At 32.7% G+C, this 268,511-nt stretch overlaps 7 protein-coding genes across 10 annotated transcripts; 3 read left to right on the top strand and 4 right to left on the bottom strand.

Moving 5' to 3' along the window:
• Nucleotides 1-2,523: 2,523 nt before the first annotated feature.
• On the bottom strand, nt 2,524-73,885 carry LOC134721261 (junctophilin-1-like). Of its 2 annotated transcripts, XM_063584108.1 has the most exons (6): nt 72,606-73,885; nt 50,803-50,862; nt 19,177-19,978; nt 9,278-9,396; nt 5,758-6,752; nt 2,524-3,535 (listed from the first exon to the last, which is right to left on the bottom strand). In XM_063584108.1, exons 1-6 carry the CDS (start codon nt 72,988-72,990, stop codon nt 3,449-3,451), a joined length of 2,448 nt encoding a protein of 815 aa, XP_063440178.1. In that variant the 5' UTR covers nt 72,991-73,885; the 3' UTR covers nt 2,524-3,448. The 2 variants fall into 2 exon arrangements, with proteins under 2 accessions (XP_063440178.1, XP_063440179.1); XM_063584109.1 differs by lacking the exon at nt 50,803-50,862 and having other exon boundaries at nt 72,606-73,884.
• A 3,672-nt stretch (nt 73,886-77,557) lies between these two features.
• Nucleotides 77,558-87,722, bottom strand: LOC134723409 (apolipoprotein D-like). The gene is made up of 4 exons (XM_063587025.1): nt 87,513-87,722; nt 86,115-86,242; nt 85,701-85,786; nt 77,558-77,966 (listed from the first exon to the last, which is right to left on the bottom strand). Exons 1-4 carry the CDS (start codon nt 87,633-87,635, stop codon nt 77,731-77,733), a joined length of 573 nt encoding a protein of 190 aa, XP_063443095.1. The 5' UTR covers nt 87,636-87,722; the 3' UTR covers nt 77,558-77,730.
• A 1,926-nt stretch (nt 87,723-89,648) lies between these two features.
• LOC134723408 (apolipoprotein D-like) lies at nt 89,649-93,630 on the bottom strand. Its single transcript, XM_063587024.1, has 4 exons — nt 93,434-93,630; nt 91,179-91,306; nt 90,490-90,575; nt 89,649-89,926 (listed from the first exon to the last, which is right to left on the bottom strand). Exons 1-4 carry the CDS (start codon nt 93,548-93,550, stop codon nt 89,688-89,690), a joined length of 570 nt encoding a protein of 189 aa, XP_063443094.1. The 5' UTR covers nt 93,551-93,630; the 3' UTR covers nt 89,649-89,687.
• Nucleotides 93,631-95,725: 2,095 nt separating this feature from the next.
• On the top strand, nt 95,726-101,711 carry LOC134721259 (protein snail homolog Sna-like). Its single transcript, XM_063584107.1, has 2 exons — nt 95,726-95,892; nt 99,583-101,711. The coding sequence occupies exons 1-2, from the start codon at nt 95,829-95,831 to the stop codon at nt 100,575-100,577; spliced, it is 1,059 nt and encodes a 352-aa protein (XP_063440177.1). The 5' UTR covers nt 95,726-95,828; the 3' UTR covers nt 100,578-101,711.
• A 5,895-nt stretch (nt 101,712-107,606) lies between these two features.
• On the top strand, nt 107,607-113,631 carry LOC134722693 (trichohyalin-like). Its single transcript, XM_063586314.1, has 7 exons — nt 107,607-107,632; nt 110,234-110,314; nt 110,626-111,565; nt 111,822-112,014; nt 112,581-112,663; nt 112,948-113,050; nt 113,357-113,631. Exons 2-7 carry the CDS (start codon nt 110,241-110,243, stop codon nt 113,629-113,631), a joined length of 1,668 nt encoding a protein of 555 aa, XP_063442384.1. The 5' UTR covers nt 107,607-107,632; nt 110,234-110,240.
• Nucleotides 113,632-122,950: 9,319 nt separating this feature from the next.
• On the bottom strand, nt 122,951-245,410 carry LOC134721257 (tonsoku-like protein). The gene is made up of 24 exons (XM_063584103.1): nt 245,306-245,410; nt 243,342-243,437; nt 240,496-240,888; nt 239,606-239,678; nt 238,877-239,048; nt 237,253-237,367; nt 233,608-233,753; nt 231,156-231,308; nt 229,906-230,031; nt 228,386-228,584; nt 226,278-226,345; nt 220,593-220,673; nt 219,188-219,424; nt 218,126-218,240; nt 215,671-215,833; nt 214,666-215,484; nt 214,312-214,468; nt 213,447-213,525; nt 129,312-129,461; nt 127,648-127,805; nt 126,222-126,393; nt 125,481-125,653; nt 124,953-125,026; nt 122,951-123,745 (listed from the first exon to the last, which is right to left on the bottom strand). Exons 1-24 carry the CDS (start codon nt 245,370-245,372, stop codon nt 123,394-123,396), a joined length of 4,338 nt encoding a protein of 1,445 aa, XP_063440173.1. The 5' UTR covers nt 245,373-245,410; the 3' UTR covers nt 122,951-123,393.
• Nucleotides 245,411-245,429: 19 nt separating this feature from the next.
• Nucleotides 245,430-253,365, top strand: LOC134721258 (Bardet-Biedl syndrome 10 protein homolog). Of its 3 annotated transcripts, none has more exons than XM_063584104.1 (2): nt 245,430-245,516; nt 251,154-253,365. In XM_063584104.1, exon 2 carries the CDS (start codon nt 251,631-251,633, stop codon nt 253,308-253,310), a length of 1,680 nt encoding a protein of 559 aa, XP_063440174.1. In that variant the 5' UTR covers nt 245,430-245,516; nt 251,154-251,630; the 3' UTR covers nt 253,311-253,365. The 3 variants fall into 3 exon arrangements, with proteins under 3 accessions (XP_063440174.1, XP_063440175.1, XP_063440176.1); XM_063584105.1 differs by having other exon boundaries at nt 245,483-245,550; XM_063584106.1 differs by having other exon boundaries at nt 245,489-245,578.
• The last annotated feature ends 15,146 nt before the right edge of the window (nt 253,366-268,511 follow it).

The following is a 268,511-nucleotide window of genomic DNA, read 5'->3' as shown; positions in this document are numbered from 1 at the left end:
TGTCTTTTTCAACTTTTGATCTTCAGTACTGTACAACTTTGTACTTTTTTCACTTCCGATCTTTTATATCTGGGCGTCACTGGTGAGTCTTGTGTGGACGAGGCGCGTTTTTGGCGTATTGAATTTTAAACCTGATGCCTTTTGTTATCTATTAATCATGTGTTTCTTTGTCTAATAAGTTCTCCTATTTGTTTGTTTTATAGTCCTGTAATATTATGTTGTCATTTCAATGTTATATTTAACATTGTCATTAAAGTGCGAGGTTTTGCATGCCACAAAACCAGGTTCAACCCACCATTTTTATCTTTAAAAATGTCCTGTACCATGTTTTTTTCTTGTTTTCTCTTATATTTGAGTGTGAATTCACATTACTATAAGACGTGTAACGGTACTTTTCTATTCCAAATTCATGTATTGGTTTTGATGTTATATTTGCTAACAACATCGGATTTGGTCTAATGCTTAGTGTGTGTTACCTTTTAATGTTGTGTCGTTTGTTCTCCTCTTACATTTAATGCGTTTCCCTCAGTTTTAGTTTGTTCCCCAATTTTGTGTTTTGTCCATAGATTTACGAGTTTTGAACAGCGGTATACTACTATTGCCTTTATTTACTTAATACTGGTCTATGTTTCGTTCGAGATGTTCAATTCAATCTCTATTCAGCAAGTCTTTGATTGTATACGTCTTTTTCTGTAATTTACTGTTTACAGAACTTAAATACTATTCCAAACACTTAGTTTTTATACCAATAGTCAAATATATAACCGTATCTAGATTTTTACACATTTTTTGGGGATAATCGTTAGTTATATAACACCACTGGGTCGATGCCACTGCTGGTGGACGTTCCGTCCCCGAGGGTATCACCAGCCCAGTGGTCAACACTTCGGTGTTGACATGAATATCAATGGTGTGGTCATTTTTGTAGATTTTATGTTTACAAAACTTTGATTTTTTCGAAAAACTGGGAATTTTCTTGTCCCAGGCATAGATTGCCTTGGCCGTGTATTGCACAATTTTTTGGATTTTTGGATCCTCAGTGCTCTTCAACTTTGTACTTGTTTGGTTTGAGGCGCGCGTCTAGCGTGCTAAATTATAATCCTGGTATCTTTGTTACATTTGTTATTCTCGTGGTGTTTTGTCTGATGATTGGTCTGTTTCTGTGTGTGTTGCGTTTCGGTGTTGTGTCGTTGTTCTCCTCTTATATTTAATGCGTTTCGCTCGGTTTAGGTTTGTTTCCCCGATTTTGTTTTTTGTCCATGGATTTATGAGTTTTGAACAGCGGTATACTACTGTTGCCTTTATTGATATCAATTAACACCACTGGTTCGATGCCACTGCTGGTGGACGTTTCGTCCCCGAGGGTATCACCAGCCCAGTGGTTTTATAGATGTTTTGATTTGGGCGTCATTAATGAGTCATGTGTAGACGATGTGCGCGTCTGGCGTGCTAAATTATAATCCTGGTACCTTTGATATCAATATATACTATTCAACTCAGCATTGAGTTGGATACCAACTATTTCATTTTGAGCGTTACAAATAGGTCTTATGTAGACGGAATACTCGACTAAAGTTTCTAGTCTGGTATCTTTAATAATGTGTTTACCTACTGTGTGTTATGTGCATAAATAGCAGCTCGTAAACAACAATGAATAATTCAGAGATGCTTTATCAAACAATGCCATTTCTCACCTTTTCATATAGTTGAAATTCCAAAAGCGAATGACAGATTTTGACATATCTACACGTAGGGGATATTTTAACTACAACTGTTCCTGAACAACTCACTTCGTTTCATTTAACTTTTACGGGAAAAGTTTTAAATTATGGCGCTGTGCGTCATCTGTTTTGATCGGACTTAATTTTAAGGTGTCGCATTGATAAATGGATTGGTGAGTTTGACAGGTTGAGTATGATTTTATGAGCTCTGTTCACATTTTCTTTTAATTAAATGACTGTGATGCCTGGGAGGATTTCTAAAAGACTTATTATTATAGACTTTTCAAAGTTATAAAAGTTTCTCAATTAGATATTTAGATGAAGAGTAGTATTTGGATGTTATTAAACGAACTGTTTTCATTACTTTCATGTTTGAATGATGCCAACAGAATGACGTGTAAGGAATAAAAAAATCAGGAACCTGAAACAAATGAGAAAGTCTGTGTATTTTCAATGAATGTGACACTTGAACAAGATTTCAAATTGAAGTATCAGTTGAAACAGTGAGTATAGGACGAAGAGGTCTTCGTAATGAAACGCTTAAGCACACTTGGCCAGCATTTATTTCAGTATAAATGAATGCTGGGAGAAACACTGTACATGCGTTTCCCTCGGTTTTAGTTTGTTATCCCGATTTTGTTTTTTTGGCCATGGATTTATGAGTTTTGAACAGCGGTAAACTACTGTTGCCTTTAATACAATGATTCCTCTCCTAGCTTATTCATTTCACTTCTCGCTTGAAATATCTCGTTTTACTTAGTGAGTTGTACATAATTCTATAATAAAGACACAATAACACAAGTGGAAATAGGTAATGTATATTATTTTCATAAATAATGGTATTATACACAACATTCCTCTACAACCGCGGGTCAAAGGTCAACTATTAAACAGAGCTGAAAGACTTAACGGACTTCACACTGAATCCTTCTAACAAGTTGGTCAATTCCTTTGTTTATGACGTCATGGTAAGTGGTCACATGATTGTATGACGTTCAAACGTGTAACTCAACAAAAATGAAACAAACAATTTAAGCTCTTCCTATTAACAAAGTCACGTGACTGATATTCTGTGTATTTGTAAATATCCGATCAAATCTTTCATAACTTCATTCATAACTACTTTGTAAATTTTCTTACTTTCTCAACAAATTTATAAATAAAAGTAATAAATATCTATTATATCATTGAACAAGAAATAAATGTGAATCACAAAAAGACCACATTTTGTGGAAAACAAAATTACATTCAACTGGCACTGTTCTAAAATAAATTAACTAATATAAATAAATACAAACAGAGACGCAAACACGCATCAACCATTTATACCACAATTAAAATCTCAGAATCCCCTAGGAATGAAAAAACATGATCCTCGACTAAAAACTGGAGGTTCCAAAAATCAACATTGGCGCAACTCCATTGTTAGGGGAATGATATAAGGACATGTTGTACAAAATGGTGCTTCTGGTTTGGTACCAGATCAAAAAACAAGATGCTGATAGGTAGACTGGAATTGGCATTTAAGTATCTGATGATTATAAAATTCTCTTATGACTTCCAAAGACAAATTGTCCCAATCTTAACAACTATCTTCGTCTTGTCAGTGGGGTATCATTACTTGTCGTCTTCCTTGTTCACATCCGGGTCCGTAAACACCGCTTCCACGTCATTTCCGCAAGAACATGGCAGTAGTTGGTTCCCATGGTAGCTATGTTAAATGGTCATCAAGACATGATGTTAAAGAACATGGTAGCTAAACTTAGATTTAAAGCGATGACTAACACCAACAATTGGCGATGCTGCACGAAGTCCTGAAAAAAAAAAAAAAAATTCTTAATGTTATGGCATTTTAATTTACAGATCACTTTTATGCAATTCATGTCAGCGAGAGAGTAACACATACGTACATCCCAGTATCAGCAATTTTTTTTATTTAATAAAAAAGATTGTCGAACTAAGGAGGCTAACTCAAAATACTTTCTGATCATATTGAGTAAGCTACTGCCTTCTTTTTTAAAAGATTAATACATTACACCAATATTTTGCTGTATATATACTTGTAAAAGAATATATCTTTACATTTTAATCAAGAGATTAATAGAATATATTGACAGTATACTTCTAAAATGTTTATATGAAGAAAACAGTACATGGGCAAAAGTACGAGAAATTTAAAGCTTAAATGTTAGTCTTTTCTATAAAGCGAAATTTCTGTATTATTTTGTTACAAAGCACAACTTCACGAGCAACACGACGGGTGCCGCATTTGGAGCAGGATCTGCTTACCCTTCCGGAGCACCTGAGATCACCCCTAGTTTTTGGTGGTGTTCGTGTTGTTTATTCTTTAGTTTTCTATGTTGTGTCATATGTACTTTTGTTTTTCTGTTTGTCGTTTTCATTTTTAGCCATGGCGTTGTCAGTTTGTTTTAGATTTATGAGTTTGACTGTCCCTTTGGTATCTTTCGTCCCTCTTCAATTACCTCCCATTTAACAAAAGAAAACAAGATTTAATTCTTTGAATGAGTACGTATTATTTAAGTCTTGAAATAGCATCTTTCAAAAAAAAAATCATTCATTATGAAAATATTTTCTTGATCATGTTGATTATGTATTTTTCTTATATTTTTTTTTATCGTTCTCAAATTAATTGTTTTAAAAATATACAAAGCCCCAAAGTCTAAGAAAACCAGTAACCGCCAGCTTTTTAATCAACTGATGACATCAAATATAATTTTTGAACATTTGAACTCATAAAAAAAATGCAGGTCATGATAATATATGACAACACATCATCAAATTCAAATATTATCAAATATGATTTGGAATCAATTGATTTTAAAAGAAAAGTTACACTACGTATAAACCAAAAATTATCACTTTCATAGATTTTCTTTTTTCTTTGTGAAAAAGAACAAATTAACAACCAATCAACTGTTATAACTTTACAAATGCATATGTTTTTTCCAGCTGCTGTTTTGCTTTGATTGGTTTTCTATTAAAAACTAAGAAACAAGGCGAAAAATATCTAAGGGTTTTGCGATTTCCTTTAAAGCAAATTAAGAAATGAATCATGTTCACTTCGACTATAAACCAAAAATAATACTGCAGTACCTTTAGATAAAAAAAAATGACTTTCAAAAGGGAGAATATTGGTATGATTACATGATTATAACGAGATAACGAACCTAACCTTTGCAATATTTCTCATCTATGATAACAAATGGATAAGTGGATTGTGAAATTTTCTCAAATTCGAGAGCAATGGGTCATCACTCCTGTCGTAACCTCCATCACAGTTCCTTGTTTATATCATTGTTTTAGTTATTAACTTGTTCTTTTGTTTTGTTGATATGAAGACAAAAAGAAACAATTCGCAGTCCTTAGATTGTTATGTCCTCAAATCTATTCTTTGAATTAATTCTACTTTGCTTTGTATTCGCGAGATGCACACATACGAGGGCGCCAATTTCGGAAAAAAATCTTATGTTCTCTAGCTCTTGTTTCAATCAATGAATTAGTTTTGTCTCAAGCATGTCATTAAATTTTTGTTAGCGGTTTCCTTTTTTAACGCATTCTTTTATACCTTATTTACAGTTAAAGTCAGGTCATGAACTATGGATTAGACATAACTTCAATTGGATTTATAATTAATCATTGTTAACTTGGATCTTGTCTTTAGAACTCCTCTATTATCTTATGAAGTATTTTATCAGTATTCGTGTATAAGCTTCTGTTAAACCACCATATAGTTACAATAAAAGACCTGGAGTAAAGACTCTAGCAAAAAGATCAACCAAACCAAATGTATACTGCATTTTTGATTTCATCCCATGATGAGAAGGTTTTATTAATATAGGTATGTATATGTTGTGTTATCTCATATTCTATATATCTAGATTATGTTAATCACAAATCTTCTTGATTCGCGTACATAAGAAAATAAAGAATGATTTAAGTCAAAATTGCCCTTATTTATTTAAAACTTAACAGGCGGTAGTAAGTCAAACTACAGCAACCGAAAATGTTAAATTACCTTAAGATCACCAAGGATCACTCCTACATCACCCTGTCTTCGTCTTTCAGCTAATTCCTGAAGACGACGTAATTCATCTCGACGTGCGGTGCCAAGTTGATAAGCTTCTTCCCTGGACATAGGTTTGATTTCATTTGTCGTCTGCACAGTATGGATATCGGGAAGACTGCCATGTTTTCCAGATCTAAGCTGTCTTTCGCTTTCTATTAGGTACGCATTTTGAAGATTTCCTCGTGATGCACTTGGATTTATTTTGTTCTGAATTCCTTTGATTCGCTTCCTAATACCGTTTTCTATCACATAAGCTTCCGGATTTTTTCCAGCAATGTTATCACTGCTGACTGCAGTATGGTTCTCACGGACAGTTTGTTTGGCGTCATCATCTTCTTTTACAATGCAAGGCATAGTTCTTCTCCGTTGCAGAGATTTATTTTTAGCATCTTCGTCCATTGATTCGGACACACCAGAATCTGGCGAAGGATCTCCTATATGATTGGCTCGGTATTTATCGTCTAATAAATCCCGGCCTAATCCACTGTCGTCTTTCTGAGCAGAATATTGATCAAAATGATCATTTAAAATGGTGGAATTAAAAATTTCACTAATTCCTCGACCACGTCGGGATCCGGCAAGAAAGCTATAACGTCTAATTTTCAATGATGGACTACGGTTTCGCGGTGAATGATTTGGTATGTTTATGTTATCTTTACTACTGCTGCTAGTACTCAATGGATTAGGAGAAAGAAGGCTCAAAGAATTTAAATGATTTTGTTCCGAATGTGGATGATGAACAGGGCTGTCTTCCGGCGAAGAAAGTAGACCTCCAGATAGCGTGGAATCGATGTGATCTTCATCGACGTGTCCTTTTCTAACAAGCATGGACTGTGATCGACCATGAGGATTGTGATTTGACATTCCTTTCAGATGACTGAAATCGTATTCCTCATTTCCTGCTCCGCCATTTTCCTCCATTTTTTTCTTTATAATATCTGTTCCTAAAAAACACAAGTTAAAAGTAAAATTACGAATGATTAATTTGGCACAAATAGGTTTCGTCAATGGTCAGTAGATAATTCCAATTTCTTTTTTTTTTTTTTTTTTTACCATTTTTCTCTAATCTTTATTCATTTCCGTCATTATTCTCTTTTTTTTCATTATTTAACATCCCAATATTCTGGGGTTTTTTTATATTAATTTTTCTCCGTTCTTTTTTTTTCATTATATATTCACAGTCTTCGCCCATTACAAACCCCAACCAGACACTCCTTCACAAGATCTTTACACGTACTGGACACCTCACATAGTTTTGTTCGGTTTCGAAAACTCTGCGTAGTGTGTTTTGATGATGATAACCATGATACAAAATTAAAAGAGAGAGCGGACACAAAAATCGACATAAACTATCAGAATTTTTATGTTTTCTACGAGTTAAGAATTTGTTTTGTTCCTGAAGGAAAAGTCAATTTTTTTATGCTTTTCAAAATCCTTTCCTTAAAACAATTAGGTAAAATATACGTTTACGTTGATTTACTCATTGGGCATAAAAGGAGAAACCGCTAATATCTGTCTCAAATTGTGAATTAAATCGGTACTAATAAGATATTTAACATGTAGATTTGTAATTAATTCTTATCTATAGTTTAGGAAATTGAACAACTTCGGTATCAGCAATCACCATATGGCATGGTCAAACCTGATAAAGTTTGGCTGTTATCATTTCTGTGGATTTCGAAACACGGATAGTGTTAGCATTCTTAACAAGTTATCATTCATTGGGTCACTTAGACATGTTCTAGTTAACCCTATGTCAATGCCTGTTTGTCGTTAAAGAAAAAAATAACTGTGGTATTGCCTGCTGTTTTGTTTTCTCAGCTAGTATATTTTATCGCTTAAAACGAAGTTCACTTCAACCCTAAAACAGTTTTTTTAGAGTTGCACACGTTTCAAGTAAATGAACTCATCATATATACCAGGACTAAATATTATTTTAAATTTTACGCCAGACGGGCGTTTCGTCTACAAAAGACTCATCAGTGACGCTCGAATCCAAAAAAGTTTTTAAAAAAAGTTTTATAATAGTGCGGTTATACAAATTCTAATATGTCTTTGGATTCTTTTGACCTTCGACGTGTGGCCCTTATGATGTTATGATGAGATCAAACACGCATCTCATCTTTGACATTTATTTAATCTACAAAATACACCATTTTATATTGAGCTTTTTAAATTTATATATGCTTAGCAGCTTTTCAAAAATAATATTGTTATTATGTACAACATATGCTTTAAAATATTGTTTAAGTAAGCCTAATGTTTAACGAATTCAGCATTTTTTTCATTTGTCACTCTAGAACTAGTAAAGTGACACCATCACAATTCAAATTTGGTCTATATTTTGTAGTAATAGGCATCGAGTTTAAGTTTCAAAACATTTGATTGAGGCAAATTAAATTGTGAGAACGGAAACGAAAAATTTAGCAATGTTTCCATTTGTAAAGGGACATAACTCTAGAACAGTAATAGTTACAGCACCAAAATTCAAACTTGATCTGTGTTTTGTGGTAATAAGTATTTTGTACAAGTTTAAGTACATTTGGTTAAAACAAACCTAAGTTAGAGAACGGACACCCACTTAGAGACATGCGGATGTACGTACGTAGGTACGGACAAGGATAAAACTTAATGCCTCCTCCGGTTCAGTAGGTCTATAAAAATCAATGTTGTTTATTCAATTTTAAAGTTTGAAAACAGTGAACGCGTTTTCCTGTATTAGTGATTCAACATAGAATTACAAGAGCAATACATATGCAACTGTTTAACTGTCGATGAATATTAAAACTTCAAATTTTAATAAAGTGTAGTTCTACTTCAAAGCTTTGAAGGTGCAACTTCCAATTTTGACAAAGTGTAGTACTACTTCAAAGCTTTAAAAGTGCAATTAACTTTTTAACGGTCTCTAGTGGTAAAAAATGATGTCGTCGCACCTGTGTGTTTTGTTTTATGTTTATTCATTTTAAAACTGTCTAACGTTGAGGAGTAAACAAGGTTAATCTAGATCAATACGAACCTCAAAGCAAATAAAGTACTCTTTCCTATTTGGTTACTAATATTGCAAAAGTACAAATTTTCGACTGATATAACAAACCTTTCTAAAATTGAATGATGATGAATTTGAAAATTATTTAGAAAATAAAGTTTAAACTCTCTCACAAAAAGGTGACTCAAGAAGGACTTGGTATGTCCTTTTCTGTCATATAGCTCTTCAACTTATTCGGTTCTTATACATGTTTGGCTTTTAAATATCCGCGGCTTTAAACGTTCCTGGTTAAAGTAAATCAAGAAAAGCACTTCGGACGTATGAAATCTAAATAATATTGTTTTCTTTTTTGATGTGAGAAAATAATGTGATTTTCTCCAATGTATACGTGCTTTAAAGGTGTAAACGAATGAAGTAAATCTAATTACATAATCTATCCATCTTCCACTTCAAACTGCCATTTAATTCTTTTATATACATTACCTGGCTGGTGGAATTCCGGTGCATATTCCTTTGCTTTAATTCTGGCAATATCTGAATCCTGGTCTGCTTTCAGTGCCGCTTGATCTGCCTGTTCTGACTTTGCTCGAGCATTAGCCATTCTGAAACAAACAAAAATCCTAGTTTATTGGCATGTTTACTAAATGGAAGAAACATCAATATATAAATATATGGTCAAAAACACCTTTACTCTATCAAATAAAGTAAGATTTGAATGTTATGATTTTTTTTTCGCTAATTGAAATAGTGATTTCTTTCTTTTTTTGGCGACAAAGTTAACTGGTCAACATGTTTCTACATGTTTTGAAGACCAGTTGGTGGCCTTGGCCTATTTTCTGCTCTTTGGTCGGGTTGTTGAATCTATGGCAAATTCCCCATTTCCATTCTCAATTTTATTCCTCAAATACATATTCAATTATTTTGTGTATGACGGTTTGGTTAGCTGACATATACGTTTATTTCATTTTTTTTTTTATTTCAGATTTGCTTTCGGAACTTTGTTTTACACATTCTGATCTATGTTCAGGTATTATATTTCTTTTTTTTCTGCTAACATGATAGTCTTGTTTATATTCAATTGTCTCATTATTACTCAACCAAATGGGAATATTGGTTGACATAATGGATGCAATTAAATGGTGGGTCATTAGTGACTGTGGTCATAACCCACCCACATAACATTATGGAATTATTCTTGCTATAATTTGCGTCATTGAAAATTTTTACCGCAGAATTAAGCCATATTATAAGATGTTGTGTTAATTGCAAAACCTGTAAACGTAAACCACAAATTGATATTGAGTATTAAAAGTTTATCTTAGAAAAGAAATATTAGTGATATATGATCACGAGACAAAATTCCCTTGAATATTTCGTCACGTTTTTACGACACTGACAGAAATGGCAATTGGTTGAAATACCAGGCATTCACAATTCGTTAATATACAACAAATATTTTCCTCCAAATGGTAGCAAAACAAAACTATTATCAAACAAAATTAACGTTATAAGTAACAAAACTAAAGATTTGTCAAAACAACGCATACATACATAAACAATATACGTACATTGTCGTGAATATCAATTTCATTTGTGAAATCTTTAGAACCAGGAAGAAACACGATGCTACACCGAGCTTCTTATCCTGGTTCAAATCGAGTACAAATCTGACTATGTACGATAACTGTAACTTGAATGGATTTAAAAAAAAAAGAAACTTGGATTTGTATTTGTAAAATAGCTTAAGGTAAATTGCAAGCTGAAAGATACAACGTACTCTAACCGGTCAGTGGCCTTTCAACGTGAAAAATATAATTAAAAGTGATATAATAATGATGAACTTAAATAAACAGCTCAATCTGCCGAATAATTGTCTCGCTGGGTATTATGGTATGATTACAAGTAAAGATTTTACTCAAGTAAATTTACGGGTCATTCTCTCCGTATCATGATGATAAAACACTTATGTTATCTGATTTTCCATATATAAACACAGGATAAGTGTAAAATGAGTAATTACTGATGAAAACGATTGATATTTATCGCAGATGCTAGATCGCGCCAAGAACATCCTTGTACTTATCAGTAGACACATTCTGCGATCTGGTGCATTTGTTACATATATCGTTACAAGGATTGAAAATTCACTTTATCAATCATCAATTATTTGAAGATAATTTTATCTGTGCAAACATATGAATGAATTGTTTTATACTTTTAAATCAACTTTATAGCAAGTGTGGACACAGATTAATGTTGTCTGATTGGAAAATTTCTATAATGACTTATAAAGTTATTTCTTAACTATAAATTTGAATTATACATTCTGTCCATGTTAAGAATACTCACATTATTTATTCCAATAAGAAAAGGGGTTCACCGTTGAGAACATAGCTCTCCTCCTAAATTTGTTAGAATCAAGCCACTTATAAGATTTTTAATGTGTATGTTATTAATCGATCATGTGTACATGACTTACGATTCCCTTTCAATGCATGTTGATACTTTGAAAATAAGAGCTATTTGTTCAATTTCGATATTTTATTCGATTCCAAATTTAGCTCAAACTGCGTACCTGAAGGTCGATTAATAGTCAATAAAACCAGAGACATATACATGTCTCTGATAAAACACAATATATACATTTAAGAAAGCACAGGGGGATTTAAAGGGGTTTTCAGGGGGCCTGCATCCCTTTTGTGGGAAACATTTGTTTGATTATATATGGAATCACTGAGGCATGACTGGAGTGTACTCCTTTTAGTCAGTCAGTGGGCCCCTCGGCCCCCTAATGATTTTTTTTTTGGATCCGGCACTTAGTTGTGTCCTACCCTTTCAAGATAATCTTTGTTTTCCATGCGTTCTCAGTGTTGGTTGATATACATGATACAGTCTAACATTTGATTTTGTCTGGTTTGTGGACTCCCCCCCCCCTTTTTTTGATTGACCTTTGAGTTCGGAATGTTTTTAAATTTTGTTTTACTTCAAGATGTCTTTGCTTTAAACAAAATAATTATAACTTTGATTCGGACTATCAAGTGGTAATCGGATTAACTTAATAAGCTCACAAAAAATACCAGTATACCTTTCGTTCATAGTAGAAGATTTGCGATAATGATAGAAAACATTCGTATGGTTTGTGTATATATTGCATGTGTTTAGTAATTCTTCTAATCTGTACAGAAGATTGTAAACTTATAAGACAAAACTTGAACAGTAAGATATTTGAAGAATGCATAGAACTACCATGTTTCAGGATAGTACACAAGATTTCAGATATGTATATAGTATTTTCCACTACATGTATTTATGACATTTTTGTATTTGCATGTTAAATCTATTTAGAGGTACAATAGCTAATATCTATTGTTATACAAGTCAAGAAACGAGCAGATATTTTTCCTCAGAAGGTATGATTGCATTGTCATCATGTCAAAAATGCTGAAGTGCAAAGCAACGGGTGTTTTTACATTATAGATGTTCCACTGATAAAGTTATGGAGAAAGTAGAGCATTTTTTTCATTAATTTAACCAATCATATAATTACATTTACAGTCAATTTCATTGAGTGTGTAGGCAAAGGTAATATCTTTGGTTAGCTTGCTTGTAAGCTGAACCGTGAAGTCTGTTAGGTAAACTGCAGACTAGTCCGACAGATAACTTATTTATCTGTCAGTAGGAATAGGCTTCGAAAGGAGGGTAGTATACCTGACCTTATAATCACTTAACGGTTTAGCTAACAAGCAAGCTTACCAAAGATATTGTAGAAATTAGTGCTGAGGTCGTCTAATGGTGGACGACCATGGATGATCTGGGATTTTCAAAAGAAGGACAAACCAATATTGGGGGTGTAAAATAGAAATTGTTCTTCAATTTAAATCTGGGTAACCCGGACCTTCTCGGAATCCCTCTAGGTCATTCAACGTTCACAAGTTATCTACACCCGCGCAGACAAACCCGAAGTTCCTTAATCGTTAGGGCAGTTTTCAGTTGTTTTGTGTTGTTTAAAGTTATGAAATAAGTTAAGTTTTTGTTAGCTGTCTCACGCATTTACCTCTTATCTACATTTTTGCACTTTTTTAAGTGATACAGACAGAAATACCATTCAACTTTATTTCTATCTCTGTGTGGTTCCACTTTTAACTGTGAAAACATTGAAATGATTGAATCTCTTATTATTGTTGATATACATCAAAGAAAAATAAATTACTCAAGTAATTCTTCAAGTATTGTGATATCTTAAGATAAAACTCCCATAATAGAGAGTCTATAAGGGGGAACTTCATTTCAGTATTAATTATTTGTGTCATTTTTTTTTCTATTCTTTATACTTTTGCCAATTTTCCATATGATTATCCTGTATATTTTTGCATCCTCTAATTTTTTTTTTCTTATGTTGCCAATTGTTCTGTATTCTGCATTAGTCTGTGAATCCCACCCAGACCCTCATAATAGAAAATTCGATTTAAGTAAGAATCAAGGATAACATTTAAATAGACTAGCTGAACTTCAATTTGCCTGAATAACGATGACATAACTGTCTTTCACGTTTTCCTGTAATATTTTATAAAAGTGTATATAGCTCTTAAAAATACACTAATACTTAATTAAGTTCCTTTTTACCCACTAAACAGCTGTCTTTTGTGTCTTGTTTTTTTTAGGAATAAAAACAAGTATCTGCATAGACCGCAGACGTGATTGAGAAAAATACCATTAAGTGCAAATAAAAAGTGGAAAGGCAAGGAAAATCGAAGAAAAAACAATCAAATTGCAGTCACAACTCATCCTAGGTTGTATTTTAACTTCAAACACGGACAAAATAAATAAAGTCTTTAGCTCTTCAATGACTGCAGCAGAATATACTAGTGAAAGCAACGATTATCGGGATTACATATTAGTAAATAAAAGCAGACGTTTACACAAGAATTAATCGATTATTTGGAGAAAACATCCTGGTAATTAACTCTAAAATCCTCCATAGCAGGTGGAAGCAAAACCTCAATATAAAATTTCAATTACGACGACACATTTCTAAAGCAATTAGGTCGGCAACGGCAGTATAGTTGTTATGTTTACACAACTATTTAATATCGAATGCCAGCTTTAAACAAGAGAGCTGTCACAAAACTGGGAAATACTGGTAGTATGTCATGAAATGGACATGAAAATTATTGATTAACATCTTATAGAGTTGATTAATCATTTGTGCAAAGATACAGAAAATAACGTATTGAGAGACACCAGAAAAATACATCTGACAGAAACTTTTGAACATCTTCTCACGAATAAGTTTCAAAGCTATCCTTACAGTTCCACTACCTCTTATAACTCACTCAAAATGCAGTTACTAGTTAAGAAATAATTCTGTCATGCCATGTTCTATGCTCATTTTAACATGGGTAGGCATTATATTATCTTAATACCGAGCGTTAACGAGGTATTTAAAAATGTTTACAAATATAATACCAATGTTGAAATGAGCATAGAGCATGGCATGATAGAATTATTTCGATTCTAATAGGAATATTTTGAACTTACGTACTCCAAAGCGGACCTATAGTAGACACTCGAAATGTCGCCATTTTGATTTGATGAACAAAAAAAGTTGTAGAAAAATCAACAGATTATCAATAAAAAAGAACAGAAACATAGAATGAAATTTGAAAAAAATACGCAGGTCAGGAGTTTTGAGTAAAAAAAAAGACAGGATGAGACACTTGGCAAAAAAAAAAAGCTAGGACGACAATTTAGGTAAAAAAAAGTCAGGATAAATTAAAAAAAAAAAGGCAGGACCGAACAGAGTGGAAAATAAAAATGCAGGACAGAGATTACAGCTTAAAAAATGCAGGAAAAAAATTTTCATCCTTAGACCCCCCCCCCCCCCCCTCCCCCCATAAAAATCAAATGGTAGCTCCCTAAAGAAGAACGTCATCATATTTTAATTGTAGTTAAAAAGCGATAACCTTGTTTATCGACGTTTGTCTCCAGATTTTTTTATATTTATAACCTGTGTATTTTCCAAGCGCAGATCCTGGTTTTGATGTCGGGAGAGGGCCGCCTCCAGAGAATAAAGAATTGGAGGACATTATTTTGACACAAACTGACTGTCAGTATAATTTTATCTTCATTAAAAAAAATCTGGTTTGGATGATGGGGTGTTATATTGATGCATACAATATTAAGATTTATCTTACCTCCTATGCATTTCTAGGAATATGATTGGTTGAAAGCGACCTCGTGGTGACCGTGTATATTTCATATTAGGTTAGTAGGGAGGCGGGGCTTATTTCAATACACGGTTAGTAGTGGATTTACGACTAAGGCACTGTTTAATTATTTAAAAGTATTGAAAGTTCTGTTGAATGTTGTTATATTAAAGTTGTTGATAACAGATATGTATCGTTTACATATTTTTTTTTAGTGCAGACCAATTGAAGAAGGTTATGAAAATTGAACACTTGAACATAAGAATATGTGTTATGATAGCAAATAAGACAACTTTCGTCTAAATTCAACAAATAAAGATAGTCGGCAAGATAAATTCGTTACATAGTGTGCTAGTGACCTAATATGATATATACAGGGTAAGTAAATGGATTTTGTTCATATTAGAAGGCCTAATATGATGACATGAAGTTGTTACATCTTTGTTCATAGGTCTTTGTGTAGACAGTTGTCTCATTCCTATTTATGTAAGATCTTATATATATATTGTTTAGTTGTCGCATTTTTCATCAATATTGTCCCGGGTTAGGAGAGGATTTTATAGACGCTCACAAACAGCTTAATCCTGCCACATTCTGTATGTGCCTTACGAAGCCTGGACCATTTGTGTTTGCTGTTGGTTCATGTTATATTTATTTTTCGTTTGAATTGTTTTACATTGTTCATTTCGAGCTATACGGTGTGGTTTTTCTCATTGTTGAAGGCCTTATGGTGGCCTATAATAAATTATATCCACTTCATTCGATACCGGGTGAATATTTAATCTCATTGGCAATCATACCACATCTTCTTTGTTTAAGTATTTAAAATCAACGTTTTTCGACACCTATCGAACTTCTGGATCATTTTTCATCCATTTCTTAATAGAATCTCAAATTTCACCCTCTATAGAAATTTATTTTATTTTCAAACGCTTAGATAAAACATGCACCTTTTAAAGGTGTATAAAATGTTGACGACCGTGACAATTTGTTGACTTGGATGAGATATATCGCAAACATGCATTTAAGAGTGTATCATGCTAATGAAAGAAGGGATAACCTTTTTCTGTATATTTTTCACCACTCGACGTCATGCAACATTCAATCAATCAATAAAATTGAGAATGGAAATGGGGAATGTGTCAAAGAGACAATAACCCGACAACAGACAACATCAGAAGGTCACCAACATATCTTAACATGTTTTCGCATGTATGTATCTTGTACTTTACTAGAAACACATGTATGCAGTAAAAATTAAGAGATCTTTCGAACTAAACTCAACCGCTGGGCGTACTATGCCAATGATATCGCTCGTGAATGAAATGTGCATTTACCTGTCAATATATCATACCAAATATAGTTTGTTCGAACTATTCTTTCTTTTTAGACTTGAATAAGACGCAAAAACCACTACTCATATCCAATATATATATATATATATATCAGTGATTATATCTGGTACAGATAAAATTACAAAGAAAACGTGATAGAAAGACAAAGACAATAGATAAATAATTAACTTAATGGGGGAAAAGGTTTAATTTGCGTACTTTAAGTTTTTATGTCAAATTTCAGTTAGGTTATATATATATATACTAATGTCATTTTAATTTGCCATATCTAATGACGTCAAAATGACAAACATATTGAAACCAGTCAGATTCGGATTTAGGAGTGGGAGGAGAGCTTAGCCTCAGCTGAAAAGGGATGTTTGCTTGTCATGTTTTTGATTTTTTTGTCAGATTTTTAAAATCCTCTGGTTTTATCCATTTGAATGCATTAAAAAAATTGCCCATTGAATAATTGTATAGACTTTTTACAAGTAACGCTCCTCGCAAACTTTGACTTGGCTAAGGTTCTCCCTCTTCTTTTTTTTTTTTATTAAATCCTGGATCCGCACCTATCAATTGGTATTGTAAGACATAAGGAAGTCCCGAACGGATGGGGGCCTCGGTGGCCGAGTTGTCTAATTGTTCTTCTATAGTTTGCACTAGTAGCTAACACTGATATGTTGGCGTGTCTCTCCAGGAATGAAAAAAGACCAAAAGTGGTGTTTAACACCAAAAATCAATCAATCAGTCCAATAGGAGGGATAATCATGATGAATTTAGACTCTAGTCGGGTTAACTGGTATGTGCAAATCACTTCGCATTTATGCAATCCGATAGACCTGTCATGCAACCCTTTGACAAACGTAGTCACGACATGGTGAGAGAGTATTTGCAACAATCTCAAAATGGGTAAAAAAAACCATCTTTCAAGGTAAATTAAATAAAAATTCTAAAATTGACTATTTCGACCATGCTGACGTATCTTCAGATTTTTTTGACGGTCATGTTTGCTATATTTACTAATACTCTCTTTATTAGTGGAGATAAAATAAAATGTTCCACAAGGCAGTATGATACGACAGCAGAGGTCGAACATTAAACAGCTGTGAAAAGAATGGACAAAACATTCAAGCTTGATATAGCTCTGAATTCGGATTGTAATCGGAGATTGTATTTGACACAACATAGGTTTCTGATACAGAATCATGAATGATTGTGGTGAACACACTGTGGTCTAAGAACTTAAAAATTTGATAGTATGGTCCAATATTCAAAATAGACCAAAATCTAATTATGTGGTTAGATAAGGCATATCAAAGAACCCCAATACTAGTAATTCAACTTTTGAAAAAATAAAGTCTGTTTTACCCTTTGGATCGCAATAAGGACCAAGTTGATAACGGGGCCTCGAATACAAAATCTAAATACTTATTTGTAGATCTTAAATAGCTTTGCACACTCGAAATTATCTCACTCTAAGTACTGTTTTTGAAAATAATGCACACATGATTAAAAAAAATGTCAAGGACAATAAACCCCACTGGATGTTAAGCAGCCAACAAGCAAGCAATTGAAGACGATAACTTCTTAAAGGGTCCAATTGTCGATTTCAACCAAATTGATTTTTTCGTAGATCTTACAAATTCTCTCATGGGCTATTTACAATAGGTTCCGCTAAAAGGGTATAGACATCATTATTCCAGGGCATTACATAACCCTTTCAGGAAGGATCTTAATCGTTAAATTTTAATGTTTCTACGGGTATTACAGCCTTGTCTTACTTTTGTCCAGGAAACCAACCATCTATTTTAAACTTTCACATTCAAGCAAATTCATTGGATAAGATAATTTACCTTGTGCCGAAGGATTATTGAATTGGTGATTTTTTTATGGTTTGACCAGAATCACGTTTACGCCAATCTGCTCTTAAGATATAAACACACCTAAATTGACTCAATGTTATATTTTAACATAAGAAACATTGCGAGTGTCACTAGCGGGGCATTAGCTTCTAGAGCATCTGAAATCTGAATCGATTTTATGTATGTGTTCATGTTTTTGTGAAGTGTTGCTAGTCTTTTTGACTTTTTCTGGCAATGTTGCTGTCTGCTTTTATTTGGCTTGTGCTTTTTGATTACCCCAGTTTTTCATTTATATTATTATATTATATTCAGAGTATAATTTTATGACAAGTATGGGATGAATAAAAAATCTGGCCATTTTTCTGTCGAATGTGTTGCAAGCTTACAAAGCTTAATTGCACCACGAACTGAACAAATAAATAGTATAATTTAGGAAGATATATGTAGTTTCAACTGGTTTTATTTTTATCGGACTTTAATAATGGTTGCCATTTGTATTTACAAAATTTACTAGAGTTCCGGATAGTAGTTGTTTCAATGTCGACATTTTTTTCTATCTTACTCAAAGACTAATTAAGCAGATGACATAGTTTTAAGAGATTTCCCCAAAAAATATTCTATCATACGTTTCTGTTGCGATACCACTGGACATCATCCGGTTTAAAACTTATGGTTAGGTGTCATTAACCATATATTTTGTTGTTCTGTGCATGCAAGGCCATGTTGTTGATCCCAAATTAGAGACATGTGTATGTAAAAGACCAAAACCCTGTACAACAGACCATCTCGGAACTACTTTATTGCCTAGATTTTCTTAGTTTTGATTTTTGATGTATTCTATATATTTTATTAAATAATGTATCTCACCTAAATATTCTGGTGCTGTTATTTACCATTTGTAATATTTGCAAGGTATATAAACATATCTTTGGGAAAAACCTTAATTAGTAGTTTCGTATTTATGGTTTATCATAACTCACCTAGTAATAGCTATGTCAGCTTTTTGTAGTGCTATTTGTGCTGCTCTTTGAGCTGATAAAACTGCATTGTCTACCCGTTCACGTAATTTGGAAGTCCGAATTAAAAATAATTTATTTTTCTTTCCTGACGATATTAACACATTGTTTTTATATTTCCCTTCTTCTCTGGTGCCATCTTTAAACGTAGTCACTCCGTAACCGTATTTTTTATTATTTATCCACTCTCCTTCGTATCGTAGCCCATCGGATCGTTCACTTACGCCAAAACCAGAGCGTTTATCATTTTTCCACTCTCCCATATACGTTTCTGTGACATTAACATCAGTAATATCATCTTGACTAACAAAAGAAAGATTACTATCTGTGTACATGGAGGCATTTGTCATCCCTGATTGTGTTGAATCGGCACTAACATGACTTATACTACTGATCGTGCTCCGTACGGAACCTGTTTGACGTTTTGGTGAATCGTTTATATCTCCGGTGCTTTTTTGTTTCTTGAGTTTTAATCCAGACATGAGTGTTTTTCGTAAACTAGTGCGGCCCTGTTTATCAAAAATTGACTTTCGACGTGCTGGGGGAGTTTCATCACTTTTAGCTTTGAGGACAAATCCCCCTCGACTTTCGTCAAGTTTTTTATCACGACTTTTAACTACCATTTCATCCTCATTTTCGCTGCGTAGGGATGTCAATGAAGCTCGTAATGCTTTTGGACGATAATATGAGGCCAGGCCATAGGGGACACTTTGTCGTACACCATAGCCGTGTCTCATTCCTCTTAACCATTGTCCCTGATATGTACCTGTCAAAAATAAACGTAACGTATCATTTTATGTTCCTTAAATTATTATATTATTTATACACAAGATTATATTGATGCATGCTTAAAATATAAGACAGTGCTTTTCATTGATATAAGCACCCACCACAAAAAAAATAAAATAATTAACAATAGACAAAGACACTAAACGAACTCAGGTGCTCCGGAAGGGTAAGCATATCCTGCTCCACATGTGGCACCCGTCGTGATGCTTATCATCAAGAAGTATCCATATACTAGGAAAACTTAGCTTCAGGGCTGATATGCATAAAACCACTTAAGTTAAGATACCCAATCGTAGTACTTGTTCATCGTAATACATATATTTGGAAAAATCCGTCCGTTCGGAACAAACCTTGACTTAGTAAGTAGTTTTATGTTTAATCAGCCTTTGGTTCTTATGTGTTTGTAGGGTTTGTAAATCAGTACACGCTTTAGCAGGAGACGATTGGCCTGTCGACGCATCAAGACTTGTTCTTTTTGGAGTGCATGCGATCCTCTGAGTTTTTGTTTGTTACTTTGCTTGTGTCTCTTCTTGGGCGCAAATTACGGAGATTTGAAAATCGGTAAACTCTACTGAAGCCTCATTCTGATCTGTTTCTTACGTTTAAAGAGTTTAAAGAACACTTACATCTTTTATATAAAAGCATGCACAGGAATTAAACATTTGATCAACTTGCTTTCTATGTATGCTTGGATGTTTGCAAACAATTGGTAGGCGAAGTTGCAGTCTGTTAATATATACTGGGAATTGATTGCCCATTTGGACAATGAAAGTTCTTTGAAGCAACTCTTTGAGTGGGTCCGTATAAGAGGCCTATTACAGCTAGTGCGAAAATGTCTGTACCAATCAAATCAAATTTTCCAGGGCAGTCCAAATTTACCTGGCCTTCTTCCAGTAAAGAAAATGCATAACAACTTTGTTTGGGATTTTTTTTACCGTCTTATACAATAGATATATAGAACAGTGAAAAAAAATGAAAACAGTTCGGCCTTTTGGATTTTTATCGTTTATTCACTAGAAAAAAATATAAAGACTGAAAATATCATTATCAAAGAAAATCTGGACTTTGGTAATTTGTATAATTTTAATTTCATGTCAAACACCTTAAGTTTTCGTCCATCATGACAAAAAAACTAAAGACTTACAATCTTGCACTATATTGTTTAATTTTTAAGATGTGTTGATTGTATATATAAAAGTGTAAACTTATAAAAATATGCAAATTATTTGATGGCCTTTGAAAGAGTACACCAGGTCGCATTTATCCTTTTACATGCTTCATTTCGTTCAGCTGCTCTAATCCAATTAACTTTAAAGCTCTCCGAGAATTCTATATATTCTATAAATGTGTTTTGTTGAGTGTGTAGATTAAAAATATGACAACTATTTTTATACCACTCATTTCCGTATTAAAGTTACATTCTAACGCATATATATAAATTGTATGTATTTAACTCAAGCATGTTTATAATCCTCAGTGCTTCAACTTTAAATACGCAAAGAGGTGGAATCAATATAAATGACAGTACATTTTCCTCTTAAGACTTATATTAACAATTTATGACTTATTAGTCTAATGTGTTTTGAATAATTTAGCCTAAATTGTTTAAATTAGATCATCAACCAAAAAGATCAATAAGGTAACAAATGGTCATGATTGATCAGAGAATGGGAGATCTATTTTATCGTGTTCCATAATTATTCCGCAGTACAGATGTCAACAACTGATTATCGGGTTTATCGGAAGCTTTTTCACAGCTTTTATTCACCGATGGAATTCTTGTTTCCAGGTGTAATAACGAACTCAACAATGCGGTGATATGTAGTTGCATGAAGAAAAAAATATTCCCCGAGGCATTGTCGAGTATGAATCGATTCTTTCATTATGTAGAGCCATAATGAATTGTTTAACAGAACTACAAATCAATTTTTGTAGTTTGAAACCTTTGATCGTGTTGTAGAAATTAAAATAACATATAATACGAGTTTGATTGTATGCTCATATTTTTCTTTCCATCCCATGACATAATACTTTTAATATTTTAAAAATGAACATTTAAACGAAATTACATTTAAAATCAAAGTGCTGGATAGCACCTGTGGAAAGTTTGCAACGGTAGATTGTAATATTTCAAATAGATTGTGTGTAGATTGCATGGTTAACTTTTTTCCTACTTAAAAAAGAAAAAAACTTGATCAAGAAATAATTGTAACAGGATGCTGCTACGAAGTCTCCCAAACAAAGCTCTCAAAATTAGTCATTCCCACGGTCTAGTAAAGTGATATTCATGATTTGGGGGTGTGGATCTAGACAGTTTACAAGTTCTCAAACAGGCAGGAGGTAGGGTAAGAGTGGCCCTAGGGTACTAGCCTTTTATTTCATCTGATTTGTTTTATTATTCCGTACAAGAATATAATATGTTGTTTCAGTGTGGGGATTTCAACAGATTTCAAGTTTTCGAAAAGGGGGTGGATCTTGACTGTTTACAAGTTCTCAAAACAGGATGGGGTGGGTTACACCGAGGGACTTCCTTATATTTCACTTTATTCGTTTTGTTGTCCAATACAAGAATATTTATGATTAAGGGTTGGGGATCTCAACCGTTTACAAGTTCTCAAACATGAGGGGTTGGGGATGACTCAGAGGTACTCCCCCTATATTTCATTGGTTTTGTTTTGTTGCCCCATAAAAGAATATATATGGTTTAGGGGTGATCATCTCGACCGTATAAGTTTTCAAAAAGAAGTTGGTGGGGTCACCCCTGTGGACTTCTACTAGTATATTTCATTTTGATTTATTTTATTTTCTCATACAAAAATATATATGGTTTGTGGGTAGGGATCTCAACCGTTTACAAGTTCTCAAATAACAAGTGGGAGTGACCCCTAGGGACTCGCCTTCTTTTGAATTTGATTTGTTTTATTGTCCAGTACACGAATATATATGGTTAAGGGGTGAGGATCTTGACCGTTTACATGTTCTCAGACATGAGGGTGTGGGGCTGACCCAGAGGGACACCCACTTTATTTCATTTGATTTGTTTTGTTGCCACATACAAAAATATATATGGTTTAGGGGTGGGGATCTCGACAGTTTCTAAGTTTTCGAAAAGAAAGGGGTGGGATGACTGACCCCTCTGGAGTTCCTCTATATTTCATTTGATTTATTTCATTGTCCCATACAATAATATAAATGGTATATGGGTGGAGATCTCAACTGTTAATAAGTTCTCAAAAAAAAAAACCAGGGGGTGAGAGTGACCCCAGGGGACTCGCCTTTTATTTCATTTGATTTGTTTTATTGTAACGTATAAGAACATATAATGTTTAGGGGTGGGGATCTGACTGTTTTAAGTATTCAAACATGAGGGGTTGGGTGAGGTGACACCATGGACTCAACCTAAATTTAATTTGATTTGTTTTATGGTCCTGTGATCATTACTGAAAACCATGTGTGTATGTCACTTACTGTTTTCTTCAAGTTTATAATTAAGGTCTTTCCTTTTACAAAAGGGAAAGACCTTACTGTATTTCTTCTGTTTATTAAGGTCTTTCCTTTTACTAAAGGGAAAGACCTTACTGTATTTCTTCTGATTATTATTATTATTATTATTATTATTATTATTATTATTAAGGTCTTTCCTTTTACAAAAGGGAAAGACCTTACTGTATTTCTTCTGTTTATTATTATTCTTTTTCCGCCAAACTTTGACGAAGTTAGCAGCCTAAACCATAAGACGTGTCGCTTTCATGTTCACACTTTGTATCGGTGTCATGAATACCTATCTGGAACTCACCCTTTTAGTCGAAATATTTTGTCGGTTCGGAGTAATTCCTCCGAAACCAAAAAACCTTGTTATCGTTCCAACACCGTAACCGTAATAGGTAGAAAATAAACGAAGGGTGAAATTTGTTCAGGACCAGACCCCGGTTCTTCGTTACATTTGGATCGAAAAGATTCAACGACTCATTGGTAGGGTTATGCCCCTATGAAAATTAACCGGTGTCGGTGGACAACCAAAACTCAGAAACCGTAAGTCGTAGAGACCTAGGATTTTCACCATTCATCATCAATTCATGTGACTTTGAAAAATACCTTAAGGTCAAATGTGTATGTTGACCTTGACCTTTGACCTAACACCTTGTTATCAGAACAACTCAGAAACCATTATACTTACAGAAGTTTTAAATAGTGGAAAATGTTTGGGTCATTACGGGGCAACTTTGTTACATTTTGACCGAAGAGATTTGACCTTTTTGTAAGGGGCATAACCCCTGTTTTAGGTTTCTGAAAAGACAAAATCAGCTTTTACTATATAACCAAAGGTCCTAGGCGCATGGGGTCTTCAGCAATGACATTTGGGACCAATGACCTTGACAAAGGTCAAAAGGTCAAAGGTCAAGGTAATGTACCAGATAGCGAATTTAGTGATTTTAACCTTATTTAAGAGATTTTCAATGTGTTTTAAAGATTTTCAGTGTGTTTTAAAGCTTTTTAAGGTTGACCTTGACCTTTGACCTTAAAACTTTTAACTCGATATCTCAAAAACGATTGTACTTACAGAAATAGTAAATAGTGAAAAACGCGTTGAGGTGGATGAGGCGCAACTTTTTGACATTTGACCGAAGAGATTTGACCTTTCTATAAGTGGCATAACCCCTGTTTTAGGTTTCTGAAAAGACAAAATCAGCTTTTACTATATAACCAAAGGTCCTAGACCCTTGGGGTCTTCAGTAATGGCATTGGGGACTAATGACCTTGACAAAGGTCAAGGGTCATGTCCCAGATAGCGAATTTAGTGTTTTTAACCTTTTATAAAGGATTTTTAGTGTGTTTTGGAGCTTTTTAAGGTTGACCTTGACCTTTTCAATACATTCTACGTCTGTTGGAACATGTATTTTACATTACAAAAGGAAAGACCTCTCAATTGTTCAAGAACAATTGACAGTTTAATTATTATTAAGGTCTTTCCTTTTACAAAAGGGAAAGACCTTACTGTATTTCTTTTGTTTATTATTATTATTAAGGTCTTTCCTTTTACTAAAGGGAAAGACCTTACTGTATTTCTTCTGATTATTATTATTAAGGTCTTTCCTTTTACAAAAGGGAAAGACCTTACTGTATTTCTTTTGTTTATTATTATTATTATTATTATTCTTCCGCCAAACTTTGACGAAGTTAGCAGCCTAAACCGTAAGACGTGTCGCTTTCATGTTCACACTTTGTATCGGTGTCATGAATACCTATCTGGAACTCACCCTGTTAGTCGAAATATTTTGTCGGTTCGGAGTAATCCCTCCGAAACCAAAAAACCTTGTTATCGTTCCAACACCGTAACCATAATAGGTAGAAAAAAAACAAAGGGTGAAATTTGTTCAGGACCAGACACCGGTTCTTCGTTACATTTGGATCGAAAAGATTCAACGACTCATTGGTAGGGTTATGCCCCTATGAAAATTAACCGGTGTCGGTTGGCCACCAAAACTCAGAAACCGTAAGTCGTAGACACATAGGATCTTCACCAATCATCTTCATTTCATGTATCTTTAAAAAATACCTCAAGGTCAAATTTGTATGTTGACCTTGACCTTTGACCTAACACCTTGTTATGGGATAATCTCAGAAACCATTATACTTACAGAAGTTTTAAATAGTGGAAAATGTTTGGGTCTTTATGGCGCAACTTTGTTACATTTTGACCGAAGAGATTTGACCTTTCTATAAGGGGCATAACCCCTGTTTTAGGTTTCTGAAAAGACAAAATCAGCTTTTACTATATAACCAAAGGTCCTAGACCCTTGGGGTCTTCAGTAATGGCATTGGGGACTAATGACCTTGACAAGGTCAAAAGGTCAAAGGTCAAGGTCATGTCCAAAATCGCGAATTATGTGTTTTTGACCTTATTTAATGGATTTTTAGTGTATTTTTAACCTTTTTTTAGGTTGACCTTGACCTTTCAATACATTCTACGTGTATTGGAAAATGTATTTTACATTACAAAAGGAAAGACCTCTCAATTGTTCAAGAACAATTGACAGTTTAATTATTATTATTATTATTATTATTCTTCTTGTTCCGCCAAACTTTGACAAAATTTCCCTCCGTAACCGTAAGACGTGTCGCTTTCATGTTCACACTTTGTATCGGTGTCATGAATACCTATCCGGAACTCACCCTGTGAGTCGAAATATTTTGTCGGTTCGGAGTAATCCCTCCGAAACCCAAAAACCTTGTTATCGTTCCAACACCATAACCGTAATAGGTAGAAAAAAAATGAAGGGTGAAATTTGTTCAGGACCAGACCCCGGTTCTTCGTTACATTTGGATCGAAAAGATTCAACGACTCATTGGTAGGGTTATGCCCCTATGAAAATTAACCGGTGTCGGTTGGCCACCAAAACTCAGTAACCGTAAGTCGTAGACACATAGGATCATCACCAATCATCATCATTTCATGTATCTTTAAAAAATACCTCAAGGTCAAATTTGTATGTTGACCTTGACCTTTGACCTAACACCTTGTTATGGTATAATCTCAGAAACCATTATACTTACAGAAGTTTTAAATGGTGGAAAATGTTTGGGTCATTATGGCGCAACTTTGTTACATTTTGACCAAAGAGATTTGACCTTTCTATAAGGGGCATAACCCCTGTTTTAGGTTTTTGAAAAGACAAAATCAGCTTTTACTATATAACCAAAGGTCCTAGACCCTTAAGGTCTTCAGTAATGGCATTGGGGACCAATGACCTTGACAAAGGTCAAAAGGTCAAAGGTCAAGGTCATGTCCCAGATAGCGAATTTAGTGTTTTTAACCTTATTTAAAGGATTGTTAGTGCGTTTTCGAGCTTTTTAAGGTTGACCTTGACCTTTTCAATACATTCTACGTCTGTTGGAACATGTATTTTACATTAAAAAAGGAAAGACCTCTCAATTGTTCAAGAACAATTGACAGTTTAATATTGTTCTTACATCTCTTCTGAAAAAAAAAATCCACCACCTTGTTATTATTATTATTCTTCCGTTAAACTTTGACAAATTTAGCCGCGTTAACCGTAAGACGTGTCGCTTTCATATTCACACTTTGTATCGGTGTCATGAATACCTATCCGGAACTCACCCTGTTAGTCGAAAAATTTTGTCGGTTCGGAGTTATCCCTCCGAAACCAAAAAACCTTGTTATCGTTCCAACACCATAACCGTAAAAGGTAGAGAAAAAACAGAGGGTGAAATTTGTTCAGGACCAGACCCCGGTTCTTCGTTACATTTGGATCGAAAAGATTCAACGACTCATTGGTAGGGTTATGCCCCTATGAAAAGTAACCGGTGTCGGTTGACCACCAAAACTCAGAAACCGTAAGTCGTAGACACCTAGGATCTTCACCATTCATCATCAATTCATGTATCTTTGAAAAATACCTCAAGGTCAAATTTGTATGTTGACCTTGACCTTTGAACTATCACCTTGTTATGGGATAATCTCAGAAACCATAATACTTACAGAAGTTTTGAATAGTGGAAAATGTTTGGGTCATTACGACGCAACTTTGTTACATTTTGACCGAAGAAATTTGACCTTTTTTTAAGGGGCATAAAGCCTGTTTTAGGTTTCTGAAAAGACAAAACCAGCTTTTACTATATAACCAAAGGTCCTAGACCCATGGGGTCTTCGGCAATGACATTGGGGACTGATGACCTTGACAAAGGTCAAAATGTCAAAGGTCAAGGTCATGTCCCATATAACGAATTTAGTGTTTTTAACCTTATTTTAAGGATTTTCAGTGTGTTTTAAAGCTTTTCAATACATTCTACGTCTATTTGAACATTTATTTTACATTACAAAAGGAAAGACCTCTCAATTGTTCAAGAACAATTGACAGTTTAATTAAGGTCTTTCCTTTTACTAAAGGGAAAGACCTTACTGTATTTCTTCTGATTATTATTAAGGTCTTTCCTTTTACTAAAGGGAAAGACCTTACTGTATTTCTTCTGATTATTATTATTATTATTCTTCTTGTTCCGCCAAACTTTGACAAAATTTCCCTCCGTAACCGTAAGACGTGTCGCTTTCATGTTCACACTTTGTATCGGTGTCATGAATACCTATCCGGAACTCACCCTGTGAGTCGAAATATTTTGTCGGTTCGGAGTAATCCCTCCGAAACCCAAAAACCTTGTTATCGTTCCAACACCGTAACCGTAATAGGTAGAAAAAAAATGAAGGGTGAAATTTGTTCAGGACCAGACCCCGGTTCTTCGTTACATTTGGATCGAAAAGATTCAACGACTCATTGGTAGGGTTATGCCCCTATGAAAATTAACCGGTGTCGGTTGGCCACCAAAACTCAGAAACCGTAAGTCGTAGACACATAGGATCTTCAACAATCATCATCATTTCATGTATCTTTAAAAAATACCTCAAGGTCAAATTTGTATGTTGACCTTGACCTTTGACCTTACACCTTGTTATGGGATAATCTCAGAAACCATTATACTTACAGAAGTTTTAAATGGTGGAAAATGTTTGGGTCATTATGGCGCAACTTTGTTACATTTCGACCAAAGAGATTTGACCTTTCTATAAGGGGCATAACCCCTGTTTTAGGTTTTTGAAAAGACAAAATCAGCTTTTACTATATAACCAAAGGTCCTAGACCCTTAAGGTCTTCAGTAATGGCATTGGGGACCAATGACCTTGACAAAGGTCAAAAGGTCAAAGGTCAAGGTCATGTCCCAGATAGCGAATTTAGTGTTTTTAACCTTATTTAAAGGATTTTTAGTGTGTTTTCGAGCTTTTTAAGGTTGACCTTGACCTTTTGAATACATTCTAGGTCTGTTGGATCATGTATTTTACATTAAAAAAGGAAAGACCTCTCAATTGTTCAAGAACAATTGACAGTTTAATTATTATTATTATTCTTTTTGTTCCGCCAAACTTTGACGAAGTTAGCCTCCGTAACCGTAAGACGTGTCGCTTTCATGTTCACACTTTGTATCGGTGTCATGAATACCTATCCGGAACTCACCCTGTGAGTCGAAATATTTTGTCGGTTCGGAGTAATCCCTCCGAAACCCAAAAACCTTGTTATCGTTCCAACACCTTAACCGTAATAGGTAGAAAAAAAACAAAGGGTGAAATTTGTTCAGGACCAGACCCTGGTTCTTCGTTACATTTGGATCGAAAAGATTCAACGACTCATTGGTAGGGTTATGCCCCTATGAAAATTAACCGGTGTCGGTTGACCACCAAAACTCAGAAACCGTAAGTCGTAGACACCTAGGATCTTCACCAATCATCATCAATTTATGTATCTTTGAAAAATATCTCAAGGTCAAATTTGTATGTTGACCTTGACCTTTGACCTAACACCTTGTTATGGGATAATCTCAGAAACCATTATACTTACAGAAGTTTTAAATAGTGGAAAATGTTTGGGTCATTATGGCACAACTTTGTTACATTCTGACCGAAGAGATTTGACCTTTTTTTAAGGGGCATAAAACCTGTTTTAGGTTTCTGGAAAGAAAAAATCATCTTTTACTATATAACCAAAGGTCCTAGACCCATGGGGTCTTCAGCAATGACATTGGTGACTAATGACCTTGACAAAGGTCAAAAGGTCAAAGGTCAAGGTCATGTTCCGTATAGCGAATTTGGTGTTTTTAACCTTATTTAAAGGTTTTTCAGTGTGTTTTAAAGCTTTTCAATACATTCTACGTCTATTTGAACATGTATTTTACATTACAAAAGGAAAGACCTCTCAATTGTTCAAGAACAATTGACAGTTTAATTATTATTCTTTTTGTTCCGCCAAACTTTGACGAAGTTAGCCTCCGTAACCATAAGACTTGTTGCTTTCATGTTCACACTTTGTATCGGTGTCATGAATACCTATCCAGAACTCACCCTGTGAGTCGAAATATTTTGTCGGTTCGGAGTAATCCCTCCGAAACCCAAAAACCTTGTTATCATTCAAACTCCATAACCATAATAGGTAGAAAAAAAACAAAGGGTGGAATTTGTTCAGGAACAGACCCCGGTTCTTCGTTACATTTGGATCGAAAAGATTCAACGACTCATTGATAGGGTTATGCCCCTATGAAAATTAACCGGTGTCGGTTGGCCACCAAAACTCAGAAACCGTAAGTCGTAGACACCTAGGATCTTCACCAATCATCATCAATTCATGTATCTTTGAAAAAAACCTCAAGGTCAAATTTGTATTTTGACCTTGACCTTTGACCTAACACCTTGTTATGGGATAATCTCAGAAACCATTATACTTACAGAAGTTTTAAATAGTGGAAAATGTTTGGGTCATTACGGCGCAACTTTGTTACATTTTGACCAAAGAGATTTGACCTTTTAATAAGGGGCATAACCCCTGTTTTAGGTTTCTGAAAAGACAAAATCAGCTTTTACTATATAACCAAAGGTCCTAGACCCATGGGGTCTTCAGCAATGACATTGGGGACTAATGACCTTGAAAAAGGTCAAAAGGTCAAAGGTCAAGGTCATGTCCCAGAAAGCGAATTTAGTGTTTTTAACCTCATATAATGGATTTTTAGTGTGTTTTCAAGCTTTGTACGGTTGACCTTGACCTTTTCGATACATTCTACGTCTATTAGAACATGTATTTTACATTATAAAAGGAAAGACCTCTCAATTGTTCAAGAACAATTGACAGTTTAATTATTATTCTTTTTGTTCCGCCAAACTTTGATGAAGTTAGCCTCCGTAACCGTAAGACGTGTCGCTTTCATGTTCACACTTTGTATCGGTGTCATGAATACCTATCCGGAACTCACCCTGTGAGTCGAAATATTTTGTCGGTTCGGAGTAATCCCTCCGAAACCCAAAAACCTTGTTATCATTCAAACTCCATAACCATAATAGGTACAAAAAAACCAAAGGGTGGAATTTGTTCAGGAACAGACCCCGGTTCTTCGTTACGTTTGGATCGAAAAGATTCAACGACTCATTGGTAGGGTTATGCCCCTATCAAAATTAACCGGTGTCGGTTGGCCACCAAAACTCAGAAACCGTAAGTCGTAGACACCTAGGATCTTCACCATTCATCATCAATTCATGTGACTTTGAAAAATACCTCAAGGTCAAATGTGTATGTTGACCTTGACCTTTGACCTAACACCTTGTTATGGTATAATCTAAGCAACCTTAATACTTACAGAAGATTCAAATAGTGGAAAATGATTGGGTCATTACGGCGCAACTTTGTTACATTTTGACCGAAGAGATTTGACCTTTTTTTAAGGGGCACAAAGCCTGTTTTAGGTTTCTGAAAAGACAAATTCAGCTTTTGCTATATAACCAAAGGTCCTAGACCCATGGGGTCTTCAGCAATGACATTGTGGACTAATGACCTTGACAAAGGGCAAAAGGTCAAAGGTCAAGGTCATGTCCAATATAGCGAATTATGTGTTTTTGACCTTATTTGAAGGATTTTCAGTGTGTTTTCAAGCTTTTTAAGGTTGACCTTGACCTTTTCAATACATTCTACGTCTGTTGGAACATGTATTTTACATTAAAAAAGGAAAGACCTCTCAATTGTTCAAGAACAATTGACAGTTTAATTATTATTATTATTAAGGTCTTTCCTTTTACAAAAGGGAAAGACCTTACTGTATTTCTTCTGTTTATTATTATTCTTTTTCCGCCAAACTTTGACGAAGTTAGCAGCCTAAACCATAAGACGTGTCGCTTTCATGTTCACACTTTGTATCGGTGTCATGAATACCTATCTGGAACTCACCCTATTAGTCGAAATATTTTGTCGGTTCGGAGTAATTCCTCCGAAACCAAAAAACCTTGTTATCGTTCCAACACCGTAACCGTAATAGGTAGAAAATAAACGAAGGGTGAAATTTGTTCAGGACCAGACCCCGGTTCTTCGTTACATTTGGATCGAAAAGATTCAACGACTCATTGGTAGGGTTATGCCCCTATGAAAATTAACCGGTGTCGGTGGACAACCAAAACTCAGAAACCGTAAGTCGTAGAGACCTAGGATTTTCACCATTCATCATCAATTCATGTGACTTTGAAAAATACCTTAAGGTCAAATGTGTATGTTGACCTTGACCTTTGACCTAACACCTTGTTATCAGAACAACTCAGAAACCATTATACTTACAGAAGTTTTAAATAGTGGAAAATGTTTGGGTCATTACGGGGCAACTTTGTTACATTTTGACCGAAGAGATTTGACCTTTTTGTAAGGGGCATAACCCCTGTTTTAGGTTTCTGAAAAGACAAAATCAGCTTTTACTATATAACCAAAGGTCCTAGGCCCATGGGGTCTTCAGCAATGACATTTGGGACCAATGACCTTGACAAAGGTCAAAAGGTCAAAGGTCAAAAGGTCAAAGGTCAAGGTAATGTACCAGATAGCGAATTTAGTGATTTTAACCTTATTTAAGAGATTTTCAATGTGTTTTAAAGATTTTCAGTGTGTTTTAAAGCTTTTTAAGGTTGACCTTGACCTTTGACCTTAAAACTTTTAAGTCGATATCTCAAAAACGATTGTACTTACAGAAATAGTAAATAGTGAAAAACGCGTTGAGGTGGATGAGGCGCAACTTTTTGACATTTGACCGAAGAGATTTGACCTTTCTATAAGTGGCATAACCCCTGTTTTAGGTTTCTGAAAAGACAAAATCAGCTTTTACTATATAACCAAAGGTCCTAGACCCTTGGGGTCTTCAGTAATGGCATTGGGGACTAATGACCTTGACAAAGGTCAAGGGTCATGTCCCAGATAGCGAATTTAGTGTTTTTAACCTTTTATAAAGGATTTTTAGTGTGTTTTGGAGCTTTTTAAGGTTGACCATTGACCTTTTCAATACATTCTACGTCTGTTGGAACATGTATTTTACATTACAAAAGGAAAGACCTCTCAATTGTTCAAGAACAATTGACAGTTTAATTAAGGTCTTTCCTTTTACAAAAGGGAAAGACCTTACTGTATTTCTTCTGTTTATTATTATTATTAAGGTCTTTCCTTTTTCTAAAGGGAAAGACCTTACTGTATTTCTTCTGTTTATTATTATTATTAAGGTCTTTCCTTTTACTAAAGGGAAAGACCTTACTGTATTTCTTCTGATTATTATTATTATTAGGTTTTTCCACTTTTCGTGGAAAGACCTATTGTTTTTCTTCTGATTATTTTTTTTTTTTTTTTTTTTTTTTTTTTTCTTCTGCCGTCTCAGATGCTTTTTTGTTTTACAACATATCGAATGGATGTTTGGCCAATGATGTTGTTCAGTAATGGAGGTTTCAAAACTCACCCTGTATGACCGAACACTTATTCTTATAGGAGTTATCTCCCCGCGTCCCCTTTTTCTTGTTATCGCTATATCTCTAAAACCGTAAAAGATTTTTACAAACTGTTTTTACCAAATTGTTCGTCTACTCTTAAGAATTATTTGTTTTATTTTGACTGAGGTGATCAGAAGACATCTTATGGGAGTTATTTCCCTTTGAAAATTTAAAATAAACTATATGTTGGTTTAATTCATACAGTATAAGTTGTAGAGGCCTACAGTCTTTTGATATGAAGTCCTTGGTCCAAATAGAGTAAATTGAGGTCAAGGTCAAAGGTCAAGGTCATGTAATAAATTTTGAATTTTGCTTGTTATCGTTATTCAAAAGAAACTGTAACAGTTATTGGTATGATATGTTTGCAAAATCACTGTTTACAATAAGGCACAACTTCAACTTATTCAGTCGAAGGGTTTTGGTTAACCCTTATAGGAGTTTTCTCCCCTTATGTATTTGAAATCATTATTTCTCCACAACCATACAAGTGATTGACCTCGGACCTTCATATTTGAGTTCACTGACCCATGACCTTGAAATTGAGGTCAAGGTCAAAGGTCAAGGTCATGTTATAAATTTTGAATTTTGCTTGTTATCGTTATTCAAAAGAAACTGTAACAGTTAATAATACGATGTGTTTGCCAAATACTGTTTACAACAAGGGGCAACTTCAAACCATTTAAGTCGAAGTGTTTTGGTCAACCCTTTTAGGTGTTTTCTCCCCTTTTGTATTTGAAATCGATATTTCTCTACAATCATACAAGTGATTGATCTGGGGTCTTTTGATTTGAGATCACTGACCTATGACCTTGAAATTGAGGTCAAGGTCATAGGTCAACTTGACGTTCTAGATTTTGACATTTGCTTTAAATTAAGTCTTCTGCATATACCTATCAATCTTATTTTTCTATATCAGTTGAGGTACCAAATTACATCAACAAGGAGTGACCCTTTCTAACATCTTTTTTTAAATTTCATTCTAATTATCGAGGTGGAAAGACCTTCAATTGTTCTCTGAAGAATTGGTTTTTAATTATTATTATTATTAAGGTCTTTCCTTTTACTAAAGGGAAAGACCTTACTGTATTTCTTCTGTTTATTATTATTATTATTATTATTCTTCCGCCAAACTTTGACGAAGTTAGCAGCCTAAACCGTAAGACGTGTCGCTTTCATATTCACACTTTGTATTCGTGTCATGAATACCTATCTGGAACTCACCCTGTTAGTCGAAAAATTTTGTCGGTTCGGAGTTATCCCTCCGAAACCAAAAAACCTTGTTATCGTTCCAACACCGTAACCGTAAAAGGTAGAGAAAAAACAAAGGGTGAAATTTGTTCAGGACCAGACCCCGGTTCTTCGTTACATTTGGATCGAAAAGATTCAACGACTCATTGGTAGAGTTATGCCCCTATGAAAATTTACCGGTGTCGGTGGACCACCAAAACTCAGAAACCGTAAGTCGTAGACACCTAGGATCTTCACCAATCATCATCAATTTATGTATCTTTGAAAAATACCTCAAGGTCAAATTTGTATGTTGACCTTGACCTTTGACCTATCACCTTGTTATGGAATAATCTCAGAAACCAAAATACTAACAGAAGTTTTGAATAGTGGAAAATGTTTGGGTCATTACGGCGCAACTTTGTTACAATTTGACCGAAGAGATTTGACCTTTTTTTAAGGGGCATAACCCCTGTTTTAGGTTTCTGAAAAGACAAAATCAGCTTTTACTACATAACCAAAGGTCCTAGACCCTTGGGGTCTTCAGTAATGGCATTGGGGACTAATGACCTTGACAAAGGTCAAAAGGTCAAAGGTCAAGGTCATGTCCCAGATAGCGAATTTAGTGTTTTTAACCTTATATAAAGGATTTTTAGTGTGTTTTGGAGCTTTTTAAGGTTGACCTTGACCTTTTCAATACATTCTACGTCTGTTGGAACGTGTATTTTACATTACAAAAGGAAAGACCTCTCAATTGTTCAAGAACAATTGACAGTTTAATTATTATTCTTTTTGTTCCGCCAAACTTTGATGAAGTTAGCCTCCGTAACCGTAAGACGTGTCGCTTTCATGTTCACACTTTGTATCGGTGTCATGAATACCTATCCGGAACTCACCCTGTGAGTCGAAATATTTTGTCGGTTCGGAGTAATCCCTCCGAAACCCAAAAACCTTGTTATCATTCAAACTCCATAACCATAATAGGTACAAAAAAACCAAAGGGTGGAATTTGTTCAGGAACAGACCCCGGTTCTTCGTTACATTTGGATCGAAAAGATTCAACGACTCACTGGTAGGGTTATGCCCCTATCAAAATTAACCGGTGTCGGTTGGCCACCAAAACTCAGAAACCGTAAGTCGTAGACACCTAGGATCTTCACCATTCATCATCAATTCATGTGGCTTTGAAAAATACCTCAAGGTCAAATGTGTATGTTGACCTTGACCTTTGACCTAACACCTTGTTATGGTATAATCTAAGCAACCTTAATACTTACAGAAGATTCAAATAGTGGAAAATGATTGGGTCATTACGGCGCAACTTTGTTACATTTTGACCGAAGAGATTTGACCTTTTTTTAAGGGGCACAAAGCCTGTTTTAGGTTTCTGAAAAGACAAATTCAGCTTTTGCTATATAACCAAAGGTCCTAGACCCATGGGGTCTTCAGCAATGACATTGTGGACTAATGACCTTGACAAAGGGCAAAAGGTCAAAGGTCAAGGTCATGTCCAATATAGCGAATTATGTGTTTTTGACCTTATTTGAAGGATTTTCAGTGTGTTTTCAAGCTTTTTAAGGTTGACCTTGACCTTTTCAATACATTCTACGTCTGTTGGAACATGTATTTTACATTAAAAAAGGAAAGACCTCTCAATTGTTCAAGAACAATTGACAGTTTAATTATTATTATTATTAAGGTCTTTCCTTTTACAAAAGGGAAAGACCTTACTGTATTTCTTCTGTTTATTATTATTCTTTTTCCGCCAAACTTTGACGAAGTTAGCAGCCTAAACCATAAGACGTGTCGCTTTCATGTTCACACTTTGTATCGGTGTCATGAATACCTATCTGGAACTCACCCTATTAGTCGAAATATTTTGTCGGTTCGGAGTAATTCCTCCGAAACCAAAAAACCTTGTTATCGTTCCAACACCGTAACCGTAATAGGTAGAAAATAAACGAAGGGTGAAATTTGTTCAGGACCAGACCCCGGTTCTTCGTTACATTTGGATCGAAAAGATTCAACGACTCATTGGTAGGGTTATGCCCCTATGAAAATTAACCGGTGTCGGTGGACAACCAAAACTCAGAAACCGTAAGTCGTAGAGACCTAGGATTTTCACCATTCATCATCAATTCATGTGACTTTGAAAAATACCTTAAGGTCAAATGTGTATGTTGACCTTGACCTTTGACCTAACACCTTGTTATCAGAACAACTCAGAAACCATTATACTTACAGAAGTTTTAAATAGTGGAAAATGTTTGGGTCATTACGGGGCAACTTTGTTACATTTTGACCGAAGAGATTTGACCTTTTTGTAAGGGGCATAACCCCTGTTTTAGGTTTCTGAAAAGACAAAATCAGCTTTTACTATATAACCAAAGGTCCTAGGCCCATGGGGTCTTCAGCAATGACATTTGGGACCAATGACCTTGACAAAGGTCAAAAGGTCAAAGGTCAAAAGGTCAAAGGTCAAGGTAATGTACCAGATAGCGAATTTAGTGATTTTAACCTTATTTAAGAGATTTTCAATGTGTTTTAAAGATTTTCAGTGTGTTTTAAAGCTTTTTGAGGTTGACCTTGACCTTTGACCTTAAAACTTTTAAGTCGATATCTCAAAAACGATTGTACTTACAGAAATAGTAAATAGTGAAAAACGCGTTGAGGTGGATGAGGCGCAACTTTTTGACATTTGACCGAAGAGATTTGACCTTTCTATAAGTGGCATAACCCCTGTTTTAGGTTTCTGAAAAGACAAAATCAGCTTTTACTATATAACCAAAGGTCCTAGACCCTTGGGGTCTTCAGTAATGGCATTGGGGACTAATGACCTTGACAAAGGTCAAGGGTCATGTCCCAGATAGCGAATTTAGTGTTTTTAACCTTTTATAAAGGATTTTTAGTGTGTTTTGGAGCTTTTTAAGGTTGACCATTGACCTTTTCAATACATTCTACGTCTGTTGGAACATGTATTTTACATTACAAAAGGAAAGACCTCTCAATTGTTCAAGAACAATTGACAGTTTAATTAAGGTCTTTCCTTTTACAAAAGGGAAAGACCTTACTGTATTTCTTCTGTTTATTATTATTATTAAGGTCTTTCCTTTTTCTAAAGGGAAAGACCTTACTGTATTTCTTCTGTTTATTATTATTATTAAGGTCTTTCCTTTTACTAAAGGGAAAGACCTTACTGTATTTCTTCTGATTATTATTATTATTAGGTTTTTCCACTTTTCGTGGAAAGACCTATTGTTTTTCTTCTGATTATTTTTTTTTTTTTTTTTTTTTTTTTTTTTCTTCTGCCGTCTCAGATGCTTTTTTGTTTTACAACATATCGAATGGATGTTTGGCCAATGATGTTGTTCAGTAATGGAGGTTTCAAAACTCACCCTGTATGACCGAACACTTATTCTTATAGGAGTTATCTCCCCGCGTCCCCTTTTTCTTGTTATCGCTATATCTCTAAAACCGTAAAAGATTTTTACAAACTGTTTTTACCAAATTGTTCGTCTACTCTTAAGAATTATTTGTTTTATTTTGACTGAGGTGATCAGAAGACATCTTATGGGAGTTATTTCCCTTTGAAAATTTAAAATAAACTATATGTTGGTTTAATTCATACAGTATAAGTTGTAGAGGCCTACAGTCTTTTGATATGAAGTCCTTGGTCCAAATAGAGTAAATTGAGGTCAAGGTCAAAGGTCAAGGTCATGTAATAAATTTTGAATTTTGCTTGTTATCGTTATTCAAAAGAAACTGTAACAGTTATTGGTATGATATGTTTGCAAAATCACTGTTTACAATAAGGCACAACTTCAACTTATTCAGTCGAAGGGTTTTGGTTAACCCTTATAGGAGTTTTCTCCCCTTATGTATTTGAAATCATTATTTCTCCACAACCATACAAGTGATTGACCTCGGACCTTCATATTTGAGTTCACTGACCCATGACCTTGAAATTGAGGTCAAGGTCAAAGGTCAAGGTCATGTTATAAATTTTGAATTTTGCTTGTTATCGTTATTCAAAAGAAACTGTAACAGTTAATAATACGATGTGTTTGCCAAATACTGTTTACAACAAGGGGCAACTTCAAACCATTTAAGTCGAAGTGTTTTGGTCAACCCTTTTAGGTGTTTTCTCCCCTTTTGTATTTGAAATCGATATTTCTCTACAATCATACAAGTGATTGATCTGGGGTCTTTTGATTTGAGATCACTGACCTATGACCTTGAAATTGAGGTCAAGGTCATAGGTCAACTTGACGTTCTAGATTTTGACATTTGCTTTAAATTAAGTCTTCTGCATATACCTATCAATCTTATTTTTCTATATCAGTTGAGGTACCAAATTACATCAACAAGGAGTGACCCTTTCTAACATCTTTTTTTAAATTTCATTCTAATTATCGAGGTGGAAAGACCTTCAATTGTTCTCTGAAGAATTGGTTTTTAATTATTATTATTATTATTATTCTTTTTGTTCCGCCAAACTTTGATGAAGTTAGCCTCCGTAACCGTAAGACGTGTCGCTTTCATGTTCACACTTTGTATCGGTGTCATGAATACCTATCCGGAACTCACCCTGTGAGTCGAAATATTTTGTCGGTTCGGAGTAATCCCTCCGAAACCCAAAAACCTTGTTATCATTCAAACTCCATAACCATAATAGGTACAAAAAAACCAAAGGGTGGAATTTGTTCAGGAACAGACCCCGGTTCTTCGTTACATTTGGATCGAAAAGATTCAACGACTCACTGGTAGGGTTATGCCCCTATCAAAATTAACCGGTGTCGGTTGGCCACCAAAACTCAGAAACCGTAAGTCGTAGACACCTAGGATCTTCACCATTCATCATCAATTCATGTGGCTTTGAAAAATACCTCAAGGTCAAATGTGTATGTTGACCTTGACCTTTGACCTAACACCTTGTTATGGTATAATCTAAGCAACCTTAATACTTACAGAGGATTCAAATAGTGGAAAATGATTGGGTCATTACGGCGCAACTTTGTTACATTTTGACCGAAGAGATTTGACCTTTTTTAAGGGGCATAAAGCCTGTTTTAGGTTTCTGAAAAGACAAATTCAGCTTTTGCTATATAACCAAAGGTCCTAGACCCATCGGGTCTTCAGCAATGACATTGGGGACTAATGACCTTGACAAAGGTCAAAAGGTCATAGGTCAAGGTCATGTCCAATATAGCGAATTATGTGTTTTTGACCTTATTTGAAGGATTTTCAGTGTGTTTTCGAGCTTTTTAAGGTTGACCTTGACCTTTTCAATACATTCTACGTCTGTTGGAACATGTATTTTACATTAAAAAAGGAAAGACCTCTCAATTGTTCAAGAACAATTGACAGTTTAATTATTATTATTATTCTTCCGTTCAACTTTGATGAAGTTAGCCTCCGTAACCGTAAGACGTGTCGCTTTCATATTCACACTTTGTATTCGTGTCATAAATACCTATCCGGAACTCACCCTGTTAGTCGAAAAATTTTGTCGGTTCGGAGTTATCCCTCCGAAACCAAAAAACCTTGTTATCGTTCCAACACCGTAACCGTAAAAGGTAGAGAAAAAACAAAGGCTGAAATTTGTTCAGGACCAGACCCCGGTTCTTCGTTACATTTGGATCGAAAAGATTCAACGACTCATTGGTAGGGTTATGCCCCTATGAAAATTAACCGGTGTCGGTTGACCACCAAAACTCAGAAACCGTAAGTCGTAAACACCTAGGATCTTCACCATTCATCATCAATTCATGTATCTTTGAAAAATACCTCAAGGTCAAATTTGTATGTTGACCTTGACCTTTGACCTATCACCTTGTTATGGGATAATCTCAGAAACCATAATACTTACAGAAGTTTTGAATAGTGGAAAATGTTTGGGTCATTATGGCGCAACTTTGTTACATTTTGACCGAAAAGATTTGACTTTTTTTTAAGGGGCATAACCCCTGTTTAAGGTTTCTGGAAAGACAAAATCAGCTTTTACTATATAACCAAAGGTCCTAGACCCATGGGGTCTTCAGCAATGACATTGGGGAGTAATGACCTTGACAAAGGTCAAAAGGTCAAAGGTCAAGGTCATGTCCCAGATAGCGAATTAAGTGTTTTTAACCTCATATAATGGATTTTTAGTGTGTTTTCAAGCTTTGTACGGTTGACCTTGACCTTTTCAATACATTCTACATCTATTAGAACATGTATTTTACATTACAAAAGGAAAGACCTCTCAATTGTTCAAGAACAATTGACAGTTTAATTATTATTATTATTCTTTTTCCGCCAAACTTTGACAAGTTTAGCCGCGTTAACCGTAAGACGTGTCGCTTTCATGTTCACACTTTGTATCCGTGTCATGAATACCTATCCGGAACTCACCCTGTTAGTCGAAAAATTTTGTCGGTTCGGAGTTATCCCTCCGAAACCAAAAAACCTTGTTATCGTTCCAACACCGTAACCGTAAAAGGTAGAGAAATAACAAAGGGTGAAATTTGTTCAGGACCAGACCCCGGTTCTTCGTTACATTTGGATCGAAAAGATTCAACGACTCATTGGTAGGGTTATGCCCCTAAGAAAATTAACCGGTGTCGGTTGACCACCAAAACTCAGAAACCGTAAGTCGTAGACACCTAGGATCTTCACCAATCATCATCAATTCATGTATCTTTGAAAAATACCTCAAGGTCAAATTTGTATGTTGACCTTGACCTTTGACCTAACACCTTGTTATGGGATTATCTCAGAAACCATTATACTTACAGAAGTTTTAAATAGTGGAAAATGTTTGGGTCATTATGGCGCAACTTTGTTACATTTTGACCAAAGAGATTTGACCTTTCTATAAGGGGCATAACCCCTGTTTTAGGTTTCTGAAAAGACAAAATCAGCTTTTACTATACAACAAAAGGTCCTAGACCCTTGGGGTCTTCAGTAATGACATTGGGGACTAATGACCTTGACAAAGGTCAAAATGTCAAAGGTCAAGGTCATGTCCCAGATAGCGAATTTAGTGTTTTTAACCTTATATAAAGGATTTTTAGTGTGTTTTCGAGCTTTTTAAGGTTGACCTTGACCTTTTAAATACATTCTACGTCTGTTGGAACATGTATTTTACATTACAAAAGGAAAGACCTCTCAATTGTTCAAGAACAATTGACAGTTTAATTAAGGTCTTTCCTTTTTCTATAAGGAAAGACCTTACTGTATTTCTTCTGTTTATTATTATTCTTTTTCCGCCAAACTTTGACGAAGTTAGCAGCCTAAACCGTAAGACGTGTCTCTTTCATGTTCTCACTTTGTATCGGTGTTATGAATACCTATCCGGAACTCACCCTGTTAGTCGAAATATTTTGTCGGTTCGGAGTAATCCCTCCGAAACCAAAAAACCTTGTTATCGTTCCAACACCGTAACCGTAATAGATAGAAAAAAAACGAAGGGTGAAATTTGTTCAGGACCAGACCCCGGTTCTTCATTACATTTGATTCGAAAAGATTCAACGACTCATTGGTAGGGTTATGCCCCTTTGAAAATTAACCGGTGTCGGTGGACCACCAAAACTCAGAAACCGTAAATCGTAGAGACCTAGGATCTTCACCATTCATCAACAATTCATGAGACTTTCAAAAATACCTCAAGGTCAAATGTGTATGTTGACCTTGACCTTTGACCTAACACCTTGTTATCAGAACAACTCAAAAACCATTATACTTACAGAAGTTTTAAATAGTGGAAAATGTTTGGGTCATTACGGCACAACTTTGTTACATTTTGACCGAAGAGATTTGACCTTTTTTTAAGGGGCATAACACCTGTTTTAGGTTTCTGGAAAGACAAAATCATGTTTTACTATATAACCAAAGGTCCTAGACCCATGGGGTCTTCGGCAATGACATTGGGGACTAATGACCTTGACAAAGGTCAAAAGGTCAAAGGTCAAGGTCATGTCCCATATAGCGAATTTGGTGTTTTTAACCTTATTTAAAGGTTTTTCAGTGTGTTTTAAAGCTTTTCAATACATTCTACGTCTATTTGAACATGTATTTTACATTACAAAAGGAAAGACCTCTCAATTGTTCAAGAACAATTGACAGTTTAATTATTATTATTATTCTTCCGTTAAACTTTGACGAAGTTAGCCTCCGTAACCGTAAGACGTGTTGCTTTCATGTTCACACTTTGTATCGGTGTAATGAATACCTATCTGAAACTCACCCTGTTAGTCGAAATATTTTGTCGGTTCGGAGTAATCCCTCCGAAACCCAAAAACCTTGTTATCGTTCCAACACCGTAACCGTAATAGGTAGAAAAAAAACAAAGGGTGAAATTTGTTCAGGACCAGACCCCGGTTCTTCGTTACATTTGGATCGAAAAGATTCAACGACTCATTGGTAGGGTTATGCCCCTATGAAAATTAACCGGTGTCGGTTGACCACCAAAACTCAGAAACCGTAAGTCGTAGACACCTAGGATCTTCACCATTCATCATGAATTCATGTATCTTTGAAAAACACCTCAAGGTCAAATGTGTATGTTGACCTTGACCTTTGACCTAACACCTTGTTATGGGATAATCTCAGAAACTATTATACCTACAGAAGTTTTAAATAGTGGAAAATGTTTGGGTCATTACGGCGCAACTTTGTTACATTTTGACCGAAGAGATTTGACCTTTTTTTAAGGGGCATAACCCCTGTTTTAGGTTTCTGGAAAGACAAAATCAGCTTTTACTATATAACCAAAGGTCCTAGACCCATTGGGTCTTCAGCAATGACATTAGGGACTACTGACCTTGACAAAGGTCAAAAGGTCAAAGGTCAAGGTCATGTCCCATATAGCGAATTTCGTGTTTTTAACCTTATTTAAAGGATTTTCAGTGTGTTTTAAAGCTTTTCAATACATTTTACGTCTATTGGAACATGTATTTTTCATTACAAAAGGAAAGACCTCTCAATTGTTCAAGAACAATTGACAGTTTAATTAAGGTCTTTCCTTTTACAAAAGGGAAAGACCTTACTGTATTTCTTCTGTTTATTATTAAGGTCTTTCCTTTTACTAAAGGGAAAGACCTTACTGTATTTCTTCTGATTATTATTATTATTATTATTATTCTTTTTGTTCCGCCAAACTTTGACGAAGTTAGCCTCCGTAACCGTAAGAAGTGTCGCTTTCATGTTCACACTTTGTATCGGTGTCATGAATACCTATCCGGAACTCACCCTGTGAGTCGAAATATTTTGTCGGTTCGGAGAAATCCCTCCGAAACCCCAAAACCTTGTTATCGTTCCAACACCGTAACCGTAATAGGTAGAAAAAAAACAAAGGGTGAAATTTGTTCAGGACCAGACACTGGTTCTTCATTACATTTGGATCGAAAAGATTCAACAACTCATTGGTAGGGTTATGCCCCTATGAAAATTAACCGGTGTCGGTGGAACACCAAAACTCAGAAACCGTAAGTCGTAGAGACCTAGGACCTTCACCAATCATCATCAATTCATGTATCTTTGAAAAAAACTTCAAGGTCAAATTTGTATGTTGACCTTGACCTTTGACCTAACACCTTGTTATGGGATAATCTCAGAAACCATTATACTTACAGAAGTTTTAAATAGTGGAAAATGTTTGGGTCATTATGGCGCAACTTTGTTAAATTTTGACCAAAGAGATTTGACCTTTCTATAAGGGGCATAACCCCTGTTTTAGGTTTCTGAAAAGACAAAATCAGCTTTTACTATATAACGAAAGGTCCTAGACCCTTGGGGTCTTCAGTAATGGCATTGGGGACTAATGACCTTGACAAAGGTCAAAAGGTCAAAGGTCAAGGTCATGTTCCAGATAGCGAATTTAGTGTTTTTAACCTTATATAAAGGATTTTTAGTGTGTTTTGGAGCTTTTTTAGGTTGACCTTGACCTTTTCAATACATTCTACGTCTGTTGGAACATGTATTTTACATTACAAAAGGAAAGACCTCTCAATTGTTCAAGAACAATTGACAGTTTAATTATTATTATTATTCTTCCGTTAAAACTTTGACAAATTTAGCCGCGTTAACCGTAAGACGTGTCGCTTTCATATTCACACTTTGTATAGGTGTCATGAATACCTATCTGGAACTCACCCTGTGAGTCGAAATATTTTGTCGGTTCGGAGTTATCCCTCCGAAACCCAAAAACCTTGTTATCGTTCCAACACCATAACCGTAATAGGTAGAAGAAAAACAAAGGGTGAAATTTGTTCAGGACCAGACCCCAGTTCTTCGTTACATTTGGATCGAAAAGATTCAACGACTCATTGGTAGGGTTATGCCCCTATGAAAATTAACCGGTGTCGGTTGGCCACCAAAACTCAGAAACCGTAAGTCGTAGACACATAGGATCTTCACCAACCATCATCATTTCATGTATCTTTAAAAAACACCTCAAGGTCAAATTTGTATGTTGACCTTGACCTTTGACCTAACACCTTGTTATGGGATAATCTCAGAAACCATTATACTTACAGAAGTTTTAAATGGTGGAAAATGTTTGGGTCATTATGGCGCAACTTTGTTACATTTTGACCAAAGAGATTTGACCTTTCTATAAGGGGCATAACCCCTATTTTAGGTTTTTGAAAAGACAAAATCAGCTTTTACTATATAACCAAAGGTCCTAGACCCTTGGGGTCTTCAGTAATGGCATTGGGGACCAATGACCTTGACAAAGGTCAAAAGGTCAAAGGTCAAGGTCATGTCCCAGATAGTGAATTTAGTGTTTTTAACTTTATTTAAAGGATTTTTAGTGTGTTTTCGAGCTTTTTAAGGTTGACCTTGACCTTTTCAATACATTCTACCTCTGTTGGAACATGTATTTTACATTAAAAAAGGAAAGACCTCTCAATTGTTCAAGAACAATTGACAGTTTAATTAAGGTCTTTCCTTTTACAAAAGGGAAAGACCTTACTGTATTTCTTCTGTTTATTATTATTATTATTCTTTTTCCGCCAAACTTTGACGAAGTTAGCCTCCGTAACCGTAAGACGTGTCGCTTTCATATTCACACTTTGTATTCGTGTCATGTATACCTATCCGGAACTCACCCTGTTAGTCGAAAAATTTTGTCGGTTCGGAGTTATCCCTCCGAAACCAAAAAACCTTGTTATCGTTCCAACACCGTAACCGTAATAGGTAGAAAAAGAACAAAGGGTGAAATTTGTTCAGGACCAGACCCCGGTTCTTCGTTACATTTGAATTGAAAAGATTCAACGACTCATTGGTAGGGTTATGCCCCTATGAAAATTAACCGGTGTCGGTTGACCACCAAAACTAAGAAACCGTAAGTCGTAGACACCTAGGATCTTCACCATTCATCATCAATTCATGTATCTTTGTAAAATACCTCAAGGTCAAATTTGTATGTTGACCTTGACCTTTGACCTAACACCTTGTTATGGGGAAATCTCAGAAACCATTATACTTACAGAAGTTTTAAATAGTGGAAAACGTTTGGGTCAGTATAGCGCAACTTTGTTACATTTTGACCAAAAAGATTTGACCTTTTTTTAAGGGGCATATCCTCTGTTTTAGGTTTCTGGAAAGACAAAATCAGCTTTTACTATATAACCAAAGGTCCTAGACCCATGGGGTCTTCAGCAATGACATTGGGGAATAATGACCTTCACAAAGGTCAAAAGGTCAAAGGTCAAGGTCATGTCCCAGATAGCGAATTTAGTGTTTTAAACCTTATATAAAGGATTTTTAATGTGTTTTTAAGCTTTTTAAGGTTGACCTTGACCTTTGACCTTTCACTTTTTATTGGATATCTCAAAAACTATTATACTTACAGAAATAGTAAATAGTGCAAAATGTTCAGGACATTTGGGACTATTGACCTTGATAAAGGTCAACAGGTCAAGGGTCAAGGTCATGTCCCAAATAGCGGATTATGTGTTTTTGACCTTATTGAAAGGGTTTTTAGTGTGTAATAAAGCTTTTCAATACATTCTACGTCTATTGGAACATGTATTTTACATTACAAAAGGAAAGACCTCTCAATTGTTCAAGAACAATTGACAGTTTAATTATTATTATTATTCTTTTTCCGCCAAACTTTGACGAAGTTAGCCTCCGTAACCGTAAGACGTGTCGCTTTCATATTCACACTTTGTATTCGTGTCATGAATACCTATCCGGAACTCACCCTGTTAGTCGAAAAATTTTGTCGGTTCGGAGTTATCCCTCCGAAATCCAAAAACCTTGTTATCGTTCCAACACCGTAACCGTAAAAGGTAGAGAAAAAACAAAGGGTGAAATTTGTTCAGGACCAGACCCCGGTTCTTCGTTACATTTGGATCGAAAAGATTCAACGACTCATTGGTAGGGTTATGCCCCTATGAAAATTAACCGGTGTCGGTTGACCACCAAAACTCAGAAACCGTAAGTCGTAGACACCTAGGATCTTCACCATTCATCATCAATTCATGTATCTTTGAAAAATAACTCAAGGTCAAATGTGTATGTTGACCTTGACCTTTGACCTACCGCCTTGTTATGGGATAATCTCAGGAACTATTATACTTACAAAAGTTTTAAATAGTGGAAAATGTTTGGGTCATTACGGCGCAACTTTGTTACTTTTTGACCGAAGAGATTTGACCTTTTTTTAAGGGGCATAACACCTGTTTTAGGTTTCTGGAAAGACAAAATCATCTTTTACTATATAACCAAAGGTCCTAGACCCATGGGGTCTTCGGCAATGACATTGGGGACTATTGACCTTGACAAAGGTCAAAAGGTCAAAGGTCAAGGTCATGTCCCATATAGCGAATTTGGTGTTTTTAACCTTATTTAAAGGTTTTTCAGTGTGTTTTAAAGCTTTTCAATACATTCTACGTCTATTTGAACATGTATTTTACATTACAAAAGGAAAGACCTCTCAATTGTTCAAGAACAATTGACAGTTTAATTATTATTATTATTCTTCCGCCAAACTTTGACGCAGTTAGCCTCCGTAACCGTAAGACGTGTCGCTTTCTTGTTCACACTTTGTATCGGTGTCATGAATATCTATCCAGAACTCACCCTATTAGTCGAAATATTTTGTCGGTTCGGAGTAATCCCTCCGAAACCAAAAAACCTTGTTATCGTTCCAACACCGTAACCATAATAGGTAGAAAAAAAACGAAGGGTGAAATTTGTTCAGGACCTGACCCCGGTTCTTCGTTACATTTGGATCGAAAAGATTCAACGACTCATTGGTAGGGTTATGCCCCTATGAAAATTAACCGGTGTCGGTGGAACACCAAAACTCAGAAACCGTAAGTCGTAGACACCTAGGATCTTCACCAATCATGATCAATTTATGTATCTTTGAAAAATACCTCAAGGTCAAATTTGTATGTTGACCTTGACCTTTGACCTAACACCTTGTTATGGGATAATCTCAGGAACCATTATACTTACAGAAGTTTTAAATAGTGGAAAATGTTTGGATCATAATGGCGCAACTTTGTTACATTTTGATCAAAGAGATTTGACCTTTCTATAAGGGGCATAACCCCTGTTTTAGGTTTCTGAAAACACAAAATCAGCTTTTACTATATAACCAAAGGTCCTAGACCCTTGGGGTCTTCAGTAATGGCATTGGGGAGTAATGACCTTGACAAAGGTCAAAAGGTCAAAGGTCAAGGTCATGTCCCAGATAGCGAATTTAGTGTTTTTAACCTTATATAAAGGATTTTCAGTGTGTTTTCGAGCTTTTTAAGGTTGACCTTGACCTTTTCAATACATTCTACGTCTGTAGAAACATGTATTTTACATTACAAAAGGAAAGACCTCTCAATTGTTCAAGAACAATTGACAGTTTAATTATTATTATTATTCTTTTTCCGCCAAACTTTGACGAAGTTAGCCTCCGTAACCGTAAGACGTGTCGCTTTCATATTCACACTTTGTATTCGTGTCATGAATACCTATCCGGAACTCACCCTGTTAGTCGAAAAATTTTGTCGGTTCGGAGTTATCCCTCCGAAACCAAAAAACCTTGTTATCGTTCCAACACCATAACCGTAAAAGGTAGAGAAAAAACAAAGGGTGAAATTTGTTCAGGACCAGACCCCGGTTCTTCGTTACATTTGGATCGAAAAGATTCAACGACTCATTGGTAGGGTTATGCCCCTATGAAAATTAACCGGTGTCGGTTGACCACCAAAACTCAGAAACCGTAAGTCGTAGACACCTAGGATCTTCACCATTCATCATCAATTCATGTATCTTTGAAAAAAAACTCAAGGTCAAATGTGTATGTTGACCTTGACCTTTGACCTACCACCTTGTTATGGGATAATCTCAGCAACTATTATACTTACAAAAGTTTTAAATAGTGGAAAATGTTTGGGTCATTACGGCGCAACTTTGTTACATTTTGACCGAAGAGATTTGACATTTTTTCAAGGGGCATAACACCTGTTTTAGGTTTCTGGAAAGACAAAATCAGCTTTTACTTTATAACCAAAGGTCCTAGACCCATGGGGTCTTCGGCAATGACATTGGAGACTAATGACCTTGACAAAGGTCAAAAGGTCAAAGGTCAAGGTCATGTCCCATATAGCGAATTTGGTGTTTTTAACCTTATTTAAAGGTTTTTCAGTGTGTTTTAAAGCTTTTCAATACATTCTACGTCTATTTGAGCATGTATTTTACATTACAAAAGGAAAGACCTCTCAATTGTTCAAGAACAATTGACAGTTTAATTTATTATTGTTATTGAAAATTAAAAAAAAAAATCCCTTAGAGTTCTTTTGGAAATTCCTCCCTTCTGTTGGCCCCTCAAAATACAACTAAATAGACCCCAAGAAGAAAAATAATAAGAACTGAGCAAAAACTTTGTTTTATGAGTCTTAATAGCAATTAGTATAATTACGATTTTTGTTATAGTCCGATTTCTAATGCCGAATATATAAAAGGCCGAGTTCATTATAGTCCGAGTTTGTTGTGGGCCGAGATTAGATGGGATACCATGATACTTCCTATACTCTCGGGCTTTTACCTATTGAATAGAAATTTGTAAAAATCGTCACGTATTAAAGCGACGAAAAATGTTCATTCATGAAATATTTTAAACACGCTATTAATTTTCTCTTCAACCGGAGGAAGGTAGGAAACCTTTAAAACCGGGAATGTAGTACTCCCGTTTGGTGGCACACATATATGGATCTGACGCATGTCTGAAGAATACCGATAAAATCATTCCACGTAGAAACTGCTGTCTCGTGTGTGTATTGATTTTACTTTCCGCGTAGCGCAGATCCGCGAAGTAGTTTGTTCGTCTTTCAAATGAAGTTGAATTGTTTGATTTATCGATGAAATTTCAGTACATTTTTATTCAAGCTGTATGCTATTAAAATAGAAGGGCTCAAAATTTCAAAAGCATCTTTCTATTATTAGTTTTCAGACACCAGTACTATATTATCTAGAAGTAGGACACACTTCCTAAAGTAAGTTAGCCTGTCTCTTTTCCGTTTAGGTCGATGCCTTAAGAAAGTTTATTGCTATAGCAAGCTATAGCAAACTTTCCAAAAAAACCAGAGCTGAGTTTATTGTATTGTATATATTTGTAGCATGTTAGCATCCCTCTCTGTATATGTCTGTGTGTGTGTGTTGGTTGGGGGAGGGGGGTATTCATTGTCCAGAAACGCTTTCATTTCAAATGTAAACTATTATTATTTGTTTACTGTTCTTTCGAAAAGGTAAATATTAAAGTATAGGATTGAATATATACAATGTACTAGTATTTATCTTTTCATATAAATTATGTCTCCATCTATAAATACATGCAAAGTTCCTGTAGATATTAGATCTGAATGAATCCTTTAATTTAAAACGAATCAAATCAAATGAGATATCAAGTTTTACGTTTGACATGCTTAAATATAGTATTTTGAATTCAACATGTTCAAAAAGGTATAAAACTTACAAAATTTTCAAACAAGGTTGAAACAAAACAAGCATGCTTTTCATGTTTTCTCATCACAACTAGTTCAAGGCAGGGAAAATGGGTAACTTATGTATATGAGTAAGTACTTGTTTACCGTGAGAAACAACACAAAAAGATGTTGGTAATATACTAATACACTAAGCAATGTTATTCTACTAAAGTATGCAAATTACACCAAAGTATGCAAATTACATCAAAGTATGCAAATTACATCAAAAGTATGCAAAATTAAGAAAGGGAAACTCACTACTGCTAGCACCGTTCACCTGGTCTTCATAACCATTCCCAAGGCCTTGTTGATACCAAACTTAATTAAAAATAAAAGAAAAATTAAAACATTGGAATAATTTTGAGGGTTTGATTATATTTTCAATTCTTATGAAAATCATAACAGTTGGTTCATTTAAAATTAAACTCTGTGTAAAACAAATTTTAAAGGATAGTAATAACTCAACATGGAGCGAGAAAGAAAGAAAGAAAAAAATATTTCCACCGATTGGAAAAGTACTTGTCAAAGCGTAGCATGAAGTATGCCAGGTGAGGGTGCTTGAAAATAAAGTTTTGTGTAGTAAAATGCACTAGCATACACACTCACAACAGTCTTAGCGTGATAACGCATAATTTTGTGATTGTCGCCATTTTTCTTAAATGTTAATGGTGAAATAAGCAACTTTAGCGTTCTGATCTAGCTGACACGTGTGCACTTAATAATAAAATAAATGAAATAAATGGACATTTTTCTGGACATTTAAGATTGAGAGAACGGAACAACCGCATGACGATTAACGGTATTTCATTTGGAGGGAGAGGGGTTAACATATATAACGATTAGCATTTTCTCCGGAATGTGATTCTCATAAATATGCGATGACAATAACGATATTATTTAGTCTCATTTAATGCGCTTACGGTATAGAATAGGAGTGTTTGGATATTTTCATATTTCAAAAGTGAACCGGCAGAAAAAAAACTATTCCAAATTGAAGGCAAATTGTATTTCAACCTGTCAATACACAAATCAATTCGTTAAAAGGTAATGCATTATGCCATAATCATGCAACTTGAAATTTTACATAAAAAAACATGCAAATTTTTAATATTCTATTGAAAGTACATTTTGAAGAAAGTGACATGAATTCCAAGGATAGACCGGAAGAGATATCTGAATCGTTTAAGGGAACTAACTGTGTGTGCTGTTATAGATATCCGTTTAGCCAGATACATATATGTACGTGTATATATGTCTCTGGTTAAGCATACAAATCTTGTGATACCGAGCGTAACCAAATTGATATAGCATTTTTGTTTGTTGACAGGTATGTCTCTACTTTTTCAAATACAGCAACTATACAAATAGTGCGATCTACAAAAAATGTTTGAACTGTAGAACTGAACATGTTTTTAATTATTTCCTTTACAATGTTATTTGCAGATTTTGTGGTGTCGATCGTCCCATTTTCCCGTTTTCAAGGGATTCCCATCCAAAAACAATCATATTAAAAGTGCACACCACGTTAGTATGATGATAAGTTGGGTTCCATTCCTAATTTAACATAGACGATTTCATTTTAAAAACATCGTCTGTCAGACGGAGACTGTTAGACAATACAAAACAAAATAGCATGTCTTCTTACAAATATGTGGAGGAGACGAAACAACCCAAATGAGTTGCGTTAACATGGATAACGTGCATTCTGTTATGTTTTCGTCTATTTTTTAAGTCTATAACCGTTTCTAATTTATAAGTAATTTTCGAAAGCCGGAATTTGAATGATAAAATTTGATACAAGCTATTTCCCTCCCTGGAGTAAAGATTAAAAGCAATAGTGTCTAGTTTACATTCTTCTTTTTTTCCCTATTCATATTCAATATCTCTTTTTACTGGAGGACACCGATATTAATATTGCGCTGTGATAATTCAAGTAAGCACCAAACTAGAATGTTTTATTGCCAGTGGCCGTTGTTACTTGTGGCGCTATTGATGATGGTCAATGAATAAATAACGAAACAGAGTTGTTTGTGGTCACTTTTTTCATTTGAGACACTGTTCATATAAACGGGTCTTTCGTACTTAATTTTATCAAGATCTGCAGGTAATTTCCATGGTTGTGTTTTAATAAGCTAGCGCATGTTATAATAATCAAAACCTGTTGGAATGTTCTTAAGAATACAAAAGGCATGTTACTAGAAACAATACTCATATGATGCATCATAACATCTCTCTTGGGGCAGTGCATCTACAGGAATAACGGATAAAAGCTGTACCAATAAAGTTCTGAACTAAAACCATCTGCGGCCTTTGTCAGAGTGCAAACAGAAGTTTTTCTATCATCATAATGACAGATAAATATAATAACACATAATACAAGCATGCCAAGATACCTGGGAAGAATGCCAAGATCGTGAGTTATCAGTAAGTCATGCTGATTGACACACGTGCCGAGTACATGGTTTTTCTGGCATCCTGTGGGGCTCTAAACGGGTCCAGGTATTTTTTAAAACATTATTTTTTTCATTTTTCATAATCATATTGACAGCTAGCTCTAGGTCACTAGGTTTGTGTTTCTTTTTAGTCTGTTAAGGGTTGATTATCCTCCTTAAAAATCTTGACAAGTTATTTATAGAATTTTATATACTTGGCGTAAAAATCTCATTCTTCAAGAACAAAAAATGAAGTACACCTGGAATAACAATGGAGGTTAAATAAGAGATTTTGTTTTACGTGTACATTTGACATTCATTGGTGTTTCTTACCAAGTTCCACTGTGTAAAAAGACATAAACCTCACCATCTATGATTGCAATTTGCTGAGAAAGCCAAACAAATGTCAATGCTTATAGTCACCATAGTAAAATGTCAAGAAAAGTATCGAATTATCTTCTTCTGACTTGCAATTTGTTTAGATAGAATGAAAGATTCTTAATTCTACAGTTAGCGTTAATTGTTGATTGCTTATCGTCCAGTGGCAAATATTTCATGCATGTTTAGGACGAGTGCAAAGAGAAGGCATACTTAGAGTTTAAGAAAAAATCCAAAATCTCTCGTCAGAAACCAACTTGTTACGTTTTGAAAAGTTGATTTAAAATTATATTTTCTCGCTTGTTTAAATTCAGGCTTTTACCATTTTTTAATAACTTTTAAATGCAATTTCACATTTATGCGATCCATTTGTTTATAACAATGTCAATGACTTTACTAACATCTGTAACCAATCTTAGCCTATTGTATAGTAATTATAGAATACATAACTTGACACGTGCAGTTAATATATTTCATACATGTATGTAGTTGTAGATACTTGCCAAAAACCATAACTCAGCGTTTATCAAAAAGTGCAAATTCTTTTTAATTTTATTGAATATTCGCCTGTTTAATATGAAAATATTGACAAGATGGATTTGTTCTTTTAAATTCTAAATGTACGCCTGTCTTAATGTGACAAAATTGACAAGATGACTTTTCTCTGCAGTGCACTTTGAAAATGAATGGCGATATTTATTCAATACAAAAAAGATGAAAAAAGTTATTATTTAAATACGAAAACCTAATGGAATTTAGGTAGAACTCCATCGCATGACAAATGACAGATGAAGTTTTCACTTAAACATAAGAATAAGAAGATGTGGTATGGTTACCAACGAATCAAATGTCCACCCTAGTCCAAATAGTGCGCACGTAAGTAATTATAGGTCACTGAATGGTCTTCAACAATTAGCAAAATCCCATACCGTATACCCGAAGACATGACTATGAATATGGGAAACAAGTCAAACGAGAAACCCATGGCAACAGACTAGTTTATGACGGCCATTTGAACTTAAATGGTCAGTCGTCAATGGAATCGTTTGTATTCAGAACTTTATTCCTTCAACTGAAGCATCATATTGACATGAGATGCATGATAAATATAGAAAATAAGTATATATACTGGCATAATTTATCTAACTTATACGCATTAACCATGTCACATCCAAAACTGTTCTTTGTCTGTATACTGAAGTTACTTTTGTACGTTAAAAGGTTTAAATGATCTTTTCGGGGAAATACAAGGCCTAACCAAATCGTGTACATTATTCTATTGGCGACGAGAACTTTCATTAGACACAGAAAACCCTTTATACTTTGATTTGGTATAGCATAAACCCTACAAACGCAATCTCTAGTGAGCCATGTTTTTACCGAACATGTAAATTTAGCAACTATATTTTAAGCTCAATTTAATGGTCACTGTAACAAAAGGTTGGAAACCTCTTTGGGTAAGTTTGCCGCACCAAAGAGGCTCTCAACATGGTAGAATATAAACATAGGGTCGTTTGGATTTGTGACTTTTGTGATTTTTGCATCTGATTTGTACTTAATAATATAAATAATCAAAGAAAAATATAAAACGGATTAAGCACAACATTCACACAACAGTGGTTTACTAAAATAGGATTTAAAATCTACAAAAAAAAGAAAACATGCTGTTCTCTTGGATATTTCTTTTCTAAAATGCATTTTACTTATATAATATCATATAAAAGCATTATACAATCTCATAAACTATGACCGTATCGTATATCCGAATAGACAGACAGACTGGAGTATTCGGTAAAATATTACAATACACCATCTGTTTCACTGTGGAATGTTTCTACTGAATACCATTCATTTTGTAGATTCATTGATTTTTTACATATGTGTAAATAAATGATCAATAATAACATAAATAAATATTAATGTTTTGAAAAGTACATCAAAGGTGTGAAAACGACATGTAATAAGGGTGAAAAAAGTTTGGGTTAAAAGGCGACTGCAGCGCCCTCGAACTCACCCGACACAAATACCTTCCCATTGTTCGTGTACAATCCTGTTAGCATGAAAAACAAGGAATGTCTTATTAATTTTGCTGAATTGTAATTTTGCATACTTAGTATTTGTGAAATAAAAAATATGCATGCTTCGTGTCAAACAGTGGAAAATTTTGATGCTTTCCTCACATAATTGAGATCTTTGCTGTCGGTGATTTCTTCGAAGTAGCGTTTCTTGATCATTTCGCGCGTGAACACTGTTAGGCCCGAGAACTAAAAGGAGCAAAAAGCACTAAATATGTCTCTAAACGCATTTATTTTAGGAATAAGTACAGTATGAGATTTCAAAACACCACATACCTTAAAAGATTGAATATTGAAACATGTTTTTTTTTAAAGAGCCTAAAAGGATAACTTATAAAAAAGGAACTCGTGTTTAAACCACGAGCTTTAAATTCAATTTGTCAAGGATAGTTATTGGACTCGACATCAATCTGGGGTGGGGTGGGGTCGGGGTAGGGGGCAACGAACGATCATGTATTCAGGTATTCTTTTCAGGCTACACTATATATGATAAGGTTGAGAAATTCATATTAAATATATAAGTTTGAGAAATCTAGATTGAAAGGTTGAAAATTGTACATCTTAAGCATCTTAAATGTTAAGTATTTTTTAAAGATGCAATTAAAACCACTCATAAATGCAGAAGATATTTGACAAATCTTATTTTACTCTCAATGAAATATGTTGACCTTAACATACATTTACACATATATTGGTATTTTTAAAATCTTCACTGGTACTTCAAAGTTTTTTCTCTCAGAAACACGGGTTTTTGTACATAACGTATATTTCTTTTTATGTTATATAAAAACCGTCATGGCGGCGTCAATGAACACATAACATTGAATTTTTTCAATGTCTCGTCTGCATACATTTTTAATGATTCTATAACAATTTTTAAATATATTGAATAGATTGTTTCATTATTTAATATCAGTTTTTAATCAACTGTATTGATTGGTTTTGAACACTGAATTGTGAAATTGTGATTTCATACTGCTTTATGTGCATTCCAAACAAATGTGCAGTTATGCAAAGAAAATGCATTCAAATATATTTCAATCAATAAAGGAAACATGTGCATTATTTTATCAATTTGCAGTTCAAGAATAAACACAACGGCCTTTGTCCGTTAGTGACCCCTCAAAATAACTCCCTATATTGGGGTTTGCGTTCTGAGGAAAGAAGAGCTTTTGTGAAATGCTTATAAAAATCTGTGATTTCATCAATTATCTCACTACTGTAACTTGACCTCAATATTTATGTTTGGTATATGTCGTATATATGTTAGAGTTTATGTACTCAGATAAAAACACTATTTAAATAGTTAAACAGTGACAAATCAACGATTGTCAAATGCGTCTAAATATGACCCCTGTACACCTTATGGAACAAGCATTTATCTTGCATGTGCCATGATGTGGTTACTCAATATTTTAATTGTTTTCACCTATTGGAAGACGTGTTGTTAGGTTGCTGCCATTCTGACGTTTTAGACAACCTATACTTTGATTTAATTGTATATCTTCATAAAATATACATTAACCGAATAAGGTTTAAATATTCTCGCTGCTGCTCTTAGGTCGGGTTGTTGTCTCTTTGACACATTCCCCATTTCCATTCTAAATTTTATTTTAGCAATAATATATCCATTCCACAATGAGGCTACGAAATTGACAAGCCAAAAACGTGCATGTCTCAGTTTCAGAACATAAATACAGCCAATACGTGACAAATATCGGAAATGGAAGTATTAGTCTATTTTTTCTACTACAATGATAATTTGCTTTGTAAACGGAATGCTGGTTAACCATTTTCTTCACCAGTTCACAGGAAGAAGTCTGTCAGATTTATTAAACGATTTCTGCGTCTTCATTAAAATCATCAAAATTATTTCAACAAGTGTCAGATCAAAATTACAGTTTCGATTGTTTTAGAATGTAAAACATAATGGAAATCATTATCATTTTTTATTCTCTCTCTCTTTCTTTCTCTCTGATTTTTATTCTATTTCAACGAGTGGGATTGAAAAGTAGAATTAGTTGGTACATAAATACTACGACCCCTGTCGTAAGAAACCCATAAAACTCCCTATTAGGGTTCTAGTTATAAGCGTTAAGCATAGCTAAGGGGGAAAGTAGAGAAGAGAGAGAGAGAGAGAAGGACAGAATAAAGTTTTGGAAATTATGACTTAAGACGTTCTTAGAGTTTAGCGTTGCTGAGAGAGAGAGAAAATTTGACTACATGTGCATTGATGTTCAAACATAATGTTTTGGAATTATATACTAAGAAATACGACCTTGAAATTTAACTATGACCATGGAATTATATATGATTCAAGCACTAGTGACTACATGTGTACTGATGAAGCAGCTAGATGGAGAACATACCTTTACTCAAACAAAGTGTTACGTCAGACAAGCATTGGGAACCCATCACACGCTAGAGAACGGTTGCGTTCCTTTATCCCTTCCGCGACTTCTTTGAGATGCTATATCAATTTTTAATATGTCAACACCAAATTCCCAAAAGTCAATGTATCATATTTCGAAGCAGCAAATTACAGTCTTACGCGATTTTAATTCATTTATTTCTGGTATGTAATTTTTAGTTATGTAGTCATGTTAGTGACGTAATAACAAGTTAAATGCAGAACATATCTTTGACCTTCAAGTTTATGCATGCTTACTTGCAAAAATGTCATATGGCAAAAATCAATAGATTTATAATAAAAGAACAGAAGCACTTTTAATCCGCGGTTTAGATTTGACCTTCATCCATAATCATGTGGAAATAATGAGAAATCACAAAAGTGTACATTAGAAAAGTCGGTGAGAAAAGTTTGCACAAAATGGGACCAAAAAGGACCACTCCAGTGATGAAACATTAACACATAATTCCTTTAAATACCGGTAATTTCAAAATTCTAAAAGGACTAAAATCTATTGGATGACTTTATAAATTATGACTTAGTACTTTTTACTGCATATTTTAACCTGATTATGATTAATAAACGCAAATAAATAATTAAGCATCGAGCAATTTAAATGTGATTCTCAATTTTACAAATATGTGATCACTAGACTGTTTAGCAATAAATTGTGTATTTTTTTACTATCTACTAAAAGTAGATTTCTCATTGGGTCACGGTCTCCTTGATTTTTGAATCTTATCTTTTTAGACATTACACCAAATCTACTGAAATTTCACCAGTTGTGCTATTATACATGTATAGTCTATCTCAATGTGCATGTGCTTCGTCATATCAATATATAAAAGAGTTAAAAATAAGGGAGCAATTTGAAATGATTTGAAAAAAAGAGGAGAGTGAGATTTTTTTTTTTTCACACGTTCTATCAAGATACCAATATAATTTAGATCAGACACACATTTTGACTACTAAAGTCTTATCAATATAGCATTCGAACTAAAGATCTGAAGATTGCTTCTTGTTAATTTAAAAAAAGAAAACCTGGGTATCTGATTAACGATTCATGACAACTGTTTTATTTCTTCTAATCTTCAACGATTGTTCGTCTTGAAGATCAAAGTATTAAACTACTCAACATATATTTTAATGATTGAAAGATTGGGTTAACTATAGTAATGTTTGGTTGGGGGGAAACAAAGGACAGCATCATACAACCAAAAGTTTGTTGACGGAATTGTATATGATTCAAGGACACTTGCATTGTCTCGAATTTCATAGTTAGTTGGTTGCTCCTTTAGCATTGAGCTGAGACAAAATAAAAAGACCACATCATGTTAGCAATTTGTTTTCGATATTTGTTGATTGGGGTGGAGGGGTGGAATATCTAGGATCAAATAAAATTGAGAATAGAAATAGGGAATTGTAATTTGGTTGCTCCCAAAACACGAAACGGAGAAGAAATTAACCATAAACTGGTCTAATAGCAATACAATATATATAGATCATAAGATGAGGTATGAGTGCCATCCAATTCACAATTTGTAAAAGTAAACAATTTTAGGTCAAAGTTCAGTCTTCAACACGGAGCCATGGCTCATACCGAATAGCAAGCTTTGCATATTTGTGTTTTTGCGTAGCTTTAGGATTGCAATGCAGTTCATGACTTTTTTACCCCATGCATACGTAATACATGTCAAGTTATTTAACCTATATCTTGAAATGCCCCGTGATGTCTAAACATTCATTTTTTTCTCCATTTTACTTGAGATTGCATGGCTACTTATGACGGTATTTGGTAGATTCCTTTGCCAAATACGTATCATGCATATTTTGTTTATATACCCCATAGATGTTTCAAATGCTCAACATGCTCACCGGTAAATAGGATAGACAAATATATGCAAATAATTCTACTCAAACAGGAACCGTTTTGAACTTGCAATAAGGTGTGATATTTTGCTCCTTGTTGACCTTGACTTAGCCACAATCCAATTTTAAGCAGATCTTTAGTGGACAGCAGACAATAAACATATTAACTTTTCATTGTCTTTTTATTATAAGCCAAAACTTTTAAGGACGTAAGATTTCAATTTTACGTTGATAGATAAAAAAAAAAAAACCTCAAAATAAGCAGTACAAAGCCCAAAATACTTCAGCATTTTTTCGAGTAAGGTAACACACTTTTTTCTACTGAATCAATTATCAACCAAGTATGAACTATATCTGTATCATGCGCGAATGTTTCAGTTTACGAAAGAAAACAAATTATTAATTAATCAAATTCCGAGATCATTATCCTAGCATCTATGCTGATTGCATTTGGTACACATGTTTCAACAGATCATATTCAATATTGATAAACAGATGGTAAACGATAGGAAACGGGTGACTAATTAGAACCGGATATGATTAAGTCTTAAGTAATCACTGATAATTACAACCCTGTGGAGTGTAAGACTATATATGTAATTGGATTGTGTGTGTGCATTTACATTTTCAACAGAAAAGGTAACCATCAAACTAGATAAATATGAATACTATCACATATCTGTGGTTTCTCTGATGTTCTGACTATGCAAGCTTTTGTGAATTTCAGACGAGACAACTGTTCTGAGTCACGAGAATACATACATAGCTATCCTTGCAGATTAAACAGAATATTTGCGGCAAAGGCGTTTCTTACTCAGAATTATAAATAACACATGTATGTGCAGAAAATTGACAAATATAACTGATTGTGGTTAATTTCAAACTAATCGTAAATGATAAAAAAAAATATTGTGTAAATCAAAATCAAATCATTGGAACACCCCTTGTTGCAACATTTCTGTCCATAACCAATGATATATCCTTATTCAAAAGTGGTAATCCAAATTTTCCCGACATTCATCCTGGGCAGTTTATTTTACAGGACCCAACTATTATATTTTACTATTACTAACTTTTTTCATGAAAAATTATTATTATCTTTCACAGAAAATTATCAAATTCTCAAACTGCAAAAATAACAAATGCTAGATATTTCAATCTTATGAATGAGGACGAATGAACAAAAGTCTAGTTTTAATATAACAAATTCTTTAAAGTCATAAGAAACGAGTGACCGGTGAAAAATAATGTTCTTCCAATTCTTAAACCAATGCATACAAACATCATAAACTTAGTCTTCTGTGCTCGAATTTATCATTTTTTTCGTTTAAATTTCGTATAATCGTCAATTTTTTTTTCAATCGGTCAGTGTTGTTGTGAAAATATGGCAGGTAATTAAAGTTCGTGTTTTGAAGCCGAAGTTTAACGATTGTCACCTGTTTGTCAACAATTGACGAAAAATAAACCAAAAAGCATGGAAATTGAGCACGTGTTTAACATGTAAATTCAGATAATAGTTTATTTTAAGGACATCCATGTGTATTGTGGTCACCGGATTTTTACGAGATGGGTCAAACTGAGGTCGCCTTGCATACGGAAAATATATCGGGGGAATTGCTTGCTGGAAGGAAGCAATTCAAATAAAATAAACTTCTTCTGAATATGAATAAATTAAAGAATTTTCTTCAGAAAAAAGTATATGTACATAAGTTTTACAATGAAAACTATCCATTGAGTTATAAAAAAACATATGCATTTTTTTTTTTTGATTTGAGGTTGTTATGACTTTAAAAATTCAAAATATACACCAGAAACTACACGAAATCTCGTTTTAAACGAAAACTTATAACAATTTCAGTACATGAATAACAGAAATCTTTTTGAAAAAACTCTACCAACAATATTGACTGAAGTTATTCGATATAATCCATGTATTATTTTATGAAGACATAAAATGGCTGCATTAATCTAGAATGGACTGGGTTGGAAGTAGAGCATCATGCCCGTTTTAGGACTGTGCTGAAAAAAAGTCCGGAAAAAATTTGATCTTTGTTGAAAAGCATAAAAGCACTTACGACCAAAGACAGTCACATTCATGCACCCCACTAAGAGGAGATAGTAACTAATGTAAACCTCTAATCCAGCTTAGAAAAAGTGGGGTTTGCTCCGTGACAAGATCGCATCATCTTGCTTTAAAAAAAACCACCACAGATACACACATTTAGGTGACTTAGAGGAAACAATAACTGATATAAATCTTTTATTCAACCCGGCTTATAAAAATATGGTTTGCCCCATGGCAAAAAAAACACACACACACATTTTGGGTAACTTAGATGAGACAATAACTGATTTTTGTTTTTAATTCAATCCGGCTGATAAAAAGTATGATTAGCTTCATGAAAAGGTCGCCTGACCTTGCTTTAAAAACCCACAAACACACACACACATTTTAGGTGACTTAGAAAAGACAGAAACTGCATAAATCTTTTATTCAATCCGGCTCATAAAATGTACGGTTTGCTCCCAGACAATAGATCACGATATCTGTAGACCAAAAGAACAGATGCTACCAGTATTTTACGGTCATTTCACCCTCCATATACCAGACAATTAAATAAGGACGGATGAGTGCACCGATTACATACCTGCTTCTGTTATCTATAAATCATGGGAGATCAGTATTATTGGCAAACTGAAAACATATGGTGTCTAACAGCAAAGATAAATAAAGATCTAACAGGATTGCATGATATTTATAAAATTTACGATTGACTACAACTTCTGATAATCGAAGCAACTGCCATAAGGCAAAGGCTACTATGTAATATCGGTTTATAATCATTTCTGAATTTTCAATGTCTACATATTTATTACTGGAATTATCAACACTTTTTTTTCCCCGTTAATAAGCATTGACTCTACAAAACTTTCGAGAAGAAAATGCCCACCTACCTTCCCACTGTCTATACCTTTGAGTAGGATTTGGGCAAACCAAAATATTTCTAAGTGTGGCTTAAATTTTTGTGTTTACTATTTTTCAAGTTTTACTAAGTTCTTATACTAGTAGGTAAATGTTCATTATAATAGCTTGTTTTAAATCTTTAATAAATGTGTCTTTCTGCGACATTATCATCGAATATTACAACCAACAATCAAGCAATCGAGTGGGACTTGCAATGGATTCAAACATTAAGAAATAAGACGGGTCTACCTAATACAGATACTCTGCTGTCCCTTTTGACGCAAGTTTGTTAACCCCAGCTCTTATTTGGGGGTTCGTCATTCTAAACTTTAAGTGTTGTGTGATGTGGTTTAGACTTTCCTTTGTCTTTGATTCTGGTCTTAGTACATGTCGCCATAGTTCTTCCATACTTGATGAAACTTCAATAGGTCACATGATGTTCTTACCTGCTCTAGATCGAGGACGCAGTAAAGTAATGTTGAAGCAATTATGTAATTTTACTCGATTTAATGGGTGGAACTTCAAATTTCAAAAGATATTACCGATTATCAATACTTATGATATCATATTAAAAAATCAAAGATTGTAAAAATCTAAAACCATAAATTTTTGGCAATGAGGAATTTCTAAGAATATTGAACACTAAATGACAATTAGCTCTTCTACAAAAGAGGAACAAAAGATATCAGAGGGACATTCAGACAATATCTCAGTCTAGAAATCCATCAGAATTTCTTATTCTAAAATTCAAAAAAATATTACCTAAATTAAACCGATCAATTTCCAATGGTGTTGTTCTTCTGTACTCAAATTGTACTTTTGGAATCATAACTTGTAAGTTGATTGACATTTGCAAAATGTGTCTGTCCTTTATAAAGAACTTTTATCGTAAACTGTTAATGAATAAAATCTCAATTGCTTTTAAGTTAAGTATCTTATTGTCATCAAATTCACACCTTATATATGGTCTTTGTACGAAGTAATACGCGACTTATGGTAACATTACAAACTTATGCTGGTAAATTATTATTTAATGCTAGACAGAAATTGTTTATCATTAAAATGGGGGTTTCATACATAAATACTGTTTCTAATTTGAACTGAATTGAGTTTTTTTCTGAAGTTAAATGTTTGATAGTTTATTATGCTCCTTGTGAGCTCATGCAATGAACATAAAAACGTCTTTTCAGAGTATTCCTTTTTAGGCCAGCGTACGAAATACTAATTTCCTCTGTTTATATTAGCAATGGTTCGTTTTCGAACGTTATGTCCGTACATAAAATATACTTAACTACGCCCTTATAAATTGGTTCTTTCTTGCAAAGTTTTTGAGTTTATTAAAAATCAAGTTAGGGTTTTGATATAAAACGAAGGATATATCTGGTATGATTGCCAACTAGACAGCTTTCCACCAGAGTTTACAGCACATTTCAGTCAGTATGTTTCTAATGGTAATATCTTTGGTTAGCTTGCTTGTTAGCTGAACCGTGAAGTCATTGTTAGGTAAGGTAAACTTCCCTCCTTTTAAAGTAGCTTAGTCCTACAGAGAGAGAGATTTTTTATCTGTTGGGCTAGTCTACTATTAAAAGAGGGAAGTTTACCTTACCTAACAATGACTTCACGGTTCAGCTAACAGGCAAGCTAACCAAAGATATTACCATTAGCTACATACTGACTGAAATGTGCTGTAAATGAAGTGGGTGTTAGCAATTAGAGGCAGCGTCAACAATAAGAAAACCCCATACGGGTATACATGATCGGCTATAAAAAGCCACAACTATATCAAATTCAACTTTCGTGTACACACAATTTAAATCTCATTCCATTACAACTGAGACTACTGTGTTATATATACATATATATAATTGGACACATATACGCACGTCCACAACCGAATTTTATTCAAAAATTCAAATTGGCAGTAGAAAATTTTTCAATCATTTTAACTGTCAACAAAATGTATAAAACATGAAAATTGATTATTTAGAATATGAATGTTGATATTGTCCGTCATCTCATACAGTGTTGACAAATTAATCTGTGTTTTCAATTATTAATATAATTATTCATATTTGTCACCAGGAGCTGTAAGATCTAACCGAAGAAAACGATGATATATCTTCGTTTTGTGGTTCCAAGCGAGAATTGTCGCCCAGACACAATATAGGTTAAATGAGATCGATAATTCTACCATCAGACTAGTAACTATGGTGACAAAAATCTTTCAGATGATTGTTTTCATGTTGAATAGTATAATTTTGTATGTTTACGTGCATTGTCATGCAAAGGGAGAATCATATAAATATATACATATGGCTTCTTTCCCATATTCATTCTCAATATTCATAGGTTTAGTTTATGACATGAATCAATACACAAATCTTTCTTTTACGCTAATAGCATTACATGCAGTATACATAAAAACAGCATATATTTCTCCGAAACTAATGAGGTATTTTTAATGATCCACTTACTGTTCTTCAAGGTTAAAAGTAAAGCGAGGTTAATTATGTATGTTGTATGCTTGGTACTTCTTTCTATCAGATAGTGTTTTTTTTTTATTAAATACAAGAGTATTGAATTAAGAACATTTTGTGACAAACCAACAGTTGTGGTTCGACATTTTGTCACATGGATCTGTTTCCCCATTTACTTTTGTTGAAAACTGACATGCTGATTACAGGTTACAGATCTTTTCATGACCTTGGATTTTACATTGGCTTTATATTGAATTCAAATTACACATCCCTATAGGATAATTATACAAAAAGAAGATGCGGTGTGATTGACAATGAGACAACTATTCACAAGAAACCAAATGACACAGAATTAAGTACTCTTTTTTTCTAAGGTAATCGCATGGAAACTATCAGAAAATCTGGCAATCAGCTGAGCCGATCTAGCCATTATTCGCAACCTCTTTTTATTTTAATGCCTGGTGTTCCTAATGTTTTTTCCCTATCTAAGTTCTTGGTCTCCAGATTATCTACAAAAGGTTGCCAAAAAAAACCGCGTGTCTATAGCGCCTTGAAGTAAGTTAAAATCATACATGTCTTACGTTTATCTCCTTCCCAAATTAGAAACTAAAACCAGTGTGATTAAACTGAAAACATGGAACAACTATACATGTATAAAATAACATTGCTTCTAACGATACTCATTTTCTTCCAGTAATCGCAAAGTTCAGGTGATACCATGTATGATAACAATTTTGGTGTCAACGATCCCTCATTCGGACGTTTTTTTTTATAGAGAATTATAAAAAAAAATGACCAAGTACTCGGAGTACAAAATTTGATCTTGAAAAACTAATTTTGATTGGTTGAATTCTGAGTCGAAGTACCATAATCGTACTCGATATTTTTATGACTGCAGTCCAAGAACAAACTTGACACAAACTGTTTAAGCCGCCTATGGTCAAGTTTATATGAGCCAGATGCAATTAAGCTTGATACATAATTATCGGTGTCTATACTGAGGAAACATGTTAAACAACTTCTTGCATTCTTTGACATGAAATGTTATCAAGAACAACACATAAAGCAGAGACAAAGTCTGGATTTTATTATTTTCTGGAGGGTTACTATGGTAAACAATAGAAGTTATGTAAGTTAGCAAAGCCTCGGGATGTTAATTGAAAACAAATGAGATACAAATATTTTGTTGAACGCCAAGAGGGTTGCTATGGATACAAGAAAACATTCTGTAATGTTATAATAATACATCGTTTTCATCTGCACTTATATATGTATATCATTAAGACATGTATTGTAAAGTCATTATGCATCTGCACCAGAACATTTGGAAACATTTGGGGCTCTGATCGGGGTTATTTATCTATGTTTAAATAATTCTTCTTGTATAAACAGAAAGATGTCCCTTTTTCGTAAATTAACTGGTACAAAATCATTACCGATATTTTCTTACGAATTAAATCTATTTTTTTAATTTTTAGTTTTTAATTTTATAATTATTTAATAATTTTTCATGTTCATGCGCTTAAACAGAATTTTGGGAAATGACCTCTAAAATGTATTTAAGTTTTGGATTTGGAAGATCATTGATGATTGAATGCGTATTCGATCTATTGGGCTAGATAAAAAGATGAATGAATAAATTAGCAACTGTTGAATAGCAAGTATACCATGAATCCGTTTAAAATATGTAAGGATCGATGAACACGTGTCCAAGATCAAAGAAGTCATACGTTGTAAGAATAATTAAAGGATATGTTAACGACCTTCAAATGACCTTCACCAAGTTCTGAGTGTTTCAGATTAAATATTTGCATAAGTCTGGAATACATTCACAATTATAAAAGAGTATTCCTTTTTCTTTGTATGAAATATCAATTATGTCTACAAGTAGCAGTTGATATCATTTTAAAGTCATCAAACACAATGTTAAAGCAATTGAGCAGACAGCTTTTAAGCGTTTTTTGTTTAACTTTAAATTTGTTTGATAATCTGACTTTAAAAGAATGCCAATATTTTCTTAAAAACATTATTAAAATAATTTTAACAAAAAAGTTTGTTTTCTAGAATTTATGAGGCCTGTTTTTTTCAACAAAGGTTGTAAAATCGAACCCCGCATGTGACAATTGTGTCCAACTATTTTTGACGAGGATTATTAGTTTTCCAGTCGAAGGTCGTAGTTTTCTCCTCCATCTACCTCCTCAAATAAAAGCTGACCGCCACGAAATATTCAATGGTGCTGAAAGTGGCACCAAACACCAGTTAATGAATCTAACACTCAATGGATAATGGATAGATTTGGATACTGTCTAATGGTTATGGTTGTGTTGTTTTTCTTTGACTTTTTTGCACGCAGATAGCCGACATTGAGATACTGCATGGCTGTTCCCTTTCGAGTAATATGGCGGACTCGTTACCAGGAGAATAGAAGAAGCAGGGGTTTGTTATCATATCTGAATTATGTAACTTGCACAGCCTCTTTGAATACAAGTTAAATATAACTTTGTATTCATTTGCGGACAGAACAATCAAACAGACCACACGTAACATCTGTGTAAAATCGACACCAAGTCCATTAGATCGAAGTCTATACCGTTACACTGTCTGCATCACTGACAAATAATACTGTCTGTATCAATATTTATAACGTTTTTAATCTCAATCCGATCAAATGCTTTTTAATCTCCAATCCGATCATAACTGTGAATAATCTCTAAACTCGACCATCAAACAAACCTTGTTAATCGATTATACGGATAAAGTTTTAAATGATTTGCTGGGGGTGGGGATAATTACACATAAATAGGACTACATTGTGTGTTTCGGTCAATCCCATAAATGCATTGATTAAAAAAAAAGATTAACAGGAGAAGAATTAGAAAGAACAATACTTGATGGTATGGTAATTTGGTGTAGTTGAAACGAAGTTATTCGAATAAACCCAAGAAATATATTTTAAAGCAGAACCAACATGTACGCGATATATGTAGAATAAGGTAAACTATTACTGAAAGGTTTTTATGAAAAGATGATAATACTAGGTGTATGGCAATTTTAAAAGTTACCAAAAATCATGGGGCTCTACAAGTAAGACCAGTTAACTCTAACCCCAAATATGATTGGCTTTATGGTTAACTTTTTATATTTGTACACAAAAAAGTAGGTTAGTGTCACAGAAGTTTTGCAAATAACATGTATTATTTCTAGCTTAGGTCAAAATGTTCTCATTGAAGGAATGAAGAGTAAATATGGTATACCATGACAAATAAATTCTCAAAAGGGGGTCGCATTAACGTATATATATACACTGATACAGTCATCCAGCTGGCATACACATATCGCGTCGCATTTGATATACTTTTAAAAAAAAAACGCAAGCATTTATAAAAAAAAATCTTCACCCAGTTTTGTTAACCTTTTCACTTCTATGTAAAAACAGATGAAAGAAAACGCAAGCATTTATGAAAACATTTTTTTTTCTCAGATGTTCACCCAGTTTAGTTAACCTTTACAATAAAAAATATTAAAGTATTCTTATGTCGAAAACAAAAGAATCGATACTTAGTACTTTTAAACGGTTATATTTTATTGTTTTGCACCCCCTCCCTTGTTATGCCCTACGATAGTAGAGGGGCATTATGTGTTCTGGTCTGTGCCTCCGTTCGTCCGTCTGTGCGTCCGTTCGCTTCAGGTTTAAGTTTTTTGTCAAGGTAGTTTTAAAGAAGTTGAAGTCCAATCAACTTTAAACTTAGTACACATGTTCCCCATGATATGATCTTTCTAATTTTAATGCCAAATTATAGTTTTGACCCCAATTTTATGGTCCACTTAACATAGAAAATGATAGTGTGAAGTTCAGGTTAAAGTTTTTGGTCAAGGTAGTTTTTGATGAAGTTAAAGTCCAATCAACTTGAAACTTAGTACACATGTTTCCTATGATATGATCTTTCTAATTATAATTCAAAATTAAAGTTTTGACCCCAATTTCACGGTCTACTGAAAATAGAACATGATAGTGCAAGTGGGGCATCCGTGTACTATGAACACATTCTTGTTTTACACTATTTTTTTGTAAATTAGGCTAATAAAGCTACAGCATTTTCAGTTATCTTCGGGCATATATGACAATCATTAGATCTTCAATTTGTTCACTTGAACATGTTGAATTATAGAAGTTTTTATAAGAAAAGAGCCAATACATAATTCTAATGGAACATTTTTTTTTTAAATCATACATGACCTCATAATAAAATTCTTATAAAAAATAAAAAAGAAGATGTGATATCATGATTGCATATATACATGATATAAGAGACAACTGTCTATCATAGTTAAATGAAGAGGACATAAGCAACGAAAGGCCATCGTACGGCTTTTAATTCTAGGAGACAACCCATACAGTATATTTTCGGCTTTTATTACTAGTAGACAACCCATACCGTATATTTTCGGCTTTTACTACTAGGAGACAACCCGTACAGTATATTTTCGGCTTTTATTACTAGGAGACAACCCATACCGTATATTTTCGGCTTTCATTACTAGGAGACAACACATACCGTATATTTTCCACTTTCATTACTAGGAGACAACCAATACCGTATATTTTAAGCTTTTATTACTAGGAGACAACCCATACCGTATATTTTCGGCTTTTATTACTAGAAGACAAACCATACCGTATGCTTTCGGCTTTTATTACTAGGAGACAAACCATACCGTATGTTTTCGGCTTTTATTACTAGGAGACAACCCCTACCTTATATTTTCGGCTTTTATTACTAGGAGACAACCCATACCGTATATTTTCGACTTTTATTACTAGGAGACAGCTTTTATTACTAGGAGACAACCCATATCGTATATTTTCGGCTTTTATTACTAGGAGACAACCCATACCGTATATTTTCGGCTTTTATTACTAGGAGATAACACAAGGAGACAACCCATACCGTAAATGTTCGGCTTTTATTACTAGTAGACAGCCCATACCGTATATTTTCGGCTTTCATTACTAGGAGACAACCCATACAGTATATTTTCGGCTTTTATTACTAGGAGACAACTCATACCGTATATTTTCGGCTTTCATTACTAGGAGACAACCCATACCGTATATTTTCGGCTTTCATTACTAGGAGACAACCCATACCGTAATTTTCGGCTTTCATTACTAGGAGACAACCCATACCGTATAATTTCGGCTTTTATTACTAGGAGACGCTTTCATTACTAGGAGACGCTTTTATTACTAGGAGACAACCCATACCGTATATTTTCGGCTTTTATTACTAGAAGACAACCCATACCGTATATTTTCGTCTTTTTGAAGCATCTGTAAATTCTCAAAAAAACTATCGCATTAACAGTTGTATCCAGCAACAAGACAACCAAATTAAAAATGTATTCGGTTTGGGCCGAATAAAAGCGGTTTTTGAGGAGGCCTTTATTGAATGAGTACAGTAAAAAAAGGTTAATGCATGAAAACAAAATCGCTTAGTGTTTAGTCGTATGCACTTTTTGTCGATATTCATTCTTGGAATTGAATTAGTAATGATCATTGACAATTTTCTTTGACTTTTAAGTCAATGAGAGGCAGAAAATAAGACTTTCGTTAATAATTCCTCTGAACCTACAGAAAGCTGAATTTGAATCAATATTGCAACAAACGCGAATTGATGAGCCTAGAATTATCACTGAAAAGATCTGTCAGTGTCCTTCGGATTTTCTCGGACTTGAACATTGTTGAATGAGATCAAATGAAAGATATCCATCAAGATATATGACAATGGATTCTGATCAACCTTTATTGTATCTTGACACACGAAGTCTGCTTGGCCTTGACCATAATCATATGAAAGTTCAAATGTATCGAATCTTTCCAAGTGATTCTTATTCAAAATGTTCGTCCTTGACCCCGAGAGTGTATACAATTTCATTTTACTATCTGTATCGGGTGCCATAATAAAAATAGGGACAGTGCACACCTTTAATACATTAAAATAAATAATGTGTTCCATGGTGATTGCTCTTCCTCAAGTAGCCCTAAGTATTAGCAAACATATTTTGTGTTCACCCTATCAGCAGAGCATATGCACACATTGACCGAAGGGTCTGCATATAGGTCACGTGTATTTAATCATATATGCAATATAAGGTGAATTCATATACTAGTGTTCATCCAAAAGAACCATCATGGACATCCGAAAGAACAATCATTAACATCTGAAAGATGACATGTTTGTTCTTTATGTCTTTTTAAAATAATATGGGCAAATCTTTAGTCAAATGAACGGACTGTTCCAAATTGATACGGTTCAAGTTTAAGAATGTTCATATTCATTGATAGGCAAACCCTATAAATTAGCCTCAATATACCTTTTAACCTAATATTTGTTGAATTTCGTGTACCTCAAACTCTATCCTTTGTTGATAGTACTGATAAAAATAAGGAGTTTGTCTTATGATTGCAAATGGGACAACTATCCACCAAAGTTGAAATAAATCGGATGTTAGCAATTGAAACCAGTGTTTTATTGACTGTTGCTTGTTCTTGGTCTTATTGTACCCTTAGACTATATTCCCCATTTATACAACATTATCAGATAAGTGACTACTTAAACGTAGTAAAGGCTCAGAGTAAAGGACAATTTCGAAGTAACATCGAAACTCTTCTCCTGTTCTCTACTCTTTGTTTGTTGGACGTAGTCTTAAGTTTCTTCGAAGACAATTTCTCCCTGTTGACTTATTGTATACTAGTATGTATTTTCTTTCGTTTTAGCATGCAGTGCATGAACTATTAAAATAATGATGTTGTCTACATTTAGCATGTTTAGTTAAATGGTTACACACAGTGATAATCCTAACATATTTAAATAAATATATAGCATACTTGAATGTTTTGACTTCAATGCATACAGTTTGTTTAATTCTAATCAACTATATATAAATTCTGTTTTGTTCAAATCGTACCAAGTCAAAATGACCTTGAGCTACATAATTTCATTTAAGTTTAAATATTTTAATGCAGTAGCCTTGACCGCTAAAAGAACACACTGTCCAATTATGTCATTTTGATAGGACTGGGATCGATTTTAATGATTACTAGATTATAAACATTACATGTTTACCATTGATTTGTAGAACAACCAATGGTGTTCAAATTTCCTTCTAATCTGTTGTTAATTTTCTCATTTACAGCTGATCGAAATTACGCTGAACTCAAAGATAAATCAAATTATATTAAACATATATAACTTCTCCCAAAGGTCAAGTGGACAATTACTAAGGGTAAACTGTCTCAGTGACAAAAACAAATAAGTATGTTGCGCGATTGGTATATAGTTATAGATGTGTTTGTGTGTGTGTGTGTGTGTGTGTGTGTATACTGACGAAACGGCATTCATGACATGCAAAAAGGAAAGGATACAACTATTTGAAGCCGTGCAAATATCTTACCCCCGTCAGCATATGTTTCACATCCGTATCCACATTGTAATCCAGTGGTCCATGTCCCTTCATATCGGGCTCCTGATGACGTCGACTGACGGACGCCATAACGCCCTTTAAACCCCTGTGTCCATTCCCCTTTATAAATCCATCTCCCTTTTGTTTCAACGCCTAATCCATGACGTTTGCCCTGAAACCACTGGCCTTTGAACGCATTTCCACTTGGCCATGTATAAACTCCAGAAATTTCGAAACCAAATTGCCATGCTCCCGAGTACTCCCCCATCCCCTTGGGACCAGTACAAACTCCGTGTCCGTGAGCTTTTCCATCCTCCCATCCTCCGCTGTACGTGCCCCCATCATCAAAATCGAAACGGCCTCCTCCAGTTGTCATTTAGATGCTACCCACATGGAGGGAGGGTGTAAAACTCCAAGCTAGATATGTATTTTCACAGAAACAAATAACATTATCCACATAAATCCGCCAAGAAAATAATTCACCGGCATTCTCTATCCAAAATGGCTGACATAATCCTATGAGACTCGTCAGAAACAGAAATCAATGAAATGGTGTAAATTAAGGTTAATTAAGAAAAAGTCAGGTGAATAATAATTGTTCAACAATTTCATCCTAACATTGATTCATGGCTATGTGGTTGGAGCTTAAATCCAGAAAGCAGACTGATTGTCGTATCGTCAAATCACATTGTTACATAAGATATACGTCAGATGTAATATTTTTTTATAAACACTCACTTGAATCTGTATCTCTTTCAAGAAAAGATGGCGTAGTGAATCTCGACAAATTACTTATGCCATGTTATTTTTCAATCAAAGTCGTAGCGCAGGCGTAGCCATTTTAGAAGCCTTCATTATTTTGTTATCGAAAATTGTTATGAATTAAGTATATTCAGTAATGAAAAGATACTATAAGATGATTCGAAATTATCATCGACAGGGTGAATAAATTATGCGAAAATGTCGGACATAACACAGTATCTGACTCCTCGGGTCGGGTCTCCATATATGGCCGCACGTTACTATTGGCCAAGCGTCTGGTAATATAGCTGCCTCCTGAAACGCCACATGTTCTCACAGATAAGATACTTGCATCAACACTTTAACGAAGGCAATTTTCGTTTTTCCAGTAATTCCAAGATTTGCACAGTGACAAATAAATAATTAATGTACACATGAACGATCGGTTTCATCGATCTCAGGTATACATAGACAATACGCAGGTTGTGTCGTATTGATTTTGCTCATGAAGTAAGAAGAGCTGCTTGAAAAGTTTGGGACATATGCAGATGATTGTTTTTCTATTGATCTCGCGATAATTTAACGAGATCACTTGATTAAGATCAACAGCTCTCCAATAAAATACTTTAATATTGCTCATTATGTATACAAAAATTAAGCTTATTGATTCAGCGTTTGTTTGCCTATTACTGGTTGATCCAGGTTATTTTTTTACTTTCTTTCGTTTTTCTTTCATTTCTTTCATTTTTTACTTAGGGTAATACAAATTTTCCAAGCTTTTCTTCCACTTAAATATAAAAAAAAAAGAGTTTAAAACGTAATATAAAACGCTTGTGGTTTTAAATTACATGTAGTTAGATTTTAACAAGTTTTGTTTAAATGTTTAAACGACTTTCAAAACGATAATAAAACAACGTCGGAATATTTATTGAAAATATTGAAAAGAGTTGATGTAGATTTGTTCAATAAATAATAACTAAATTAACGTCCAGTGACAAATATTAGGACAGGTTTTTTTTTATGACGAATACACGCAAAAGCCTTTGTTGTGCAAAGATTAATCATTAAATGAATGTACAGTATATAACCCTTTATATGAACGAAGAAATCATCGGGTTGGACTAGAAAATACAAGATAACAAATGTTACCAAACTATTAAACAATAGTAAGCAGTTCAGATTTTCAAGCAACTGGATGAAAGAATGCTTCTTCAATGTATAACCCTCTCGGGAATTGTGACATGCTTACCCGAGGGTCTGGATGGGGTTTACAGAATGATATCTTATAATGTACAAAAGTGCAGAATAAGGGCAAATTAAATAAAATTTGAGAAAAATGCAGTAAAAGGGGCAAAATAAATAAAGAATAAAGCAAATGCTATAAATCTTTAAGAATATAGAAAAGAAGGAACCACAAACACACCCTTCTAACCTTTAGTATAATTGTAAATGACCTGTGAACTCGTTTGTTTTTTAACCTAAAATAGTGTGATCATTTTCCTGACAACATACATACATATATATACATCTTAGCCATTTATTTACAAGTCAATATGTCTAACATGTGGAAATGTTTGCCTTTCTCGTGCCATTGTTTGCGCATCAATTCGTTCTTTATTTAATCAAGGACGATGATTTGTTCAGTAATAACACCTTAGTAATTCATATTTATATAGGCCAAGTACAGCAAATAGCAGATATGATCAGATATGTGGAATAAATTCAATCTTCACAACGGAGCATACCATAAGGTTGACGATGTCGCTAGATTTAAGGTTCATCATAAACGGCTTTGTTTACACACAAACAATTTATTTTAAGTACAGACAAACCTGTGCAATTGAAAACGTTTATATATAAAAAAAAATTTATATATAAATAAAACAGGCTAGAGCGCTGGACAAGAGGCTAATATATTTCAATTTAAGAAATTTTTAAATACGTTTTGTGTTTCAGACACTTAGCAAAAAATTATCCTAGATGTTTTGCTCTGCTAGCCTTCAAAAGGTGCAACAAATTTTACGAAGTCCGGAAAATTCTTGATCTGTTCCTCTCAGGTCATTAAATTTCATTATATATGGATTAAGGTGGTACCTAACACTACAGGGAGATAACTCTGTAAAGTCAGCTAAACGTTTTAATTATGTTGTGTTGTAAAAGGAATAATAAGCTTCTCAATGATCAAAATTGGTGTTTGTCAAACTGCTATATAACCAGTGTAATTTTTCTGACTAAACGGTTGGTTCAAAAGTTTTGATTTTTTTATATTTTTGTTAAAGGGTCAAAGTAAGTACTTTGACAAACTTTTATAAAAATTAAATGAGCCAAATTAATTTTAGTGAAAGTGTTGGGTACCACCTTAATATGGGGCTGTTAATATAGAAATTAGAGGAATAATAGATATGATATCTGAATTGACTGCGTGTGGGGAATGACCTAAACAAATCAGGTCCGCTATTTTACCATCTTCTTCGATGATAGAAAGAATGATCTTTTTGTACTTGTATTGCACATACTCACTTATACCTTAATCTTAAAATTTTATGGATCAAACACATTTGCATTTAACTTTTACATATTTAGGTTCTAATAGGACTCAAAACTCTTCCTGCTGTACATGTTTGTCTTCTCTCCGAATTGATTTCATGGTATAAACACCGCCATGTTTGCCAAATGGTTATGATGAACCTTAAGTGCACATGTAAATCAATTACCGCGATATACATCTAATAGGATTAGTGTGTCGAGATATGTTTTGTGTAACATCGTGCATCGGGTTCTGTTGTTAATTGGTACTCATTGGGCTGTGTAATACACTTTGCTACATATACAATGATATACATATGCTAAATATTTATACCTATATAGCATTTACAAATTTGGCGGGAAACAGCTAGCTATCTTCATCTGTTATGTATTTGGTTTACATAATATCATTTTAATGTCTTAATTATTTAAGAAATTAAAATCCTTTCCTAAACATGTATTCAGTTTCAAAAGTTAACATCACTGGCTTCTTATAATAATGAATAATGTCATTATTTCTATTTAATCGATCTTCGATTAATCTACGATTGCTACATTAACTATATGCTAAAGGCTAGAGGACTCCGACTTATTCGAGTTAGATCAGTCCTTGTTTTGAGTTAGTTGTTTTGTTTTTATTTGAGAAAGCGTTAACTGTGATGAGTGTTTTTGTGTGTGCGTGTGCTATGTTTAATTATCGTAGTGTTGTCATTTTAGCAATATTTTTTTAAAACATTGCCACATAAGCGGGAGGTTTGATTAGCCCTAACACCAGGTTCAACCCACCATTTTTTTTCTTAAATACCTGTATCAAGTAAGGAGTATGGCAGTTTATATCAAATAGTGCGTTTCAATGTATGTTGGCCTTCAGTATTCCTATTGTTCCTTTGTCGTCCTCTTATAGTTGACATGTTTCCCTCGGTTTTAAGTATGTTACCCGGACAGAGGTATGTATACTACTGTTGCCATTATTTATATACTTTTGTGTGGGTTGATTTGTTAGCTAGGTTTTTTCAACGCTTATCCAACCATATGTGTCCCAAAAGCAACATTTGTATCGATATGATCTTGTATATCATGCTGTCAGACAATCTGAATGTAGAAATCCTCCCTCTTCCTGAGTGACCCGTTCAAGCCACACAAATTACAATGTAACAACCATTCAGAAATCAGAACCTACTGTTGTTAATAATACTTAATTCAAGATGGCACGTGTATATCAAATGAAAACTGAGCAATAGCTTCGCACCGTGATACGAAGCAACAACCGAACAAAAAAATATGCTTTTATAGAAATTATTAAAAGAGAGATGGGAGTTATATATATTATATTGCTATATTAAGTAAAAAAGTCAGAATTGCCAAAATAAGATCGAATGAAATCCTGGCGCACTGTCAGTAAAAGTATTCTAAGCAATCATTTCAAATACATATAGATAGCCATGACCATGCAGCGAGCATCCTAAATAAATACATTGCCGTTTTTGTTTTCTTGCAGAACGAGATTATTTTGTCTTCAATATTTATTTAGACATTCGTTACACATCACCATTTGTAAGATGTTATTTGAATTCAATTTGAAAAGAAAAATGATTTAAGCCAAACTGTGACATTGAAAACCACTGCAAGCAAAATCAAAATGCTTAAAGCTACTAAAGAAACTATAACTCGAAAGCTTAAGATTTAATATTATTTTATTTGTTTAGAGAATCAAATTGATAAGACCACAAGGTATTACAACTCTTGAAGTTCTCTCTCCTATATTCGCAAACTATGGATGGTAATTATTTCTTTAATTCATTTATATATCATTATGTCACAGTAATGTTGTTACACTAGTTCAATATTTTCACTTGTCCTCACAATATGATGCTGTTTGGTCGGTTTTCATGAAATTTTTAGCGTCGACTTTGAAATCTTCGAGTTCTTGGAAAAGCTTAGTCTTAATTTCTTCTGTTATGGATTTCTCCCTTGCCAGTATCCATGCGAATTCAAAATGTACATCGACTACTTCCGAACAGGAATAAATAAGAGTATATGTTTTGTAGTCTGTGTCAACTACCCAGTAATTTCCATATGGAGCACCTGAAATAAATAAGTTGAAGCTAGGAGTATAAATACGATGCGTTTTGTTTCAAAATTATAGTTTTGTACGTGCATGGTAATCTAGCTCGGTGAAACAAATTTAAACCATAATGATTAACCAACTCGAAAGTTATATATACTTTAACAAATCAAATCAAATCAAATATTTTATTGGCATATAAACTTTACAGTTTGTGACCAACATATATTAATACAATAAACACAATAAACATATATACATACATATTAAACACACAAAATATGAACAGCATTAAAATTTATAACAACAAACAAGTTGTTAAGAGTCCCCTGCCCTCAGTTCTAATGACTTTTTCAAGAAGGATCCCGGCTAACTTATTTGTTTGTAAAGGCGATGATGGATTTAGTAAGTAATGAATTTTTTCTTCTTCATTTAAATTATTAAAGTTATTATTTTCTGCACATATGTGATGAGAAAAGTCATTTCTTAGAGTTTTATTATACTCACAATATAGTAAAAAATGTTTCTCATCCTCTATTATTTTACATTTATGGCAAAGACGTTCCTCTCTTGGGATTTTAAAATATCTCCCCTTTTCAATCAAGAGGGAGTGATCACTTATTCTAAATTTAGTGATTAATCTCCTTATCTGAAAATTAGATGTATTTAGATAATATTCTAATTTGTAATCTTTTTTAAGTTTTTTATAGAGAAAAAAATTACTTTTATCATCGATGTTTTGAAATTTATTTTGAATTAAATATTCATATCTATTTTTCATTTTTAACTTTATATCGTTTTTTATTTTATTTACATCTTTTATGTCCTTACAAGTAGAAAGAATATTAAGGTCAACGTTAGTCTCTTTAACAATATTTTTAGCATATGTATACCATGAGTAAGTTCCTGTCAAATCTAGAGACTGTGCTAGAGAAAAAGCTTCCTTTAACAATGGATTAATATTATTATTATATAGTCTAGCTAAATATAAAAAGGTTTGTGTTTTAATAAAACATTCTATAGGCAATCTTCCTAATTCAACTCTTGCTCCTAAATTGGATGCATTTTTTCTTATCCCTAGAGTAGATTTACAAAATTTAAGATGCATATTTTCTATGGGGGTTTTGTCTATAAAATCAAGTTGATTAATTTCTTTTCCTGAAGTTAAGGCTCTGCTTTTGGCTCGATGAAAAGAAATATATGTATCCAAATATGTTACTTCTGAATTATAGGTCATAATTGGTTTTACTAAAGAATCAAAAAGATTATTTGCTACTTTTATAGGTAGATTATTCAATGATTTAGTATATGATTTTATTGCAAAAAATACTTTTTTTGCTTTTTTTGTCAGCTCTAAAGTACTTTGTGATAAATTTCCATTACATTTTATCAACATTCCCAAAAATGAATATTCTGTTACACTCTCTATGGCTTTATTCTCATAGTAAATATGTGATGTTTCACTTTTATGTTTAAACTGACTAAAAATCATGGATTTAGTTTTGTTTGTATTCAAAGAGAGTTGCCATTTGTTACAATATAATTTAACGTTATTTAAACTGTTTTGTAGCCCCTCTTTTGATTCTGACAGGATTAAAAGATCATCCGCAAAAAGAAGGCATCCTACCTTACTATTTATAAGCTTAAGGGGACTTGCATCATTTCCCTCAAATTTTTTTACAATATCATTTATAAAGACATTAAATAAAGTGGGACTTAGTGTGTCTCCCTGTTTAACCCCTCTAGCAATATTAAAATATTCTGATACATAATCTTTATATTTTAAAGATGATTTAGTATTTAAGTATTGTTGTTTTATAACTCTATAAAAAGACTTGCCAACTCCCATTTTACATAATTTATAAAGTAAAGCAGTTCTCCATACTGAATCAAAAGCCTTTTTCAGATCTATGAAGCAGGCATAAATCTTTTTTTTCTCTATGTGTAAATATTTATTAATCAAGGACTTTAATAAAATGATGCTATCAGCTGTTCTGTGATTTTCTCTGAAACCAAACTGACAATCACTTAATTGTTTGTCAACAATCTTGATTAGCCTATTATTTAATATGGCATTAAAAATTTTTGGTAGATTACTTATAAGAGAAATGCCTCTATTATTATTAGGGTCTAACTTGTCACCTTTTTTATGTAAAGGGATCATGAAAGATAATTTCCAAGAATCTGGATAATTACCTGTCTTTAAAATCAAATGAAAAACTTTTACAATAGAATTAATTATTACAGGTTGTGAGTGTTTGAGTATTTCATTCACAATTCTATCTGGACCTGCTGATTTGTTTACTTTAAGGTTTGAAATTACCAGTTTTACTTGAGCAAATGTAATTGGTGCATCCATTTCTATATTCAATTCAATATTATCTTCTATAATGTTTAGTTCACGTTCCAGTTTATTTACAAAGGATTTATCATATGAGGCTGGTGAACCCTGATCCTGAAAATGTTTTATGATTTTATTTTCATTCATTAAAATTTCAGGAATATCTTCTTCAATATTTGGTTTCTTTTTTTATTGCCTTTAGAACATTCCAGTATTCTTTTGGATTATTTTTTAAATTATCTGAAAGTGATTTATAAAGATTTTGGTGATATTCAAATGTTTTCTGTTTAATCATTTTTTTTAGTTTTTTACATAATTCAAAATATTTAGATTTTAAACTTTTGTCATTTAAGTTATTCTTGATTTTATTTCCTAAATAGTTTATTTGTCTTTTTGTTTCATATACTACATTATCTGACCATACTTGGTTTTTTTTTCTTTTTCTTTTTTGTTGGTTTAGATATGACTTTACATGTATTTTCTGCAATAGTTTGTAAAATTTTGGTAAGTTTTTCAGTTGCACCATCAACGCCTAGTTTATTGCTATCAAAATGTTCCATCTCTAAATCTAAAATTTCCTTTTTAACATTTTCTGTTGATAGAACATCAATTAATTTTGAAGATGACAATTCTGTCCATTTGTATGATTTTATCAAATGCCACCTCTTCTCATCTAAACATTTCTTCATACATGTATCTAATATAATATAACAATTCATATATAAGTTTATTTGAACATGGTCTGATAAATATGTAAAGTCATTTGTTTTAAAGTATTTTACCTCAGGCAGGATACTCTCACTTGCAATAGCATAATCAACTGTACTGAACCCAGTATTACCCATATATTTTTTTGTGTTATTATTTTGCTTTCTGTTTTCATTTATATTATGTCGCTTACTATATTATATATGTTGTTGATGCTATAGCATTATATTATATGCTGATTTGCAATAAACTTATTACATATAAGTAAAATATCCCAGGGAATCTCCCAAAAAACGACCATTAAGTATACGTAGCCTTGAGGACGAACATAATTCAAGTAATTTATTCCCCAATGTATTCAAAGTGCTATCTTGGTTAACTCTTCTGATATCAATATCAGTTATATAGCTCTCTGGAAGAAGGTCAATACTATCAAAATTATTTATTTCATCTGAGTCATTTTCTATATAATCTGCTTTCATTGCAGTCCTAGAATTGAAATCCCCTATTAAAATAATTTGTCCTTCAATAGAAAACCATATATTAAGCACTAGACTTTTCCCAAGAAATTTAAAGATGCAAATGAGGAACCCATTCAGTTTAAGATTTTTTTTATTTTTAACTTTTTTTTCTCACACATGAGAACCCAAATTATCTTAAAGCATAAATAGACTGCCTGTGATAATATTTTATGTAAAAGTTAAAGTTTTTGGTTAAGGTTTTTGGGCAAGGTAGTCTTTTCTGAAGTTAAAGTACAAGTACCTTAAAATCTAGTACTCATGTTCCCTATTATATGATCTGTCTAGTTTCAATACCAAATTAGAGTTTTCATCCCAATTTCACTGTCCACTAAACATAGAAAATCAAAGTGCGAGTGGGGCACCCGTGTTCTATGGACACATTCTTGTTTAAAAAAACGTTTATGAGAACCGTTATATTTCATTTCAACACAAATAATGACTTTGCTATTTATACCTATTATCCCATCTTTTTAAAATTGATAGTATATGTAATGTATAAATGCAATATCGACTCTAAAGAGATAATTTGGAAATTAAATATGTGTGTACCGACGGTCTTGGAAACTGGAAATTATTATTTTTATGTCCAGTTTATGTTTTCTGATCTGTGCGTTCGTTTGGCCGTTCGTTCGTCTGTCCGTCCCGCTTCATGTTAAAGTTTTTGGTCAAGGTAGTTTTTGATGAAGTTGAAGTCCTGCATGTCAACTTAAGACTTAGTACACATGTTTCCTATGATTTGATCCTTCTAATTTCAATGTCATTTTTTCAAAAATATCAAAAAATGAGTATTCAGAAGGTCAGGCCAATAAAAAATTATTTCTAGAAGTTTTGACATACTTGCAACGTATGCATGTAACTGATATCTGGATGATTCTCGTAAAATAATGTCCGAACTGGCAATGAAGTTAAAATTTATTTATACTGCTTGTTTGGCAAAATCTCATAATAAAAATTAAAGTATGATAAAGGGTCATTGTCGTTTGTCATTTGTTTCATTTCAAATTGTCTTAAGAAGAAATGATAAACATTTCGGCTGATCTGACTGAAACTTACAGCTAATTTCCTAATGTATGTAGATCAACACTTTGGTTTGTTTGTATATTTTGTATGATTTTATTTTGATAATGTCCAATGGAATTTAAATATCATATATACAGGTTTACATACCTATATATGAAGATGTCAATCTTAATTACAAAGCTTGAATAAACATTCATACAAACAAAGCAAGGAAGCCAACCAAAGTTTTACCCTACTTGCATTCGGAAATTAGCTGTAAGGCAAAACATATTAATCAAATTAATACTCAGCAAATATGATTTAAATCAAAATGGTCGGTGTTTAAAACTTAATTGTTGTAAATTTAACTTATGACCAAAAAAAATTGCTCCAAGAATAATATACAACAAAAAATCTCTCCCTTTCATTTAGCTACGACTATGAGCGAAAAGATTGAAAACAAATTTCGATTTTCAATGCCGGTGTCCTATAGCCATTCTTCCCCCATGCTAAAATTTCCGGGGGGAAATACGGGATCGATCCAATATTTCCCCCGGAAAAATTGGCATGATCCCACTTTTCCCCCTCATCGTTATAAGCGGGAAACTAGGATCGGGCCAGTGTTTCCCCCGTGAGTAGCATGATAAGCTAAATTTTCCGCCTTGTAATATAACGTCGGCGACGTCACGATAAGATTTTTTAAATTATAGTAACTTTTTTCTGAGTTTATAGTTACTAAAGCTTCATCGTGTGAATATACATTTGATATGTATTTATATGTGTTTTTCTATGTTGTGATGTTATACTATTGTTTCTGAAAAAGGGAGAAATTTTGGTACCATTAAAACGTTTAACCCCGCTGCAAATGTTTGCACCTGACCTAAGTCAGAAATCTTATGTACAGAAGTTGTCGTTTGTTTATGTAATTTATACGTGTTTCTCGTTTCTCGTTTTTTTTTTTTATATAACTTAGACTGTTGGCTTTCCCGTTTGAATGGTTTTACACTAGTAATTTTGGGGCCCGTTATAGCTTGTTGTTCGATGTGCATGAGCCAAGGGTCCGTGTTGAAGGCCTATTGCGGTTTACTTTATTTATAAATTGCTATTTGGATGGAGATTTGTCTCATTGTCACTCATATCACATCTTCCTATATCTTTATAATATGTTATATATTTATTCACACGAAGCAGTCTGATCTCATTCATTCTCTTTCGTGGACCCTTGGTATCATTGACCAAATAAATACAATTACTTTTAAATTAACAACTTCTGGTCAGTCATTAGTTTTTTCCTTGCATGCGGACATATAGACAGTCATTTAAAAATGTAAAAAGTCTAGGGGACAAATAGAAAGACTGATGAACAGAAAGACAGACTTGTTGACTCATAGACAGACTGATAAACCTGTAGACAGATTTGTGTAAATGTAAATTGACAACAAATTTGTATATTTATAAATAAATCTAATTCTAACACTGTTCGGTTTAATTTCCAGACTCTATATAAACATAGTGAAATCTATGATGGGGGAAAGATTGGCATGGGGGAAAAGTTACTATATGTATACGTAATGTCAACTTTCCGCAGGGGAAGAATCACAATGATCCAAAATTTCCCCGGGGGAAAGATTGGCTCATGCCAGTCTTTCCCCCGGGGGAAAAACTGGCATGGGGGAAGAATGACTATATAACACAACAACCTTTTAGTGTCTTTGTTTTAATTTCCAAAATTAGCAATTTAGATTTTTAATATTTTATCCTGTTGGAGAAATCTTACTTTGTAATTTCCAACAGAAAATTATTTTTAAATTAAACACTTTTTGTATTTTATATTTACTGTCTAGTTTATTCAAAACACGTTAGGTAGTAATAACAGGGATTGTATTTTATGAAAGATGTATAAAGTTTTAGAATCAAAATCTTTAATTCATAAATTATACCTATAATTTTAATTTCCTTACATCTTAAAAGAGGGACGAAAGATAAATATTCAGAAATAATGAATTCACAAACTAGATGGAATAACTTTTATACGTTCATCTTAGTCAGGAAAATATAATGGTGTCCATGCTTTTGTATGTCCGTCTGTCAACAGTAGCAAATGAGTTCGTTACGGCAAACTTCTGAAATTAACGCGAAAAAAAACCCCCACACACATCTAGTCTGATATAGTCAAATACTCTGTAGTTAGCCAGTGCCATCTTTCATTTCTTTTTTTATTTTCAATAATTTTGTTAGTGTGGGGCAGAGGACAAAAACAGACTTTCTAACAAAAGCGGCGTGAAAGGTAATTTCAAACAATTTTCCATTCCGACGGATGGTGCATGTTTCTGAACGTTAATATTGTGCGGAAACAACATCATAAGATCTAATGACTGACACATGCATAATCTCTTGTATTACCGGATAATAAAGTAGGTGAATTAAGTTGTTATTCTTGGAAATTTAAATGTGGGTTTCAAACATTCAATTTGCGATTTTTTTCAAATAGTGCGCCAGCAAGGAAAGTTTTATACTATGACGTCAGATGCAATGTTCTGAAGAAAGACAACTCTTTTCTTCAAAACGAAAGAGAAAAAAACATGAAAATTACTCATAACTTTTTTGAAAGGTCGGTGACATGCACTTTTTTTTTGCTTTATTTTGAAAAGTGCACATGGCACTTTCCTTCTTGAAATTATTATAAAGAAATCACTGGTAGATATTTTTTAATACTGGAAACGTTTTTCATTTTTACGTTTTATTTTTGGCGGGAATGAAATAAATCATATTTTTAAAGATCAAAACAATATGAGTCTTAAACTCCTGAACCTGTATTAGCTAGATACAAATCTACTGTTTAACGTGAAACAAGAGTTATGCTTGTAGGTTTGATATAAAGTATTTTTTTGAGAGTTTATATAACAAGCAAATATTATGTTAATATTCGGGAAAACACGAAACTGAGGTTGCTATAGCGACAAAACTAAGTCGGTGACCCCCAATTTTTTTCATCATATTTTGTTCCTCAAATCATTAAATACCTTCACACAAAATTTTAAGGAAAAATCACTGGTAGAAATGAATAGGCTGTTTGGTCTTTAACAACAATTATAACATACAAAGAGAAAAAAAAACACGTTAAATTATAGCCACGTTGAACTTAGAGAACTACTTTTTTTTATAATCATAGAAATAAAACAAACCTTCAGAAAATTTAACCAATAGTTTCGCTGGTTCGTTCTCATCGGGTGCGTAACCATCACCAACTATTGAAATCGTTTCTCCGTTTCTGAAAAAACAAGGTATGCAACTCCAACTGAGAATTTAGTCATATCAGAGTTATTTCCCATGTAATCTTGATATTTTTCTAAATCGGATAATCGTTTATCGGAAATGTTTTACAATTTGATTCATACATTAAGTAAACAATAATAAAACATTAGGCGCTTATTTGAATTCATAATTGATAAACAGATCATTTAATTTCAACTGTTCGATGTTGATATATTTTGTTGATGCATCTGATACGCATGTCAGTATTAAATTAGAAGTTTTTTTTACAGTAACTGTAGAAAATAGAAGCCCCAAACTGACCATAAATTGGCGTCTCTACTTACGGGGTCTTTCCCTCGTTTTGAACTCTGATGTGTTTGTCCTCCTTAAGCAAATAATTAGCTTTTATGCATTCTTGACCGTCTTCAAAGTTTGCTTTGAATTTGTAGATTTCATACCAATCCCCGAGATACTGAAATCATGAAAATTCATATTTGTAAATCGCTAGTTTAGCTCGTCATGTTATTAACATATCTAAATCAGATCCATCCATAAATGCATTTTAATTTAACTATGATTTTCTTATTTATATCTTTCTCATACATATGATCCTGCATTCGCTAAAATCAAGCTGATATACTTTAAATTTAAATATCAAATACGCATTCAACGAAATTCATATATTTTGCGTGCTTTCTTTTTTCGTACATACTTATACAGTGATATTGCAAAGGAAAATGTCAAAATGATGTCCCCAGTACATTTAAACCTGCTCAATAGTTTTGTTCACAATAAGACCAGCGCATCGAATATCTAAAATGTATATATGGCCTCAACATTATTTTATTAAATTTTCAGTTTCACCTGCCAGAGCTGCAAAGTTATATTCAGTATGCCCTTATCAAATATTTCAGTGACATCTTACAAAGGAATGTGTAAAAAAGAAAACTCACAAAAATATTGAACTCCAAGGAAAATTCAAAAAGGAAAGTCCCCAATCAAATGGCAAGATCAAAAGTTCAAACACATCAAACGAATGGATAACAACTGTCATATTCCTAACTTGGTACAGGCATTTTCTTATGTAGAAAATGGTGGATTGAACCTGGTTTTATAGCTAGCTAAACCTCTCACTTGTAATGAAATGTGGTATGATGCCAATACCAACTATCCACTTATGTTCAAACGAAGTGGATGTGAGCAATTAGAGGCAATGAGAAAAACCCATACCGTATGGTAAGCTATAATAGGCCCCGACATTGAAAGAATTCAAAGAAAAAAAATTTGTAATAACAAAAACTATATTAGATGAGAGTTCTCTAACAAGAATAATTGATAAAGGAAGATGTCGTATGAGACAACTCTCCATCCAAGTCACAATCTTTAAAAGTAAAACTTATAGGTCGAGATACGTTCTTCAACACCGAGCCTAGGCTCACACTGAACAGCAAGCTTTAAAGTGCCCTAAAAAAACTAGTGTCAAACCATTCAAACGTGAAAATCAACGCCCTGATCTATATAAAAAAAACGAAATACGAGAAACAATAAAAAAAAAAGGTAGTTACACAAATAAACACCCAAATAAATAACTGTAAAATATGAGGGCAAATATTACAAGCTAGGGACACAGTCTACTACACCCACACATCACCAGTAACAAACCCTGCAATCAATGTAAAACACAATGGCAAATGACACAACTATTTAGTTCACTTGATCAGAGTATGTTTTTATTACCGTACCTCTTTTACATCGAGTTCCTTTTGTGCCACTACTGGAGGGCATTTTCCTATACCAACTATCTGCGCATGAGTAACACCAACATTCAGAATGGAACAAAATATATAGAGTGCCACCGTAAACATTTTGATTAGAAGTATTAAGAAACGTGACCGTGTTTCAATATATATACCTTCTTAAGATCTTTATGAAACATCTGAAGGGGTCAACATGATTCAATATGATATAACAATTCTACCTGACCGATATATGGATCATCCTAGTATGTGTAAACACAAGTTTTATACGTATAACTGTGTAACAAAATGAATTTGAAAAATAAGAAAAAAGGTCTTTAATTGTCTCTTTTATGTTTCAATATAAAAAAGAAGATGAAGTATTATTGCCAATGAGACAACTATCCACAAATGACCAAAATGACACAGACATTAACAACTATAGGTCACCGTACGGCCTTCAACAATGAGCAAAGACTATACCTTATAGTCAGCTATAAAAGGCAAGTTTATGATCACAGCATTGTTATATATATGAGCCATTTTTATTTCTCTTTTTGTAAATAACCTGGCTTTTTGTAAACAAATATTTGTTGCATGTCGAATTTGTAACACAAAAAAAATTATGATTTTAAGCGTAATATAATTGCCAATATCAAGGTTGATAACTTAGACCCAAATATGAATGTAAATTCTTAATTTGATAAGACAAGTGAGAAAATGGTCAAGCTTTGTTTACGTGTACTAAGATTTATCCCATCTTATCTCCGATCGTTGGCCTTTATTATATCTGTCCCTTACATAAACAAAAAGTTCTAGTGTACGCAGGAAAATGTTATATCAGGGGTCAGATCTTGGAATTGATTTATTTTAAATACATGTAAACTGAATGTATATAACGTTTCTGTTAAGGCATTTTTGATGGTTGTCCTATACAGTTATTTTTTTTATACCAAGATTGATAATTTTCAAAGTTATTATTGATGGGTTGCAAGTTAGTTTTGCTTTTATTTCCACACTTTTGTAATTCCTTAAATGTTTGCTGCATGGTTGCTTATTTCAATTGAATGATCGAAGATCTGAATTGTCATTTAAAAAATAAAATTTGTCGTAGTTATCAAATAGCACTTTCTGATCACACGAAGAGCTCTCTATATCACACGCATAATAACAAAGATCCTCTCGTGTGAATTTGCAGTCTTGCTTTTGAGAAAACTGCATATGATAATAAGGCTCTAGATTTTTTTGTTATTTAGATATACTTTTTGGTAAGATTGCCAATAAGTCAACTCTTCATCCAAGTCACATTTTGAAAGAGTAAACAACCATAGGCACAAGCACGGCCCACCACAGAGCCCTGAATCACACTAAACAGCAAGCCACAAAGGGCCCCAAAACGACTACCACAAAACAATTTAAACAGAAAAACCAACGGCAAATCTATACAAAAAACGAGAAACGAGAAACACCCACGAACCACACAAACAAACGAAAACAAACGAACACCAGGTTTCCGACTTAGGACAGGCACAAACAAAAGAATAGGGACCAGACGCTTCAATAGGCACCAACCTTCAAACCTGATACAACATTGTAACATCACAACACAGAAAGACGCATTATGAAATATCAACCGAAACTGCCAAACTCAACCAAAAAACAAATCAACAAAAATAAGTGAACACACATTACACGAACACATTTGATGTGTCTAGCCTACGACAGTAGCCTGAAATTCAGTTGTTGCTTGTTGTATGTTATGTACGATTTTCGTTTGTTTTTTATCAAGTCGTTGGTTTTCCATTGTTGAATTGTTTCACATGTTTCGCATGTTTTACGTCGGGGTCATTAAAATAGCCAGCTATACGATATGGGCCTTTTCGCACAGACCCGTACTGTGGCCTATAATTGTATGCTACCACTTCATTTAAACCCTGGTGGATAGTTGTTTTATTGTTAATCATACAACCTCTCATTAGTTTTACATACTGAAACCTTGAAACCTTGAAAACCAATGGGACCATGAATTGGTTTTATTACTATTTAGAGATCTTTAGAATTCTATCAATGTCCAAATGTGTGTATTGCTAAGGCTGTTAACTTATATTGCATGACATTTCTCATAGAATCAGAACTAAAACATATAATAAACAAAACAATTTTATTAACACATTCAAACATTTAATTAGTACAATATTTAGAAGTTTGATTTGATTTCATAAAGTTGCTTGTATTTATCTTGAAGTCCGCCATTTGTTTAAAGAGTTTGTTCTTTATATCATCACTGATTGTCTTCTCTCTAGCTAAAATCCAAGCAAACTCGAAATGTGTTGCTCCAAATAAAAGGTCTGTACACGAAAATATTAGAGTATATGATTCATAATCTGTGTCTAAAACCCAGTAGTCTCCATATGGGGCAGCTGAAACGATATAAACACACAATTGAGTTAAAACCGAATATTTATCATTTAGTTATGTTTCGATTTTCTCTCTCTTACTCGTCTTGTTTGCACGCACACAAATAACCACAAGCAACACACACATGCTTTCGATGATGTTTACTTTTGTTTGGTTTGATGTATACAGATAAAAAAACAAAAAACATTACGTTCAAATAAATGTATGAAAGAAGGGCATATTGACGCCCTCACTTTTTTACACAAGAAAATACGCATATTATGTTAGGAAATTCATATAGTTATGAATAGATTTTTAAACATTTTAATTTTTTGGTGTCTCACATATATAAGAGTCACAATTATTTAGTGCCATGCTAACTCGTTAAATGTGAAACCTAGTTGTCACGGTCTTCTTTTCTTCTTTGGGTACCGTTAGCAAAAAATATAAAACATCTTTAATTACTTTTAATTTGCACTTAGTCTAGTTAATATTTTGTCCAATAAGCGAAAGGGCATTATTGGTCCCATTTTTCTATTTCCTTTTACTATAATACTTTGGGAAATGTGTTTCCGGTTTTACTTACCAGAGGCAAATCTAAGTTTAAGTCTTGCTGCATCACTTTTATCAGGAATATAAGCGTCGCCCTCTGCAGATGTTGTTTTTCCGTCTCTGTAAATAAAAAAAAACCAGAAAAATACAGTATTTAAAGCTATTTAAAGATTTACTGCCAGAATTTGTAAAGTAAGTAAAGAGTAGGTAATACGATAATCAATTTTAAACCAAACTAAAAATGGGGAGATGCTTTCTTTTATTTTGCATTGATTTAAATTGGTTTTTTTTAATCAATTGTTTAACTTTTTTTAATGTTTTTCCATGACCAATTCAATTTTGAAACTTCAAAACAATATACTAGAGTAAGTCCTGTGACCAAATGTCCTCAGTCAGAGATAACAATAAATAAGAATAATTAATAAGCAAAATACACCCAAATTGGTAAAAACACAAACATATATATAATACAGATAGTGAAGAATTACAATTATAAACATAAAAAACATAGTTATAAATGGTAATGTAACAATTGATTGACATGGACCTCATTTTCACAATTCTAAAGATTGCTATACAAAAACCATGAAAACTCACAAACATATAAATTCAGTTTATTTTTACGAAGAAGTCAAGAAAATTATTAAAAAAAAAACGTTAAGTTCCTGTAATGGTGACCCTATTAAATCTAATCTAATGAAATGGTAAATAAAAAATACTCACGGTCCGAATCCAGAATTAAATATATCAATGTGACCATTATCTTTCAGCTTGTAATTTGCCTTATTACAAACTTGATCGTTTTCAAAACCAGCTTTGAACTTATATATCTCATACCAATCTCCAAGATACTGAAATATTATTAAAGAATATAAAATATCGAAATACATGTATTTCAGTAATAGATATACAAAGATGTGGTATGAGTTGCAATGAGACAACTCTTCATCCAAGTCACATTTTTTAAAAGTAAACCATTATTTATAAAGTACAGTCTTCAACACGGAGCCTTGGCTTACATAAGAAAGCAAGCTATAAAGGGCCCAAAAAGTGATTAGTGTAAAACCATGAAGCCCTTAATGCTCAATTGGCTTCTAATTATAATACTGTCTTAGTATTTGTATTTCTCAAGTTGTTTCAACACTACATTACTCAAAAGGCTATCTTTTCCAGCACTGTCGATTTCAGATATATAATTGTATACCTAGACGCATTTGTCTATACTACTTTAATAAACAAATAAAAGCAATTAAAGCCAATAAAAGTTATAATTTGCAATATTAATTCAACATGATATCATACCACCAAAAAAGTATTATGCCTGTACATAATAAGCAGCTGCGTCATAGGCGCATGATACGCCCGTCGTCCTGTGTGTAAGTTTTGTGCAATAATCATCAATATTTTTCTGAGATACAGCGCGACATGTGAAAAAACCCTTTTATACCAAAAAAATCAATAACTCTAAAATAAAATTTTGAATCATCACCCAAAAATTATACAGATCTTAAGATTAATATGACAAAGAAGTGTGTAAAGTTTTAAGCAATCATCATAAATTGTTTTTTTTTTTAGATACGGCGCGACATGTGAATCCCTCCCCTTTTTTTAACAAACAACTCAATTTCCCTAAAATTAAATTTTGAATCAAAACCAAAGGGTATACAGATCTTAAGATTAATATAACAAAGAAGTGTGAAAAGTTTTTTGCAATAACCATAAATCGTTTTTAAGATACGGCGCGACATGTGAATCCCCCCTTTTTTAACCAAAAAAAAACTCAATTTCTTTAATTTTGTAATCATCACCAAAAAGTAAACAGATCATTAAATTAATATAAATAAGTTTTAAGCAATAATCATACATAGTTTTTGAGATACGGCGCGACATGTGAAAAACACACACCCCTGTTTTAGTTACAAAGTCGCGTAACTCAAAAAAATGTAATCTTATTTCACCAAAAAGTATACAGATCGTTTGACAATAATAAGAAACAACAATATTAAATTTTATGAAATTTGGATAAGTCGTTCTCAAGTTACGGTGCGACATGTTTACGCCGAACAGACAGACGGACGGACGAACGGATGGACAGCCGGACGCCGGACATTTGTATACCATACAATTTTGACGGGCATATAAAAATAAGATGTTGTATGAATGCCAATGAGACAACGCTCCACCACAGACCAAATGACACAGAAGTTTACAACTTGAAGTGCAGCCTTCAACAATGAGCAAAATCTACACAGATTAGTCTAGTATATATTTGAAAACATATATATATTTTATATCACAATATATATTGCATGTTGGATTTCTATTTCTTGTATTATTTTATTATTTTATTATTTCAAAATTCTTTTTAGATTAAGGTAGCTTTTGGTTGTGATTTATTTTATCAATTTCCAGAACGAGTACGATGTAGATTATAACAGACACGGTGTTTTCCAAATATATTTGCGGAATGACAAAATTGTCCATACAACTGTCATGTTATTCAGTTTATAAAGATAATATGCTTTTAAGGTATACGTCTAAAATTTAATAATAAAATATAATTTCATATTATATTCCGGGATAGAACAAGTTTACAAGCCTAAATATAAACACGTCTAAATAAGCTAACTGCTTTTCAGATATGTCTTAGTTCGGGCCAAATAAAAAATGTGTGTTTCTTATTTTCCTACTTTCCCTATATTTTAAGCTATGCAATTGCATTCATTAAAGTTTTCTTAATAAGCACTGTTAAAACTCAGAATTTCTCTCCCATAGACTCAATGTTAAAAAAATATTGTATATTAAAAACAGTTCCCTACCTTCCTACCCTATTTTTTAGAAGATATTTTTTATTTTGCCTTAGACAGACAGACATATCATACAGAAATGCAAGATTTTGTAAACATAGTACAGGTGCAAATAAAAGAAATTAAAATAAAGTAGAACAAAAAGGAAATTTGGAAAAAAAATCCACTTACTTGATTTATATCGAATCCTGATTTTACTGTAACAGTAGGACATTTCCCTGTACCAAACACTTGGGCATAAGAACAACCTACAATCACAGAGAGGATACAACCAGCAAGGGACAACATTTTGATCGAAACTATTAGAACATCGAAATCAGGGTCGTATTAATAGCTTAAATAAATCAGCTGTTAGGACATGTGAATCCTTATCATGGATTTCATAAGATATAACCACTTGTGGTCATTTTTCGGTGTCCATAACAAAGTGATTGCATAAAGGATGTATTCAAGGCTAATGACGGTCAACTCTATGCCTTGTTATTTTTATTTTCAGCATTGCCCACGTTGTAAGAGCGTGCAGTTTGCATTGCTATGGCGAACGTTGACCTTTGAGAATGCTAGCTATAAATCTGTTTTCGTTTATTACTTTTAATGATAAAAAAATGGTGGCAGTTCCCAAATCATAACATTTTTGATAGTCACGAGATGCTTTAACCTAAACAAAATGTTTTTTTCTTAGTTTTGTGTAGTGGACGACTTTGTCGATGTTTATCTGCCAACATATTCTATTAAAAATACATTCATATAGTAGGCTAAACACAAATAAAATCTTTATAATGTCAACAATCTTATAATGGATAAGTAGTAGAATGAACTATCATCAAATGTATACCTTTAAGTAAATTACATCCGACTTAAATATGAGATATGTGCTACTGGACATTAAGCAAATTTCAATCAATAAATCAAAATTCATTTGAAATTACATGCAAAAGTTGAAAATTTATAACTATAAAGAAATGGATTGGAATTTGAATAACCTTTTTATCAATACAAATTTTTACAGTTATATTCTTTGAAATAATATCTGCCATATTCTTATACTCTTTAAAAACAAATCTATACATTATAATAAATATGTGTGTATTAACTTTGGAGGGGTTGATGAAACAACAACTCCATGGAGAACAACTTCAAACATTTTTTTTTTAAATTTTGGTTCATTTTATTGTTTCAGAGTTAAGTGTGACGTCCATTTTCCCCGAACTATAGTACAAACCTTTGTCTTACGAAAGACCATATTATAAATGATAGTTTTGAAAAAAACAAAACAATATAGCTATCTTGTTTACGCTATTTCACGCAGATATATTTATATACATACAAGTCTCAATTGAAAACAACGTGCAAACCTATGATTGCGTTGGATGAAATCGCAATTTTTATACGTGTGCATGTAAAACAAATTTCGTTGTAGAGGGGATCTAAATATAGCACAAACAACATTTTTCAAAAGATCAAAAGAGTGAAAAGCTATATTAAAACAAAACGCATTTGACTAACAGGTCGAACAACTGATGTTCTTAAACCCTTCTAACTGCTATTAACGATTGCCAAACAAATTGATCACAAGGTGTAACAAAATGGATTTCTATACTAATTTAATACTAAGTCTAAGTTGAAACCAATAAACTTGCAGATAAGATGGTAAACCACAACTTGAGGTGCTAAATTTTTTACACCATATCCGGATTTCGCCAATTGATGTCTCTTTAGTGGTGTATATATATATGTACATATAATTTAAAAAAAATATCTTATATATTTTGATACGACTGTGGTTTTGACATGATCTAAAAAATTATCCAATCATCAATTCCTGATACTTTTGAATTTTAAAAATGTTATTTTGATATATTGCATCTTAATTTGACCCGGCTTAATATATACACGTATCGTTAGTCTTGAAAGGTTGACCCTTTCCAACGGTTCATTTACAGGGATGTGTTACCAACTTAATACTGGTTGTCGGACTATCCATGGGAATAACTAATACATCATTAAGAACACATAGGGGTTCCCATACATAGTTGACATAGATAGTAAAAAATAAAATCACAAGAATACTGAACTCCGAGGAAAATTCAAAAATAAAAATCCCTAATCAAATGACAAATAGTAACAAGTCACTGTAGCTTACCCATACTACTCATTTATAATAAGTAAGGCGTTATACTAGCAAAACATAAACTAGCTCTTCAAGAAGTCATCATTATTTGGACGTAACATAACCCCCCTTTTTTCGCCTGGGGACGTCGTTCATCGTTTTCATTAACTTACTGAGAACCGTGCGTAAAGTCATAAATAAATAAAAACATGATGAAACAACAGAATATATCAAGATGTCGATGTTTGATAGTTCAGATAGGAACAATTTCATTGGTTGAATGTCATTGCAAGGTGCGCGCTTAAATTAACGTTATAGCTAGTGGTGGTTACCTAGCAACTGACGTCATTCACGCCAAGTTGTGTGTTGTGTGCAGACGTCGCCATTGTAAACAACGTCAACGGATAACATCCGGTTACAGTTAATTAGTTCAAACTGGGCTATATTATTTTAATCATGCCAAAATGTTACTTAAATGGTATTCGAGGATACAGAACAGGAAAATACAAAAGCAATACGGGTATGAAAACACATTGTTAACGTCAAATTAGTTGAAAAACTGTTGATCGTATGACGTAAATTCGTACGTGTCCGTAACGGTTGAAACTCAAATATGTTTTTGAACTTTCAACTGTCCCCCAATGTTCCTTTCAAATAATTTTCTTGTTTTTGCGTTGATCCAGCGTGTTTCTATTCAAAGAAAACCCCCATTCATTCTAAGTTATCGCTTCGTTGAATATGAATTAACTGCGTTGTCTATTTATTTGTTTCAAGGGAAGATAACTCATGTTCTTTAAAGCAGGTGCCCTGTAAATTATGCATCAAAGTAAAATTTGAAATAGCCTTCGAGGGCGTCATTATTAATAGAATAAGTGCTTTAGAGGTGTTTGCGAATATATGAGTACAGGCAAACCTTTAAAACAGGCTATTTTGGCATGATTTGATACTATTAGTATTACTAATACTCAGTATTTATACTGTCAGACTTTTCATCAAATATTTAGAGAAAAAAATGGGGAATGACTTTGAGATTAACAAGCAAAGATTTGTCTCCAAGAGAAAGTGTAATGCCTTGTGGTATGAACGGGACCTTTATCTTTTCCTTGTCAATGATTTACTATTGAACGTATTACTTTGAATGAGAGGAGCTAGAAGTTCTATATAGATATAAGAAGATGTATATGAGTGCCAATAAAAACTATCCACCGAAGTCATAAATTGACATAATTTATAAAAGTAAACCATTATAGGTCAAAGTACGGCCTTCAACACGGAGACTTTGCTCACATCGAACAGCAAGCTATAAAGGGCCTCACAATTGACAACTGTAAATTCATTCAAACGGGAAAAACCAAAGGTCTTATGATCTACTAGTATATAAAAAAACGAGAAACACTTATGAACCACATCAACAAACGACAACTACTGAACATCAGATTCCTGACTTAGGACAGGTGCAAAAAATAGCAGTGGATTTTAACAGTTACCAACCTTCACCCTTATCTGAAAACAATAGTGTAACATCACAAAATAGAAAGACACATAATAAAATATCAATTGAAATGGCTCAACTCAATTAAATGTCATATTTACACAAGTGAACATACACTGAACGAATACATTTGATCTATGATACAATATATGTTATCAATAAATGTACGAAGGGGTTAGAAAACATTCTCTAATGCAAATGTGTGTTTACATAAAAATAAATGACAATAAAAATAATTGAGATGCGTTATTTCGTATGATTAATAACAAGCCAACTATCCACAAAAGTACAAATGAAGTAGATGGAATTAATAAATTATAGGCAAGGCCAAATAAAAAAAGATGTGTGTTTCCAATTTAAGCTAAAAAATAGTTTACTCTTAAGTTTTTTAAAGTCATAATGTCCCTTCCATAGGCTTAAGGTAAAAAAAAAGGTAAAATAAAAAAATATCCCTATTAACATTGTACCTACCCTATTTTTTTCAAAGATGTAATAGCAAACACATATTTTTTTCCCAACCAAAAAAAAAAAGCCCATAGCGAATAGTCGGCTACATTTTAATGTGTCCACGTGAAAAATGTGAAAATTCAATTGAGAAAACGTAGTAGTACGTACTAATATATTACAGAACAATTTTCGAAAACCAATATGACGGACAAGAACCTATGAAAACTTCTGACGATAACAGGCTCCAGCTGACTTGGGACAGGCACATATAGAACGTTGCCTTCTTTCCAAACTACATGTTTGGCGATCTGTTATCCTCTATGTCTTGGCTAAATCTTTACGAAATTTGGATTCAGCTGTATAGAATACAAAATTCTTAGATAAAGATATCAAGCTGTGAATTGAAGGCAATATTTGTAAACTTTCTGAATGGAGAAGGTATGATAAGATCCATTACTTGTACTCAAAATCGCTAAAATAGTAAAATCTATCCAATCGAAAGTATGCTAATATCATTCATAAAGAAGAACACTCATAGTATAGTGGGAGATTTTCACAGTCTCTGATCTGTAGGGATATCATAAGGACTACATTTTCTATAAAATGAGATTTTCACTCATTCTTAATATATTTTTTTATTTTTTCAATTTAAAAAATCTGGATAAAAAGTTATGGTATGAGTTTACAAGTATCACAGGCAACACGTCTATAAAAAACTGCGTTTAGAAAATAACAAACACATATATATCAAACAAAAAGGCAGTGTAAAAGACAAGAACAAAATCGTGCTCTCATGTCTTGTTCTACTAAAGTAGTGCTAAATAGTGCATGCAACACACATTGGCACGTGATATATTAGGTCAACTGACAGTCTTCAGATGGTATCTATACTATTAAACGAGAAGACCTCATTTTGGGTGTCGCTTCTCTTCTTTCCGCAATACATTAATCATCATGCCTTTGCGTCCTTTGGGTACAGTGCATAATCGCATTTGTCATCCATTCATATGATTATTCAGATTGAGTTATTTTGGATGAAAAACGAGAAAAAAGACGTCCGGATATGTTTCCGTCATTGGGCGAAATTTTAAGTCAGATTAGACTTCCGGTTTGCGTTTTTCTGTATACTTTGAAACAAATACATATACTACGAATAAAGTGTATTTTCTGTCTGGTATCATTTTCAAGTTTACTATCCACGGCAGTCACAGGGTTTATTCAATAGAGAGGGTCTGAACAATATATCAATGACCGCTGTGGATCAATTATTAAACTGAGAATTTACTGTTAAAAGAAAATACACTTTCGGGACGTCTGGAACAGGTGTTTTTAAGATCGAAATTTCAGGATTGACCATTTCGGGATCCGGGATTTCTTTTTTCGGATTTCGGCATGTCGAGATATTTAATTTGTATAATAAATTCAGAACCTCGGGATTTCATGTTTTTAAGCCCAGGATATTGGGATCAGGGCCCCTCCGCAGTAGCGGATCCAGAAATGTTCATACGCAGGTGCTCGTTGACTGCCTAAGAGGGGCCCACTCCGGTCATGCTTCAGTGATTCCCTATATAAGCAACTCCTAAATCCGCCTCTGCCCCGCCCCGCCCCCCTTTAATGAATGTTCATAATATACAGAAAAGCGCTAAAATTATTCAAGTGTCATTAAAATTAATAGAGAACAAACAAACAAAAAAAAAGGATTTTTTTTTGTGTAAAAAAGGAGGAGCCGGGCTAGAAAAACAATTATCCTGTCCCAAATTACCTATGACTTTTGATACCTTTTCTGAAATTCTCAAGTCACTAAATGTTTTACAAAAAAAAGAACATGTGGTATGAATGCCAATGAGACACTGAGCTCTCCACAAGAGACCAAAATGACACCGAAATTAACTTTTAAACGTCACCTTACGGCCTTCAACAATAAGCAAAAGCCGATAATGCATAGTTTGATATAAAAGGCCCCGAAATGACAATGTAAAACAATTCAAATGGGAAAACTAAAAGCCTTATTTATGTACAAAAAATGAACGAAAAACAAATGTCACTGAACCACCGTCTGTCATACCGGTATTCTTATGATGTTTCCCAAAAGTTACAAGCTAACAACCTAGTTCAAATTTCCAAATGGATATGGAAAGTTGAAACCTGCATTTTTTTAAAAATAACATCAATATAGTTTCAAAATTATTATTGCACTGAAAATATAAATCTACAGAACTTGTTTTTCAATGATTAAATTTGAAATGTTATTTATTTATATTTTTACTTTAGAGCACGACCCATATGTTATGACAACAAGGTCTGGTTTGTCCATCAAGAAAATCCCTGCTCTTCGAGGTCTGGGAGTAGCAGCAAAGCAACAACCGCAGCTGCCTAGACAGAGAAAGGAAAATGCCGTAGCCAAGAAATACCCAATAATCAAATACAAATCTCTGAGCTATCTGTCTTTTGTAACCAGATTTGCTCTCGCTTTGAGGGTTCCAGAATTAGAACTCGCCGGAGTGAACCCAAAGGAAACGCTGGAGTATTTAGGTGATGATGGGTATTTCTATCGGTCAAATAGTGCGTCAACTTCAAGCGGAGGGGACTCATACGATGACGACTACGAATCAGAATCGGAATCAGAAGATGAAGTGTTTGAAGGAGTGGATGATAACGTATTTTACGGATCAGAGGAAGATGATAATAAAAATTCACAAGGGGAAAGTGACTCCTTGTGTGATAGCGTAAGCGATATTCGCTTGACTGACGAAAATCAAAACTTCAGTGACAATAGTTCTGATCTAATTGTTGATAGCAGTCAAAATTTAGAATCGAAGTTTTTGGGTGTCTCGTTTTCTACAATTGGCGGACCAGACATTAGTAGCCATAACGAAACTGATAAACTTTTCGCGTTACAATTGAAAAGTGAAACACAAATTTCGTTTAAATGCGAAGACTGTGAACGAAGTTTTACCATATATTCAGCGTACCAAGCGCATGTTCGCTCTCATACGAAACAACGAAATCGATGTGGAGTATGTGGAAAGATTTTCACTCGTTCCTGGCTCTTGAAAGGACATATGCGCACGCATACCGGTGAAAGACCGTTTCCCTGTCCTGCTGAAGGATGTGATAAAGCATTTGCTGACAAGTCGAATCTTCGATCGCACATGCTTATACACAGTGTTACAACAAAGAACTTCACCTGCCAGAAATGTGGACGTGCTTTTGCTCAAAAACGTTATCTTCACAAGCATATGCTAGAAGTGTGTCGTTTGATATAAGATTTTCAGCAACTTTCGTAAAAGAAATTTGGTTTCTGTAACCTCAAACATATACGTAATATATGTGTATATATGTCTCTGCTTCATGTATAAACGCATCGCTTTTATTTCGAATATTTATCATACTACCATATTATGTTACTCCGTCAAAGTTTTCTGTTGTGTTTTGTGTACTATTGTTTTTTTTTTTTAATTTTATTTTTACTGCGACTTTTTCATTTTGTGTTCGGCTTATGACTTTGAATACTCCTTAAGTATCTTTTCTCCTCTTCTACTTTTTTTTACAAATAAACAACTGGTATACATTTTTTCGTCTTAATCGATAATTGTTTTTTTTAAATAAAGAAAAGAATTAGTGGTGTAACATAGAAGAAAATTTTTCAATATTTGTATAGTCAAATCAAAAACAAAATCTGTGTATTCATAGTCTTCAAGGCATGTTTAGTCTTATTTCATTGGTATGCGTCATGAAAAAGTTAACATATATATCCACCTCTTTGTCAAGTCACGAGTATGAATACTAGTATACACGTACAAACGCGACATTCACTCACAAACTTAACACAAGGTCGTTCGGACTTCACTGATTCAGATTGTGAATTTGTAATTAAAATACACTTCTTCAAAGCACCCTTTATCACTATTGCTATTAAAATAGATAAATCTAAACGCATATAGTAAATAAATCAACTACAAGTATGCACCTTGTTTTAAATTATACAGATTTTTTACAAGTACATTGTAATAAGTCCAGAATATATTTTTTTCTGAATTTTTGATAAATCAACAAAAGTTAAGTTAATTTGTATTTGAAAAAAAATAATAATTTGATTCTAAATTAATTAAGCTAGCCAATACTAAATGTTTTGTCCTCTATGACATACAACTGTGACATACATTATATTATATAAGTGTGTTCTCTTGGAATATTGAAATGGAAGAAACATGTGTAAAACTTCTAAATTTTGAATATTACAGTCAATATATTGTTTATTAAAAGGATTTGTCAATGACATAATATACATTCAAAAAATTATCATATGTGTTTTGCACATTTCTGTTCATATTTAATGCAATATTTATATGCTATGTTTTTATAATATTCTAATAAAATTGCTTTGTATATGAAAGAAATACATGATATTTTAACTACTTGTAGACTTTTATACTTGTGCATGCAGTGGTTAGAAGATGAGTTCATTTCAAAATCGAATGTAGAAAAATACTTCTCAGGTTCAATCTTTCTCAAATATTGATACTACATAGTTAAAATGAAAATAAGGAGATATGAATGCCAATGGGATACCTAACACGTAGGTTTAAGCAACAAAGGTCAAGGTATATAACCTTCATAAAGTAAACAAAAGCCATACCGTACAGTAAGGTAGGAAAGCCACGTCGTGACCGAATGTTTAAAAAATCATATGAGAAACAAAACTGTCTCTCAGCCAATCCATTTCAGTTTCAAGATAAGAAGCTGACAATGAGGGTCGGTTTTTAACTGAAATTAACGACACAAGAAATGATTTAAATTTTCCCATTTTAAACATTCTATTGAGCAACATTCCAGTAAAATCTATATATGAAGTGATTGTTTCCCAGTTAAAACGACACCCCAGGCATTTGGAGTGTATGTCTTCTTGTTAAAACGATATTCCAGGGTTTAAGTTTCTTATACGATTTCCCTGATTAATGTTTTAAGTCTACCTGAATCTGATGGTAAAGTTATTCAAATGTTATAACTTTGACTGTTTCATCGATTACCACGGATATGTTCTTGTCGTATCGTAAAAAGATATAAGAAGATGTGGTATGAGTGCCAATTAGACAAACCATCTAAGTCATAATTTGAAAACCATCAAAGTCAAGGCTCCGTGTTATTGACCGTAGTACGGTCAATAACACGGAGCCTTGGCTCACAACGAACAGCTATAAAGGGCCACAAAAATAATATAGTGTAAAATCATACAAACAGGACAATTAACGTTCTTATATATAAAGAATCGAATTCATAACAGTGTGGCTGTGGACATTGATTGGCGCACTTTAATATCCCATTGACTGGGACAGATTAGGTGAACGTTCGTCTATAACGCCCATTGCTCACGACGTCCTTAGTATAGACATTTAAACTGTGGGGTCACCAAAGGTTCTCAACGCCTTAATAAAATAATTCGAAATATTAATCAGGAATTTGTGTTTTGAAAAAAAGAATGACTTACTGGCTTTAAAAATTGCAATGCATGTGTTGATTGATTATCTTTTTCGGACGTGAAAGCTATTAAACAATTGCGATTGTCGAATAATGTCATCTTTTAACTTTTTTTATCTGGTCTAAAAAAATATTTTAGAACGAATGCATAATTCACTTTCAAAAGTTGTGCAAATACATAACATATAGACAAAATATACTTCTGTCCTGTCTTTTTCGTACTTGAAAGTTATTGGATAGTAAGAAACTATTTGGATTAAATCTTGTGAAATTTGCATGCATTTACGGTATTGTATTGGTAAAACTGTTCTGCTATACTGCCACTACTTTGTGAAAAACACTTGGCAACAGAAACGCATTCATCTTATTTATATTCAAATCGACCAAATTTACATAGAAATGGACGACTTCGTGCATTTTGTGATCGCAAATAAATTATGTTCCGGACCATACGCGTATGGTCCAAATACTCATACGGCCCGAACACATACATGATATTCTTTGAGTTATAGGTCGTCTATTCATTTTTTTTTCTTTTGTTGATGGATTTGACGTCTTTCTGTGAGTGATAATTTGTTTTAAATACTTGAAACTTACTTGCAAATAATTTAAAACCAAGACTTGAATTAAATGTCTAAACAAACCATGATTTTTTTAAACATACATCACATCCATTGAAAAGGCTAAAAGTCGCCAGGTCTTTAATTTAAACTTAGTGAGTTGACTAAAGTAATATTGCGGACCATTTTCCAATTTACATGCGGTATCCTTATTGTTTTTCTCTCGCTCAACTTTCGTGTTTGTTTTTACATGCCAAGACCTCTTGAAGCTTTCATTCTATAAAGTGTGTATTTCGCTACTGGTTGAAGGCCATACGGGGGCCTATAGTTTGCTAACGCCTGTTGGTATCTGGAAAGAATTTGTATGATTGTCTATCACACCACACATTCTTTTTTTTACATGCAGTTATATCTATGATAAGAATGAGAATTGAATTGTCGTAGAGACAACAACCCAACCAAAGAGCAAAACAAGCCCAAGACAACATGTATTCGTATCAAGGGAATTACTATAAATATATTTATTTCAGGTTAATAGTATAAGGCCATACTCAAGTTGTAAATAGATCTTGTCGTCAACTTTTGCAACCAGCTTCTATGTTTCTTTAATGCATCGTTCATCTTTTTTTGGCCTCGACTTTTCCATTGGACAGAAAATTTTGTTTTCGACTATTTTTAAAAGATGCATTTATTTACAAAATCATACAGGACGCATTTGTTCCTCCTGTCCCAAGTAAGGAGCCTCTGGCCTTTGGAAGTCTTGTATGTTTATTAATTGTTGTTCATTTATTTGTTTAGGAGAGTACGGCGTACATCGGGCAAAAATAATCATGAATATAATGCCTACCCATGTTAAAACAACAATAAAGTATAGTTTGTATCAATCATTTCTTAAACCTACCATTTTTTTGTCTGTGTTGGATTTGTGTGGCATAAAAAAATACAAGCGTATAAACTACACAGTGCAACTTCCAACAAGAATACAAGATTAATATTGAATTTCAAATACGACCAAAAGTAAAAATTTGCTCGCAGCGGAAATAATTCAACAGTTTCATTATCAATTGAAATAAAATAATTGTTATAATTTACACCCCGTTACTTTTTCCAATATAAATATTCGAACTGTTTTGTTTGTTCTTTCCTTTATAAGTTTACATCATTTTTAAAAAGACCAGTGACTTCGATCTTTAGTAGACTATAAATGAGGTGTTCATTATCTCTCTTCTGCTGTAAGTTTAATTTAGTTATTTTGTCATGAATGCCATCTCGTAGGTTTTTGAATGAAGGGGTGTCAGGTTGTCTTATACGTCAATGATACAAACACCAAAAAACGACAAAAAATAAAATAAGGTGCAACATTCATTCTCCATCAAAAGAATACATTACATGAATGTATTTTTGTAAGAAAAATACCAATTTCGTGAAAATTTTTGTGTTGGACTTAAGAGCCAAGACAAATTGACAAATATCTGAATGAACGGATCGATTTATGGTTTATAATAACAACAAAAATTTTTTTTTTTTTTTGTCATCTGGAACTCTTCACAAACAAAGCCCACATGGTTAGCATTGAATAAATAGAAGGTCACTCTTAAATGATTTTGTTCTCTTAATCAATAAGATATTTTGTGAAATAACGCGGGTCCCCATTACTTAAAAGTTGGGTTTTTTTTTATAATAAATAAACTTTTTTTTATCATTATTTATTGATATCAGCTCTGACATTATCATTCTAAAAAGTGAAACTGTAGTAAGTGATGGCAAAACATTTATTTAAAACAAATTCCTTATGAAATGATTTGTGAAAAGAAAGTTTCATTTTATGTATCAAAATGTGTTAACAAGTGATTATTTAAATCCCCACTTGAAGGCCTCTGATAGACTGAGTGAGCTTTAAAATCATCGCCAACGACAAACAAGTTATAGGTGAATTTTTCAGTAAAATTACTAACAAACGTTTTACCGTCGACCACACTGTTATGAATTTAATTCTACATGTAAAAAACGAGAAACATTTATGAACCACATCACCAAACGACAGACAATCACTGAACATCAGGTTCCTGACTTGGGACCCCAGTCCAGTCCTCTCTTCCTGGATTGTTACACTACTAAATGTGACACTTTTAATCGCATAGAACCATTTATCGTTACCTCTTATACATTTCTATGGATATGATTGGATAAAAGCAACCGCGTGGAGATCCTGTATATTCCATATAATCCAGTAGGCGATGCTTATTTAAATACACAGTTAGAAGTTGTTTAACGTCCTTTGATATAAACAACACGATGTTGAGGGAAAATCTGAAAAGCCTCAACATACGAAAAAATTGATGACAAATTCCTAAAACACATCTAAAGCTAACATGTTTTTTTATGGAATAAAGGAGGTTTGGACAGTGATAAATTTATGAGATTGGTTTGTTTCTCTCATGCTATAAGCAAAGGTTAAAGAATATTTGATGCATGAAATTATTGTAAGGTGCACATATCTACAGGGGGTTATCTGACCGTAACCTTATTGTCATCGATCACCCATAATGTTGAGTGTTGTGATATTTGTAGTAAAACCTTAATTTTAGATACTTTCAACATTAACTTAATTATGGTCAGTAAAGCAGGTAAGACATTTCAGCGTGTAGTACACTCTTGCATTAACACAAAAGTGGGCTAGTTATTATTATAACACTTGAGTTTAGGGGGTGAGGGACACATATTTCCCTGTTTAAATTTATGCAAGCGTCTCATCATTGCTGTGTCGTTTTTTTCAAATAAAAGATCAATTATTAAACAGTTCATTCATTTGTTCGCTAGTATTCAACGAATGAAAAACTTTTATCACAATACTGATATCTCGCTATCATTATGATAAGTTTAAATCGCCAATTGTCAAAGATCCATATTGCGTATTTTGGTTGGCCGCTATGGAATGTCCATTTCACAGATGACAGCGGAGATTTCCCTTTCGTATCTTTCGCCTCTCTTTTGCTGTCTCATAGTTCTGTTTCACACACGTAAACGTGTGCAGAAGTTTTCATCTTATTCATTTTCTGCTAATATAAAAATGATTAAATAATGCAGAAGTGATTGCACCATTCAAATTGCTTCGAAAGCTTTTCGGCTACACAATGTTCTTTTACCTTGAGATTTGTTTTATCTAAGAATATGAAAATAAAGAAAACTATAGTACGATTGCCAATGAGCCAACTATATATTCATTAGAGTCAAACTGACATGAACTGACAGAATTACCTTCAATAATAAGCAACACCTATATCGTGTAGTTAGCTATAAAAAGCACCAGTATGACAAACCGTTCAGGAACAATTCAAAAGAGGAAACCAGAAAAAATAACAGCCTGATTCGAGAAAAAACGAATACCAACGACAAATATACTTAGTTACATGCTTATATATTGAAACAGCTGACACAGAATGTGGTTGTACTATTAAAAATGCTTTAAAAGTAGAAAAAAATCCAACTGTAAAAACCAGTTGGAAATTCACCAGAACACCACTAAGCTCACAAATAAAAACTACACCTTACCAAACGGGGAAAAAACCAAACACTAAGTCAAGGTTCCTAAGCGTTATCGCCGTTACTGCACGCTAGTCAGCCAAAGCTAATTCCAACTAATAAATTGACCAGGTTTTCCCTAGACTGTCAAAAGAGTTCCCATTTTTTTTTAATGTATTTCATTACCGTAATGTCTTTGAAACAACGAGAGTGTGTCCTGTATCACTTGTGTGTCAAGTTCAAATGACAATCACTTTTATGCAGATAATTATATTCAACGCTTAATCTATAGCGTTTCCTTTTTACGAAAGAAACATGAATATCAAAGTACAGAAATGTACTAAAATCGACATAAGGTAAAACATAAGATTAGTAGTACTTTGGGTAAATTTGTAAAATAAAAATGTACAAGAATCAAGCCTACACATTTGAGAAGCAAGAAAGCGGTCTTCGTATTTCCAAACTCCGTTTTCCGGTACATTATCTTACTTATGTTCCATTGACAAAGTAAAATTAATACTACCAATCGGCAATATCCACCAAGACTCGCATTAGTGATCATTGGTTGGATTGATTAAAGTCCATGCAGCACCAATCAGTTAACGCAAACGTTACCACATGATATTTAACGTCGAAACGTCATAAACCTCTCTGGCAACCTTGTATCAGAGTAGAACGTTGCTATCTATCTGACTGCTGCTTTTATACGCCTGAATATCTGAAATTGAATTTTGTGAAGATTGTAGGGATCTCGTTGTCAGGTAAGACTTTTTCTTTAGTTTTAAGCGTCATTTTCCGCAGTAAGGCAACTCTAAATGAAAATAAGCGAACATTATTGATGTGTTTGTCCTGTAAACTTTTTTAACAAGTTTTTTGTTTCTTCGATCTCAATTTTACACAACATTGCAATATTGGACTGATTTTTTTTCTGACGCAAGTACAATTAGTATATTATTCCAATCATCCAAGTTAAGGCAGCCAGGCTTCAAAGTTGTTGTTTGTTTTTATTGCTGGTATATTGAAATTTGATTAATATATGTAAAATTGTGTACAATTGGCTTGGAAGTGCATCAAAGACATACAAAATAATTATAAAGGTTTATCTAGCAATATATTGTGCATATAATTCAAATGTAATAAGTTAACACAAGTAAGCATAGTTAATACTAGTGGAAATTTGACGAACACTTTATAAGAATCGTGCGTCCGAAGCGCTTTTCTGGATTAACCTTCCACAGTATCGCTTCAATGTATCATGATGTATGTAAACACTTGGACACGTTGGGGCAACATAGCCAAAATAAACCTTAAAGAATGACAAAATTTATCTTGCGTCAACTTAACATGGAGGCAGTGGAAACCCTTGAAAACTGCTGTAAAAATCATACTATTGCTATTGATGCTCTTAGAATAGGAATAATTTACAGCTAAACCTCGGTCGATAAAAACTATGTCACATGATCCTTGACGTCTAAACGTCATAATTCTGATATTTCTTTGGCAACGTCGCCAGTTTGTTAACTTGCCTTCAGCAGTGTACACGCTTTTTTCAACGATTCTAAACGTATATAACCATTTGCCCGAGATTCAGCAACCAAGAACAACTTGGTAAGTTTCTATTCATACTAAAAAACATGGAGATACTGCTTGAAAGAGAAATAGGTCGTATGTACGGGGCGCCGAATGGGACTCTTATGGTTTTGTACAAAATTCAATTTTGTCATAACAAAATCATTTTTGTCTTACAAAACTATGTGCTACAGACTTGTTTTGTGAGAACTTCAATTTTGTGATGACAAAATTCATTTGTGTAGACAAAATTCATTTTTGTCATTACAAAATTCATTTTTGTAGACAAAATTCATATTTGTCATGACAAAAGTCAATTTTGTCTAAAAGGTATGCAAATATAAACATATTTGCATACACAATTGACTTTTGTTACCTGATATGGAAATTAAATCACAAAAGTCAATTGTGTGAGGTAAGATTCAATTTTGTTAGACAAAATTAACTTTTGTGAGACAAAATTAACTTTTGTGAGACAAAATTAACTTTTGTGAGACAAAATTCAATTTTGTCAATTTTGTTAATTTTGATGAGACAAAAGTGAATTTTGTCAATTTTGTTGAGACAAAAATCAATTTTGTCAATTTTGTAAATTTTGTTGAGACAAAAGTGAATTTTGTCAATTTTGTTGAGACAAAAATCAATTTTGTCAATTTTGTTGAGACAAAAGTCAATTTTGTTAATTTTGGTGAGACAAAAGTCAATTTTGTCAATTTTGTTGAGACAAAAATCAATTTTGTCAATTTTGTTGAGACAAAAGTCAATTTTGTTAATTTTGTTGAGACAAAAGTCAATTTTGTCAATTTTGTTGAGACAAAAGTCAATTTTGTGACGACAAAATTCATTTTTGTGACGACAAAATTCATTTTTGTGACGACAAAATTCAATTTTGTAACAACAAAATTGACTTTTATGAGACAAAATTGACTTTCGTGAGACAAAATTGACTTTCGTGAGACAAAAATCAATTTTGTTGAGACAAAATTCAATTTTGTCAATTTTGTTGAGACAAAATTCAATTTTGTCAATTTTGTTGAGACAAAATTCAATTTTGTCAATTTTGTTGAGACAAAATTCAATTTTGTTGAGACAAAAGTCAATTTTGTCGCACATTGGTCAATTTTGTCTCACATTGGTCAATTTTGTCTCACAAAAGTCAATTTTGTTGAGACAAAAGTCAATTTTGTCAATTTTGTTGAGACAAAAGTCAATTTTGTCAATTTTGTTGAGACAAAAGTCAATTTTGTGTAACAAAAGTCAATTTTGTGTAACAAAAGTCAATTTTGTGTGACAAAAGTCAATTTTGTGTAACAAAAGTCGATTTTGTATGCAAATTAGTTCACAGAAACCAAACTTAACTAATTTGAATACAAAATTCACTTTTGTCGCCCAATTTTCAAATTAGGTAACAAAATTCAATTCTGTGTAACAAAAATGAATTTTGTTATGACAAAAGTGACTTTTGTCCGCTGATAGATAATTTTGTATGACAAAATTTTAAATTAGTAGTATGATACAAATTTTGTTAAACTGAACTCATTTTTGTTGAACAAAAGTCACTTTTGTCCGTACAAAATTGAATTTTGAGTACAAAACCACAAGAGTCCCATTCGGCGCCCCGTAGTATGAACAACACAATGAGTTGTTTGATCAGGTGAAAAAATTAAGACATATGAAAGACAGAGTGAGGGTGAGAGAAAGAGAGATAATTAATTACAACAAGTAAGGCAAAATATAAAAAAAAACGAATAAATAATTCTTTCTGTAACAATTCCAAATCTCTTTTTTTTTAGAATCAAAATGGAGACCGATAATAACAGTATAAATTGGAATATTCGTAGTTTAATGGTGTCATTATTCCAAGTTGCTTTCAGGTAGGTATTCAAGACCATTACTATGCGCTACTATATTTTGACAAACGTTATTTTCTAGACTGACTTCAGAATGTAAAAACTATTTTTTATTTAAGATTTAAACACTATAGGAATGTATATTACTTCAGTAAATTAAAAATGTTCGACATCCGGATTTACCAATTTTGAAGAAAAGAAGAAGATTATTCAGTGTGTCTTTCTGTCCCCTATGAGAATGCCCTTTTCGCTATAATTCATATATTCTATTGAATGAGCCTAATTTTCTGAACGCCGTAACATTAATTCTGAATACTCCTGGTTTTTATTTTCAGTGAAATGGAAGCTAACATTATGTTTGGTTCACAAGTAGTTAACTGTAACGAGACTGAAATACCTTTGAGCAAAAGAGAAGAAATAATAACAGACCACGATAAATGTGCTGCTTTTTACAAATCCGTCAGAGATGCTGAATACAATAAACTTGTTGACGCATATGCCAGAGAAAAGATAATCCAAGATGAAAAGGAGAGAAATCGGACAGTAAAAGAAGAAGAAAAGATAATTTCTACCAAAGACATAAAAGACGGCGACGAATGTGCTGCTTTTTACAAATCCGTCAGAGATTCTGAATACGATAAACTTGTTGAAGCATATGCGAGAGAAAATATTATCAAAGAAGAGAAGGAGAGAAATAGGATTGTAAGAGTAAGAAAAGAAGAAAAGATAATTTCTACCAAAGACATAACAGACGTCGACGAATGTGCTGCTTTTTACAAATCCGTCAGAGATGCTGAATACAATAGACTGGTTGACGCATATGCCAGAGAAAAGATCATCCAAGAAGAAAGAGAGAGAAAAAGGATAGTAAGAGAAGAAGAAAAGATAATTTCTACCAAAGACACAGCAGACGGCGACGAATGTGCTGCTTTTTACAAATCTGTCAGAGATGCTGAATACAATAAACTTGTTGACGCATATGCCAGAGAGAAGATCATCCAAGAAGAAAGAGAGAGAAAAGGGATAGTAAGAGAAGAAAAACAGAGGATTTCAACCAAAGAAATAACAGACGACGACGAATGTGCTGCTTTTTACAAATCCGTCAGAGATGCTGAATACGATAAAGTTGTTGAAGCATTTGCCAGAGAAAAGAAAGTTAAAGAAGAAAAGGAGAGAAAAAGGATAACAAGAGAACAAGAAAAGATAAAGACACAATTTGAAGAGTTCTGGAAACCAGCCACTGATCTTGACTCACTTCGGCGTTTTCCCCAGGAGGTAAATACATTGTTGTTTTCAATGCATGTTTCTTCCACTTTATTGTCCGAGTTTTTTTTACAAAAAAAAAATTCGCTATTTAACACTATAGATACAGTAGTGTTTCCTAAAGTAACCGTCCCATCAATCATAAAGGTTTATTTGATATTTTGCTCAATTGTTTTTAAAATGACCTGTCTCAATATTGTGCGTAGATGTCAAAACTGTAATCTTTTCGTAATTTTCATATCTTCATATATTTTGTTTTTGTTGACAGCCAAAGAACAGTAGAGAAAAGGCTTGTACTTCACCACAAGGACTGCTTTTTAATGAAGAACAAACAGAGAAAAGACAAACCGGACCATTCCTTTCACCGGCAAAAGAAGAAAGAATACACTCATTTTTGAGAGAACAGCATACCAATTACCAAAGCTTCCAAATGACAGACACGTGGAATGTAGCAATCGAAAGTAAGCACATATAGAAATTAAGTATGAGATTTAAAAAAAAAAGGCCAATGAACATACATGGAAATATAAACAAATTACGTGCCAAAAAAGGAAAATATCACTTACAAATCAAACATAATAATTGTTTCGATGTTATTTAAACAAGTATTTTTTTTTGTGTTACCCTGTTATCGTATCTAAAAAAAAAGATTTGTACCCTCTTTCATAAATTTTGATGAAAAAGTCTGGAAACATGCCGAAAATCCTCAAACAATTCCATGACAGCTGGTACATAACTTCAACATTTGTGTTTCAGAAATTTGGGTTGAAAACCGTCGGAGAAATTGATAATATGAAACATGTACTATCTTTCATAAATCTTGCTGAACATAATGGAAAATAAAAAAAAGTAAAAGAAAAATTTAAGAGCTGGTGAAATAAAAAAAGGGAAATTTAAAATATAATATCAAAACGAAAATCACTGAAATAATGAGTTTGCCGTTAGAAAACCAATTAAGCTAAGTGTTTGTGTTTCAATATTCAATTTTCATGTTTATAATTGAGAAACAATTTGCTTTGCTTTTTAGAAGAACTGGACGGATCTGAAGTTAGTGAAATTGTTCCAAATAAAATGGGATATCTTCAACGGATAGCCAATAAAGTATTTAAGGTAAAGTATATTGGTGTTGTTATAAAATATAATTTCAGTAACAGACGGAAATACTTTTTACAGCATTGATTCAAATTTACTGGTGAGACGCTGTCTATAAGCCGGATTTAAGCCTGATTCAAGCCTGATTCATACTGAAACAAAATGTCAAAATTACAATTTCAATAAACGCATATTTTTTTCTATTAAATCACTGGGTGGTCTTTTAAAACAGAAACTCCCATTTTTTTATATCATGAAAAGCATAAACGGACATTATAATACTTAATTTGACTCTTTTTCAGAGAAGCAAGCCTTCAACAAAAGACATCATTGATAAACAGCTTGCTTTAAAGGAAGAACTAAAGTTAGATTTGTCGACATTGGATGACAACATAGAGGATGAAGGTAAATTATATCAAATCACCCTTTTCTATCTACAGACAGTGCTATTTTATAACCTTGGTGGCTTGCTGGATATCACCACTAATGTCACTCATTTTTAAAAACTTATAAAAAAAAAAAAAAAAAAAAAAAACATAACTGAAATTTTGAATACAATTTTATTTTTTTCAAATATAACAATTATGTACTCAACCCTAACACCCAAAGTATTTTGTTATGATTGATAATGAGATTGTAATTTAAAAATCGATCATTTAAAAAAATGTCCTTTCACTGTTCCCATGTTAATAAAGTATCATTTTCTTTTAGATATACCAGACACATCAAGGACGACAGACAGTGAATGGTTCAGTATTAGTTTAAGTGACACAGAAGAAACCCCAAGACCACATTTAAAGCCATTCTTTTCATCAGTATTAGAAGAAATACATGTTTCAACGATTACAAGTAATACAAAAGAATCTGCAATAGATATTGAAGTTGACTTTCAATCCAAACCTAACAATGGATTCACGAGCTTTCGACAGTGGTTCTGTCAACTATGTTGTTGTCATAGAAAACCTGATGAAGATTTTGACAATTGAAAATAATTATTTTTGTTGTTTATTTGTTTATTTAATAAAACTTTTATTTTTGTTTAATTTTAGATTTATTTCAAGATAGGTTCTCATTGACGACCAGACTAACTCGATCCATCTCGATAAAGATAAATTAAGCGATTGGCAGAATGGTCTGACTCAATCGTCAAGAATGTTCGGGGTGATCTACCTTTGTTACCATCGATCTGAATTTCTATCAGAGGGTTTTGGACATGTTAGAAATATTCGAGTAAGGATCGAGAAGCCGGTCACTCGAGAAGAGATCGATAATTCGTCGAATAACCGTTACGGTCGAATTGATCGGAGAAATATCGTGTACAGATCGAGTTTGGTCGGAATATAAATAGTTTACTGGTCAGTACTCGGTTATCTCGATCTTTGCTCGATTAATATCCGATCATTTCACGATAAACGCCAACCTGTTTGATATGTGGTCCAGATTAACTCGATCAATGACCGTTCGCTTCATGATCACTGCGACTTTTATATTTTTTTCATTCCAGACCAACTCGACCAATACCAGACATCTACGCGACCACATTCGACCACTCTTCGATCTCTACTCGGCCATGCACGAGTATACATGACTGGTACACGATTCTCTAAAAATGTGTTCAGCTCTGGTTAACTCTCATAACTTTGCTTCTACAAAAATACCGGTAGACTCTATATTGAAGCTATTTATTTTTAACTGTAATCAAATTCCTCCATGTACAGCACGCGTCTATACATAAGAAAGGAGGTGTAAATTTTTTAAAAGAGACAAAAGATACCAAAGGAACAATCAAACTCAAAGGTTGAAAACAAACTATCCTGGTTCCCGGTACTACGTTCCAGGTGTTAGCTATTAGCCATACTCTCTCACGATTGTTATATGTGTAACATACTGAATATTGCGAACACGAACCAGTCTAAAACAAACCGACATAGCCATAGCGAAATTCGAAAGTTGACGAGAACACAAACAGCAGGGACACATAACACAACATAGAAAACTAAAAACTTATCAACATGAAACCAAATAAAACCTGGGATGATCTCAGATGTTCTGGAAGAGCAGTAGATCAAGCATTTTGACCCCATAGGATGTTTCTAATATGAAAATAATTGTGCATCAAAATTCATTGTTAGACATCTGATGAATAATTTAGCCTTCAAGGTTAGTTTTTTGGAACATCGATTAACTTGTTTAATGGGCTATTTTTGACTGTCCGTATTTTCCGTATGTCCAGGATTTTTTTTAGTAAAAAAAAATAAGAAGTGTGATCTAATTGCCAATTAGACAGCTCCACAGAACACCAAATGACACATAAATCAGCAACTATATGTCACCGTACGGTCCAATTGTTTTTTCTATGGTCGGGTTGTTGTCTCTTTGATACATTCCCCATTTCCATTCTCAATTTTACACTTGTTTCTCATACAGGAACTTTTTAGGAAGAAAAATAAGAAGTTAGCAATATCATTTAACTTTACTTTCCGCTAAATAGTTGATGCTCTCACTAAATAATTCAAAATTTGGTGACTATATCAGACCTGTATCTTGGCATTGCACAAAGTCTTTACTAAATCGATTGGATGTTGGATGTGTACTGATTGGCATTTAAGTCTTAAGATGCATGATTTTTTTCAAATTATTTTTATTTGTTGCTATTGGCTTTGAACTTGCTGTCATTAACTATGAGTACTCTCAGATCTGTATTTAAGTGTCATTTGCTGTGGTGATACGTAGTATAAGTACCTTGCCACGTCCACTCTGTGTTTTTGTTATCTATTTTTATCCGTCTGATGAGTTTAGAATTTTTAACTTATTTACATATTGTATTCTTATGTTCTATTGTTACACCACTGTCCCAGGTAAGGGAAGGGTTGGCGCGTTCCAAACTAGTTTAACCCTGCCACGTTACTTTAAACATATTTTAGTTAAAAAAATCATGTACATGATATACACATATAAATACAGTGATACAATAATACTAAAGGATTCGGAAACAAAGTTTCCCTTATATTAATCCGTCTCCCTGTAAAAAAAGATAAAGGGAAATAACTGCATATAAAAAGTTGATTTTTGTATCGTCAGAACCCCGCCACGTTCTGTATGTGCCTGTCCCAAGTCTGGAGCCTGTATTTCAGTGGTTGTCTTTGTAACTGTGTTTCATATTGGTTTTTCGTTCATTATTTTGTATATAAATTAGGCCTTTATTTTATCTCGTTTGATTTATTTTACATTAATCATATCGAGTTCTTTTAGAATTGAATACGCGGTATGGTTTTGCTCATTGTTGAAGGCCGTACGGCGGTGACCTCTAGTCTTTAATTTCTGAGTCATTTTTGTCTCTTGTGTGGATAGTTGTCTCTTTGTCAATCATACTATATATTCTTGTTCCTTTATAAACTCCTTTGTTGTAACGTAAACGTTATTTCGTCACATACCAGTTCAAACTAAAGACTATCTTTTTTATTTCTCAAAATATATTACAATATCAAATTCAAAAGTTATCAAAATACAATTCATAAAAATTATAAATATAATTCAAACAATTATTTTTGATACATTATTCAAATCGGCCTGAATTTAGTTTCATCTTTTCATGATTTATTCTGCAAATTCTGTCAAAATATTTGAAATAAAATTAATTCCCAATCATTTTATTTCTCTCCTATCGTTTCAATGATTTGCCATACATGGCGATCCTTGTCTTGTAACATTTCCAAAACTTCATCGGTGAGATCAGACTTTATTCCATTTTCAAGTTCAAATTTGTACATTTCTTCCGGTGTGAAAGACAGATATTCAGCCCAACGCTTTACCAGTAGAGTCATCGTATGCTGCAACAAAGCATTGTATCTAACCTCCTCTTGAAAGTCTCTATTAAACTTCTTCCATTCTTTTTGTTTTGTTTCGTTATCATTTACCGACTTTGATACTTCATCAGGACTAGGAGATTCATCTGACGTCTTTTCTTCACACTGTCCTTCTTTTTTTGTTTCCTGTATTAATATTTCCTGTTTTAAATTCTTTTCTACAGAAGCAACATCTGTACAAGATACGATATTTGACACCGGAACTATTTTTGCCGTTGTAATCTGTCCGGATGTACTGTCATCATTTGCAAGTCTAAGTTCAAATTGAACAACCTTGCATTCCCCTGAACTTCCACTTGAATCCAAATCGGATAAGGCTGTCAGATTTATCATATTTTGAAAGCATTGTTGAATGGAACTGGCATCGAGTCCGTTTGCGTCAGCTTTTTGTTTTTTTCCTGACACATTGATTTGAGAACTTACACTAGTAGTACTGCAACTGCGTTGAGGTGATGGAATGTCGTTCGAAGGACCCAAATACTGATGATCTAACAGTATGCTAACACTTTGGTTAGCGTTTATCTCCGATATGCTCATCATTGTCTGTCCGTCTATTTCATACAGCTTCCGCTTTGCACGTTTTCATCAGGATTTTCTGACTATTCTTTCTTGCTTTGACGACAACAGTTCCCGACGTCATAGTATATTTTGTAATTCTAAATGCGAGTCAAGACTGCATCTATGATTCAATAATTGAAAGAAAATAAATGACATGCTTGAAAACTTGTTTTCAATTAATGTACCGATTGCATCTAAGCTAAATTATCAACAAAATGTTGAAGTTTTCAGCAATAACAAACTTAATTTCTGTGTCATTTGGTCTCTTGTGGAGAGTTTTTTTCCCCCATAAATACAATGTCTAGTGGCAAATAGTTCATGCATGTTCAGGACGAAAACAAATTAACAATAAACATAAGAGGAAGGTCCTGTTATACGAAGGAAGCAGGGAAAACTGAATTACATGGACAACGGGGGTATATTAGAAATATGCAGAGATTTAATCTTTCAACAGGCCACATATAGAACCAACATATATCGATTTTGGTAACTTTAGTGTAAAGGACGACTAAATACTTGAATTATGATTTTACGTATTTAAATGCAGTGTACATCCGATTCGATGACTTTTTCCTCAAAATTGGTACAGATAATCTTTCTATATATAATTTAACTACAATTTTTTTTAAATCAGAGGTTTATGAACTACGTCTGAATGAAAATGTATTATAATATATTCCTTCGTGTCCAAGATACTGAAATTAAGTTACATGCTTCCTCCTTATTACCATGATTAGCATCTCAGTTGATCACCATGGTAAAGTGCATTTTCTCCTTTCCAACTGATTTTTAGTTTGTTTTTATGCCGATCTCCAAAGTTACTCTATTTGTTTCTTTTCAGTAAAATTAAAAATGAATGAAAAAAAAACCTCAGTGAAGATTGGTCTCGGATGATTTTGTTGTTGTTGCTATAACTGCTTTGTTTATAGAGTATTTTATTACAAGGTTCTATTTCAAGCAACAGTTGTCATATTTGGTCATGGGTTAAAGAAGATTCAGGCAAAGTTTGATTGCTTTTCATAGATGTTTCAAGGTTCACACCAGAGAAACAACAAAGACAGACGCAAAGTGCTGGCAAAGGCTTGTAGGCCATTTGAGCAAAAAAAATATGAATTCCTCAGACGCAGTAACGTCACGATTAAAGTCAGTGTTAAAAAAAACAACCTGTTTTAAAGACTATCAACAAGAAGATTCTGAAATATGCAATATTACAGATAACAACTCTTATATGGCTCCGAAGAACCTATGTTACTTACCTATCTCTAAGAGTTTCATGACCAATTGGCAAAACAGCACTCTTTAATGGCTCTGAAGAACCTATGTCAATTACCTATCTCTAGGTGCATCATCAAATTTGGGAAAACAACACTATTATATGGCTCTGAAGAACCTATGTCGCTTATCCATCTCTAGGTGCATCATCACCAATTGGCAAAACAACACTCTTAAATGGCTCTGAAGAACCTATGTCGCTTACCTATTTCTAAGTGCATCATCACCAATTGGCAAAACAACACTCTTATATGGCTCTGAAGAACCTATGTCAATTACCTATCTCTAGGTGCATCAACAAATTTGGCAAACAACACTCGTATATGGTTCTGAAGAACCTATGTCAATTACCTATCTCTAGGTGCATCATTACCAATTGACAAAACAACACTCTTAAATACCGTATAGCGGGTTATTTTCGCGGGGTGTAAATTTTCGCTTATTTTCGCGGATAGAATAAAATCGCCAAAATAAATGCCGCCAATTTAAAAGTGTACATGCAAAGGTAATGTTGAAAATGTTGAATCCGCCAAAATAATAACCGCCAAAATATTTCGTATACCTTATTGAATGAAAATCGCGAAATTTTACACCCGCGAAAATAACCCGCTATACGGTACTTTGAAGAACCTATGTCGCTTACCCATCTCGAGGTGCATCATTACCATTTGACAAAACAACACTCTTAAATGCTTTGAAGAACCTATGTTGCTTACCTATTTCTAGGTGCATCATCACCAATTGACAAAACAACACTCTTAAATGGCTCTGAAGAACCTATGTCAATTACCTATCTCTAGGTGCATCATCAAATTTGGCAAAACAACACTCTTATATAGTTCTGAAGAACATATGTCGCTTATCCATCTCTAGGTGCATTATCACCAATTGGCAAAACAACACTCTTTTATGGCTCTGAAGAACCTATGTCGCTTACCTATCTCTAGGTGCATCATCACCAATTGACAAAACAACTCTTATATAGCTCTGAAGAACCTATGTCGCTTACCTATCTCTGAGTGCGTCATCACCAATTGGCAAAACAACTCTTATATGGCTCTGAAGAACCTGTGTCGTTTACCTATCTCTAGGTGCATCATCACCAATTGGCAAAACAACACTTATATAGCTCTGAAGAACCTATGTCGTTTAACTATCTCTAGGTGCATCATCACCAATTGACAAAACAACACTCTTAAATGGCTTTGAAGAACCCATGTCGCTTACCTATCTCTAGGTGCATCATCACCAATTGGCAAAACAACACTCTTGTATGGCTCTGAAGAACCTATGTCGCTTACCTTTCTCTAGGTGCATCATCACCAATTGGCAAAACAGCACTCTTATATGGCTCTGAAGAACCTATGTCGCTTACCTATCTCTAGGTGCATCAACACCAATTGGCAAAACAGCAGTCTTATATGGCTCTGAAGAACCTATGTCGCTTACCTATCTCTAGGTGCATCGTCACCAATTGGCAAAACAACAGTCTTATATGGCTCTGAAGAACCTATGTCGCTTACCCATCTCTTGGTCCATCATCACCAATTGGCAAACACACAAAAACAAAGTGCTTGTGAGCCCCAAAGGGTAAAGATTGCCTTCACTTTGCAACTTTATGAAGTTTTGTATTTTGCTTAGAAAGGTTTAAAATTTGATTGCATTTTATGAAATACCAAAAAAAGGAGAAAAAATGTTATTAAAGAGCAATAACTCCACTACAAAGTCGACTTACAATTTCTGTATCACACTTTCCCCTATCAAATTCTAATTTTCAAGACATTCATAAACAAAACTTGTATTTAACCTCTGTTCCTTTTTATAGCCATGTTGGTTGGCATGCAAGGTCATCACACACATCTTTAAAGCAAGATACCTCAATGATGATTGTGGCTCATTCATTGTTTAAAAGACATTTTTGTAAAAGTTTAGAAATTACAATACTAGTATATGCAAAGTGGTGAAAAAAAAACTCACTTTGCCCAGATTATGAAGCTATCTCTTTCTTCATATAACTTGCCATGGGTCAAAATTATTAGGAATTTTATTAAATGCAATATATAACTGCATTCAGAATAAAATAAAAACAAGTGTGCGTCCACTGAAATTTCTGGCCTGCTTTATGTTGATAGTCCTAAATATAAGGTTTCACTTAAAGTATCACATACACTCATACCACATCTTTTTATATCTATATATGTTCCAAGAAAATGAGGTCAAGGTCAGAAAAAACAAACAAGAAATTCATGTACACCTTACAATCATTCCATACACCAAAAATATAGTTGACTTTTATCCAAGTAGACACTGATCCATGAAAACAAGGTCAAGGACAGTAGAAATATGACAACAAAAATTTCATAACATTAAGTCTTTATATACAAAGTATAAAACATCCAGGCCTTCTTACTTTTAAAATATTAAATTTTCAAGAAGTTTGTCAATGCTGCTGCCAGATCACTATCCCTTTGTCTTCCTTTCTGTATCAGAAGTCACAGGGTCGACAAAAACATACATAAATATATATGTGTAGGAGGCTTTATACTTTTGTGTCACCTTTTGATTGTAAGTAGTGGAGGTACAAACTGTATGTCTATGTCAACTTCAAACTGAGTTTTTACAAGTGAAACCTAGAGTAAACTCACAAAATGACATTGAGCTTATATTACTTTATGCAAATCCTCAGGCAGTTTTCTACAACTGTGTAAAATCAGGAGCCTGTAGTTCAGTGGTTGTCGTTTGTTTAAGAGTTACATATTTGTTTTTTCGTTCATTTTTTTACATAAATAAGGCCCTTAGTTTTCTTTTTTGAATTGGTTTACATTGTCTTATCAGGGCCTTTTATAGCTATGTGGTATGGGCTTTGCTCATTGTTGAAGGCCATATGGTGACCTATTATTGTTAATGTTTGTGTCATTTTTGTCTTTTGTGGATAGTTGTCTCATTGGCAATCATACCGCATCTTCTTTTTCATAAAATCACAACAACATCCATCCAGTTGTTTAAGAGTTGTGCTTACAAGAGACTATTAACACAAACTGAAATATTGAAGTTTATTTATCTCCCCTTTAACATGTATAACCTGAATTTTATTCCTTAATATACTTACTCATAACTGTGTAAAATTTCATTTATATATGTGTATCAAGGTTCCGTGTTGAAGACCATCCTTTGACATATAAAAGTTTAATTTAACAATTTGTAACTTGGATGGAGAGTTGTCTCATTAGCCCTTAAAATTTTCTTATACCTATAAATATATTATAGGATTTGTTCTAACAACGAACTATATTATCACCCTTTTTTTCTTAAGATGATGAAACAAACAGGTACAATTTCATTTGTTTATTGTTAAGTAATTTAATTTTGGATGTTACACATCTTCTGATTTGCTGAAAGTTGATTGTCTATCAGCTCATAGACATAATTTTGTCATGCGACTGTGACAGTCTTTTTTTAAATGATTAACTCCTAAGACATGTAATTTAGAATTCAAATATAAGGAATAACTTATATTTTTTCTGTCTATTTGAAATAATTTCAAAAAAGTAAGGCACACTTTTAAAATTTATAAATTAATAATTTGATGCCATCATTAGATCTGTGGTGTCTTCTCCCTCTTTTTCAAGTTAATAAAATAAACATTTACATTTTCATGTGTTTATCGTCAATTGTAAGGTATTTTCTCAATTTATGTTTTTTTAAAATAAAAAATAAACTTATTCCTTGTGAATGTGAAATCTAGAATTGAATCATCATTTCTATTTTATTACATCCTTCTCTTCACCCTTTATCCCGTTTGCAATTCAAAAAATCAAACACTGTATTCAATCATTTAAAGTATAATGTACTATTCATTATTTTTCACATGGACCCCCCCCCCCCCCCCCCTAAACACACACCCACATCAACATGAAGAATCCCTTAAATGAGGGACTACCGTTAGTCAAGGGGTCACTCTTGTAAAAAAATAAAATAGAAAAATGTAGATTTATTTACTTTAAAATGGGAAATTCTGACATTATATTTGGAACAGCTTTTCTAAATGAAGAGTCCTATTATTTTGAATAATAAAGAAGATATAAGGCCAAGAACATATCAAAATTCTTGGACATGTGTTGACCATATAATACCAGATAAATCATAAGATGTATAGTTCTTTAAGAAAAGTTTCTTCAAATAATATGCATATGAATGTGTGCTCATTTGTTCTTAAAAAGTGGTTTTTAATGTCCTAAAATTGAGGGGGGATCCCTATGTGTTGTTCCAAACCTGATAAAGGTCCTTCTTTGTGTATAATTTTAAATTGGAAAAGTCAACAACTATTTAGTATCCTTACACATGAAAATAATTCCTGGTCTTAAAGCTACATGTTCATATTTCTGCTGATATAATAACTAGAATCATGCAAATAAACTTAAAACACATGTAGAAAAAAGGGATGTAAGCTCATCTTACAAATCATGCAAATATGACACTTTTTCTAGACTTCAAAACACGTGCGCAAAATAGTCGTCGCAAAGAATTTTAAACTTTGAAATTGTTGTCGCGCGCAAAAACCCCCATGGGCATTTGCAAAAGTTGGCAGGTATGAACACATAAACAAGAGTTTAATAAATTGCACATTTACTGATAAGTAAAAAATAATCATAATATTATACAAATTACAAAATAACACATGCAATAACAATATAAAAGATACACTATAATATAATTTGTCTTAATCTATAACATGCATGATACATCTTCTAGGATATATATAGTTAAGGTGATACCTAACACTACAGGGAGATAACTCTGTAAAGTCAGCTCAACATTTTAATTATGTTGTGCTGTAAAGGGAATATTAAGTGTCTCAGTGATAAAAATTGGTGTTCGTCAAACTGCTATATAACCAGTGTATTTTAAAAAAACGGTTGGTTTAAAATTTTTGAAATTTTTATATTTTTGTTAAAGGGTCAAAGTTAATACTTTGTCAAAATCTTATGAAAATTAAACGAGCCAAATTAATTTAAGTGAAAGTGTTGGGTACCACCTTACACTAACAATAAATTATGTGCTAGATACACTCAATCTAACCAAGCAGCTGCTAATATGAGTTTGAGCTGAATCTTTCCAATGTTCTGTCCAAATCTGGGATAAACTATCTACATCAACTTTATCCAAATTATTACATGTAAAACTAATAAATTTCAGAGAATGGTCAGACATTAATTTGTCACTTATGGCATCTAGAAACATGGTATCCAATGGCGATATGATGCCACAACCTTCTGCCGAAATCTTTTCCAAGTGTGTATTGTTTGTCGAGGCCACTTCTAATACTCTGGTTACAACACTATTGTCTAGTTTTGGATTGTCTGAGAGATTCAGGGAGGTGAGCCTTTTACCAGCTATTGGAATGCTGAAAATGAAAATTATACCAAAATTTACAGAAGTCCTATAAACAATTATGTTTGATTATTCATGCCAAAAGCATTTTAAATCTCAGAATTGCTTTCCTCTTACACACATACAATTAAGTGAGGGGATAATATTTCGTTCTCTTTACATTTAAACTGTTCATTTTTTAGCAGGCATACATTATCACAGTACAAAATGTATATCAAACATGAAATAACATCAAATAATTTCTTCAATGTGTACTTTTGTTCTATATTTGCCTGGCTTTTTTCTGTTCTCTTAATTATACTTGTGCTTATTCCCTTATTATATGTGTACTTTAATTTGTACCTTACTATTCTAATGTTTGTTATACATGTGGTAATTTTATTTTCTTATGATTTATTCTTCTACATATTTGAATACCAGATTGATTAAAGTCATAAGAAACGAGTGACCAGTGAAAAATAATGTTCTTCCAACTCTTGAAGCAATGCATACAAACATCATAAATTTAGTCTTCTGTGCACAACTTTATCATTTTTTTCGCATAAATTTTGTTTAATCGTCAATTTTATTTTCAATCGGTCAGTGTTGTGAAAATATGGCAAGTAATTAAAGTTCGTGTTTTGAAGCCGAAGTTAAACGATTGTCACCTGTTTGTCAACAATCAACAAAAAGCATGGAAATTGAGCACATGTTTAACATGTAAATTCAAATAATAGTTTATTTTAAGGACATCCATGTGTGTTGCGATCACCGGTCACACTGAGGTCACTTTGCATAAGGAAAATATGTCGGGGGAATTGCTTCCCTGGAAGGAAGCAATTAAAATTAAGTAAACTTCTTCTAAATATGAATAAATTAAAAATATTTTTTCAGAAAAAAGTATATGTACATACGTTTTATAGGGAAAACTATCCATTAAGTTATAAAAAACATATGCATTATTTTTTTTATTTGAGGTTTCTTATGACTTTTAGTAGGATTGCAAGTTTTTCTGCTAAAGATTAATGCTTTTCTCTGTATACTCCAGCTCCTTCACATATACAAACTTGCCACAATAAAACAGCCAAATGTGAAGAAATTGTCATTAAACCTTTCAATCTTGTATTGTAAACAATCCCTAATTTATTCTTCCTCTTCTATTGTATTGGTTCTTTCATTTATCAATGTGTATTTGTATATGTACACTTTCCTATCATGGTTTTATATTGATGGCCACTTACCTGACAAGGAAGTCTGTATGGTCTGTAGACAAGTGACATCCAGATAGATTTAAATCTTGGAGACTACATTTCTCCTGAAACAAAAATTTAATATTTTCAATCCAAACAGCAGTGAATAAATGGGATGTAATGGTTTACAATACATAATTTATAAATGTATTTTTACACAATAACAACTATCACCAATTCTGTGGCACCAAAATAGTTAAATGCCTATGAACTTGACATTACAGGGGTAAATTAAAGGGGAATCCAGGAAGCTGAGACACCTCTCAAAATGAATATTGCAACAATGAAAAATCTAAAAAAATTTTTTATCTATATTTCAAATCTACTTATACATGTAATAAAGAGTGTCTCTCTCCTAATTTTTGCCACATAACCACTGTATATGAGTTTGCATAACAAGTTGTGTACATGCATATGTGTATATCCTCAATTCATTAAATTAAATTTTGGCAAAACAAATTTAGCATGGATTATCTCCCCTATACCAGTACAGGTATGATTAAAAACAAATTGCCTTACCTTTGACAAAAAGTTCTGTATATGTAATAAGAAATAAGATTGTGGTGCGGATGTAAGTGTGCTGCCGATGTTTAATGACCACATGGTGACAGGATTGATGGTCTTCAACAATAATTCTATACCAAGCATACCAAATTGGTTATGAGAGACATCCAAATTCTGTAACTGACAATCTGAAAAAAAAAGATTCTTATACATGATTCCTGTTTTAACTTAAAGTTTTTACTACATACAGTCACTCAAAATTAAATCATGAACAATTGTCAGTCTTTCTTTATGATCCTCTGTCAGTTAACAGTAGCAATGTCACAGATTTTGAAGAAGTTTCATAACATTTTGTTCGGCAAACAAAAGTGAGAAAACAGAAAATAATTTTGGGACATACCAACTTAAATGCAAATCACAGATAGACAGACTCACAGGAGGACAAGGGCAACACTTTAATGCCACCTTCGCTGCAACGGGTGGCCTAAAAAATTATCCATTTATCTTTTCTATTGTTTGAAATATTACAGAATGATTCATTGGAAAAACCTTCAAGCACATTTTGTTCTTTTAAAAATCCTTCATTGCCATAAAAATCACAAAGGACTTTGTAGTAGTTTTTCAAAAATGTGTAGCCACTTAAAAGGTTTGCTTACAATTTATGTTGAAAGTTTTTTTCAGTTTGGTTTAACAACGAGCAATGAAGTAGAAGAGCCTGAATATTATCTAAAACAAAATCTTATATTGTTAACTTACTCAGTAAACTCTCCATCAGGCTAATTCTGTGTTGCTGGAACAGTTTAGCAGTAAAATCACAAGATGATAAAGACAATGTATTCAGCATAGGTAGGTGTGTCACTATACTAGCAAGTGATTGGCAGCTGGAATCTCCTAGAGAATTGTAACTCAAATTCAACTCCATTAAATTCTGAAATAAAAAAAAATACAATGATAAACACAGCTTCATGCAAGTCATTAAATCAAATAAGTGCTGAACTTGTTATAACAAACATTTCTCCCCCTGTTTTATGAATATCATTTATAAGAAAAAAAATCCAGTGATACAGTTCTTAACAATTTCCGTTACAGAATCTAAAGGACTATGGGTAATCTTATCATGCTTATTGTTCGTACACAAAAATAAAAATAATGGTAGGTCTTTGGATGAATTTCCATTGTTTATTACGTTTTAAACCAATCGCAACGTTTTGGTGTACACTTTTCAAATTATTACCCAGAATGCATTAGATTCTGAAACGGCGAATTAATAGTGGTAGTTTGATTATAATAAATTGAATTTACAAATTTATCCATTCCTACAAGGTTCACCAATGACTTTATTCAGTAAACTTTTAAAGTTCTGTGAATTGCTAAAACTAAGGAAAGCACTTCTATTTTATTCAAATGGATATAAGAAATCATGCGGATAATTAAAATTTAGGAATTTATCTACCTTTCTTGTAAGTTTTATTGTAACAACTGCTATTTTATAACCCGTCTATTACTGTACTATGAAATTTAGTTTTCATCAAATGTCCATGAGTAAATAAATATAGAATATTAGGTCAATGTCAGGAAAATATAAACTTTTTTGTATGAGACTGAGAAACTGGGGAAGGGCGAGATTCTACTGAGCCCATCCCCAGTTTTGCGCAGAATACAAAAAATTATATATTTTCATGACATTGACCTAATATTGTTTTTATACTGCAACTTAAATTAATACATTTATAGCTTTTTTAATCGTAACACAAATGTCAAACTTATTTTCATCCCTTAATGGACCCCTGAGTGTGGAGAAAGTGTTCCATGATGAAATTGACATTATACAAAATATAGCTTTGTTACTATATTTAGGAAATAAACACAACTAGTTGCAGTATAAAGTATCATTCAATCTGTTTAATAGAGATGATCAATCAAGATTGTGGAAAATAACATAAACATTCCTCTTGAAGTAGTTAGCTACTTGTTCAATTTTTGTTATAAATTTCAAAAGCAGACAGCCCAACATTAACCCATAGACAAAAGTTATCCACTTTCCACTAATACTGAGATAACAAACAATAAGTTCTACAGCTGATCCATAAGATATGTTGTTTTCTAAATGTACAAAGATCTTTTGGAAACATTTCTTAGGTGTTTTTTTTCTTGTTGATTTTCTACTCATAATCCTTCCTACCTTTAGAATAGGCGTTTCACAGTTCTGTAAGAAATCTGCCAAGGACTTTAATCCTACTGCTGTTATTTCATTGCATTTAAAGTTCAGAACACTTAAATTTGGTAAGGTATTACAGACTTTCAGGAATCTGTCCAATCCATTGTCTCCCATTCTGTTTCCTGAAAAATTTTCAAATAGATATTAGATGTGGTAAAATATCATCCAAGTCAAAATTAATAAAAAGTAAACCATTATAACCATTATACATGTAGTTCAAAAACTGAATAATGTTTCAATAACAGGCTACCAGAAATGATACACAAGTTATTCTTTGCAGTAATGTTTACAATTTATTTCAAATGAAAACGCCATCTTGTTTTTGTTTGTTGATGACAGATGTCAATTTTAATTGTATTGCATCAGTACATTTACTTAATACTAATGATTGCATTACTGAAATAACTAGCAAGCAAGTTGACAAAACTCATGACATACATACTACACTGTACTAGAGACTTGAAAGTAACAGCTCAATAGGTATAACCCAAGTTTTTACAGTTCATTTGTTAAAATTCAATAAGACACTGGAAGAATTTAGAACTATATAAATTTTGGTGGCAAACTTTATCACAGTATCTTAGTTGATTCTGCTAGGGAACAACACTTTTTATACTTCTAAAAACTAACCAGCACAAATTTTTATGCACCTTTCTAAAGTCAGAAACAGGTTTATTTTTTAGTTCATGTAGAAAATTGGTGTTGACATTTTTTTTTTTATCTTTCATAAATTGTCTCCACACAAAGCATCAATACACACTCTGTCTCTTGCATTGTATCCCAAACTCTGTCTGAATGACAAAATGTCAGACAAAAAATCATTCGGACAGAAATTTAAAAATATTTTGGTTGAATATATAGTAGAAAAGTCAAAATTTCTCTTTCTGTCAGACAAACCCTAAAATAGTTTGGCACAGACTGTTATTGTTGATTATCAGATATTAATTTACTTTTTTATTTGGTTTGATTGGTGTTGGCACCTTTTCTAACCTGTGAATATCCAGCTTGAATTATTATTCATACTAAGGCATAAAATCAAATATCATTTGTTTCCCCAATCCTGACGACCCTGCAAAAATGGGCTGACTCAAAAAGTTTATTATTAAAACTGAGTCAAATATTTTATTATTCATTTCTGATTTTCAGGCATACTGGATCAACTGATATTGTTCCAACTTTTTGGAACAAAAATAAAATTATTTCCTTTCCATCCTTACCACACCTGACTTGCAGGGATAGGAAACAAACAATATATTAATTTAGGTCTAACTGAAATATCTTTTTATCAAATCTGATATATGCTACTACATACACTTCTCACTGAGAGAGAAGATTTAAATAAACAAGGAGATATGTCAATGTTTTGACATTTTACCATGGGTGCCACATGTGGAGCAGGATTTGCTTACCCTTTTCATGGCACCTGAAATAACCCCTAGTTAATGGTAGGGGTTCATGTAGCTAAGTCTTTAGTTTTCTATGTTGGTTTTTGTGTATGTCTTTTTGTTTTTAGTCCATGGCATTGTCAGTTTATTTCCTATTTATGAGTTTGAATATCCATCTGGTATCATTCACCCCTCTTTAAAGTAAAAGCCCATCACAGAGATTATAAAAATTAAACTACTTGCCTGGTAAGCAGAGTACTTTGAGCGTATTCTGACATTGCAATGCTCTAAAAACTGTCTGTATCTGTAGAGGTCGTAGGCCGAGGTCTGATATCACCAGTTTTGATGTAGAGTCACATGACTGAAGTATTGTCTTAATATTTCTGTAGCAAACTGTAAAAAAAATTATACATTTAAATATCATTGCAAAATTAAACTGTAATAAACGCTCTCTTATTTTCATTCATTGTACCCCAATATTGCTTTTGAGTAAAAGGAAATCTGTTCATCAAACAATGTTGAAGCAGAAGACAGAAAGGATATAGAAAAATGGATGATTGTACCAGTATCATCAATGGATTATTCAACCAAAGTTTGGTAGAAGTTGGTCTCTAACATGATATTTCAAATCTTTTTTTGTTGTTGCCAAATTTTCTTTTCTTTAGTTACAGTGAAAAGTTACATATTGGCATCATGTTCTTTAGGATCTCTTAAGTTTCATCCAAATCCAGACATCTGCATTGCTTTTCCATGGCCAGTCATAATATCAATGACTTCGTAGGTAATTGTTCATCTTCAGACAAATGGAGTTTTGCTTTTAGACAAAGGAATTGTCTTCATACCTTTGGTAAAGAACTTTAAAAAATTAAAATTAAAATAACTTTTTATGTCTTGTGGTGTGGATTGATTGAAAAAAAATAACTTTTACAATATACTCTTTATGATAGAATATGTACAAAACTCCCATTTTTGGATAATGCACATATTGATAGTCAATTGATAAAATATATATGAAAATCACTTATATATCATGTGTGTTTACATCTAATTAGAATTTTCATGGTTTACATTCTTAACACTTGCAATGTTTTTTTTTCCTGATTTTCACCTGAGTTATACTACATAACCTAAGACTTCAATAACTAATCAGTCAAACTTATATAATGTGAATGTATTTAATCTTTTGTCAACACTCCTTGACAAAGACTTTAGGTCAAAATATTTGAAAGTCATTTTCTATCAAGTAAATCTTATAACTTTCATTGTTTGTACCAATGACTTTTTATTATTGGTAAATTAAACTACAGCAAAGCAAAGCTCATTAAATGAGACTGAAAATTAAGAAGGTTTATACTTAGATAAATATTGTCATATACTGTAAAACTGACCTAAAAGTTGTATAAATTATTATCAGAATAGACAGAAATGTTTGCACAATAATAGTTTCTTGATAACCCAGTAAAAGTCTCTCAGTTTTAGATAAAAAAAATAAAATAAAAAAAAACCAGAAGAAAATATATGTACCTATAACACATTGACAAATATTTCAGAACATTTGGATTTTTTTACTACAAACAAGACAAAATGTTTACTTTCTTTATATTCATGCTAATGAGTGGAATGTCAAGTGGTTTCCTTTTGGATAGTAAGAATTCTTCTACTCTTGTTGGCAAACCATTATATCTGACCATTGTAGAATACTATGGGGACAAAAATCAAATTCACCATGACCTGGAAAACATCCAAAAATCATAACACCAAGAGCAAGAAATATTATGCCAACAACAGGAATCATACCACAACCAACAAGAGAAGACGATGAACTTATTAACCAATCAGTTACAACAAAAGTTTGACCTTATTGAAAAAATGCTTGCAGCTCAAATGTCCAACAATGAAACCAAGGTAATCGAAGCACTGAAGAAAAAGAACCAAGAACTGGAAAATAAGTATAACGCAATTCAAGTCGAGCTGTCAGCTAGGGAACACATGACCAATGAATTAGCAGAAAATTATACCAAGCCTCAGGAAGCCATGGTTACCCAGGATAAAAATACAGCAAATCTGCAACAAGACCTGCGTAGGATTCAGCCAAAGTTTGATGCTTCGATTAATGTTGCTGTAAATAAAACTCTTGATCATGAAATAAAAAATTTAGACAACTTGAACAACTTCAAAGCATCAAGCAATTGCACACTCTCCAAACACTACAAGGACAAGTACCAACATTTGATTCTAGAATCAACTTGCTGACCAGCTATGAAAAAGCAAGGGACCAAGATGTTGCAGCTTTATATAATCTGACAACATCATCAAGACACGAAATGGAAACTAAAATGAATAATCAATATGAAGCCATTGAAAAGAAACAGAACATGCCTACAGAAATGCTCCAACAAAAACAACGCCAAGAATTTCAAATTTTATGCAATATGACATCCTATTCAAAGAATGAAATTGATCAATTGGGAAGATACCACAACCTGCTGTTCTCACTTTTTCAGCAAATCTGGATAAAAAATTACAAAAAGGTTAAGTGCAATATGGTTAAATGGTTTCAGTAGGAGTGTTAAGGCAGCACGGCTAGTTTGAAAAGTTCAAATATAAATTCTTAATAGCTTGCAAGTGAGTTGTTATAAATAATATTTTCAATACTAGTATATAAGAGTATGGAGAAATTGAGACATCAGTAATTTCATATCTTTTGATTCAATCAAACTGACAATAAATTAAGGACACCACTTTTTTTCTTAAGTTAGTTTTGTTGTCCTCATTCTAGTTCAGATTTTGTTTATAATGTGTAAGTTTTTTAGGACCCCATTCAATTTTTAATACATGTAGTTAATATATATCATGTTTGACTAAAATAAAGGAATGTCTATGGAAGTACATGTAATGCTATCTTGTCATTTCAGTTGTGGTCACTGGTTGTACTACTGGTAGTCATAGTCAGTACCTGCTGGACCACTCAACTTTCCAGACATTAAAACATCTGTAGGTGTATCCGACATTTCATCATTCCAATCTACAGACATATTTGAGGGGGGATAGGAGGGGTCCTGATCCAGAAATCCGGGGGTTAAAAACCTGAAATCCCGGACTTAAAAACACAAAATCCAGAGATTCGAAAAAAGAATTCCCGGATCCCGAGCTTAAAAACACCCGGTCCTGGAGTCCCGATAAAGGTCCTATCCCCCCTCAAATTTACCTGTCAAGATCCTGGATATTATCATATAGTAACAACAATATTGTCACCTGACAACCATGCAAGAATTGATATCATGAAGAATTCTAACACCATACACTGGCAGTGGGTGACAGGCTATGTTAAAGATAACAATTACTACACACCAGGAACTACTGCTGTGGCTTTAGAATTAAAGACTACTGACAATGTGTGGATTAAACTATATTCTACCTATAATATTTATCAGTCTTGTCTTGCTATATTTAAAATCAACTAATAAATAGATATAGGAAGATGTGGTGTGAGTGCCAATGAGACAACTCTCCATCCAAATAACAATTTAAAAATTAAACCATTATAGGTTAAAGTACGGCCTTCAACACGGAGCCTTGGCTCACACCGAACAACAAGCTATAAAGGGCCCCAAAATTACTAGTGTAAAACCATTCAAACGGGAAAACCAACGGTCTAATCTATATAAACAAAACGAGAAACGAGAAACACGTATATATTACATAAACAAACAACAACTACTGTACATCAGATTCCTGACTTAGGACAGGTGCAAACATTTGCAGCGGGATTAAACGTTTTAATGGGCCCAAACCTTCTCCCTTTTTCTGAAACAATAGCATAACATCACAACATATAAAAACATACGATAAAATATCAATTAGCAGACTTAACTCAATCAAAAAACGTATGATTACACAAAGAACGAATAAATTTGATCTGCGATATCTGAATACAAATGCACAGTTAATTAAATATTAGAGACAAACAGTCATGACCAAAAGGCTATCAAACAAATTCAAACACACTGAGAAATATTTAACCAATCAATGTTCACTTTAGAAAAAAAACGTTTTTTTATAATCTTGAAGTTTATACAAATGTTGTAAGAATAAGTGAAAAATTGAAGATATTACAAATAATCAAAGCTGGTATACAGCCAAGATCCATATAAATAAAAAATGACAAAAAAGCATTATAAACAGTATCAACAGGTCGAATTAACAAGAAAATACGATTTGAGAGTACTCGCTGTTACTGACAGCTAGTTAAAAGCCAAAACCAATTAATAGTAAAAAATCATGCATCAGAGACTAAAATCGACTAAAACACATCACAGGGATTTAGTATTTTAACGTCATTAATAGTCAAAGAAGACATGACTTGTGCAATGCCAAAAATAAATGTATCGACAGGTAGTAGTATAGTGAAGAGCGACTTCTATAGAAATAAAAGTTAACGTGGCTGTGTCCCCTATACATCTCGCCTCAAAAGATAATGAAATTTAGTTATGTTTTAATTTGCTAATGACAAAATCAATATTAGTGCCAATGTGAACTATATTCAGAGATCTAATTACAATATTGGTACGATAACCCTTACTTATAAGTTTGTTTAAAGGTTCGATGAGTTTACAAGGATCACATAGTGATTTCCTCGCTTTAAGTACAATATTACCATAAAATTTAGGATGAGAAATACCATCTTTAATAAGCTTTCTACAGGTATAGCCAAATTTACTAATCAAATCTTTGTATCTATGAAAGAATTTAGTAAAAGTTTTAAGTAATTTATGGTATCGAAATCCCTGACACAACAATTTACCAGTGATGCATTGATTACGTTCGTTAAAATCTATGACATCAGAACACACACGGGCAAACCGAACGAGTTGCGAAATATAAACACCGTATGATGGAGCCAAAGGCACATCGCCGTCTAAAAAAGGAAAATTAACAATAGGAAATGTAAAATCGTCTCTTTTGTCGTAAATTTTAGTGTGAAGTTTCCCGTTTGAAATTGAAATGTCTAAATCTAGAAAAGGACAACTGCTGCTGTTTATGTTAGATTTAGTTAAAGTAAGTTCGTTTGGGTAAATTTCTGAAGTATATTTAGAGAACTCTGGATTATTCAACGAAAAAATATCATCCAGATAACGGTAGGTATTTTTGAATGTATCAACCAAATGTAACAATGATGGGTCTTTACTGAGTTTGGTCATAAACTGAGATTCATAGCAATATAGAAATAAATCTGCTATTAAAGGGGCACAGTTGGTGCCCATAGGAATACCTACTACCTGACGATACACTTTATCGCCGAAACGTACATAAATGTTATCAAGCAGAAAGTTTAAAGCTTCAATCATATCCTCACATTTCCAGTAAGTGTATCTAGCATACTTTCCTTTTTCGTTACAGATAAAGGCCTTAAACGAGTTACAGCAAATAAAATTACAATGAGATTTTTCGAAAGACCATTTTATCAAATACAAAAACTTTTTCTTTATAAGATTGTGTGGAAGTGTAGTGTACAGAGTAGAAAAATCATAACTGTCAACAGAATTGTAAGGACCATTGAAAGCATGTATTTTATCTAAAACCTCTAAAGAATTTTTAACACTCCAAAAATAATTAATACCATTATTTTCATAAGCTTTATTACAAAAGTTAATAACCAGTTCTTTGATAGTAGTAAGGGAGGTGGTTAGAAGCACTGATATATTAGTAGTAGAACACTTACTCGAAGCGGAGATGAAACGGAATTTAAATGGTTTTTTGTGTAATTTCGGTAACCAGTACATGGTAGGGACTTTCAAATGTTCGGAAGATGCTTTAAGCTGGGCAGTGGCAGTGGTATGCTTGTTAACGATTTGAATAAAACATACTTCTAAAGAGTGTGCCTTTGCAAATTATTACTGCACACAATGAGGATATGTGACATCTGATCATAAACCTCAGTTTGAATGTCATGAAGAATCACATTAATGCTATTTACTATATATAAAAATTGCGGCAATTTGGTATTATTGCCAATATGACAATCATCCACATGAGTTATAATGAAGTGGTAGCAAGAGAGGCAAAATATAACAAAGGAACATTCAAATTCATAGGTTGAAAACAAACTGACAATGCCATGGGAAGAATAGAAATAACCAAAAGACAAACCATACTACACAAAAACACAACATAAAGAACAACAAAAAAGTTTGTGAGCACTCTCATATACCCCATGCCCCATATTGACATTAGCCAGACTACATCTCAGTAGATGTCTAGGTGTCACAAACTCATAACTACAATAAAAGTCAATTGATAAAAATTTCTTGTGGATATAAGATCTACATAGTTTTCTTTATTATCTACAAAAATTCTGTGCTATTGTTTCAGAGGAGTTGTGATGACAATAACAGGACTGACGGACTATAGTATATCATGTCCAAAGAGGCATAACTCCTAGAAACAAATTGAATCATAATTTCCTGTTAATGTACACTGTTACACATCCAAATAGTATATCCTTATTATCTATAAAGTGTCATGTTTTCATGAAATTCTGTTGTGTGGTTTCAGAGATTTGCAATGACAAGAACAGGACTGACTCAGACTGGAGTTTATTGATGCCAATAAGTTCAAAGGGGCATAACTCCTAGAAAAAAGTCCTGTCAATATGTACGCCTACATAGTATGTAGATATAAAAAGATGTGGTACGAGTGCTAATGAGACAACTCTTCATCCAAGTCACAATTTGTAAAAGAAAACCATAATAGGTCAACGTACAGTCTTCAACATGGAGCTTTGGGTCACACGGAACAGGAAGCTATAAAGTGCCCCAAAAATGACAAATGTAAAACCATTCAAACAGGAAAACCAACAGTCTAATCTTTATAAAAAAAAACCAGGTAATACTTATTATCTACAAAGTTATTATTATTATCATCCTTATTATTAACAAAGTTTAATGAAATTCTGTTGAGTGGACTAGTATCAGAGAAGTTGCTATGACAAGAACAGGACTGACAGACTGTAGTATACTGAGGTCAATAAGTTCAAAGGGACATAACTCCTAGAAAAGAAATTGAATCATAATTTCCTGTTGCTATGCTCATATACACAGTGTGTCCTTATTATCTACAAAGTTTCATGCAATTCTGTTGTGTAGATTCAGCAGTATAACATATAATATATGTTTTTTAGTGTGATAAATTATGTCCTATGGGAGATTACCAAAATCAATCTGACCTGATAAATTGTAAAAATTTTAAACTTTTTATCGTAACCAGAAAACACAGAAATGTTTGCACAATGACATGATATATATTTGGTTGATAACCTAGTAAAGGTATCATATTTTGAGATAAAGAACTTTGAATTTCTGTATAAAACTCGGACAAATACTTGTTGTTTTTAACTAACAATTAAGACAGTGACAAAATGTTTTCTTTTTTCATTTTATTGTTAATGAGTGGAATGTCAAGTGGTTTCCTTTTGGATAGTAAGAATTCTTCTTCTCTTGGAGGGAAACCAACATATCTGACTGTTTCAGAATACTATGGGGACAAAAATCAAATTCATAGTGAACTGGAAAATATGCAAAAATTATTACACCAAGAGCAACAAACATTAAACCAACAACATGAATCATACCGTGACCAACAAGAGAAGACGATGAACTTATTAACCAATCAGCTACAACAAAAGTTTGACCTAATTGAAAAAAAACTTGCAGCACAAACGCCCAACAATGAAACTGAGGCCATTGAAGCATTGGAGAAAAAGAACCAAGAACTGGAAAATAAGTATAATACAATTCAAGGAAAGCTGAATGCTAAGGAACAAATGTATAATGAAATAGCAGAAAATTATACCAAGCTCCAGGAAGCCATGGCAAAACAAGAAAAAAATCTGCTGAAGGTTCAGACAAAGTGTGATGATGAAATTAATATTGCTGTTAATAAAACTCTTGATCTTGGACAAAAAATTACTCAAATTGAGCAACTTCAAAGCATCAAGCAATTGCAAACTCTCCAAACACTACAAGGCCAGGTTCAAACATTTGATTCCAGAATAAATTTACTGACCAGCCATGAACAGACAAGGAACCAAGACTTTCTAGCTTTATATAATCTAACCACCTCTTCAAAGCATGAACTGGAAAATAAGATGAATACACAATATAAAGCCATTGAAAAGAATTTAAGTAATCTGACATCTGAGTCGAGGAATGAAAATGAAAAACTAGCAAACCATACCATGAAAGAAATGGACAAAATGGGAAGATATCACAACTCATCTTTCTCCCTTTTTCAGCAAAATCTGGAGAAACAATTACAAAAAGGTAAAGTGCTATACAAATTTTGGAAATCTCAGCAAAATAAGAAACTATTGTTATCCTTGCCAGATTGTCCATCCCTTTTTTATACAATATAAAATTAAATAAAAAGAAATGCTGTTGTGATGGTTTCAATTTAGGTTTTCCACAATAAAATATCTGAAAGTAACTGTTTAAAGTCTTCAATGTATTGTTTTATGTCTAATAGTAAGAACTTAATCATGCCTAAGAATCTGGTAAAAGGATGCTTCCCAATATTGAATAAGGAAGCATGCAATATCATTAAATATACTTAAACATGCAAAAACTTTCTAAAAAGCATTACAAAAAATTCCTGAACATTATTACCAACCCCAGATGCTTTACAATTAAAAATTTAAATACATCAACTTATATTTGATTTCATAATTATACTAAAACCTACTTGTGTAAGCATAGCACAACACATATTTGTCAATGTCAAGTCCTGGTATCATCCAAGGTATATAAACTATAAGATGTAGACAGTAGACATTTTGCATGGGCAACATATATTTGACATCTGGGAAAGTTAGATTTGACATTTTTTCACTCATTCAGATATTTACCAGGAGAGATCTAATTTTAGTTTTGTGCAATAAATAGACATGAACAAGTCTTAACCTGGCCACTATAGAAGTATCATTCACAAATGAAGGCCTCTTGGTCTTGTAAATTCTACAAAAATGTCCAATTGTACTATACCATAGATATAGGAAGATGTGGTGTGAGTGCCAATGAGACAACTCTCCATCCAAATAACAATTTAAAAATTAAACCATTATAGGTTAAAGTACGGCCTTCAACACGGAGCCTTGGCTCACACCGAACAACAAGCTATAAAGGGCCCCAAAATTACTAGTGTAAAACCATTCAAACGGGAAAACCAACGGTCTAATCTGTATAAACAAAACGAGAAACATGTCTTATAACATTGATGAAAATCATTTCAAGAAAAGCTTTCAGAAAAAGTTAATTTTATCCAAGCCTTGATCACATTTTAGCAAACATAATCACCTGATCAGATGAACATTTTGCCTAAAATTACACAAGGCACAAGAATTGTCAATATTTTTTTTTCTAAGTGAACTAAACAAATAAAAACAGTGAAGATATTACTCAAATTAAAAAAAAAATTGTGCAAAAATGGCATTGCATTGTATTTATTTTTATTCCATGGCTGATTTACCAATTTAAGAAAAGAACTCACCAATTGATTCTAAAAATAAGAAATAGTTTACATATTTTATCTAAGAGCCAATTTTGTCCCAAATATCTCCTTATATTTCATGTGATGTCATAAGCAATCCATGATATGGATATAAGTTAAGATTTACCAATTTTTGGCATCATTGTCTAGGCCTAACACTGGTATCAGTTCTGATAACTAATTAGCTAAATATCAAATTGAATTAACAGGAACAAGGAATGTTAACAGAAGTACATGTTCTAATTTCTTTTCATTTCAGTTGTGGTCACTAGTTGTTATGGAGGTGGAGGTAGTGGTACAGTACCTGCTGGACCACTGAAGTTCCCAGACATTAAAACATCAGTAGGTGTATCGAATCTATCATCATTCCAATCTACAGGCAAATTTACCTGCCAAGTTCCTGGATATTATCACATTGTAACTACATTAATGTCAGTTGACACCAATGCAAGAATAGAAATAATGAAAAATTCTATTTCAATTCACTGGCAATATGTGACAGGCTATATTAAAGATCGAGGAAGCTGGACGCCAGGAACTGCTGCTGTGGCTTTAGAATTAAAGACTAATGACAATGTGTGGATTAAACTTCAATCTACCTATTACATTTACAAGTCATGTCTTACTATATTTAAAATTAACTAATAAAACATGCTCCGAAGAGTGTGCCTTATAAAATTATTACTGATTATGGAATCTGCACATAATGAGGATATGCAACATATATACAGTTCAAGTGAAAACTTGGAATTTTTTTTGTGTTAAATATAAATATGATTGAAAAAAATTTGAACGAAAATGGTCGATATCACAAAATGTCATTAATAAAACTCTCAAAAAATGATAGGTTGAACATTTTTTTGCAAACTACAATCATTTATTAATCTCGCATCAAATCACCTGCTTTAAAGATTCACAGCAATAAATACACAGATTTGAATATAATTTATAATAATGGAGTGTCACACTTTATCCATTAGTGCTGGTGTTCTTTGAGCCTTTTCTGTCTGAAATTCATTCATGTCATTGTTGATGCTTTATCAAACTTAAAACAATATAATTTTTGAAAATTGCATGACCATCACTCTAATGTCCCCAAAATCAGAAAACAGGTAAAGAATCTCTTAATTCTGATGATGTTGATTATGGATAGCTGCTTAACGTCCAGCAACAAAAGAATATGCATATTCAGGATGAGAACCTATTAATGTTATATGAATATTTATCCTGCTTTGAACAAGACTGACACACTGAATCAGATTTTTAACATGCTTAGGATCACAAGGTTGGCAGAAAGACAAGTCACCTTACCAGGTCAATTTATACTCACAAAAGTCAACCAGTCTTTGCTTACTCCTTATTGCTGTGTTTTTGGAGGAGAAGTAAATACCAATTTTAAGACTCAACTTTACCCAGCTGGGATTGGAACCCATTACTACCCGCACTCAAGGGATCAAGCTACCATGAGACCACCAAGAAAGTTTCTCTTAAATCTCAATTAGATGGTGTGCTTATGATTTGGCACATTTGGGAAGGCAGTAGAAATAAAATCTGTGCATGTATTGTTAATATACGAGTACCTTTACCCTGGAAAATATTTCTTATCATAAAATTGTTCAATTCTCAGTTCGATTGGTACATCAAAGAATCACATTTAGCTATTTACTCTAAATATGAAAATAAGGTGATGTTTTATAATGCCTAATGACACAAATAACTATCCACAAAAGTTTTAATGAAGTGGTTGCAAGCGATAAAAGGCCAGAATTTTATTTGGGTCTTTTAAAGTGCAATTCATATCTATTTAGACCTTTAAGAAATGAAAGGGGGGGGGGGGGGGGGAAGAGTTGAAATAAACATCTTTGCTTTTGTCTTTTTTGTGTACATTTAGTGGTTTGGTGTCATGAATTCTTTTCTATTATATTAACAAATTTGTCAATCTGATCTGATAAAATATATTAAATTTAAACTTTTTATTGTTATTGAAAACACAGAATGTTTGCACAATGACATGCTATGTACAAGTTTCATAACCTAATTAAACGTATCATAATTTGAGATAAAAAAAACTCCAGTATACTATGCAGACATATACTTGTTGTTTTTAAACAACAAGACAGTGCAGACAAAATGTTTTCTTATTTCATTTTATTGCTAATGAGTGGATTGTCAAATGGTTTCCTTTTGAATAGTAAGAATTCTTCTTCTCTAGTAGGCAAACCAACATATCTAACAGTTTCAGAATACTATGGGGACAAAAATCAAATGCATAGTGAACTGGAAAAAGTGCAAGAAACATTAAACCAACAACACGAATCATACCGCCACCAACAAGAGAAGACAATGAACTTATTAACCAACCAGTTACAACAGAAGTTTGACCTTATTGAAAAATGCTTGCAGCACAGATGTCCAACAATGAAACCCGGGTCATTGAAGCACTGGAGAAAAAGAACCAAGAACTGGAAAATAAGTATAACACAATTCAGGGAAAGCTGACAGCTAAGGAATGCATGTACAATGAAATAGCCGAAAATAATACCAAACTTCAGGAAGCTATGGAGACCCAGGAAAAGAAGACTGCCAATCTGCAACAAGATCTGCTGACTGTTCAGACAAAGTGTGATGATGAAATTAAATTTGCGGTTACTAAAACTCTTGCCATTGGACAAAAAATAACTCAACTTGAGCAACTTTGAAGCATCAAGCAATTGCAAACTCTACAAACACTACAAGGACAAGTACAAACATTTGATTCCAGGATAAATTTACTGACCAGCCACGAACAAGCAAGGAACCAAGATTTTCTAGCTTTATATAATCTGACCACATCATCAAAGCATGAACTGGAAAATAAAATGAATAATCAATTTCAAACCATTGAAAAGAATCAGAACATGTCTGTAGCAATGCTCAAACAGAAACAGCTAAAAGATTTTCAAATTATGTGCAATCTGACATCCAAGTCCAGGATTGAAAATGAAAAACTAGCCAACCATACCATAAAAGAAATGGAACAAATGGGAAGATACCACAACTCGTCTTTCTCACTTTTTCAGCAAAATCTGGATAAACAATTACAGAAAGGTAAAGTGCAATTCAAATGATTGAAATACTCAGAAACATTAATCTATTTTTAATACTTGCTAAGTTGTCAATTCCTCTTTTCATACTATAAATAATTAAATAAAAAGAAATGCTGTTGTTATGGTTCCATTTTTAAGTTTTCCACAATAAAATATCTCAAAAGGGTTACTGTTTAAAGTCTTCACTGTATTACTTTTGATCCAATATTAATTGTATGATTATGAATTTTGTCCCAATTGTATCTTTTCCTTATTTCATGTGATGTCATAAGCAAGTCTTGGTATTGATATCTTGGTTGCATTCAATATCGTAGCGTCTACACAGGGCTATTGAAGGGGTATTTAGTGTAGCTGCTATATAGATATTGATAGCAGCTACGTTGCCACTACGATATTGAAAACGAACCAGTTCAAATTTACCAATTGTGATGTCATTGTCTTGGCCAATCACTCAGATATCTTTCCCGACTTACATATTTGTAAAATATTTAATTGAACTATGAAAAAAACCCGAATTTCTATTGAAGTACATGTACTGATTTCTTTTCGTTTCAGTTGTGGTCACTGGTTGTACTACTGGTAGTGGTACTTTACCTGCTGGACCACTCAAGTTTCCAGACATTAAAACATCTGTTGGTGTATCTAGCCTGTCATCATTCAAATCTACAGGGAAATTTACCTGCCAAGTTCCTGGATATTGTCATATTGTAACAACAATATTGTCAACTAACAATGATGTACTCATAGATATTATGAAAAATTCAAACTCCATACACTCACAATATTTGACAGGCTATGCACAAAGTGGTTACTGGGCATCAGGAACTGCTGCTGTGGCTCTAGAATTAAAGACTAATGACAATGTGTGGATTAAACTACAGTTTAATGCTCGCATTTACCAGTCATGTCTTACTATCTTTAAAATAAACTAAATGTAAATGACTTCAAAGTACTGTGCCTCATCAAATGTTTCACTGAATTATATTTATCATAGAAATGAAGAGAGAGGAAAATTAAACTTTGATCAAAGAATATGAAGATAACAAAACTAGAAGAAAAAATTTGTAAGGGTTCTGCGGAAACCCAGTGTCTCGCCTACTTTTGCTGTTAATCACACACTCAACAAAAATGATGAAAGAAATCAATAAAAATGTTCCTCTCGATACTATCTTTTGATTGTCAGAAGCTTCAGTCCAAGTTTGGTAAAAATCTAGGATAGTTTAAGGATCTTAAAAATGTTTTAAAAACTTTAACTGCAGACTTTATGTAATGTTAACTGAAAGAAAAACTAAGTCCATTTATAAGTAAAATACGGGAAAAATGGGATTTTTTTTTTACAAAATTTACTTCTGGATACTATCTTATGATTAGAAACATGCTTCTGTCCAAGTTTGGTACAAATCCAGGATAGTTTAAGAAAGTTATCAAAATTTAAAAAATTTTAACCACAAAGTGAATGTTATGTTTCCTGGCAGAAAAACTAAGGCCATTTATAAGTAAAATACAGAAAAATTGGAATATTGTTTTTTCAAAATTTACTTCTGGATACTATCTTATGATAAAAAACAAGCTTCTGTCCAGGTTTGGTACAAATCCAGAATAGTTTAAGAAAGTTATTAAAGTTTTGAAAACTTTAAGCAGAGTGAATGTAATGTTTCCTGGCAGAAAAACTAAGTGAATTTATAAGTAAAATACGGATATTAAAAATGGGATTTAATTTCACAAAATTTACTTCTGGATACTATCTTATGAACATAAACAAGCTTCTGTCCAAGTTTGGCAAAAATCAAGGATAGTTCAAGAAAGTTATTAAAATTTCAAAAACCTAATATTTGTGGACACTGCCAACGACACCGACGCCAACGGAATGTAGGATCGCTATGTCTCGCTTTTTGGACTAAAGTCGAAGGCTGGACAAAAATGTACAAAAAATAAAATTGTAAATTTAGAAATTAATTCAATGTTTTTAATTGAGGGTGCAATCAATAGTTTTTTTCTTTGACGTCATATTTTGAGGGACCATGTATAAGTGACCCTAAGTGGTGGACTGATTAGTTAAGATACTTGTATAAAACTAGATATCACTGGAATCAGAATGTTCTCTAGTTTATAATGGAATAAAAAAAAAGTGTACTTTTAATAGTATAAAAAAGTTTTATCAAGAGAAACTGGGAAAAACATAGCCTAATTTAAGCTTAAAAAACCTGAAATCAGGTCATGTGCACACCCCTGAAGACATGATACCTGCACATTTTTCATAATCAAAATTGTATGAATTTCATAGATTTTTACCTGGTCTTTCAAAAAATTCATGCTTCAGGGTACGTTCGCCTGCTCTGAAAAGAGCTACAGTGGCTGCAAATAAGTTTTCAATTTTCACTGCCATAAACTGCCATAAAAACAGACTGTTTACAGTGTTGTCTCCCCTCAAAACGTGTATATTTAATCTATTTTTTTAAATTATTTTAATCATTCAACCTGCTTTAATTGAAGTTAATTAACATATCTTTACAACCAATACAACAAGAGTGCACACACTGAAATGTCTCACCTTCTTTACTAATCATTGATATTATGTTGATAGTCCTAATAATAAAGCTTTAATATTACAACTGTCACATAAACTTAACATAAACCAAGAAAACTAAACATTGACCTTTGAACCATGAAAATGAGGTCAAGGTCACATGAACCATGCCAGGTAGGCATGTACAGCTAACAATTCTTCCATACAACAAATAAAATTGACTTATTGCTTATAGTTTAAGAAAAACAGACCAAAACACAAAAGCTTAACCGTAAAAAATGAGGTCAAGGTCAAATAAAACCTGCGCGACTGACATGTAGATCATGAAATATTTCCATACACCAAATATAGTTGACCTATTGCATATAGTATTAGAAAAAAAGGCCAAAACTCAAAAACTTAACTTTTTCTGCGACAAAAGTCCCTCCATGTCTATTTTTAGTTGGGGAATAACCCCTAGTTTTTTTTATACGAAACTATTAATAGCACCCTGATGCAATAAAAAAGATATAGGACAATAATTTCATTTTTTTAGTAATAATAATCACATTTTATTATTAGCTACTATCAATTCAAAACAATACATGTATAAATATTTGAGTTCATACTCAAATATTGAAAGTGATATTATAAAGCATTCACAAAAGATACATTTATTCTTTTATACCAATGAAGATCGAAACAATGATTCACACTCTCTGGAATAAAAATTTCATGAACCTTTCATAACAAACATGATTAATAGATTTATTGTTGTTTGCTCAATGTCATGTGGCAAATATTTCAAGGATATTCAAGATGGGAGAAATTACCTATAAATCAAATATCTTGGTTCTGCTGAACAGGTAAACAGATTGTGGCTAAACAGTTCTACTAACAACTGAAAATGAGGATATGTGTTGTTTCTCATATTTTAGTTCAGCTAGCTATAAAACAAGGCTTAATCTACAATTTCCATACCAAGAAATGCCTGTACCAAGTTGGAACTATATGTCAGTTGTTTTCGATTTATTTGATGTGCTTAGGCTTTTTATTTTCCCATTTGATATCAGATTTAATTTTTCCTGGAGTTCAGTATTTTAGTTCTTTTACGTTTTACTTCATATGTAGTGTTTTGTGTCCTGTTCTATGTCTTTTTGTCTTTTTGTCAGTTGGTTTTTGACATTATTATTTTCTAATTCAAATAATACTCCAGACTTATTGTGGGCTGAAGAAATAAGTCAAGGGATTACCATATATCTTCACCTCAGACAATACTTATAAGTTCCAGTACTTACACAAAAAGGAGTAAAAAAACTGCACTGTCTGACTAATGCAAAGCAGCTTGTCAAATTGTAAGTATTATACATGTAAACAAATTGGTAGCTAAAAAAATTCCACTTTAATTTCTTTACATTATTATCCTTTCTGATTAGGTGTGTATAGTACTTTTTTGTGCTACTTAAAGGCTTGTGATCATATAAATTTAAAATGCAAAATTAGTTCCCTTATCTTTCTTTTTATTCTGAAAGAGTGCATGTTGGAATGTCTTGTCTGCTTAACTGATTATACTTGATTGAAGTATTAACTGTAAGCCTTACAGATTAAAGTCTTACCACATATATACACATCCACTTATACATTAAATCAGGGACATATATAGTCCTTGATTAAATCTATGAAAATGAAGTCAAAAGTCAGATGAACCATGTCATAGAGAAAATTTACCTTACAATCACTCTATACACACACAAAAAATGACATATTAATTGTGATATCTGAGAAATATACCTTCTAGTATTGGTGAAAAGTATAAGCATTGGCATTTGAACCATGAAAGAAAGAGCAAGGTCAGATGGACATGAACACCTTACATTCATTATATCTATACAATGCCATTTAAGAACATTATCCTGCAGTTTTGGTGTGAATGGACAGCAGGAAGACCTCAAGATTCTGAAAATTCAATGCTTGTCAGATTTTTCTCAATCTTAACCAGTTTTCAAGATAACAGTCAAAACTATCATTTTACGCCATGTGTTCTATTATTGTTCATTAGATAACTAAAGAGATTGACAAACTCGAAGCAGAAGAGTCACAGTAACAGACAGATAGCACACTAAAACAATTTTTACTGGTACACAACCAAGATCACATTACAAGGACAAATTAACAAACACACGGAAGAAGGTAAAATCATGTATATTTTGTTCAGGTGAGCACTATCTGTCTGTGATGGATTGCACTGAAATAACAGATACAAACACAAGAAATCAAATGAAAACAGAAACAGTTATGCTTTAATTGTTTAGGGGCACACCAAGTGGCCACATGTAAGTCAACAAAAAAATACAAAAAGTGTAACATAATGCATTATACCAGCATATGTGAAGGAATAGAGATTGTTCCCAGTACAACAGAGGAGCCTAATATACAACAGTCAGTGATAAAGGTAGTTGAAACAACAGAAGAAGAGACTAGTATAATGCATTCATCACAACAAAGTCAACATATTCTTCATAAAACAGCAACTGCACCAGTTATACATAAAGACCAAGAAGTCGATAGTAAGATCATATTTGACGAAGGAGTTCTTTTATAGATCAGTAATTAACTGATAAACTAGAATTTAAACCAACAGGAAAAGGTCAGCATTCATCTGTCTGTATTTAGAGATTAATCTGAGAATGTTTGCAACTAAGAAACTGCAACAATACAACTACAAACCAACACAGAAGAAAAAGTCTATATCAACACACTCATTGTTCCAGAGATTGCTGTCCTGATTCAAAACAAGATTTCATGGGCTACAAGGAGCCTGCCACACTTGAGTGGACTTAAACTTGCACATTCTATGCAAATTACAGAACATTTTCAAATGACATACTCAATAAAGGTACCTTCATAATCCTGTATTTGCTCTAACATGATTAAGACTAAATAAGGTATTAGTACTGTAGTTTCATTAGTAGGCAAAGTTGGTAATATTTGTCCAGAGCAAGTTTTTAGAGGATATTTAAAAACTATTGAGGATTAAGGACAGACAACAAACAATGATGGACATCAATTAATGACAAAAGCTCTCAAAACAATAAAGACCAAGTGAGCTTAAAACCGAACAAGTACATTTCTTTTTCTAGTCAAAGCTGGTCGAATTTACAGAATTAAAAATGACCTTAACCATGTTGACAAGTTTGAGATAACCTATCATCATAAATTGAAACAGATATTTTTACATGAATAGATTGACTAGTGCATTGACCTGCTAGAAAACAAGCTGTACACAGATTTGTTTTATAGAACAATCTGTTTATAGTTGTCAGTGCGCACTGACTTGTTTTCTACATAATGATTGTTATTTTCATTTCTATGCTTGTGACTGGAATTGCAAATGGATTCCTCCTGGAAAGCAAGAATACCTCTTCTCTAGAAGGAAAACCTAATTACTTAACAACAGCAGAATATTATGAAGACAGAAGTAAAATCTGCCATGACCAGGAAACATACCGTGAACACCAGGAGAAAACTCTGAACTTGTTATACCAATCAACTGCAACAAAAGTTTGACATTATTGAACAAATTTTAGGTGCACAAACTTGCAACAATTGGTTAAATGAAACAAATAAAACAATTGATGCCTTGGAGCAAAAATACCGGGAACTTGAAATGAAGTAAAATGCAGTTCAAGCTAAACTGGCAGCTAAGGAGCAAATGTATAATGAGCTAGCTGAAAATTTTACAACAACAACAAGCTTTAACTAGCCAAGAACAGAAAATTGGCAATCTCTATAAAGACCTGCGCATACTTGAGACTAAGTGTAATGCTAGAACAAATTATGCAGTGAACAAAACCCTAGCTCTTGAAGAGAAAATTGGCAAACTGGAGCAACTCAAAAACATTGATCAACTCCAAACTCTCCAAACACTACAAGGACAAGTACAAACATTTGATTCCAGGGTTAAACTTACTGACCAGCCATGAACAGGCAAGGTACCAAGACTTTTTAGCTTTATACAATCTGACAACATTATCAAGACATGAACTGGAATATAAAATGAATAATCAATTCAAACCAATAAAAAGAATCAGAACATGTCTACAGAAATGCTTCAACAGAAACAGTTCCTTGATTTTCAAATTTTACACAATCTGACAGCTGATTCTAAGAATGAAATTGAACACTTGGGAAGATATCACAACTCATCTTTCTCACTTCTTCAGCAAAATCTGGATAAGCAATTACAGAAAGGTAAAATGCATTTAAACTGGAAGGGTTTAATAAGAGAGGAAGGCAGGGTGTAAGGGTTAATTTGAAAAGTTATAATATAAATTCTCATTTGCTTTCAAGTGCGTTGTTATGAATAATATTTTCAATATATAAGAGTATGAAAAAATTGGGGAACAGTAATTTCATATCTTTGATTCAATTGAACTGATAATAAATTAAAGTCATAAGAAACCTCAAATTAGAAAAAATTAATGCATATGTTTTTTATAACTCACTGGATAGTTTTCAATATAAAACTTCTGTACATATACTTTTTTCTGAAGAAAATTCTTTAATTAGTTCATATTAAGAAGAAGTTTACTTTATTTTAATTAAGGAATAATACAGGAATTCCCCGACAAATTTTCCGTATGCAAAGTGACCTCCGTGTGACCCATCTCGTAAAAATCAGGTGATCGCAATACGCATGAGGTCCTTAAAATAAACTATTATCTGATTGTACATGTTAAACATGTGTTCAATATTCATGCTTTTTTGTTGTTTGTTGACAAACAGGTGACAATCGTTAAACAGTGTCTTAAAAACACGAACTTTAATTACCTGCCATATTTTCACAACAACACTGACCATTTGAAAAAAAAATTGACGATTATACAAATTTTAGCGAAAAAAATGATAAAACTGTGCACAGAAGACTAATTTTATGATGTTTGTATGCATTGGTTCAAGAATTGGAATAACATTATTTTTCACCGGTCACTCATTTATTATGACTTTAAGGAAACAACTTTTTTATTCGTAAGTTTTGTTGTCCTCATTCTAGTTTAGATTTCCGTTCATGATTTTTTTTATAGGTCAATTAAAGTTTTAATACATGAAGTTAATAAATATCAAGTTCAATAATTTATCTAAAATAAAGGAATGTCTATGGAAGTACATGAAATGATATCATGTAATTTCAGTTGTGGTCACTGGTTGTACTACATCATTCCAATCTACAGGGAAGTTTACCTGCCAACTTCCTAGATATTATCATATTGTAACTACAATATTGTCACCTGACACCCACGAGAATAGATATCATGAAGAATTCTAACACCATACATTGGCAATGGGTGACAGGCTTTGTTAAAGACAACAATTATTACACACCAGGAACTGCTGCTGTGGATTTAGAATTTAAGATTAATAACAATGTGTGGATTAAACTATATTCTACCTATAATATTTTTCAGTCATGTCTTACTATATTTAAAATCAACTAATAAAACATACATAAGAGTGAGCCTACTCAAATTATTACTGCGAACTATGAGGATATGCGACATAAAATTTGAATGAAAGTGATCAGAACTACAATAGTTCTGATCATAAACCTCAGTTTGAATGTCATGAAGAATCACATTAATGCTAATTACTAAATATATAAATTGAGGCAATTTGGTATAAACTTTTTCGCTATCTGATATCACACAGGTTCCTGTAAAATTTTGACATCATAGAACAAAATATCTGATGCCACAATGGAAAAGTAATTGTTGTACGACGTCAAAAGTTCAAGTGGCCAGGTCAGCCGGGAATAGCAATAAGGTGCATTATTGCCAATACGACAATCATCCACCAGAGTTATAATGAAGTGGTAGCAAGAGAGGCGAAAGATAATAAAAGAACATTCAAATTCATAAGTTGAAAACAAACTGACAATGCCATGGGAAAAAATAGAAACAACCAGAAGACAAACCATACTACACAAATACAAAACATAGAAGACTAAAAAAGTTTGTCCCCTAATTGACACTAAGCAAACAAAATCTCACTAGATGTCAAAGTGTCACAGACTCAGAATTCCTATAAAAGTCAATTGATAAAAATTTCTTGTGGATATGCACAATTACATAGTATGTCCTTATTATCTACAAAGTTTAATGAAATTCCATGGTGTGGTTTTAAAAGAGTTGCAATGACAATAACAGGACTGACAGACTTTAGTATATTGAGGCTAATAAGTTCAAAGGGGCATAGAAAAAATTGAATCATAATTCCTGTTGATATACAGACCTTGGATGGTGTAAACTTCCCCCAAAAATGTGTATGGTGTAATGATGTATGGCATATTGTGCAATGGTATGTGTATGGAGCTATGGTGTAAGGGGAAATATGTAATGGTGTATGAGAAATTATGTGATTGTGTAACGTGTATATAAAGTGCTGGTATTAAAGTATAAAACTAGGAAAAATATAGATAAGAACAGATTTTTAACTTTATACATTAATTAACAATATTGTGATCAAAGTTTGTTTTTTATAAAATAAACAAGAAATACACGTACACCTTACAATCATTCAATACACTTAATACAGTTGACCTATTGCTTATAAATTCTAAGAAACAGACAACCCATATAACCAAATAACCAAAAAATGACCAATGAACAATAAAAATGAGGTCATGGACAGATGAACCATGCCAGGCAGACATGTACAGCTTACAATCCTTCAATACAACAAATTAATTGACCTATTGCTTAAAGATTAAGAAAAACAGACCAAAACTCAAAAACTTAAATATAACCACTGAACCATGAAAATGAGGTCATGGTCAACTAAAGACTGGCATGTGCATCATAAAATATTTCCATACACCAAATATAGTTGACTTATTGCATATAGTATAAGAAAAAGGCTAAAACTCAAAAACTTAACTTTGACCACTGAACCGTGAAAATGAGGTCAACTCACCTGGACAGATGACACCTGCCAGTTAGACATGTACACATTACAATCATTCTATACACCAAGTTTAGTACACCTATTGCATAAAGTATAAAAAAAAAAACCCAGACCAAAACACAAAAAAACTAAACAGTTATCACTGAACCATGAAAATGAGGTCAAGGTTATATAACACCTGCCAGTTGGACATGTACACCTTACAATCCTTCCATACATCACATATACTAGACCTATAGCTTACAGTATCTAAGATGTGGACTTGACCACCAAAACTTAACATTATTCATATATCCATGAAATGAGGTCCAGGGCAGGAAAAAACTGTCATTGGGCATGGGGACCTTGCAAGGTAAGCACATACAAAACATAGTTATCCTATTACTACATGTAATCATAAGAGCAAAATAAACATTACAGAAAAACATTTTTTTTCAAGTAGTCACTGAACCATGAAAATGAGGTCAAGGTCAATGGACATGTGACTGATGAAAACTTCGTAACAAAAGCCATCTATATACAAAGCGTGATGCATCCAGGTCTTCCACCTTCTAAAATGTAAAGCTTTTAAGAAGTTAGTTAACGGAGCCACCAACACTGACATGGCAGGATCACTATCCCTATGTCGAGCTTTCTGCGACAAAAGTCTCAGGCTCAACAAAAATTGAATCATAATTTCCTGTCGATATGCATGTCTAAATGGTATGTAGATATAGGAAGATGTGATATGAGTGCAAATTGAGACCACTCTCCAACCAAGTCACAATTTGTAAAAGTAAATCATTATAGGTCTTAGCACAGTCTTCAACAAGGAGTCTTGGCTCACACTGAACAGCAACCTATAAAGGGCCCTACAAATGACTAGTGTAAAACAATTCAAACAGTAGAACCAAGAGTCTAATCTACAAAAAAAAAAGGAAACACTTATCTACAAAGTTATTATTATTATTATTATTATCTACAAAGTTTCGTGAAATTCTGTTGAGTGGTATCAGAGAAGTTGCTATGACAAGAACAGGACTGACAGACAGTAGTATATCAAGGAAAATAAGTTCAAAGGGACATTACTCCTAGAAAAGAATTGAATCATAATTTCCCGTTGCTTTGCCCTTCTACATAGCATGTCCTTATTAACAAAAATTCATGCAATTCTGTTGTGTAGTTTCAGGAGTATAAATTATAATATTTGTTTGTTAGTGTTATTAATCATTGATTATAGGTGGTTACCATAATCAATCTAACCGGATAAAGTGTATTAAATTTAAACTTTTTATCTTATTTGAAAGGACAGAAATGTTTGCACAATGACTTGATATATATAAATTCTTCACAGATAACCTAGTAAAGGTATCATATTTCTTGACAAAGAACTTCTGTTTCAAACACAGACAAATACTTGTTGTTTTTAACTAACAAGACAGTGATAAAATGTTTTCTTTTTTCATTTTATTGCTAATTAGTGGAATGTCACATGGTTTCCTTTTGGATAGTAAGAATTCTTCTTCTTTTGTAAGCAAACCAACATATCTGAACATTGCAGAATACTATGGGGACAAAAATCAATTGCACCGTGACCTGGAAAAACTTAATCAAGAGCAAGAAACATTACACCAACAACAGGAATCATACCGTGACCAACAAGAGAAAACACTGAATTTATTGACCAATCAGATGCAACAAAAGTTTGACAATATGGAAAAAATGCTTGCAGCACAAACGTCCAACAATGAAACCAAGGTCATTGAAGCGCTGGAGAAAAAGAACGAAGAACTGGAAAATAAGTATAACACAATTCAAGTGGAGCTGACAGCTAAGGAACACATGTACAATAAATTAGCAGAAAATTATACCAAACTACAGGAAGCCATGGTTACTCAGGATAAAAATGTGCAACAAGACTTGCTAAGGGTTCAAGCTAAGTATGATGCTGAAATTAATATTGCTGTTAATAAAACTCTTGCTCTTGGACAAAAAATAACTCAACTTGAGCAACTTCAAAGCATCAAGCAGTTGCAAACTCTCCAAACACTACAAGGACAAGTACAAACATTTGATTCCAGGATAAATTTACTGACCAGCCATGAACAGGCAAGAAACCAAGACTTTCTAGCTTTATATAATCTGACCACATCATCAAAGCTTGAACTGGAAAATAAAATGAATAATCAATTTCAAAACATTAAACAGAATCAGAACATGTCTGTAGCAATGCTCCAACAGAAACAGCTAAAGGATTTTCAAATTATGCGCAATCTGACATCTGAGTCCAGGATTGAAAATGAAAAACTGGCCAACCAAACTATGAATGAAATTGAACAAATGGGAAGATACCACAACTCGTCATTCTCACTTTTTCAGCAAAATCTGGATAAGCAGAAAGGTAAAGTGCAATTAAAATTTTTAAAATCTCAGCAAAAGTTTGAACTAAAAAATTAAATAAAAAGAAATGCTTATGTGATGGTTCCATTTTAGGTTTTCCACAATACAATATCTGAAAAGTTACTGTTTAAAGTCTTCATTGTTTTATTTTTTGTATAAATATTAAGAACTAAAGAAATATTTGTTCACTTAGGAATTGTTTTAAGCACGCCTAAGAATCAGGTAAAAGGATATTTCCCAAGAAGGATGCATGCAATATCATTTTAAACACATAAAAACTTCCTAAAAATAGCCTTACAAAAATCCCTGAACATTATGATAAACTCCAGATGCCTAACAATTCAAAATTTATTTAAATACATCAACCTATATCTGATTTCATAATTATATCAAAACATACTTATGTAAGCAAAATAAAACACATATTTTCAATGTTAATTCCTGATATTATACAACGACATATAAAGTATATGATGTAGACTAGACATTTTGCGAAGGGAATATATATTCTTCATCTGGGCAAGTGAAATATGACATTTCTTCACTCATTCAGATTTTCAACATGAGAGATTAAATTTAACGTTTTTGTGACATGTACAAGTCTAAACCTGGCCAATATATGAATATCAGTAAAAAAAGGATAATATAAAAAAGAAGATGTGGTATGATTGCCAATGAGACAACTATCCACAAAAGACCAAAATGACACAGACATTAACAACTATAGGTCACCGTAGGCTGTTGGTCTTGTAAATTGTCCCCCAAAAAATAATTTAATAATACCATATCTATCACATTAAAAGAAAAGCTTTCAGGAAAAGTGAATTATAACCCAAGCCTTGATCACATTTAAGTAAAATAATCATCAGATGAACATTTTGGCTAAAATAAACTAATGCACAAGGTACAAGTCAAATTGTAAAAGATTTTGTGTAATAACTGCATCTTACTGAATTAAATTTTTTCCACAACTGTTTTGTTTTACCAATGAAAACCATATGTTTTTAATCAATTAAAGAAAAAAAATCAACATTTGATTCTAAAAATCAGAAAGTTTATATATATATAATTTAATTTTGGATGTAATGTACGCGTCTTCTGATTGGCTTACGTCTTTTTTTTATTAGCCCATAGACATAATTTTGTCATGTGACTGTGACATCATCAACATTTTTTTCATGATTTACTCCGGTTTAAAATGGATTTAAGAATTAAATTATAAGAAACGACCGTTATATTTTTTTGCCTATTCGAAATAACATAAAAAATATGTGTGCACCACATTTTTGATGTTATTTCTTCATAGACAGAAAAAATATTACAGTCATTCCTTAAATATATTTTAGTTCCAAATTTGTCCCAAATGTATCACCTCCTTACTTTTTATGATGTCATTAGCAAGCCTTCATATCGATATCAGTTCATATTAAGCGATTCAGATGTCATTGTCTGAGCCTAACACTGTTATTAGTACTGACTTACTAATTTGCTAATAGAATTGAACTTAATGAACTTTTCCAAATAACAGAATGTCTAAAGAAGTACATGCTCTGACTTCTTTCATTTCAGTTGTGGTCACTGGTTGTTATGCTGGTGGAAGTACAGTACCTGCTGGACCACTAAAGTTCCCAGACATTAAAACATCTATAGGTGTATCCAACCTGTCATCATTCCAATCTACGGGGAAATTTACCTGCCAAGTTTCTGGATATTATCAAATTATTGCAACAATTATGTCTGCCATCACCAATGCAAGAATAGACATAATGAATAATTCTAACTCCATACATTTGCAATATGTGACAGGCTATGTTAAAGATAACAATTACTGGTCACCAGGAACTGCTGCTGTGGCTTTAGAATTAAGGACTAATGACAATGTGTGGATTAAACTGGCTTCTACCTATAATATTTACCAGTCATGTCTTACTATCTTTAAAATTAACTAACAAAACATAGTACTAAAGAGGGTGCCTTATTAAATATAATTTGTTATGGATATTGCAGTTAGTGAGAATATACAGTACAGATGAAAATCAAAGAAATTAAACTTTTGTCAAAGAATATGATGATTGAAAATAAATTTGAATGAAAATGATCACAACTGCTATTGTAATTTAGTTTTGTAAAAAAGTGATAGGATGAATATTTTCTGTTTTAATAGCTAACTACAATCATTCATTAATCTCACATTATTATATCACTTGCTTCAGATGAACAATAATAAATACACAGATTTAACATTTTAATCCATGCTAAAATAATGGTCTGATTCACTTTATACATTTAAGCTGGTTTTTCTTAAGACAATACTGTCTGTTTTCCATTTTTGTCGATGTAGATGGTGTATCAAATTCAAAACTATCTAATCAGTTGATCATCACTCTTATGTGCTCACAATCAGGAAACTGGTATAGAATCTCACTATTCTGATGATAATGATTGATGACTGCTTAATATCCAGTGAAAAAAATAATACAATATGCATATTCAGGACGAGAACATGTTGATGTTATATGAATATTAACCTGATAATTAATGTGCTAGCTTATATGGCAGTCTGCAGGAATACATGTTTCCTTATTAGCACACATTAACCTGATCCAAGCTAACCAGTATTACACTTAAGTCTTAGTGCCAAGTGCTTGGCAGTGAAGCAGCAAATGCCAGTTTTAAAGTCTTGGTTTTACCCCATGACCCCTGCACTGAAAGTGAACATGCTACTATGATACCACCAAGGTGGTTTGTCTTAATTCTAAATTAGATAGAGTGTATATGATTAGACAAGCAAAGATATAATATTGTTACAGGCAGGCGAGTAGGGGTCGAGTGTACTTTTAATTCTGTATGATTGCTTATTGACCGTGTTCCTTTAATTAGTCTTGTTTTAAGTGTAGTTTGTTGACTCCAGCATAATCACATATAAAATGATGAATCCAGCGTAAGAGAATGACTTTTATTCTTGTCCATATATCTCAATAAATAACTCGTGCAAATATCAGCAATAACATAGTATAACCATAAATTGGAATAGTAAGACGCTGGCCTTCCGAACCCCAGATGTAACTTTAATATATACAGATTACAAGACTTTATCCTATCAATCATACAATAATGAGAGAATGAAATATACTTATTTCATTAAATTACGATATTAGAAAGTTGTCAACGTGGTGGGACATCATATCTTTATATCTTTAATAATTGTATAATTTGCCAAAAACTGCTATTAGAAATTGTAAACATACAACTGGTTCCGCATCTTGTCTAAATATGAAGCCACTTCCTGTTGAAGACCTGCTTAAGCTGGAATACTTATAAGAAGCGGTATTTGGTTCCTGGACGTCCTTTAATGTAAGCTTTTAGTTTAATATTCCAAAAGATGTAAAAAGATAAATATAGACTTGAAATGCTATCGCATAGCTTAAGGTAATAGAGCTTTGTATCGAAATGCATCCTGTACCTAAATAGCTTGGTTGACTTTAAGGGTTGTTTTGTTTATTGTACTGCTCTGCTTGATAGCCAGATACAATATGCCAAAGTGCTAGTGCGACGCCGTATTTATACTTGACGGTGAAATACATCTGCGACTCACAGAACTGAAAATCTACTAAAACTTTGAAATACTAAGGAAAACTCTGGCTCATGTCCCAAAATGTCGTTATAAATACATTTGTACATAAAATCGCGAAAGTTTGCCTTTAATTCCAATAGATAAGTGACATAATAAATATAAACCTTAAAATTCCATACTCTTAGCCTTATCACCTACGTTACTATATGATGTCATTGAAATCACAAAATAGTTCCTTAACGGCGCTTCACAAAAACGTACTTAACGTAATTATATCTTATTATTAAATATCCTACACAGTAAAAGGAAGGCCAGCAAGTAATTTAATCATATCTTAATAATACTTTTATGTATTATTATAACTTTATAAAGAAGTACCGTTACCCGGAAGTGACCATTCGTTGGAAAGGCAACTTCCAATATACGTAAACAAGCACTCGCCACGATGGAATTTAAGGGAAAACTACCCAAAAGATGTGTCAAATAACACTGAGACATTATCCCCTGAAAGTGTGAATTTAATGTAGACCCGTGAAAATCGTGATCGAAGTGCCTGTTCACTAACAGTTGAATTTTACCGCTATGACAACTTGATAAGTTGATAGACGTTATGTTATCTGATAAAATTGGTACTAATTATAAAAACATGCAGTTTGATCTCCCCAAATTGAATTTGCCAAAGTTGTCTTAGTGTATGAAAATCATCTAAGACCGTTATTTTTCAGGTTTTCAGATATTGATCCCAATAAAATTTAGAAATATAAAATGTGTTGTTTCTTTGAGATTATTATCAATACCCATTTATAACTTTATATACAGCCTGTGGCTTCGATGCTCTTTAGTCGGGTTGAAGTCTCTTTGACACATTCCCCATTTCCATTCTATGTATTGATTTCTAGAGAACAGGAGGTTAATATATGACCCTGGAAAATACTTCTCATCATAAACATCTTTGTTCAATTCAAGTTTGGATGGTACATCAAAGAATCACATTTTTAGTATTGTTTACTCACAAAATAAAAGTAAGATGTTTACTTACGACACAATAAACCATCTGCAAAAATTATAATAAAGTGGTTGTAAGCAATAAATGGCCACATAATGAAACCTTCAACAATGAGAATACTTCTATGCTTGTCCTCCTCTATATGAAACAATGGATACAGATTTTCTGTGAGCTTATTGAATGTCAAGCTATTGAGGATACTGATTTACATTTGTATAGTTTACATTACAGTACAATGTATATGAAAATAGAGAGATCATCATTGAAGCAGTTCAAAACTTAATTTAACAGTATTAAGAAATTATCATTAATGTGATCATTTCAATGTTTAATTCAAGACATGTAAATATATGTATAGGTCATCAACTTGGGACAGAATTTGTTTAAGAATTCTACTAAAGTTTTTTCTATCTTTGTTCTTTTTGAAAAAACAAAAGGACCTCATTTGATGGCAATAGCTCACACTGGACTTTGGACTAGGGGAGCTAAAAAAGGATCCCCTCACATTATATGTTTTGTTCCATACACATGCAAGATTCTGGAATTATCATTAGGAAACCAATTTTCTGTTCTTATTTACCCTTACTACATTTGTGTCTGAGTTTCTATAACCTTGCCCTCAGAATCCATAAGGAATTTCCTCTGTATAGGTGACAATGTATGTAAGTTTTGATACAACAATTTTATGTATTGTATATTGTACTGTACTCCAAAGTTCTTTTTCTTACTTAAATGTTGGTCTATTCTTAGTTTCTTAAAGGAAAGTGTTACCAAAATATTTGTTGAATAAACGGGCAGAAGGACAAAACAACTTTTTACAGATGGACAAAGTGATTGCAAAACCCCTCTTTTATTCGAAAGTATAATTATGACCCTTTTGGGAACCTACTCTTTGAGAAGGTTGACAGAAGTGTCCAACAGAGGCCTCTTCTGAAAGATTGATTAAAGTAGTATGGAAAAAGAAATAATTGACCTGTTGATGAAACCGTCAAAACAATTTGACTTGTTAAACAATAAATTGATTCCTAGCATCACTGTAATACAAAATGATTCATACATGTTCACAAATAACATATCAGTATCAGATTACCTTAAACAAATCTGACCTAATATTAACAAATATTTCAAATTAAATACCCTATCTATTATCTTTAATGGACAAATATTGATATGTGCATCAAGTTTGAAGATAAACTACACTGGTGAATGGATTGTATCTTTTAATAATTCACCAAATCAGTCATTTTTAAACTGAAAACACAATGATTGTTACTTTTATTTTATTTTTGATGAGTGGATTTACCAGTGGTTTTCTTCTGGACAGCAGGAATACCTCTTCCCTCTTGGGAAAGCCTACATACCTGACTACAGCAGAGTACTATGGGGACAAAAATCAAATCCATCATGATCTGGACAAACTCCACCAGGACCAGGAAACATACCGAGACCAACAAGAAAGGAGCCTGAACTTATTAACCAATCAACTGCAACAGAAATTTGATCTTATTGAACAAATCCTGGCTACACAATCATCCCACAATGAATTAAATGAAACAAAGAAAACAGTTAATGCCTTGGAGCAAAAATACCGAGAACTTGAATTGAAGTACAATGCAGTCCAATCTAAGCTGACAGCCAAGGAGCAGATGTATAATGAGCTAGCACAAAATTTTACAGTTCAGCAACAGGACACAACTAACCTGAAACAGGAAATAACCAATCTGCATAGAGACTTAAACATAGTTGAGACAAAGTGTAATGATAAAACAAATTATGTGGTGAACAAAACCCTTGGTCTTGAAGAGAAAATTGGCAAACTGGAGCAACTCAAAAGCATTGATCAGCTACAAACTCTCCAAACACTACAAGTACAAGTGCAAACATTTGATTCCAGGATAAATTTACTGACCAGCCATGAACAAGCAAGAAACCAAGACTTTCTAGCTTTATATAATCTGACAACATCATCAAAGCATGAACTGGAAAATAAAATGAATATTCAATTGCAAGCCATTGAAAAGAATTTAAGTAATCTGACATCTGTGTACAGGATTGAAAATGAAAAACTAGCCAACCATACCACGAACGAAATTGAACAAATGGGAAGATACCACAACTCGTCTTTCTTACTTTTTCAGCAAAATCTGGATAAACAATTACAGAAAGGTAAAGTGCAATAATAATATGTGAAATACTCTGCAAAATTGAATTAGTTCTCATCATGGCCAAGTGTTCCACCTCTATTAATTTTGAAAAATGATGACTCTAATTAACACCAGATGTAATACAAGCAAAATTTAAAAACATATCAACATATATATTTTTTCAGAACTTTACCATAATGTAACTTTTGTAAACAGCATAACACATATTTTTTGCATGTTTAGTCCCAATAACATCGGATGTAAAAAAAGAAAGATGTGGTATGATTGCCAATGAGACAACTGCTGACACAAACTCAATTTCTCCAATATAAAACTTTGAATCATCACCAAAAATAATACAGATCTTTAGATTAATGTAACTAAGAAGTGTGTAAAGTTTAAAGCTATACTCATAAACTGTTTTTGAGATACGGCGTGACATGTAAAACACCCCCCTTTTTTTAAACAAAAAATTCAATACCTCTTAAATAAAATTTTGAACCATCAAGAAAAGGTATACAGATCTTAAGAATAATATAACTAAGAAGTGTGTAAAGTTTTAAGTAATAATCATAAATTGTTTTTGAGATACAGCGCGACATTTGATAACTAGAGGCTCTAAAGAGCCTGTGTCGCTCAACTTAGTCTATGTGAATATTTAACAAAGGAAGCAGATGGATTCATGACAAAATTGTGTTTTGGTGATGGTGATGTGTTTGTACATCTAACTTTACTGAACATTCTTGCTGCTTACAATTATTTCTATCTATAATGAACTTGGCCCAGTAGTTTCAGTGGAAAATGTTAGTAAAAATTTACAAATTTTATGAAAATTGTTAAAAACTGACTATAAAGGACAATAACTCCTTAGGGGGTCAATTGACCATTTCGGTCATGTTGACTTATTTGTAAATCTTACTTTGCTGAACATTATTGCTGTTTACAGTTTATCTCTATCTATAATAATATTCAAGATAATAACCAAAAACAGCAAAATTTCCTTAAAATTACCAATTCAGGGGCAGCAACCCAACAACGGGTTGTCCGATTCATCTGAAAATTTCAGGGCAGATAGATCTCGACGTACGAAACAATTTTCAGATTTGCTCTTAATGCTTTGGTTTTTGAGTTATAATCTAAAAACTGCATTTAACCCCTATGTCATATTTTTAGCCGTGGTGGCCATCTTGGTTGGATGGCCGGGTCACCGGACACAATTTTTAAACTAGATACCCAAGAGATGATTGTTGCCAAGTTTGGATTAATTTGGCCCAGTAGTTTCAAAGAAGATTTTTGTAAAAGATTACTAAGATTTACAAAAAATGGTTAAAATTTGACTATAAAGGGCAATAACTCCTAAGGGGTTCAACTGACCATTTCGGCCAGGTTGACTTATTTGTAAATTTTACTTTGCTGAACATTATTGCTGTTTTACAGTTTATCTCTATCTATAATAATATTCAAGATAATAATATAATCTTTATTGCAAAAAAACATGAAACCCTGACGGGTTAAAATGCAAACATAGTACAATGTATACACAAGTGACAAGAAACATAACCATACATGATAAATGTTTTTAAAAAGTGAAGTTGATATTAATAACATATATCTATATATAGATGTATATAATAATTGACCAATGTGGACCTTATTTTCGCAATTCCATAGATTGCTTTATATAGTCTACAACACTAGACAAAATATCTTTATTGGGATCTAGAATAGTTTTAAGTTTAGAGTTTGAGTCAAGCTGGTTAAAATTAGGATAATGGGTTTTAATTGCATTTATAAGGGAATGTCTTACATTACTGTTAATTTTGCAATGAAGGAAAAAGTGTTCCTCATCATCTAAAATTTTACAAACTTTGCACAGTCTGTGTTCTCTTTGAATTTTTTTATAACGTCCTAATTCAATTTCCAAATTATGATCACTTACACGTAATTTTGTTAAAAGCTGACGACTATTAAAATTGTTTAGATTGTGCAGGTAGTCCTCAAATTTAATTTCATTTTTAAGTTTACTATAAAGATAAAGTTTTGAACTGTTATCAATATTTGAAAGTTTTTGAAGAGTGATTTTATTATACTTTTCCTTCACTATACATTTAAAAGTTTTTTTGAGTGAATTTTTTATAAGTTTAAAAGGTTTATCAGAATCAACATATTGTTCTTCATCAATATTAAATTCTTTAAAAAATATGCTTGGCAAAAGTGTACCAAGTATATATTCCATCTTCAGACATAGACTTATTTACTGCAAAAGCTTCGTTAACAAGAGGGTTTATTTCATGGCAGTTTATTCTACAAAAATATAATAAAACTTGAATTTTAATAAAAGAGTCAAGTGGAAATCGTCCTAACTCAGACTTTGCAGCTATATTACATGAGGTTTTTTTAATTCCAAGAACAGTTTTACAAAACTTATGATGCACTTTCTCAAAGCTGAATCTATCTGTCAATGATAAAATATCAAAATTAGTTCCATGCAAAGTGGCTCTATTTATGGCTCTATAAATTGAGTAATAATCTTCCATAAACCAGATCTCGCTATTATATAAAATTATGGGTTTAATAAGTGAATCAAATAATTTACATGATAAATCAACAGGGACATGATGAAAATTATGTGATTATGGACTTTCCAAATTGATTTTCCTCTGAGTTCAGTATTTTTGTGATTTTACTTTTTAGACATATATTTTTTTAGTGAAAATAACGCTTTAAGCGCTTTTTTGGATAGTTCATGTGTAGATCTCTTAAATTTTCCTTTATTATCAATAATGTTCCCAAGAAAATTATACTCTTTAACTTCAGTTAACTGATTTTGTTTATAAAAAAATTTTGACTCAAAAGAATTTCTAGAATGAAAAATCATAACTTTTGTTTTATTTGTATTTACAGTCAGCTGCCATTTGTAGCAATATTTTTCCAGTTTATTCAAAGCAGATTGTAAACCGTTTTGTGATTCTGATAATATTAAAATATCATCAGCAAAACTAAGACTACTTATTGATGTTTTATCTAAGGACACAGGATCACATGTCCCATCAAAAATTGAAAGGAGATCATTAATAAAACAATTAAACAATGTGGGGCTCAAACTGTCCCCTTGTTTGACCCCTTTATCTATTTCAAAAAATTCAGATTGTTTATTATCTATTTTAACTGAAGATTCACAACACTTATACATATCTTTAATTACTTCAAATATTTTCTTTCCAACATCATCCTTCTTTAATTTGTATAAGAGACCAGCATGCCAAACAGTAAAATTTCCTTAAAATAACCAATTCAGGGACAGCAACCCAACAAGGGGTTGTCCAATTCATCTGAAAATATCAGGGCAGCTAGATCTTGACCTGATAAACAATTTTATCCATGTCAGATTTACTCTAAATGCTTTGGTTTTTGAGTTATAAGCCAAAAACTGCATGTTACCCCAATGTTCTATTTTTAGCCATGGCGGCCATCTTGGTTGGTTGGCTGGGTCGCCGGACAAATTTTTTAAACTAAATACCCCAATGATGATTGTGGCCAAGTTTCGGACGACGACAGACGAAAAGTGATGGGAAAAGCTCACTTGGCCCTTTGGGCCAGGTAAGCTAAAAATACACCCTTGTTTTAGTTATAAAGTGTCATAACTCAAAAAGCTTAAATCTATTTTCACAAAAAAGTATACAGATAGTATGACCATCATAAGAAACAATTATGTGAAGTTTCATGAAATATGGTTAAGTGGTTTTCAAGAAATGGTGTGACATATAGACGCAGTACAGACAGACTCTGGATATTTATACCATAAAACATCCCCGTCAAAATTTTGACTGGCGTATAAAAAGACACATAGTACAGATGATGATCTGAGAGTACTCACAGTTACTGACAGCTAGTTCAATTAAAGCCAAAAAAAATGATAAAACAGACTGTAGACATACGATGTCAGGAATAATTTTAATAAGGAACATATATTTTTCAATTGGCCAAGTGAGATATGACATTTCTCAGCTATTTCGATTTTCAACAAGAGAATCTAAATTTTAGTTTTTAAGATAACAGTTATGTTCAGGTCTTAATCTGGGCACTTTATGGATATCAGTCCCAAAGGATAAGGAATGTTTTGTGGCTTATTTGGCAGTGTAAACTTGACATTGGAGCAAAAATAATCATCAGTAGAACTTTTTTGCTTTAAAATTAACATAAGGCATAAATATCACCAATAATAATTTTAAGTCATCAGTCAATACATTTATTATGAAAAAATCTTTTTTTTTAATGACAGTTATTACTAAGTAGGTAAAAGTCAAATATTACAGATTTTGTTTGATTGCTACATCTTGCTAAATACACTGTTATTCTATGACTGTTTTAACAATTAAACAGTATAGTTTTAACCAATTACAGAACAATGATTTATTAGTTCCACTGTGGGTTCTAAAAATCAGAGAAAGTCTTAACATATTTATATAATTTTAGAGCCAATTTTGTCCCAAATATACTATCTCACTATGCAATAAGCAAGCCTTGAAATGAATATCAGTTTAGATTTACATATTGTGTTGGTCAATAACTAAGATATCATCACTCCTGACTTTGTAAATATTTGTTAAATATGAAATTGAACTAAAATTTTTTTTTTTTAAATAAACGAATGTCTATTGAAGTACATGTACTGATATCTTGTCATTTCAGTTGTGGTCACTGGTTGTACTACTGGTAGTGGTACTTTACCTGCTGGACCACTGAAGTTTCCAGTCATTAAAACATCTGTTGGTGTAACCAACCTGTCATCATTCCAATCTACAGGAAAATTTACCTGTCAAGTTTCTGGATATTATCATATTGTAACAACAATATTGTCAACTAACAATGATGTACTCATAGATATTATGAAAAATTCAAACTCCATACACTCACAATTTTTGACAGGCTATGTACAAAGTGGTCACTGGGGATCAGGAACTGAAGCTGTGGCTTTAGAATTAAAGACTTATGACACTGTGTGGATTGAACTACAATCTTCCTATAGTATTCACCAGTCTTGTTTTACTATATTTAAAATAAACTAAAGAAACATACTTCTAAAGAGTGTGACTTCTTATATTATTACTGCACACAATGTTGACAAATCACATAATTTTGAACAAAAATGATCAAAACTACGTAGTTGTGATCATAAACCTCAGATTGAATGTCATGAAGAATCACATTAATGCTAATGACTATATATATAAAATTTGAGGCAATTTGGTATTATTGCCAATATGACAATCATCCACCAGAGTTATAATGAAGTGGTTGAAAGAGAGGAGAAAGTTAACAAAGGAACATTCAAATTCATAAGTTGAAAACAAACTGACAATGCCATGGGAAAAAATAGAAACAACCAGAAGACAAACCATACTACACAAATACAAAACATAGAAGACTAAAAAAGTTTGTCCCCTAATTGACACTAAGCAAACAAAATCTCACTAGATGTCAAAGTGTCACAGACTCAGAATTCCTATAAAAGTCAATTGATAAAAATTTCTTGTGGATATGCACAATTACATAGTATGTCCTTATTATCTACAAAGTTTAATGAAATTCCATGGTGTGGTTTTAAAAGAGTTGCAATGACAATAACAGGACTGACAGACTTTAGTATATTGAGGCTAATAAGTTCAAAGGGGCATAGAAAAAATTGAATCATAATTCCTGTTGATATACAGACCTTGGATGGTGTAAACTTCCCCCAAAAATGTGTATGGTGTAATGATGCATGGCATATTGTGCAATGGTATGTGTATGGTGCTATGGTGTAAGGGGAATTATGTAATGGTGTATGAGAAATTATGTGATTGTGTAACGTGTATATAAAGTGCTGGTATTAAAGTATAAAACTAGGAAAAATATTGATAAGAACAGATTTTTAACTTTATACATTAATTTACAATATTGTGATCAAAGTTTGTTTTTTATAAAATAAACAAGAAGTACATGTACACCTTACAATCATTCAATACACTAAATACAGTTGACCTATTGCTTATAAATTCTAAGAAACAGACTGAACCCAAATAACCAAATAACCAAAAAATGACCAATGAACAATAAAAATGAGGTCATGGACAGATGAACCATGACAGGCAGACATGTACAGCTTACAATCCTTCAATACAACAAATTAATTGACCTATTGCTTAAAGATTAAGAAAAACAGACCAAAACTCAAAAACTTAAATATAACCACTGAACCATGAAAATAAGGTCATGGTCAACTAAAGACTGGCATGTGCATCATAAAATATTTCCATACACCAAATATAGTTGACTTATTGCATATAGTATAAGAAAAAGGCTAAAACTCAAAAACTTAACTTTGACCACTGAACCGTGAAAATGAGATCAACTCACCTGGACAGATGACACCTGCCAGTTAGACATGTACACATTACAATCATTCTATACACCAAGTTTAGTACACCTATTGCATAAAGTATAAAAAAAAACCAGACCAAAACACAAAAAAACTAAACTGTTATCACTGAACCATGAAAATGAGGTCAAGGTTATATAACACCTGCCAGTTGGACATGTACACCTTACAATCCTTCCATACATCACATATACTAGACCTATAGCTTTATAGTATCTAAGATGTGGACTTGACCACCAAAACTTAACATTATTCATATATCCATGAAATGAGGTCCAGGGCAAGCAAAAACTGTCATTGGGCATGGGGACCTTGCAAGGTAAGCACATACAAAACATAGTTATCCTATTACTACATGTAATCATAAGAGCAAAATAAACATTACAGAAAAACATTTTTTTTCAAGTAGTCACTGAACCATGAAAATGAGGTCAAGGTCAATGGACATGTGACTGATGAAAACTTCATAACAAAAGCCATCTATATACAAAGCGTGATGCATCCAGGTCTTCCACCTTCTAAAATGTAAAGCTTTTAAGAAGTTAGTTAACGGAGCCACCAACACTGACATGGCAGGATCACTATCCCTATGTCGAGCTTTCTGCGACAAAAGTCTCAGGCTCAACAAAAATTGAATCATAATTTCCTGTCGATATGCATGTCTAAATGGTATGTAGATAAAGGAAGATGTGATATGAGTGCAAATTGAGACCACTCTCCAACCAAGTCACAATTTGTAAAAGTAAATCATTATAGGTCTTAGCACAGTCTTCAACAAGGAGTCTTGGCTCACACTGAACAGCAACCTATAAAGGGCCCTACAAATGACTAGTATAAAACAATTCAAACAGTAGAACCAAGGGTCTAATCTACAAAAAAAAAAGGAAACACTTATCTACAAAGTTATTTTTATTATTATTATTATCTACAAAGTTTCGTGAAATTCTGTTGAGTGGTATCAGAGAAGTTGCTATGACAAGAACAGGACTGACAGACAGTAGTATATCAAGGAAAATAAGTTCAAAGGGACATTACTCCTAGAAAAGAATTGAATCATAATTTCCCGTTGCTTTGCCCTTCTACATAGCATGTCCTTATTAACAAAAATTCATGCAATTCTGTTGTGTAGTTTCAGGAGTATAAATTATAATATTTGTTTGTTAGTGTTATTAATCATTGATTATAGGTGGTTACCATAATCAATCTAACCGGATAAAGTGTATTAAATTTAAACTTTTTATCTTATTTGAAAGGACAGAAATGTTTGCACAATGACTTGATATATATAAATTCTTCACAGATAACCTAGTAAAGGTATCATATTTCTTGACAAAGAACTTCTGTTTCAAACGCAGACAAATACTTGTTGTTTTTAACTAACAAGACAGTGATAAAATGTTTTCTTTTTTCATTTTATTGCTAATTAGTGGAATGTCAGATGGTTTCCTTTTGGATAGTAAGAATTCTTCTTCTTTTGTAAGCAAACCAACATATCTGAACATTGCAGAATACTATGGGGACAAAAATCAATTGCACCGTGACCTGGAAAAACTTCATCAAGAGCAAGAAACATTACACCAACAACAGGAATCATACCATGACCAACAAGAGAAAACACTGAATTTATTGACCAATCAGATGCAACAAAAGTTTGACCATATGGAAAAAATGCTTGCAGCACAAACGTCCAACAATGAAACCAAGGTCATTGAAGCGCTGGAGAAAAAGAACGAAGAACTGGAAAATAAGTATAACACAATTCAAGTGGAGCTGACAGCTAAGGAACACATGTACAATAAATTAGCAGAAAATTATACCAAACTACAGGAAGCCATGGTTACTCAGGATAAAAATGTGCAACAAGACTTGCTAAGGGTTCAAGCTAAGTATGATGCTGAAATTAATATTGCTGTTAATAAAACTCTTGCTCTTGGACAAAAAATAACTCAACTTGAGCAACTTCAAAGCATCAAGCAGTTGCAAACTCTCCAAACACTACAAGGACAAGTACAAACATTTGATTCCAGGATAAATTTACTGACCAGCCATGAACAGGCAAGGAACCAAGACTTTCTAGCTTTATATAATCTGACCACATCATCAAAGCTTGAACTGGAAAATATAATGAATAATCAATTTCAAAACATTGAACAGAATCAGAACATGTCTGTAGCAATGCTCCAACAGAAACAGCTAAAGGATTTTCAAATTATGCGCAATCTGACATCTGAGTCCAGGATTGAAAATGAAAAACTGGCCAACCAAACTATGAATGAAATTGAACAAATGGGAAGATACCACAACTCGTCATTCTCACTTTTTCAGCAAAATCTGGAGAAACAGAAAGGTAAAGTGCAATTAAAATTTTTAAAATCTCAGCAAAAGTTTGAACTAAAAAATTAAATAAAAAGAAATGCTTATGTGATGGTTCCATTTTAGGTTTTCCACAATACAATATCTGAAAAGTTACTGTTTAAAGTCTTCATTGTTTTATTTTTTGTATAAATATTTAGAACTAAAGAAATATTTGTTCACTTAGGAATTGTTTTAAGCACGCCTAAGAATCAGGTAAAAGGATATTTCCCAAGAAGGATGCATGCAATATCATTTTAAACACATAAAAACTTCCTAAAAATAGCCTTACAAAAATCCCTGAACATTATGATAAACTCCAGATGCCTAACAATTCAAAATTTATTTAAATACATCAACTTATATTTCATAATTATATCAAAACATACTTATGTAAGCAAAATACAACACATATTTTCAATGTTAATTCCTGATATTATACAACGACATATAAAGTATATGATGTAGACAGTAGACATTTTGCGAAGGGATTATATTTCTTCATCTGGGCAAGTGAGATATGACATTTCTTGACTCATTCAGATTTTCAACATGAGAGATTAAATTTAACGTTTTTGTGACATGTACAAGTCTAAACCTGGCCAATATATGAATATCAGTAAAAAAAGGATAATATAAAAAAGAAGATGTGGTATGATTGCCAATGAGACAACTATCCACAAAAGACCAAAATGACACAGACATTAACAACTATAGGTCACCGTAGGCTGTTGGTCTTGTAAATTGTCCCCAAAAAAATAATTTAATAATACCATATCTATCACATTAAAAGAAAAGCTTTCAGGAAAAGTGAATTATAACCCAAGCCTTGATCACATTTAAGCAAAATAATCATCAGATGAACATTTTGGCTAAAATAAACTAATGCACAAGGTATAGTCAAATTGTAAAAGATTTTGTGTAATAACTGCATCTTACTGAATTAAATTTATTCCAAAACTGTTTTGTTTTACCAATGAATACCATATGTTTTTAATCAATTAAAAAAAAATAAAAAAATCATCATTTGATTCTAAAAATCAGAAAGTTTATATATACTAGAACACACCCGTGATATCGCGGGTCCGTGACTGAATTAAAGTATATAACTGTACGCAAGCCTTATTTTAGTATTAGTATTGTCATCTGATAAAGTCATGCCTATTATAAGATACACAGTTTTCTCTGCTTTCAAATTTTTCTGTTTGAACCCGTCGAACTGGAAGTTATCAATTATTGGTAATATTAATTATTTGGAAAACAAAAGATCCTGGAATGAAGTATGTTTTAATCAACAGCATTGTTCTATATTAGTTATAAATAAAGTTGAACACTAATTGAAAACTCTACCCATACGCCTTATTTTTTAGTCCAGATTTTTAGTATTCTTATTGTTATCTTAGAAAGACTTAATTTTCTGATTTAAATACTACAATAGGTAACAATTTGACAATCTAGTACTGTCAACCCTGTGATTACGACCCGTGTATATAGCATATTAATCATGAATACACCGTTTGGTGGTGCGCCTGTCAGATGCGGAACGTACAGATAAGGTAATAGGGAACAGGTGAATATACTATTGGTATCGATATCGGAGTCGACCCGGAACTTCTTAATTATTGGCAATATTAATTACGTGGAAAACAAAAGGACCTGGAGTGGTGTAATTTTTTATCTACACCTTTGTACTATATTAGTTATATATAAAATTGAATTCTTTGATTCGTCGATTTTACGTGATGACGTCTGACAAATTGGACCTCGTAATTTTAGTATTATAGATATAATTTAATTTTGGATGTAACACGTCTTCTGATTGGCTTACATCTTTTTTTTATTAGCCCATAGACATAATTTTGTCATGTGACTGTGATATCATCAACGTTTTTTCATTATTTACTCCTGTTTAAAATGGATTTAAGAATTAAATTATAAGAAATGACTGTTATTTTTTTTGCCTATTCGAAATAACATAAAAAATATGTGTGCACCACATTTTTGATGTTATTTCTTTATAGACAGAAAAAATATTACAGTCATTCCTTAAATATATTTTAGTTCCAAATTTGTCCCAAATGTATCACCTCCTTACTTTTTATGATGTCATTAGCAAGCCTTCATATCGATATCAGTTCATATTAAGCGATTCAGATGTCATTGTCTGGGCCTAACACTTTTATTAGTACTGACTTACTAATTTGCTAATAGAATAGAACTTAAATGAACTTTTCAAAAAAACAGAATGCCTAAAGAAGTGCATGCTCTGACTTCTTTCATTTCAGTTGTGGTCACTGGTTGTTATGCTGGTAGTGGTACTTTACCTGCTGGACCACTAAAGTTCCCAGTCATTAAAACATCTGTGGGTGTATCCAGCCTGTCAACATTCCAATCTACAGGCAAATTTACCTGTCAAGTTCCTGGATATTATCATATTGTAACAACAATAATGTCTTACAACAACCAAGCAAGAATAGATATTATGAAAAATTCCAAATCCATACACTGGCAATATGTTACAGGCAATCCTGGTAATGGAGGGTACTGGGACCCAGGAACTGCAGCTGTGGCTTTAGAATTAAAGACTGATGACACTGTGTGGATTAAACTATATTCTACCTATCACATTTACCAGTCATGTCTTACTATCTTTAAAATCAACTAATAAAAACACTCTACTGAGTGTGCTCCTTATCAAATATCATTTAAGGATAGTGTACTTAATGAGAATAAACAAGTAAAATATCAAATAAAAATATTTGTCAAAGTATATGGATGATGAATGAAATTATTTTTGAATAAAATTGATCACAACTGCAAATGTCAGAGTATTTGCTAACAGAGTTTGTGAAAAGTTGTGATCAGAGATATTAGACCACCAAAATGTTGGAATTTCCACAAGATATAGCATAAAATTATCAGGCTGATTGATATTTTGATTTATGTATAAACAAGAATGTGTCCCCAATTCACGGATGCCCCATTTGCACTATCATTTTCTATGTTCAGTGGACCGTGAAATTAGGATAAAAACTCTTATTTGGCATTAAAATTAGAAAGATAATATCATAAGGAACATGTGTACTAAGTTTCAAGTTCATAGGACTTCAACTTAATCAACAAGAGTGCACACACTGAAATGTCTCGCCTTCTTTACGAATCCTTGATACTATCTTGATAGACCTAAATATAAAGCTTTATTAGAACTGTCACATAAACTCAACATTAACTAAGAAAATGAAACATAAATCAATGAACCATGCCAGGCAGACATGTACATGTACAGCTAACAATTCTTCAATACAACAAAGATAGTTGACTTATTGCTTATAAATAAAGAAAAACAGACCAAAACACAAACACTTAAAACTTAGCATTGGACTGTGAAAATGAGGTCAAGATCAAATAAAACCTGCGTAACCGACATATAGATAATAAAATATTTCCATACACCAAATATAGTTGACCTAATGCATAAAGTATTAGAAAAAATAGACCAAAACTAAAAAACTTAACTTTGACCACTGAACCATGAAAATGAGGTCAAGGTAAGATGACACCTGTCAGCTAGACAAGTACACCTTACAATCATTCCATACACCAATTATAGTAGACCTATTGCATATAGTATAAGAAAAACAGACCAAAACACAACCAGATGCTCCGCAGGGCGTAGCTTTATACGACCGCAGAGGTTGAACCCTGAACAGTTGGGGCAAGTATGGACACAACATTCAAGCTGGATTCCGCTCTAAATTTGGATTGTGATTAAATAGTTGACACAGCATAGGTTTCTGACACAGAATGAATGTATTCAAATGAACTTAATTGTTTTCTCTTAGAGCAATTCACTATGCTGTTGAATATTAATCCTCTCAAAAAAATGTTTGAAGAAATTTTCTTTTTATTTATGAAATTTCAAATGAGAAAAATTGAACCCAATTTTTTAATCACATCCCCCTTTCCCTTATTCCAAAACTAATTTCAATTAAAATATTCTAATGGAGTTTGCAACAATTACAACTCATTTAAATACATCATAAAATATTAGATGTAAAAAAACTGCTTGTTATCACTGAATGGTAAAGATTATTTAAATTTATCAGTTGGTAGTAAAAAGTGAATATACATTGTATATTGTATATAACAAAGATTTTAGTTGATTCTGGACAAAGAAAGATAACTCCAATTAAAAAAATTCTTGCAGATATTTCTTGCTTACTTTACTGGACAAAGAAAGATAACTCTTAATTAAAAAAAAATTGGCTATTTCACAATATTGTGAAATTAGATATTTCTTGCCATTGCACAATACTTATTATAATAATTTTAGATCCTGATTTGGACCAACTTGAAAACTGGGCCCATAATCAAAAATCTAAGTACATGTTTAGATTCAGCATATCAAAGAACCCCAAGGTTTCAATTTTTGTTAAAATCAAACTAAGTTTAATTTTGGACCCTTTGGACCTTAATGTAGACAAATTTGAAAACGGGACCAAAAATTAAGAATCTACATACACAGTTAGATTCGGCATATTCAAGAACCCCAATTATTCAATTTTGATGAAATCAAACAAAGTTTAATTTTGGACCCTTTGGGCCCCTTTTTCCTTAACTGTTGGGACCAAAACTCTCAAAATCGATATCAACCTTCCTTTTATAGTCATAAACCTTGTGTTTAAATTTCATAGATTTTTATTTACTTATACTAACGCTATGGTGCGAAACCCAAGAAAAATGCTTATTTGGGTCCCTTTTTGGCCCCTAATTCCTAAACTGTTGGGACCGAAACTCCCAAAATCAATACCAACCTTCCTTTTGTGGTCATAAACATTGTGTTTAAATTTCATTGATTTCTATTTACTTCAACTAAAGTTATTGTGCGAAAACCAAGAATAATGCTTATTTGGGCCCTTTTTTGGCCCCTAATTCCTAAACTGTTGAAACCAAAACTCCCAAAATCAATCCCAACCTTTCTTTTGTGGTCATAAACCTTGTGTCAAAATTTCATAGATTTCTATTAACTTAAACTAAAGTTATAGTGCGAAAACCAAGAAAATGCTTATTTGGGCCCTTTTTGGCCCCTAATTCCTACAATATTGACACCAAAACTCCCAAAATCAATACCAGCCTTCCTTTTATGGTCATAAACCTTGTGTCAAAATTTCATAGATTTCTATTCACTTTTACTAAAGTTAGAGTGCGAAAACTAAAAGTATTCGGACGACGACAACGACGACGACGACGACGACGACGACGACGACGACGCCAACGTGATAGCAATATACGACGAAATTTTTTTTAAAATTTGCGGTCGTATAAAAACTTAACTATAACCCCTGAACCATGAAAATGAGGTCAAGGTCAGATGACACCTGCAAGTTGGACATATACACCTTACAGTCCTTCCATACACCAAATATACTAGACCTATTGCTTATAGTATCTGAGATATGGACATGAACACGAAAAATTTAACCTTGTTCAGTGATCCATGAGATGAGGTTGAGGTCAAGTGAAAACGGTCTGACAGGCATGAGGACCTTGCTGGTACGCACATACCAAATATAGTTATCCAATTACTTATAATAAGGGAGAATTTAACATTACAAAAAATCTGAACCCTTTTTTCAAGTAGTTACTGAACCATGAAAATGAGGTCAAGGACATTGGACATGTGACTGAGAGAAAGTTCGTAACACGAGGCATCTATATACAAAGTATTAAGCATCCAGGTCTTCTTCCTTCTAAAATATAAAGCTTTTAAGAAGTGAGCTGACACTGTCGCCACCGCCGGATCACTATCCCTATGTCGAGCTTTCTGCAACAAAAGTTGCAGGCTCGACAAAAACTACCTTGACCAAAAAACTTTAACCTGAAGCAGGACGAATGAAATACGGACAAACAGACGGATGGACAAACAGATGTACAGACCAGAAAACATTACGCCCCTATTGTAGGTGGGGCATAAAAAAGAATAATTAAATTTTTGATTTTTGCCATTACCCATGTATACACTTCAGCTTTTACTTGTCTGATGATGATTTTCACATGTTCCTGGCAAAATGACAGTCATTAATGTGATGTCAAATCCTGCTTTATCACCCTCCAATTATTTATAATCAAGGCAAATTATCAAAAAGCTTATTCTGGTTGATTACATAAGTATCTTACTGTCAATCAATTGCAAAATTAAGTAGAAACAGAATATGAGAAGTATATGTTTTATGATGTTCAGATCCTTGATCCCCATTTCCCCACATTGATTATCCTACATGCCATAAGTTACGTGTAAGAAATCAAGATTAAACCATGATGGGGGGAATGTACAACTAACTAATAATAGCTTTGATCATTTAAATGAAGTCTGGTAGTTTTGGTACAAATAGATAGTACATCTATAATACTAAAATTACGAGGTCCAATTTGTCAGCCGTCATCACGTAAAAACGACGAATCACAGAATTCAACTTTATAAATAACTAATATAGTACAAAGGTGTAGATTAAAAATTACACCACTCCAGGCCCCTTTGTTTTCCACGTAATTAATATTGCCATTAAGTAAAAAGTTCCGGGTCGAGTCCGATACCGATACCAATAGTATATTCACCTGTTACCTATTACCTTTTCTGTACGTTCCGCATCTGATAGGCGCACCACCAAACGGTGTATTCAGGATTAATAGACAATATGCACTTCAATTTGTTAGAAGGCATGACATAAAACAGAATCAAAGAATTCAACTTTCTTTATAACTAATATAGGATAATGCTGTTGTTAAAAAATACTCCATTCCAGGACCTTTTGTTTTCCAAATAATTAATATTACCAATAATTGATAACTTCCAGTTCGACGGGTTCAAACAGAAAGATTTGAAAGCAGAGAAAAACTGTGTATCTTATAATCGGCATGACTTTATCAGATGACAATACTAATACTAAAATAAGGCTTGCGCATAGTTATATACTTTAATCAGTCACGGACCCGTAATATCACGGGTGTGTTCTAGTGTACTGTAAATATATTCTGAATATTGCTAGACTTCACATTTCCTCTTTCCATTATGTTTTTTAACTGCATTTTTCCTTTATGTTAAGCCACAGTGGCAATGTTGGATTATTTACAGGAATCAAATAAATATATCCCAAGTTAATAATTTTTTCCCAACTTGGAACAGTAAATTCAGAATAGAGCATTGAAAACGAACAAAGAGAAGGACACCAAATGACAGCATACAGTGCTATCGCCTTAGATGAGCTAAATAGATATCACAAAAAGGAATACATATAAGTGTTGAAGAAGGGACAGTACATTTTATCCTTACACTATGTTTTCAGCCATTACAGCCATCTTACCCTATGTTATATATTAGCCGTCACAGTCTTGTTTGATCACTGACAAAAACCTTCAAACTTTACACTTGATACACAAAGGATCAGTCATAAGAAGTACTTTTTTTTTAAATTAGATATGTAGTTTCAGAAGACAAGGTATTTTTATAAAGTATTACAGACACAAAAACCTTTTCTGTTGTACCACCCTTTTTGTAGATCTTGTATTTCTCTATTATCTTTTCTGTTTACAGGTTCAACATTAGTGGTCCATCTTAAACTGATCTAACCACAAGTTTCAACATGTAAACTTTGCAATGCAATCAAATGGGGCAAAACAAAATAAATCCAATAGAAATTGGATGTGTCAATTTTTATACAGATCTGTATACCAATTATTATTTACCTACCACTAGAGATAGGCAAAAAATTAAAAATAGCCAAAAATCATGTTTAAATAGGTGGTAAATAATGCCATTTAATATGACAGTTATTTGTTTGATATGTTTGGGCTTCTAATTTTGACATTTGATAAGGGACCTTCCATTTAGAACTTTTCTTTGTGTTTAGTATTGTTGTGATTTTACTTTTTATTTATCCCATTTTTTTCTATTTTTAGCCATGATGCCAATGTTCATTGAATGATGAGGAAAACACTACATCCCTTAAATTAAAGTAAATTAAAGGAATAGCACCCTATGTTCATTATTTTCAGGGCACAATCTTTGAAAAATTTAAAGACGATTTATACTGACAATGAAGGATGGTAAGATAAAGGCAATAGCTCACTTTTCGATGTGCTTAAAATCTAGATATGTTCTACTTCTATTTCTATTCTGTATGTAGATTTATTACACAAAATATAAAAGAAAACATCCTAGCTTACTATACAAGTGTGTGATAAGCTTGAATCATTCTGACCTAATTAAGTATCTTTTTAGATATAAATTCTGATGATCAATAGAAACAGAAATATTTAAAAATCAAATATACTTGTGCATCCCAGTGTAAGATAACAAACTGTGTACAGAATAAATTTTAACCGAAAATTATATTTTGCAACTGACTTTTTTTGTAGCACAATGATTGCTGTTTTCATTTCGTTGCTCTTGTTTGGAAGTACTAAAGGTTTTCTCCTGGAAAGTAAAAACACATCTACATTAGCAGGAAAACCCACATACCTAACAACATCAGAATATTATGAAGATAAAAATAAAATTCACAATGACCTGTAAACAAACCGTGATCAGCAGCAGAAGAGCCTGAACTTATTAGCCAATCAACTGCAACAAAAGTTTGACATTATTGAACAAATTTTAGGTGCACAAAATTCCAACAATGGATTAAATGAAACAAAGAAAACAATTGATGCCTTGGAGCAAAGATACAGAGAACTCGAATTGAAGTACAATGCAGTCCAATCTAAACTGACAGCCAAGGAGCAGATGTATAATGAGCTTGCACAAAATTTCACAGTTCAGCAACAGGACACAACTAACCTGAAACAGGAAATAACCAATCTGCATAGAGACTTAAACATAGTTGAGACAAAGTGTAATGATAAAACAAATTTTGAATTGAACAAAACCCTTGCTCTTGAAGAGAAAATTGGCAAACTGGAGCAACTCAAAAACATTGATCAGCTACAAACTCTCCAAACACTACAAGTACAAGTACAAACATTTGATTCCAGGATAAATTTATTGACAAGCCACGAACAGGCAAGGAACCAAGACTTTCTAGCTTTATATAATCTAACCACAATATCAAATCATGAACTGGAAACTAAGATGAATAATCAATATAAAGCCATTGAAAAGAATTTAAGCAATGTGACATCTGAGTTGAGGAATGATAATGAAAAACTAGCCAACCATACCATGAAAGAAATTGAACAATTGGGAAGATACCACAACTCATCTTTCTCAATTTTTCAGCAAAATCGGGATAAACAATTACAGAAAGGTCAATACAAATTTTAGAAATACTCAGCAACATTAATATTAATTTTTATCCTTGCCAAGTGGTTCACCTTATTTAAAAAAAAATGGGAGAAAAAATATCTTCTAAAAAAAAAAGGATAAAGCCCTATCCTGTCCTTATTAAGGCATGAAAACATAGAACCTTAAAATATATTTGTATGATAATGGAATTTTGTTTTAGCATAAAATTGAAAAAGGAAATGGGGAATGTGTCAAAGCGACAACAACCCGACCATAGAGCAGACAACAGCCGAAGGCCACCAATGGGTCTTCAATATAACGATAAATGCCTACAAACCTGGTAAATGGTTATTTCCCAATGTTGTTCCATGCAAAATCATAAAAACTTCCAAAATAGCATTAACAAATTTTCTTCAACACCCTAATTTAACTAATTTCTTAGATAACAACTTAATTATCTCAACAATCTTATGTAAACATTATAACCTATATATTTTTCAATGTTTAGTCCTGATGTCATCCAATGGCATTTTAAATATAATGTAAAACGAATGTAAGGGCTAATTTGCTGAGGGAATATATATCTATTTGACACTGTAAATTCACTAAATATAAATCATTTTAAGAACCCATTTCTATCACATTTTTTTTTATACTGTTTATCTATTAAAACGTGTATTTGCATAGCTTATAAAAGAACAAGGGTTCATCATTTGATTCTGACAATACGAGATAGTTTGATGTATATTTGATTTTAGAGCCAATTTTGTCCCAAAGCAGTAGGTCCAGTTAGAGCCCTTTTTGGCCTCAAAATATAGCAGTTTTACAAAATTGATAAAATGTAAACTTTTAGTTAATAATTGAACAGTAGAGTGCTTCTGATACATAAATATGGGCTATTTTTGACTATACAATGAACATATATCGGGTACTGGCACCTTAAAGTCATGCTAAATTACTGAATTCTTCACAATTCTAGCATTTTAGTTAAATTTTAGGCGGTTTTCGTGTAAAACAAAGTGGCCTCATTCTTGTTCATCCTTAATATTGAAATGGAAGTTGTATCTTATGATAATACATAACATATATAAAGGTTAAGGATGAACACGGATGCCATCCGAAAAGTGACATTTTCGGCATATTTGGTTGATTTTTCATATTTGAGCTTGAATCGGAGAGTTCAATCCGTTCAAATGTTTCACAAAAACTAATTGATTCAAATGAAATAGACACTTAAGTGTTTGAAAAAAGGTCAAAATCTATTGTCAGATGTACCTGAAATTTGAGGCTAAAATCAGTCCTTACTGGACCTACTCCTTTACCTATTGTAATGTCACTGCCTAGGCCAAACTGATATCAGTTCTGACTTTGCAGTTATTTGCTAAATTTCAAATTGAACTTAAAAACTTTCCAAAATACAGGAATGTTTAAGGAAGTACATGTACTGATTTCTTTCATTTCAGTTGTGGTCACTGTTTGTTCTCCTGAGGATAGTTCTAGTGCTCCATCTGCTGGACCTATTAAGTTCCCCGATATTAAAACATCTGTAGGTGTATCCAACCTGGCATCATTCCAATCTACAGGGAAATTTACCTGTCAAGTTCCTGGATATTATCATATTGTAACAACAATACTGTCAGATCATGACTACATAAGAATAGATATTATGAAAAATTTTAACTCCATTCACTGGCAGTATTTGACAGGTAATGCTCGTGGTTACTGGACACCAGGAACTGCTGCTTTGGCTTTAGAATAAAGACTGATGATACTGTGTGGATTAAACTGGCTTCGACCGCTCATATTTACCAGAAATGTCTTACTATATTCAAAATAAACTAACAAAAAATACCACCCAAGATTGTTCAATTCTAAGTTTGGATAGTACATGAAAGAACCACATTAACTTTAAATATAAAAACGAGGTGATTTGGTTAAAATGAAGTGGTAGTAAGCAATTATAGGCCACCATAAGGCCCTTAACAAGTAGAAAACCCCATACTGTGTTGTCAGTGATATGAATTTATAACATATATACCTAAAAATAATATCCAAATGAAATCTTTGGACTAATTATATATAACATTTTTTTACACTTGATCTTGAAAATAATAGTGTAGTTTATGATTAATACTGTATTAACAACAGTTCCAACTTAATTGAGTCAAGTCAATATCAAACTGCCCAGATTATAACTGTGCAATAACACAAATTCATGAGATAAATATAAATAAAATCAAAAGTGAGATCCCATGAAAAATATATGCAAAACAAAACATATTCTTGTACATAAGGTCTTGCTAGATATTTGACAGGAAAATATTATATTTAACATTAAATTTGATGTTAATACACCAATCAGAAATCCTATATTATCTTTTCTTCCATTATCACAAACATATAGATGGAATAAAAGTTTCTTCAAAAGTGCATTGGCCAATAGTCCAGTCAAACTAAGATTTAACCTCAAACTAATTGCAACAGATTTTTTTTTAGTTCTAATCTATAGTATTATGCCCTTTATATACACAGAAAAATGTCCCATAAAATCTAACTTGAGGAAAACTCAAAATCAGCATTTTAAATTTCCTATGGAAATTAACATTGGAAGGGGAGCTAACTCTTGCAAAAATTAGTCTTTTTTTTGTCAGTTTTTGGTTGTTTTTCTTGAAATTTATGTCTAGTATGATACTTTGATGGGGTTCTAAGTTTGAATTTGACTAAATTATACAATCTTCTGCTCATGAAATGTACAAAACTGAAGTGTTATGGGTAGTTTTATTTTTTTCGTACATTTTTCATTTAAGAAATTGCAAATTTGAAGTTTTGTAACCATTTTAAAAAAATAATGTGAAAATTTGGTATTGTTTATATCTTTATATTATATTTTTTCATCAACCTACTTATCTTAAGAAACTATAAACCACAAAAAGAAAAATACATGCTTTATTATTTTTATTTAATTTGAGATTCTTTACCTTGACATGTTGAAAAATTCAATAAATAGTCAACTAATAATTTACAAAATCTAGATTATAGCTGGTTAAATTATATGAAAACACCTTTAGAGTTGTTTGTTATACTCTAAAGACCGCTAAAAAATCAAGAATCAATACATTCTGATGAAGAGAATCGGTAAAGTTATAATTTTGTATCAATTTTTATTGATATTTCTGCCTTTTTTGCAAGAGTTATTTCCCTTTTCAATGCAAATCTTCATAAGAATTTTAAATGGTGATTTTTTTAGTTTTCCTCAAGTTAGATTTTATGGGACTTTTTTTCTGTGTATATTTGGGGTATAATGCTAAAGATCAAAACTTAAAAATCTTCTGTTGCAATTACTTTCAGGTTAGGGTCAAATTTATGCTAGATTGACTGGACTACACTAATTCAACCTACAGAAGATCCCAAATATTTCTTTGTTGTAAAAAACAGATTAGTGTTGTCATACCAAAATATGTATGAGCACACAAATATAATACATCACCAGCCTCCTTAATAGAGACAAGTAATGTAAAACATCACTGTTTTGGTCACATTTGTCTGACAGCGTACACATGCATGTGGCGATGCTGTTTCCCTCTTTGTGGACAGGGATACACATTTTATTTACCTTACTAAATTTCAAGCAATTCAAGATTAAACATTTTATGATAAATTTTAAATTCAGGGACATTATTTGGCTAAAGTGAACTTTGCTCTTTCAAACTTTTTAAGATATTGATATACTTTAGTATTGTTCACCTGACCTAACAGTCGATAAATAAGAGATCATTGAAGCAGTTCAAAAATGCATCAATAGTATTAGGGATTCTTATACATTTTATCATCTTTTTAATGTTTAATAAAAACTGTGTAAATGTACATTAGGGAGCTACCATTTGATTTTTATGGGGGGGGGGGGGTGAAAATGTATAAAGGTCTTATTACACAAATTGGATTCTGTAATTTTACATTGTTGTCACTCCTCTCCTGTGCAAATCTCCATTCTTGCACAAATATTGGTCTATTTTTAGCTATGGTACATGTACTTAAAACACTGACCTTAGATGCAATGACCTTAAAATCAATCTAGATCATCCCCTTATTACAAATATCAAGATAATCTAATATGTTTGCAATCAAGCATCAGCGAAGAGACATTCTTGTCAGAATGCTCATCTGGTAGAAAAAATTTGGTACCCTTAATGTGATTACTACCACTGAGGTTATACCTCTGCTGGTGGTCCCATTAGACCATGAGAGTTTCACCAGTCTAGTTAGCAGTAGCCAGCACTTAAGTACTTAGCATTAAAAGATCAGTATAGTGGCCCGAGACCACAATTAATTTCTCTATCATTTCGTTATAACGTTTTGTTGCATTTAAAAATATTTGACTATTCTTTTTGTCTAATTATTTGTGTGTGTAATGTACAGTACAAGTCCAAAAATATATGCAATTTTCAGAAAAATTGCATCATTACATCATACAAATTTGGCCAATACACATCCCTACCCTTATAGGCAAGTCAAGAGATGTTCCGAAAAGTGTAAATATAACCTTTTTGCACCTGGCCTAATCACTCTTTCCTTATTGAAATCAGTTAAAATAAAACATCCAAAAGTTTATTTCAGCTCTCTTCTTTCATTTCCACCCCAGAAAAGCTAAGAAATGAATGAGAAAGGGAAAGAAAAAAAAGAAAGAAGAAATACACTATAACTAAAGGGAACTATATTCGTGAACAACGAAAAGAGGGGTCATTAATTGTGGTCTTGGGCCTATAGTGTATTATCAAAATATGCAGTTACAAAATTTGGGAAGAAACCTTAAATTAAAGAATACATCTCCCCATGCAAAGCTCTGATTACTTGCTCGAGTTTTAGTTCTTTTAGTAGTTTTGCTATATAAGCTCTTCATTTCTTCACAAAGTTTTGGGTTTTCAAATATTTTTGCCTTGAGCATCACTTAAAAACATATTAATAATCAAAATAAACAGCTGGTGCAGAAATTGAAGTACTGTTAATGTTATAACTACCACTAGGTCATAACATCTGTCAATGAATTGCATTTTGACAGTCCTAAATATAAAGTTTCTACAAGTATCATATAAACTTTACTGATAAAAGAAAATAGGTCATCATCAGATAAACAAAGCCAGTCATACATTTACACCTTAAAATCATTCCATAAACATAGTTGACCTGTAGCTTATAGTATACCAGAAACAGACCAAACCATGAAAACTTGATATTCAACAACAAAGATCAATGATCAATGATTGATTGATTGATTATTGGGTGTTTTAAAGCCACTTTTGGGCTTTTTTGTTGTGGTCAATTTTAATTGGTGGTGGTAGCATGATTTCACACAGAAAACTATCAACCTTCAATACAGAATCAAAGAACAATGAAAATGAGGCCAAGGGCAGATGAACCCCATCAAGGTCAAGGTAAAAAAACACACCTGCAGACTGATCGACATATAAATTGAAAACATTTTTATACACCAAAGATAGCAATTAAATCTCCAAAACTTGAATTCCAAACAATCTAGCATGGAAATGAACATATGAGAAGACATCAAAAGCAACATCACATACCCAATGATCTAAAATTCATTTGCTGTGTCCTATCACCAGGAGTGACATTTCTTTATGCAACAAATTTCAAATTTTTCGGGGCATTAGTATTGAATGAATCGTCAAATGTATAAGTCTAAAACACAGCACACTATAATGTCATGAAAGCTTCATAAAAGATTATATTTATAAAACAAATAAACTGGCTATACATATAGAATATATAGTTTAGATTCAGCTACATTATATAATGTCAAAAACAAATTCAAGTTTAGTTTATCATTCATTCTGACCTAAAAAATATTTTATCATGTTAACATTGTTAACTGGCACATTATTTACCGAAGGTCATGATTTATTTACCTAAGCATATAAGTTCATCTCAGTTTTAGATAAAAATAAATAACCCTGCATGGTGTAAAGTATTTGTTGAAATCTTGAATTCTTTTTTTTGAAGATCCTATTGCTTCAAAATGTTTATTTGTTTAGTTGTGTTATATCTTAGTGGATTAGCTAACGGTTTTCTTTTGGATAGTGGAAATATTTCATCATTTGGTGGCAAACCTACTTATCTGTCGGCTGCTGAATACTATGGTGACAAAAATCAAATCCATCATGATCTGGAAAAGCTACACCAAGAACAGGAAGCATATAGGGACCAGCAGGAGAAAAGTTTAAACTTGCTTACCAATCAAATTCAACAAAAGTTTCTTACTATAGAACAAATGTTTTCCGCACAAAATTCCAACAACAAAATCAACGAAACCAAACAAACCATTGATGCACTAGAGCAAAAATATGGAGAACTGGAAACCAAGTACACTATAGTTCAAGGGAAACTGTCTGCTAAAGAACAAATGTACAATAAACTTGCTGAAAATTATACCAAACTAAAAGAGGCCGTGGAAATGAACAATGCAAATCTCCGACAAGAACTACTTAAGATCCAGGAAAACTGTAAGACTGAAACAAATTCTGCAGTGAACAAAACCCTTGATCTTGCAGAGACTATCAGCAAACTTCAGCAACTAAAAAACATCAATCAGCTACAAACTCTCCAAACACTACAAGGACAAATACAAACATTTGATTCCAGGATAAATTTACTGACCAGCCACGAACAAGCAAGGAACCAAGATTTTCTAGCTTTATATAATCTGACCACATCATCAAAGCATGAACTGGAAAATAAAATGAATAATCAATTTCAAACCATTGAAAAGAATCAGAACATGTCTGTAGCAATGCTCAAACAGAAACAGCTAAAAGATTTTCAAATTATGTGCAATCTGACATCCAAGTCCAGGATTGAAAATGAAAAACTAGCCAACCATACCATAAAAGAAATGGAACAAATGGGAAGATACCACAACTCGTCTTTCTCACTTTTTCAGCAAAATCTGGATAAACAATTACAGAAAGGTAAAGTGCAATTCAAATGATTGAAATACTCAGAAACATTAATCTATTTTTAATACTTGCTAAGTTGTCAATTCCTCTTTTCATACTATGAATAATTAAATAAAAAGAAATGCTGTTGTTATGGTTCCATTTTTAAGTTTTCCACAATAAAATATCTCAAAAGGTTACTGTTTAAAGTCTTCACTGTATTACTTATGGTCAAATATTAAGAACTTAAGAAATATTTGTATGATTATGAATTTTGTCCCAATTGTATCTTTTCCTTATTTCATGTGATGTCATAAGCAAGTCTTGGTATTGATATCTGGGTTGCATTCAATATCGTAGCGGCTACACAGGGCTATTGAAGGGGTATTTAGCTTAGCTGCTATATAGATATTGATAGCAGCTACGTTGCCACTACGATATTGAAAACGAGCCAGTTCAAATTTACCAATTGGGATGTCATTGTCTTGGCCAATCACTCAGATATCATTCCCGACTTTCATATTTGCAAAATATTTAATTGAACTATAAAAAAAAAAAAAATTTCTATCGAAGTACATGTACTGATTTCTTTTTTTTTCAGTTGTGGTCACTGGTTGTATTAGTGATGGTACTATACCTGCTGGACCACTCAAGTTTCCAGACATTAAAATATCTGTTGGTGTGTCTAGCCTGTCATCATTCAAATCTACAGGCAAATTTACCTGTCGAGTTCCTGGATATTATCATATTGTAACAACAATATTGTCAACTAACAATGATGTACTCATATATTTTATGAAAAATTCAAACTCCATACACTCACAATATGTGACAGGCAATGTAGATCAAGGTCACTGGGGATCAGGAACTGCTGCTGTGGCTTTAGAATTAAAGACTAATGACAATGTGTGGATTAAACTATATTCTAGTGCTCGCATTCACCAGTCATGTCTTACTATCTTTAAAATTAACTAATAAACATACTACTGAAGAGTGTGCCTTTGCAAGTTATTACTGATTATGGATTCTGAACATAATGAGGATATGCAACATATACATGTAAAAGTGAAAATTAAAAAAAAAATCTTTTGTAAAATATAGGAATATGAATATGAGGATTAAAATAAATTTGATTGAAATGATCCAGCTGCAATTGTTATTTAGTAAGGTAAATAAGTGATACATTGATGTGATACGAGGAACATTTTGTATTTAGCTGATTAAAATCATTCATTAATCTCACATTATTTCATCACTTGCTAAAGATTCACAATAATAAATACAGTTTTAACATTTAATCCATGCTAAAATAATGCTGTGATACACTTTATACATTAATGCTGGTGTTCTTCCAGAGTGGAGACATTACTGTCTGTTTTTGTCGGTTGATGGTGCATCAAATTCAAAACTATATAATTATTTGCATATTGACCATTACTCTAATGTGCTCACAATCATGAAACTGGTATATATTTTGGGGCCCTTTATAGCTTGCTGTTTAGTGTGAGCCAAGGCTCTATGTTGAAGACTGTACCTTGACCTATAATGGTTGATTTTTTTGGATTCCAGCGTCACTGATAAGTCTTTTGTAGACTAAACTTGCGTTTGCATAAAACAAAATTTAATCCTGGTATCTATGAGGAGTTTATTTACTTTTATAAATTGTAACTTGGATGGATAGTTGTCTCTTATACCAATTGTTCCTATATTTATAGTATCTTATTATTCTATTTATACTGATGGATGGCTGCTAAATACCCAGCAACAAAAATAATATTTGTAAATTCAGGACGAGAACATGTTGATGTAATATGAATATTTATCCTGCTTTATAATAAACTGACACACTGAAATTGATATTTAATGTGCTGGCTTATAAGGTAAAAGTCTGTAGAAATACATGTTGTCTTATTAGCACACATTATTCCAATCCAACCCAACCTGCAGTCTTACTCTTACTCCTTAGTGCCAAGTGCTTGGCAATGAAGTAGCAAATGCAAATTTTAAAGTCTTGGTTTAACCCAATGACCTCCTGCACTTAAGGTGAACATGCTACTATGAGACCACCAAGGTGGTTTCTCTTAATTTTGAATTAAGATAGTGTGCATATGTCAGATTAAGGAACAAAAATAAAATATGTACATGCATTGATTTCAAGAGAAAAAGAATCATGTTATAAGTGCTATTTAATCTCAAAATAAAAGTAAGATGTCTACTAATGACACAACTAACCAACCACAAAAGTTTTAACAAAGTGGTTGAAAGCAATAAATGGCCAACTAATGAAACCTACAACAATGAGAATACTTCAATGCTTGTCCTCCTCTATATGAAACAATGAACTTATTAAATATCAAGCTTTTGAGTATATTGATATACATTTGTATTGTTTATATTACAGTACAATGTATATGAAAATAGAGAGAACATCATTGAAGCAGTTCAAAACTAACTGAACAGTATTAAGATAATTTCAATGTTTAATTCAAGTAGTGTAAATATACGTATAGGTCACCAACTTGGGTCAAAATTTGTTTAACAGTATTACAATATTTCAACTTTCTACTCCATTTTTTCTATCTTTTTTTATGTGGACAAAACAACGGTCCTCAAGTGATGGCAATAGCTCACATTGGTCCTTTAGACTAGGGGAGCTTAAAAAGGATCCCTTCCCATTACAATTTACCATACATGTCAGGGGCAGATCCAGCCATTTTAAGATGGGGGGAGGGGGAGGGGGGTGTCCCAACCCAGAGTAAAGGTGGAGTTCCAACTATATGCTCCCATTCAAATGCATTGATCGTCCAAAAAAAACGAGGGGTTCCAACCCCCCCCCCCCCCTTGGCCTGGATCCGCCAATTCAGGTCTCCCAAACACACCTGGAATTATCATTAGGAAACCCATTTTCTGTTTTCTGTACATATTTATCATTACTATGAATATGAGTATCTATGACCTAGCCCCCCACAAACCATAAGGAGCTTTCTCTCTGTATGAGTGACAATGTATTCAAGTAATGATACGATTCTATGTATGATTATATTGTACTGTACTCCAAAGCTCTTTTCCAACACAAAAGTTGGTGTATTCTTAGTAACTATAAGAAAGTACTAAGAGAAAAGTGTTAACAAAATATTTGTTGGATAAATAGACAGAAGAACAAAAGGACTGACTACAAATGGACAAAGTGATTGCAATATTGTCCCCTTTCTTCTAGAGTATAATTACGAACCTTTTCAGAACCTACTCTTTGGGATGGTTGAAAGAAGTTTGCAACAGAAGCCTCTTCTGAAAGATTTATTCAAGTAGTATGGAAAAAGAAATAATTGACCTGTTGATGAAACCATCAAGACAACAATAAATTGGTTCCTAGCATCACTGTAATACAAAATGATTCATATATGTTGACAAATAACATATCAGTATAAGATACTAATCTTCAACTAATCTGACCTAATATTAACAAATATTTCAAATTAAATACCCTATCTAATTATCTATGATGGATAAATATTTGCACATCATATGATTTACAAAGTGAATCAAATTCAAAGATACACTGTACACTGATAAATATTGTGTATCTTTGACCAAATCAGTCATTTTCAAACTGAAAACAAAATGATTGTTACTTTTATTTTATTTTTGATGAATGGATTTACCAATGGTTTTCTACTGGACAGCAGGAATACCTCTTCCCTCTTGGGAAAGCCTACATACCTAACCACAGCAGAGTACTATGGGGACAAAAGTCAAATCCATCATGATCTTGACAAACTCCATCAGGAACAGGAAACATACCGAGACCAACAAGAAAGGAGCTTGAACTTATTAACCAATCAACTGCAACAGAAATTTGATCTTATTGGACAAATCCTGGCTACACAATCATCCCACAATGAATTAAATGAAACAAAGAAAACAATTGATGCCTTGGAGCAAAAGTACAGAGAACTCGAATTGAAGTACAATGCAGTCCAATCTAAACTAACAGCCAAGGAGCAGATGTATACTGAGCTTGCACAAAATTTTACAGTTCAGCAACAGGACACAACTAACCTGAAACAGGAAATAACAAATCTGCATAGAGACTTAAACATAGTTGAGACCAAGTGTAATGATAAAACAAGTTTTGCATTGAACAAAACCCTTGCTCTTGAAGAGAAAATTGGCAAACTGGAGCAACTTAAAAGCATTGATCAACTACAAACCCTCCAAACACTACAAGGACAAGTACAAACATTTGATTCCAGGATAAATCTACTGACCAGCCATGAACAGGCAAGGAACCAAGACTTTCTAGCTTTATATAATCTAACTACATCATCAAAACATGAACTGGAGAATAAGATGAATAACCAATATAAAGCCATTGAAAAGAATTTAAGCAATCTGACATCTGAGTCAAGGAATGAACATAAAAAACTAGCCAACCATACCATGAAAGAAATAAATGAACTGGCCAACCATACCTTGAATGAAATTGAACAAATGGGAAGATACCACAACTCATCTTTCTCACTTTTTCAGCAAAATCTGGAGAAACAAAAAGGTAAAGTGCTTAACATTTTTTTTAAATACTCAGCAAAATTTAAATTCATTTTTATCCTTGCCAAGAAGACAATACTTATTTATTCAATAAAAATACAATAAAATTAAACAAGAATGTGTCCATAGTACACAGATGCCCCACTTGCACTATCATTTTCCATCATCAGTGGACCATGAAATTGGGGTCAAAACTCTAATTAGAAAGATCATATCATAGGGAACATGTGTACTAAGTTTCAAGTTGATTGGACTTCAACTTCATCAAAAACTAGCTTGACCAAAAACTTGAACCAAAACTTGAACCTGGAGCGGGACAGAAAAACAGACAAATAGATGGACGAACTAACAGACAATCAAACAGATGCACAGACCAGAAAACATAATGCCCATAAATGGGGCATAAAAATTAAGTTCCTAAGATAGCATTAAACAAGAATGTGTCCATAGTATATGGATGCCCCTCTCACACTTTCATTTTACATGTTCAGTGGATTGTGAAATAATGCCCATAAATATAGGTCATAAAAATGAATATAGTTGTGAAGGTTCCATTTTAAGTTTTCTACAATATAACATCTGAAAATACTATATAAAATGCCCACCTTCTTACTTAATGACTAAAACTAAGAGCTGAAGAAATATTTGTACATTAATAATATTTTTTATCATGCCTGAGAATCTGGTTAAAGGACGTTTCCCACTGAGGATGTACGTGTGCAATATCATTAAAAATTCCTATACACATAAAAGCTTTATATAAAATAGCATTACGAAAAAATCCCTGACCATTATGATGCCTTACAATTCAAAATTTTTATACATCAACTTATATTTGATTTTAAAATTATATCAAAACATACTAGTGTATACATTATACAACAATTCAATGTCATCTAAATAATAAGATTTAGACTGGCATATAATTTCAGAGCTCATTTGCTAAGTGAATACTAGTATATACTTTTTCTAATCTGATTTATGGGCATTTAAAAAAAAACTTTTAGAAAAGTTAGTTTAAGCCAAGCCTTGACATGTGTGCAAAAAGAATCACCTGATGGAATGTTTTGGCTTAATTAACATCAGACACAAGCGTCACAAGACTTATTTTGTCATCAGTGAATAAGCAAAATAAAACTAGAGGCTCAAAAGAGTCTGTGTCGTTCACCTTAGTCTATGGGCATAGTAAACAAAGGACACAGATGGATTCATGACAAAATTGTGTTTTAGTGTTGGTGATGTGTTTGTAGATCTTACTTTACTGGACAATCTTGCTGCTTACAATTATCTCTACCTATAATGAATTTGGCCCAGAAGTGACAGCTTAAATTTGTCCTTGTAGTTTCAGGAGAAGATTTTTGTAAAAGATTACAAAAATTAACAAAAAATTGTTAAAAATTTACTATAAAGGGCAATTACTCCTTAAAGGAGCACTAGCTGTCAAATTCATGTTCACCAATTCTAATCAATTTCTAGTATTTGATTTATGACAATGTAAAACATTTATCCAAACTATTATCAATTAATTACTAAATAAAACAATAAACAAGGCACAGGCATGAAAATACGTAGCTTCTTTTCGTGTGTATTTGAGTCTAGAGGCCACCTAATTATTTATCGAGTTGACCTCTATAGTCATCTGATGACCATATAAGCAATGTAAACATAAATATTAATTATAGATATAAATAGATTAAGCAAACACATGCTGTTGAATTATTCTAGGTGTATTTAATTCCATATTACAGATGAAAAATAAATGTTTATCATCGTTTTTACCTGTATAAGAATGTTTATTTGTAGAATCAGTCAATCAAATGATTTACCTTTGATTCACTTTCAATGTTGACATTCTCTTCCTTTAAAATATCTTTATACATACAATTCACCTGTAATCTAACTCAAGCTAAGGGGTTAAATTAAAGTTAACATGAATACAGAATCAATGAGGTCAAATTATTCACTTGCAAGTGAATGATTCATAATCAATGTTTTTTTGCTTATTTTGACAAAACTGAACCTTAATGGCTACTAAAAAGGAATTATTTCACTATTTGTAACTCATTACTGATTGAGCCAAAAGAAATAATATATTAGGTTTTTCATATATCTCTTAGCTAGTGCTTCCCTTTAAGGGGTCAACTGACCATTTTGGTCATGTTGACTTATTTGTAGATCTTACTTTGCTGAACATTATTGCGGTTACAGTTTTTCTCTATCTATAATACTAAAGATAATAACCAAAAACGACAAAATTTCCTTAAAATTACCAATTTATGGGCAGCCCACCCAACAACAGGATCTATGATTCATCTGAAAATTTCAGTACAGATAGATCTTGACCTTATTAACAATTTTACCACAGTTCAGATTTTCCTCTAAATGCTTTGGTTTCAGAGATATAAGCCAAAATCTACATTTTACCCCTATGTTCTATTTTTAGCCATGGTGACCATCTTGAGTGGTTGGCCGGGTCACCGGACACATTTTCTAAACTACATACCCCAATGATGATTGTGGCCAAGTTTGGTTTAATTTGGCCAAATAGTTTCAAAGGAGAAGATTTTTGTAAAAGTTAACAACAACAAAGGACAAGTGATAAGTAAAGCTTACCTTGCCCGAAAAACATTTACTTTGAAAATATCTATTTTTCTATTTCGTTCTAACTAAGCAGGTACAAGAAAAAAACAAGAATGTGTCCAAAGTACACGGATGCCCCACTCGCACTATCCTTTTCCATGTTCCATGGACCGTGAAATTGGGTAATAATCTAATTTGGTATAAAAATTAGAAAGATTATACAATAGGGAACATATGTACTAAGTTTCAAGTTGATTGGAATTAAATTTCATCAAAAACTACCTTGACCAAAAACTTTAACCTGAAACTCCCACTTTCATTTTCTATGTTTAGTGGACTGTGAAATTGGGGTCAAAAGTCTAATTTGGCTTTAAAATTAGAAAGATCATATCATAAGCAACAAGTGTACTAAGTTTCAGGTTCATTGGACTTCAGGTTCATCAAAAACTACCTTGACCAAAAACGTTAACCTGAAACTCCCACTTTCATTTTCTATGTTCAGTGGACCATGAAATTGGGGTCAAAATTCTAATTTGGCTATAAAATTAGAAAGATCATATCATAAGCAACAAGTGTACTAAGTTTCAAGTTGATTAGACAACAGCTTCATCAAAAACTACCTTGACCAAAAACTTTAACCTAAACCGACGCACAGACGGACGGACGAACAGTCACAGACCAGAAAACATAATGCCCCTCTACTATCGCAGGTACAATGTCTGCATCGAACTGATTTAAGTTTTCTTCCATGACAGACTATTTTTAAAACCAATTAAAGAACAACCAGATGCTCCGCAGGGCGCAGCTTTAAACAACTGCAGAGGTTGAACCCTGAACACTTGGGGCAAGTATGGACACAACATTCAAGCTGGATTCAGCTCTGAATTTGGATTGTGATTAAATAGTTGACACAGCATAGGTTTCTGACACAGAATGAATGTGGTCTAATGAACTTAAACACTTTTTTATGCTTTTGAGCAATACACTTTGCTGTTGAATATTAATCCTCTCAACAAAAAAAATGTTTGAAGAAATTTTCTTTTTATTTCTGAAATCTGAAAAATTGAACAACCCCCAATTTTTTTTCATCTCCCCCTCCAAAAATTGATATCAATTCAAATTTCTAATGGAGTTTGCAACAATAACTACTCATTTAAATACACCATAAAATATTAAAATATAAAATGTCATGGTTAAAATTAATTTTCATTAATAGTAACTTCTAAAAAAATAAATGGGGAATGTGTCCAAAGGGACACAGATGATGCCCCCATATAACCTTAAAAAGGGACATAACTCAAGAACTGTAAAAGTGAAGCTGCCAAAAATTGAACTTGAATTGAGTTTAGATGTAATAAGAATTATATAAACATTTCATTAAATTTAGTTGAGACAAACTTAAGTTAAGAGAAACGAAAAAGAATCTTCAATTTTTCCACTTGTAAAGAGGCATAACCCTAGAATGATAATCAAAGTGCTTGTAATCACTGAATGGCAAAGATTGTTTTAACTTATCAGTTGGTAGTAAAAGTGAATATTGCATTGTATATTTTATATAGCATTGATTTAAGTTGATTCCACTACTAATCTGGACAAAGAAAGATAACTCCAATTTTCAAAGAATAATAATCATGTCTAAAAATAAACAAAAAAATTCACCAGCAACATTTTATATTGGTAAATTTCCAATGAAGTTTATTAATAAACTAGTTATTGGCAAATTTCCAATGAACATAATTTAAAAACAGTTTAGGAGAGATAAACAAAAAAGCTTCATCAGTAACATTTTCTTATTGGCAAATTTCCAATGAAGTTCATTAAACTAAATTTATTGGCAAATATCCAATGGAATTTATTAATAATAAAGTTTTTGGCAAATTTCCAATATACATAAGGCCAACTAAAATTAATTAGTAGATTTTCATCCAAATTTTTTTTTTAAATGGGGCGGGTGGGAGGATTTTTGTTTTTAAATTTTATTTCATATGAAACCCTTGTCACAAGTTCTTCATACCGCAGGGTTTATGCTAGTGAAAAACAAGCTTGTATAATGTATATACATGCTGTATAAGGATTCATACACTATTTTTAAACTCTTAAATAAAAATCCCTGATTGGCAACCACTGTTATACATGTAATTGCCGCTTTAGAAACCTATTTATAGTATACATCAAAATGAAGAGAAATGCTCTATTCAGTTGGACTATACCTACACCTAATTTATTTTGCTTTCTAAGCAATGGTTTGAAGTCCCCATAAAATGAATAAAATGTATTGGTACAATTGTATGCAACACAAGTATTATGAGTACAGAATAAAATGTAAGCTCAGTGTTGAAAGTAATTATGATGTAAAACATTATAAACTTAACCAAAATGTAGTTGTTGTTTAATGACTAAATTGAGGGTATTGGGACAGTTACAGAGGGTGTTTGTGGTTTGTCAACAAAAACAACAGCCATGGGTAAGGGCTTGTTTTAAATTAAAATGCGTGTTTGTCGAATTTTTTTCTCCTCAATATACGGTCATAAATCAAACAAGTTCCTGCTTGTGTCAATTTTTTTAATCCACTCAAGTCTTTTTGTACCAATTTGTTCTACGATTCCTGACACAAAGTTATTGTATAAATAAAGAAAAAAACACGGTTTTCGATTCACTTGTGACTACCGCAATTTGCGTTCAAGGACAAGGCGTTTTACTTGTAACTTGATTATTTCATGCCCTTCTCGTTATCAATCTCTATTCTCGGTAGATGATGTTGTAATCATGGAGCAGCAGAATATGTTGGCTTAATCATTTTCGTTAGATTACTCGAAGAAGTACAAAAACGAAATTTGAAACAGGAAGTTTGGAATGAAATGAAATTATTGATGGTTTCCGGTGTCATATGGTATTTTGAACCCCATGGTAAAATGACCCCGGGGTCAAAATACCGCTATGGTAAATTGAACCCCCCCCTGTATGGAAAATTGAACCCCATGGTAAATTGAACCCCCCTGTTTTTTTCATTCTAGATGATTAATAAAACATTTAACATTATATAAAAGCTAATCAAATATTTAAAATAATTAATACATGAAGGGGAGGTCAATTTTCAATGATTGGTTAAAAGAAAAATATTTGCTTGGTATAAGTGCTCTGTAGTCTTAACCAACAAAATTTCATTCAAAAAACTTCTTAAAGCATTAAAACTAGACCATGTAGCTTGGACACTTTAATTCTTTGAAATTTAAAATATTTATATAGAATCGTAGACTTAAGTTTTAATTCTCCATGGTAAAAAAGGGGGAGGGGTTAAATTACCATGGCTCAGTTATTAAATCTAAAAATTTTCAAAACATCTTTTCAAGCTACTAAAATAAATACAAATTACTTATTGAAGTATAATAAATGTGTCAAGGAGTTACAGTAGCTAGGTATTTTAGCATTTAAGGTCTTTAGATGTATAGTAGGGGGTTCAATATACCATGGTCAAAATTACATGGCAAAGAAAAATTTTCCAAGCATCTTTTCCAGCCTGGTAAATACATTCAAACTACTATTTGGAGTAAAATAACTATGTAAAGGAGACAAAACAGCTAAAATTTTGAAATTCAAGGCCTATTTAATAGTATGGTAGGGGTCCAAGATACCATGGTAAGGGGGTCAAAATACCATGGCAAAGTAAAATTTTCAAAATTTCTTTTCAACCAAGTAAAATACATACACACTACTTATTGGAATATAATTACTATGTTAAAGAGTTATAACAGCTGCCTTTTTTTTATATAAATACAAGGTCTATTGTAGGGGGGTCAAAATACCATGTCAAGGTAAAATTTTCACAATATCTTTTCAAGCAAGCAAAATACATACAAACTAATTGTTGGAGTATTATAACTATGTTAAGGAGTTTGAAAAGCTAAAAAATTTTAAATATAAGGTCCATAGAAGGGGGTTCAAAATGCCAGGAAATTATTTATTTTCCTAATATCTTTTCCAGCATGTTGAATACATACAAAATACTTATTGGAGTATTAAAACTATGTTAAGAAGTTTGAAAAGGTGGGGGTCAAAATACCATGGCTATAAGTTTAATTTTCAAAATATCTTTTCCAGTATGTTAAAAACATATAACCAGATGCTCCACAGGGCGTAGCTTTATACGACCGCAGAGGTTGAACCCTGAACGGTTGGGGCAAGTATGGACACAACATTCAAACTGGATTCAGCTCAAAATTTGGATTGTGATTAAATAGTTGTCTCAGCATAGGTTTCTGACACAGAATGAATGTGTTCTAATGAACTTAAAATTTTTGTTTTCTCTTAGAGCAATTCACTATGCTGTTGAATATTAATCCTCTCAAAAAAATGTTTGAAGACATTTTCTTTTTATTTATGAAATTTAAAATGAGAAAAATTGAACCCAATTTTTTTAATCACATCCCCCTTTCCCTTATTCCAAAACTAATCTCAATTAAAATTTATAATGGAGTTTGCAACAACAACTACTCATTTAAATACATCATAAAATATTAAGATGTAAAAAAACTGCTTGTTATCACTGAATGGTAAAGATTATTTTTATTTATCAGTTGGTGGTAAAAAGTGAATATACATTGTATATAACAAAGATTTAAGTTGATTCTGGACAAAGAAAGATAACTCCAATTAAAAAAAAATCTTGCTATTTCACAATATTGTGCAATAAGATATTTCTTGCTTACTATTCTGGACAAAGAAAGATAACTCTAATTAATTTTTTTTTTGCTATTTCACAATATTGTGCAATTAGATATTTCTTGCCATTGCGCAATACTGTGCAATTGAAAAGACTTGCTATTGCACAATACTTAATATAATTATTTTAGATCCTGATTTGGACCAACTTGAAAACTGGGCCCATAATCAAAAATCTAAGTACATGTTTGGATTCAGCATATCAAAGAACCCCAAAATTTCAATTTTTGTTAAAATCAAACTAAGTTTAATTTTGGACCCTTTGGACTTTAATGTAGACCAATTTGAAAACAGGACCAAAAATGAAGAATCTACATACACAGTTAGATTTGGCATATCAAAGAACCCCAATTATTCAATTTTGTCAAAATCAAACTAAGTTTAATTTTGGACCCTTTGGACCTTAATGTAGACCAATTTGAAAACGGGACCAAAAGTTAAGAATCTACATACACAGTTAGATTCGGCATATCAAAGAACCCCAATTATTCAATTTTGATGAAATCAAACAAAGTTTAATTTTGGACCCTTTGGGCCCCTTATTCTGTTGGGACCAAAGCTCCCAAAATCAATACCAACCTTCCTTTTATGGTCATAAACCTTGTGTTTAAATTTCATAGATTTCTATTTACTTATACTAACGTTATGGTGCGAAAACCAAGAAAAATGCTTATTTGGGTCCCTTTTTGGCCCCTAATTCCTAAACTGTTGGGACCTAAACTCCCAAAATCAATACCAACCTTCGTTTTGTGGTCATAAACCTTGTGGTAAAATTTCATAGATTTCTATTCACTTTTACTAAAGTTAGAGTGCGAAAACTAAAAGTATTCGGACGACGACATCGACGCCAACGTGATAGCAATATACGACGAAAATTTCTTCAAAATTTGCGGTCGTATAAAAACTACTTATTGGAGTATTATTACTATGTTAAGGAGTTAGTATAACTTGGATTTTTAAAATTTTAGGTCTATGGTAGGGAGTTCAATATACCGCAGGGGGGTCAAAATACTATGGCTTAGTTAAATTTTCAAAATATCTTTTCCAGCATGTTAAAAACATACAAACTACTTATTGGAGTATAATTACTCTGTTAAGGATAAAGATTATTAGCTGGATTTTTTTTTTAAATTCAAGGTCTATAGTAGGGGGTTCAATGTACTGCAGGAGGGTCAAAATACCTTAAAATTTTCAAAATATCTTTTCAAGCATGTTTAATATTAATACATACAAACTACTTCTTGGAGTATTTTATCTCTGTTAAGGAGTTAGAAAAGCTAGGATTTTTGAAATTCAAGGTCTATGTATAGTAGGGGGTTCAATATACCGCAGGGGGATCAAAATACCATGGAATTTTTTTTTTTTCCTAATATCTTTTCCAGCATGTTAAATACATACAATCTACTTATTGGAGTTTTATAACTATGTTAAGGAGTTTGAAAAGTTAAATTTTTTGAAATTTAAGGTCCATAGTAGGGGGTTCAATATACCGCAGGGGGGTCAAAATACCATGGAAATTTTTTTTTCCCTAATTTCTTTTCCAGCATGTTTTAAATACATACAAACTATTTATTGGAGATTTATAACTATATTACGGACATGAACAAAATCTGGAAATCGTATTTTTGTTAAATAAAAAAAATCGGGGCGGGCGGGATGAAAATTTTAATTGGCCTAATTTAAAAGCAGTTCAGGTGAGATATTCCATAGAGTTTCAATTACCAACCTTACACTGCTTTAAAATTATGTTTTGTACTTAAGTAATTGTCCATGAACCTGGGAACCCTTTTCCCCCTTTTTTGCACCTTATTCCTTAATGGTTTGAGCCATAACTCCTAAAGACAATTCTTACCATCCCATTGTGGTATTCCAATATCCAAAATCTAAATACATGGTTAGATTTAGCATATGAAAGAACCCAAAGAATTCAATTTTTGATGAAATCAAATAAAGTTCAATTTTGGACCCTTTAGACCTTACTGCGGACCAATTTGATAACAGGCCCAAATATCATAAATCTAAATACATGGTTAGATTCAGCATATTGAAGAACACCAAGAATTCAATTTTTTGTTGAAATCAAACAAAGTTTAATTTTGGACCCCAATTTTGACCAACTTGAAAACTGGGCCAATAATAAAAAAAAACTAAGTTCATGTTTAGATTCAGCATATCAAAGAACACCATGAATTCAATTTTTGATGAAATCAAACAAAGTTTAATTTTGGACCGTTTTGGCCCTTAATTCCTAAACTGTTGGAACCAAAACTCCCAAAATCAATCACAACCTTCCTTTTATGGTCATAAACCTTGTGTTTGAATTTCATAGATTTCTATTTACTTATACTACAGTTATTGTGCGAAAACAAAAAAAAAATGCTTATTTGGGCCCTTTTTTAGCCCCTTATTACTAAACTGTTGGTACCAAAACTCCCAAAATCAATCCCAACCTTCCTTTTGTGGTCATAAACCCTGTGTTAAAAAGTCATACATTTCTATTAACTTATACTAAAGTTATAATGCGAAAACCAACTGTCTTCAGAAAACAACGACGACAACATCATACCAATATAGGACCGCAAAAATTATGTGGTCGTATAAAAATTTATCATTGATTCTAAAAATAAAAAATGTTTTGACGTATTTGATTCTAGAGCCAATATACTATCTCCTTATGTCATAAGTAAGCTTTGATATGGACATCAGTTCAGATTTACAATTAATGATGTCATTGTCAAGATAATTAACTCAGATATCAGTTCAGATTTACCATTGTGATGTCATTGTCAAGGTTTTTAACTCAAATATCAGTTCAGATTTACCAATTTTGATGTCATGGTCAAGGTCATTAACTCAGATATCAGTTCAGACTAACCATTGTGATATCATTGTCTAGATAATTAACTCAGATATCAGTTCAGATTTACCAATTGTGTTGTCACTGTCAAGGTTATTAACTCAGATATCAGTTCAGATTTTCCAATTATGATGTCATTGTCAAGGTCGTTAACTCAGATATCAGTTCAGACTTGCCATTGTGATATCATTGTCTAGATAATAAATTCAAATATCAGTTCAGATTTACCAATTATGATGTCATTGTCAAGGTCATTAACTCAGATATCAGTTCAGACTAACCATTGTGATATCATTGTCTAGATAATTAATTCAAATATCAGTTCAGATTTACCCATTATGATATCATTGTCATGGTCATTAACTCAGATATCAGTTCAGATTTACCAATTATGATGTCATTGTCTAGATAATTAACTCAGATATCAGTTCAGATTTACCAATTGTGTTGTCATTGTCTAGGTTATTAATTCAAATATCAGTTCAGATTTACCAATTATGATGTCATTGTCAAGGTCATTAACTCAGATATCAGTTCAGATTTACCAATTATGATGTCATTGTCAAGGTCATTAACTCAGATATCAGTTCAGACTAACCATTGTGATATCATTGTCTAGATAATTAACTCAAATATCAGTTCAGATTTACCAATTATGATGTCATTGTCAAGGTTATTAACTCAGATATCAGTTCAGACTAACCATTGTGATGTCATTGTCTAGATAATTAACTCAGATATCAGTTCAGACTAACCATTGTGATATCATTGTCTAGATAATTAATTCAAATATCAGTTCAGATTTACCAATTATGATGTCATTGTCAAGGTCATTAACTCAGATATCAGTTCAGACTTACCATTGTGATATCATTCTCTAGATAATTAACTCAGATATCAGTTCAGATTTACCAATTGTGTTGTCACTGTCTAGGTTATTAATTCAAATATCAGTTCAGATTTACCAATTATGATGTCATTGTCAAGGATATTAATTCAAATATCAGTTCAGATTTACCAATTACATATGATATCATTGTCAAGGTTATTAACTCAGATATCAGTTCAGACTAACCATTGTGATATCATTGTCTAGATAATTAACTCAGATATCAGTTCAGATTAAACAACTGAGTTGTAACTGTCTAGGTTATAAATTCAAATATCAGTTCAGATTTACCAATTATGATGTCAATGTCAAGGTCATTTAAACTCAGATATCAGTTCAGATTAAACAACTGAGTTGTCACGGTCTAGGTTATAAATTCAAATAACAGTTCAGATTTACCAATTATGATGTCATTGTCATGGTCATTAACTCAGATATCAGTTCAGACTTACCATTGTGATATCATTGTCTAGATAATTAATTCAAATATCAGTTCAGATTTACCAATTATGATATCATTGTCAAGGTTATTAACTCAGATATCAGTTCAGACTAACCATTGTGATGTCATTGTCTAGATAATTAATTCAAATATCAGTTCAGATTTACCAATTATTATGTCATTGTCAAGGTCATTAACTCAGATATCAGTTCAGACTAACCATTGTGATATCATTGTCTAGATAATTAATTCAAATATCAGTTCAGATTTACCAATTATGATGTCATTGTCAAGGTCATTAACTCAGATATCAGTTCAGATTTACCAATTATGATGTCATTGTCAAGGTCATTAACTCAGATATCAGTTCAGATTTACCAATTGTGTTGTCATTTTCAAGGTCATTAACTCAGATATCAGTTCAGATTTACCAATTGTGTTGTCATTTTCAAGGTCATTAACTCAGATATCAGTTCAGATTTACCATTGTGACGTCATTGTCTAGATAATAAACTCAGATATCAGTTCAGATTTACCAATTGTGTTGTCATTGTCTAGATAATTAATTCAAATATCAGTTCAGATTTACCAATTATGTCATTGTCAAGGTCATTAACTCAGATATCAGTTCAGACTAACCATTGTGATGTCATTGTCTAGATAATAAACTCAGATATCAGTTCAGATTTACCAATTGTGTTGTCACTGTCTAGGTTATTAACTCAGATATCAGTTCAGACTAACCATTGTGATGTCATTGTCTAGATAATAAACTCAGATATCAGTTCAGATTTACCAATTGTGTTGTCATTGTCTAGATAATTAACTCAGATATCAGTTCAGATTTACCAATTGTGTTGTCACTGTCTAGGTTATTAATTCAAATATCAGTTCAGATTTACCAATTGTGTTGTCATTGTCTAGATAATTAACTCAGATATCAGTTCAGATTTACCAATTGTGTTGTCATTGTCTAGATAATTAATTCAAATATCAGTTCAGATTTACCATTGTGACGTCATTGTCTAGATAATTAACTCAGATATCAGTTCAGATTTACCAATTGTGTTGTCATTGTCTAGATAATTAACTCAGATATCAGTTCAGATTTACCAATTGTGTTGTCATTGTCTAGATAATTAACTCAGATATCAGTTCAGATTTACCATTGTGACGTCATTGTCTAGATAATTAACTCAGATATCAGTTCAGATTTACCAATTGTGTTGTCATTGTCTAGATAATTAATTCAAATATCAGTTCAGATTTACCATTGTGACGTCATTGTCTAGATAATAAACTCAGATATCAGTTCAGATTTACCAATTGTGTTGTCATTGTCAAGGTCATTAACTCAGATATCAGTTCAGACTAACCATTGTGATGTCATTGTCTAGATAATTAATTCAAATATCAGTTCAGATTTACCAATTATGATGTCATTGTCTAGATAATTAATTCAGATATCAGTTCAGATTTACCAATTGTGTTGTCATTGTCTAGATAATTGATTCAAATATCAGTTCAGATTTACCAATTATGATGTCATTGTCAAGGTTATTAACTCAGATATCAGTTCAGACTAACCATTGTGATGTCATTGTCTAGATAATAAACTCAGATATCAGTTCAGATTTACCAATTGTGTTGTCATTGTCTAGATAATTGATTCAAATATCAGTTCAGATTTACCAATTATGATGTCATTGTCAAGGTTATTAACTCAGATATCAGTTCAGATTTACCAATTGTGTTGTCATTGTCTAGGTTATTAACTTAGATATCAGTTCAGATTTACCAATTGTGTTGTCATTTTCAAGGTCATTAACTCAGATATCAGTTCAGATTTACCAATTGTGTTGTCACTGTCTAGGTTATTAACTTAGATATCAGTACGGATTTACTAATTGTGATATCATTGTCTAGATAATTAACTCAGATATCAGTTCAGATTTACCAATTGTGTTGTCACTGTCTAGGTTATTAACTTAGATATCAGTTCAGATTTACCAATTGTGTTGTCATTTTCAAGGTCATTAACTCAGATATCAGTTCAGATTTACCATTGTGATATCATTGTCTAGATAATTAACTCAGATATCAGTTCAGATTTACCAATTGTGTTGTCATTGTCTAGGTTATTAATTCAAATATCAGTTCAGATTTACCAATTATGATGTCATTGTCAAGGTCATTAACTCAGATATCAGTTCAGATTTACCATTGTGATATCATTGTCTAGGTAATTAACTCATATATCAATTCTTTGCCAAAAAATCTTAAAGTCAAATATCAAATGTCAAAAAGAACTATTAAATGAAATTCCAAAATAAAGGAATGTCTATAGAAATACATATGCTGATTTCATTTTATTTCATTTCAGTTGTGGTCACTGGTTGTTATGGAGGTGGAGGTAGTGGTACAGTACCTGCTGGACCACTGAAGTTCCCAGACATTAAAACATCAGTAGGTGTATCGAACCTGTCATCATTCCAATCTACAGGCAAATTTACCTGTCAAGTTCCTGGATATTATCACATTGAAGTAATACTTATGTCAATTAGCAGCTCTTTGAGAATAGATATTATGAAAAGGTCGAATTCCATACACTGGCAGGATATTACAGGCAATACTCACAGTTCATGGACACCAGGATCTGCTGCTGTGGCTTTAGAATTAAAGACTAATGACACTGTGTGGATTAAAATGCAATCTTCCAATTACATTTACCAGTCATGTCTCACTATCTTTAAAATCAACTAATGTAAAATACTTCAAAGTACTGTGCCTCATTACATGATTCACTGAACTATATAGTGATAGAATAAGATAAGCAACCTATACATGTACCATAGAAGTAAAGATAATGATCAAAGAATATGAAATTTGTGATAATGAAATTTGAAAAAATTGTACGTTACATGTACTATAATTGTAATTACGAAATGTATTTAATGTTTTTTAATAATTGCAATATAAAAGATATAGGACATTAATTTCATTTTGCTAGTTAAAATAATCCCATTATATTATCGACTTCTAGTGATTCACAGTAACACCTGTATCAAATTTTGAGCTCAAACTAAAAGGCTTGTGCATATCCTATATATTTTATACACAAGAGTGCACACACTGAAATGTCTCGCCTTCTTTACTTTTCAATGATATTATGTTGATAGTCCTAAATATAAAGCTTTATTACAACTGTTACATTTAACTTAATTAACCAAGAAAACTAAATATTGACAAATAAACCACGAAATTTGGGTCAAGGTCAGATGAACCATGCCCGGTGTCATACGGTATTTTGAACCCCATAAAAATTGAACCGGGGGTCAAAATACCATGCGGTAATATGACCCCGGGGTCATTATACCACATGGTATATTGACCCCAGGGTCATTTTTCACATATGGTATTTTGAACCCCCTAAAAATTGAACCTGGGGTCAAAATACAGGGGTATATTGACCCCAGGGTCATTTTTCACATATGGTATTTTGAACCCCCCTGCGGTATATTGAACCCCCCTGTTTTGGGGAAATAGTATTGCAGATAATCTAATTTACAATTAATTGGCTACTATTTTTTTTAATTTGAGGTTTTGAGAAGGGGGGTTCAATATACCGCAGGGGGGTCAAAATACCATGGCAATGGAAAATTTTGCAAAATATCTTTTCCAGTATGCTAAATACATACAAAATACTCATTGGAGTTATATACCTATGTTAAGGAGTTAGAATAGCTTGGATTTTTGAAATTCAAGGTCTATAGTAGGGGGTTCAATATACCGCAGTGGGGTCAAAATACCATGGCTGAGTAATATTTTCAAAATATCTTTTCCAGCTTGTTATATACATACAAACTAATTATTGGAGTATTATAACTATGTTAAAGAGTTAGAATAGCTTGAATTTTCGAAATTTAAGGTCTATAGTAGAGGGTTCAATATACCATGGAAATTATTTTTTTTCAAAATATCTTTTCCAGCATATAAATACATACAAACTACTTGTTGGAGTATTATTACTATGTTAAGGAGTTAGAATAGCTTGGATTTTTGAAATTCAAGGTCGAAAGTAGGGGGTTCAATATACCGCAGGGGGGTCAAAATACCATGGCAATGTAAAATTTTGCAAAATATCTTTTCCAGTATGCTAAATACATACAAACTATTTATTGGAGTTATATACCTATGTTAAGGAGTTAGAATAGATTGGATTTTTGAAATTCAAGGTCTATAGTAGGGGGTTCAATATACCGCAGTGGGGTCAAAATACCATGGCTGAGTAATATTTTCAAAATATCTTTTCCAGCATGTTATATACATACAAACTACTTATTGGAGTATTATTACTATGTTAAGGAGTTAGATTAGCTTGAATTTTTGAAATTCAAGGTCTAAAGTAGGGGGTTTCAATATACCACAGGGGGGTCAAAATACCAAAGCTAAGTAAAATTTTCAAAATATCTTTTCCAGCATGTTATATTCATACAAACTACTTATTGGAGTATTATTACTATGTTAAGGAGTTAGATTAGCTTGAATTTTTGAAATTCAATGTCTATAGTAGGGGGTTCAATATACAAATGTACCATGGAAGGGGGGTCAAAATACCATGAAAATATTTTTTTCTTCAAAATATCTTTTCAAGCATGTTGAATGCATACAAACTACTTAAAAATATTTCCATACACCAAATATAGTTGACCTATTGCAATTAGTATTAAAAAAAAGACCAAAACTCAAAAACTTAACTTTGACTACTGAACCATGAAAATGAGGTCAAGGTCAGATGACACTGCCAACTAGACATGTACACCTTTCAATCATTCCATACACCAAATAAGTAAACCTATTGCATACAGTATGAGAAAAACAGACCAAAACACAAAAACTTAACTATAACCACTGAACCATGAAATTGAGGTCAAGGTCAGATGACACCTGCCAGTTGGACATGTACACCTTACAGTCCTTCCATACATAGAATATATTAGAACTATTGCTTAAAGTATCTTAGATATGAACTTGACCACCAAAACTTAACCTTGTTCACTGATCCCTGAAATGAGGTCGAAGTCAGGTGAAAAATATCTGACAGGCATGAGGACCTTGCAAGGTACACACATATCAAATATAGTTATCATATTACTTATAATAAGACAGAATTTAACATTACAAAAAATCTGAACTTTTTTTTCAAGTAGTCACTGAACCATGAAAATGAGGTCAAGGACATTGGACATGTGACTGATGGAAACTTTGTAACATGAGGCATCCATATACAAAGTATGAAGCACCCAGGTCTTCCACCTTCTTAAATATAAAGCTTTTAAGAAGTGAGCTTACACTGCCGCAGCAGCTGCCAAATCACTATCCCTATGTCGAGCTTTCTGCAACAAAAGTTGCAGGCTTGACAAAATGTAGGAACAAAGAACATAAATCAATATGCCAAAAAAAAACCAGAAGTTTATAATCTGTGTAAAATACACAAACTAATTAGCCTATAGACTATTGTTTGCCTAGGCAAATGTCATTTTTTTCAAACTGATACATATTCAGTAGAACAAAAAGTCAACAAATTTTATGGAAAGAGTTGATCAACATTTTGGCTGCCACAGGAAAGAAGAAATCAAAGTGCTAGATAGCACCTGTGGAAAGTTTGCAAAGGTAAATTGTAATATTTCAAATAGATTGTAAATGTGTAGATTGCATGGTTAACTTTCTTTTTCCTACTTAAAAAATTATCAAGAAATAATTGTAACAGGATGCTGCTACGAAGTCTCCCAAACAAAGCTCTCAAAATAAGTAATTTCTACGGTCGCCAGACATTAAGCAAAGTCCAATACAATTTGGTCTGGTCTAGTAAAGTGATATGCCCAAGTGAAGTCTACGTATTACACCTGTATGTCATTTAAATCTTCTTGAAATCATGTACAGTAATATTCATGATTTAGGGTAGGGATCTAGACAGTTTGCAAGTTCTCAAACAGACAGGAGGTAGGGGTAAGAGTGAGCCCTATAAGAGACAAGCCTTTTATTTCATCTGATTTGTTTTATTATTCCGTACAAGAATATATATTGTTTCAGTGTGGGGATTTCAACAGTTTTCAAGTTTCGAAAAGAAGGGGGTGGATCTTGACTGTTTACACGTTCTCAAAACAGGTTGGGGTGGTGTTACACCGAGGGACTCTCCTTATATTTTATTTTATTTGTTTTATTGTCCAATACAAGAATATTTATGGTTAAGGGTTTGAGATCTCAACCGTTTACAAGTTCTCAAACAACAAGGGGGTAGGAGAAACCCCTGGGGACTCACCTTCTTTTGCATTTGATTTGTTTTATTGTCCAGTACAAGAATATATATGGTTAAGGGGTGGGGATCTTGATCATTTCCAAGTTGTCAAACAACAGGAGGTGGGGCTGACCCAAAGGGACTTCTACTTTATTTCATTTGATTTGTTTTGTTGCCCCATACAAGAATATATATGGTTAAGGGGTGGGGATCTTGATCATTTCCAAGTTGTCAAACAACAGGGGTTGGGGATGACCCAGAGGGACTCCCACTATATTTCAATAATGTTTTGTTTTGTTGCCCCATAAAAGAATATATTTTGTTTAGGGGTGGGGATCTCGACCATTTACAAGTTTTCAAAAAGAAGGTGGGTGGAGTCACCCCTGTGGACTTCTTCTATATTTCAATTGGTTTATTTTATTGTTCAATACAAAAATATTTATGGTTTGTGGGTGGGGATCTCAACCGTTTACAAGTTCTCAAACAACAAGGGGGTAGGAGAAACCCCTGGGGACTCACCTTCTTTTGCATTTAATTTGTTTTATTGTCAAGTACAAGAATATATATGGTTAAGGGTGGGGATCTTGATCATTTCCAAGTTGTCAAACAACAGGGGTTAGGGCTGACCCAAAGCCCGCCCGGACTCCTACTTTATTTCATTTGATTTGTTTTGTTGCCCCATACAAGAATATATATGGTTAAGGGGTGGGGATCTTGATCATTTCCAAGTTGCCAACAACAGGGGGTGGGGCTGACCAAAAGGGACTCCTACTTTATTCCATTTGATTTGTTTTGTTGCCCCATACAAAAATATATATGGTTTAGGGGTGGGGATCTTGACCGTTTCAAAGTTCACAAACATGAGGGGGTGGGGCTGACCCAAACGGACATCCATTTTATTTCATTTGATTTGTTTTGTTGCCACATACAAAAATATATATGGTTTAGGGGTGGGGATCTCATCTGTTTACACGTTTTCAAAAAGAAAGGGGTGGGGTGATTGACCACTCTGGAGTTCCTCTATATTTTATTTTATTTGATTTATTTCGTTGTCCCGTACAATTAATATATATGATATCTCAACTGTTAACAAGTTCTCAAACAACCAGGGGGTGAGAGTGACCCCAGGGGACCCGCCTTTTATTTCATTAGTTTTGTTTTATTGTAACGTATAAGAATATATATGGTTTAGGGGTGGGGATCTGGGCCCGTATGCATAAAGCTACTCAAGTTAAGAATTTCCTTAGTAAACACTTAAGTTAAGGAAACTCCACCCTTTTTATCTAAGTGGCATGCATAAAAAATCTTAAACTAAGTATTTCCTAAGTAAAATCTTAGTTGTTTTAAGTCACGCCCACAAAACTTAAGTGGTATGCATAAAACTCCATTATAGTAAGGAATTTGAATTTTTAATTTAGTTTTATTCTAAAGATGTTGGGCATTTCACTTACAGGGACAGACAAAATGCCCTAGTTTGTATTTGGATTCGTGGACAAAAATTTCTACCCTCCCCCTTTTTCTGTAAAAGGGAAACTGAAAATTCGATGTCTATATAAGATTCATGATACCTTACATGTTTCAATTTTTTTTTAATATTTCTTTATATATATATTCATTGAGATATATTGCGGTTTCAAAAATTTACGTTAAGATGTTGAGAATATGCTTACTGTAATAATTTATTTTAGTTAAGATTCACGTAGGACTTTTAAAAAATGCCCTAGTTTGTATTTGGATTCGTGGACAAATATTTCTACCACCCCTTTTTTGTCGAGCCTTCGACTTTTGTCGAAAAAGCGAGACTAAGCGAGACTACATTCCGTCGTCGTCGTCGTCGGCGGCGTCCACAAATATTCACTCTGTGGTTAAAGTTTTTGAAATTTTAATAACTTTCTTAAACTCTACTGGATTACTTCCAAACGTGGACAGAAGCTTGTTTATGATCATAAGATAGTATCCAGAAGTAAATTTTGTAAAAATAAAATTCCATTTTTTCCGTATTTTGCTTATAGATGGACTTAGTTTTTCTGCAGGGAAACATTATATTCACTCTGTGGTTAAAGTTTTTGAAATTTTAATAACTTTCTTAAACTATACTGGATTACTTCCAAACGTGGACAGAAGCTTGTTTATGATCATATGATAGTATCCAAATGTTAATTTTGTAAAAATAAAATTCCATTTTTTCCGTATTTTACTTATAAATGGACTTAGTTTTTCTGCGGGGAAACATTACATTCACTCTGTGGTTCAAGTTTTTAAAATTTTAATAACTTTCTTAAACTATCCTGGGTTTGTACCAAACTTAGACAAAAGCTAGTTTATGATCAAAAGATAATATGCATAAGGAAATTTTGTTAAAAAATAAATCCATTTTTTCCGTATTTTACTTTTAAATGGACTTAGATTTTCTGCCAAGAAATAACATGTTCACTCTGTGGTTAAATTTAAAAAAAAAACCCAACTTTCTTTTGCTACTTTTAATTTGTACCAAACTTAGAGACAAGCTTGTTTATGATCATAAGCTAGTATTTAGAAGGAAAATTTGATAATATTTTGTACCTGTGTATCTGTTTTTTACTTATAAATGGACTAAGTTTTCTTCCAGTTAACATTACATACAGTATGCAGTTAAAGTTTTTAAACATTTATTAGATTCATAAACTATCCTGGATTTTTACTATACTTGGACAGAAGCTACTTAAAATCAAACGATAGTTTCAAGAGGAATATTTTTATTGATTTTTTTCCTCATTTTGTTGAGCCTGTGAATTTCAGCAAAAGTAGGCGAGACACTGGGTTCCGCGGAACCCTTACAAATTTTTTTTGTTATGAAAGGGAAATTAAAAAGGTTAATTTCACATCAAAATAGAGTTTTTTCAAACCATAAGCAAATGTAAGCAAGGGAGATGTCAGCGCTTAATAAGCTGAACTATTAGTAATTATTTTTTGAAAAATGTGTTTTGTAAAATGATTTGCTTACAATGCTACCCTTTTGTGCTACGCCACTGAAACATTGATCATGTTTTGTTAAAGTTTAAAACATATTGCTGTCTCCAGAAAATATAACACCCGTTAAAAGATGATTAAAGATTAAGTAGAGGAAAGTCTTGGATTACTGAAATATTTTTCTTCCAATGCTCAACCGTAAAAAAAATCAACCTTAAAAAGCGTTGTCTTATATGCGCCTATTGTTCATCATTATACTATGTTTATATGGTCTATTGCATTGTTTTACATACCAATATCAATTTAACCCATGCTCTTTAAAATAAAAGCATGCATTGATCAATAAACTTAAATGAACATAACAAACTTTTACACGGATGAGTACATGTGATGAGCTAGTATATATCATATGGTAATTAGAGAAAGGTTCCGATTTAAGTATTCCTTAGTTAAGTGAAGACTTAAGTAGGTTTATGCATACCGTTTAAGAATTTTACTTATCAATGAAAATTCAGCACATTTTAATTCAAGCTGTATGCTATTAAAATAGAAGAGCTCAAAATTTCAAAAGCATCTTTCTATTATTAGTTTTCAAACACCAGTACTACATTATCTAGGAGTAGGACACACTTCCTAAAGTAGATAGTCTGTCTCTTTTCTGCCGTTAAAAGCCCATGCCTTAAGAAAATTTATTGATTTAGCAAGCTATAGCAAACTTTCCAAAAATGTGACTAGCAACATGAAGCTCTTTATCAGGCAGATGACTTGGCACTTTCCCTATATGTAAGGCATCACATTTACAATATCACTTTATGATTATACATTTACCACATCCAACCACACATCTATCAGGCTAGGATTACTGCTCACATGAGAAGTTCAAATGACCGTATCTTTATCTTTTTTCAACCCTTAGGGTGCATTGAAAGATGGTCATATCAACTGCTGACATTTGGTCAGAAGTATCTGCAAAGCAATACAGGGGCGGATCCAGATGTTGAAACATCCATTTTTTGTTTGTTTATTATAGTCCAAGTTTGTTGTGGGCTGAGATTAAATGAGGTACTATGATACTACTGATACTCTTGGGCTTTTACCTTATGCATAAACATTTGTAAAAATCGCAGTATAAAGCATTGAAAAATAATCACTCCTTAAATATTTTAAACACGGTATTAATTTTCTCCTCAACTGTAGGAAGGTAAGAAACCTTAAAAACCGGGATTATAGTATTCCTGTTTGGGTCTGACACATGTCTGGAGAATACCGATAAAATCATAACGGACATGTAGAAACTGCTGTCAGTCTCGTGTGTGTATTGATTTTACTTTCTGCACAGCGCAGATCCGCGAAGTAGTGTTTGTTCATCATTTTTAAATGAAGTTAAATCATTTGATTTATCAATGAAAATTCAGCACATTTTAATTCAAGCTGTATGCTATTAAAATAGAAGAGCTCAAAATTTCAAAAGCATCTTTCTATTATTAGTTTTCAAACACCAGTACTACATTATCTAGGAGTAGGACACACTTCCTAAAGTAAGATAGTCTGTCTCTTTTCTGCCGTCAAAGGCCCATGCCTAAAGAAAATTTATTGATTTAGCAAGCTATAGCAAACTTTCCAAAAATGTGACTAGCAACATGAAGCTCTTTATCAGGCAGATGACTTGGCACTTTCCCTATATGTAAGGCATCACATTTACTATATCACTTTATGATTATACATTTACCACATCCAACCACACATCTATCAGGCTAGGATTTACTGCTCACATGAGAAGTTCAAATGACCGTATCTTTATCTTTTTTCAACCCTTAGGGTGCATTGAAAGATGGTCATATCAACTGCTGACATTTGGTCAGAAGTATCTGCAAAGCAATACAGGGGCGGATCCAGATGTTGAAACATCCATTTTTTGTTTGTTTATTATAGTCCAAGTTTGTTGTGGGCTGAGATTAAATGAGGTACTATGATACTACTGATACTCTTGGGCTTTTACCTTATGCATAAACATTTGTAAAAATCGCAGTATAAAGCATTGAAAAATATTCACTCCTTAAATATTTTAAACACGGTATTAATTTTCTCCTCAACCGTAGGAAGGTAAGAAACCTTAAAAACCGGGATTATAGTATTCCTGTTTGGGTCTGACACATGTCTGGAGAATACCGATAAAATCATAACAGACATGTAGAAACTGCTGTCAGTCTCGTGTGTGTATTGATTTTACTTTCTGCACAGCGCAGATCCGCGAAGTAGTGTTTGTTCATCATTTTTAAATGAAGTTAAATCATTTGATTTATCAATGAAAATTCAGCACATTTTAATTCAAGCTGTATGCTATTAAAATAGAAGAGCTCAAAATTTCAAAAGCATCTTTCTATTATTAGTTTTCAAACACCAGTACTACATTATCTAGGAGTAGGACACACTTCCTAAAGTAAGATAGTCTGTCTCTTTTCTGCCGTCAAAGGCCCATGCCTTAAGAAAATTTATTGATTTAGCAAGCTATAGCAAACTTTCCAAAAATGTGACTAGCAACATGAAGCTCTTTATCAGGCAGATGACTTGGCACTTTCCCTATATGTTAGGCATCACATTTACAATATCACTTTATGATTATACATTTACCACATCCAACCACACATCTATCAGGCTAGGATTTACTGCTCACATGAGAAGTTCAAATGACCGTATCTTTATCTTTTTTCAACCCTTAGGGTGCATTGAAAGATGGTCATATCAACTGCTGACATTTGGTCAGAAGTATCTGCACAGCAATACAGGGGCGGATCAAGATGTTGAAACATCCATTTTTTTTGACAATCAATGCTTTTGATAGGGGACTTATTATGAATGGATCTACTCCTGTAATATAAAGTATTATATAAATCCTACCTGTATTTAAAGCTGTACAAGCCTGCTGATATCTGTCCACCAGGGGAGGTAAATCCCAACTATCAACTACACCTTCAACCTAAAAGGAATGATGAAGTATTTGTAGACAAGTTCAATAATCCCTTTCATGGAACCACTAAAAGGGGTCAATTGAGAATCAGACAATTTTGTTTCACATTAGAGCAGTATTTTCCTTTTCATTTAAGTCATCAGAAGAAACCATTAATATAAGATATACTGTTTATTATGCAATAATGGCATACCTGCCAACTGTCACTATTTGCATGGGATTTCCCCCATGAGAGCTCCTAAATAGAAATATTGAAAGAGAAATTTTGTCTTCAATTTTAAACCAAACAATGATTTTTTAATGGCTACAGGTTTAAAAAGTAGGAAGAAGCCAAAAACAACATGAATGTATATTTGAAGGCCCCCTTGAAGTTTTTTTAGGACTATAAAATCCATCTTGCACGCAAAATCCCCATGGGCATTTTGAAAAGTTGGCAGGTATGTAATGGTGAGGTTTTTAATAATGGGAATAATGCAACTGGGTGGCATTTCAATATCTGATAAAATTATCTGCTATTAGATTTTTTCTTGAAATAGCAATAATTAATCTTGCATTTTTGTTTATTCTTCAAAAGTTGCATTATAAATGCACACAACAATTTACGAATTTACAGTAACTTTATCCGAAGAAATTCATCACAGATATTAACATTTATCATGTTAATATATCTAAACAATACTGCATGTTAAATAAGTTCTAATTGAAAAGATTCAAGCTTTCACCATAACTAGTAGAGCAAAGATGTATCTCAAATTTTGCAACTTTTATTGCAGGTAAGATAAAGTACATCCTTACCTCTTCATTACTTGACAGAACTTGTGAAATCTCATCTGTGTTGGCTAAGAAGGCACCATCCTTTGTACTGAGTGTTAACAAGGGACGTAATCCACACATGCTGTAATATCTCTGACCAGCTTCCTGACATAACCAAGCTATTGTCTTCTCCTTCTCACTATTTAAAAAAGATAATTAAAATCTCAATTATTTCAAATAAATCATTCTGAAAATCAAGTAAGCGAAAAGTGTACTTTTGTTATGCATTAAAGTTCACAAATATTTTAGGAGACAAGTTTTTTTAATTTTTTTTCAAAAGGAATTAATTTAGGTGTGATTAACAGAGAAATTTTTGACAGACTTAAAAAGACTTACCTATTGGGCACAGGAATTAGCAAAAGTTTGTCCTTCACTCTGACCTTGATCCTCATTAAAGATCCAACTGTATCCCTGTATGATGAAGGGGTACTATCAATGGTTTTCTGTGTACTTGTAGGCCCAGTTGTAGCAAGAAAAGTTGTGGCATTCTCAATTCCTGCTGTGTCCTGAGAAATAGACCTGTTTTCAGATACTCTGACTGCGAAATTTGTCAAACTTAATTGGCGAGGTTTTGTTTTCTGTAGCCGTCGAATTGAGGGCAATTGTGTACTTTGTGATATGATACTTATATCATCTTCATCTATTAAAATGTTGTCATCACCAGTTCTATTGTTGCAATGGATATCAACACTTGTGTCAATATTTATATCTTCACTATCATCGTCAAAAATAATACTTCTGTTTTTCTTTATGCTTGATGAAGAAGCTTTTTGAGATAAGACCTCCTCACTTTTCTTTCTAGAAGAATTTGATGAGAAAACACCATTTATGTCTAATTTCTGTCTTTTGGTTGGTTGATGCATATCATCTATCAACCAATCATCTATAAAAATTTCTTCATCAATTAATGCTGACGTCTGCTGCTGTTTACTGGTTGGCACACTTTGTGAGTGGACAGTCTTACGATTAACATTACCTCTCAGACTTTCCATAGCAGACTTGTAACTTGCTGTTGCACTCTGGGTAGTATGATTCTCATCATCCATCATTGGATTGGGAAAAAATTCTTCAGAATCAGATAAAACTGGAATTGTTTCCCTTTGTCTACAAGGCATTTGTGAATCACTGTCAGAATCAGTTGAAGACATACCTCTTCTGAAAAGCAAAAAAGAAAAATAAATATAGAAAGGCCTTTTAATAGTTGACCTAGCCACTCATTTTGATTTAAAAATTTGGGATATTTCTGTAATATATTTCATTGCAATATGAAGTACAAACTAGACAAAACTTTCAGATGTCGTAATTAAGTCTAACTATATAATTTTTCTTCTAATTCCTAACCTGAGATCTGAAGAATGTCCAGTCTTTGATTTACGTTTCTTAGCTCTCTCTTGTAGAGGGAGATGGGGAAGGTCACATTCTTCTACAACCCTCTGACTTCTCTGACTTGGATTCAAACCTCTGTTTGTTTGGCTTCTTTGTACACTGTCTACTGATGATTTTCCTAAATCATATGGAAAAATGTATAAAATTATGTAAACAAGTTTATTACTAATACTTTCTTACAAATATGTTCACTTTGCAATGAAATATTAGTTTTTTTTTTTATTTACATTTTTGATAAAAATAGACAATGTTGTGATGTTATGCTATTGTTTCAGAAAAAGGGAGAAGGTTTGGATCCATTAAAACGTTTAATCCCGATGCAAATGTAAGTCAGGAATCTGATGTACAGTAGTTGTCGTTTGTTTATGTAATATATACGTGTTTCTCGTTTCTCATTTTGTTTATATAGATTAGACCGTTGGTTTTCCCGTTTGAATGCTTTTACACTCGTAATTTTGGGGCCCTTTATAGCTTGTTGTTCGGTGTGAGCCAAGGCTCCGTGTTGAAGGCCGTACTTTAACCTATAATGGTTTACTTTTTAAATTGTTATTTGGATGGAGAGTTGTCTCATTGGCACTCACACCACATCTTCCTATATCTAAAGAATGTGTCCAAAGTACTCGCACTATCATTTTCCATGTTCAATGGACCATGAAATTGGGTAAAAAATCTAATTTGGCATTAAAATTGGGAAATCATATCATAGGGAAAATGTGTACTAAGTTTCAAGTTGATTGGATTTCAACTTCAACAAAAACTACCTTGACCAAAAACTTTAACCTGAAACTCCCACTTTTATTTCCTATGTTCTGTGAACTGTGAAATTGGGGTCAAAAGTCTTATTTGGCTTTAAAATAAGAAAGATCCTATCATAAGCAACAAGTGTACTAAGTTTCAAGTTGATTGGACTTCAGCTTCATCAAAAACTACCTTGACTAAAGTCTTTAACTTGAAGCGGGATGAACGGACGAATGGACAGACAGATGGACGGACGAACAGACCCACAGACCAGAAAACATAATGCCCCCCCCCTACTATCGTAGGTGGGGTATAAAAATAAATCACCTGTAGATTTTGGAAGTTGACCCAGGATGAATAATGAATGCAAGTGAGGCCCAAAAAAAAAAATAGGTGCGTTTCCTGGTGCATGCCCCAAAAAATTAGGGTCGGTAGGTAGGTAGGTTTTTTTTTTTTTTTTTTTTTTTTTTTTTTTTTTTTACTGGCCTGCTTCGGTTGTTTTTTGTGTATTTTTATAATCAGTTTGTTATTGTATAAAGTATACAAGATATGACTAGTCCATGTTCAAAAGTTGCAGAAGACTTGGCCAGGACTTCCAGCTTATAAAATTTTCAAACTTTTCAGAACTGATACACCATCTGTACGGGTCAGGTGACTGATGGCCATAGCAGAAGCCATGCCGTTGTTTGACTTCAATCTGTATCACACAAATGCTTACTGTATTAAAATTTTATTTGAAATCAAACGTTTAAAAGATGCCATTCAAAGGCTATACTAAACAAAAACCGTTTCCGGAAAAAAACGAAAAAAATTATTTTAATTTTTTTTTTCCGGGAAAAAAAAGTTAGGGTCGGCGCCAAAAAATTAGGGTCGGTCGGGCGATGGAAACACACCTATTTTTTTTTTGGCCTGATGAACTAATTTTTAAAACAAGAGTCTGTCCATAGTACTTGGATGCCCAACGCACACTTTCAATTCCTTGGGTACCAATTTTAAGGGTTTTTTTTTAGGATAAAGTTGAACCATTACTTTAAGAGTTCATCAAAATACACATTTTAAATGTACTGTGGATTCTTTTATTTTCCTGGATACCAAATTTCATAGATATTAGATTTTGTGGATTTGCAAAATTCTGAATTCAAGGCTCAAGCAAATATTTAATTTTATAGTTTAACTAAACCTATAGAAATTGATATACAACAAATAAGAATGTGATCATAGTACAAATAGACAGACCAACAGACCAGAAAACATAATGCTCCTTTACTATCTTAGGTTGGGCATAATCATTTTTTATGTTCAGTGGACAGTGAAATTAGGGTCAAAATGTTAACTTGGCATTATAATTAGAAAGATCATATCATAAGGAACATGTGTAGTAAGTTTCAAGTTGAAAGGACTTCAACTTTATCAAAAACTACCTTGACCAAAAATTTAACCTGAAGCGGGACGGACAAACGGACACACAGACAAGAAAACATAATGCCTAAAAATGGGGCATAAAAAAAGAATCTACGGTAGTTTGGAATTTCTTAATTTGATATTCAAAGCAACCAATTGCGAAACACCATGACATGCACCTTTTCCAAAATCATGTAATAAACTATTTTCTATTAAATAGGGGACATACAAGTTGGTATACAATTTTGTAAAACATCTTGTTATTAGTTACCTCTCTTTTTAGATGCCAATAATGTCTCTGTATGTTGGAACTTCTTCAATAATTCATCGTCTAAATTATCACAGCGGTCTCTCCATGATCTCAGACAATCCAACGCTGTGTTACCCTGATAAATTAAAAATTTGATATAAACCTTTATTTCAGTATTGCCATAAATTAATCTTAATTTTAGCTCGACAGAAATCAACCTTATGCCAATGAATATCAATACATCTTTAAGGTTGCATTTCTGTAAATATTGACAATGCAATTTCCCATAGGAACTCCTATTACGGCTAAAACTGTACCACTTTTACTATGAAGTTTTGAAAAAAATCATATCCTAGAATTGCAAGTTCATATGCACTACAACTTTGTTCAAAGGTCAAATTATAGGGCTGTGCGGCATATTTTCAATGTTTATATGCCCTGAACTTTTCAGAGTTTAAACTAACACTAATTTTCTTAACTACCTCTACCTCGAACGAAGGGTTACCACAGATTTCCATGTGAACAATATGCACATGTATATTTACTGGTAATATTCCCTAATTTTGTCTCTATGAGATGGAACACAGAGAGCATAACTGGGAACCAGTATGTTAACAAAATTTATTTTCAAGAATATTCTAAATCTCCCCAAAAGAGATTTCTATTAGTCACATAACTACAATGATATAACATTTCTAATCATTCAAAATATTTTAAAAAATTATATCGAATTTACGATAAATTCTTTTGTAATGCATGCGTGAAATGATGCGCAGTCGAATAGTCCCGAGCCACCTTAAGCTATGAAATTCGGAAAGGTAAAAGGGGACATAACTCTAGACAGTAAGTGACTCACTAGCCAAATTCAAACTTTGTCTGTTTGTTTTGGTTCTTGACATTGTGTTCGGGTTACATAAATTTTGGATAAGGAAAACTTCAGGTTACATAAAATTTGGATAAGGAAAACATAGAATGTTAGAAACTAAAATCGAATTGATGGACAGACTGACAGACAGAAGCCCATGTTGCCTATAGTGAAGGCATAATAAATTCTTTAGAATCTGGTTACAAATGCATTCAAACCTCATCATCCTTAGCTAAGACATTAGCTCCTCTCTCAATTAACAAGTCCATAATTTCCATGTTGCCACAGTTACCAGAGTCTATAAGGGGAGTAACTCCTCCACAGTACTGACCCCCTCGGTCATTGATGGCTGCTCCATGGTCCAGTAGGTACAAGACTATTTCATACACATCGTGGTTGGCTGCCTCATGTAAGGGTATCCATCCACAATGATCACGAGGGTTTACAGGATGACCCTGAAATAACATTTTAAATTCAGTCAAAGTACTTGAATCAGTCTAATGCAATTATACATACTTTTAAAATCTGAACAACATATAATAACAGAAGAAATAATTTGGATTCCATCATTTATAAGCATCAAAAGAATAAATTATTTTTTATCCAGCGATAGACGATAAGCAGTTTTAAATCTCTGTTGATTTACAGATAGTGTTTGACCTATAAAAAATGAAATTATCATAGGCATTTTGCCTTCTGATAAACCTGGGGTTGAAGTCATAAAACTTTGCTCAGTGCTGGGAGCACAAAAATCTTGCTCAAAACACAAAATCCAGTATTTTGATTGGTTGATTCTCGAGTCCGTGTACAAAAGTCATGCTTGAAAGTTTTATGACCGTAAGGCCTGATGGCGCCTACAATTCTGTGTTTTTTGTTTGTTCCTGTATATCATATTTGTTTTTCATTCATTAAAAGTAATGCACATATATCAGGCTGTTTCATTTATCGTTTAAATTGTTTAACATTTGTCATATGCACTTTTTAAAGCTTACTAAAGGTTATGGGTTTTGCTTATTTGTGAAGGCTGTACGGTGACCTTTAGTTGTTAAACTTTTACATCATTTGGTTCAAATTGTAATCAAACTTGTTTATAAAGCTGGAAATGTTTTTATATCACAGTTTCTATATACTTGATACTTTCTTTCTGCATTGAAGCCAATCAGTAGTTTACCAGTATACTTCACAAAAGGGAAATAACTCCTATTCAATTGTAATTTTAAACCCATTTTTGGAAAGTGAGTTTCAAGCAAGGACCTTAGATGTAAAGCAAACATTTTTTTTAAAGATTTCATAATCATGGGCCTTACAGTTTTCTTGAACCTGAGATATTAAGTAGCTTTTCTATCAAACATTTATAATATACAACAGTACAGACATCAAATAGCAAAATTTGAAACTAAGCTTCATATAGCTTTAAGCTTTTTTGAATATATTTAGTAGCTAACTTTTTAACAGCAGCATCCTTTAGAGATATTAACATTTTAAAATTCCATTCGCAAGGAAGACACATTTTTGTCACCAGTTTCCCAATGACATGTTCAACTGCAGCCTTCAGGAAATGGTGTGTTATACATTTTAAAAAGTTTTGTGATATAAATATAATAATACTATGAAATCATCAACCTGTTCAATAAGCTTTTGAACTTTCTTCAGGTTACCCTCTATGCAAGCCCTGTGTAATGGAGTTTCTCCTTTTTCATTTCTCTGAAAAATATAAAAAAGAACATTCACCTTGACATATGTAAATAATGTATACATTTTAGTTTAGCTGAAGCCAGCCTCTGGGTGTCTTTTTGCTGTGCTGAAGTCCCATTGGTGGCCTTCGGATGTTATCTGCTCTATGGTCAGGTTGTTGTTGCTTTGACATATTCCCCATTTCCATTCTCAATTTTATATGCACAATAGAAGTATATAAAGCATTGATGGTATTAGATGCACACATATATTTCACTACAAAGACCTTAGGAGCAGGTAAACTAAAAAGATGACACGAAAGGGTTAAAGTGTTGTAGCAATGATAATTGACAATAATTTGCATTACATAGTACTACTTGTATAGTGAGAAAAATATACACCCAAAATGAGTGCTTCCTTCCTGCTATATCTATTGAAGTATCTCAACTACATACATCCACAGGCACTTGTTTCTATCCAAGGGAAGACCCACTATCAACATATATATATACGTTGATAGTGGGTCTTCCCTTGGATGTAAACAAGTGCCTGTGCATACACCTGGTGAAATCATATTTCTGAAAAACCCCAATACTAAATATAACATTTGGAAAACATTTAAGTTCTATTAATAGATTACAAATTAACAATTTATTAAAAATTTGAAAAGAATTCCACAGAACCACATCTAGCTTGCAATAGCAATTATCAATGTAAAAGGATAACGTTGGACGCAAAAAAAAAATAGCATTAAAACAAAGAAAAACAACAACAGAAATGGAAAAAGAAAAAAAATAATCATATTGCTCAGGGTGATATCTGTTGATTACAAATACAAATATCTTATTAAACCAATCATCTGCCAATAAATGTAAAGTTACATATGATAAATTAATTAATTATGAAGAAAAATAGAAATAATTGTGCTTTTAAAAAGTGTAATCACAAACATTTAAAAATATCTTTTGCTTGGTTTGATAAATAAACTCAGAAAAAGACAATCTGTTTAACAACCACATTACTAATCAATTGATGGCTGCTGAACCATAACCCAGGAAGCAGGACCTCTAAAGAAAAGACAAACTCATTTATGGTGATAATAATATTATGCAAATTTATAGAAAATATCATTGTCTATCTGATATTAGTAGTTCTTATTAAAAACTGACTTGCGCAGAAAATTCAACATTGAAAATTGTTAATACATTAAAAGTCACTTCGAGGGTGAGTCTTGAAATAGTTGTCAAACTGATATGTAATGATAATAATACAACTCTATACAAACCATCATTGATCTATCAAAAGAAGTCCTATCAAACTAACTTGAGCAAAAAACGTAACAATTGTTGGAGCCGACATTGCCAGAAAAGTAATATCGATATGTCTCGCCTTCATGGTGTTAGTCCCAGATGAGACAAAAAAAATAATCTTTTGGAGCATACACTAAACCATATGTGTTCTACTGACCTAGGATATCCCCCCCTCCCCCCTGTTTTGAATGCTCACAGCCAATGATATTGCAATAAAAAAAGATTTAAATTGTATGAGATTTCAAAAACTAAAACAGTTAAAAGATCCTGACTAAACTTTCATTTTAGAGGGACAAATGCCCATTTAAGTGAAGATTTAAACTAGAGGCTCTAAAGAGCCTGTGTCGCTCACCTTGGTCTATGTTAATATTAAACATTGTACACAGATGGATTCATGACAAAATTGTGTTTTGGTGATGGTGATGTGTTTGTAGATCTTACTTTACTAAACATTTTTGCTGCTTACAATTATCTCTATCTATAACAGTAGTTTCTGTGGAAAATGTTAGTGAAAATCTACAAATTTTGTGAAAATTATTAAAAATTTACTATGAAGGGTAATAACTCCTTAGGGGGTCAATTGACTACTTTGGTCATGTTGACTTATTTTTAGTTCTTACTTTGCTGTACATTATTGCTGTTTACAGTTTATCACTATCTATAATAATATTCAGGATAATAACAAAAAAAACAGCAAAATTTCCTCAAAATTACCAATTCATGGGCAGCAACCTAACAACCAATAATCCAATTCATCTGAAAATTCCAGGGCAGATAGATCTTGACCTGATCAACAATTTTACTTCATGTCAGATTTACTCTTAATGCTTTGGTTTTTGAGTTATAAGCCAAAAACTGCATTTTACCCCTATGTTCTATTTTTAGACGTGGTGGCCATCTTGGTTGGTTGGCCAGGTCATCCGACACAATTTTCAAACTAGATACCCCAATGATGATTGTGGCCAAGTTTCAATTAATTTGGCCCAGTAGTTTCAGAGGAGAAGATTTTTCTAAAAGATTACTAAGATTTACGAAAAATGGTTAAAAATTGGCTATAAAGGGCAATAACTCCTAAAGTGGTCAACTGACCATTTTGGTCATGTTGACTTATTTGTAGATCTTACTTTGCTGAACATTATTGCTGTTTACAGTTTATCTCTATCTAAAATAATATTCAAGATAATAACCAAAAACAACAAAATTTCCTTAAAATTACCAATTCAGGGGCAGCAACCTAACAACGGAATGTCAGATTCATCTTAAAATTTCAGGGCAGATAGATCTTAACCTGATTAACAATTTTATACCTGTCAGATTGCTCTAAATGGTTTGGTTTTTGAGTTATAAGCCAAAACCTGCATTTTACCCCTATGTTCTATTTTTAGCCATGGCAGCCATCTTGGTTGGTTGGCGGGGTCACCGGACACAATTTTTGAACTAGATACCCCAATGATGATTGTGGCCAAGTTTGGTTACATTTGGCCCAGTAGTTTCAGAGGAGAAGATTTTTGTAAAAGTTAACGCAGGACGCAGGACGACGACGACGGACGACGACGGACGCAGGACGCCAAGTGATGAGAAAAGCTCAAAAAGTTATATTTTCAGAGACTCTGATTCTGATTTAAGATTCTTGATGATATAAAGCTTTCATATTATAATGCTACTTCAAAGTATTTGATATAAAGAAACCTAATTTTGGAAAAGAGTCAAAGAAAACCTAAATTATTGCATGAAATGTGCAAATGCACTTGGACAAGAAAATGACTAAATGCAAACAATAATATATACTGCTGACAGACATACACAATATAAAAATACACTAATTTGCACCAAAGCTTTATGATTTCTTCGAAGGTGCTTTTAAGTTGGAAATTGTTTCCTTCCAATTTTTGGTAGTTCATTTTTAATTTCAATGAAACATTTAAAATGTCAATTAATATAATGATTCACACTCATGATTCTCACAATAATGTGGGCAAGTCAGGAAATAAATACTTGACATTCTTTCTATTTTACTATGTCAGTGTTACAAAAGGTTAGTGTAATGAAAGAGTGCAACATATATATATTGTAAAATACCCTTTCTAAACATATTGACAAGGCAAAAATTGACAACAATTTAAAAATGTAAAAAAAAATTAAGATGAGAAGATCTGGAAATACACTTGACGTCATAGATTAGAATACATGCATACACACTATTTTACTATGTCAATTTCACAAATGTTAACAATCATTATACATTTGCTCTTCTGGATTGTCAGTATCACAAACAGTAACAATTATTATACATGGACGATATAAAAATATGAATTTTGAAAAATGAAATTAATTTCCTGAACTTCAAGTATGACGTCAAGTCAAGGCAAAAAATGTTCAATGTTTTCACACTTGTTGTGCAAAATAGTTCAGAATATGGATGGACAAGATGTTTCGGATATGAAATTTGCAATTCAACTAAATAATTTTGAAATTGGGAAAGGAGAAAAGTTTGAAAACTTAAAATACCCATCTGACATGTGTCGATATTTATTCAAAAGGAATTTCTACTCTGAAGAAAACATAACTCAATTTGCAGACTTAATGGATATAATAGGTAGACATGACCTTGTAACAATGTTAAAAGTTTACAGAAAAGGTCATGGCAATGAAACAACTTGTCAAGCTTGTAGGAATTTTATTAAAATTAAAGACGAAGAAACTGACAATTGTTCTGAAGAAGAGAGAATAAAAGTATAAAATGGTATGGTAATACATTCTGAGGTAGAAAATGACATCACAGCAATTTATTAAAACAAAGACTGGCTATAGCTAATGATGGAAAATTAATTTGAAATGCTGTCGTTGTTAAAAGATCAGGAGATACTCATTGAGTCTTAAGAAAACATATAAAATCTTGTCAAAGTAAATCTGAGTTATTGCCTGAAATGTGGAAATAAGAAGGACAAAAATTGATGTATATAAACAATTCTGTATGATGCTGATTATGATTACATTACAATTTTTATTTATTTCGCTATAAGTTGTTACTAAATGATGTGGTACAAAAGGCAACCAAAAGAACAATTTGTTTTGGCCCCAGATGACTTTTTTTTTTTTTTATATCATTGCAAAAGCTCTAAATTATCTCCCTTTGGTGCAAACATTCCATTTTTAAGCATTAAAGTTGAAACATCTTTTTTACCTCATCAGTGACCTATATTTTTTATTATTTTTTTCAAATAAGATGAACTTAAACTAAAACAAAATTTATGCGATTACTGTAATTCAGTTCTTTTCTTATATTTCGATATTTATACCTTTATTTCTCCTTTTAGTTCAACAGAAAAAGGGGACCTTAACCCTTTCGTACTGAAATTATCCTTTTGGCACCCTCTAGCGTGAGCCGAAATTATCCTTTTGGCACCACAGAGCTGAGGGCGAAATTATCCTTAAAGATACATAGATTTCTATTTTTAGACGGTCACAGTGCAAAACAGTAAATATAACGTTTAGACATGTTTCTTGGTGCAGTTGCTTCATAGATGTTATGATCAACATCAAATGCATTCTATATTTTAGTATCGGGCGTAAAAACGCTGTCAAAATATGTTTTTTCAAAGATTGTTGAGAAGAAAAAAACCTCGTGAAAAACAAAATGGCAGAATCATAAACAATCGTGGTCAGGAGTTTCATTTCGAGTTGAAACATTTAGAAAAATTAACCTGCGGTCATGAAAGTTGTTTAACTTCTACAAAAGTAATGTATGAACGTAAATTTTGGAGTGGTGAGAAGCATATTTGTAAAACAACTTGAAATCGAGACTGATTGTCGTCATCAGGTGCAGGACTGTAAATTATTATATCTCGCTGCCGTTTGACAGTCAACCTTTCGTATTACCGATTGAATCAGAGTTTTAGACACTCTTAGGAGTCTGCAGTGCTACGGGTTTTATTTCTATTCATTGAAAGGCTGTACTGTAGTATCTAGGTCGACAAAACGAAAGTCCACTTCCATTTAAAATAGAACCGGATATTGACAAAATGGAGTCTATAAATAGTGTGGTTCATTAAAACACGTGTTGTCACATCTCATAGCTTTACTATTTAAAAGAAAAGTGGTTTGGAAAGATGAGACCATATTCTGCAATCTTATTCGTATTTTAATCGAGTGTAAATTATTTTCCATGATGTATCTCGTTCACACTGGCTTTTACAATAGGGAGGTTAAGTGAAAATACTTCAATGTGTTCTGTGGTTAAATATTTGAACCAATCATTGAATAAACAACTAAGTTATTGCAACATTCCTTTTCAGTTGAAGATACCACTTAAGATTACACTTACAGTGGCCTTAGCCTTAGTTACCCTCCTTGACCCAGTTTGAACTTTACTTCCTTCTTCCTCTGATTCCTCTGTAAGTACAAAGTATGTCAAGATGAAAATATTGACAATTAACCTTACTACAAAAGATATTAAAGGTATTTGTATTGACATGCAGTACTTTTTTTAAACCGAGCATATTATCTTTCATACTAGTATCTACCCCAATTTTTTTTTGTAGGTGCCCCAAAAAAAATACATTCAAAAGATCCTTAGGATCAGTTACTTGTAATTAGCCAGATACACATCATTATTATAAACAACTAACCATGGAATCATTGGGATTTTTGCTTATATAAAATAATTACTAATTCAATTGGTTAGTTATTTTGTAGTACTACTACTTAAATAGGTGCAAACTATTTGAAAAATAGCACTACTAGTATAAAATATCATAATCAAAAATTGCCTTGTGTGATTGCCTAGAATTAGATGTGACCTCACTCTCATGCCAAAAGAAGGTATGTGTGTACAGTCACCTGAATGGCTTATAATTTGGTGTCAACAATAACATTATTGTGACTCCCAAAATTGGATTTTCTTTTCCCTCTTTCTAATGATGATCATCATAAATGAACTTTCTAGCAGGATCAAGACTTGGCTGAAGGTGCAACTCAAGCTGTACTCTGATATTATCATCATCTATGGCTAGGTATGTTTCCAAAATTCAGATGTTAGAATATTTTGAAGGTTCTGTCTGATTGACACAAATTCTTTTAATTATTAACTTTATTAGATTGGTAAAAAAAAGTTTCATTTGGGTTAACATCAAGATTGTGTGGAACAAAATGATAAATAATTTTGTTGATATTGGCACTATTATTCTTTTTTTTTTTTTTATATTTTAAGGAAATTTGTCAATTTACTATTGCAAAGGCTGACGTTAATAACTTAAATACGACAGAACTGAAACCACCTTGTTTTGCATGCAAGAAAAAATACATTAAACCATGCATCAAGGTTTCAGTAAACTGCTGAATGCAAAATTAGAGCGGCAAAACAGAAAATCCTTCACCTATAGGCCTAGGTGTGCTTCAACTGCCCCCCTAGGTACACAAAATTCAAAATTTTAGATGCAGATATTTCTTTTAACTTTTCAATTACAGCATTACTTAATTCTTATCCCTGTATATTCCTTGTACATGTACATCTTGGCAAGTATTTTTAAATTTAAATTAAAGCCTCAATTAAGTGTTGTTAGTGCAATTAAAATTTCCTTTCAGAGTGTTGTAGTGAAACCAAGTGCACCAGCAAAAAGTAAAATCATGAAAATACTGAACTCAGAGGAAAATTCCAAATGGAAAGGTCCTAATCAAATGGCAAAATCAAAAGATAAAACACATCAAACGAACAGACAACTGTCATATTCCTGACTTGGTACCAGCATTTTCAAATGTAGAAAATGGTGGATTGAATCTGATTTTATAGTGCTAAACCTCTCACTTGTATGACAGTCGCAAAAGTGGGTTACCTCACTTGATTCTGACAATTCTGATATACTGAGATTGGTAGCTCGCTATCAGGCCGGCCACGTACCTATCTACATAATCAGACCTTGGACTCTCTCTCTCCTCCTCAGACAATTCCTCATCACTGCCCACATCATACTTTGTACCTCACCTGATTCTGACAATTCTAATATACTGAGATTATCCACATCATCCGACCTCTGACTATCTCTCTCCTCTTCAGACAATTCCTCATCACTGCCCACATCATACTTTGTACCTCACCTGATTCTGACAATTCTAATATACTGAGATTATCCACACCATCCGATCTCTGACTATCTCTCTCCTCCTCAGACAATTCCTCATCACTGCCCACATCATACTTTGTACCTTACCTGATTCTGACAATTCTGATATACTGAGATTATCCACATCATCCGACCTCTGACTATCTCTCTCCTCCTCAGACAATTCCTCATCACTGCCCACATCATACTTTGTACCTTACCTGATTCTGACAATTCTGATATACTCAGATTATCCACATTATCCGACCTCTGACTATCTCTCTCCTCCTCAGACAATTCCTCATCACTGCCCACATCATACTTTGTACCTTACCTGATTCTGACAATTCTGATATACTCAGATTATCCACATCATCCGACCTCTGACTATCTCTCTCCTCCTCAGACAATTCCTCATCACTGCCCACATCATACTTTGTTTTAATCATATCCAGCTTTCGTTCTGTTTGTTTCAGGTGGGTTTTCTGTTTATAGTACTTTTGAACTTCTACCAACGATTTTAAAACATGAACCTGAAATCATATAAGTATAGATAACATGCTTGAAACAACAATCATCTCACTTCAGACCTGTTGGTGATGTAGTGGTAAGTGTAGTCAACTTGATTGTGGTGACGGCATGTGTAAAGATGTGAGCACTATCAAACTAGACTTTTTTTGTCTGCTTCTATACAAGCATTCATCATTCAGCAAATAAAGAAGACTGGTTGGAATTAAGAATAGTGTGTCAAAAGTTTGATGGCATGTTTTCATATAAATTGCTATAAATCTAATTAGGCCAGGTTTACACAAAGCAGAGAAAATTCATGTGACATTGAATATGTTATCATCCTTATTATAAATTTAATAATTGCTGTTGGACATTTAGGAGCCATTGTTAAATGATCAATTTATGATACAAGATCCCTTCCTTAGCACAACCAATCAATGTTTATATGAACAAATATCAGTCAGTCTATTAATGACAAGTTTTATTTTTATTACATCTATCATGCCTGTAATTTCTGTTATTTTTTTTTTCACTCACTTTCCACAGAATGTTTTAAATCAATTAAACATAAAAAAGAAGATGTGGTATGATTGCCAATGAGACAACTATCCACAAAAGACCAAAATGACACAAACATTTACAACTATAGGTCACAGTATGGCCTTCAACAATGAGCAAAGCCCATACCACATAGTCAGGTGTCCTTCCAAGAGCAGATCCAGCAGTGCAATTTTCGATTGTGAACACCATTACTTTCTGATTTTCTAGGTTCTTTACATTGTATCAAAAATCAAATTTATTTGTTCATTGTGTGTTAATTTGTGTTACTACGTTTTTTGATTTAGCTAAGCCATTCCAAGTGATATTTTATAGTTTGTCTGTCTATGATGTGATGTTATACTATTGTTTCAAAAAAGTGAGAAGGTTTGGTACTACCATTTAAACATTTAATCACACTGCAATTGTTTGCACCTGTCCTTAGTCAGGAATCTGATGTTTAGTGGTTGTTGTCTGTTTATGTGGTTCACAAGTGTTTCTTGTTTTCTATATTGATTATACCATTGGTTTTCTCGTTTGAATTGTTTTACACTGTTAATTTTGAGGCCTTTTTAAAGCTTGCTGTTTGGTGTGAGCCTAGGCTCTGTGTTGAAGACCGTACCATGACCTATAAAGGTTTACTTTTATAAATTGTGACTTGGATGGAGAGTTGTCTCATTGGCACTCATACCACATCTTCCTATATCTATCTTCCCACAACATTTTCCCCCCTTTACAAATGCATTTATTATCACGACTGGTTTAGACAGAGGGAATTGTAGGCTTTTGATTACAATTAAATATTACCTGTAACTTATAGTGGTTCGCTTTTCTAGCACATTCAAAAGCCTTCATATAACACATGCTAACTTCATCATAACTTTTACCGTCTAATTCCTGGCACTCTGCTATATTTAACCATGTTCGGCATATCTGTGAGAATAAAATAATTGTAAAATAAAAGAAGAACTTGATCAGTGTTTAAAACATTTTTTTGAGGCAATCTAAGCATGAAATGACGAATTTAGCAATTTTTCTATTTATAAAGGGACATAACCCAAGAACAGCAAAAGTGACATCACTCAAATTCAAACTTGATGTGGGTTTGGTGGTAATAAGCATTGTGTATAAGTTTTATAACATTAAGTAAAGACAAACTAAAGAAAGAATGCCGAAACAACAAATTTAGCAATTTTTACATTTATAAAAGGACATTGCTCGAGTATAGTGCAAGTGGTACTATCCAAATTTAAAATTGGTGGTTATAAGCATTGTGTATAAGTTTTACAATATTTGCTCTCATATAATAAGTTACATGCCTGTAATTACTAAGCCTTGTTATTACAGCTTAATTTCCCCTTAAAGGCCTTGTCTCATTGATTTACTATGGTTGATTAAAATTGTATTAATGGAATTAGAAAGTAAGTTATCAAGGTTATATATTAAGCTACTGCACAAAGTTTCAAGTATTCCCAAGTGCCCACAAAAGATAAAATATTTATGATATATTTAACTGATGACAAACATATGTTACTACAGATTAAGGAAAAAAGAGAAGACAACTCATGAAAGTGTCTGTAATAACATGTGCATGTTATTTTTCTCTAATAACTTATTTAAGTTAGACCCTTGACTGTCAAATGACTAATTTAGCAATTTTTCCTTTTATAAAGGGACATAACCCAAGAACAGCAAAAGTGACTTCATCCAAATTCAAACTTGATCTGTGTTTGCTGGTAATTAGCATTGTGTATAAGTTTTATAACATTTGGTAGATGCAAACTAAAGTTAGAGTGTAGAAACAACAAATTTAGCATTTTTCCATTCATTGAAGGACAATACTTGAGAACGGTGCAATTGAAACCACCCAAATTTAAACCTGTGTGTTTGGTGGTATTAAGCCATTGTGTATAAGTTTTATAACAGATGGTTGAGGCAAACCAAAGTAAGAGAACAGAACTTATTTAGGGGTAAAACTTAATGCCAAAACCACCACTGCTCCTCTTGCTAGAAGTAAATTGCCATTAATGACAAACCTTAAAGAATAGAGTACCAACCTGACCATAATCTTCACCCCGACATTCTTTTTCTTTATTGTAATATTCGACAGCCTTGCCGTACAGTTTATTATCAGCATAAGTCTGAGCCAGAGATATGTAGATAGGTATCAAATCCTTTCCTGGTGACAGTTCATCTATACTACAGTCCAGCTGAAATCATAAAACACTAGATTTAATCACTCTAATCTTACTAAGACAAATACTTGTCTACAAAAGTATTCCAAATAATGCATTATAACTGCCAAAGGTAATAGTGTAAAACTTTTAAGTTGGCAACTACTACTAGCTACACTGTAGTCCATTCGAAATGATACAGCACTTAAACATTGTTAAATGTGAAATCTAACTGAAATAAAAAAATACTATGGATCCATTTTTTTTCTAGGGTACCAACTTTTGTGGACTGAGGAAAAAAATCATCTTTTTATGGCTATTTGATTTTGTTCTTAACCAGAGTCTGTGTACAAGGCCATAGATCACTGTAGATAATTTGTACATCGTTAAACATATTGTCATGGTTAATGTATACCCACATAATCCATGAAAATTGATATCTAACAAATATTAATGAACATTAAGTAGGACAATTGTCAAATCTTAATGTTTAAACACTCAAAATGCTACATAAAATCTAACAGAACCAACACTATAGTCAAACCTATGTAACACAGACATGTTCTGTGATATATAACAGTTCAAGTGAAAAGATACAACACTGCTGTTCAAATGGAATGATCACTCTTACATTCAAACCTATCAATAACAAGAATGTGTCCTAAGTACACGGATGCCCCTCTGGCACTATCATTGTCCATGTTCCATGGACATTGAAATTGGGTCAAAAGTCTAATTTGGCTTTAAAATTAGAAAGATCATATCATAAGCAACAAGTGTACTAAGTTTCTAGTTGATTGGACTTCAGCTTCATCAAAAACTACCCTGACTAAAAACTTTAACCTGCGGACGAACGAATGGACGAACGGACGAACGAACGGAGCCACAGACCAGAAAACATAATGCCCCTCTAATATCGTAGGTGGGGCATAAATAGTCCTCATGTGACAACCACAGGTAAAATTAATGAAATCTCACAACACTTATCAATACTTCAAGCTCCAATTGTGTAAAGTTACAACTATTGTTTAACGTAACAGTCAAACTAAAAGAACACAACAAGCAAGACTTTCTAAATGGTGTCAAATCTTTATGTAAAAACTACAGTCTGATAAATACTAGCTATATATACAGGAAACATATGTTTTCGAAACTTTAAAAACTTTTCATTTTGTATATATTTCAAAGCATATTTTTATTAATCATAATGTGAATTCAGAATTTAATGTGTGTATTTATCATGTTTATTATTGTACATAAAATTGAGAAAGGAAATGGGGAATGTGTCAAAGCGACAACAACCCATAGAGCAGACAACAGCCAAAGGCCACCAATGGGTCTTCAATGTAGCGAGAAACACCCGCACCCATAGGCGTCCTTCAGCTGGCCCCTTACAAAATATGTATACTAGTACAGTGATAATGGACGTCATACTAAACTCCAAATAATACACAAGAAACTAAAATTAAAAAAACATACAAGATTAAAGATTAAGAGGCTTCTGACTTGGGACAGGCGCAAAATTGTAGTGGGGTTAAACATGTTTATGAGATCTCAACTCTCCCCCTATACCTCTAGCCAATGTAGAAAAGTAAACGCATAACAATACACACATTAAAATTCAGTTCAGTGAGTCATGATACACTATATTCAAGCAACAATGATAATAGATCAATAGACAACTTTCGAGTTTGATGCATTTCTGTTGAAAACTTTGTTTTTAGTGAACATCATTCGTGCGTTTAGGGGTGTCATCACTTCCGTTCTAATATTGAGAGGTGGTTTGGGAAACTTTTAAGCTATATTGCACAAATTATTCTGTAAATTGAATTCTCAGAAATTTCTTTCAGCACTGCTCTCATTAGGGAATTGTGATTAAATACCTACAGAACAAATATTATTTCTAGTTTATCCTCCTTACTGACAATCACTAAGATGCTTGATGAACATTTAAAGTGCAGGGATACAGGCAATCCCCTCTATCTGGTAAATGACTTTAATAAAAGTTCTTATTATTGACGATTTTTTTCCAGTGACGGACAAACTTAAAAGTGGTCTATTAATGCAACTGTTTTTTTCCTAATTTTGTAGTTTAAGGTTTGGACGGGTTGCTTGCTTGGTTTGTTTGTATAAATAAATGTTTGCTCAAACATTGTAATTAAGATTGACCATCTGTAATGATATGCAGGGCTTAAGCTTGTATACATTATTCTTTAATGTTATTGGATGTCAAGTATAATGTATACAAGTTGAAGCCTAGCCTCCCTGTTGATTCTGGTCCTTTAAACTACAAGCATCAGGAAATTGGCCCTACTGAAATGATTTTTGATTTTACCATTTTGTGATAGAATTCCAATGCTTGTTTAAAATTTCCAATTTCTGCGGCTCCATCGCCCAACTGTTCATATATTTTTATCTTTGATGCATTACTGTCCAGTGGCAATCCTTCCAAACTCGTTGTAGCTTCTTCTATCTTGCCAACTGAAATGAAATTATGAAAATGGATACAGGTAGCCTTAATCTTAAAATGTGAAACAAATGTGAAATATTTTAGTTTGATAAAAATTGATAATTACCACATGTATCACTGTTTACATATTACTCGAAAAGAAATTATTATGAGTATTCTTTATTTAGATTGGTTAACATGTAACCTGGATATTTATTTCTTTGTTTTGTGACTTGTAGAACATTTGAAATTTATTGATGAAATTGTTTAAACTTTAAAAGCCAAACCTTCTGCTAATTTATTTTGTACATTAAAGTTAATGTTGCTTGTTTAACAAGAGAACCATGACTAATGAGGAATTTCTTGTTAGAAATGGAAAATAAAGAAATAAAATAGTCTATCATACATATATTTGTACTAGTAATTCAGTTGTTGTTTGCTGCTGCACTATTAATTTGTTCTTGCGTTTATTGTTTTGTACCTAAATCAGTCTATGAGTTATCTTATTCAGATTGTTTAAGATATAATTCATGGGATACTAATTTCCATGGACTTGAGGGAACAGTTGAACACAAATTTAAATGTTTGAGGAATTACAACTTTTCTAAAAGCTAGTATCACTGCAGTATGAAAACAAAAAACCACAAAATCCACAAAATAAATATCCATGTAAAGGCAAGTTTTCCTCAATCCACAAAAATTGGTTCCTACAAAAATAAACGAATCTATATGAATAGTACATTGTTAAACTCTGGTGGAAAGATATCTCAATGGCAATCATACCACATCTCTTATTCTTAGTATATAGTTTTTCCAGTTATATTTTTCTTGCCTGTCCCATAATTTTCATTGAATTTATTGTTATACTTTCAGTAAGAAGTAAAAACAGTTTTGTGGTCCACCTGTCACACAAGCAAACTTATCTTTTTTTTATAGTGATCAAACTCATTAGTAGGTACTGCTAAAATCTTATTTGGGTTTATTTCCTTGTATAACTCCTGTTAGTTTGATGGTGAAACTACACTGTATGTATTTCTCAATTAAATCAAAAGAAGAAAAAACATTCATCTGAAAACTAAACACTAATATTTAGATTACGTACAAAATTGTTGCAATAAAACAGTGCACAAATGCATTGTTTATGTTGTAAAAACAATACCAATCCAGAACAAGAATGTGTCCATAGTACACGGATGCCCCACTCGCCCTATCATTTTCTATGTTCAGTGGACCGTGAAATTGGGGTCAAAACTTAAATTTGGAATTAAAATTAGAAAGATCATATCATAGGGAACATGTGTACTAAGTTTCAAGTTGATGTAACTATAACTTCATCAAAAACTACCTTGACCAAAAACTTTAACCTGAACTTCTCCCTATCATTTTCTATGTTCAGTGGGCCATGAAATTGGGGTCAAAACTATAATTTGGCAATAAAATTAGAAAGATCATATCATGGGGAACATGTGTACTAAGTTTCAAGTTGATTGGACTTCAACTTCTTCAAAAACTACCTTGACCAAAAACGGACACACAGACGGAAGAACGAACGAATGGACGCACAGACCATAAAACATAATGCCCCTCTACTATTGTAGGTGGGGCATAAAAAGTAAATCAAGAAAGTGACCCGATATAATGAACAAATAAAATTACCAGTGATGTGACTGAAATTTAGGATTAGAATGCAAGAGAATTGTTTAACTTCTTTTTTTTGTAACTATTATTAAAACCTTTTTCTTGTGCATAATGTTCATGTAAATGAAACAAGCCTTTTTCCATGTTATTTTTATCACACATATAAATATTCTTCATAAATTGATACAATTCTGACATTTTAATAATACAAAATTTCATAAAATTTCTTTTTTGTCAAATCACCATTTTTTTGAAGTCTTGGAAAGAAAAATCTAACCATGCTCATGATGAATGATAAAAAATACCAGTGACATATACATGATATATAAACATGTTATTTTTCAATTTCACATGATGCACCTTCTGCTGTTTACAACATGTGATTTAATTTGTAATTAGAGTAGTTTGTTTATTGATTATTGCAGACTCTCGAACATTTATTTCTTTTATGTCTAAACCATAAATTCATGTTTAAGAAAGGCTGATTAATGGCTGTCTGCTGTTTATAAAAGAAAACTACAGACAAAGAAAAAACATCAATGCCAAATTTAAAAAAAACACTAACAACATCAGCGTCATATCTCCTTCGTTTTTCTACATCTGACAGAAATGGCTGATTTATGGTTCACAAACTATTTTACCTTACAGCACATGTTCAATAGAGCTAAATAAAACAACCAATACCTTGCATTTCTTAAAACTACTCTTTCAGTTACACAGTGCAAATATTATTACATTATTCTTCCAGTCTTTCAAAGAATAAATAGAAAAATATACAACAGGCAAATTTTTACTCCATTATTATGCTAGTTTTAGTTAATGCAGAATTAAAATTTCAAATTTTAAGTTGAATGAAAAGCAAATGAGATTTTTGACAAAAGACAACCTTATAAGTCCTTGCACCATATCAGTATTTATAAGGGACTTAATTCAAGGCGCTTAATGTTTTAATTCTTTGATGTCACTCCTGTAGGAACAAATCCTCTTTTTGGTTTATAACTTTGCAATATAACATTGATTTTTTTCCAGATAATTGATTATTACAAGCTTTTCAATGTTTATAGATCATGTAAAATGACTTTTGTAATATGATATTGATTTTTTTCTGGATAGATTTTTTCTTGATAAATATTTGGATGTGTATGGATTGATAGTTTAGTCTTAGATGCAGGATTTATTTTTTAGTTGTTAGTGGCTTTGAACTAGCTGTCAGTTAACTGTGAGTACTCTCAGATCCGTACCTAATGTCTTTTTTTGTTGGGATGTACAAGTACCCGGCCACATCCACTTGTATTTTTGTCCATCTGATGAGTTAAGCCTTTGTCCACTGAATATTATAGTTCGTTCTTTTGTTGTACTGTTATACCACTGTCCAAGTTTAGGGGAGGGCTGGGATCCCGCTTTCAGGTTTGATCCCGCTTACATGTTTAACCGTGCCACATTATGTATGTATGTGCCTGTCCCAAGTCAGGAGCCTGTAATTCAGTGGTTGTTGTTTGTTTATGTGTTACCTTTCGGTTTTTAGTTCTTTTTTTGTACATAAATAAGGCCGTTAGTTTTCTCGTTTGAATTGTTTTACATTGTCATTATAGCTGACTATGCAGTATGGGCTTTGCTCATTGTTGAAGGCTGTACAGTGACCTAAAGTTGTTAATTTGTGTGTCATTTTGGTCTCTTGTGGAGAGTTGTCTCATTTGCAATCATACCACATCTTCTTTTTTTATATCAGCTTTGAGATATTTGACCATCATGTAAGATGACTTTTGTAATATGACATTGATATTTCTAGATAAATATATGTTATACATGGTACCAGCTTTAAGATATCTGACAATCATGAAAGATGACTTTTGTAATATGACACTGATTTTTTTCTAGATAAATTAATTTTACCAGCTTTAAAATATTTGACGATTCTTTCAGTTTCCTCTGGTGTTGGTGATCCCAGTTTGTGTGCTTTCTTCAATGAATGTTTACTTGTAGGTATGTCTCCCACTTGGATACACACCTGAAAATATAAAAGTTAGATGAGGGTCTGAATGGGGTTTACAGAGAAGAGAATAATAGGGAAGACATGCACAATAAAAGACATACAAAAGAAAAAGATAAAAAATACAGATTTGAGAATAATGTGGTGTTAAAATATAAAGAATAGAGAACAAAATAATAAAATTTGTAAAGTTTCCGCGGAACCCAGTGTCTCGCCTACTTTTGCTGTAAATTGCAGGCCCAACAAAAATGAGGGAAAAAATCAATAAAAATATTCCCCTTGATACTATCTTTTGATTGTAAGAAGCTTCTGTCCAAGTTTGGAAAAAAATCGGGATAGCTTATGAATCTAATAAATATTTTAAAAACTTTAAATATATAGATTTAATGTTAACTGGAAGAAAAACTAAGTCCATTTATAAGTAAAATACAGATACACAGGTACAAAATATTCACATAATTTCCTTCTAGATACTTGCTTTTGATTATAAACAAGTTTCTGCCCAATTTTGGTACAATTTAAAAATATTATAAGAAAGTTATCAAAATTTAAAAAAATTTAACCAAAGAGTGAATGTCTTGTATCCTGGCAGAAAATCTAAAGTAAAATACGGAAAAAATGGATTTTTCGTTTTACAAAATTTACTTATGGATACTATCTAATAATCATAAACAAGCTCAGACTCTCCAAGTTTGGCACAAACCAAGGATGGTTTAAGAAAGTTATTAAAATTATAAAAACTTTAACCACAGAGTGAATGTAATGTTTTCCCGCAAAAAAACGAAGTCCATTTATAAGTAAAATACGGAAAAAATGGAATTTTATTTTTACAAAATTTACTTCTGGATTCTATCTTATGATGATAAACAAGCTTCTGTCCAAGTTTGGTAGAAATCCAGGATAGTTTAAGAAAGTTATTAAAATTTTAAAAACTTTAATCACAGAGTGAATGTTATGTTTTCCTGCAGAAAAACTAAGTCCATTTATAAGTAAAATACAGAAAAAATGGAATTTTATTTTCACTAAATTTACTTCTGGAATCTGGATACTATCTTATGATCATAAACAAGCTTCTGTCCAAGTTTGGTAAAAATCCAGTATGGTTTTTAAGAAAGTTATTAAATTTTCAAAAGCTTTTAACCACAGAGTGAATATTTGTGGACGCCGCCGGCGACGATACTGACGACGAAAGAATGTAGGATCGCTTAGTCTCGCTTTTTCGACTAAAGTCGAATGCTCCACAAAAAGAAGAGAAAAACCAGTCTTACAAATATAAAAAATAAAGAAACATATACACATTATTTAAGCCAACCAGTTTACAACTTATAAGGCTGCAGTATGCTTGGCAGAGAAAATTCTAATGCTCTAATTTATATTCTTAAATTGATTATGCTATGATTCAACCCATGCATTTCATGGTTCAATCATTTTATGCCAGGCAATCTGTTATATATTAACAGCAAACATTTACTTGTGCAGTTTAAAGGGTTAATTTCTAAGTGTCTATAAAACTGTTTATGTACTTACCAAAGCTTTTTGGACATACACATCACTTTCAAGATATTTATCCTTCAACTTCAAAGCACTCTTAAGAGCAGATTCTAAGAATCTTAAAGCTTGACTGAAGTTGTTGTTACGTTGATACATGGTAGCTAAAGAATACTGGCATCGATACAAGTCACTGTAAAGATGGTGTTGTCTGCAATTTTAAGAAAATAATGTTGAACTAGTTTAGCCAGATTACATGCATGACCTGTTTCTGTCAAGAACATCTTCAGAGTTTGTCTTCATTTATTTTCTATTGCTAATTTTTGTTGTTGCCATTTAACATTCTTTTAGACTTTTGGGACTAGAGATTTCTTTTCTTAAATATGTGGTAGTCTAAAAATGTACAAATATTCCTTATACATCTTCTAATCTAAATCAATCTGGGTAGATGTACACCAAAAAGTAGTTTTCATTGGTGAAATCGCATCCAATGATATTTGACTACAGTTGGAAAACTATTTTCTTTCTGGTATAGAACCATTAAAATCACCCACAATCATTTAATTCATGACTTTGAAATGGTTAATTGATATGCATTTCCAAGAACATTATTTTGTTGTTTTAATTTGTGTATTGTCAATTTTCCATAATTCATACATCACCAAACATATGAAACAATTTTGTCTATTTCAATGTTCCATAATTCATACATGTACATCAACAACTAAAACATATGAAACAAATATTGAAATATTTCTCGCCCCTTACTCTGAAATTGTTATAGCTTTCTTCATATATTCTGCACACTGTCGTGTGTCGCCTCTGCCATCAAATACCAACCCTGTAACAGAAAATCAAATGTGCAGATGATAATGAAAATAACACAAACATCAAGGATTCTGAGTCATCTTCAAAAAAACATTTATAATAGTTCTCATTTCTCCACATTAACCAAATTATCTTTGCAGATTTTATCTCACTCCCTCCCATTGGACATGTTGGAACCTTAATTGAATAGTAAAAATATCTATTGGAGTATTGGAGAATTCAGGGACAAAACTTAAAGGGGTCCCAGTCGCCCATGGCTCCTAGATTTTGAGCTGGGCCCCTAAACTTTCAGTTAAATTTCAGTTGAACATATAGAAACTAATTATGAAATATCTGGTCTGGGCTCCTAGCTTGAAATTTCCAAGTTTAGTCCCTGGAGATACAGCATGTACAGTGGATTGATGAAAAATCATATTTTCAAGCCTATAAAAAAAATTTCATTGTTTATTATTTTATTTGGTGATCACCATTACAATAAAAAAAACAAGAAAATTGATATCCCAAGAATAACAATAAATCCACAGTTATTGATAATTCCTTCTGAAGTAGTAGTATCATGCAAAAAAATTCTCAGAAAATATTGAAGGCATATTATTTTACCATCAAATGTAAACTTTAAAGAAATGATCTGGAAACATTATACAATGTGGACAAACATCACAAGTTTTTAACAGATCTGTAATAATGTGTAATCTTTTTGAAGAGCAGCAATCAGATTTTTTTTATCAGGATAACAATCAATAATAAAATAAAAGAGCCAGAAGAGTGAACAGAAACACAACAGGCTTTTAAATTAAGGGCTCATACTTAAAAAAAAAAAAACCACTTACCTAAATTAAGGTAAAGCCTGGCTTTCATCTCCATATATTCTACATTTTTAACCTCTTGCTTCAAGTTTTCACATGCAGTCATGCTTTTACAGAACGCCTCCTCTGCTTGTTTGGACGCCTTCACTATGTTTTGTTTCCCCCTGGCACTGTCACATTGAAATAAATATGTTCTTCCAATAGTAGCCAGTGCTCTTTGCTCTTCCAATAAATTTCCACATGACCTACTAAGCTCCAAGTGGCGTTGCTGAAATTGTAGTGCTTTGTCATACTGATCCATTCCACAATAACACTCCCCAATTTTCCTGCATGCCACTGCTGAACCAATGGTATCTTCCAAGGCTTCACTGATGGCAAGTTCCTTCTCATGTTCTTCTTTGGCTTCATGACACCTTCCTGCAATATATATAATTTTTATCTCAATAACCAGTAAATAAGAAAGAAATAACAATATAAAGAAGTTTTTTTCATTATCCAAGACAGGTGCTTGGGGCAGTCTAAACCATGCAGCGAGGTGAGTATTGTCTTTTGAAGTCTGTGTTAAAGGCCTCACGTTGTGATTAAGAACAGCAATACAAGCAATGTTCCTTTGCTTTCTGTGTGAATTTTGCTTTGCATGTACTGATTTTGTCTCATGGATATGATGGATGGTTTCGTCATAGCCTTTGTTTTTCTATTAAATAATTTCTAAGTGATCATCAGTTAGTTCACAGCATATAATATATTCTAAATAGCCATAATGCGGTATGGGTTTTGCTCATTGTTGAAGTTCATAGTGACCTATAGTTGTAAGATATGTGTCATTTGGTCTCTTGTGGAAAGTTGTCTCATTGGCAATCATACCACATCTTCTTATTTCTACATAAATTATAAAGTTCCTTTATCTTGTTTATATTAGTGTACTGATACTTGAACCTGACTTAAGGATGTACTTAGGTGAGGTTAGGTGAAAATTAATAAATCTAGAAGTTAAAATTGATACATTTGTACTATAACCTGGTAGGGCATCAGTTAAGGATAAAAATAAGCTAACACTATTGATAGGTCATAGACCTCCTTTTCAAGATATTTGAGAATTAAAATATGGCGGGAAAAGGCTGACTCAGACTTTTACCCTATATTTGCATTGTTATTATTGGGTCTCAAAACAAAAGAAAGAAAATTAAGAATCTTCTAAAATTTTGGTAAATGACCTTTCATGAGCTATTTAGTCATATATGAAAAAAAAATGGGTGTTATGGGGCAAAATATTTTGCATTGTATTGTATGGAAAAACACCAAGGAGTCCGAACATTTGACACAAATTCCAAAACCTCACCTAAGTACATCCTCAAGAAACTTTAATGTTGCATTATTAGATATTCTTATTTACTATGTACTGTTGTTTTTGAGTGAACATAATCTGTCTACCTATTCATAAAAATTTTCAACAATTCAATTCAAAGCTTTATTTATAGTGGGCATATCACATAACAAATAAACATCAGCTCTTTGAGCTTTTATAACCTACAAATACATACATTCAATTTACACAATAATCATACACAATACTAATACTAAAACATAAAACACATAGAACATACATTTCATGCACATTCAGGCTAAACTGATTTAAATTCTATATAGTACATTGTATATACATGCAGGAGCAAAAAGCAACATAAAAACTAAAGCACAGCAATGACAAATTATAAATACATTGTAGCTGAGCAAACATACACATATAATCTAATTAACACTGTCATTGCAATATCTGTTCTAACATTGTCAAAATCAAGAACTGTGTCATAGGTGAAATTGATTGTTTTTTAGACATGTTGTGAATTTTGAGTTGATGGATTTTAGTGTTTTAATCTTTTAAGGAGCTTTGAGATGATGTATCTTAGTGTTTTCAAATTTTAAGAATTTTGAGATGATGGACCCTAGTGTTTTAGACTTTAGGAAATTTGAGATGATGGGTCTTTCAATGCTTTAGACTTTTAGGAAATTTTTTAGAAATTTTGAGATGAGGGATCCAAGTGTTTCTTTGACTTCGAAGGGAATTTTGATATGATGGATCTTAGTATTGACTTTTTAAAAATTTTGAGATGATGGATTTTAGAGTTTTTTTACTTTTGTGATGTATCTTAGTGTTTTTGACTTTTTAAGAATTTTAAAATAATGGATCTTAGTGTATTTTTATTTTTTTGTGAATTTTGAGATGATAAATCTTAATTTTTTTGCCTTTTTAAAAATTAGAATTTTGAGTTGATGGATTGTAGTGTTTGACTCTTTGTGAATTTTGAGATGACGGATCTTAGTGTTTTTGATATTTTAGTAATTTTGAGGTGAAGGATCTTATATTTTTCTGCCTTTTAAGAATTTTGAGATGATGGATCTTAGTTTTTTCCTGCTTTTTAAGAATTTTGAGAAGATGGCTGTTAGTGTTTTTTTACTTTTAAGTAATTTTGAGATTGAGGATCTTATATTTTTCCGCTTTTTAAGAATTTGAGATAATGGATATTTGTGTTTTTGACTTTTTGGGGAATTTTTAAATGATTAATCTTCATAGTGTTTTTGACTTTTGAAGAATTTTGAGATGATGGATCTTAGTGTTTTACAATTTTTAGGAATTTTGTGATGATGGAAGATATTTGGTATTATCTGTTTAATTCATTCTTTACTGGTCTAAGGGACTGAAAGCTTGACATATATGTACATGTATGGTATATAGACCTCTGATTACCTAAACACCATATGATACATGATATATTGACCTCTAGAATTTCTGGAATTTCTACGTTGCTGTTTTCATGGTTTTGACGCTTTTTTACACAACTATAAATAAAATGACTATCTCAAACACTTACCATACTTTACAAGAAGTTCACCAATGCAATTACATATTTGTGCCACCTCCTTCAAATTATCTTTCTTTTCAGCCTTCTTTCTTTCCCTTTTCAATTCTTTCAATGATATAAAAAAAATAAAAAATTACTAAATACTTGTACATACAAATGTACATACATTTTTTCTACATACACATGTATATCAAAATATTGATCCTATTTCATATTCATTAATTCCATTCATGTTTGAATCATGTATATAATCCTCCCAAAATTAGCAGTGCAACTGGCCTACTATGAACTTCTCAAAAAAAAGTCTAATATGATACCAATTTTTCTGAAACAGATGTGCATTTAATTAAACAATCAATTTCTCTTCAATGGTGCATGAGGTCAAAGTATAAAATATTGAAAATTCAGGTTTTTATTAAAGAAGAAATCTATAAACAAAAAACAACAAAAAATGTATAGCCAAAGCTGGGCAAGAATCATAGCTTTGCATGCAGGAGATATATTATTTAATACGGGTTTCAATTTTTGCCATTTAATGCTGACTTTAAATTATTCAAAGTCTTTGCTGTTAAATCTGACAGGTTATGCCACTGCTCCACTTAATGTTGTTTTTTTTTTTAAATAAGCATAGCGCATTGCAATGCCATGCCCTTTTTCAGACACCTTTCTCTTCCAAAAAATTTGAAAACAAATGAGAAAACCTTTTTATATAAATCCTTAAGGTGGGGAATACAGTCTGCACCGTTAGCCACTAGTCTGATGCCCCAGACTACATGGACTAGTAAAATTTCACTCAGACTAGTAAGTTTTTGCAAAACTTTGTTTGAACCAGTTAGAAAAATGTCAGAATATTGGTCTTCGGACTAGTAGTTGAAAAAGTTTTTGATGCAGACTGGGGATTATCGTGATCAAGAAGAAATCACATGTCACCAAGGCACCTTAAATTTGTATTTGACATTCAACCACTGAAAGGAAATGGCAATGCATGATATAGTATTTGCTTTTTATTTATTTTTACGAGAAATCTATCAAGATATAATTACTACATAAAAAATATATTATCATAATTATATAAGATAAAGATTCTTGATGAAAAATAAACGATAATTTATCCTACATATTGATATACCAAAAAAAAAAGTTAAAATGTCTGGGTTTTTTTTAAATGGTGTGTCCACATATAATTTTCCTATTAATGTACAATCATGTGAATTTTGTGATATATGCTCTTTTTCGGTTTATTTTCAGTTCTTTTTGTAATTCGTTGGACTGGAGTACTAGTTTTACAGAATGACATCTAGTATTATTAAATGGTTCTATGTACAATGATGTAATTACACTCATCCAGTTGATAGCATTTATACCGTGTTATGCTTTGTATCATGACATGTAATTTCTGTCATCACAGTATTCCAAATGTCAATGAAATTAACGATTTAAATCTATCTTCGATTTAAATCTATCTTCGTTACTTGTTTATATCTTGGAGAGTTTAGTGGCCCTTCTTTTGACAGATTAAAATTTATGAATATCTTAATTGGGGTGTAAAGACCAATCACACGTGGCATATTCCAACTGTGGACAAATCATGGACTTTTAAAGCAAAGAGAAATTACATTTCCTGACATTCCTCATTAATGACAATTAATGTAGTTGTAGGACTAACTGCCTAGTCAGCCATAAAAGGCCTCGAAATAATGACAAATCAAAACATATCAAATCAGGGAACTGACTGCCTGAGTAATGTACGAATACAAACCATTATGATGATCTTACCCGACTGTTTTAAGTTTTATACATAGTGTTTGTTTACAAAAATCATTTTCTGATAATTTCGGAGAGGCGAAACCTTGTCTGGGAGTAATTAGAAACTCTTCTTACGTCCCTTGGTTTTGTTTAATTTGTAATGAAATAATCCTAACTACAATGAAATGATGTTTTTAAAATTTCATAATAGCGTTATTTAAAAATACTTTCAAGTTCTTTTTCATCTAAGATATCCATGTTGTGTGTCAAATTTCCCGCAGTTCTGCTGGGCATGCGTGAAGTCGGATCTATTTTTATCTTCGCTAGAAAATGAAAGTCTTAGTCTTCTAGATGATTTAATTTATGTCCATTTCCATTTTGAATAAAGATTGACTAACACGTGGCTCTCATGTAAACAAAGTCAGCAAAGCCATGGCAGTAAGAATTTTAAAGTCTTATAAGATTGTCAAAGGTGTCTTTCTTTTGTAACAAAGTGTTAAGTAGATACAAACAGAGTCAAATCGATGACAGCTCGCCCCACTGACACATCGGTGCAAGACAAGTCGCACAGGAGACAACTCGGACCGTCTAAAAAAAAAAGACAACTCGGACCGTCTTAAAAATAAAAAGACAACTCGGACCGTCTAAGGCGTCTTAGATCAGAAACTTTTCATGATAAACAGTCGTTGATCAGTTTTTATCATAGAATGATTTATATCGTCAAAACTCTAATTGATACTTAGTCTGGGGGTGCAAGACAACTCGGACCGTCTCCATAAAATTAAAAGACTACTCGGACCGTCATGAAAGGGGGGAGGGGGGGTGTTCTGATCCCAGATCCCGCTTACTGTTTTGTCAGATTCACGTATCCCACTCACACTATGTATGTCAGCAATTCTCATTTTTTGTCATTTCCCGGGTTCCGCCAGACCTATTTTTCCATTTTTACGACACAATTATTTGACTTTCACTAGTCCGAGATTACTCTGACGTCCAACGGCTGTTATGCCAGACAAGCTGTGGCCGTGGGACGTCAGAGCTTGTCCCGTATCAAAAAGTGGATATTTGCCCACCCAAAATGGATGCGCTACTTCTTCGCTTCTGGAGTAAACTGAGGGCCTTGGAATTATATAAACCACGATAAAAATCAAAAGCTTCTATGGAAAACTATCATAGGCTTCACAATAACAGTTTTTACAGAGACCCATCGATTTATGCATTATGCCTTTCATTTTCAAAGATAATCACATGACCACGAGAAAACGGTGCAAATGACCATAATGTAACACCTCATCCATTTATGATGCAAGTTACCTAAATGTCCGAGAGCTTTTGATTGTTATCATGGTTGGAACTAGATGCTTACTACCAATCTCCTGTAAAGGAGGTGAAAAAACGTGGTTGCTTCTAAATGTTAACACATCGATCTCCTACAAAGGAGGTAGAAAAATAAAAATATTTGCTTATTTGAGTCTCGAGGCCATGAACTCTCTCGTAACTTGACGTCCATTTGAAAGTGAAAGTCAAAATGCATAAACTGATGGGTCTCTGTAAAAACTGTTAAAATATAGAAAAATAAAGGTTGGCAGGTAGGTGAAACTTACATATATGAAAAGATAAATGAAAAATGAAGAGATTGATGCCCGATTTATATAATTCCAAGGCCTTCAGTTGGCTCCAGAAGCGATGAAGTAGCGCATCCATTTTGGGTGGGCAAATATTCACTTTTTGATACGGGACAAGCTCTGACGTCCCACGGCCCCAGCTTGTCTGGCATAACAGCAATTGGACGTCAGAGTAATCTCGGACTAGACTTTCACATGCCACGCTTACAAAAAATCGGCAATCCCTTGTCACGCTTGAACCCCAATGAGACCCACCATGAAGACAACTATGACTGTCAATTATTGACAAAATAAATGATTTAAGGGGGGAAAGTTTTGCAGCGGATTTACATAAATAACTTAACTCGGACTGTCTATGAAGGGACGTCTATACTTGAAATGTTTTCTTTATGTTGTATTTGCATAAATTATCATGTTTAATGTGTTTGTATCTTGGAATACGCATTGTATCATATGTGCTTTGGCCAATAAAATATTTAAATTTTGAATTTGAATAAAGACAATTGAATGTCGTTCCAAATAGACAAGTTTTTTGTTTGTTTTTTTTGCAAAATCAGTAACAAACATGCCGAAATGATGTTGCAATCTAAAATATATCATATATCATATAAATAATTCATTTATAGTTAAAATCCTCTTTAAGCACTTTGTCTGTTGTCCTTATAGATGATCCGTGTTGTCTTTTTAGGTGGTTCTATTGGACTAGGTCTGACTTTTCAGTTGTCATCTACGGGCTGATTTGTCCTGCATTCAGTCTGGGTTGTTATATACTGAACAATCCAAGTTGATTAATTGACGTTACCAGTTATCTTGCATTTTGCCATATATATTTGACAAAGATTTTAATAAACAAATAAACACAAAAGGTGCCATAGATACATGTATGTGGAGCAGGATCTGCCTACCCTTCCTGAGCATGTGAGATCTGACACCCCAAATTTTTAGGTGTGGTTTTTGTTGCTCAGTCTTAAGTTTTCTTTAATTTGTACCATTGTTTTTCTGTCGATCTTTTTTAGCCATATGGTGTTGTCAGTTTATTTATGACCTTTGAGTTTGAATGTCAATCTATTATCTTTAGCCTCTCTTTTAATAAAAAAAAATGTTCAACAAGGCAATATCTACTACATGTATTAACAAGTCAAATTTGCTCTTTATAGGAGTGATTGCCCTTAAATGAAGATTTTTCTTTACCCTCTTTTGTATTTTGAGAAGAAAAAATAAAGAGACATTTTGTACCAAATGATCAGTATTAAAACTTGACAAGATCAACAAAACTGAGTTTTTTGTCACTAATCCTATTCTTATACATGTATTAAAATTAGAGCGTGTCCCTGGTTAAATATGCACATGGACCTAGTTGAGAGGCACAGTCTCATTGGATCCTTTAGTTTTAAAGCTGCTTGCTTGAAAAGTTAAATTTACATTTATATAAAGATCATGTTCATATGAAATCTTAAGCACTGTCTTGTGTTGTGTCTTCCAGCCAAGGAACCAAAATAAATGAGTTCTCAGCTATACATATATAGATATAGGAAGATGTGGTGTGAGTGCATGTGTAAATGCAAAGAGAATAATATTCAGTATAGCAAGCAAGCAGCTGGTACAGTGGTACAATGTGTAAAATATGATAAATACTACATGTAGTTGAACGAAATTAAGAGTGGAATTTGTTTTCATGAATACAGCAACTTGAGACACCTATTGAAATGGCTATGGGAACACCCATTTTTGTCATACTATTTATAAAATGTACTGTTAAATTTTTAATTATCAATCCAGAACTATTTTTATTGATAACTTTGCTTTCACACACATTTTTTATATATTACAGTTCTTGTAAAACTTTTTGATCAATTACCTTATTAATAAACCTGTTCTTATAACAGCTCTTTTGAAATAATTCACAAGTTTTGACGAACAATGACAAAATATGACCATGAAATGTACAGAAAGTGCAACAGATCCATATTTTGACTATAAATGATTCAAATTCAATGTTGTATATGTTTACTAGAATATTGAACAGATATATATCATGTGAAAGAATGATTTGTAAGGTTTGATAGCTATTTTCAGAATATTGCTAACAAGCAATTATTTCACTAATAATCACACCTTATGTATAAGAATGCTGGATTTTGTTGCATTTTTCGCATATTATAACTTTTGTCTCATTAAACGAATTTGCATGTTTTTCATGACTGCTGGTGATATTGCAAATACAACTACATAACAGTAATAGTACAGTACTGGTAATCTTTCCAAACAAACCAGTTAAAAAAAACTTAGAAACCATTTTTGTGGTTGATATTTTATAAGCTTTTCAAACCAAACACCAAGTTTAAATATCTTTGCATCAAGCATATCATCAATCCATAATTGTCTACTATTTTCCATTTAGTGTACAAAACATACACTTGGGAGGAGGGGGTAAAAAAATCAACATTTTTACCATACGCTTTTTAAAAATAAATAAAAATTAAACAAGTCTGATATATTTCAGTTTATCATTTTTATTGCAAATTTCAATATTAAATGCAATTATATTAGACAGGATGGTCTTTTTATTAAGAATGATTGATTCTTGTCATGCTTGTGTTGAAATCTGAAAATGGTTGATGTACACTTTTAGAGGGAGGGTCTGAAAAAGTTAAAAGTTTTGTACACAGTTTTGTACACTTTGGAAAATGGTTGACAATTATGGATGACCCCTTATCATGCTTATGATAAATTTATTTCTAAAATGATATATCTGAAATTGAGAATGGAAATGGCCATAGAGCAGGAAACCTAATACATACAGTTTTGTAACTCTTGAAATGCTACACTTTCCGAATCAAGAATCTTTAACAACCCCAATTCCCATTTTAAAAGTCATGTTTCCATTAAAAGTTTCCACAATCTCTGTACAGACTTGTCTCTACAAAATTCTATATGGACAAAAGGTTCAGTTTGTGTGCTGATTTAACTCATTTCGCATAAAATGCTATCATGTCTGTGTCGTTGTCCTCAGATGCATTTTAGTTTCCGAACAATAACTTAAGTTTTAGTGAATGGATCCCTATAAATTTTTACCAGAAGGTTCAATACCACTAAAGGAAGGTTGGAAAAGATTTTAGGGGTTATGGTCACAATATTTAGGAATTAGGGGCCAAAAAGGGGACCCAAAATAAGCATTTTTTAGTTTTCAAACAATAACTTGTGTTAAAGTGTAGGAATCTCTCTGTAATTGTACCGTACCTCAAGTTTACATACCATGAAGGGATGGTAAGTATTGACTTTGGGGTTTATGGCTCAAATTTTTTTGGAATTAGGGTCCAAAATAGGGGAAAACTAGGTGTTTCTGGTCAATGGACAATTTTAAAGATAATTTAAAAGCAGTGTAAGGGAGGTAATTCAAAAACATTTCACATACAATGTTAGGTATGTTTGGATTTACCTCCCTCATACTACTTGTAAATTATGTATAATAAAATGTCAGGCTTTGGACTAATTGCCAAAAAAGGGGGGTTCAAAAAAAATTCTCAATTATTCAAATTCCAAATTTTTGAAGAAGAAATCTTTAATTGCACAATATTGCGCAATAGATTTGTTAGATCTTGACATTTTTTTTGTTAAACCCATATTATGTAAAAAATTTAATCACAATCCAAATTCAGAGCTGTATCAATCTTGAATGTTGTGTTCAGACTTGATGCAACTGTTCGGTGTTCGACCTCTCTGCTCTGCAGAGCACCTGATTTTATCTTGACTTTGTTACAGTATTTTTTTTGGCATTTGTGTGGTACATTTACTTTACCCCTCCCCCTTTTTTGGTAAATACATATCATCATTTTGTTGTTATAGTCTAGATCTAGTCTATTCAGAATAATCCTTTTTCTTATTTTTGTGAGCTTTTTTTTTTATTTATCAATTATTAAAAAGTTCAATTAGACAGTAAGTCCTGTCCATATACAAATGTATAGTCCATATCATGTTTTCTTTATGAATTATCATCTGAAAGGATTCTAATATCTATATATAGGTTAAGGATAAGATATTAAAAGTTCACTTTTTGTGCCCCTGAATTATTTTTTTTAAGTATTGAAAATATAGAAACTAATATATGTGAGTCACTGGTAACAATGGTAGATCTAATTATAATCACAAAATTTCTGTGATGGAAAATCACTGCTGAAATTATAAAAGCATTAGTAACTTGCAGATACTGTCATGTTTTTAATTTTAATAAAAAACATCGCCATTATTTCTGAATTTACAGTATACATGTACTATAATTATATATATATATATATTTGCAGAGACATATAATACATCTCTGATATACCGGTATATTAATCTATCAAATATCATCCTTCAGATATTAAAAAAGCATCACATAAATAAGATGATGTGATCAGATTAGTTTGATAATATTTCAATATAACTTATTGTATTTTTTTACTTTCAGATTAAAAAGTAAGATGAGGTTAATAGCACTGGTTGTTGGCTAGAACTGATTGAAATTCTGCCTGTCTGTCAATGTTCTATGGTGTATTGAATTTAAAATTTAGAATTTGTCACGAGATCATCAAACATGTGTGCAACATATAATTCTAATTGGAAAATCAATCAAGTATCATATTGTTTGGTTAATTCTTATGATTAGTACCAGAAGAAGCAACAGCAATAAATTATTAGTAGGAGAAATGGCAACAAACAACTAATTATAAGTAGACATGGTAGAAGCATTTGCAATAAATTACTAATTATTAGAAGAAGCAATGGCAAAAAGTTACTGATTATTAGTAGAAGCAACGAATAACTAATCATAAGTAGATGCAATGGCAACAAATTACTAATTATAAGAAGAAACAATGAAAACAAAATACTTATTATTAATAGAAGCAAAGACAATAAATTACAGACAAAAATATTAGTAGAAACAATGGCAATAAATTTCCTCAAAGTAGAACTGAAAACAATTGTGCAGATTTGTGATACGCTTGATAGAATAATTTCGCATTCACTTGGACCTCGTGGATCAAAAATCCTGTTGGCTACGGAAACAGGCCAGGTGATTATCTCTAGTGATGGTAAAACAGTGTTAAGAAAACTACAATTTGGTCATCCTATTGCAAGACTAATCATTGATTCCATGACAAGAACGGTCAATTTCACAGGAGACAGCAGTAAAACTTTTATTCTATATTTATCAAAATTCTTCCATGAACTTTTACAGCAGGAATTCAAGTCTACAAGTCACAATGATTGTGTATGTGCTATTCAAAAGATTAAATTTGAAATCAGTTCGAAATTGGCTTCATTCATAAAATCAAAAATACCAGGTTCAGAACGAGTTATTTCTTCTGGTACAGTTCGTGAAATTTTAAGAACGTCTTTATCTAACAGTTTCCAAGAAAGAATCATCGAGCATTTTGTTACCATGGTGAATGAAGCAGTCTGTACAGATGGACAAGATGAACAAGTAATAATAAACAATATTAAATGTATGGTTGACAACTTTGATCAGTTTTGTATTAAAGTTCCAAGTCTACCGTACAGTGAATCGAGAACTCTGTCACCATTTCTCATTCAAAGAAGATTTGCTGTGTATTGTCAAAATAACTCATTTCAATATGTCAGATTCGTAACATGTTTGTTCCCAATAACAGGACATCAAAAAAATGTAGAAACAAGGGAAATAATAAGCCTGAAGAATGAATCATCTTTAATCAGATTCATGGACCATCATTATTTTCTTTTAAAGAAATTCGTAGAAATGTGTAAAAGAGAAAATATACAACTTATTCTATGCTCGGAACAAGTATCGGACCAAGCTATACAGCTTTTTGAATTACACAGAATCAGTGTTGTTCCATATGTACCAGAGGAAGATTGTGATTGGTTGTTATCAAGTTTAAAAATAAGTCCATGTACTAGCATTTTTGAAACATTGGAGAGTAATATGATTCACAGTGCAAAATCTTGTAAACCTTTAATTTTTAATGGGAGAGAGTGTGTTCATTTGGAATTAGATTGTCAACTTCCATTGCCAAAGATGATAATTATTTGTGCTCCTACTGAAGGTTTATGTAGTCAGACATTGCTTAATTTGCAGAAATCTTTGAAAACAATATCATCGTTTCTTAATTCTAATACTCCAAATAGTTTAAAAGACGACGATGGCAACATAAAGTTTGGAACTAAAATATCTGTAATTGGTGGAGGAGGGACATTTGAGTTTCTAGTGTCTGAATTTCTTACCGAGTATTCACAAAGAGAAAGCTCATGTAGCATCAAGCTTCTTTGTAAGATTTTAAGTACTGCTGTACTTCAATTACCCAGAATTCTATTTCACAATAATTCGCCCACCAAACAATTAGATCTCAAAATGTTCCTTGTTTTGTTGGAAAGGATAAGTAAAGCAAGGCATGCTGGGAAATATTTAGGAATAGATAGGAATGGTCAAGTATCAAATCTGTTTGATAATGGTGTTATAGAGTTGGTTGAACCCAAAATTCACATTTTACTCTCAATGTTAGAACTTATTCAGCAGGTGCTTCGAATCGATTATTTTGTAGGAGTCAAAATCATTAATCACAATAATGAAGATTTTGATGAATAAAATTTAAATAATGATTTAAATTGATTTTTCATACAATTTCATTGTTGGTTAAAGATTGGACATTTTATTCTTAGCTGGAGTTGATTTCACCAAAAAACTTACGACTAAGATTGGTCTTAAGTCATGAACAAATCAGTATACTTACTTAGTCCTAAGTCTAAGAGACTTGCTTAAAAGGTTATTCGTTGTATTTGATAGGATTATTTTTAGAGGTTTGTCAAACTAGGATCTAAAAATGATGAAAAATTATTATTTCACGGGAAGAAACTCAGACCAACAAAAAGATATATATGTCAGTCATTGTCACAGGGGTCTTTGACATTTTATTATCATACATTTTTTTAGACTTCCTAAAAACATAACATCAGTCTTGAAAGATAAAGTAATAAATAAAAGATTATATATATATCAAAAATACTAATTGGTTATTTGTTTTGTAAGGAAGTAACTAGGTTACTCCTTCCTTCTCTTTTGTACTTATTATCAACATATTCTGTAATTTATTACCTATACAGATAATAATATATATTACTTGTTCTAATTAAATTTTTTGAAAAGTACTAAAACAGTAGTAAATTTCCTGCTCAGGAATTGAAAAAGTATATAAACTATCAATTAATATATAAGTTTGGGAAGATACTGGAATTATTTTTTTTCAAGGAAAATCTCAAAAAAAAAATGCCCACACACATCAAGATGGGTAGAATTATATTTGATGCCTCGATTTTGATCTCTTTTACACTTAAAAAAAGCCGATAAGGTGTAGGAGGTCAGCTCCTCCCAAACTCCTCCAAGTTGTCTGCAATATGTCACGCTGGTGAGAAAATGAAGATTCACAAATATTGAGGTCATGATTTATAATTTAAAGATACCTTTCTAAAGTAATTCGTTAAATTTATATGCATATTTTCTCTCTGTAGTACTAATGTTATCCTTATGTCTCAGATTAGAGTGAAGGTTGACGTCTATTTAAACCTTTATACTAGCTGCTTGTGTTTGCATCTTTTCTAAGTCAGGAAGCAATAACAGTTGTTCAGTGGTTTTGCCGTTTATAGTTGATGGGGTTGATAAATGTTTCTCGTTTTTGTGGAGCCTGTGACTTTTGTCACAGAAAGCTTAACATAGGGACAGTGACTGGCTTCGACGGCAACTACAGTGTTAATAGCTTACTTCTAAAAAGCTTCATATTTTAGAAGGTGTAAGACCTGGATGCTTCATACTTTGTATATAGATGCTTTATGTTATGAAGTTTCTGTTTGATACATGTCAACTGTCATTGACCTCATTTCCTTAGTTCAGTGACTTCTTGAAAAAATGTTTTTTTTCTACCATTAAAATAGGATAGTGTATTTGGTATGTGCTTACCCTGCAAGATCCTCATGTCAGTCAGACAGTTTTATCTTGACCTTGACCTCATTTCATGGATCAGTGAACAAGGTTAAATTTTGGTGGTCATGTCATATCTCAGATACTATAAGCAATATTATAGGTCTAGTATATTTGGTGTATGGAAGGATTGTAAGGTGTACATGTCCAACTGGCAGGTGTTTATATCTGAACTGACCTCATTTTCATGGTTCAGGATTATAGTTAAGTTTTTGTGTTTTGGTCTGTTTTCCGTATATTTTATGCAGTAGGTATGCTATATTTGGTTTATGGAATGATTTTAAGGTGTACGTGTCCAACTGGTATGTGTCATCTGACCTGACTTTATTTTCATGGCTCAATAGTTATAGTTAAGTTTTTGTGTTTTGACCTGTTTTTCTTATACTGTATGCAATATGTATGCTACATGTATATTAAGTGTATAGAAGGAGTTATATATACATGTCCAACTAGTAGGTGTCATCTGACCTTGACCTCATTTTCATGGTTTTCAGTGGTTATAGCTAAGACAAGTTTTTGTGTTTTGGTCTGGGTTTTTTTTATACTTGATGCAATATGTACTAGTATGCTATATTTGGTGTATGTCTGTCTTGCAAGTATCTGATCATTTTCGTGGTTCATTGGTAAATGTTAAGTTTTAATGGTTACTAGTAAGTATGTTTCTAAGCTATTATAAGCAAAAGGTAAACTATAATTAATGCATAGATTGATTGTACTGTATAAATGTCTGACATGCATGGTTCATCGGATCTTGACCTCATTATCATAGTTCATTGGTCAATGTTTGGTATTCTTGATAAAATCTGTTTCTTAGGAACTATAAGCAAAAGGTCAACCTTAGAATATTAAATGAGTGTACATGTATTTAGCGTTTGGTTAATCTTACCTTGACCTCATTTTCTAGAATCGTGTTAAGTTTATGTGAGCCACGGGTGTATTAAAGGTCTATCATGGAAGTCACATCTTCTTATTGTACATACTATAATATAACTAGCACATTTTTTGCGTACTTTTACTTCCTTGTCTGAAATTCTGGAAAATTGATTACTGTTTGATATTTACTACATTCGATGTTTTTAACAAAACACAGAAAAGCATATTATGACGATGCCTATATGTAAATGGCAGTATTGTTTTGAACATCAATATAAGTCTGTTTACTGTACTATATATAAAAATATTAATTTTCGCGAACCATTTAGGTCACGGAAATTCCAAAATATGGCATCAGTAAGGAGAGTTGTGCAAATAATGTGAATACACAGAACCCCCATCCAAATTATCTTTAGCTAAAAGTATTCATCATTTTCTATTTTATATGTACCAGCAACATTCCATTTTTCTATAATTTCGATTGAAATATTCCAAAATCTGAGTTAAAATCGATCGAATGCCCCAAATAAACATTGTCTGATTGGTTGAAGTACTGTGGCGTCAATGATTAGCATAATAAGCCTCGATGTAAAGAATAAGCCTCGATGTAAAGCACACGCTTCACATGAATAAGGAGAGTTTTACAAATAATGTGAATACACAGATCCTCCATCCTATTTATATTTTGCTGGAAATGTTGCAGTGTTCATCATTTCTGTTTTGATTCTGCTCACAACATTCCATTTTTTCTATAATTCCGATTTAAATATGTGGAACCCGCAATAAAAATAGATGGCCTCAATGATCTAATAGCAACGCAAAAAATTCCGTTACCCTGAGTTCTACGATGTTACATTAGCCTGGGATCCGGTCCAATCTAGCTGGGCGTCGTAAGGTCAAGATTAGCCAGGATCCCAGTCTAAATTATGTTACATAAAACCAACCAAATCACACATACAGAACTTTGCGCTCAAATGTAATTATTGGTGAAGTATACGGGTAACTTCGTTTACGAAAATTTATACACACTTTATCATTAACATATTACCTGGCTTTTGCATATTCACGTTTTTTTTATTCTGAACTGTAGTCGAATTCAATGCTATACATTTTTTTTTACATGAAGCATTAGGAGTAAGAATATTTATTTAGCGCCAATTTAACCAGCATCACAACAAAATTATTTACCGGTATTTTTGTGAAATTTCAGTTCTATAGGTTATCAATTAGAGAAATGTTGGTAAGTATTACTTATTTATGTTAAGGTTCTACTGATGTGCTTCTCTAGACCTTTTTGACGGTCCGTTTTATCCCATGTATCTCGTACTATCTCCGATGACAGGAATGTCAACTCGACCTATTCGTGTCGAAAGTGAAAATCCAATCTATTTGATGAAATAATTTCTTCTTCAACGGTTCATGCATTATTTTTGTATTATTTGATAACCAATCACATTCACGTTGCATGTTTGCATGAAAATGGTTATGTACATGTATTAGTGAAATGTAAGGGCGATGCAGCATGCGAGGTCAGTGCGCGATCACGTGGCATTATTATTTGTAAACAAACAATGAAACATGCTCCCCGTGTAACACGTGTCTGAATTATCCTTTCAAAGTGTTATGAATCTTTCAATCACTATTTTATGATATTTTTCTTTTTGTTTTTAGGTTTGCATATCAGTAGTCCAAGTGAATTAGAAATAGTTCCGAGTTGTGTGGTGTTTTTTTTTAATAGTCTATAGAATTAGAAGGTAAGTCTACATAAGTTATATTTACATGTAACTAAAGTCCAAAAAGATGACTCCACTTTCCCTCTATATTTAAAACCCGCTTACCAATTTAAACAGCATTTGCTCACCTTGAAAGCTAATTTGCCCCTTCCCCGTCATTTCCCTTTAAATTTGCTCAAAAGTCATACTTATAGTCCATTTACATTATCGGCTGATTTGTGATTTTACCATCTTAACTGAAATTTTCATATTGAACACATTTGACCATTCAGTATGAGTTCCCATGTTTTTTGTCTTATATGAAGGAGGTTTTAGGTCATGTTTTCCTAAACACCTTATTGCTATTTGTCTGTCTGGATTGTTAAAACCACAAAATCAGATAGTGATGAATATGCAAGTTTTCAACAATCCCGGAAATTACACTTTATTTAATTATCGCTATTTAGTCCAATCTGGGAAAAACAGTCATACACTGTATGTACAACTTTCTGTTTGGGTCATGCGACTGAAAATAAAGGTTTTTTACTAGAGAGCTGAGGGAGGAAAAACTTTAGAAAGCGATCATCAAGAAACTTTAATAGAGTATGATCCACTATTTTTCGAAATTGAAAATTGAAGTAAAAAATTATTTTGTTCAAAGTATTTTCAATAAGTTAAAACGGGTCTCATTAAAAAGTATTGTGCATGGTGAATTGTTTCAACGGCCCCCAGATACCATACCGAACTATTCGTTCGGTTAAGAAAGACAACTCGTACTAAAAAAGGGGTGGTTACTCAATTTTCTTATAAAGGGAAACGAGTTTATCAGTATTTCCGTTGATTTTTGCACGCCAACTTGTGTACATAAATAATTAAATGTCGGATCACAACGGGGTTTTGAATGTTTGATAACCGATGTCCACGCTTAAAATTCCAATAGTATAATAATTTGTCATCTTAATAGAAAACCGAATTCAGAATCAAATTAGGATTATTACGGTCTCGATATATATATAATAATTTCAATTAGTTTTTATTATACGAGATGCGTAATTATTTTGTATCATAATTCTTTCTTATCCATGAATTCTTGGAACACTTTTCTAAACATGCAATTTCTGTTAAGAAAATAAAAAGTATTTGATTTTATAAGGAAAAAAAAAAGACAAAAAAAAAGAAATAAATCTATCCTACTAAAACATTGTATTTTGCCATGTCTGGTTGAAGGAATTAGTAAATGTATTTTGAATCTCATACAGACAATGCCTTACATCGGTACAGAGAAAAATTCTAAACTCATATTAACTCAATTTAACTATTAACGAATTTGGTGAAATTTTTCTTTTTTCATCTTTGAACAGCAAGATGGCGAAATGCATCTATAAAATCTATTAAATTTTGCAAATTTAAAATAGAGAATGATTTAAAACAAAATCGATTTCACTTGTTCGATACATGAGGTAAAAATAAATAAAAAGTATTATGTAATCAAATTTTGTTGAATATCCATTTCCAGTTTATGATCTATGACATGTTTTATATGTAAAGATAGCAAGGTAAACATGAATAAACAGAATTAACACCTTTATGTTACTGCTTCGTAAACGATGATGTCCTACTGATTTTATGGTCATCATACTGCTACTATATATTCCTAAGTTATAAGAAGACACCTTTGACCAATTAAATGTATGGTGTGTTACAACTTTGGATATTGATAAGGGTAAATACAGAAAAACGCTTTGAACGCATCACAATATTGTCAAGGTTATAAACATACATTAATCCTAAAAAATTTCATTCGGATTTGTTTTCTAATTTCATTTTACATTTAGCAGACACGTAAAAATTGATTCGAGAAAGACAGTGTCATGACTAAACAATTGCGGTAATTATAGTCAAGCTATAAAAGGCCTCGAAATGACAATGTAAAACAATTAAAACGAGAAAACTAACGGCCTTATTTCTTTAAAAAAAAAACTAGCTTGGTTAAAAAAAAAAGCAACATGCATGTCGGTGAAACGTGAACCATAACCATTTCTGATGAGATTGCATGCAATTGGTCTCAGTTGAAAAAATCGTCCAGCTAACATAACATACATTTGGTCAATAGATGTAAACCCCCATGCTGCGAGATTTTCTGATTTTAGTCGTTGTAACAATCCATTGTGTGATTTTTTTAAGAATTAAACTTTTCCAAATATATTTAACAGTTTTGAATATTTTTTTGATTTATTTTCATATTCGTTATAATGTTTATTTCTAAAGGAATATATGTAACGGATCTCAACTATGACAAAGTATTAAGAAAACACGGGGTATTTACCAAAATGCATGTAGCTAACTTAGCCAAATCAAAAACTCGTCAAAGATAAAACTCTGAAAGTGTTCAACTTGAAATGATAAGAAAAGTGTGAAAATTAATAATATTTATACACGCATCACACAAATCAATATTGGTATCCCGGGGTGTGTAGGTTTATGCAGTACATGTAGTTGTTAAAAAGTTAATTAGTAAATATTACTGTTAAAACATATTTCAAACTTTATCATACTACTACTTTATTGAGATTGTTAGTTGTTGGAAGTTCACTTTTTAACATAATGATTCCTTTGTATACTTTATCCTCTCATGATTGAAAAGGGGAAAAAGCACAAAAAACGTACACCTTGTGTATTGCAAATATTTTTACCTTAATGTCGCATATAGAGTTAACATGTATATCTTCAAAATTTTATTGTATATCAGAATCTTAAAAGATATAATCATACTTATACATAAAAGTATAAGTTTGTTTCCGATGACTTCGTATCCAAGCGTGTAATATTCTCTTTTCCATGACAATTTTCGAGTTTCAACCATAAAAAGATAGGAGAATTACAAAAGTTAATTTTTAGACAAAAATACCATTTTATTTCCCTGTCTTTGGAGATTATTAAAATATCCACGCAAAAATAAAAAAATAACGAATACTATTTGTTATTGAAGCAAACAGATGTCAGGGGTTCGCAAAACAATGCCTTCACTGTATTCATTAAAAGGGCGTCTTTGCTATTTATGGTAGCAAATTTTAAATCAAAAGTGACGGATGTTTAAAATATCATATTTTCATAAAAATTACATCATTAAACAGTTCAAACCCCAAAGAAACTATATTTAACCACGCGAAGAAGAAATTCATATGTTAACATAAAGTAATACGGGTATAAAAACTATTTGCCCATTCAAATCTATAGTAAAAGTAATCACTGTATATGGACAATAACTAGCGCATGCGCATTAAAGACCGAACGAATTCTTGTACATGGCTTCAACTGGATGAAAAAGTTGTGTAATTTTAGAATTTATCCGGTATGGAATAAATAGCGATTAGGTGTATTGACATCCACGAAAAAATATAGGAAGTAAGATACATGTAACTCCCCCTTAGGTTTTGATAAATATTGGATATGACATTAAGAAGTAATAAAAATTTATTCTTTGAATATGTTTCTAGCGTAACATGCACGCTTAGTACTGCTTTTTATACGTCCGTCAAAGACGGGACGTATTATGGTATACAAATGTCAGGTGTCCGTCTGTCTGTCCAGCGTAAACATGTGGCACCGTAACTTGAGAACGACTTATCCAAATTTCATGAAACTTAATATAGTTGTTTCTTATGATGGTCACATGATCTGTATACTTTTAGGTGAAAATAAGATTAAAACTTTTTGAGTTACGGCACATTGTAACTTAAACAGGGGGGTGTTTTTTTCACATGTCACACCGTATCTCAAAAACAATTCTTGATTATGGCTTAAAACTTTAAACACTTCTTAGTTACATTAATCTTAATATCTGTATACTTTTTGGTGATGATTCAAAATTTCATATTTGATCGAGTTATTGAGTATTTATCATGTTTTTTCCAAGTCCGGATCCATAATTAGTTTCAAAAACGGGAAGTGTGCCATTTGGCCACAGACCACAATTAATTTCTCTATCATTTCTTTAGAACATTTTGTATCATTAAAAAAATTGCACCATGCACTTTTGTCAAATTTTTTGTGTGTCTTATGTATAGCACTAGTCCAAAAATATATCCAAAATTCAGAAAGATTGAATTAATCACTTTTACAAATTTAGCCAATATACATCCATACCCCTATGGACAAGTCAAGAGATGTTCCGAAAACTGTAAATATGACCTTTTTGCACTTGGCCTAATCACTTCCTAATCACTTCCATATCAAAATGAGTTTAAATACAACATCCAAAAAAATATTTTACCTCTCATCTTTCATTTCGACCCAATAAAATCTAAGAAATGAGTGGGGAAGGGAAAGAAAAAAAATTAAGGAAAAATACACTCTAATTAAAAGGAACTACATATGCATTCGTGAACAACGAAAAGCGGGGTCATTAATTGGTCATGTCTAAGAATTACTGTTTAATCTTCATTTGGCAAGAATACTTCAATAAGACACCCCCATTTCTACCCTCATACATGTATATGGACAGATCATATGTTATCCTATGTCATTTGAAATCGTGACGCCAGAATGCATTCCCCTCCCCCCCCCCCCCCCCTCCTTTCTTCATAACCACCATCTTGACCATCTTAAATGAAAAAGTTGAGACGTAAAACTATGCTTGAAACATGCGTGTCACTCAAACGACTTTAAAGTAGTCTCCCTGATCAATTACTTACATCAAAGTCAAAGGATAATTCAAGTTTTAAATCGGAGATTTTTCTTGCCCTTTAACATTTATTGTCACAACAACAGCTTTCTTTTCTAAACTATCTTTACATGGAGAGGAGACGTCAAAAGAGTTCTTCAAACATGTGAGTCGAAAAGTGGTAAATAACTCCTGTATGTGACATTTAGTGGAAGCCATTCAACCATATCATTTTGTCAAACAATTCAATCAACACCTTTATTAATTAGTCCTTCGTTGTCGATAGCTGTAAATTGCAATCAGCTGATAATTGATTTTCTGTCAAAATCTTAATGAGGTCAAGATGAATTCCGAGTATTGTCTGATAAGTTAAAGTCCGAGAAACTCGAAAAAAGTAAATAAACAAGAAGGAGGAAAATAAATCTTTCTATATATTTCTTTCGCCAAATTCTTTACCAAATGACAAATTTTTATCGCCACAAGTATTATTTTTTCGCAAATTGGGAAAATGGGGACCGCCAGCGGAAACCCTGTGTGAGGACACCCTATCAAGCTTGTGCTCGTGTTGTGTTAAAACATTTTTAGTATGCTGAAAAATACCAACATTAGAAAAATAAACAAATAATCGATATTGTAAAATATCATTGGTTGAAGAGCCAATGATTAACATACATGTATATACATAAATATATCATCCATAAAATACAACTAATTTAATTTACACCACAACTGTTGGAAAAAACCTTTATGTCTATCATGTATATAACTTATCTCATTCTAGTCCATTCAACTGACAGAATCAGTGTAAATTTCATGAATTCTTTAATATCATGTACATGTATAATCAAGGACTATTCTTTTATATAGCAATATCTGTTAGCCATTTAGAGGTCTTTTGCATTTAAAGTTCAGTTTAAGTGGGCTTATTTTGGGAAAACGAAGTCAATTTCCAGATCATAGTTTACATTTTCTTTATATTTTGCTGTTTCAAAATAACCTCAATATCAAGGACAATATATAGACCCAAAAACCGTTTATCACATTCTACACATGAGATTTTAGCAGGAAAGACTGTGATTGGAGTATTTAACCATTGCAACTTTTTAATTTGATCTCCTCCACCAATTGAAGTAGAATATTTAATGAAGGTGTGTCCACAATTTAGAATATGTTTATATATGTATAGAAATGATGTTGAACCTGTTTTATAAATTGAAAAGGTTACATTTTCCCCCTTATTTCAAAATCTAAGCTTGAACCTCTCAGGGGCCACACTTATAAATATTTTGGTTTGCCCAAACCCTACCCAAAAGGTTGAGACAGTGGGTAGGTAGGTAGGCATTTTCTTTTTTTTATTTCAAAAACAGAAATTGAAGTAATAGATGTTAGTAAGTCTTCATGCCTATTTGATTAAAACAAAACTTTTTCAAATCAGGACAATAAAAGAATTTGAGTAGGCAGCTTTTTTCTGGGTAGGTAGCGTTTGGGCAAACAAACCTATTTTTTATTTTGGCCGTGCGGTCTTACAAAGTTGCCCCCTGCCGGGAATCTGGTTGTAACATGTACAACAATCAAAGATCAACCCACACTAAACTGAATGTAATTGAAAGACATCTAGAGGTTGATATCAGAGGCGGATTTAGGGGGGGGGGCTGCTTTTTAGAAAAAAATTGGTTGCTTATATAGGGAATCGCTGAATCATGACTTGAGCGAGCCCCCTCTTAGGTCAGTCAGTGGGCCCCCACTTAAGAAATTTCTGGATCAGCCACTGGGTATACAGTATCTAACAGAAGATGAAAAAGGGAACAATATGGTGAATTTTAGAGATTTATATTATTTCATGTACATGCATTTGAAATATATCAGATATATTGTTTGATTTTTTTTAGTTCTAAGTTCCAAGGTGACCTAGCTTCCATTTTAGAAATCGGATTTATTATGCTAGTCTATCAGAGGGATTTTTCCTTTTAATTGGTTGTAGATATTGAATCTTATTTTACCATGAAGTCAGATTTGAAAATGACTTTGAGAATGAAGATGTTGTAAAGACTAAATGTCAGTTTTAGTCTTATATACAAACATGTATGTACTTTATAATTTTAGTCTTGCATGTATATAATTATGTGTACAATACATATATCACTGATTCAGTGGCAATGGTAAATAGACACTGACAAGTCTTAGATCTATAATATTTTATAGTTTTGAATGTTTTTTCCATTGACTAAAACTAGGTGGAGGTTTGTGTGTTCTTATTTCCGGTACACGCAACATATATCAATATGTGCATTAAGCAAATTGATAGTTGCTAGATACGGAATGATTATACAACAAGAAAGTTTTAACCTGTGTATATATATACTTAAAATATGTTAAAAAAAATCTTGTCTTTAAGGACTTCCAAATCCAACCATGTAGTATGGAATGTCGTTGAGATATGGTTTTTGTCAATGGATATTAATGAAGGACCTGTAGTACAAAGTATATCACTGGATTTAGCTCTTTGTCTAAGTGTATTATTAAACTACTTTGCTTTGAGCTCAATTCATTGTTATGCAATTCATTCTTTGTGAAATAAAGATTTGACAGAAAACTCTCATGTACAAGGATTTGTCAAAGTAGTACCACCTCTATTTACAATGTAAGTTTTAGGGAGATAAAAGCATTCTATTTTGATTTGAACCAAACATATTATAAAAAAAAAGAACAAATTTACCTGAGAATGCTACTCCCACTACTAGCAATATGATGCTAGGTTGTTTTAATACATCTGTAGACTGTACTGCCTAGTTATGACTCGGTCCTGAGTGTAAATGGTCCTTCAACTATGTGGGGGAAAATTATAAGGCCTATCTAGGCTTATCAATTTTGAAACTATATTTCATTGTACATATTTGAAATTTTTATACAACCACAGAAATTTTTGCAGTTGAAATACATGTAGGTATCCTGTCGTCGTCTTCCCAAGACGGATGGTTTCCAGATAATAACTTCAGTATAAGTAAAAAGGAAGCCATTAAATTATAACATAATATTTATAATCATAAAAGGAATCTTGGGATTGTTTTGGGGCGGTTATATATATATAGTCCCTAAGGTTTATGAATAAGGGTTCTAAAGGTGCCCAAAACAAGCATTAATCTTGTGTCAGTACAAAAAGTTGTGTATAAGTATTTCAATTGTTCTGAAACTGTACCATAATATTTAATACCATAAGTAGAAGTTTGGGGTCTATTTTGTGGGTTATGGGGCAAACAGTCGAGGAATTTTTGTAGATTCAAGACAATAAATTGGAGTTATCTTTCTTTGTCCAGAATGGTTGTTGAATTAATATTACCTAAAACCATTGCTTTATGAAATCTTCTTTGAAAATTGGAGTTATCTTTCTCTGTCCAGAATAGTAGTTGAATCGACTTAAAATAATGCTATATATACAATATACAATGCAAAATTCACTTTACTACCAACTGATAAATTTAAGCAGTCTTTAATAGCCATTCAGTGATTACAAGCACTTTGATTATCATTCTAGGGTTATCCCCTTTCACAAATGGAAAAATTTCTCAAGTTTGTCTCAACTAAATTTAGTGAAATGTGTATACAATGCTTATTACCGGTACCTCTAAACTTGGTTTAAGTTCAATTTTTAGCAGCTTCACTTTTACAGTTCTTGATTTATGTACCTATATACGTTATATGCTAGCGGAGGCATCATCACCATGACTGTATGGCATTTACACTTTAATACTTTATGATGTATTAAAATGAGTAGTTGAATAATTACTGTTGCAAACTCCATTAAAAATTTGATTTGACATCATTTTTATACAACCGCAAAAATTGAAAAACTTTTTGGTTGTACATTGGTATCAGGTTGGCATCATCGTCTTCTTCCAAAGATATTCGGTTTTCGCACTCTAACTTCAGTAAAAGTAAAATGGAAATATATGAAATTTAGACACAAGATTTATGACCATGAAAGGAAGGGTGGGATTGATTTGGGGTATTTTGGTCTCAACAGTTTAGGAATAAGGGGCCAAATTAGCATTGTTTTTGGTTTTTGCTCTATAACTTAAGTATTGGTAAACAGAAATCTATGATATTTTAACATAAGGTCTATGGCCACATAAGGAGGGATGGTAATTTTAGTTCCAACAGTGTAGGATTTAGGGGTCAAAAACAGGCCCCAAATAAGCATTTTTCTTGGTTTTTGAACAATAACTTTAGTATAAGTTAATAGAAATCTATAAAGGTTTATGACCACAAAAGGTTATTTGGATTAATTTTGGAGTTTTGGTCCCAAGGAATAAGGGGCCAAAATTAAACTTTGTTTGATTTCATCAAAAAAATGAATTACGGTATTGTGCTTCTTTGATATGCCAAATCTAACCATGTCCAAATTCTTAATTTTAGGTCCTGTTTTCTAATTGGTCTAATTAAAGTCCAAAGGGTCCAAAATTAAAATAAGCTTGATTTTAATAAAAATTGAATTCTTGGGGTTCTTTGATATGGTGAGTCTTAACATGTACTTAGATTTTTGATTATAGGCCCAGTTTTCAAGTTGGTCCAAATCGGGGTCAAAAATTATTATACTAAGTATTGTGCAATAGCAAGAAATTTTCAATTGCGCAGTATTCTGCAATAGCAAGAAATCTTCAATTGCACAGTATTGTTCAATAGCAAGAAATGTTCAATTGCACAGTATTGCACAATAGCAAGAAATCTCCAATTGCACAGTATGTGCAATAGCAAGAAATTTTTAATTGCACAGTATTGCACAATAGCAAGAAATATTCAATTGCACAGGATTGTCCCTTTTTCAAATTGGTCTACATTAAGATCCAAAGGGTCAAAAATTGAACTTTGTTTCATTTCAACAAAAATTGAATTCTTAGGATTCAAACGCATTGATCTCAGGAATTTCACTGTCGTTCCCTCAATAACTGCATTAAACAGTTTCTAATCATTATTCATTCGAAACCATTTTATTATACCAATGTCTCACACACAACATAATATAGTATACTGTTGTCTATCAGTCCATCATCCACACTTCAGACAATAACTAGAAAACACTTCCCCCTACTTTCAAGAACATTTGTTGAAATGTTTATATCTATTGACATAAGCTACACATCGATTTTATAAATTTTAGAATTTTCATTTCCATGTTATGAAGAGAGATTTTATCCTTAAAAAAGAAAGAATTTTCCAATTTTGAACAATAACACAAAAATGCATCCATCACCTTTAATTAAACTTTGGTGAATTGTTTACACTATTGACCTAAGGTCCCTTTTGATTGTAATAAATTTCAGATTATACATTTCTGTGTTATGAATTTTTATATATGCTAAAAAAAGAAGGGATTTTATAGTTTTTGGACACCTATAAGTGCAGGAGTTTCTGGCTACATTGAAAACCCATTGGAGGCCTTCAGCTGTTGTCTACTCTATGGTTGGGTTGTTGTCACTTTGACACTTTCCTCATTTCCCATCTCAATTATTCACATAAACACTTCCACATCATTTTATAAAACTTGGGTGAATTGTCTATGTCTGTTGACTTCAGCTACATTCCAAAATTTAAAACAAGATTAACAACTACAGGTCCCCAAATAGCCTTCAACAATGACAAAAGCTCATAAAGCACAGTCAGCTATAAAAGACCTTAAAATGACAAATATAAAATAAATGAAATGAGAAAACAAATAGACTAATAATTGTACAAAACAAAGTAGTTCAACCTTTAAGCAAGCTTAAAAGGAATCAAGACATACCATGCGCTTACAGTGCAGCTATATTAACAAACTCCATATTCAAACACTCAAACAACTAATTCACAGTGAGGGGTGGAAGTTGAAGCCCCCTTTTTTTTTTATCACTCAATGCATTTGAATGAAGACATGTACACATCAACTCAATTTGTTAATACACATTTCCAGTCTAGCTTTCAATACATTTGTAACGACCTTTAACCCCACTGACAATTTGCGTCTGTGTCCATACTTGTTAAAGTGATTAAGATATGTTTAGACTATTTGAAAAAGATGCTTATTGTGTTTAGTGATTATTATAACCAAATTGATTCATCTGTATATAATTAATTGTTTCCTTATGTTTTAAGGTGTATATAGAAACTAAAATTAACCCTTTGGGTAGTGCTCCACAATTAATGGAGGAATATGCAAGAAGCGGAACTGATCTGCTTACCCTCTAATACACATGAGATGTAAGTTATGAAACTTTTCTCGGTACTGGGAGAACAAATGTTGAGTCGAAACACCAAATTGGTGATATTGTAAGTATGAGTATCCTACTAGCAATTTGTGTGACTGTAAGATTCTGGATACTCCTTTTTGAGTTCATGCAATTTCCCCCAGTTTTTGTTTATGACCTTGATTTGTCTTCTTGATCGATATTAGTTTGACTGTCCCTCTGGTATCTTTCGTCCCTCTGGAATCTTTCGTACTTCTTTAAAACATCGACACAGTGATGTGTCCATAAATCATATGTCATATAAACCAGGGATTGAGTTAATTTCACAACGTCATGCATATTGTAACAT

This window comes from Mytilus trossulus, chromosome 6 (genome assembly GCF_036588685.1).
Source record: "Mytilus trossulus isolate FHL-02 chromosome 6, PNRI_Mtr1.1.1.hap1, whole genome shotgun sequence".
Classification (NCBI taxonomy): domain Eukaryota; kingdom Metazoa; phylum Mollusca; class Bivalvia; order Mytilida; family Mytilidae; genus Mytilus; species Mytilus trossulus.
The sequence above is the reverse complement of the archived record's forward strand: the minus strand, read 5'-3'. Positions and strand labels throughout refer to the sequence as shown.

What these genes read in the sequence shown, in the direction of transcription:
- LOC134721261 (XM_063584108.1), bottom strand. Translation starts at nt 72,990, where the DNA reads ATGACAACTGGAGGAGGCCGTTTCGATTTTGATGATGGGGGCACGTAC. An exon ending in TGAAACATATGCTGACGGGG is followed by an intron (nt 50,863 to 72,605) that starts GTAAGATATTTG and finishes TTTTTAATTAAG; the next exon opens with TTTGGTATCAACAAGGCCTT. An exon ending in TGATCCTTGGTGATCTTAAG is followed by an intron (nt 3,536 to 5,757) that starts GTAATTTAACAT and finishes TTTTTTTTTCAG; the next exon opens with GACTTCGTGCAGCATCGCCA.
- LOC134723409 (XM_063587025.1), bottom strand. Translation starts at nt 87,635, where the DNA reads ATGTTTACGGTGGCACTCTATATATTTTGTTCCATTCTGAATGTTGGT. An exon ending in AGGAACTCGATGTAAAAGAG is followed by an intron (nt 86,243 to 87,512) that starts GTACGGTAATAA and finishes TCATGATTTCAG; the next exon opens with TATCTCGGGGATTGGTATGA. An exon ending in CAAAACGAGGGAAAGACCCC is followed by an intron (nt 85,787 to 86,114) that starts GTAAGTAGAGAC and finishes TTGTTTTTTCAG; the next exon opens with AAACGGAGAAACGATTTCAA.
- LOC134723408 (XM_063587024.1), bottom strand. Translation starts at nt 93,550, where the DNA reads ATGTTGTCCCTTGCTGGTTGTATCCTCTCTGTGATTGTAGGTTGTTCT. An exon ending in CAGGATTCGATATAAATCAA is followed by an intron (nt 91,307 to 93,433) that starts GTAAGTGGATTT and finishes ATAATATTTCAG; the next exon opens with TATCTTGGAGATTGGTATGA. An exon ending in TTTAATTCTGGATTCGGACC is followed by an intron (nt 90,576 to 91,178) that starts GTGAGTATTTTT and finishes TTTTATTTACAG; the next exon opens with AGACGGAAAAACAACATCTG.
- LOC134721259 (XM_063584107.1), top strand. Translation starts at nt 95,829, where the DNA reads ATGCCAAAATGTTACTTAAATGGTATTCGAGGATACAGAACAGGAAAA. An exon ending in AAAATACAAAAGCAATACGG is followed by an intron (nt 95,893 to 99,582) that starts GTATGAAAACAC and finishes TTTTTACTTTAG; the next exon opens with AGCACGACCCATATGTTATG.
- LOC134722693 (XM_063586314.1), top strand. Translation starts at nt 110,241, where the DNA reads ATGGAGACCGATAATAACAGTATAAATTGGAATATTCGTAGTTTAATG. An exon ending in GTGGAATGTAGCAATCGAAA is followed by an intron (nt 112,015 to 112,580) that starts GTAAGCACATAT and finishes TTTGCTTTTTAG; the next exon opens with AAGAACTGGACGGATCTGAA. An exon ending in TGACAACATAGAGGATGAAG is followed by an intron (nt 113,051 to 113,356) that starts GTAAATTATATC and finishes ATTTTCTTTTAG; the next exon opens with ATATACCAGACACATCAAGG.
- LOC134721257 (XM_063584103.1), bottom strand. Translation starts at nt 245,372, where the DNA reads ATGCCCAGCAGAACTGCGGGAAATTTGACACACAACATGGATATCTTA. An exon ending in CAAAGTACTCTGCTTACCAG is followed by an intron (nt 127,806 to 129,311) that starts GCAAGTAGTTTA and finishes AAAATTTTTCAG; the next exon opens with GAAACAGAATGGGAGACAAT. An exon ending in TACAGAACTTTTTGTCAAAG is followed by an intron (nt 125,027 to 125,480) that starts GTAAGGCAATTT and finishes TTTTTGTTTCAG; the next exon opens with GAGAAATGTAGTCTCCAAGA.
- LOC134721258 (XM_063584104.1), top strand. Translation starts at nt 251,631, where the DNA reads ATGGCAATAAATTTCCTCAAAGTAGAACTGAAAACAATTGTGCAGATT.